General features: G+C 31.2%; 16 protein-coding genes and 1 long non-coding RNA gene across 22 annotated transcripts; 14 read left to right on the forward strand and 3 right to left on the reverse strand.

Annotated features, from left to right (window-relative positions):
• Positions 1-24,088: 24,088 nt before the first annotated feature.
• LOC135129375 (uncharacterized) lies at positions 24,089-218,318 on the reverse strand. The gene is made up of 3 exons (XM_064056526.1): positions 218,027-218,318; positions 187,499-187,676; positions 24,089-24,633 (listed from the first exon to the last, which is right to left on the reverse strand). The coding sequence occupies exons 2-3, from the start codon at positions 187,674-187,676 to the stop codon at positions 24,458-24,460; spliced, it is 354 nt and encodes a 117-aa protein (XP_063912596.1). The 5' UTR covers positions 218,027-218,318; the 3' UTR covers positions 24,089-24,457.
• Positions 24,876-42,058, forward strand: LOC135129735 (fatty acyl-CoA reductase wat-like). The gene is made up of 9 exons (XM_064056980.1): positions 24,876-25,067; positions 25,122-25,370; positions 32,747-32,895; positions 32,946-33,055; positions 33,124-33,369; positions 33,417-33,597; positions 33,654-33,892; positions 40,971-41,191; positions 41,813-42,058. Exons 1-9 carry the CDS (start codon positions 24,876-24,878, stop codon positions 42,056-42,058), a joined length of 1,833 nt encoding a protein of 610 aa, XP_063913050.1.
• On the forward strand, positions 44,351-53,968 carry LOC135129376 (fatty acyl-CoA reductase wat-like). Of its 2 annotated transcripts, none has more exons than XM_064056527.1 (8): positions 44,351-44,697; positions 51,987-52,262; positions 52,314-52,553; positions 52,616-52,764; positions 52,844-52,953; positions 53,009-53,254; positions 53,305-53,485; positions 53,532-53,968. In XM_064056527.1, the coding sequence occupies exons 2-8, from the start codon at positions 52,071-52,073 to the stop codon at positions 53,851-53,853; spliced, it is 1,440 nt and encodes a 479-aa protein (XP_063912597.1). In that variant the 5' UTR covers positions 44,351-44,697; positions 51,987-52,070; the 3' UTR covers positions 53,854-53,968. The 2 variants fall into 2 exon arrangements, with proteins under 2 accessions (XP_063912597.1, XP_063912598.1); XM_064056528.1 differs by having other exon boundaries at positions 52,030-52,262.
• On the forward strand, positions 61,711-66,170 carry LOC135129598 (fatty acyl-CoA reductase wat-like). Of its 3 annotated transcripts, none has more exons than XR_010280612.1 (9): positions 61,711-61,861; positions 62,636-63,046; positions 63,098-63,337; positions 63,445-63,593; positions 63,671-63,780; positions 63,835-64,080; positions 64,131-64,311; positions 64,358-65,999; positions 66,057-66,169. XR_010280612.1 is itself a non-coding variant. In XM_064056794.1 (9 exons), exons 2-9 carry the CDS (start codon positions 62,855-62,857, stop codon positions 64,677-64,679), a joined length of 1,377 nt encoding a protein of 458 aa, XP_063912864.1. In that variant the 5' UTR covers positions 61,711-61,861; positions 62,636-62,854; the 3' UTR covers positions 64,680-66,170. The 3 variants fall into 3 exon arrangements, 2 of the variants coding, with proteins under 2 accessions (XP_063912864.1, XP_063912863.1); XM_064056794.1 differs by having other exon boundaries at positions 63,835-63,918; positions 63,982-64,080; positions 64,358-66,170; XM_064056793.1 differs by having other exon boundaries at positions 64,358-66,169.
• LOC135129468 (fatty acyl-CoA reductase wat-like) lies at positions 80,460-81,453 on the forward strand. The gene is made up of 4 exons (XM_064056619.1): positions 80,460-80,567; positions 80,627-80,872; positions 80,923-81,103; positions 81,151-81,453. Exons 1-4 carry the CDS (start codon positions 80,537-80,539, stop codon positions 81,308-81,310), a joined length of 618 nt encoding a protein of 205 aa, XP_063912689.1. The 5' UTR covers positions 80,460-80,536; the 3' UTR covers positions 81,311-81,453.
• LOC135129722 (uncharacterized) lies at positions 92,849-93,428 on the reverse strand. The gene is made up of 2 exons (XR_010280636.1): positions 93,264-93,428; positions 92,849-93,201 (listed from the first exon to the last, which is right to left on the reverse strand). It is a non-coding gene; the product is annotated as an uncharacterized LOC135129722 (long non-coding RNA).
• LOC135129572 (fatty acyl-CoA reductase wat-like) lies at positions 93,576-96,840 on the forward strand. The gene is made up of 8 exons (XM_064056759.1): positions 93,576-93,962; positions 94,687-95,096; positions 95,153-95,392; positions 95,512-95,660; positions 95,743-95,852; positions 95,912-96,157; positions 96,212-96,392; positions 96,438-96,840. Exons 2-8 carry the CDS (start codon positions 94,905-94,907, stop codon positions 96,757-96,759), a joined length of 1,440 nt encoding a protein of 479 aa, XP_063912829.1. The 5' UTR covers positions 93,576-93,962; positions 94,687-94,904; the 3' UTR covers positions 96,760-96,840.
• LOC135129562 (fatty acyl-CoA reductase wat-like) lies at positions 100,460-105,451 on the forward strand. The gene is made up of 8 exons (XM_064056749.1): positions 100,460-100,895; positions 101,623-102,032; positions 103,769-104,008; positions 104,128-104,276; positions 104,359-104,468; positions 104,528-104,773; positions 104,828-105,008; positions 105,054-105,451. Exons 2-8 carry the CDS (start codon positions 101,841-101,843, stop codon positions 105,397-105,399), a joined length of 1,464 nt encoding a protein of 487 aa, XP_063912819.1. The 5' UTR covers positions 100,460-100,895; positions 101,623-101,840; the 3' UTR covers positions 105,400-105,451.
• LOC135129363 (fatty acyl-CoA reductase wat-like) lies at positions 109,099-112,381 on the forward strand. Its single transcript, XM_064056512.1, has 8 exons — positions 109,099-109,529; positions 110,270-110,679; positions 110,730-110,969; positions 111,077-111,225; positions 111,309-111,418; positions 111,478-111,723; positions 111,774-111,954; positions 112,001-112,381. The coding sequence occupies exons 2-8, from the start codon at positions 110,488-110,490 to the stop codon at positions 112,320-112,322; spliced, it is 1,440 nt and encodes a 479-aa protein (XP_063912582.1). The 5' UTR covers positions 109,099-109,529; positions 110,270-110,487; the 3' UTR covers positions 112,323-112,381.
• On the forward strand, positions 114,419-121,207 carry LOC135129457 (fatty acyl-CoA reductase wat-like). 3 transcript variants are annotated; one of them, XM_064056610.1, is made up of 8 exons: positions 114,419-114,455; positions 118,254-118,501; positions 118,553-118,792; positions 119,895-120,043; positions 120,111-120,220; positions 120,277-120,522; positions 120,575-120,755; positions 120,801-121,207. In XM_064056610.1, exons 2-8 carry the CDS (start codon positions 118,316-118,318, stop codon positions 121,120-121,122), a joined length of 1,434 nt encoding a protein of 477 aa, XP_063912680.1. In that variant the 5' UTR covers positions 114,419-114,455; positions 118,254-118,315; the 3' UTR covers positions 121,123-121,207. The 3 variants fall into 3 exon arrangements, with proteins under 3 accessions (XP_063912680.1, XP_063912678.1, XP_063912679.1); XM_064056608.1 differs by lacking the exon at positions 114,419-114,455 and adding an exon at positions 117,953-118,122 and having other exon boundaries at positions 118,249-118,501; XM_064056609.1 differs by lacking the exon at positions 114,419-114,455 and adding an exon at positions 117,953-118,122.
• Positions 123,248-125,068, forward strand: LOC135129736 (fatty acyl-CoA reductase wat-like). The gene is made up of 7 exons (XM_064056981.1): positions 123,248-123,439; positions 123,491-123,730; positions 123,846-123,994; positions 124,045-124,154; positions 124,204-124,449; positions 124,499-124,679; positions 124,732-125,068. Exons 1-7 carry the CDS (start codon positions 123,248-123,250, stop codon positions 125,066-125,068), a joined length of 1,455 nt encoding a protein of 484 aa, XP_063913051.1.
• Positions 125,285-134,772, forward strand: LOC135129563 (fatty acyl-CoA reductase wat-like). Its single transcript, XM_064056750.1, has 8 exons — positions 125,285-125,479; positions 130,433-130,701; positions 130,753-130,992; positions 131,050-131,198; positions 131,248-131,357; positions 131,409-131,654; positions 131,704-131,884; positions 131,931-134,772. The coding sequence occupies exons 2-8, from the start codon at positions 130,510-130,512 to the stop codon at positions 132,250-132,252; spliced, it is 1,440 nt and encodes a 479-aa protein (XP_063912820.1). The 5' UTR covers positions 125,285-125,479; positions 130,433-130,509; the 3' UTR covers positions 132,253-134,772.
• LOC135129737 (fatty acyl-CoA reductase wat-like) lies at positions 132,355-142,185 on the forward strand. The gene is made up of 10 exons (XM_064056982.1): positions 132,355-132,430; positions 132,476-132,576; positions 139,919-140,070; positions 140,400-140,631; positions 140,684-140,923; positions 140,982-141,130; positions 141,180-141,289; positions 141,342-141,587; positions 141,637-141,817; positions 141,864-142,185. The coding sequence occupies exons 1-10, from the start codon at positions 132,355-132,357 to the stop codon at positions 142,183-142,185; spliced, it is 1,809 nt and encodes a 602-aa protein (XP_063913052.1).
• Positions 147,441-149,328, forward strand: LOC135129464 (fatty acyl-CoA reductase wat-like). The gene is made up of 7 exons (XM_064056616.1): positions 147,441-147,749; positions 147,801-148,040; positions 148,099-148,247; positions 148,297-148,406; positions 148,458-148,703; positions 148,753-148,933; positions 148,980-149,328. Exons 1-7 carry the CDS (start codon positions 147,558-147,560, stop codon positions 149,299-149,301), a joined length of 1,440 nt encoding a protein of 479 aa, XP_063912686.1. The 5' UTR covers positions 147,441-147,557; the 3' UTR covers positions 149,302-149,328.
• LOC135129465 (fatty acyl-CoA reductase wat-like) lies at positions 158,152-160,020 on the forward strand. Its single transcript, XM_064056617.1, has 7 exons — positions 158,152-158,441; positions 158,493-158,732; positions 158,791-158,939; positions 158,989-159,098; positions 159,150-159,395; positions 159,445-159,625; positions 159,672-160,020. Exons 1-7 carry the CDS (start codon positions 158,250-158,252, stop codon positions 159,991-159,993), a joined length of 1,440 nt encoding a protein of 479 aa, XP_063912687.1. The 5' UTR covers positions 158,152-158,249; the 3' UTR covers positions 159,994-160,020.
• LOC135129467 (fatty acyl-CoA reductase wat-like) lies at positions 169,075-170,950 on the forward strand. Its single transcript, XM_064056618.1, has 7 exons — positions 169,075-169,364; positions 169,416-169,655; positions 169,714-169,862; positions 169,912-170,021; positions 170,073-170,318; positions 170,368-170,548; positions 170,595-170,950. Exons 1-7 carry the CDS (start codon positions 169,173-169,175, stop codon positions 170,914-170,916), a joined length of 1,440 nt encoding a protein of 479 aa, XP_063912688.1. The 5' UTR covers positions 169,075-169,172; the 3' UTR covers positions 170,917-170,950.
• Positions 218,319-229,143: 10,825 nt separating the features above from the next.
• On the reverse strand, positions 229,144-230,323 carry LOC135129367 (trypsin beta-like). The gene is made up of 4 exons (XM_064056517.1): positions 230,141-230,323; positions 229,738-230,097; positions 229,537-229,689; positions 229,144-229,489 (listed from the first exon to the last, which is right to left on the reverse strand). The coding sequence occupies exons 1-4, from the start codon at positions 230,255-230,257 to the stop codon at positions 229,181-229,183; spliced, it is 939 nt and encodes a 312-aa protein (XP_063912587.1). The 5' UTR covers positions 230,258-230,323; the 3' UTR covers positions 229,144-229,180.
• Between the last annotated feature and the right edge of the window lie 8,631 nt (positions 230,324-238,954).

Consider the following 238,954-nt stretch of genomic DNA (forward strand, 5'->3'; position numbering starts at 1 on the left):
ACCTCATGCCATAATCTTTCCATACTTTTTCAAATAAACGGATCATAAGTTTAGAAATAAATCAAAAATCGGCTCATAAGAATCAAAATGCACAACAAAAACAGTAGTACCATGGGTACTTTTCTTCCACAAAACGAACACCTAAAGCCATCACATCTTACTTTCATCGAAAATTTAAACATTGTTTTGCAATTTTTTCGTCTGTTTTATAATTAATTATTCACATATAGTACTAATAAAAGTACTGAAGCAGAATTCAGCAGGAATATTTTCTCTTTATTAAGTTTACGTATATTGCAATTTTTTCAAAACATTGCCCTGTTTGATCCTTCATTCTTAAAATATGTGAATCAAGAGTCTCACTTTTCAGAAAACATGGTACTACCCCATGATTCATCATCTTTCAACATTTTTTCATATAAACAGATCATGAGTTTACAAATAAATCGAAAGCGACCCATAAGAATCAAAATGTACAACAAAAGAGTAGTACCGTCGCTACTTTTCTTCCATATAACAAAGACCTACAGCTGTCAGATCTTTTACAAGTAGTACTAATAAAAGTACTGAAGCAGAATTCATTACGAACATTTTCTCTTAATCAGTTTACTTATGTTGTATTTTTTTAAAACATTGGCCCGTTTGATTCAGAAATCTCATTTCTCAAAATTTGTGAATCAAAATTCTCATTGTTCAGAAAAAATGGTTTTGGTACTACTTCATGTTTAATAATCTTTTCACAGTATTTCACGTAAACAGATCATAAGTTTAGAAATAAATCAAAAATTGACCCACAAGGATAAAAAAGTACAACACATACAGCAGTACCGTCGGTACTTTGCTTCCATAAAACGAATATTTGAAGCCATCATATCTTACTTTCGTGGAAAATTTAAAAATTCTGTTTCGCAATTTTTTCATCTGTTTTATAATTAATTATAATTAAGAATATTTTCTCTTATTCAGTTTACGTATGTTGTTTTTTTTTTTCGTAACATTGCCCTGTTTGATCCAGAAATCTGAATTTTCAAAATATGTAAATCAAGATTCTCGTTTTTCAGAAAAACTGGTTGTGGTACTACCTCATGTTTTATTATCTTTCCACAGTATCACATAAACATCATAAGCTTAGAAATAAATCAAGAGCGATCTACAAGAATCAAAAAGTACAACAAAAACTGTAGTACCGTCCGAATTTTTCTTCCATAAAACAAATCCCTAAAGCCATCAGATTTTATTTTATTCAAAGACTTAAACATTCTGTATTACGCAATTTTCTGTCTGTTTTACAATTAGTTATTCACAAGTAGTACTAATAAAAGTACTAAAGCAGATTTCAGTAAGAAGATTTTCCTTTAATCAGTTCACGTTTATTGTAATGTTTTCAAAGCATTGCCCTGTTTGATCCACAAATTTTAATTCTCAAAATATGTTAATCAAGAGTCTTGTTTTTCAAACAAAAAATGGATTTAGTACCACCTCATGTCTTATCATTTTTTCATACATTTTCACATAAACAGATAATAAGTTTAGAAATAAATCAAAAAGTCACCCACAAGAAACAAAAAGCACATCAAAAATAGCAGTACCGGCAGTACTTTTCTTTCATATAATAAACACTTAAAGCCATCAAATTTTATTTTCGTCAAAAACTTAAAAATTCAGTATTACACAATTTTTCTGTCTGTTTTATAAATAATTATTCACAAATAGTACTCTTAAAAGTACTGAAGTAGAATTCAATACGAACATTTTATATTAATTAATCAGGTCACACATGTTGCATTTTTTTTCAAAACATTGCTCTGCTTGATCCAGAAATTAAAAGTCTTAAAATAGTAGTAATAGTCTGTTTTATAATTAATTATTCACATTTAGTACTAAAAAAAGTACTGAAGCAGAATTCAGTAAGAATATTTTCTCTTAATCAATTTACGTATGTTGTTTTTTCTTTTCGAAACATTGCTCTGTTCCAGAGAACTGAATTCTCAGAAAATGTGAATCAAGAATCTCGTTTTTCAGAAAAACTGGTTGTGGTACTACCTTTAGTTTTCCACATAAATAAATCATGAGTTTAGAAATGAATAAAAAATTGCTTATAAGAATCAAAAAGTACAACAAAAACAATAGTACCGTCAGTACTTTTCTTAAAAAAACTAACACCTAAAGCCGTCACATCTTATTTTCATCGAAAACTTAAAAATTTTGTTTCGCAATTTTTTCGTCTGTCTTATAATTAATTATTTACATTTAGTAATAATAAAAGTACTGAAGCAGAATTCAGTAAGAATATTTTCTCTAAATCAATTTAAGTAGGTATGTTAATTTTTTTTTTCGAAACATTGCTCTGTTTGTTCCAGAGAACTGAATTCTCAGAATATGTGAATCAAGAATCCCGTTTTTCAGAAAAACTGGTTGTGGTACTATCTTTTGTTTAATTATTTTTCATACTTTTTCACACAAATAAATCAAAAAGTGACTATAAAAATCGATAAGTACAACAAAAACAATAGTACCGTCTGTACTTTTTTTTCAAAAACCAACACCTACAGCCATCACGTCTTATTTTCTTCAAAAATTTAAAATTTCTTTGTTTGCAATGTTTTCGTCTGTTTTATAATTAATTATTCATAAGTAGTACTAATAAAAATACTGAAGCAAAATGCGATAAGGACATTTTCTCTTAAACATTTTACATGTTTTTTTTTTCAAAATGTTGCACTTCTTAGCTCAAATATCTTAATTCTCAAAATATTTGAATTAAGAGTTCCATTTTTCAGGAAAAATGGTTCCGGTACTATTTCATGTTTCACTATTTTTTCCCACGTTTTGAGGTAAACAGATCATAAGTTTAGAAATAAATCAAAAATTTACCCATAGGGGGTAAAAGTACAATAAAAACAGTAGTACCGTCGGTATTTTTTTTTTGTATAAAACAAACAGCTAAAGCCATGGGATTTAATTTTCGTCAAAAGCTTAAAAATACTGTATTACGCATTTTTTCCGACTGCTTTAAAATTAATCATTCACAAGTAGTACTAATAAAAGTAGAAAAGTACTAAAGCAGAATTCAGTAAGAAGATTTTACCGTAATCAGTTTACGTTTATTGTAATGTTTTCAAAACATTGCCCTGTTTGATCCACAAATTTTAATTCTCAAAATATGTTAATCATGAGTCTTGTTTTTCAAACAAAAAATGGATTTAGTACTATCTCATTGTCTTATCATTTTTTCATACATTTTCACATACACAGATCATAAGTTTAGAAATAAATCAAAAAGTCACTCAAAAGAAACAAAGAGTCCAACAAAAACAGCAGTACCGGCAGTACTTTTCTTCCATATAATAAACACTTAAAGCCATCAGATGTTATTTTCGTCAAAAATTTAAAAATTCTGTTTCACAATGTTTCCGTCTGTTTTATAATTACATTCATATGTAGTACTAATAAAAGTACTGAAGCAGAATTCAATAGGAACATTGTCTCTTAATAACTTTACGTATGTTGTATTATTTTTCAAAAACATTACCCTGTTTGAGCCAGAAATTTTAATTTTCAAGAGAGACCCATTTTTAGAAAAAATTGTTTTGGTACTGCCTTATATTTCATTATTTTTTCACACTTTTTCATATAATTAGGTCATGAGTTTAGAAATAAATCAAAAAGCGACCTATAAGAATAAAAAACTACACAAAAACGGGAAGTAGTGTCGGTACTTTTCTACCATAAAACAGACACTCAAAGCCATCAGATTTTATTTTCGTCAAAAATTTAAAAATTCAGTATTACACAATTTTTCTGCTTGATCCAGAAATTTTAAGTCTTAAAATACGTTAATCCAGTCTAATTTTTTCAGAAAGAATGGTTTCGGTACTATCTTATGTCATAATTTTTTCACACTTCTTCACATAAACAGATCATAAGTTTAGAAATAAATTAAAAATTGATTAAGAATTACAACAAAAAAAGTAGTACTCACGGTAACACCTAAAGCCATGACATCTTATTTTGATCAAAAATTTAAAAACTTCGTGTTTCGCAATGTTTTCGTCTATTTAATAATTAATTATTCTCATGTAGTACTAATAAAAGTACTGAAGCAGAATTCAATAAGAACATTTTCCCTTAATCAGTTTATTTAATTATGTTGTAATTTTTTCAAAACATTGCTGTGTTTTATCCTGAAATTTTAATTTTCAAAATATGTGAATCAAGAGATCCACTTTCAGAAAATATGTTGTGGTACTACGTTATATTTCATCATTTTTTCACATAAACAGATCATGAGTTTAGACATAAATCAAAAAACGACCCATAAGAATAAAAAACTACACAAAAAAATGGTAGTAGTGACGGTACTTTTCTTCCATAAAACAGACACCTAAAGCCATCAGATTTTATTTTCGTCAAAAACTTAAAAAATCTGTGCAATTTATCGGTCGGATTTATAACTAATTATTTGCAAGTAGTATTAATAAAAGTACGGAAGCAGAATTCAATAAGAACATTTTCTATTAATTAGTTTACACATGATATATTTTTTTCAAAACATTGCCTTATTTCATCCAGAAATCTTAATTCTCAAAATATGTGAGTCAAGAGTTTTATTATTCAAAAAAATTGGTTCTGGTACTACCTCGTGTTTTAACATCTTTTCAGAATTTTTCACATGAACAGATCATTAGCTGAGAAATAAATAAAAAATCGATCCATAAGGATCAAAAAGTACAAGAAAAACTGAAGTACCGTCAGTATTTTTCTTCAATGCAATAAACACATAAAGCCATCAGATCTTATTTTGATCAAAAATTAAAAAAATCCGTGTTTCGCAATGTTTTCGTTTGTGTAATTTTTGGTACTACCTTATATTTCATCATTTTTTCACACTTTTTCATATAAATAGGTCATGAGTTTAGAAATAATTCAAAAAGCGACCCACAAGAATAAAAAACTGCACAAAAACTGGAAGTAGTGTCGGTACTTTTCCACCATAAACAGACACCTAAAGCGATCAGATTTTATTTTCGTCAAAAACTTAACAATACAGTATTACACAATTTTTCCGCCTGTTTTATAAATAATTATTCACAAATCGTACTCTTAAAAGTACTGAAGCAGAACTTATGGAGAACATTTTCTATTAATCAAGTTACACATGTTGCAATTTTTTTCAAAACATTGTTGTGCTTGACCCAGAAATTTTAAGTCTTAAAATAGTTTCGGTACTATCTCATGTCATAATTTTTTCACACTTTTTCACTTAACCAGATCATAAGTTTAGAAATAAATCAAAAATTTACCCATAGAGGGTAAAAAGTACAATAAAAACAGTAGTACCGCCGGTACTTTTTTTCCATAAAACAAACACCTAAAGCCATGGGATCTAATTTTCGTCCAAAGCTTAAAAATACTGTATTACGCATTTTTTCCGACTGTTTTAAAATTAATTATTCACAAGCAGTACTAATAAAAGCACTGACACAGAATTCAATAAGAACATTTTCTGTTAATCAGGTTACGCATGTTGTATTTGTTTTCAAAACATAGGTCTGCTTGATCAAGAAATTTTAAGTCTCAAAATATGTTAGTTAAAAGTCTCATTTTTTCTGAAAAAATGGTTCTGGTACTATATCATATCATAATCTTTCCATACTTTTTCACATAAACAGATCAGAAGTTTCGAAATAAATCAAAAATTGACTCATAAGAATCAAAAAGCACAACAAAAACAGTAGTACCATCGGTACTTTTCTTCAATAAAACGAACACATAATGCCGTTACATCTTATTTTCTTGAAAAACTTGAACGAATTGTTTCCGTCTGTTTTAAAATTAATTATTCACAAGTAGTACTAATAAGAGTACTAAAGCGGAATTAAATAAGAATAATTTCTCTTATTCAGCTAACATATGTTATATTTTGTTTCAAAACATTGTCCTGTTTCATCCCGAAATCTTAATTCTCAAAATATTTGAATCAATACTCTCATTTTCCAGAAAGAATTATTTTGGTACTACCTCATGTTTCATCATCTTTTGACACTTTGACACATGGACAAATCATAGCTACGTTGAGGAATAAATTAGCAATCAATCCATTAGGATAAAAAAGTACAACAAAAACAGCAGTTCTGTCGATACTTTTCTTCCATAAAAACAAACATCTAAAGCCATCAGATGCTATTTTCATTAAAAACTTGAACATCCTGTTTTTCACAATTTTTAGTCCGTTTTATAATTAATTATTCATAGGTGGCACTAATAAAAATACCAAAGCAGAATTCAATAAGAAAATTTTCTCTTAATCAGTTTACGTATCTTGTAATTTTTGTTCAAAACATTGCCTTGTTTGATCGAAACTGTAGTAGGAACGGTACTTTTCTTCCATAAAACGAACGCCTAAATCTTGCACATCTTATTTTCATATTTAAACTTAAAAATTCTGTTTCGCAATTTTTTCGTCTGTTTTATAATTAATTATTCTCATTTAGTACTAATAAAAGTAAGTAAATATTTTCTCTTAATCAATTTACGTATGTTGTTTTTTTTTTCGAAACATTGCTTTCTTTGTTCCAGAGAACTGAATTCTTAGAATATGTGAATCAAGAATCTCGTTTTTCAGAAAAACTGGTTGTGGTACTACCTTTTGTTTAATTATTTTTCATACTTTTTCACATAAATAAATCATGAGTTTAGAAATAAATCAAAAAGTGCCTATAAGAATCAAAAAGTACAAAAAAACAAAAGTACCGTCAGTACTTTTCATTAAAAAAACGAACCTAATGCCATCACATCTAATTTTCTTCAAAAACTTAAAATTTCTGTGTTTCGAAATGTTTCCGTCTATTTTATAATTAATTATTCATAAGTAGTACTAATACAAATACTGAAGCAGAATGCGATAAGGACATTTTCTCTTAAACATTTTACGTGTGTTGTATTTTTTTTTTTCAAAATGTTGTACTGTTTGGATCAAATCTCTTAATTTTCAAAATATTTGAATTAAGAGTTTCATTTTTCAGAAATAGTAATTTACGCAACTAGTTCGGGATAGCCTGCTTCCCGCATGAACGCTTGTTTGAGGCACGACCGAAGGGAGTGCCGCATTTGCGTGAATGCGGGAAGCAGGCTCACGAACGTGTTGTGTACAATATTTTTTGCGACGAATAAACCTTTAAACTGAAGAGATTAACTGTGAGTTATTTATAAACAACGCCATTGACAGCGCCGTCAACACGTCACAATGTTGACACTACCCGAGTATTTTAAGGTTACCATGGCAACGGGAAGTTAAATGCACGTGTGCGGGAAGTTCGACCTCCCGCACTCTGGTGAATGCGCGAAAGCTATCAGAAAAGGTCATGAGTGCAAAAAAATAGTAATACCGTCGGCATTTTTTTTTTTTTTTCAGTAAAACAAAGACCAAAAACTATCAGGTTTTATTTTTGCCAAAAATTTTAAAATTCTGTATTGCGCAAATTTTGCGTCTGTTTTATAAATAAAAACGCACATAAGAACCACAAAGAACAACACAAGCAATAGTACCGTCGGTACTCTTCTTCAATAAAACGAACAGCTCATGCCATCACAACTTATTTTCTTCAAAAACTTAAAAATTCTGTGTTTGCAATGTTTCCGATTGGTTCCGTTTGTTTTACAATTAATTATTCATAAGTGGTACTAATAAAAATACTAAAGCAGAATGCGATAACGACATTTTCTGTTAATCAGTTTACGTATGTTGTATTTTTCTTGCAAAACTTGGCGCAAAAATATTATTTCTCAAAATATGTGAATTAAGAAGAGAGATTTTCATGGAAAACTTAAAAATTGTGTTGTGCAATTTTTCGTCTGTTTTATAATTAATTGTTCACTAGTAGTACTAATAAAAGTACTGAAGCAAAATTCAATAAGAATATTTTGTCTTAATCATTTTACGTATGTTGTATTTTTTTCCCGAAACTTTGCTCTGTTTGTTCCAGAGAACTGAATTCTCAGAATATGTGAATCAAGAATCTCGTTTTTCAGAAAAACTGGTTGTGGTACTACCTTTTGTTTAATTATTTTTCATACTTTTTCACATAAATAAATCATGAATTTAGAAATAAGTCAAAAAGTGCCTACAAGAATCAAAAAGTACAACAAAAACAATAGTACCGTCTGTACTTTTTTTTAAAAAACGACCACCAAATGCCATCACATCTTATTTTCTTCAGAAACTTAAAATCTCTCTGTTTGCAATGTTTCCCTCTGTTTTATAATTAATTATGCATAAGTAGTACTAATAAAAATACTGAAGCAGAATGCGATAAGAACATTTTCTCTTAAACATTATTACGAATGTTGTATTTTTTTTTCAAGATGTTGCACTGCTTGGCCCAAAAATCTTAATTCTCAAAATATTTGTATTAAGAGTCCCATTTTTCAGAAAAAATGGTTCCGGTACTACCTCATGTATCATGTTTCACTATCTTTTCACATTGTTTGAGGTAAACAGATCATAAGTTTAGAAATAAATAAAAAATTTGCCCATGGGGGGTAAAAAGTACAATAAAAACAGTAGTACCGCCGGTACTTTTTTCCATAAAACAAACACCTAAAGCCATGGGATACAATTTTCGTCAAAAGCTTAAAAATAATGTATTACGCATTTTTTCCGACTGTTTTACAATTGATTATTCAGAAGTAGTACTAATAAAGGTACTGAAACAGAATTCAGTAAGAATATTTTCCATTAATCAATTTACATTTGTTGTTTTTTTTTCGAAACATTGCCCTGTTTGATCCAGAAATCTGAATTCTCAGAATATCTGAATCAAGAATCTCGTTTTTCAGAAAAACTAATTGTGGTACTACATTATGTTTCATTATCTTTTCATACTTGGCTCAAAAATCTGAATTCTCAAAATATTTGAAATAAGAGTCTCCTTTTTCAGAAAAAATGCTTCCCGTAGTACGTCATGTTTCACGCTCTTTTCACACTTTTTCAAGTAAACAAATCTTAAGTTTAGAAATAAATCAAAAGTTGATCCCTAGGGATCATAACGTAGCAGTACCGCCGGTACTTTTCTTCCATAAAACAAAGAGCCAAAGTCATCAGATCTAATTTTCGTCAAAAACTTAAAAATTCTATATTGCCCACTTTTGCCGTCTGTTTTATAAATAGCTGTTCACAAGTAGTACTAATAAATACTGAAGCAGAATTCATTAATGATATTTTCTCTTAATCAGTTAACGTATGTTATATATATTCGAAACATTAGTCCGTTCGATTCAGAAATCTTATTTCTCAAAATACGTGAAGTAAGAGTCTCTTTTTTCAGAAAAAATGGTTGTGGTACTATCTCATGTTTCATTATCTTTTCACACTTTTTCATATAAATAGATCAAAACGAGCATATGAATCAAAAAGTACAACAAAAGCAATAGTACCCTCGGTACTTTTCTTCAATAAAACGAACACATAATGCCATTACATCTTATTTTCTTCAAAAACTTAAAAATTCTGTATTAGGCATTGTTTCCGTTTGTTTTAAAATTAATTATTCACAAGTAGTACTAATAAAAGTACTGTAGCAGAATTCAATAAGAATATTTTCTCATAATCAATATGACGTATGTTGTTTTTTTTCGAAACATTGTCCTGTTTGACCCAGAAATCTGAATTCTCAGGATATGTGAATCAAGAAGCTCGTTTTTCAGAAGAACTGGTTATGGTACTATATTTTGTTTCATTATCTTTTCATATTATTTCGCATAAACAGATTATAAGTTTAAAAATAAATTAAACATCGACCCATAAGAATCAGAAAGTACGACATAAACAGTAGTACCTTCGACATTTTTTTTTCAATAAAACAAACACCTGCAAGTACTGAAGCAGCATTCGTTGAGTACATTTTCTCTTAATCAGTTTACGTATGTTGTATTATTTCAATTTTCATTCAGTCTGTCCGATTCAGAAATCTTATTTCTCAACATGTCATGTTTCATAATATTTTCACACTATTTCGCATAAACAGACTATAAGTTTAGAAATAAATCAAACATCGACCCATAAGAATCGGAAAGTACGACATAATCAGTAGTACCGTAGACATTTCTTTTCAATAAAACAAACACCTAAAGCCATCAGATTTTATTTTCGTCAAAAACTTAAAAATTCTGTATTCCGCAAGTTTTCGGTCTGTTTAAAAAATAACTATTCACAAGTACGTAGTACTAATAAAAGTACTGAAGCAGCATTCATTAAGAACTTTTTTCTTAATCAGTTTAGGTATGTTGCATTTTTTGCCCGTTTGATCCAGAAATCTCATATCTCAAAATATGTGAATCATTTTTCAGAAAAAATGGTCCTCCTTCATGTTTCATAATCTTTTCATACCATTTCACGTAAATAGATTATAAGTTTGGAAATAAATCATAAAGCGACCCATTAGAATCAAAAAGTACAAGAAAAACAGTAGTACCATCCATAGAAACACCTAAAGCCATTCCATCTTATTTTCATCGGAAACTTCTGTTTGGCAATTTTTTCGTCAGTTTCATAATTAATTATTCACATTTAGAACTAATAAAAGTACTGAAGCAGAATTCAGTAAGAATATTTTCTCTTGATCAATTTACGTATGTTATTTTTTTTCGAAAAATTGCTCTGTTTGTTCCAGAGAACTGAATTCTCAGAATATGTGAATCAAGAAGTTCGTTTTTCAGAAAAACTGGTTGTGGTACTACCTTTTGTTTCATTATTTTTCATACTTTTTTACACAAATAGATCATGAGTTTAGAACTGAAACAAAAAGTGCGTATAAGAATCAAAAAGTACAAGTACAACAAAAACAATAGTATCGTCATTACTTTTCTTTATAAAAACAAACACCTAATGCCATTACATCTTATTTTCTTCAAAAACTTAAAATCTCGGTATTTGCAATGTTTCCGTCTGTTTTATAAAACATTATGAATAATTAATTATTCATTAGTGGTACTAATAAAAATACTGCAGCAGAATGCGATAACGACATTTTCTGTTGATCAGTTTACGTATGTTGTATTTTTAACAAAACGTTGCACTGCTTGTCCCAAAAATATTAATACTCAAAATATTTGAATTAAGAGTAGCATTTTTCAGAAAAAATGTTTCCAGTACTGCCTCATGTTTCACTCCCTTTTCACGTATACAGATCATAAGTTTAGAAAAAAAAAGGTTGATCCTTTGGGATCAAAAAGTAGTAGAATCCTGGACTACTTTTCTTCCATAAAACAAATACCTAAAGTCATCAGATACTATTTTCGTCAAAAACTTAAAAATTCTGTATTACCCAATTTTGCCGTCTGTTTTATAAATGATTATTACAAGTAGTACTAATAAAAGTACTGAATATTCAATAAGAACATTTTCCCTAAATCGCTTTACGTATGTTGTATTTTTTTCTTAAAACGATTGCCCTATGATCCAGAAATCGTAATTCGTAAAATATTAGAATCAAGAGTATCATTTGTTTCAGAAAAAATAATTCCGGTACTACCTCATGTAATCTTTTCACATTTTTTTACATAAACAGATCTTAAGTTTAGAAATAAATCAAAAATTTAAAAATGTTGTCAGCACGCAATGTAAAAAATAAAAATTGTAATTGAGAATATTTAATCAGTATTTAGTTGTAGTACCGATTACAGTTGAAGTAGTTGAACGCTTTGAAGACATGGGTTATGTTATAACGTATATTCAAATTGAATAAACTAGAAATTGTATAATTGTTAGGAAAAAACTGGAAAATCGGACTGAGTTTAAGATGTTGGAAGCAGTTTTTAAAGTGGGAACAAAATCTAGAGAAAATGGTTCACCGAAAATGTAATATACAAGGGGAGACACCAGAAAGAGAAACAGGATTTAATAATATTAAACACCAGTGACGTCTGGACAAAATTTGTCTACTTTCATGAGTTATAGGCCTAAATTCCTTAAGTTACTTTTAGTGTTTTTACCTTCCCAACCAACCTTCTTTAATCTTGGACTACCCAAAGTTAAGAGTGCCGCATTACCTGATTAAATTACGACCACGGCTTGGTACGATCCATAATTTCCTTCGTGAAAATATGGCGCAATTATCTTGATGGACTCGCGAAAAACTTTTAGAGCTAAGTGCCTAATTATTACCAAATTTAGTTATGAATTTTAGATGATTAATTGTTTTCGGTGGCTTAGTTGGACCGCCTACAACACAACAATGGAACCATGTAGGTGTTATTCCTGTCTACTACAATTCTACAATATAGTTCACCAGAACTACTACACTAGTTCGTCGCTTTCTCCACGCACTGTACATTTATAGTTTTTCCAGCTCGCCAACGTATGAAACAGATCTCACATACGTTGAAACTCAAAGCGGAAGCGCCATCTCACACGCTTTTCATGCTCAACCGCTCCTTCCAACTGAATCGCTACACAAAGAATTAATTCGTTAGCCCTTTGCCGGCGTGATACCTAAAGGTGAGTTTCCCATGTATTTGTCGGATAAACGTTGTGTAAGTATATGTGCATCCATTAAATACGCCTTATATGACATCGATCCAGCAATATTGAGCTAAATTGTCTATACCTACGCAGGAAGTATCCTGACACCTTTGCTCTTCTTCGAACAATAGACTTTATGTACGTAGCACTCGGAGGGGCTGCAAGAGCTCTGTCACATTATTGCAAAACGTCAGCCCTTAATTAACCCAGCGTGATGAATGCGCAAGAAATTGCTGAAAATTTGTTACTCAGGAGCATTTCAGGTTTAAGTTTTCTCTGGATAGTTTTCAACATCTAATTCTTAGTCGCTTTTATGGAGATTATACGTTCCCGATTTTCTTAACACTTTAATCCTCCTAGACGACGTTATTAGAAGGTACGTCATTCCCGAGACAGCGTTTTAATAAACCAAGCGTTGATTGAAACTCCCGCTTTTATGGGTGATAATAATTACAAGCAATTTACCCGCATTAGCATACAGTGTTGAAACACTACTACCAATTAATGTAACAGATGTTTTGCTTATTTCCGTGTTGCTAAACTGAAAATCCGAGAAACCGGGCTATTTTTAGCACTAATTGAGATTGACACGAGCAAGGGAATTTGATTAACATTGTTATAAACTTGGACGTTTCATTTTATGTGTGGACAGACTTCGAAATTTGATATGGTTGGTTTTGTTAGGGTCAGGCTAAGTAAATAAGAGAACGTAAAAATAATGTGGGAAGGTGTGCGGGTTAAATAAGGGCGCTCTTTTACTGTGGGCGAATTTAATTTCGGCAGATGGTGGTAGGGTGAATTTAATGCTGCTTTTAAATAATAAAGTCGTGACAGATTTTCGGCTCAATGTTATTTATTTACAAGCTTTGGTCACAGTCGAGTACTCAAATTTCTGAATTTACACGGTTGGTGTAATCTCATAAAAATAATATGGTTTTTATGGGGTCGTTGCTAAAAGTGGGTGCTTTATTGATGATTTATCGAGTTAGAAGTGACAAATTATGAGAAATATAAAGTAATTTATAAAATAATAATAAAAAATTGGTCTAAAGAGTTTAGACAGTACTTCCCTCGCTGTCGGAAACTTGACGACTGCATGCCTATTGTGTTTTTTTTTCTCATTACATTTTTGTAGTGGGAATTTAAAAAAAAATTGCGATGACGTCATCAACATTTTTGCACGGACACGTATATCAGTTGGGATAGATGTAGTGTAATACTAAGAATAAAATTATTCTATTCTGAAATTTTCGGGAAAATGAATTGGGTCGTTTTGAATATTGATTTGTAATAATCAATAAAATAACGAAACAATTTACTCACGTATACGTATCAGAGGCAGCTGAAAATCGTTTATGTATAAACATTCTTAATTTAAGATGACAGGCGTAACAGCATACGTGAGAGTCAAACAGAGAAACTGTAAACAAAACGACCATCGGTTTTATTGCTTCGACTTCCGCTTATTATATAAAACATTGGGTTTTATTTTAATTCTTGACGGTGAAATTCACAATTGGTTGATTATAAACATGTCTATTTCACATTTGCGGAACCAAGTGAACGCATAAAACAAATGCAGGTCTGTAATGTTAAAGTCGATGTAAATAAGCGTGCTACCCTTATGTTTCAACCGAGTTTTTTCTTTAACAAATTTTGTGTCTACCAAATTGGGTTGGTTGGTGTGTAATACTAATAATAAGTGTTGCCTTTAATTTAATCAATAAAATAAATTGACTTCATTAATTTTTTTGAACCACCTCTTAAGAAAATCTAAAAAATATGAATGGAATGATAAATCACAAGTACAAACTCATCATATTTTTTGCATTTTAGATAGGATTTATTCAGCAAAATTTGAGGGTGACGTCATCAATTTTTTTAGGAGGGATGAACAAATACATTTTGAACAAAAGTTTACCATGCTTATAATAACTTTAGAATATTCCCAAGATTTCAAAGCATTCGGTTTTGTAATTCCTGATTAAATCGATAAAATAAATTCACGCCTTCATTAATTTTTTTGAGTCACCCTGTATATGCAAATCCAAAAAATATGAATGGAGTGATAGATCACAAGTACAGACTGATCATATTTTGTACATTTTAGATATGATTTATTCCACAAACTTTTGAGCTGACGTCATCAAGTTTTTGGAGGGGATAAGCAAATATTTTTTGACTAAAGATTTATGATGCTCTTTATAGCCTTAAAACATCTGCAACATTTCAAAGCATTCTGGTTAGCAGATTAAAAATTAAATTTCAAAATGTTGTTTTATAATTTTGATTTTTTTTCCAAAAATCTGGACGTTTCGGGTGAAAAGTCGATTCAGAGTTGTAAACTACATGTGTAGGACTATGTTATTTTATACAATTGAAAACCCATTTACTATGTACAATTTTGAAGTGACGTCATCGCTTTAGTGGTGGGGATGATTCGACAAATTTTGGTTAGCGTTTTACCATCTACATGATATTCTTAATATAAGTACAAAATTTCACAACAATCGGTCGAGTACTTTCGGAGATTATCTGTCTAATAAAAATCCGGGACGGCAGACGGACAGACGGACGGACAGACGGACAGACAGACGGAAATGGGAGACCTATTTCTTCGTCTTCTAGGGGTCATGAAAGATCGAGAAAACGTAAAAGTAGAGTCGGCCGACGGACTCGATTACAATACTTCCTTTGCTTACGCTCGGGAAGTAAAAATTATTTATTAGTGCCCGAGAAGATAAATTATTAAGAACAATTTTCTTTTAAATTGAGAAATTGAAAAATTCTAAAACTGAAATGACGAAAAGTTGGGAAATTGGAAAATTGAAAAATCGAAAAACTGAGAAATCCAGAAACTCAAAGAAACATCGCGAAACGAAACATGAAAAGATCGAAAAATCAAAAAGTCCAAAAGTCAAAAAATCGAAAAACTTAGAAATCGAAAAATCCAAAATTTAAAAAAAAACTGAAAAATCCAAAAGTTAAAAACTGAAAAATTTAAAATCAAGAATTCCGAAAAATAAAAAAATTGGCAAATCGAAACATCAGAAAATCAAAAAATTGAAAAATTTCCAAATTTGATGTGAAGAACAATTGAAGAATCGCAAAAATCAAAAATCCAGAAATTGAAAAATGAAAAAGTCGAAAAATAGAAAAACTGAGAAATTGAGAGATGGAGAAACTGAAATAACGAGAAACGAAGCATCAAAAGATCGAAAAATGGACAAGTCGAAAAATCGAAAAATCTAAAATTCAGAATTCGAAAAATCAAAAAATCGAAAAATTGAGAAATTCCCAAAATTGATACGTTGAACAACTGAGTAATCAAAAATTTGAAAAATCAACGAACCCGAAATTGGAAGTCGAAAAATTTTAAAAATCGAAAAACCGAGATGTTAAATCAAATAAAAAAATCGTAAAATTCAAAAAATTGGTCTAAAGAGTTTAGACAGTACTTCCCTCGCTGTCGGAAACTTGACGACTGCATGCCTATTGTGTTTTTTTTCTCATTACATTTTTGTAGTGGGAATTTAAAAAAAAATTGCGATGACGTCATCAACATTTTTGCAAGGACACGTATATCAGTTGGGATAGATGTAGTGTAATACTAAGAATAAAATTATTATATTCTCAAATTTTCGGGAAAATGAATTGGGTCGTTTGAATATTGATTTGTAATAATCAATAAAATAACGAAACAATTTACTCACGTATACCTACGTATCAGAGGCAACTGAAAATCGTGTATGTATAAACATTCTTAATTTAAGATGACAGGCGTAACAGCATACGTGAGAGCCAAACACAGAAACTGTAAACAAAACGACCGTCGGTTTTATTGCTTCGACTTCCGCTTATTATATAAAACATTGGGTTTTATTTTAATTCTTGACGGTGAAATTCACAATTGTTTGATTATAAACATGTCTATTTCACATTCGCGGAATCAAGTGAACGCATAAAACAAATGCAGGTCTGTAATGTTAAAGTCGATGTAAATAAGCGTGCTACCCTTATGTTTCAACCGAGTTTTTCCTTTAACAAATTTTGTGTCTACCAAATTGGGTTGGTTGGGGTGTAATACTAATAATAAGTGTTGCCTTTAATTTAATCAATAAAATAAATTGACTTCATTAATTTTTTTGAACCACCTCTTAAGAAAATCTAAAAAATATGAATGGAATGATAAATCACAAGTACAAACTCATCATATTTTTTGCATTTTAGATAGGATTTATTCAGCAAAATTTAAGAGTGACGTCATCAATTTTTTTAGGAGGGATGAACAAATACATTTTGAACAAAAGTTTACCATGCTTATAATAACTTTAAAATATTCCCAAGATTTCAAAGCATTCGGTTTTGTAATTCCTGATTAAATCGATAAAATAAATTCACGCCTTCATTAATTTTTTTGAGTCACCCTGCATATGCAAATCCAAAAATATGAATGGAATGATAAATCACAAGTACAGACTCATCATATTTTGTACATTTTAGATACGATTTATTCGGAAAACTTTTGAGCTGACGTCATCAGTTTTTTGTAGAAGATAACCAAATATATTTTGACTAAAAATTTATTATGCTCTTTATAACCTTAAAACATCTGCAAGATTTCAAAGCATTCGGTTTTGTAGTTCCTGATTAAATCAATAAAATAAATTTACGCATTCATTAATTTTTTTGAGTCACTCTGTATATGCAAATCCAAAAATATAAATGGAGTGATAAATGACAAGTACAGGCTCATCATATTTTGTACATTTTAGATATGATTTATTCGGCAAACTTTTGAGCTGACGTCATCAAGTTTTTGGAGGGGATAAGCAAATATATTTTGACTAAACATTTATTATGCTCTTTATGACCTTAAAACATCTGCAAGATTTCAGAGCATTCGGTTTTGTAGTTCCTGATTAAATCAATAAAATATATTTACGCATTCATTAATTTTTTTGAGTCACCCTGTATATGCAAATCCAAAAAATATAAATGGAGTGATAAATGACAAGTACAGACTCATCATATTTTGTACATTTTAGATATGATTTATTCCACAAACTTTTGAGCTGACGTCATCAAGTTTTTGGAGGGGATAAGCAAATATTTTTTGACTAAAGATTTATGATGCTCTTTATAGCCTTAAAACATCTGCAACATTTCAAAGCATTCTGGTTAGCAGATTAAAAATTAAATTTCAAAATGTTGTTTTATAATTTTGATTTTTTTTCCAAAAATCTGGACGTTTCTGGTGAAAAGTCGATTCAGAGTTGTAAACTACATGTGTAGGACTATGTTATTTTATACAATTGAAAACCCATTTACTATGTACAATTTTGAAGTGACGTCATCGCTTTAGTGGTGGGGATGATTCGACATATTTTGGTTAGCGTTTTACCATCTACATGATATTCTTAATATAAGTACAAAATTTCACAACAATCGGTCGAGTACTTTCGGAGATTATCTGTCTAATAAAAATCCGTGACAACAGACGGACAGACGGACAGACGGACGGACAGACGGACAGACGGACAGACAGACGGAAATGGGAGACCTATTTCTTCGTCTTCTAGGGGTCATGAAAGATCGAGAAAACGTAAAAGTAGAGAGTCGGCCGACGGACTCGATTACAATACTTCCTTTGCTTACGCTCGGGAAGTAAAAATTGAAAATTCGAAAAGTGGAAAAATCGAAAAACTATTAATCGAAACTGAAGAATCGAAAAACTGAAAAATCGAGAAATTGAAAATTCCAAAACTGAAATGAAAAATTTGGAAAACAAAAATTGAAAAATCGAAACATCGGAAAATTGGAAAATCGGAAAGCCGAAAAATCGGGAACTGAGTAATCGAAAAATTGGGAAATCGCAAAGTTGAAAAATCATGTAAAATTAAAAAATCGAAAAACTGAAAAACCAATGAATTGAAAAATTCAAAATTTAAATATTTAAAACATTGGTAAATCGAAAAATTGAGAGATCGAGAAACTTAAATATCCAGAAACAAAGCATCAAAAGATCGAAAAGTCGAGAAGTCAAAAAATCGAAAAATTGAAAAATCTAAAATTGAGAACTACAAAAATTAAAAAATCGGGAAATCGAAACATCAGAAAATCCAAAAATTGAATGAGAAATGAGAAATCGAAAATTTCTAAAACCGAGGAACTTAAAATTTGAAGTCGAAGAACTGAAATATCAAGAAATCGAATCAAAAAATCGTAAAATTCGAACAACTGGAAATCCGAAAAGTCGAAAAATCAAAAAATCCAAAATTTAAAAAATGGAAAAATTGAGAAATTGAAGAATCGAAAACCTAAAAAATTCCGAATCTGAAATGACGAAAAATGGGAAAATAGAAAAACTGAAAAATCGAAAAGTCGAAAAGTCGAAAAAACGAAAAACTGGGAAATCGGGAGATTGAGAAACTGAAACACCCAGAAACAAAGCATCAAAAGATCGAAAAGATATGAAGAACAATTGAGAAATCGAAAATTTGAAAATTCAAGAAACCAGAAATTTGAAGTCGAACAACAGAATCAAAAAATCGTAGAATTCGAAAAATTAAAAGCCCTAGAAATCGAAAAATTCAAAATTTAAGTAATCGAAAAATTGAAACATTGGAAAATTGAAAAAATCCATAACGGAAATGACAAAAATCGGGAAATCAAAAATTGAACAATCGGAAAATCGAAAAATCAAGAAACGAACCATCAAAAGATCGAGAAATCGTAGTCGAAACGACGAAAAGTTATAAAATCGAAAAACTGAAAAATCAAAAAGCCAAAAAATCGAAACATCCGAAGATTGACAAATTGAAAACCTGAGAAAACGGGAAATTGAAAAATTCTGAAACTGAAATGACGAAAAATTAGTAAATCGAAAAAATTGAAAAATTGGAACATCGAAAAATTGAAAAACCGAAAAGCCAGAAAGTCGAAAAATCGGAAAATTGAGAAATCAAGATTGAAACATCGAGCCAAGAAGCATCGAAAGATTGAAAAGTCGAGAAGTCAAAAAATCGAAAAATTGAGGAATCGAAATAGTTCAAAATCGAAAAATTAAAAAGTTAAAAATCGAAAAATTAAAAATCGAGAATTCGAAAAATAAAAAAATCGGGAAATCGAAACATCAAAAAATCGAAAAATTGGAAAATTCCCAAAATTGATACGAAGAATAATTGAAAAATAGAAAATTTGAAAAACCAAGTTGTCAAGAAATCAATTCAAAAAATTGTAAAATTTGAAAAACCATAGAAATCGAAAAACTGAAAAATTGAAAAATCGAAAAATTGGAAAATCGAAAAGCCGAAAAGTCGAAAAACCGAAAAATTAAGAAACTGAAAAATCGAGAAACGAACCATAAAAAAATCGAGAAATCGTAGTCGACAAGTCGAAAAATTATAAAATCAAAAATTTTAAAAATCGATAAATGTAAAATTTAAAAATTCGAAAAATTGAAAAATCAAAAAGCCGAAAAATCGGAAAATTCAAAATTTAAAAAATCTAAAAATTAACAAATCGAAAAACTGAAAAAAACGAGAAATTCGAAAAGTCGAGAAGTCATAAAATTGAAAAATCAAGGAGTCAAAATTGCCCAAGATCAGAAAATTGGGAAATGGAAACATCAAAAAAGCGAAATATTGAAAAATCAAGGAACCTAAAAAAAAGCGAGATATAGAATTTTCGAAGAATTAAATAAAAAAAATTGAAAATTGAGAAACTCAAAAATTGAAAATAAAAAAATTTAATTGAAAAACTAAAAAATCGAAAAGTTGAAAAACCAGAAGATCGACTAATCGAGAGATTGAAAAATCGAAAATCAAAAACTTGAAAAATCGAAAAATTGAATTGAAGAACTGAAAAATCGAGGAATCGAAAATTTAGAAACGTCAAAAACTGAAAAATCGAAAAATTAAATTATGATAAAATCGAAACATCGGAAAATTGAGAAATAGAAAAGTGAAAAGATTGAGAAATCCAATATTTGAAAATCGAGAATGAAAAATCGAAGAAATGAAGAATAAAAAACTGAAAAATCCCAACACTGAAATATCAAAAAATTGAAAATCGAAAAACTCAAACATTGAAAATCAAAAATTGAATTTAAACTGAAAAATGGGGAAATCGAAAAGTTGAAAAACCAAAAGATCGATTAATCGAGTAATCAAAAATTTGAAAATTTAAAAAATCGAAAAATCAAAAACTCGAAAAATTGAAGAACTGAAAAATCGAGAAATCGGAAACTCGAAAAACCAAAAAATCGAAAATTTGGAAACGTCAAAAACTGAAAAATCGACGAAATGCACAATAAAATAAAACTGAAAAATCCTAACACTGAAACAGTGATAAATTGAGAAAACGAAAGTTGAAAAATCCAGAAATTGAAAAATCAAAAACCTGTAAAATTCAAAAATGAAGAATTTAAAAATGAAAAATCGTAAAACTGAAGCATGAGAAATTGAAGAATCGAAAAATTGAAAAATTCCAACATTGGGATATCAAAAAATTGAAAATCAAACACTAAAAAATTTAAAGTCGAGAAATTGACGGATAAAAGACTGAAAATCGAAAAATTGGGAAATGGATAGTTGAAAAATCGAGAAACTGAAATATCGGAAAATGGAGAAATCGAAATATGAAAAGTCGAGTAATCGAAAAGTCGAAACAACTACAATTTTGACTTTTTTTTCCGAAAATCTCGATGTCTCTCGATGTCTAAATTCAACACTGATTCATGAACCACAAGTCCAGAACTATGTTATTTTTTAACATTTAAATAGCAGGGACATCGTAAAGTTGAAAAATCATAAAATCGAAAAATGTAAAATTAAAAAATCGAAAAACTGGAAAACTCAAAATTTAAAAATTCAAAACATTGGTAAATCGAAAAATTGGATAGCAGAAAAGTCGTAAAATAAAAAAACTGAAATATCGAGAAACTAAACATTAAAAGATCGAGAAATCGGAAAGTCGAAAAATCGAAATAGCCCAAAATCAACAAATTCATTATTAAAAAAAATCGATAAACCGAAAAATTGAAAAATATAAAATTATCGAAAAATCGAGAAATCGGAACATCCAAAAAAAGATCGGGAAATCGAAAATTCGAGAAGTGGAAAAATCGAAAATTTAAAAATTCGAAAAATTGAAAAATAGAGATATGGAAGAACTGAAAAATCGGGAAATCGAAAAATATGAAACTTTAAAAATTGAAAAATTATAATATCGAAAAATTCAGAAGTCGAAACTTTAAAAAAATCGAAAAATTGAAAAATCTAAAAACCGGAAATTTGAGAAATCAAAACATTTGAGAATTCAATATTGAAAAAATCCCAAAACTGAAATATGAAGAAATTGAAACATCGATGAAAAATTGAAGAATCGAAAAATTGAAACGAAGTCGAAAAATCGAAAATTTAAAAAATTGGGAAATCAAAAATTGAATAACCGGAACATCGGAAAACTGAAACATTGGGAAACGAAGCATCAAAAGATCGAAAAGTCGAGAAGTCAAAAAATCAAAAAAAAAAATGAGGAATTGGAATAGCTCAAAATCGGGAATTCGAAAAATCAAAAAATCGGGAAATCGAAACATCGAAAAATTGAAATATGAATGAAGAACAATTCAGAAATCGAAGGTTTGAAAAATCAAGAAAAAAATTAAAAAATCTAAAAATCGTAAAACTTGAAAAATCCAAAATTAAAAAATCGAGAAATTGAAAAATTCCAAAACTGAAATGATGAAAAATCGGGAAATCCAAAAATTGAAAAATCGGAAACCCGAAAAATCGAAAAATTGAGAAAATGAAAAATCGAGAAACGAACCATCAAAAGATCGGGAAATCGTAGTCGAGAAGTCGAAAAATCTTAAAATCGAAAAAGGTAAAGTTTTAAATTTCGACAAATCGAAAAATAGGAGAATCGAAAAATTGTTAAAAGAAAAATTGAAAAATCAAAACACTGAAACATTGAGAAACTAAACACCAAAACATCGAGAAATAGAAAAACCGAAATAGCCCAAATTCGAAAAGTTAAAAATTTAATAATTTCAAATTAAAAAAGAAATCGATAAGCCGAAAAATTGAAAAATAAAACCAAGAAGTCGAATAATTGAGAAATCGGCCTATCCCAAAACCGAAAAATTGAAAAATCTAAAAAGCGAAGAAACAAAAAAAGCGAGATATTGAAAAATCGAAGAATTACATAAAAAAATCCCAAAACTGAAAAAAATGAAAATCGAGAAACTCGAAAATTGAAAAATCGTAAAACTGAAACATGAGAAATTTAAAATGAAAAAAATCTAGAAATAAAAATGTTGAACAATTGAGAAATTAAGGAATCGAAAAATTGAAAAATTCCAACATTGAGATATCAAAAAACTGAAAACCGAAACACTAAAATATTGAAAGTCGAGAAATTGACGGACAAAAGACTGAAAATCGAAAAATTGGGAAATGGAAAGTTGAAAAATCTCGAAACAGAAAAATCAAAATCTTGAAATACGTACCGAAATATTGAAGAATCGAAAAATTAAAAAACTGATAATAGCCAAAATTCGAAAAATTCTTACATCTACAATTTTGACTTTTTTTTTCGAAAATCTCGATGTCTAGGCGAAAAATTCAACACTCATTCATAAACCACAAGTCCAGGATTATGTTAATTTTTAACATTCAAATAGCATTTAAGTATTCGACAAAACTGCAAGATGACAAACATTTTGCTTACTTCAGATAGGATTTTTTCGGCAAAATTTTAGGATGACGTTTTCGTTAACGATTTATCCTGCTTACGATAACTTTAAACATTTGCAACATGGCGAAATCGTAATAAAACATACTTTATCCACTAAAAATCAAACTGACTTTTTTAAAAAATCTTTCAAAATTGATCCTGACCAGACTTCATTTATTTTTTTATATTAGTATTGTATCAAAAAATAAAATTGATTTAAAAACTAAACTCGTTATTACTTTTAGTCTTCGATTCGTTGTGTAACCTGTAACGTACTTACCGTTTTCTATTAATTCTCATTTTCACTTTTTAACTTACGCAGACTTCTGCACTCAGCTGACTTCCTGTTCAAATCCAGCACCACCGTTCCAGTTATAAAACAAACTTAAACCTTTGGTCTTTTGTGTGTTGTTTGAAAATTTAACGCTTCAAGAAAATACACACCCGGGCCAAAATATCTCCCCCGATTCCTTTGTTATCCAAAGAAACGCATAAAGCCAACATCAAATATTGAAATAACAGTACAAATTGGGCAAAATCCGTTTTACGAGGTAAAGTGAACGCAACGCCCTGAAAGCAATATCGTTTAGCTCTTCGGGGGCGGCAAACCCCAGAAAATAACCACGACCAACACATTCCCGCCTTTTGCTTTTTCCCAAATTTAAATCCTCTCAATAACAGAGATAATATTTGCTCAGCGAAGTTAGCCAATCCTCCTACTCGGAAGTTTATTTTAAGCTGACCGCGGACCTGTCTAAAGTTTTCACTTTTGATCTTCTACCACGTGTAGCAGGGAAGAGAAACAAGTCCCAAGATCGATGCAGGACATTTCTTTTAAATTCTCTATTTTTCTGACATAACAATACATAGCAACACGAAAGAAAAATCGTAACATACAATACGTGAACTTTACATAGGTGTGACACAGTAACCCAAAAACACATGCATTACATACTTATCGGAACTTTACAAACATAAATAAGGGCTTCGGAACTAAAAGTAATCACCGCAGTCTTGTAGTATAAGGGACAACTTTCGACCAATACGAAACGCTACGAGTCGGGGTTCAGTAGGGCCGTTAGTGGGCAATACTGGGCTTGAGGTACTGCGTAGGCCTTTGTAGATTTTCGGGCTCTTTGGGACTCAACCCCGTCGGATGCGTTTCGTAATGGAAAGGAAAGTCATCGGTGCGTCGCATTAACCCCATCTCAGTGGCTGGCCAGGATGTCGGTCTTTTATCTGGTGGGGCAGCATGTTACTTCGGGTTGGGGTCTTGCCCTTGCCGAAGCTGCTGATGGGGCTCCAGCGGGAGAACATGGTGATGGCGCGCTTGTTGGCCGGGAACTGCGGCACGAGGAGGTCGAAGTCGGTATCTGAAGATAAAATAAAATTGACGAGTCATCAATGGAAAAAGCATGTCGTTGATTCAATCACACGACTTAAATTGGTCAAAATTATAAGTTTCAAATTACAAGAAAACCGTTTCAGCTTTCATGGACATCGAAGTATTTTTACATGTAATTATGCGTCAGCAATTTTTTTTAAATAAATACAATAAATTTCAACGATTGTGGAAAGTAGGTGAAACAAGCTGTATCCTAGTTAAAACGACGACATGTCTGTCAGTGAAGTACAAGAATTTTTCAAAAACCAAACTGTGTTCATTACGGGAAGTACAGGTCTGTTAGGGAAGCTCGTTTTTCGAAAATTATTGGCTACATGCGACGTGAAGAAAATTTTTCTTTTATTAAGAGAAAAGAAAGGTCGATCTGTAGAGGAAAGAGTTGAACAACTGTTGGAAAGCATTGTAAGGTTTAATTTTGAATCTAGTTTTTCAAATTTTTTGTTTTTTTTTTTGAAGTGTTTTGGAAATTTGGAATCGGAGAAGTCAAGGTTTATAGAGAAAGTTTTTATTATGAAAGGAGATTGTGGCTTACCTGGGTTTGGGTTGTCACAGGATGACAGGAATTTGTTGGTTCAGGAAACGACGTGTGTTATACACAGCGCGGCTACTGTGAGGTTTGATGAACACTTACGCACTGCTGCATATGTTAATATTCGGGCCGTGCAGGATCTTGTTGGGTTGGCCAAGGAAATGGTTAATTTAAGGGTGGGTAATTTTTTCCACAGAGTATATTGTAATTTTTATTTCGTGAGCGTAGAGGACGGAAAAATAGTCCTCCGTTTCCGTCTGAGTGTCCGTCCGTCTGTCGTCTGTCCGAATTTTTATTAGACAGATCATAGACGATAAATCGCTAATTAAAATTAACTTATAAAGGTTCACATTAAAAAATAAAATTCGCAAAATCAAACAATTTTTCGTCTTTTTTCGTTTTTTATTTTTGATTTTTCAATTTTGCAGTTTTGCATTTTTCCTTTTTTTTAAGTTGAAAAATCGAAAAATTCAAGAATCTAAGAAATGAAAAATCGGGAAATCGAAAAGTCGAAAAAGCAAAAAATTGATTAAACAGAATTTTCCATTTTCAATTGTACGTGACGTGATTTTTGGAAATCGTAATAAAACACTCCATTTTCAATTTTCCATTTACGCAGTTTTTCGGTTTGCAATTTCTCGATATTACAATTTTTAATTTTTCGATTTTTCAGTTTCTCGATTTTTAATTTTCCCATTTTGCAATTTTTCATTTCCTCAATTTTTCAAGTTCTTGATTTCTATTTTTCATTTTTTCGACGTTCTGATTTTCATTTTCTCGATTTTATATAACAATTTTTTGTTTTCTCATTTTCTTTATTTTTTCAATGACTCCTTCGATTTTATAATTTTTCGGATATTTAGTTTTTCAAACTTTCAAGCTTTGATTTTTCAGTTCCTCTATTTTCCAATTTTCAAATATTAGATTCTTAATTTTTCGTTTCTTCATTTTATCAAGTTCTTGATTTCCAATTTTTAAATTTTTCAAAGTTTTCATTTTATACTTTTTCGTTTTTTATTTTTGTTTTTTAATGTTACAGTTTTGCAATTTTTCCTTTTTTTAAAGTCGAAAAATCGAAAAATTAAAAAATTGAAAAATCTAAAATCCGAAAACTTGAAAAATTGTAAAAAACCAAATATCCAGAAAACGAAAAATTAAAAACGGAGAAATCGAAAAGTCAAAAAACCAAAAAATTGATTAAACAAGAAATTGGAAAATCGAAAAATTAAACATTGTGAAACTGAAAATTCAGAAAATTGAGAAATCGAAAAGCCGAAAAGTCGAAAAATTTAGAAATCGTAAAATTGTTCTATATACAATTTTGATTTTTTTCCAAAAATCCACAGAATTTTCCATTTTCAAATGTACGTGACGTAATTTTAGAAATCGTAATAAAACACTCCATTTTCAATTTTCCATTTATGCAGTTTTTCGATTTGCAATTTCTCGATATTACAATTTTTAATTTTTAGATTTTTCGGTTTCTCAATTTTTAATTTTCCCATTTTTCAATTTTTCATTTCCTCAATTTTTCAAATTCTTGATTTTATATAACAATTTTTCGTTTTCTCATTTTCTTTATTTTTTTCAATGACGCTTTCGATTTTATAATTTTTTGTTTATTCAGTTTTTCAAATTTTCAAGGTTTGATTTTTCAGTATTTTTTTCAATTTTCAAATATTAGGTTTTTCAATTTTTCGTTTCTTCATTTTTTCAAGTTCTTGATTTCCAATTTTTAGATTTTTCAAAGTTTTCATTTTATACTTTTTCGTTTTTTATTTTTGTTTTTCATTTTTCCAGTTTTGCATTTTTTTTTAATTTGAAAAATCGAAAAATTAAAAAGTCGAAAATTAAAAAATCAAAAAATTGAAAAATCTAAAAACCGAAAATTTGAAAAATTGGAAAAAAAGAAAAATTAAAAACGGAGAAATCAACAAATCGAAAAGTCTAAAAACTAAAAAATAGATCAAAACAGGAAATTGGGAAATCGAAAAATTAAACATCGTGAAACTGAAAATTCAGAAAATTGAGAAATCGAAAAGCCGAAAAATCGAAAAATTGCTCTATCTATAATTTTGATTTTTTTCCAAAAATCCACAGAATTTTCCATTTTCAAATGTACCTGACGTAATTTTAGAAATCGTAATAAAACACTCCAATTTCAATTTTCCATTTATGCAGTTTTCAGGTTTGCAATTTATCGATATTACAATTTTCAATTTTTCGATTTTTCAGTTTTTCAATTTTTAATTTTCCCATTTTGCAATTTTTCATTTCCTCAATTTTTCAAGTTCTTGATTTTTATTTTCCATTTTTCCGACGTTCTGATTTTCATTTTCTCGACTTTATATAACAATTTTTCGTTTTCTCATTTTCTTTATTTTTTCAATGACTCTTTCGATTTTATAATTTTTTGTTTTTTCAGTTTTTCAAATTTTCAAGCTTTGATTTTTCAGTTCCTCTATTTTCCAATTTTCGAATATTAGATTTTTCAATTTTTATTTTTGTTTTTTAATTTTACAGTTTTGCAATTTTTCCTTTTCTTTAAAGTCGAAAAATTGAAAAATTAAAAAATCAAAAAATTGAAAAATCTAAAATCCGAAAACTTGCAAAATTGGAAAAAACGAAAAATTAAAAACGGAGAAATCGAAAAATTCCAGAATCGAAGAAATGATAAATCGGGAAATTGAAAAGTCGAAAAACCAAAAAATTGATTAAACAAGAAATTGGGAAATCGAAAAATTCAACATCGTAAAACTGAAAATTCAGAAAATTGAAAAATCGAAAAGCCGAAAAATCTAAAAATTTACAAACCGTAAAATTGTTTTATTTACAATTTTATTTTTTTCCAAAAATCCACAGAATTTTCCATTTTCAAATGTACGTGACGTAATTTTAGAAATTGTAATAAAACACCCCATTTTCAATTTTTCATTTATGCAGTTTTTCGGTTTGCAATTTTTCGATATTACAATTTTTAATTTTTCCATTTTTCAACTTTTCATTTCCTCTTGATTTTTATTTTTCATTTTCAAGCTTTGATTTTTCAGTTCCTCTATTTTCCAATATTAGATTTTTCAATTTTTCGTTTCTTCATTTTATTAAGTTCTTGATTTCCAATTTTTAGATTTTTCAAAATTTTCATTTTATACTTTTTCGTTTTTTACTTTTGTTTTTTGATTTTACAGTTTTGCAATTTTTCCTTTTTTTTAAAGTTGAAAAATCGAAAAAGTAAAAAATCAAAAAATTGAAAAATCTAAAATCCGAAAACTTGAAAAATTGGAGAAAACGATAAAATTAAAAACGGAGAAATCGAAAAATCGAAAAATTCAAGAATCAAAGAAATGAAAAATCGGGAAATCGAAAAGTCGAAAAACCAAAAAACTGATTAATCGAAAAATTAAATATCGTGAAACTGAAAATTAAGAAAATTGAGAAATCGAAAAGCCGAAAACTCGAAGAATTTACAAATCGTAAAATTGTTCTATCTAATTTTGATTTTTTTCCAAAAATTCACAGAATTTTCCATTTTTAAATGTACGGGACGTAATTTTAGAAATCGTAATATAACACTCCATTTTCAATTTGCCATTTATGCAGTTTTTCGGTTTGCAATTTCTCGATATTACAATTTTTAATTTTTCGATTTTTCAGTTTCTCAATTTTTAATTTTTCCATTTTTTAATTTTTCATTTCCTCTTTATTTTTCATTTTCAAGCTTTGATTTTTCAGTTCCTCTATTTTCCAATTTTCAAATATTAGATTTTTCAATTTTTCGTTTCTTCATTTTTTCAAGTTCTTGATTTCCGATTTTTAGATTTTTCAAAGTTTTCATTTTATTCTTTTTCGTTTTTTAATTTTAGTTTTGCAGTTTTTTCCTTTGTTTTAAGTTGAAAAATCGAAAAATTAAAAAATCAAAAAATTGAAAATTCTAAAAACCGAAAACTTGAAAGATTGGAAAAATCCAAATATCGAAAAAACGAAAAATTGAAGAGTTAGATATTGAAAAAGCCCAAAAATGTAATATCGAACTGAATCATCGAAAAATTGAAAAACGGTGAAATCGAAAAATTAAAAATTTAGTACCTATCATTAAAATTTGAAACATCGTAAAACTAAGAAATCGGAAAATTGAGAAATAGAAAAGTGAAAAAATCGAGAAACTGGAAAATTGAAAATCGAAAAACTGAAGAATCGGGAAATCTAAAAGTTGAAAAACCATAAAATCAATTAATCGAGAAATTGAAAAATCAAAAAATCTAAAATTTAGAAACGTTAACAACTGAAAAGAATCAAAAATTTTAAAAATCGTAAAACTGATACATTGGAAAATTGGGAAATTGGAAAATGAAAAAATCGAGAAATCGAAAAGTCAAAAAACCAAAAAATTAATTAATCGAGAAATTGAAATGCCGAAAAATCGAAAAATTTACAAAACGTAAAGTTGTTCATCTACAATTTTGATCTCTTTTTCCAAAAATCCACCGAATTTTCCATTTTAAAATGTACGTGACGTAATTTTAGAAATCGTAATAAAACATACTCCATTTTCAATTTTCCATTTACTTAGTTTCTCGTTTTGCAATTTTTCGATATTACAATTTTTCATTTTTCGGTTTTTCAGTTTCTCAATTTTTAATTTTTCGTTTTTTCATTTTCTTTATTTTTCAATGATTCTTTCGATTTTATAATTTTTCTTTATTCAGCTTTTCAAATTTTCAAGCTTTGATTTCCAATTAACCGGTTTTCTGTTTTCTTTAATTTTCAAAGTATTCATTTTTCAATATTTCGTTTCTTCAATTTTTCAAGTTTTTGATTTCAAATTTTTATAGTTTTCATTTTATACTTTAATGTTTTTTATGTTATTAATTTTTGATTTTTCAATACATCACAAAATCGAAACATTAAAAAATCTAAAAACTGAAGAATTATATCGAAAAATACCAAAAATGAAATATCGAACTGAAAAATCCAGAAATCGAAAAATTGAAAATTTAGTAACATCAACATTTGAAAAATCGAAAAACTGAAAAACAAAAAAAAAAACAGAAAAATCCCAAAACTGAAACATCGAATAACCGAGAAACCGAAACTTGAAAAGCAGAAAAATTGAAAAATCAAAAACCTGAAAAATCCAAAATTGACGAATTGAAAACATGAAAAATCGAGACATCAAGAAGAAAAATAAAACGACAAATTGAGAAATAGAAAAATCGAAAAATTCGTAAATCGTCAAACTGAAAAAATCGAGAATTGGAAAATTTGGAGAATCGAAAAATTGAAAAACCCAACACTGAAATACCAAAAAATTGAAAACCGAGAAACTGAAAAATTGAAAATCGAAAAACTGAAAAATGGAGACATCCAAATATCATAAAAGCGAAAAATTGAAAAATGTGCAAACCGAAAACTTGACAAAGTAAAAAAAGGGAGATATCGAAAAATAAAAAAATTGAAGAATTAAATATTGAAAAATCTCAAATATCGAAAAATTGAAAAATGGAGAAATCGAAAAATCGAAGTGGAGAAATCGAAAAGTCGAAAAACTAAAAATTGATTAATCGAGAAATTTTCAAAATTTAAAAATTGAAACATCGTAAAACTAAAAAATCGGAAAATTGAGAAATAGAAAAGTGAAAAAAATCGAGAAATTGAAAAATTGAAAATCGAGAAACTGAAAAATCGAAAATGGAAAACTGAAGAATCGAGAAATCTAAAAGTTGAAAAACCATAAAATCAATTAATCAAGAAATTGGAAAATGAAAAAAATCGAGAAATTGAAGATTTAAAAAATGGAAAAATTCAAGAACTGAGGAACTGAAAAGTCAAAAAACCAAAAAATTGATTAATCGAGAAATTGAGAAATCGAAAAATTGAAAAGCGAAAAACTGAAAAATTGAAAATCGAAAAATTGAAGAATCGATAAACTGAAAAATGAAAAAATCTAAAATTCAGAAACTAAAAAAATGAAAAACTTTAAAAACCGTAAAATTTGAGAAGAAAAAGTCCGAAAACTGAAGTATCGAAAGAAAAATTGACAAATCAGAATTTTCCATTTTCATCATAAATCGTAATAAAACATACTCTATTTTCAATTTTCCATTTATTCAGTTGTTCGATTTGCAATTTTTCGATTTTATAATTTTTCATTTCTCGATTTTTCAGTTTCTGAATTTTTATGTCTCATTTTGTTTTTTCATTTTCTTTATTTTTTTCAATGACTCTTTCGATTTTATAATTTTTTGTTTTAAAAAGTTCGATTTTTCAATTTTTCATTGCTTCAGTTCCTGGATTTAGATTTTTCAGTTTTGCAATTTTTTCATTTTTTTAATCATGTTCTAAGTTTTTTGTTGTGAAAGATGGCTATGTTTATTAAGAAAAAAAGGGCAAAACATAAGCCCCACCCACCCACCCTATCTCAATTCTAATGATTTTTTTTATTCGTCGTGAGTCGAGGGGCGGAGCTTAATTATAAAATCTTTATTTTTCTACGTGAAATTACCATCTGAAATGTGTTCTTAAGTAATCGTGTTATACAAAGAAAACTACATGTATTACATAATTAAAAATGAAAACCAAAATAGAAGCCCCACCCATCCGTCTCGAGCGTGATGAATTTTTCATTCGTTGTCAGATCGAGGGGCGGAGCGTAATTGCAAAATCGATATTTCCTTATAGAAATTTACCATTTTAGGCATGTTTTAAGTTTCTTGTTATAAAAAGACGGCTACGTATAATAAGAAAAAGCGTAAAATATAAGCCCCACCCACCCGCCCTATCTCAATTGTGACGATATTTTTATTCGTCATTAAGTCAAGAGGGCGGAACTTAATTGCAAGATCCATATTTCCCTACCAAAATTTACCATTTTAAACGTGTTTCAAGTGTCTAAGAATAAAAAAAATCATCACAATCAAGACGGGGTGGGTGGGCGGGGTTAATATTTTGCCTTTTTTTCTTAATGTAGATAGTATTTTTTGAACAACACGATACTCAAAAACATGTCTTTTATTTCTTGTAAAGAAAAAAGTATTTTGCAGTTAAGCTCCGCCCTCTTGGTTCACGGCGAATAAAAAATTCATCCCAAATGTGATAGGGTGGGTGGGCGGGCTTAAATTTTGTCTTTTTGTTTTAATATGTGTAGACTTCTTTTCACAACATGAAACTTAAAACATATTTAAAATGGAAAATTTGTAGAAGGTAATATCGATTTTACTATTAGGCTCCGCCCCATAATTGTAAAATCCATATTTCCCTGCAAAAATGTACCATTTTAATGATGTTCTAAGTTTTTTGTTGTGAAAAGATTTTTTGATTTTTCGTTTTTCATTTTCTTTATTTTTTTCAATGATTCGTTTGATTTTATAGTTTTTCGTTTATTCAGTTTTCCAAACTTTCTAGTTTGGATTTTCTAGTTACTGGATTTTCCTATTTTAAAATTTTAGAATAGATGAAAAAGTTTTAAAAATTAAAAAATTAACAATGAAAAGTCGACGAGTTACATACAAAATCGCAAAAAAATTATAATTCAGGGGCGACCAATTTTTTCCAGGTTGTGGTATACGTTTCCACTGCTTATTCAAACTCCAATCAGAAATATTTTATATCAGAAAAATTCTATAAACCACCTATGAAGGCCCAAGAACTTATGCAACTAATAGGAACTTTGGATGACGAAACATTAAAGAGTGTCACTTCTGAGTAAGTACTTACTTGCTCAAAGTACCATCGTCTTGTATTAATTTTTCTAGACTACTTAATTCTTGGCCCAACACCTACACATTCACTAAAGCTATCGCCGAAAATGTGATCAAAGACGAAGGTCAAAACATGCCCATAGCCATTGTCAGACCGGGTGTTTGTAAGTGAAACAATTTTAATTATAACTAAAGTTTAGTCTCGTTAAAATCGTTACAAAGGTACTTTCAGTGATGGGAACTTGCCAAGAACCCGAACCAGGATGGATCGATGTAATACAAGGAAACACTGCTTTTTTCATAGGTACATTGTTGGGTATAATACATTGTCAAATGGTACATGACAACGTTGTGGCGATGGTACCACTGGATTACGCAGTCAATAACATTTTATCCTCGGCATGGTACACCTCCACTAAAAGTACCAACCCAACAATCTACAACTTAGTCGGTTCTGGGAACAACGTCATAACTAGCGGTAAGTAGATGTATTAGAAAGGTCACCATACTAAATTTCTTCTAAAGCCAACCTTCGTGCCTTTGGAAAATCATTGTCAAGATTATACGCTAGTGTATACGCAGTAAGTCCCTATTTCCTTATAACAACCAAGAAGAAGTACGTCCTAAAATTTTACCAGTTCTGGCTTCACTTAGTACCAGCGTATGCAGTGGATTTGATTATGTTATGTTTAGGCAAGCAACGAAAGTAAGTCCCGACTTGTAAAAATCAAAAGAAAAAAAAAAAAAAACAATTTTTCGTAGATTTGCCAAAATGTATCAGAAATTTCATGCAGTTTGTGAGGCGGTCGAGTTCTTTACTTTGAACTGGTGGATTTTCGAAACAACCAACACTGACATTTTGTGGAAAGCTTTGAACGAAAAAGATAGACAGCTGTTTCCGTTTAATACGGAACTGCTGGACTGGGAAAGGTATGTGGAAAATTGTGCAATATATGGAAGGGTGCATCTAGTCCACGACCCTTTGGAAACAGTGCCTCAGGGTAAACGGAGGCAAATGTTGCTGAAATTATTGTTTGGTTGCATTTTTCTACTACTTGGATGCTTGTTGTGTTATCTACTTTATTGTCTATTTTATTAATAAATAAATTTGTTCAAAACTGGTGTGTGAGTTTCTTGTGAGTTTTTTTGTGTTTTAACAAAAAGATAAATAAGTATTCTGGAAATGTAAATGCTAGGATAATACTTTTTATTAATAAGAAAGAGATACCATAAATTAGAAGTGTTGATAAAATTGTGCGTCCTAAACAACTAGGTATAATAAAAGCTTCCATGGATTAAAATTCGCCAAATATTAAACATTGCCCACGTTTATTTTTAAGTTTAACGCGGTTACTGTGAGGTGCGGTAAATCGCTAATTAAAATTAACTTATAAAGGTTAACATTAAAAAATAAAATTCGCAAAATCAAATCTTAACCTACGACCAAAAAACAATTTTTCGTTTTTTCATTTTATTTATTTTTTCTATTTTTCCATTCTTTAGTGTTCCGGTTTGGTAATTTTTCGTTTTTTCGGCTTTAATTTTTTCGATTTGCAGTTTTTTAATTTCTCGAGCTCCAAATTTTTCAATTTTCCATTTACTCAGTTTTCTGATTTGCAATTTTTCGATATTACAGTTTTTTTATTTGTCCAGTTTTCAGATTTTTCAAAGTTTTCATTTTATACTCCTTCGTTTTTTATTTTTGATTTTTCAGTTTTACAGTTTTGAATTTTTCCTTTTTTTTTAAGTTGAAAAATCGAAAAATTCAAGAATCGAAGATATGAAAAATCGGGAAATCGAAGAATTTACAAATCGTAAAATTGTTCTATCTACAATTGATTTTTTTCCATCTTTATTTTTTCAATGACTCTTTCGATTTTATAACTTCTTGTTTATTCAGTTTTTCAAATTTTCAAGCTTTGATTTTTCAGTTCCTCTATTTTCCAATTTTCAAATATTAGATTTTTAAATTTTTCGTTACTTCATTTTTTCAAGTTCTTGATTTCCAATTTTTAGATTTTTCGAAGTTTTCATTTTATACTTTTTCTTTTTTTATTTTTGTTTTTTAATTTCACAGTTTTGTAATTTCTCCTTTTTTTTAAAAGTCGAAAAATCGAAAAATTAAAAAATCAAAAAATTGAAAAATCTAAAATCCGAAAACTTGAAAAATTGGAAAAACGAAATATCGAAAAAACGAAAAATTAAAAACGGAGAAATCCAAAAAAACAAAAATTCAAGAATCGAAGGAATGAAAAATCGAGAAATCTAAAGATTAAACATCGTGAAACAGAAAATTAAGAAAATTGAGAAATCGAAAAGCCGAAAAATCGAAAAATTTACAAATCGTAAAATTGTCCTATCTACGATTTTGATTTTTTTTTCCAAAAATCCACAGAATTTTCCATTTATGCAGTTTTCAGTTTGCAATTTCTCGATATTAAAATTTTTAACTTTTCGATTTTTCAGTTTTTCATTTTTTAAAGTTCTTGATTTCCAATTTTTAGATTTTTCAAAGTTTTCATTTTATACTTTTTCGCTTTTTATTTTTTTTTTCAATTTCACAGTTTTGCATTTTTCCTTTTTATTTTTATTAAAGTTGAAAAATCGAAAAATTAAAAATTCAAAAAAGAAAATGAGAAAACGAAAAATTGTTATATAAAATCGAGAAAATGAAAATCAGAACGTCGGAAAAATGAAAAATAAAAATCAAAAAATTGAAAAATTGGAAAAAACGAAATATCAAAAAACGAAAAAGCGAAGTATGAAATATTGAAAAAGCCCAAAAATCGAACTGAATCATCGAAAAATTGAAAAATGGAGAAATCGAAAAGTCGAAGATATAAAAAAATAGAAAAATTCTAGAATTGAAGAACTGAAAAATCGAGAAATCGAAAAACCAAAAAATTGATTAATCGAGATATTGAGAAATCGAAAAATAAAAAACTTTGCATCATCAAAATTTGAAACATCGTAAAACTAAAAAATCGAAAAATTGAGAAATAGAAAGGTGAAAAAATCGAGAAATTGAAAAATTGAAACTCGAGAAACTGAAAAATCGAAAATCGGAAAACTGAAGAATCAAAAAATCTAAAATTTAGAAACGTTAACAACTGAAAAATCAAAAACTTTAAAAATCATAAAACTGAAACATTGGAAAATTGAGAAATTGAAAAAATTGAGAAATCGAAAAGTCAAAAAACAAAAATATTGATTAATCGAGAAATTGACAAATCGAAAAACTGAAAAAACGAGAAATCGAAAAGTTGAAAAACCAAAAATTAATTAATGGAGAAATTGAAAAATGAAAAAAATCTAAAATTTAGAAACTAAAAAATATCAAAAACTTTAAAACCGTAAAGCAGAAACATTGGAAAACTGTGAAATCGAAAAATGAAAAAATCGAGAAATTGAAAAATTTCAAATCTGGAAATATGGAGGAATTGAAAAATTGAAAAATCGAAAAATTGGAGAAGAAAAAGTCCGAAAACTGAAGTATCGAAAAATTTACAAATCAGAATTTTCCATTTTTATCGTAAATCGTAATAAAACATACTTCATTTTCAATTTTCCATTTATTCAGTTTTTCGATTTGCAATTTTTCGATTTTATGATTTTTCATTTTTCGATTTTTCAGTTTCTGAATTTTTATTTTTCATTTTCCCGATTTTATATCACAATTTTTCGTGTTTTCATTTTCTTTTATCTTTTTAACGACTCCTTCGATTTTATAATTTTTCGTTTATTCAATTTTGCAATTTTTGGATTCCCAATTAACCGATTTTTTGATTTCTTTAATTTTAACAAGTTCGATTTTTCAATTTTTCCATTTTTCCCTTAAAACTTGAATAATCGAAAAAAACCAGTCGTAGATAAAATTGAAAAATTAAAGAATTGAATATTAAGAAATTCCAAAAATGAAATATTGAACTGAAACATCGAAAAATGGAGAAACGGAAAAATCGAAGTCGAAATGGAACATTTAAAAAATAGAAAAATTGAACAATTGATTAATCGAGAAATCGGGAAATCGAAAAATTGAAAATTTAGTAACATAAAAGTTTTAAAAATTTAGAAATTGAAACATGAAAAATCGGAAAACGGAGAAATAGAAAAGTGAAAAAATCAAGAAATTGAAAAATTGAAGAATAAAAAACGGAAAAATCCCAAAAATGAAATATCGAAAAATTGAAAAACCGAAAATTTAAAAATCGAGAAATTGACAAATCAAGAACTCTAAAATTCAGAAACATCAAAAACTGAAAAATCGAAAACTTTAAAAGTCGTAAAACTGAAAGATTGGAAAATTGAGAAATCGAAAAATGAAAAAATCGAGAAGTCAAAAATTTGAAGAATCGAGAAATTGACAAATCGAACAATTGGAAAAGAAAAAACTGAAAAGTCCATCGAAAAATTGAGAAATCGAAAAGCCGAAATATTGGAAAATTTACAAATCGTTAAATTGCTTTAGAATTTTTTTTTTTAATCCACAGAATTTTCTAGTTTTAAATGTATGTGGCGTAATTTTAGAAATCGTAATAAAACATACTCCATTTTCAATTTATTCAGTTTTCCGATTGCAATTTTTGGATATTACAATTTTTATTTTTCGATTTTTCAGTTCCTCAATTTTTAATTTTTCCATTTTTCATTTCCTCTTGATTTTTATTTTTCATTTTCCAGCTTTGATTTTTCAGTTCCTCTATTTTCCAATTTTCAAATATGTATTAGAGTTTTCAATTTTTCGTTTCTTCATTTTTTCAAGTTCTTGATTTCCAATTTTTAGATTTTTTAAAGTTTTCATTTTATACTTTTTCGTATTTTATTTTTGTTTTTCAATTTTACAGTTTTGCAATTTTTCTTTTTTTTTTTAAGTTGAAAAATCGGAAAATTAAAGAATCAAAAAATTGAAAAATCTAAAAACCGAAAACTTGAAAAATTGGAAAAAACGAAATATCGAAAAAACGAAAAATTCGTCGAAAAATTGAAAAATGGAGAAATCGAAAAGTCGAAAAACCAAAAAAGTGATTAATTCGATATTGAGAAATCGAAAAATTAAAAATTTATTATCATCAAAATTTGAAACATCGTAAAACTAAAAAATCGGAAAATTGAGAAATAGAAAGGTGAAAAAATCGAGAAATTGAAAAATTGAAAATCGAGAAACTGAAAAAATGAAAACCGAAAAACTGAAGAATCGAGAAATCTAAAACTTGAAAAACCATAAAATCAATTAATCGAGAAATTTGAAAATCAAGAAATCTAAAATTTAGAAACGGTAAAAACTGAAAAAAAATCAAAAGCTTTAAAAACCGTAAAACTGAAACATTGGAAAATTGAGAAATTGGAAAATGAAAAAATCGAGTAAACTGAAAAAACAAGAAATCGAAAAGTTGAAAAAGCAAAAATCGAGAAATTTAAAAATCAAAAAATCTAAAATTTAGAAACTAAAAAAAATCAAAAACTTTAAAAACCGTAAAGCAGAAACATTGGAAAACTGTAGAATCGAAGAATGAAAAAATCGAGAAATTGAACAATTTCAACACTGGAAATATCGAAAATCGAGGAATTGAAAAATTGAAAAATCGGAAAATTGGAGAAGAAAAGGTCCGAAAACTGAAGTATATAAAAATTGACAAATCAGAATTTTCCATTTTTATCGTAAATCGTAATAAAACATACTCCATTTTCAATTTTCCATTTATTCAGTTTTTCGATTTGCAATTTTTCGATGTTATAATTTTTCATTTTTCGATTTTTCAGATTCTGAATTTTTATTTTTCATTTTCCCGATTTTATATCACAATTTTTCGTTTTTTCATTTTCTTTGTTTTTTCAATCACTCTTTCGATTTTATAATTTTTCGTTTATTCAATTTCGCGATTTTTGGATTCCCAATTATCCGATTTTTTGATTTCTTTGATTTTAAAATGTTCGATTTTTCAATTTTTCCATTTTTTTCCTTAAAACTTGAAAAATTGAGAAAAAGCGAGTTATCGCAAAATCGAAAAATTGAAGAATTAAATATTGACAAATCCCAAAAATTTCAACACTGAAATTTTCAAGCTTTGATTTCCAATTAACCGCTTTTCTGATTTCTTTAATTTTCAAAGTTTCGATTTTTCAATTTTTCGTTTCTTCAATTTTTCAAGTTTTTGATTTCTAAATTTTAGAGTTTTCATTTTGTACTTTTATAGTTTTTATATTTTATTAATTTTTGATTTTTCAATACAATTTTTCCATTTTTTCTCTAAAAGTTGAAAAATCGAAAATTTAAAGAACCGAAAAATTGAGACATCGAAACATCACAAAATCGAAACATTAAAAATCTAAAAACTGAGAACTTGAAAAATTGAACAAAAGCGAGACTTCGAAAAATCGAAAAACTGAAGAATTATATTGAAAAATCCCAAAAATGAAATGTGGAACTAAAAAATCGAAATCAAGATTGAAGAATTGAAAAATCCAGAAATCGGAAAGTCGAAAAATCAAAAAAATTGATCAACCGAGAAATTGAGAAATCGAAAAACAAAAAAAAAAAGATCCCAAAACTGAAACATCGATAACCGAGAAACCAAAACTTGAAAAGCAGAGAAACTGAAAAATGAAAAACCTGAAAAATCCAAAATTAACGAATTGAAAACATGAAAAATCGAGATATCAAGAAAAAAAATAAAACGATCGATTAATCGAGAAATTGAGAAATAGAAAAATCGAAAAATTCATAAATCGTCAAACTGAAAACATTGAGAAATGGAAAATTTGGAGAATCGAAAAATTGAAAAAACTCAATACTGAAATACCAAAAAATTGAAAATCGAGAAACTGAAAAATTGAAAACCGCAAAATTGAAGAATCGAAAAACTGAAAAATGGAGAAAACTTGACAAATTAAAAAAAAGGGAGATATCGAAAAATAAAAAAAATGAAGAATTGAATATTGAAAAATCTCAAATATGAAATATCGAACTGAAACATCGAAAAATTCAAAAATAGAGAAGTCGAAAAATCGAAAAGTCGAAAAATTGATTAATCGAGAAATTTTCAAAATTTAAAAATTGAAACATCGTAAAACTGAAAAATCGAAAAATTAAGAAAAAGAAAAGTGAAAAAAATCGAGCTATTGAAAAATTGAAAATCTATGAAGAATGGAAGAGAGCCAAGGAAGAAATGGGAAAAAGAGTGGGTGAAGTAGAAAGTCAACTAGATCGAATGGAGAGAGAAAATAGAAGAAGTAAAGTAGTGATGATGGGATTGGAAATAGAAACAGGAGAGCAGAAGCAGATAACTGGAAACGCGACAAAATTTTTAGAAGAGAAAGTCAAAGTAGAGAGTAAAGTTAAAAGCGCGTACAAAATTGCAGAGAAAGTTTATGTAGTGGAATTCGAAAACAGAGAAGAAAAAATAAATGTAACGAAAAGCAAGAAGAACTTAAAAGGGTTGTCGATTTACATAAATGATGATCTGACGAAAACGGAAAGAAAAATTCAAAACAAGATAAAAGAAGAGGGCAGACTTAAGAAGGCAGAAAATTTTTAGTAAAGAGCCAAAAGAGAAGGAAGAAAACGAGGAAAAATGGAAGGAAACAAGGCAATGGAAAAGGAAAAGGAATAAAGGATGCAGATAGGGAAATCGGAAAAAAGGAAGCTGCTACAAAATTAGGAGAAAAAGTGGTGAAGGTACGGTTTTGGAATGTCTAAGGGTTGTGAAAAAAGAAAAAGGAGTTCTGGGACTACGTGGGAAAATTTGATCTGTGGGGCTAGTAGAGACTTGGGTACAAAGAGAAAACTGGGAGAAAGTGGAAGAGACACTACCACAAGAATATGTGTGGGAGCGTCAAGGGGCGACAAAGGAAAAGAAAAAGGGGAGAGCAAGCGGGGGAATAGTAATGGGAATTCGAAAAGAAATGCAAGAGTTGGAAAAGGGAAGTAATAGTAAAAACGGACTAATGAAGAAAGTAAAAAAGAAAATGGAGAAAACCAAGATAAACATAGAAAATGAAATAAAGACAAAGGAGATGAAAAAGTACTTATAGAAGGAGATTTTAACGCAATATTAGGCGATAAGTGGACAATAATAATAGATAAAGAAAAGGGAGAGAAAAGAGGATCAAAAGATAAAGCAAACAATAAAGAAGGGAAAATATTGTGGGAGATAATAGAAGAAATGGGATGGGAAATTTTGAATGGAAACAAGGAAGGAGATGAAGAAAAAGAATGGATGTACGTAGGGGCAAGGGGAGAATCAATTATAGACTATGGGATTGTCAACGAAGAGGCGTGGGAAGAAATAGAGAGTTTCAAAGTGGGGGAAAGGGCAGAATCAGACCACATGCCACTAGAAATAAAAATCAAAGGAAAAGAGCAAGAGTACGAAAAACGAGAGAGAAGAAACGAAAGAAAAGAATTAGAAAAAAAGAATATGGGATTAAGAGGGAATTCAAAGATACAGAAGTAGACTAGGAAAAAAAAATCGAAGTAAGGTAAAAGAAGATATAGAAGCTATGATAGCGGAACTGAGCAACCTAATTGTAGAAGCTACGAAAAAAAGAAAGATATACATATGGCAAGGGAGGAATAATGGATGGAACGGAGAATGTAGTGCGTTGAAGAGAAAAGCAAGGGAAAAATTAAGAAAATGGAAGAATAACAAGGGAAGGAAAGAAGAGTACCTAAAAGCAAGAGAGAATTATAGGAGAAAATGCAAAGAAAGAAAAAGAGAAAAACGAGAAGAAGAAGAGAAGACAATAAAGTCTCTGAAAACAGACAAAGGAACGGAGAAGGAAGACTGAAGTCAGCAGGAAAATCAAAATACATGAATGGAAAACACACTTTTTGGAATTATTGGGAGGTTGGGAGGTTGTGAGGTTCGGAAATAACAAAAGATGAAATAGGAAGACAGATTGAAAGACTGAAAAGAGGAAAGGCACCAGGAGGGGATGGAATCCAGAACGAAGCGTGGATGTTCGGGACAGAAGGAGTGAAAGAAAGGATATGGGAAGCGGTGGATGGAGTTTGGAAGGGAAAAGGGTTTCCTCGGCAGTGGAGAGAAGGTATAATAATCCCATTATTTAAAAAGGGACAAAAAAGTGATGTGAAGAACTACCGAGGGATTACCTTGCTCAATACGGCGTACAAGATATGCGCAATGATACTAGTTGAGAGGTTATGAAAAGAGATGGAAGCAGCGCATATTCAAGAAATGGTCCGAAAAGCGAACAAAGTGATAGGAATAGTATGGGGAATAGGAGAGAAAATTTGGACAGGATTATAAGAGAAGAATAATGATGTTTGATAGTTTGATCAAAAGTGTATTTATGTACGGAGCTGAGATTTGGGGGATGGAGGGAATATGAAGAAATAGAGAGAGTGCAAGAAAAATACTTCAAATGGACATTGGCATTGGAAAAGTATACGCCGGGGTATATAGTGAGAGAAGAAACAAAAAGGGAGAAAATGAGAGTGGAAGCGGGTAAAAGGGCGGTTGGATTTGAAGAGAAGTTTAGTGAGAGAGGTGATTGTAAAATATTGCAAGAATGTTGGAAAAAAATAAGAAAGGAAGGGGGAAAACATGTTTCGAACGAAAGAGACAAGTATTATGAGGGAAAGGGATATGCATGTGAAGACATAGAGAGAATGAGAGAAATGGGAAGGGGTATGAAAGAAGAACTGAGTGTAAGAGATAAGGATATAGATACACAAGAACGCAGATCGAAAATATCGGAGTCTAGATATAATGCAGACAATTGAAAAATAGTGAAGGATGAAGTATCAAAGTACACACAGAGAGAATATAAAAGAGAAAAGAATGATGGCGAGATTTAGGTGTGGAAATGAAGAGATATAAAGTAATTTTTGGATGGATGAAACTGACAGAAGGTGGAGGATATGTTGGAGAGAGAGAAACAATAGAGCATATGCTGGAAGAATGTGAAGGATTGAGAGAATCGGAGGAAAATAGGAAAGAAGTGCTAAACGAGGATGGAAGAGGACTGGACTGGATGAAAGAAGTATGGAAGATAAGGGAACTATGGCAAGGGGTGGGCAAGCAGAAAGAATAGAACATTTATTATATAACACTCGAATATTTATTTTATTTTATTGATTTATCTGATGTAGATTAAGTTAATTTGTAATAATAAATTAATACTACTATTAATAAATAAATTTGTTCAGAACTGGTGAGTTTTCTTGTGAGTTTTTTTGTGTTTTAACAAAAAGAGAAATAAGTATTCTGGAAAGTAAATGCTAGAATAATACTTTTTATTAATAAAAGGAGAAACAGTAAATTCGAAGTGTTAAAATTCGCCAAAATTAAACCACGTTTATGAGCACTAAAGCAGCAATGAGAACACTGAAACTACTTCCTTCCTTAGAGTACGCCCTGTTGCACGTATCAGAATTTGGTTCACAGTCATCAACAAACAACGTAAGATTTTTACGAAAAGCCCATTTAACCGCAGATTCAGTTTCTGTCTCATTTAGTTTAGTACACGTCAAAATTATACTCCATGTGTTACATTCTTGTTTACAAACATCCGAAAAATGCTTGATTGGGTTGTTATTCAGCCAAATTTCCAAAAAAGAGTGGTTGTCAAAAATATTATCCACATTTTCGATCAAATTGTGATCCAAATAAATAGACACTTGTTCCGACAACATATCTTCAAATACTTGAGGGTGCACGTAAGAGATGAGATTGTTCTGTAAATTAATAAAAGCAAAGTCTGCCCTCAAATTATCAAAGGACTTTCTTTGAAGAGTCTTGATCTTGTTGCAGCTAAGATCTATTCGGTTTAGTCCTGGCATGTTTATCATTGATTGTGGATTTAATATTACTATCTGATTGTTGGATAAATTGAGGTCGCTCAAGAGGAGTAGGTCACTGAAAGCACCGATTTCCACTATGTGTATCATATTTGAACTCAAATCTATAGCTACCACGCTTAGATTTTTGAAAGTGGCTTTTTTGATTAATTTTATTTCATTCCGATTGATCTTTAATATAGTTATACCTTGGAATACGGTTTCATAACACGAATCTTCTAATTCTTTCACGTTGGAGTTAATAATATAAAGTTTATAGACATCACCGGAAAACTGAAATAATTCGCAGCAAAGTTTGGGTAAGTATACGTCGGTAACCATGACTACACCAGCAGAACTCTCGGTGTATATTTGATCCGAGTAATATTTTCTAAATCCGTCATTGTACTCTACTTTGTACTGTACCATCGCTATTTGACACCCATTACAGCTACATTTCGCGTGTAGAAAAAAAAATACGACTGCAAAAAATGCCCCGTACATGTTTTAGAGTCTTTCAATGCGTTTTTAGTACACACGCATCGACCTGAACAGTGCACTAAATTGCGTTCTTGTGTAACACCTAACTCCATCAGCTAATTGAGGTATTACAAAAGACGCTTTATCATTTCAAGTACATTAATTGTAATACGGTTATGTGCTACATAGTAATTATTTCTGCCACACCTACCCAAAGGTGGAGAAGCGGAAAATTTTGAGAATTTCTAATGACAAAAATAGTCAAAAAAACACAACGGAAGCGGTAAGAGACCATCGCCCCCCAAACCAAGTGTGACCTTCTGTGAATGGCACAACAGCTCAACTTGCATCAATATTGTTATATTCGGTACAGAACTGGTTAGATGTATGACGTGTCTGCTTGAAAAGTTCATTTCTAAGTTCGTTGGATTGCAAATTGCTTTGTTGTAAAGCGAAACGTCTGTGTCTACTTGAATTTAAATTTTTCGGAGAACGAAAGATTGTGTCAAAATTTTCCTGAAAATGGTAAGTGGTGTTTGTTTTTTTATTTCGTTTCTATTTAAGCAAAATATTATGACTCCATAGTTATGGTTTATCAAGGCGTCCAGTTTTTAATTAAAAAAAATAATAATAATTTTACAAAAAAACCCAATTTTAGTAATCACAATTGTTTTTAAGATTTTTTTTGTACCTTAGTCTCATAGAAGTGATTAAGAAAGTATGTCAGCGAAACTGTCTAGGTTTTTTTAATAGCACTTTAAATTACGGTAAATATGTTTTGCTATAAAGCACCGTTTTATTGCAGAATTTTTGTGATGAGGAACTGAAAAATTTTTATCCATCAAAATAATTTAAATTTGGGGTGTTAACTAGTATTTCGTGTATATGTCACAAATTTGAAGCCATTTCCAAAACAGAAAATTCTATTTGTGAAGATATTTATTTCAGTTTTTTTCAATTTTTTGCTTCCAATTTTACAGTTTCTCGATTTTTAATTATTTGATATTTTCAATTCGAATTTTTTTTTACAATAATTGTTCCCTTATTCAATTTCTGGATTTTCAATTTCAATCAATTTTTTGATTGGAAATTTGTAGTTTTTATTAATTTTGTTAATTTGTAATTATTCGATTATTAATGTCAGTATTTCAATTTTCAGATTTTATAAATTTTTGATTTTTTAGTATTTCGAATTTTAATTTTTCAATCTTCCAGTTATTACCGATTTTTCAATTTTTCGATTTGCAATTTTTCAGTTTTTTATTTCTCAAATTGCTTTTTCAATTTTTTTATTCTTCAGGTTTTCTATTTTTAGTTTAATAAATTTTTGCGTTTTTTCAATTTTTCACCTCTTCAGTTTTTTGCTTTGCAATTTTTAGATTCCACATTATTTCGATCCCACAGTTTTGCGATTCTTTGCTTCAATTTTCCAATTTTATTATTTTTTGTTTCCGTTTTAAAAGTTTCAATTGACATTTTAATTTTTCATTTTGTTAATTTTTAATGTCAACGTTTCAATTTTTCGATTTTATAAATTTTTGATTTTTCAGTATTTCGAATATTTGTTTACCGATCTTTCAGTCTTTCGACTCTTCAATTTCTTGATTTCAAATTTTTCAATTTTCCAAGTTCTCCATTTCTGAATTTGGATTTATCAATTGTTCATTTCTTAAATCGTTTTTTCAATTTTTCGATTCTTCAGGTTTTTGGATTTTTAGTTTTATAAATTTTTGAGTTTTCAGTTTTATGATCTAGTTATTTTTGTATTTTTCAATTTTTTGGTTCTTCAGTTTTTTTTAATTTTTAAAGTTTTCGATTTTCAATTTTTCGTGTCTTTACTAAATTTTTGATTTTTCAGTTTCTCGATTTTTTTTGATTTTTCAATTTTTCGATTTTTAAATTTCTAGATCTACATTTAATTTTTCAGGTTCTCGGTTGTAGTTTTTGATTTTTCAATTTCTTCACTAATTCGGTATTTAAGTATTCGATTTAAAAAAAAGCCGAAAAATTGCAAACCTAAAGAATCGAAAAATTGAGGAACTGAAAAACTGAAAAATCGGGACCTTGGCAAGGCGAAAATGGGAAAATCAAAAAATAGATTAATTGAGAAATCGGAAAACTGCAAATTCAGAAACATCAAAACTTGAAAATGCAAAAAATTGGAAAATTGAAAAATCCGATGACTCAAAAATCGAAAAGCCGAAAAGTAAAAAAACGAAAAACCGATAAATCGAAAAATCGAAACATCCGAATCTCGATAAAAAAAATTGAAAAATCGAAAAATAAAAAATTCGGAAAAAAGAAAAATCAAAATATACAAGAACTGAAAACTCGAAAAACTCAGAAATCGAAATATATATAAAACAGTCGAAAATTGAAAAATCTAAAGTTTAAAAAACGAAAAACGGAAAATCCAAAAAATTAAAAACCGAAAAGCCGAAAAATAGAAATATTGAAAAATCCCAAAACTGAAACAAATATCCAAAATTGAGATATTTAATTAAAAAATTAGCCAACCGAAAAATCCAAAAATCGAAGAATTGAAGAACTGAAAAATCGAATCTGCGAATTCGAGAATCGGGAAAATAAAAAAAAAATGGTCTAAAGAGTTTAGACAGTACTTCCCTCGCTGTCGGAAACTTGACGACTGCATGCCTATTGTGTTTTTTTTCTCATTACGTTTTTGTAGTGGGAATTTAAAAAAAAATTGCGATGACGTCATCAACATTTTTGCAAGGACACGTATATCAGTTGGGATAGATGTAGTGTAATACTAAGAATAAAATTATTATATTCTCAAATTTTCGGGAAAATGAATTGGGTCGTTTTGAATATTGATTTGTAATAATCAATAAAATAACGAAACAATTTACTCACGTATACCTACGTATCAGAGGCAACTGAAAATCGTGTATGTATAAACATTCTTAATTTAAGATGACAGGCGTAACAGCATACGTGAGAGTCAAACAGAGAAACTGTAAACAAAACGACCATCGGTTTTATTGCTTCGACTTCCGCTTATTATATAAAACATTGGGTTTTATTTTAATTCTTGACGGTGAAATTCACAATTGGTTGATTGTAAACATGTCTATTTCACATTCGCGGAACCAAGTGAGCGCATAAAACAAATGCAGGTCTGTAATATTAAAGTCGATGTAAATAAGGGTGCTACCCTTATGTTTCAACCGAGTTTTTCCTTTAACAAATTTTGTGTCTACCAAATTGGGTTGGTTGGGGTGTAATACTAATAATAAGTGTTGTCTTTAATCAATAAAATAAATTTACTTCATTAATTTTTTTGAATCACCTCTTAAGAAAATCTAAAAAATATGAATGGAATGATAAATCACAAGTACAAACTCATCATATTTTTTGCATTTTAGATAGGATTTATTCAGCAAAATTTAAGGGTGACGTCATCAATTTTTTTAGGAGGGATGAACAAATACATTTTGAACAAAAGTTTACCATGCTTATGATAACTTTAAAATATTCCCAAGATTTCAAAGCATTCGGTTTTGTAATTCCTGATTAAATCGATAAAATAAATTCACGCCTTCATTAATTTTTTTGAGTCACCCTGCATATGCAAATCCAAAAATATGAATGGAATGATAAATCACAAGTACAGACTCATCATATTTTGTACATTTTTGATACGATTTATTCGGCAAACTTTTGAGCTGACGTCATCAGTTTTTTGTAGAAGATAACCAAATATATTTTGACTAAAAATTTATTATGCTCATTATAACCTTAAAACCTCTGCAAGATTTCAAAGCATTCGGTTTTGTAGTTCCTGATTAAATCAATAAAATAAATTTACGCATTCATTAATTTTTTTGAGTCACCCTGTATATGCAAATCGAAAAAATTTGAATGGAATGATAAATCACAAGAAGAGACTCACCATATTTTGTACATTTTAGATAGGATTTATTCAGCAAAATTTTGTGGTGACGTCATAAATTTTTTAGGGGGGACGACCAAATACGTTTTGATCAAAAATTTACCATGCTTATGATAATTTTAAAATATCTTCAAGATTTCGAAGCATTCGGTTTTGTAGTTCCTGAGTAAATCAGTAAAATAAATTTACGCTTTCATTTATTTTCTTGAATCACCCTGTATATGCAAATCCAAAAAATATGGATGGAGTGATAGATCACAAGTACAGACTGATCATATTTTGTACATTTTAGATATGATTTATTCGGCAAATTTTCGAGCTGACGTCATCAAGTTTTTGGAGGGGATAAGCAATATATTTTGACTAAACATTTATTATGCTCTTTATAACCTTAAAACATCTGCAAGATGTCAGAGCATTCCGTTTTGAAGTTCCTGATTAAATCAATAAAATATATTTACGCATTCATTAATTTTTTTGAGTCACCCTGTATATGCAAATCCAAAAAATATGAATGGAGTGATAGATCACAAGTACAGACTCATCATATTTTGTACATTTTAGATATGATTTATTCCACAAACTTTTGAGCTGACGTCATCAAGTTTTTGGAGGGGATAAGCAAATATTTTTTGACTAAAGATTTATGATGCTCTGATGCTCTTTATAGCCTTAAAACATCTGCAACATTTCAAAGCATTCTGGTTAGCAGATTAAAAATTAAATTTCAAAATGTTGTTTTATAATTTTGATTTTTTTTCCAAAAATCTGGACGTTTCGGGTGAAAAGTCGATTCAGAGTTGTAAACTACATGTGTAGGACTATGTTATTTTATACAATTGAAAACCCATTTACTATGTACAATTTTGAAGTGACGTCATCGCATTAGTGGTGGGGATGATTAGACAAATTTTGGTTAGCGTTTTACCATCTACATGATATTCTTAATATAAGTACAAAATTTCACAACAATCGGTCGAGTACTTTCGGTGATTATCTGTCTAATAAAAATCCGGGACAACAGACGGACAGAGACGGACAGACGGACGGACAGACAGACGGAAATGGGAGACATAATTTCTTCGTCTTCTAGGGGTCATGAAAGATCGAGAAAACGTAAAAGTAGAGAGTCGGCCGACGGACTCGATTACAATACTTCCTTTGCTTACGCTCGGGAAGTAAAAATATATATTAATTGAAAAATCGGAAAACTGAAAATTTAGCAACGTCAAAATTCGAAAAATTGGAAAATAGAAATACTGAAGAACTGGAAAATCAAACAATCCAGAAATCGAAAAACCTAAAATTTAAAACATTGAACAATTGAAATATCGCAAAATTGAACAATCGAAAAACCGAGAAATAGAAAAAAATTGAGAAACTGATAAATAGAGAAATTGAACAATAAAATATCCAAACATCTGTATTCGATAAATCGAGAAATAAAAAAAATTGAAATATTTTAAAAAAGAAAAATTAAAACATCGAAAAGTTGGAAAAAAATTTAGAAATCGAAGCATAGAACTGTCGAAAATTTGAAAAATCTACAGTTTAACGAAAAATTGAAAATCCAAAAAGTAAAAATCGGGTGGAAACCCAAAAACTGCGAATTGAAAAATTTAAAAATTGGAAAATCGACGAATTGGAATCGATTGGCCTGAAAATTTGAAAAATTGAATAACCGAAAAATTGAAAAATCCAAAGAAACAACAAAAATGAAGGAAATGAAAAAACAAAAAATTTTGATAGAAAATCGAGAAAATGAAAAATAAATGAAATGAAATCAGGAAAACGCAACATAAAAATCGGGGAGTTGTAAAATTGAGGGGACGAGAATTTGAAAAAGAGACAAATTAAAAATCGAGAATGTGAAAATGGAAAAATGAGAAATCGTAATATTGAAAAATTGGAAAATTTGGAAGTCAACAAATTGTAAAATTGAAAAATCAAAAAAAGTGTATAATAAAAACTTGAAAAATGTAAAAAGTGAAAATTAAACTTGAAAATTTGAAGAAAAATTGAAAAAACCCTGAAAATTTGAAAAATTGAATAAACGAAACAAGAAACAACAAAAAATAAAGGAAATGAAAAAATGAAAAATTGTGATATAAAACCAAAAAAGTGAAAATTAAAAAATCGGGAAAATGAAAAATAAAAATCGGAAACAAAAAAATTGGAAAAGGGAAAAATCAAAAATTGAGAAACTGAAAATACGAAAAATGAAAAACTGTAATATTGAAAAATTGGCAAATTGAAAAACTGATGCAGACCGAAAAATTGAAAATTTTGGAAGTCGAGAGATTGTAAAATTGAAAAATAAAAAACGAAAAATTACAAAATGAAAACTTGAAAATTTTAAGAATCGAAAAAGTGAAAAATAAAAAAAAAGAAATATGTATTATGAAATAGAAATATTGAAAATTAAAGAAATTGGAAAATCGGAAGACTGGAAATCCAAAAACTGCAAAGTGAACAATTTAAAAACTGAAAAATGGACGAACTGAAAATTCAAAGCCTGAAACTTTGAAAAATTGAACAATTGAAAGATTGTAAAATCGAAAAAAAAAAACACAGAAAATAAGGGAAATGAAAAAACGGACAATTGTGATATAAATCGAGAAAATAAAAATTAAAAATTCGCCACATTGAAAACTAAAAATCGGGAACATGAAAAATTGTGGAAACGAAAAATTGAGAAACTGAAAATTCGAAAAACTGAAAAATCGAACGAAACAACAAGAAATAAAGGAATTGAAAAAATGAAAATTAAAAAAATCGGGAAAATGAAAAATAAAAAATGGAGAACTTGAAAAATTGAGGAAACGAAAAATTGCAAATGACTAAAATTAAAAACTGAGAATGTGAAAAATTGCAAAATTAAAAAATTGCAACTCGAAAACCTTGAAATTCGAAAAAGTGAAAAATAAATCAAAATATTGAAAATTAAAGAAATTGAGAAATTGGAAGACTGGAAATCCAAAAACTGCAAATTGAAAAATTTTAAACGCGGAAAATCATGGATTTGAAAAATCAAACCCTGAAAATTTGAAAAATTGGATAAATAAAAAAATGTAAATCGAAATAAACAACAAAAAAAATGAAGGAAATTAAGAAACCAAAAATTGTGATATAAAATCGAGAAACGTCGAGAAAACATAAAATTAGTCATTCGCCAGATGGATCTCTTTACTGCGTTATCAGCAAAAAAAATGTCTAAATCGAATCTTACAATTATCTGACAAAACTGAACATGTTCTACCGGATTTCAAGAGCGAGGAAAGTGCTGTCTAAATAACTTTAGACCGATTTTTATAATTCAACAATTTACATAGAGTATCAAAAGTAAAACACCGATAGCTTTCGAATAATTTTGAATGTGTTAGGAGGGACAACATATGTCTAATAAGGATTGTTAAGAAAAAAAAAAAAAAACTATCGTCCTAAGTCAATTTCTCTCGTTTTTACACGACATTTCAAATGGGATGAAAACTGTCCCAAACGAGGCCGAGTGATACCGCCTTATGCCTCGGTTTTTTTAATACCGCTTTTGATTACGGCTAATATGTCTTCCATTATAAAGCTCTAAAAGACATAAGAGCGAAATTTAATACACAACCCAGGCGAATAAAAAATGTAATTTAAACTCAGTTCGCTGCTAATTTGTTAGTCGTAAGGTAACCCTTTCAGCCCCTAAAGCCTTCAATCTATTACATAGACACATTATACAAAAGCAAAAAAACACATGAAAATGTACTCAAGGAAAAGAGTTCTTTTGTAGATAACAACAATAATTACTAAAATGAGATAATAATTCACGCAAATACAGCAATTTATTTTAGTATATAGAATTATCATCACATCAAGAAACTAAAACTAACAAAATAAAATATCTCCTCAGAAATAGATCAGCTTTTACTTTGCACTCCAAAAACTCCGAACAGTTACAGGAGCAACGAAAGCGTTTCACTTTAAAACCATAAACATGGCTCTGAGTCAAATACAGGAATTTTACAAAAACCAGACAGTCTTTATCACCGGAAGCACCGGCTTGTTAGGAAAACTTGTCCTTCGGAAATTATTAACCACATGTGAACCGAAAAAAATCTACCTTCTTATACGACAACACAAAGAAAAATCGCCAGAGGAAAGACTTGAAATACTCCTAGAGAGAGCTGTAAGACTGGAATAGTTTGTAGTTTTCTTTATATAGAAAAAATGTTTGCAGGACTTGAGACGGGATAAATCGGAATTCAAAAGGAAAATTTTTGTTATCGAAGGAGACTGCGGTTTACCTGGATTGGGAATATCACAGGATGATAGAGAGACTCTTGTAAATGAAACGACTTGTATTATACACATTGCAGCTATTATAAAATTTAGCGAGCATTTACGATTGGCTGCATATGTTAATGTTCGCGCTGTTCAAGATCTCCTTCATTTGGCCAAACAAGTTCGTGACTTAAAGGTATGCATGGAAAGTTTTAAACATATTTTATTTAATTTAACTAATTTTTTTCGTTGCATTAGGCTTTGGTGCACGTTTCCACAGCTTACTCAAACTGTAACCAAAAACATTTAATCGAAGAACAATACTATGAGCCTGGAATGACAGCCACAAACCTCTTGAAAATGCTGGAGTCAACGGATGACGAAACAATAACAAACACCACTCCAGAGTAAGTAAAAGTTTCACGAAAAATCTGAAGCTTTCTTTATTAATTGGTCTTTTTATTTCAAAATTTTCGATTTTTCCAGACTTCTAGGTTCTTGGCCCAACACCTACACATTCACCAAAGCTGTGGCCGAAAATGTTATCAAAACCGAAGCTCAAGATTTGCCAGTTTGTATCGTCAGACCGGCGATTCGTAAGTTAATAAAAAATCATTTTACTTTTTCAAGTTACAGGAGAATTGTTTTCAGTGATGGGCGCCTTCCAAGAACCTGAACCAGGTTGGCTGGATGCAATTCAAGGTATCACTGCCTTCCTCATAGGCTCGTATCTAGGTTTGATACATTGCCTCCTAGCCGACACTAAACCTATATCCCTAATACCATGTGACTACACAGCAAATATTGTTTTGGCGGCTGCATACTACGCAAGAGAGAAAAGTTCGCTTCCACCTATCTACAACTATACAGGTTCTGAGAAAAATCAGTTAACGAAAAGTAAGTGTCATTTATTTAGTCACCTTCACAAAATGTACGATATTCCATAGCTGAACTCTACGAGTATGGAAAATTATCAGCAAAAGTCTACCCCAGCTTGCATGTCATTAATGTGTGCCTCGTGATTTTTACCACAAACAAGTACTACCTTAAATTCCTCCGATTCTGGCTTCATTTCGTACCAGCCTATATCGTCGATCTGGTTTGCTTGTGTCTTAGAAAAAAACGAAGGTGAGTATTTCGTTGTACAAACTTTTTCACATTAAAGCATTTTCAGATTCGTCAAAATGTACCAAAAAATACACAAAATGTGTGACGAATTAGAGCCCTTTAGTGCGAATTCTTGGAAATTTGAAACGACTAATTGCCATAAATTGTGGAAAGCTTTGAAAGAAAAAGACCGGGAGTTGTTTCCGTTCAACATGGAGAAGTTGGAGTGGGGGAGTTTTTTCGAAAGTTGTGTAGTTTATGCAAGGATTCATCTCTTAAAAGATCCGATGCATACTTTACCTCAAGCCCAACGAAAACGCAAATTCATTGCATTATTATATTATTGTCTTGCTTTTGCACTCGTGAGTGTCCTGTGGCATTTATTTTGAATTGTTATAGTAATTTGTTGTTTTTTATTTTTTATTATTTATTTACGCATTTTTGTTAATTGTTGCACGTAATTTTTTTAAAGTAAATGGGTCAAAACGTTGATAACCGCCGTTATGTTTGTGTATTATTATTTTTTCTTTGTCCTTTCTTTCTTTTCAAAATTTTCAAAAACAGCCTGTATAGCACAAGTGCACAAAAAATGTAATTTAAACATGGAGTGCTATAAACTTAGTGTCTGAAGCCTTGAAATATTAGACAAAAAGAGAGTTCGAATGCAAATAAAATTCTTTAAGATAACATCCAGTGTAATGGAATGATAATTCATGCAAACATTATGCACACACGTGTTATGTTTGTTAAATTGACGTAACTACACTTCTGAAGTTGCTACAGTAAAATATAAAGTTTTGTTCGAAAATACTGAAAAGTTAGAGGATCAACGACAGCGTTCCGCACAAAAACTAGTCTGAGCCAAATACAGAAATTGTACAAAAATCAGACCGGATCTGGTACCCAACTTGACAGCATTTCCTAAACATTGGAAACATAAATGCTGTAAGATACCGAGACGAAATTTTAACTTCAATTTTAAATCAACTGGATGTTGATGAGTTAGCTTGTGGCTACTTTCGGCAGGATCTTACTCCTTGCGTCGTATTTTTGTTTTCCTTCCTTTCCTGAACAAACAAAATTTGCTTGATACAATAAATTTTGAAGCAGCGTTAGCTGGTTATTTGTTCAAAGTGAAGAAAATTATACTTGTACAAAATATCGCAAAAGTGGGTTTCAGAGCTTTCGCTACTTCAAAACGATTAAAGATGACCCTGAATTAAATATATTTGGTCTATGGAAAATTGTCAACGATATGTGATCCGAAGAAAATTTATCTTCTTTATATGACAATTGAAATAGTTTGTAATTTTCTTTAAATGTGAAAAATGTTTGCAGGACTTAAGACGGGGTAAATCGGAATTTGAAATGAAAATTTTTGCTATCAAAAGAGACCGCGGTTTACCTGGGTTGGGAATATCTTGTGTTACACACATTGCAGTTACTGCATAATTTAGCGAGCATTTAAGAATGGTTGCGTATGTTAATGTTCGCGCTTTGGAGGATCTCCTAATTTGGCAAAACAAAGGTATGCGTGGAAAGTTTTATATTTTTCTGATAGTAAACACGTGGCAAACAAATTTTGCATAATTTCTGAATATTTGTACAATGGAATTTCAATAAATTAATGTTTGTGTTACATTAGGCTATGGTGCACATTTTCACAGCTTACTCAAACTCTAACACAAATCGTTTAATAAAAGGAGAGTTCTATTTCCATATCTTCCAACCTCTTTTTTTACTTTTCTCAGATTACTAAAAGGGTTGCTAAAAGACAACAACCTTGCTCTAGTGCTTTGATGGGTTTAGCTCTTCTGAAACATTTTTCCGACCTTAAATTGAATGATTTATCTATATAGCTATTACTAATGCTTACGTAAGTGCTCTTTATTTGCTTTTACTAAGTACTTCCAAACACTTATTAATAAGAACGTTACTACACGTCTTCTTCAGGTCCATAAAGAGTTACAAAAAAAAATGAAAATGCTTAAAATTTGGTGCAAAGTAACAACGTGGATGATCTAACTAAAATTATACTTATTTTGTTGTACGTCAGGTAGTTTTTCACATACTATCTTGGTAAATTTAGAACGAACGATGCGTAAAAATATCACTCCCCGACAAGCTACAATTCACTCCATTTCCATTATATGAAAATCTGTATCATGACCGTCATTTTCAAATTCAGATTCTGAATCAGATTCACCTAGCGAAATAATTAAAGGAGGTAAAGATTCGTACGAAAGATTTCCTATATTTTTTCCCAATCTGATAAAATAAGCTTTTCACAATGTTTACAAAAATTTTGCCACATGCTTGGAGTACATTTAGAAAGCGCCTCAAGCCATAAATTCTCCACCCTATTTTTTAATGAAGGTTGAGAATTTAATTGCTTGTTGTAATAGTTCTTACAAAATCCCCACGCCATTTCAATTGGATTATATTGACAATGGTACGGAGGTAATTTAAGAACTTCATGGTCACTTTCTCTTAATGTCTCGTCTACCAAATATCTTTTTTTTTTCTATTGTTTCTGAAGGGTTTAATTAAATCCCACAACTGTTTCTTCGAAATTTTTTTGTCTAACTCAACACTATGTTTAAAGAGCCATTCCTGTATTTTTTACTAGAAAAAGTGGGTGGTTTATCCAACTGAACCGAATGATACGGTGCATTGTCTAAAACCACCACACATTTTTGGTTCAACTTTGCCAAAGCAGGAATGAGCTGATTAACCACCCAATTTTGAAAAATTGTCCCGTCCATCGTTTTAAGATAGTCTTTATCGTTATTTTTTGAATTTAAAAAATTGTTATAACCATCCAAGAACCCCGTTGAAAAACCCGCGTGGAGAATAGTAAACCTTGATCCTTCAGTTTTAATTTTGGTGGAATTGCTTTTTAGATCAATATTGTGCACCCAGTAACGAATGGACGAACCATTTTGATAGATCCATGTTTCATCCAAATACACGAAAGTCAAATTTTCACAAGAATTTAGAAACTGTAAATATGTTCTCAAAAAAGTAATTTTGGCTGCAACGACATGTTTTTGTTATACTATCTTTTTTTTCCTATCTTAAATGTGCAAAATACCATCAGTATATTTTCGTAAATTTATCATTGCATTCATATTTTTTAGATTTGCTTTTACAGTGACAAAAAAATTTATGGATCAGTCAATTTATTTTAGAAAATAACTCAAGAGTTGCAGAAATGACATAGTTAATATAATTCAAAATGTTTAAATATGATAACTATTAATATGTGATAATTAAACCGAAAACCATTTTCCTAAGAACACGAAGTTAGCAAAAACAAATTAGTTTGTTTAAACATTGTTAAATTAACCCCGAACATGTACAATTTCTGAGCGAAAATATGAAAAATAATTTTTGCAATCTCATCGTGACGTACGATGACGCCACTGTCACGTGAGCCACCTGATAAAAGGTCACATTTTTCGGTCCTCTGCGTTTAGTTTTGATTTCGGTTTGGTGGTAGCAACATCAGAGTCCGTTTTGGCTTAAAAGTAGGGCTCTTTTCACGCATTTCTAATTTATATATTTAAATATTAGTGAAAATGTGTTGTATTAGTACTGTGAACACGAACGAAAATGGATATTTTTTCGAAAAGGACCGAAAACAGGGTAAGTTCGAGTTCAGTTTGAATTTATCGGATTCCGTGATCCGTTCACTCGACAATATTTAAATTTTGGGAAAATTTTCGAAACGATTGAAATCGGTTGATCAAAACTATACATTTTCACGACATAAATAAATAAATTTCAAACATAATTAATATCATTTATAATGTTTAAATATGATAAGCATCAATGTATGATAATTAAACCGAAACCCGTTGTCCTACAAGCCTGAAATTATTAAAAACAAATCAATTTGTTTAAACAATGTTAAATTGTCCCCGAAAATGCGCATTTTCACGGCCAAAATATGAAATATAAATTTTGCAATCTCATCGTGACGTACGATGACGTCAATGTCACCTGAGCTACTTGTATAAAGGTCACCTGTTTCGGTCCTTTGTGCTCAGTTTTAGTTTCTGTTTGATGGCGGCAAGATCGTCGCTTCATTTCGGCGTAAAAGTGGAGCGTTTTAGCGAATTTCTAGTTTATTATTAATACATATTACGGAAAATATGTTGTGTTAGTGCTGTGAACACGAACGAAAATGGATATTTTTCCGAAAAGGACCGAAAACAGGGTAAGTACGACTTCAGTTTTAATTTATCGGATTCCGTGATTCGTTTGGTAGACAATGTTTACATTTTGGATAAATTTTCGAAACGATTGAAGTTGCTGGGTCAAAGCTATACATTTTCGCGATATAATTAAATAAAATTTAAACATTATTAATACAATTCATAATGTTCAAATATGATAACTATCAATATATGATAATTAAACCGAAATCCGTTTTCCTAAGAACACGAGGTTAGTAAAAACAAATTAGTTTGTTTAGACGTTGTTAAATTAACCCCGAAAATGTACAATTTCTGATCTAAAATATGAAAAATAATTTTTGCAATCTCATCGTGACGTACGATGATGTCACTGTCACGTGAGCTACCAGATAAAAGGTCACATTTTCGATCCTTTCTGTTCAGTTTTGATTCCGGTCTGGTAGCAGCAACATTGGAGCTTCGTTTTGGGTTAAAAGTAGCACGTGTTCGCGAATTTCTAATTTATTGTTAATAAATATTAGCGAAAATGTTTTGTGTTAAGTGCTGTGAACACGAAGGAAAGTGGATATTTTTCCAAAAATGCCTGATTTTTTTTTAAATATGTTGTTAATAACATGCATTCAGGACTGATAAAATACTCCTTTAGAATATACAAAGTACTGCGTTCATAATTCACAAAATACCGTATTCAACATTTTTAAAGTACGGCGTCCAAATTTAGAAAATACGGTGTCCTTCACCCATGCTATCAAACCTTAGTCCTCTCTTTTAATGGCAAGACGCACTCCAGACCTCCTCGTATTGTTTGGTTCTTGCTGGGCAACAGCAACGAGCGAGCAAAGTCATCGCTCTTTGGTGGCAAAAGTGGAGAAATTTGTATATTGTAACTTTTGTAATTGAAGCATTTTGTACTGTATATTGTATGTGTTACTAACTTAACTTGGGTCTTGCCAATTTAGCTCCAGTGGTGCAAATGCTTTGTTTTCATGGTGCATTTGCTTGGGTTTTAATTTTGCAACAGTGCATTCTTTTTCCGGGACTGAATTCTCCATGTCGTCAGACGCTCTGGCCTGGGGGGGTTCTGTTGGCCCTTAGACGCTGGGTCATCATCCTAAACGGATGAGGTTCATCATCCTAAAAGGATGAGGTCAGTCGGCCCTGTATCTATGCGGCTGCATTCTCCCTTGGACGTGTGAGCGCTGTGACCTATAGATTTCGTTCCGAGTTCCATCGGTGTGCTTGCTTGGGTTTTCATTTTGCAACAGTGCATTCTTTGGTTCAGAGTCTGAATTCTCCATGTCGTCAGACGCTTTGGCCTGGGGGGGTATTGTTGGCCCTTAGACGCTGGGTCGCATCTCCTATAAGGATGAGGTAAGTCGGCCTTGGATTTATGCGGCTGCGTTCTCCCTTGGGCGTGTGAGCGCTGCGACCAATAGATTTCGTTCCGAGTTCCATCGGTGTGCTTGCTTGGGTTTTCATTTTGCAACATTCTCAATTTTTGGTGCAATTTCTTCCGGTGGTGTATTGGCTACTAACTTTGCATTTGTATTGTATCTGAATTGTATCTGTATCTGTAGTGTATTCTGTATTGTAGTTAGATTGTAGGTACCTGTATTGTATTTCCATTGTATTGTACTATATAACGTTCTATCCCTCATTAACAAATCCTAGCCCTCTCCTTTCCTAGCGAGATCTGCTCCAGACCTTCCCGTGGTTCTTGCTGAGCATCAACTATCGAGGACAGAACATTCAAATTCAAAACCAGCAAAATTTCACAAAAATCTTGAAAATCGCTCGTTGGTGGCCAACGTGGAGCAAAAGAGACTTTTGTAACTCAACTAACTTTGTTAACTTTGTATTCTTAAGGAAACAAAAATATATTACACTTAATTTATTATTTATAAGGACAAATAGTCATTTGCCACACCGATGCTCATTTTTAGATTAAATGCTCACAAAACGCCTAGATGTTCAATTTGTGTCCGGGGAGATACAATGTTTGCAAGTAGGTACTTCGTACTTCGAATATGAGTGTCTACTCAGTTTTATTCATACCACCCAATGTCTCGCTTCAATGTTTGACTATTATGTTGATTATGAGCACAACGCTGATCAACTTCCGTATCCAAATTACCCATGAAATAGAGCATTGCGATTTGCACCTGAGGTAGTTCGCCGCACAATTGATTGACTTCGTGGACGTATGTCAGCTTGTCGTCTTCTCGGCATAAAACGACACAGAATTATTTTCACTGTCAATCAAATCTGTAAATTTTGTCTTGAGAATTTTAAAATATTGAAAATTTCAAATTAAATCCTCGAATAACGGTAAAGTTTGAGGTTTTGTCGAAACCAACAAAGTGAATATACGTAAATAGAATGGCAGATCAAAATTAATAAGAAACTTTCGCAATGCGTAACTAAATTCACTTTAACGAACACTTTTCTTAAAATAAACGACGTTTCTTGTTACGAAAAAACAAACAACGACTTGAAATGTAATAATACTTTTCACAATCGCACGGAAGAAATAGTTTTGTATGACACGTCAGTTAGGCGACAGGTCCGTCAGAAACCCAACTATTCAAATTCATTCGAAGTGGCGATTCCCATGCAAAATTTTTATTTTTTTTAAATCTTTTAGCCCTCTTATTTTTTATAAATTTTCTTACATATAAACCTTGTCCTGACAATAAGGAACACGTAAAAAAATGAATCTTTCAACTCGGTGCAGCCGTTCTGAAGTTATGAGCGTACATACATTTCGGCGATTCATTTTTATTAATATAGATTTTTCAGACAAATGTAGCATCTTTTCCTGTTGCCACATGTGTCATTTCTTCACTTTTTCATTGTTGGACCTAACGCGAGGCGGGCTTGGCAGGTCCGTTTTGCCCTAGAATGTGGCGATTTTGTTTAAGTGTAAATCTTGGGCAATAAAATTAATAGTTTTACAACCCTCGGTAGAATAATTGATCGTGATATATTCTCAGAAATCGTGAAACGAGATTAAAATAAAATAAGTTTCAACAAAAATCTTAAAATTTAAAGTTGCACTCTGGTGATTCCGGCCTGCCAGGCAGCTTTTGATCCAATAAGGGGTTTAAATACCTTTCTAAGAAATTGTACTTATTTTGCCTTAAACGGAACCAGCGATTCTTGCTAAAATGTATATACCTGCCGCACCGGGATACACGATTATTGGACATGGTGATAAAAACATCGTAAGCCGATATTGAAGAATAATAATTTATGACAGGTTGCCGACAACAGACCTTCAGCACAGAATAATCATTTCCCGTATTCTTTTGAAATATATTAATTTTAATGCTGGAGATAATTATTTGATATACTCAAACACAATTTGGACACTGTAGTATTGGAATAAAAACTAAAAAAATATTCTTTTTAAGCGTACGTAATAAATATTGCACAATTTACGACACATCAAACAGCGAAGCGAAAGATTTTTCAGTCTTGAATAACTATGCTACAGTAAAATGTTTATTTTTTAAATTTAATACCACAATCCCTTCTTCTGCACCTGTGGAACGGGTGTTTAGTAGCGGAAACCAAATTCTGACACCAAGAAGACATAATTTAGGTGACAATTCGTTCGAAATGTTAATTTTAAAAAATTATTAAACAATAAATAAAAAAATACATAAACATGTTTTCAGTTATTTTATTCGCCAAAGCTTCAAAAAGTATTTGTTTTCTTGTATCTTGTATCTAGATACTTTTATCTCTCTTATATCTATATCTGTATCTAGATATTTTTACAAGTATCTGTCCCCAACACTGTACAAAAGACGCTTTATCATATTAAGTAGATTAATTGTAATACGCTTACCTATATGCCACATAGTAATTATGTCTGCCACACCTACCAAAAGTGGAGAAGCGGAAAATTTTGAGAATTTCTAATGACAAAAATTGTCAGCAACCACAACGGAAGCGGTAAAAGAGACGATCGCCCCCCAAACCTTCTGTGAATGGCAAAACAACTCAAGTTGCATCAATATTGTTACATTAGGTGCAGAACTGGTTAGGTGCATGACGTGTCTGCTAGAAAAGTTCATTTCTAAGTTCGTTGGATTTCAAATTTCGTTGTTCTAAATCGAAAGGTCCGTGTGGATTTGAATTTGAATTTTTCAGAGGACGAAAGGATTGTGTCAAAACTTTCCTGAAGGTGGTAAGTGGTGTTTTTTTTTTTCATTAGTGACATCTCAAAATTTTGCCGAATACATCCTAACCAAAACATGACACTCCATAGTTGTGGTTTATCAATGCGACCATTGTTTTCAATAAAAAGCACAAATTAATTTTACAAAAAACTATTTTATTGATCAAATCAAAAATGAGTCACCCCATTTACCTGAAAGTGTTATAACTTTGGACTAATTTTTTAAATCAAACGTGAACTGCGCTCTCATTCTAAATTTTTTTTTTAAGTTTAGTTTAGTAGAATTAAATAAAGAGTCTGTAAGGAGTCAACTGTAATAATCAATCACAATCACAATTGTTTTTAAGATTCTCTTTTTTGTATAAAATAAATACATTTCTTTGTTAAAGATTAGGTTCTCAGAAACAGCAGTAAATTATTTTTTACAAAAGTTTCACAAGCTTGCTGCGCTCGCATTCTAAGCTTCCTTTTTTTGAGTTTAGTCTCATAGAAGTGATTAAGAAAGTATGTCAGATAAACTGTCTAGTTTTTTTTTAATACCGCTTTTAATTACGGTAAATATGTCTTGCTATAAAGCACCGTTTTATTTCAGAATTTTTGTGATATATTTTAAAGCACGAAAAGACATAACAGCGAAATTTAATACATAACCGGAGTGAATAAAAAACGGAATTTAAACTCAACTTGCTTCATTCCCTGAAGCCCGCACACACTATACAACGCAAAAAAAAAAACACATGAAAATGTACTTACTTTAAGAAAATAAATAACGCTTCTTTGTAGATAACAGTAAATATTAAAATGAGATGATATTTATGTACTAAATTCGTTCTTTTCTGAACTATTACAACAAAACAAAGAACAGAATTATCATCACATCGCGGAACTAAAACTAACAAAATAAAAGATCTCCCCAGAAGTAGATTAGCTTTCACTTTGCACCCCAAAAACCACTGAACAGCTACAGGACCAGCGAGGGCGTCCTACTTTAAAACCATAAACATGGCTCTCAGTCAAATACAAGAATTTTACAAAAACCAGACAGTTTTTATAACCGGAAGCACCGGCTTGTTAGGAAAACTTGTTCTTCGGAAATTATTAACCACATGTGAACCGAAAAAAATATACCTTCTTATAAGACAACACAAAGAAAAATCGGCAGAGGAAAGACTTGAAATTCTCCTAGAGAGAGCTGTAAGACTGAAATAGTTCGTAATTTTCTTTAAATTGAAAAAATGTTTGTAGGACTTGAGACGGGATAAATCGGAATTCAAAGGGAAAATTTTTGTTATCGAAGGAGACTGTAGTGTACCTGGATTAGGAATATCACACGATGATAGAGAGACTCTAGTAAATGAAACGACTTGTATTATACACATTGCAGCTATTGTAAAATTTAGCGAGCATTTACGACTGGCTGCATATGTTAATGTTCGCGCTGTTCAAGATCTCCTTCATTTGGCCAAACAAGTTCGTGACTTAAAGGTATGCATGGAAAGTTTTATACTCTTTCTGGTATTAAAAATAAAGTCAACAATTTTATGATAATTGCACAAAGTAATTTGATTTAACTAATTTTTTCGTTACATTAGGCTATGGTGCACGTTTCCACAGCGTACTCAAACTGTAACCAAAAAGATTTAATAAAGGAACAATTCTATGAGCCTGGAATGACAGCCACAAAGCTCTTGAAAATGCTGGAGTCAACGGATGACGAAACAATAACAAACACCACTCCAGAGTAAGTACAATTCCCATAAAAATCCGAAGCTTTGTTTATTAACTGCGATTTTTTTTCAAAATTTTCGATTTTTCCAGACTTCTAGGTTCTTGGCCCAACACCTACACATTCACCAAAGCTGTGGCCGAAAATGTTATCAAAACCGAAGCTCAAGATTTGCCAGTTTGTATTGTCAGACCGGCGATTCGTAAGTTAAAAAAAAACACTTTACTTTTTCAAGTTACAGGAGAATTGTTTTCAGTGATGGGCGCCTTCCAAGAACCTGAACCAGGTTGGCTGGATGCAATTCAAGGTATCACTGGCTTTCTCATAGGCGCGTTTCTAGGTTTGATACATTGCCTCCTAGGCGACACTAAACCTATAAACCTGATACCATCTGATTACACAGCTAATCTTACTTTGGCGGCTGCGTGCTACGCAACAGAGAAAAGTTCCCCTCTACCGATCTACAACTATACAGGTTCTGAGAAAAATCAGTTAACGAAAGGTAAGCGTCATTTATTTAGTCATCTTCACAAAATTTGTGATGTTCCATAGCTAAGTTCTACGAGCATGGAGAATTAACAGCAAAACTCTACACCAGCGCGCATGTCGTTAATGTCTGCTTTGTGATTTTTACCACAAACAAGTACTATCTTAAATTCCTCCGATTCTGGCTTCATCTCGTACCAGCCTACATCGTCGATCTGGTTTGCTTGTGTCTTGGAAAAAAACGAAGGTGAGCATTTGTGTGTGCCAACTTTTTCACATCAAAGCATTTTCAGATTCGTCAAAATGTACCAAAAAATACACAAAATCTGTGACGAATTAGCGTACTTTAGTGCGAATTCTTGGAAATTTGAAACGGCCAATTGCGATAAATTGTGGAAATCTTTGAAAGAAAAAGACCGGGAGTTGTTTCCGTTCAACATGGAGAACTTGGCGTGGAGGAGTTTTTTAGAAAGTTGTGTAATATATTCAAGGATTCATCTCTTAAAAGATCCGATGCATACTGTACCTCAAGCCCAACGAAAACGAAAATTCATTGCATTCGTATATTATTGTATGGCTTTTGCACTCGTGAGTGTCCTGTGGCATTTATTTTGAAGTGTTATAGTAATTTGTTGTTTTTTATTTTTCATTATTTATTTACGCAGATTTTGTTAAAAACATTGTGCACGTCACTTTTTAAACGTAAATTATTTTAGCCACACCTACCACGAGCTATATTGCAACATTTTGGTGAATTTATAGTGACAAATTAAAGAAAAAAAAAAGACTGAAATAGAAATAGAGCATTGTCCTCCTAAATGAAGTGTGACCGTCTGCGAACTTGCAACAAAAATGTCAAATTCCCTGCAGAACTGGTTAGATGCATGACGCATTTGCTAGAAAAACTATAAAGATCAATTGTAAGTTCAGTCAATTTGAAATTTTTTCAGTAAAAAACGAATTGTGTTAAAATTTTAAGAAAGTGTCAAGTGGTGTTTGTTTTTTTGGTTAGTGACTAATACCGTTTTGTGCCATCACTGAAAAAAAAAATTGCACACGAAAGAGAAGTGAGTCCATGACTAAACTGAAAAGTTCGAGTTTTAATTTTGCCATAAAATTTATAAACCCTTCATCCTTTGAAGTCTCCAAATAACACGTATACATCATACCTAAATGCAAAAAACACATTAAAACATTTTGTTTATTTCTGGACAACATCGTAAAGAAGAACAGAATAACCATCACGTTGACAATATCGCAAAAGTAGGTTATAGAGCTTTCGCTAAACAGTCAAGAGCAACTACAGCGGCGCTCTATTTCAAAACGATTAACATGACTCTGCGCCAAAAACAGGCATTTCACAAAAACCATACGATCTTTATAACCGAAAATATTGGCATGTTGGGGAAATTTGTTCTGCGGAAATTGTTAATCATATGTGATCCGAAGAAAATGTATCTTCTTATAAGACAACACAAACGAAAATCGGCATGCAAAGTCTGCTCTCAAATGAGCAAAGGACTTTTTTTGTAGAGTCTTGACCTTGTTGTAGCTAAGATTTATTCGGTTTAGTCCTGGCATATTTCTCATTGCTTGTCAATTTCATGTTTCTGTCTGATTGTTGGATAGGCTTCATAGAGCTAAAAACTCTGCTGTGATTGAAGAAATTAATCTCCGAAGATCTGATCTGATCTTAATTTATAACAACAATGTTGCTCAAATCACTGGTACTAATAAAGGAAGAACGAGTCAAGATTGAAACTAATTTCGTCATCCAATTACTTTAAATTTTCTCAATGTTCATACCAAAATGGTAGAGGCTTGAGATGTAAATGTGTAAAATTTTTCTTTCAGTACCTGCAAGTGAATATAACTTTATAACAGTCACCGAGACATGGATCACACCGGATATCTCCAGTAGTGAATTATTTCCAGGTAACTTTGTTATTTATTGACAGGATCGAAATTTTAATTCTCTTAATGTAACTACAGGTGGCGGCGTTCTTCTATTGTTGATAACTTCTACAACTTGATCTATCTTCTCTCACAATTTTGGTTCCAAGCATTGACATTGTTGGTGTTAAAATTACGGGTAAATTAAAATTTTAATGTTTGTAATTTATGTTCCACCTACAATTGCTTTTGATGACTTCAACTTGTTTTTTGAATTCTTCATGAACTTAAATATCATTCAGAACCACAAATTAATAATATTAGGTGACTTCAACACCCCTAGTTTTGTAGATGGTTTAAAATATCGATTAGTTCTGTCCCAAACTAATTTTATTTGTAATTGTTAATTTTTAATTTTGTTCAGTTTTCATTTCTGTTTCTAAAGTGATTTTACTGACGTGGTGCATACAAATTTTTATCGCCAATCTTAAAAATTGATAATTAAAAATAATGGATATATGACTTATCACATTTTATTATGACAAAGTAAACCACATTATACAAAATTCTTAAGTCAATGGGTTATAAACACAGGGAAGTAAATGGTCGCAAAATTCTATGTGAACAAAAACATGTCGTTACTTTTTGGGAACATATTTACCTACAGTTTCTAAATTCTTGTGAAAATTTGACTTTCGTGTATTTGGATGAAACACGGATCTATCGAAATGGTTCGTCCATTCGTCGCTGGGTGCACGATACTGATCTAAAAAGCAATCCCACCAAAATTAAAAGTGAAGGATCAAGGTTTACAATTCTCCACGCGGGTTGTTCAACGGGGTTCTTGGAAGGTTGTGACAATTTTTTAAATTACTTACTTTGATATAAAGCAAGTGGTGCGTGCATGCTTGTGTGTACTCCCTTTGTTTTCTCAGTTTTCATAGTTAGTTTCTTCAATTTAATTAAAAAACTGTGTAAGTGTGTACCTATGAAGATATGCCCACTGATTTGTGACTTCTTTTGCTAATAGGTAACTTTACGTGGTATTAGTACCCATCAGTGTGAGAAAATCACACTCGCTTATACTTATCGGTCAATTTTTTGCCAACAAGTGAGTGCCATATACTTAAAGTTATTCCTGGTGTTTCCCTGCTTAAACCTTTCCGTTGCCTGTTTATCCTTGTGTGTGTATAGACATATATATTTTTTCAAGTCGCTGCGATAGGCACCGCCAGCGTGAAGGGTGTGTCCTTGTCTCTCCTTACTTATTTAATTTAAATATAATTCATTAATATGAATACTTGCACTTGTTGTGGTAAAAATGCCGAGCCACATAAAATGGTTAGTTGTTGCATCTGCAGTAAGTCCTTCAAAATCGAGTGTGTTGACGTAAGTAACACTGAGGCCAGAAAAATACATCAAAAATCTGGGCTCTCATGGACTTGCAAGTGTTGCTCTCAAGTCGGTAATGACATAAATGAGTTAAAGGAAGTTATTGTGGCTTTACAAAATGAAATTAAACTCCTCAAATCTGCTATTTCCACCACATCGCAGTCTCCAACTAATTCTTTGTTAGATACAGAAAAAATTATTCGAGAAATCTCCGAACGGGAAAAAAGAAAATGCAACATAATTATTTATGGGAACAATGAGGAAAATAATACATCTAAAGATGAGCAATCAGCTGTTGATACTGTTTTTGTTAAAGATGTATTGTCGAGTTTATCAGTTACTGATAATGACAACATAAAACCTATTAGGCTTGGTAAATTTGATGCTACGAAGACTGATCGATGTCGTCCCATAAAAATAATATTGCCATCTGAAAATTCGGTAATATCTGTACTACGCATGTCCAAAGAACTAAAAAAGTCGACTCGATTTAATAACATTTCTATTACAAGAGATAGAACTCCTATGCAATTAGAGCTATATCGTAACACAAAAATTGAGCTGAATCAACGTATCGCGAACGGCGAATCAAATCTAAGAATTAGATATGACAGAGGAATTCCTGTTATTATATCATCAAAACTCCCTGTTAGCCCCACGGTAAACTAAAATCGCCTAACAGATTACCAGTCTCCTTAAACATATATTATCAAAATACACGAGGCTTACGTTCTAAATTGCACATATTTTATGAAAATATATCTGAATGTTCTTTTGATATCATAGTAGCAACGGAAACATGGTTAAATAATACTTTTTTTAATTCTGAAATATGTCCTTCATTTTATAGTGTTGTTAGATCTGATAGAAAATTTTCAACTGTCGGATGTACTAAGGGAGGTGGTGTTCTTGTTTGTTTGTCTAATAAAATCACTTACAATGTTATTGATACTACAATAATTACAGACATATTGCCCTCTATTGATTTGGTTGTTTGCAATTGCCTCTTCAATTCGTTTCAGTTTTATTTAGCAGCCATTTATGTGCCTCCTGATACTTCTTCTGCCAATTTGGAGTTACTTTTTGAAGCACTAGAGTCCGTATTACTGAATAAACCAACTTTATTTGTTGGAGATTTGAATTTAACGCACTACAGTAGTAACAATTTAATATATAATTCTCCTCGTAGTAAAGAACACTTGTTTTCTACATTTTGTAATTTGCTTAATTTTAGACAACATAACTCTGTATTAAATGCTAATAATAGAATGCTGGACTTAATTCTATCAAATTTTGACTGTAACATTTCAGTTTCTCAAGAGGAATTTCCATTTGTCCCAGAGGATGCTCATCATCCTTCTTTGGCAATTACGACTGAGTTTCTTCTACCTTCTAAAACTAATAAGTTCCCAACTGCTGACAATACTAGGTACAATTTCAGAAAAGCCAATTACACAAACTTGTATAGTGATCTGCTGATGGTTGAGTGGTCGTTTTTAATGGACTTCAGTGATGTAAATTCTTGTTTGGATTCTTTCTATGATAAATTTTATAGCATAGCACTCTTCAGTACCGCAGTATAGATCAACTAAATCGCATTTTCCTTCCTGGTTTAATAAAACGATAATTTCAAAATTAAAACTAAAAAAATACTACCATAAAAAATGGAAAATTACTTGTTATGATTCTTATTATATCGAATTTAAGAGGCTTCGAAGTGAATGTAAGAGATTAAAAATTGGTCTAAAGAGTTTAGACAGTACTTCCCTCGCTGTCGGAAACTTGACGACTGCATGCCTATTGTGTGTGTGAGTAAAGTAAATTTACGCTTTCATTTATTTTCTTGAATCACCCTGTATATGCAAATCCAAAAAATATGAATGGAGTGATAGATCACAAGTACAGACTGATCATATTTTGTACATTTTAGATATGATTTATTCGGCAAATTTTCGAGCTGACGTCATCAAGTTTTTGGAGGGGATAAGCAAATATTTTTTGACTAAAGATTTATGATGCTCTTTATAGCCTTAAAACATCTGCAACATTTCAAAGCATTCTGGTTAGCAGATTAAAAATAAAATTTCAAAATGTTGTTTTATAATTTTGATTTTTTTTCCAAAAATCTGGACGTTTCGGGTGAAAAGTCGATTGAGAGTTGTAAACTACATGTGTAGGACTATGTTATTTTATACAATTGAAAACCCATTTACTATGTACAATTTTGAAGTGACGTCATCGCATTAGTGGTGGGGATGATTAGACAAATTTTGGTTAGCGTTTTACCATCTACATGATATTCTTAATATAAGTACAAAATTTCACAACAATCGGTCGAGTACTTTCGGAGATTATCTGTCTAATAAAAATCCGGGGGCAGACGGACAGACGGACGGACAGACGGACGGACGGACAGACGGACAGACAGACGGAAATGGGAGACCTATTTCTTCGTCTTCTAGGGGTCATGAAAGATCGAGAAAACGTAAAAGTAGAGAGTCGGCCGACGGACTTGATTACAATACTTCCTTTGCTTACGCTCGGGAAGTAATAAATGTTGCACACCATAGTCATTTAAATAAAATTGAAAATTCTCTATATGATTCTCCAAAAAATCTATGGAAATATGTTCAATCTAAGAAAGATACTACTCGTATTCCTAGTAAACTGTGTCATAATGCCAGGGAAAGTGATAATCCTCAGCACTGTGTTGATATGTTTGCAGAACAATTTTCAAGTTCATTTAGACCAAAACTAAATGCTACTGTAACAGATGCTTACACTAATAATCTTTCTTTTATTATCCAAAATGTTTCCGAAGATGAAGTTATATCTGTAATGTCAACCTTATCTAATAAATTGACAGCCGGAGATGATCTCGTTCCTAGTTTCTTGATTCATGATACCCGATTTGTCCTTGCTAAACCTATTGCTATTATCATTAACCTAGCCATTAAGTCAGCAACATTTCCAGATAAATGGAAGGTAGCGAGAATTGTTCCTATCTTTAAAAAAGGTGATTGCCATTTAATAAAAAACTATAGACCTATTTCAATCCTTTCTAACTTCGCCAAAATATTCGAAATTCTCATTTATCGAAATATCTATTATAATATTAAAAGTCATCTCTCCATTCACCAACATGGATTTCTACCAGGTCGGTCAACAATTACCAATTTAGCAGTAATTACACAGTTTATCTCGCAAGAATTAGACAGAAATAATAATCAAGTCGATGTTATTTATACTGATTTTTCTAGCGCTTTTGACTCAATAGATCATTATACTTTATTAAATAAGCTAAGCTGTTTTGGATTTGCGGCCAGTTCTCTCAAGTTATTGCAATCGTATTTAAATAATCGTCCTAACTTCGTATAACGGTTTTAAGTCCAAGAATTTTATTTCCACTTCCGGAGTCCCCCAAGGGTCTAATTTGGGTCCCTTGCTTTTTGTTATATTTATCAATGATCTATTAGAGCTTCCTAATTGTAAAGTACTGGCATATGCAGACGACATAAAGTTATACTCTTCAATTAATAATATCAATGATGTTAAAATCTTTCAAACTAACTTTGATAAATTAGTAAATTACTGCAGTAGTGTTAAACTGGTATTAAATACTGAGAAATGCTTCTACATGACATTCACAAGGAAAGTAAATCCTGTGCATTCTACGTATACTATAAATGGTCAACATCTAAAAAAACGTCAAAATGCTAAAGATCTAGGTATAACATTTGATTCGCAACTTTCTTTTTGGCAACATGTTAACAATATTTCCCTAGCGTCCTTCAAGATGCTAGGATTTATATATCGAACTGCTAAAGATTTCACTGACCCGATCTTAATGAAAATATTATATTTTGCCTTTATTCGAAGCAAACTTGAGTATGGTTCCATTATCTGGTATCTTTATTATGCGTCACATAGCCTGGTACTTGAAAAAATTCAACGCCGTTTTCTCAAATACTTGTGTTTCAAAATTGATGGTAACTATCCTGAGCGTGGTGTAGACTATAACTCTCTATTATCAAGACACCAAATACTTAGCTTAAGTAACCGAAGGGATATCCATAGTGCAAGATTTCTGTGGAAGCTTATACATGGCACGATCGACTGCCTCCAATTGCTATCTAGCGTCGATTTCTACGTGCCAAGAATCGCTTCTCGACACGCAAGTACCTTCTTACCAGCACGACCAAGAACCAACTTGTTACGTAAAGCGCCACTATCGCATATGTACATAAATGCTGGAAAACTATATGAAGATATTTTTTGTTGATGTAAAATGTAATGGGAAAGCATTTATTATTATTTTCAAATTACTATATTTTTTTTATATATTTTTTATTATAGTATTATTGTATGTAGTACTTTTTGTTTTTTCTCTTTTTAGTATTGTCCTATAAAAGGATTGTATATCTGTTGGGCAATAAAAGTTATTTATTATTATTATTATTAAATTCAAAAAATAACGATAGAGACTATCATAAAACGATGGACGGGACAATTTTTCAAAATTGGGTGGTTAATCAGCTCATTCCAGCTTTGGCAAAGTTGAACCAAAAATGTGTGGTGGTTTTAGACAATGCACCGTATCATTCGGTTCAGTTGGATAAACCACCCACTTTTTCTAGTAGAAAATGCAGAAATGGCTCTTTAAACATAGTGTTGAATTTGACAAAAAAATTTCGAAGAAACAATTGTGAGATTTTATTAAACCATTCAGAAACAATAGAAAAAAAAGATATTTGGTAGACGAGACATTAAGAGAAGGTGGCCATGAAGTTCTTAGATTACCTCCGTACCATTGTCAATATAATCCAATTGAAATGGCGTAGGGATTTTGTAAGAACTGTTACAACAAGCATACAAATTCTCAACCTTCATTAAAAAATAGGGTGGAGAATGTATGGCTTGAGGCGCTTTTTAAATGTACTCCAAGCATGTGGCAAAATTTTTGTAAACATTGTGAAAAACTTATTTTGGCAGATTGGGAAAAAATATGGGAAATTTTTCGTACGAATTTATACCTCCTTTCATTATTTCGCTAGGTGAATCTGATTCAGAATCTGAACTTGAAAATGACGGTGATGATACAGATTTTTATAGCGAAATAATGGAAATGGAGTGAATTGTAGCTTGGCGGGGGGTGATATTTTTACGCATCTTTCGTTCTAAATTTACCAAAGTAGTATGTGAAAAACTACCTGACGTACAACAAAATAAGTATAATTTTAGTTAGATCATCTACGTTGTTACTTTGCACCCAATTTTAAGAATTTTCATTTTTTTTTGTAACTCTTCATGGACCTGGAGGAGGCGTATAGTAACGTTCTTATTAATAAGTGTTTGGAAGTACTTAGTAAAAGCAAATAAAAAGAGCACTTACGTAAGCATTAGTAATAGCTATATAGATAATTCATTCAATTTAAGGCCGGAAAAATGTTTCAGAAGAGCTAAACCCATCAAAGCACTAGAGCAAGGTTGTTGTTTTTTACCAACCCTTTTAGTAATCTTAGAAAAGTGGAAATAGGCTGTTCACAAAGGTCGAAATTTCCATTTCTAAGAAGAGTGGGCGAGCAGAACGAACTGATGATTGAGAATTAAAGATGAGGTGCTAAATGTGGCATGCGACAATAGTCGTATGTAGAACCCCCATTCATATAAAAACAATGTTTAAGTGAAATTTTAGTGTTTGTTTCTTGCATATGAAATAAACACTTACAAAAAGCCGAATAACTGTTTTAAATAGCGTAAAGTTTTATGCTTTCTAAGAAATAGACAACGTTAACTTGGTCATTGCTACTGAAAACAAAGTATCGGCAACAATGTTTATATTTCTGGCATATTTTCAACCTCTAATTTAATAAAATATAACCCAACGAAAAAAGTTCAGGCAATTTTTATTCTTCTGCATCGAATACCAACAAACTCACTAGATTTTCATGGCCAACCCTACTATATAAAAATCGTAAACGGATAATAAGAGATGCGATTGTTCTGTCTTGTTGCAGCTAAGATCTATTCGGTTTAGTCCTGGCATATTTATCATTGTCGTTGACTGCTGGCAGAGAATCAGTAAACAACATAAATTTTAGCCCAAAATGAGCCCGAAACCAAAAGAAGTGTCACCAAGTGATAGTGGTGATTTAGAAAGTGTAGTGTTCAAGTGTTTGACTGAGTTTTTTAGCCAAACAACCGTTGAGTGTGGCTGTGCCGCTAGTATTTCTTCAGTGCAGCAGGAACTTGATACCTGTAAGTCGCTTATTGGGGCACAGACGGATCTGCTCCAACAACTACTAAGCGAAGTTAATACACTGAAGTTCGAAATTTTAAAAATAATATCGAATCCAACCAAGATCTTCAACTCTACAGCGAATGTCGAAATTCGCAAATCAGTGGGACAACTACAGAGCAACGTACAAAAAAGCAATGAAAGTAATCAGCCGATAATAATGCAAGGCGATGTTTTTAAATGCCACCCAGCTGATTTCCAGAATGAAAATAAGCATTTCCAGAATCGGAGTAATCTGAGTCGATTTACTAAGTTATACTTAAATTCGGAAATACCTACCGAAATTAAATTGATTGATTCACCAAATTTATGAGATGACGAGGGCGATAAGCCTCCCAAAGTGATAAAAATTAATGCTGATGAGCATCACCAACCTCCACTCGCGGATGATGAAGGTTTTAAGGAAATTGTACAGAAGAAGAAACCAAAATCAAAAAAGAATTTAAAAAATACATCCAGTTACGTAATTGGTGTTGGCCCTTCGGAACAATTAAATACTCTAAAAGTGGCTCCAAAAAAAGCTTTTTTATATGTATCCCGCCTAGCACCGGGAACAACAATAAATACCCTCAATATTACGCCTCTTTCAAGATAATCGTTGATTTGATAAATAAGGACAAGGTAATGGATGCAAGTAGATGGCCACAAGGTACCTACATAGCACGGTTATTTCAAAGAGGCCGAAGAAAGCAGAGGAGACTTAAATTTTCACTTAGGGTCACCGGAGAGAAGGAAACTTACCACTAAAGATGAATTTTGTTTTTTTTTTCACAAATATTCAAAGCTTAAGAAATAAAATTTTGCAGTTGGAATCAATTTTATTAGATAAGAAATATGCTTGTATTTTTCTTGTTGAACACTGGATAGGTAAAACTGAAATTAACTCAATATGTTTGACTAATTATATATTAAGAACATCTTATTGCAGAGGTTCAGGAGAACATGGTGGATCATGTATCTTTTCAGCTGCATCAGTTGATGCATTGGTTCTTGATGTCTCAATTTTTTGCGATAAAAAACATTGGTAAAATTCATTATTTTGTAATGTATCGATCTACTAGCGGTAATTTTCAACACATGCTGGTCTTATTGAATGCTATGTTAAGCAAATACTACAAACATGAAATTGTGTTTATAGGAGATTTTAATGTACATTTCGGAACAAACGATAAACAAGCTTTTGAACTGGAAAACACTTTCAAATCGTATGGATTAAGAGCTAAAGTATCTCAGAAAACCAGGGGGAATAACTGCCTTGATAATATATTCACAAATTTAGATGTAAACTCTATTGATCTGAGTGTCGTTAATTTTGGTCTTTCTGATCATTCAAGTATTCAATTTGGGATCAAGCATGAACAAAATTGCCTATATGCAAATAATGAAATGGTTGAATTTCGGCCTATCACCAAATTAGGGTTATTTCATTTGCACAATCGAATGGAAAATGTAGATTGGTCCTTCACAAAAAATAGTAGTATTGAGCTTAGTGAAAAATGGTGTCTTTTCATAAATATTATTATTCAGATGTGTGAGAATTGTTTTCCAATTCTTCACAGAAAAATAAAAAATCATAACAAGTCAAGTTGGGTTAATGAAGAAACGAGACAGCTAAGAAACATTTTTCAATTTTTTAATGAAGCATATAGACAAGGACATGTCTCCAAAGTTACATTTAAAGCTGTAAAACAACATTATATTATTCATATTCGTAGAGAAAAAAAAAAAAGATACAATGACAGAGTAATTTTAAGAGCTTCCAACAAAAATTTGGCAGCATGGAATTTAATTAAGAATAACAGAAACCATAAAAAAGTTGAGAGCACTCCAATAAATCCCAATGTTTTTGCAGAATACTTTGAAAATGTCGCTACATCAATAATGGAGAAACTGCCACCCTGTGATGTAAGTTCAAGTGAACTCTTACATAAAACTAAACATACTCCTAATGATAAATTTGTTTTTAAAGAAGCTTCAATTAATACAGTGAGAGACATAATATTTTCCCTCAAAAATACTTCATGCAAGGATGCGTATGGGATTAATATAAAAATTGTTAAATCTATAGGTTATATTTTAGTAATTCCATTAACGAATCTATTTAATCAGTGTATTAAAGAATCGATCTTTCCCGACTTTTTAAAATTGGCCAAAGTGGTGCCTATATTTAAGAAAAACGACAAATTGGACCCTTCAAATTATCGGCCGGTGTCAATATTGCCAATAATAAGTAAAGTTTTTGAAAAAAATCTAAAAACGCAAATGTGTGATTACTTTGGAAAAAACAGATTATGTATTGAAATTACAGGTGCACTCGACAGGAATTAATTTTTAGATTCACATTTCTATGATTTAACTAAAGCATTTGACTGTGTCTCGCATGATACTCTTCTAAACGCATTGAGATTTTATAACTTCAACCATAGTCATTAATAAAGTCATGCATATTTAAATAAGAGGAAACAGTATGTTTCAGTAGGTAGAGAACAGTGCTCGGAGATAAAAACAATTTTACACGGTGTCCCACAAGGTTCAGTGTTTGGACCAGTCTTATTTTTAATTTATATTAATGATCTTCCGTCATGTTGTGATACAAATTTTATATTATTTGCAGATGACACCAACACATTTAGTACAGGTCAAAATATTGAAATTTTAAATAGGCAAAGAGATCATTGCTATGCTTCCATTAAGACATGGTTTTTGGCCAATAAAGTATGTATGAGTGACGACAAGGAACAGAGACTCATGTTTTCTCTAAAACGGAGTGATTGTCATAAAAAACCAATTAAATTTCTTGGGATAATAATGGACGCAGGGTTAACATGGGAAGCACACGTTAATGCACTGTGTAATAAATTGTCAAATCAAGTATTTGTATTACGACAACTGAGATACTCTGTCTCGTTATATGTGCTAAAGACAGCTTACTATGGCCTCATTCATAGTTCTATTAATTATTTTTCTATCATTCAGTACACATTAATAAAGTGTTCTCAGTTCAAAGGAAAGTGTAAGAGTACTCGCTGGATTAAAGTATAGAGGCGACTGCCGGGAGCAGTATAAGAAACTGCAAATAATGACGGTTCCATGTATGTATATTTTTGCTGCGGTTCTGTTCATTAAGGAAAATGAATCCAATTATCACACGCGTAACAAGAACGCATACATCATCAATTATCACAGGCTGAAGAGAGCTAGAGAAGCCACCAGTTACTATGGCGTAAAGTTTTTTAATAAATTGCCAGAAAATATAAAGAATTTGCCTTTAGTTAATTTTAAAAAGGTAGTGAGAACTACATTAATAGAAGGAGCCTTTTACTCCCAAGATGAATTTCTTAACCATAATTTTACTTCTTAGGTGGAAGGGGGAAACTTACTAAATAATTAATAATTACCTACTGATTTAAAGTAACTTTTTTGTTAAATATAGAATTAAACTACGACGACTGTATGATACTTTGTATTTTAAACATGAATAAACATTACATTACATTGCTTGTGGTTTGTGGATTTAATACTTCTATCTGATTTTTGAATAAATTGAGGTCGCTCAAGAGGAGTAGGTCACTGAAAGCACCGATTTCCACTATTTGTATCATATTTGAACTCAAATCTATAGCTGCCACGCTTAGATTTTTTAAAGTGGCTTTTTTGATTAATTTTATGTCATTCCGACTTATTTTTAACATATTTATACCTTGGAATACAGTTTCATAACACGAATCTTCTAATATTTTCACGTTGGAGTTAATAATATAAAGTATATAGACATCACCGGAAAACTGAAATAATTCGCAGCAAAGTTTGGGTAAGTATACGTTAGTAATCATAATTACACCAGCAGAACTCTCGGTGTATATTTGATCTGAGTAATATTTTCTAAATCCGTCATTGTACTCTACTTTGTACTGTGCCATCGCTATTTGACACTCATTACATCTACATTTCGCGTTAAAAAAAAAAAAAAAATGCGACTGCAAAAACGCTCCGTCAATGCTTTAGAGTCCTTCAATGCGTTTTTAGTATACCTACGCACCGACGTGGTAGTGCATTAAATTGCGTTCTTGTGTAACACCACCTGCATCAGTTAATTGAGTTATTACAAAAGACGTTTTATCATATTAAGTAGATTAATCGTAATACGCTTATTTGCTGCATAATAAGTAATTATTTCTGCCACAGTGCCACACCTACCAAAAAGTGGAGACGCGGAAATTTTTGCGAATTTCTAATGACAAAAATAGCCAACAAACACAACGGGTACGTCAAAGGAGACCATCGCCCCCCAAACCTAGTGTGACCTTCTGTGAATGGCACAACAACTCAACTTGCATCAAAATTTTTACATTCGGTGCAGAATTGGTTAGATGCATGATGTGTCTGTTAGAAAAGTTCATATGCAATTCACGAAACTCGCCTCGAAAGGGTACAAAGAAAGTTCTGTAATTATTTAATGTTTAAAATGGGTCTCAATAAATCAAATTATAATTATAATCAAAGACTTGCTATAACAGAACTAGAGACTCTTACACAACGTAAGTTAAAATTTGAGCTTAAGTTTGCATATAAACTGTTCAATAATCAAATTGATAGTGCCGAATTCTTATCCTTATTTAATTTTAGACTACCTTTGGTACATACTAGGAACCAGGACACAATCTTATGTTCGATTAAAAGAACAAATCTCGGTTACAACACTTCTGTAGTAAATAGAATAGGATTGGCGGTTAATAACTTAGTAGATATAGATATCTTCAGTTGCTCGCAACATATGTTTAACAATTATTTAAGACGTTTGTAGTTATAAGGACATCTTATTTCATATTTTGTTTTTTAAAACTATTGTCTATTTTGGAACTTTGTTCTGTTAGTCAATAAAATTTATAATTTATTAAATTTATTAAAAGTTCATTTCTACATCAGTTTGATTTCAAATTTCCTTATTGTAAACCGAAACGTCCATGTGCATTTGAATTTGAATTTTTCAGAGGACGAAAGGATTGTGTCAAAATTTTCCTGAAGGTGGTAAGTGGTGTTTGTTTTTTTATTAGTGACATCTCAAAATTTTGCGGAATACATCCTAACCAAAACACGACACTCCGTAGTTGTAGTTTATCAATGCGTCCATTGTTTTCAATAAAAAAGTATAAACTAATTTTACAAAAAACTATTTTATTGAACAAATCAAGAATGACTCACCCCACTTTCCTGAAAGTGTTACAAATTTGGACGTTTTTTTTTAATTAAACGTGAACTGCGCTCCCATTCTATTTTTTTTTTAAATATAGTTCCAGAAGTAGAATTAAATAAAGAGTCTGTAAGGAGTCAACTGTAATAATCAATCACAATGACAATTGTTTTTAAGATTCTCTTTTTTGTATAAAATAAATTAAATTCTTTGTTAAAAATTATGTTCTCAGAAACAGCAATGAATTATTTTTTATAAAAGCTGCACATGCTCGCTGCGCTCGCATTCTAAGCTTTCTTTTTTTACAGTTTAGTCTCATAGAAGTAATTAAGAAAGTATGTCAGATAAACTGTCTAGGTTTTTTTTAATACCGCTTTTAATTACGGTAAATATGTCTTGCTATAAAAGACATAAGACATAAGAGCGATACATAACCGGAGTGAATTAAAAACGGAATTTAAACACAACTTGCTTCATTCCCTGAAGCCTGCACACGTGATACAAGGCAAAAAAAACACATGAAAATATACTTACTTTAAGAAAATAAATAACGCTTCTTTGTAGATAACAACAAATATTAAAATGAGATGATATTTATGTACTAAATTCGTTCTTTTCTGAACTACTACAATAAAACGAACAACAGAATTATCATCACATCACGGAACTAAAACTAACAAAATAAAAGATCTCCCCAGAAGATGATCAGCTTTCACTTTGCACCCCAAAAACACTGAACAGCCACAGGACCAGCGAGGGCGTCCTACTTTAAAACCATAAACATGGCTCTGAGTCAAATACAGGAATTTTACAAAAACCAGACAGTCTTTATCACCGGAAGCACCGGCTTGTTAGGAAAACTTGTTCTTCGGAAATAATTAACCAGTTGTGAACCGAAAAAAATCTACCTTCTTATAAGACAACACAAAGAAAAATCGCCAGAGGAAAGACTTGAAATACTCCTAGAGAGAGCTGTAAGACTGAAATAGTTCGTAATTTTCTTTAAATAGAAAAAATGTTTGTAGGACTTGAGACGGGATAAATCGGAATTCAAAGGGAAGATTTTTGTTATCGAAGGAGACTGCAGTTTACCTGGATTGGGAATATCCCAGGATGATAGAGAGACTCTAATAAATGAAACGCCTTGTATTATACACATTGCAGCTATTGTAAAATTTAGCGAGCATTTACGACTGGCTGCATATGTTAACGTTCGCGCTGTTCAAGATCTCCTTCATTTGGCAAAACAAGTTCGTGATTTAAAGGTATGCGTGGAAACTTTTATACAACTTTCTAGTATTAAAGATGAAATCAGAAATTTTTCCATGATTTTATAATATTTACACCAACTAATTTCAATTAATTTCTTTTTTCGTTACATCAGGCCATGGTGCACGTTTCCACAGCTTACTCAAACTGTAACCAAAAAGATTTAATAAAAGAACAATTCTATGAGCCTGGAATGACAGCCACAAAGCTCTTGAAAATGTTGGAGTCAACGGATGACGAAACAATAACAAACAACACTCCAGAGTAAGTAAAAGTTTCACGAAAAATCGGAAGCTTTCTTTATTAATTGATCTTTTTATTTCAAAATTTTACTCAATTTTTGCAGAGTTCTACTTAGGTTCTTGGCCCAACACCTACACATTCACTAAAGCTGTGGCCGAAAATGTTATCAAAACCGAAGCTCAAGATATGCCAATTTGTATCGTCAGACCGGGGATTGGTAAGTTAAAAAATAAGACAAATAAAACTAGAAAGAAGTTATTGGAGCATTGTTTTCAGTGGTAGGGGCACTCCAAGAACCTGCACCAGGTTGGCAGGACGCAATTCAAGGTATCACTGCCTTTTTCATAGGCGCGTATCTAGGTTTGATACATTGCCAACTAGCCGATACTAAACCTATATACGTGATACCATCTGATTACACAGCAAATATTATTTTGGCGGCTGCGTGCTACGCAACAGAGAAAAGTTCCCTTCCACCGATCTACAACTATACAGGTTCTGAGAAAAATCTCTTAACGAAAAGTAAGTGCCATTTATTTAGTCACCTTCACAAAATTTGTAACATTCCATAGCTAAACTGTACGAGTATGGAAAAGTAACAGCAAAACTCTACCCCAGCGCGCACGTCATTAATGTCTGCTTCGTGATTTCTACCACAAACAAGTACTATCTTAAATTCCTCCAATTCTGGCTTCATCTCGTACCAGCGTATATTGTGGATCTGATTTGCCTGTGTCTTGGAAAAAAACGAAGGTGAGTGTTTTTGTGCACAAACTTTAAACACATTAAAACATTTTTAGATTCGTCAAAATGTACCAAAAATTACACAAAGTGTGTGGCGAAGTAGGATACTTTAACGTGAACTTTTGGAAATATGAAACCAGTAATAGCGAAATGTTGTGGAAAGCCTTGACGGAAAAAGACCGCGAGTTGTTTCCGTTCAACATGGAGAACCTGTAGTGGAAGAGTTTTTTTGAAATGTGTTCAATGTACGCAAGGATTCATTTCTTGAAATATCCGATGCATACTTTACCTCAAGCCAAGCGAAAACAAAAATGCATTACATTCTTATATTATTGTATTGCTTTAGCACTTGTGTGTGTCCTGTGGTGTTTATTTTGAATTGTTATACTAATTTATTTTATTAACTATTATTATTAACTTATGCAAATTTTCTTAAAAATTATACGGTTGTTCTTACCACTTGACTGTTAATTTTATAAACAACATTGTGTTATAATTGAAAAATTGAGAAACCGAAAAGCCAAAAAAGCAATACCAAAAAGTCGTAAAAATTTGAAAAATTAAAAAATATTGAAGAACTGAAAAATCGAAAAATCGAAAAATATAAAATTTAAAACATTTAAAAATTAAAATATCCTAAAATTGAAGAATCAACAAATTGAAAAACCGACAAATGGAAAAATCGAAACATAAAAAAATTCAAAAACTGAGACATCGAGAAGTCGAAAAATCAAAAGATGGAGAAATTGTTAGAATTATTCCTCGTCCTTTAAAACACACATTGCACAATAGGCAAACATACTTCTTATTGACTTACGTAGACCTTGCACTTAATTAATATTTGTTAACTGACCCAAAAAAGTGTCGACCGGGGTAATTGTTTTGTGACGATTTACCAGATTTTTTTGCAGATCTTTCAAAAACACCCTGCATAGCACAAGTGAACAAAAAAATGTAATTTAAACATGGAGTGCCACAAATTTAGTATCTGAAGCCTTGAAATGTTACGTTGAAACAATAATCAAATGCAAAAATAGTTTTTTCAGACAACTAATATAATAGGATGATAATTCATGCAAACATTATGCACGTCGTGGTAAGTTTGTGCGTTTCTGAAGTGACTACAGTAAAGAATGAAGTTTCCACTCTATGTATACCTCGAAAATGCTGAAAAGTTAGAGATTCAACGACAGTGTTCCGATCAGAACAGACCAAAATGACTCTGTACTAAATACAGGAAATCTACAAAAACCAGACAGTCAATTTTGAGTCACGTAACACATAATTGCTGGAATTTAAAATTGGGTATATTCGTCAATAAAATCGCAATAAATTATCTTAGCCACACCTACCACGAGCTACAGCAGGGCAACATTTTGGTGAATTTATAGTGACAAAATAAATTAAAAAAAAAAACATTGGAATGGAACATTGCCCTCCTAAAAGAAGTGTGACCGTCTGCGAACCTGCAAAAAAATAAATGTCAAATTCCCTGCATAACTGATTAGATGTATGACGCATTTGCTAGAAAAACTAGAATAATCAATTATAAGTTCAAGTCAATTTGAAATTTTTTCAGTGAAAAACGAATTGTGTTAAAATTTTAAGAAACTGGTGTTTGTTTTTTGGTTAATAGCTAATACCATTTTGTGCCATCAATGAAAAAAAAAAAAAAATTGCAGACGAAAGAGAAGTGAGTCCGTGACTAAACTGACAAGTTAGAGTTTTAATTTTGCCATAAAATTTGTAAACCTTTCATCTCCAAATAACACGTAGGTATACGTAATACATAAATGCAAAAAACACATTAAAAGATTTTGTTCATTTCTGGACAACATCGTAAAGAAGAACAGAATGATCATCACGTTCACAATATCACAAAAGTAGGTTACAGAGCTTTCGCCGAACAAAACGATTAACATGTCTGTGCCAAATCCAGGAATTACACAAAAACCATACGATCTTTATAACCGAAACTATTGACATGTTGGGGAAATTTGTTCTGCGGAAATTGTTAACCATATGTGATTCGAAGAAAATCTATCTTTTTATAACACAACACAAACGAAAATCGGCAGACAGGTAGTCTTAGACAGCGCTATAACAATGAATTTGTTTGTAATTTTTTTTAATATAAAAAATGTTTGCAGGATATATTATCCGTTCACGATCTTTATACATATAGTAGGGTTGGCTATGAAAATCAGGCGAGTTTGTTGGTATTCGGTGCAGAAGAATAAAAATTCCTTGAACTTTTTTCGTTAGGTTAGCTTTTATTAAATTAAAGGTTAAAAATATGCCAGAAATATAAACATTGTTGCCGATACTTTCAGTTTTCAGTAGCAATGACCAAGTTAACGGTATCCATTTCTTAGAAAGCATAAAACTTTACGCTAGTTAAAACAGTTATTCGGCATTTTGTAAGTGTTTATTTCATATGTAAGGAACAAACACTAAAGTTTTACTTAAACATTGTTTTTATATGAATGGGGGGTTCTACATACGACAATTGTCGCATGCCACATTTAGCATCTTGTAACAGTCAAAAATACCACTAAGACAAAGAACCTGAAAAGGCCACCTAAACAGGAACTTGATCAATAATTATATCATCCACATACCCTATATTTTATGAAAATCACTTTTATATACAACAACTAAGGACTTTGATTATAATTATTGTTTTCCATCGGTCCGATTCACAAAATAGGTTAGGATTTTTCTAGAATGTAAACAACTCGATTTATGAATGAAATCGAATCCCTCCTTCTACTATCCCCGTGCTCTTCTATTGGCCAACTCCATCTGCGTCAAAATGTCGTTTCCGGTTTTTTCTTCCTTGGTTTTCAATAAAATCAGTAGCGGAAACGGGGCGAGACTACTTTCCATCCTTCTGTTGAAGAGTGATCAACCACGTCGAATCTTCCAAATTCTTCTCCAAGTGATTTCCGGGTGTAGGTGCAGAATTTAGATATATTATTGGATGTCCTGTACATTCAAGTAACGTTTGATGCCCTCCCCTTCGATTCTATCGGATTATAACGCTGGGAGCAACTCGACCTTGGTCGGCTATTGAAAATTGGAAATTCGTAATTATTAAAAGAGCCTTGGATCATCCAAAGGTAATTATCTGTTGTCAATGAGTCTCTTCATGTGGTGGAGTAAATGGTGTATGTATTTCCGTGAAATTCCTCTTACCAAAAGGTGTTGGGTTCCCCCATGTGGTCGAGATGTCTTCCCTGTTCGTGGCGTCCATTCTTGCCTCCTATTGCCTTCATACTAGAAGTATTTACACTTACAGGCTCTTTTTTTATTCCCCCACTGGGATATATATCTTTTCCCATACATTTCGTGGATTTTTCCGGGAACTCGTGTTGGAAGGAAATTGGCCGGATTGATACCAACTTCTCCATCTGCTCGTCGATCCCACCACAACGTCTAGAAGGTCCCCCAGGTCTTGAGGCAAATCCAGCTTGAAGTTTCAGCTTGCGTAGCAGCTAAGTCATTATTATAAGTCCTATTTAGACATTTTTTCGCGTATGTGAAGTGGCCCACTACGGTTAACTTCCATTGATTTAAAGTAATTTAATAGTAAATCGAAAGTGTCATCGAAAGTATAGTTATCTAATAATTTATTCATCTTAATAGTTCAAACTTTTTAAATATTACTTAGTTACATTTCATGTATTAGCTTCTTCGTTCTAATTCAGTCAATAATTATCTTGTTAATTACGTCGTAATTGTAAAATAATAATTGAGTTCAGACAATCTTTCGAAGGAACCTAAAAACTGTATAATGTTATAAGAAGGTGTTGACCAACATGCCGGTTGCTTATGGTAGATCCAACCAAAGGTGGATAGTGTAAATTCCTGGTCTTCGCATGCGAATACGGAATATTTTCCCGAGAGTTTGGAAAATTCCACAAGGTAAATAATACCCTAACCTCAATCATTTGAGAACTCTCAATTCGTTTAATTCATTCATAGATAGGGTAGATTACCATTTGAAACTAGCGGACTTGTGATCATGCGCGTTGGTTTTTGCCCGAGGGCATAAGTTTCGAAATTGAGGAACTCATTATTATTTCTCAACAATTTCATTTTCTTTAGGGTTAATTAAAGTATACCAGTTTAGTGCATTATTATTGTACATAATAAATTCTCGAATTTGACTGGCCTAATTAAAGATATTAATCAGAGAAAAGTTTATTAATGGATGTAACCCCTCCCACCTAGGAGTCTCATCTCATTTATTGCTAACAACAAGGGATTTTTGCTAGCCAAACCTAGGCAGAACACCAACCCTTCCTAAGGAAAAGAATTAAGGCAATAATCTCATCTTTAATTCTCAATCATCAGTTCGTTCTGCTCGCCCACTCTTCTTCGAAATGGAAATTTCGACCTTTGTGAACAGCCTATTTCCACATTTTCCAACTTCTTTTTTCACTTTTCTAAGATTACTAAAAGGGTTGGTAAAAGACAACAACTTTGCTCTAGTGCTTTGATGGGTTTAGCTCTTCTGAAACATTTTTCCGGCCTTAAATTGAATGATTTATGTATATAGCTATTACTAATGCTTACGTAAGTGCTCTTTATTTGCTTTTGCTAAGTACTTCCAAACGCTTATTAATAAGAACGTTACTATACGCCTTCTCCGGGTCCATGAAGAATTACAAAAAAAATGAAAATGCTTAAAATTTGGTGCAAAGTAACAACGTGGATGATCTAACTAAAATTATACCTATTTTGTTGTACGTCAGGTAGTTTTTCACATACTATCTTGGTAAATTTAGAACGAACGATGCGTAAAAATATCACTCCCCGACAAGCTACAATTCACTCCATTTCCATTATTTCGCCATGAAAATCTGTATCATCACCGTCATCTTCAAATTCAGATTCTGAATCAGATTCACCTAGTGAAATAATGAAAGGAGGTATAGATTCGTACGAAAGATTTCCCATATTTTTTCCCAATCTGCCAAAATAAGTTTTTCACAATGTTTACAAAAATTTTGCCACATGCTTGGAGTACATTTAGAAAGCGCCTCAAGCCATAAATTCTTCACCCTACTTTTTAATGAAGGTTGAGAATTTATATGCTTGTTCTTTAGTTCTTACAAAAACCCCATGCCATTTCAATTGAATTATATTGACAATGGTACGGAGGTAATCTAAGAATTTCATGGCCACTTTCTTTTAATGTCTCGTCTACCAAATATCTTTTCTTTCTATTGTTTCTGAAGGGTTTAATTAAATTCCACAACTGTTTCTTCGAAATTTTTTTGTCAAATTCAACACTATGTTCAAAGAGCCATTTCTGCATTTTCTACTAGAAAAAGTGGGTGGTTTATCCAACTGAACCGAATGATACGGTGCATTGTCTAAAACCACCACACATTTTTGGTTCAACTTTGCCAAAGGAGGAATGAGCTGATTAACCACCCAATTTTGAAAAATTGTCCCGTCCATCGTTTTATGATAGTCTCTATCATTATTTTTTTAATTTAAAAAATTGTTATAACCATCCAAGAACCCCGTTGAACAACCCGCGTGGAGAATAGTAAACCTTGATCCTTCACTTTTAATTTTGGTGGGATTGCTTTTTAGATCAGCATCGTACACCCAGCGACGAATGGACGAACCATTTTGATAGATCCATGTATCATCCAAATACACGAAAGTCAAATTTTCACAAGAATTTAGAAACTGTAAATATGTTCTCAAAAAAGTAATTTTGGCTGCAACGACATGTTTATGTTCACATAGAATTTTGCGAGCATTTACTTCCCTGTGTTTATAACCCATTGACTTAAGAATTTTGTATGTGGTTCGCCCCCCTTTAAATTCCAACTGTTCCCTAGAATATGCCAAAAGAGTATCGACAGTGAAATATTCGTTTTTTTCATTAAGTTGCCAAATTTGTCGTTGCAGGTCTTTCCGAAACGTATAATTTGTAAATAAATCCGTTGGTTTTCGCTTGCCAGATACTGATGTTTTTAAATTTTGGTCCCCTGTTGATAAATTTTAGCCACAGTGTGATATTTTTACATTACAGAAAATATGTTCGGGAACCTCATAGTTACTTGTTCAAAAAAAAGATCGGGCCTGTCTTTTCGAAACTGCAAAAAACATCTTTTTGTTGCAGTAAAACTATTTTTGGCATTTTCTTTTTAAATAATGTCGCAATGATCTGTGAATCTGTCACAACGACAAATTATTATCTATGCTGACAAAATTAAAGCATTTGTTTTGTTTGATTAAAAAATTACGTCTAATAATTCTGATCCAATAAACGAAGTAGAAAAGTGGCAAACCAGCTCAAAGCAAATGTCAATCAGACTACTGACAGACAAAAAACTAAATCATCAAATTAGTTTATCCAACTTAAAGAAAAAATATCAAAGCCTACTGTATAAAGATCGTGAATGGAAATACTTTAACGTGATTTGTAGTACTTCAGGACGACTAATAGCGTAGTTATATGGAAAGCCCTGAAAGAAAAAGATCAAAAATTGTTTCAAAGCTGCAGCGTTAATTTATTTATTGCAATCGTCTATTACTGATTATTGTTAATTTAATTATTTTTGAAATAAAATGAGTAAATGGTATTAGCGTATGTTTTAGTTTAATCGAAATGACCGACATGGTCTCAGTGTACGGCAGAGCATTTGGAAATGATCTGAAGCTCAACGTCTCCACAGTGAAGCTTTCTCCGGTCGGAATTTAGCAGACCATGAACATTCGATGCCGTTGTTCAGCGTCTCCGAGAAAATGGAGGATTTCGTCCACATACGTCGCATTTTACTGAAAAACTATTTACCAGAGATGGTATTTTTAATTCCCAAAACACTCAAGCCGGTCAAATGAGAATCCCCACGCAATTCAAGAAACGCACTTTCAGGATCTCTTCACTGTCAATGTTTGGACATGAATGCTTAGAAACCACCTAATGGGTCCTCATCTTAGGCAACCTTTTAAAAGATGTACCACTAGATACTCGACGTGATATGTGGTATCTGCAGTATGGGGCTTCTGCTCATTATGCCCGTGAAGTGGGTGCGTGTTTTAACGAGAACTACCCAGGGCAGAAATGGTCTTATGGACTCCTCGGCTTCTCGACCTCAATCCTTGCGATTTCTTTTTGTGGCGGTATATAGTATATCAGGCCCGTTGGACACAGTTCACCAGCTAAGGAATTCTATTGAGGAAGTTGCGACAGACATTAGAACTAATCCTGATATGATTTACACGGCACAGATTTTTAATAATTGTTTTGTACCAAAATAAACTTCTTCATCTTTCGGACAAATAGATTAGGATTTATAAAATATTCACAAGCTCATTCGTCCTAAACAACTGCAATAAAAGTTTCCATGGATTAAAATTCGCCAAATATTAAATAATATATACATTTATAAGCACTAAAGCAACAACAACAACAACACTGAAACTACTTGCTTCCTTACAGTACGCCCTGTTGCACATACTAGAATTTCGTGCAGATTCAGTTTCTGTCTCGTTTAGTTTAGTACAGGTCAAAATTATACGCCATGTGTTACATTCGTGTTTACAAACACCCGCAAAATGCTCGATTGGATTGTTATTCAGCCAAATTTCCAAAAAAGAGCGGTTGTCAAAAATATGGTCCACCTCTTCGATCAACTTGTGATCCAAATTAATTGACAGTTGTTAAGACAACATATCTTCAAGAACTTGAGGGTGCACGTAATCCATTCACGATCTTTATATAGTAAAGTAGGCTTTGATATTTTTTCTTTAAGTTGGATAAACTGAGTTGATGATTTAGTGTTTTGTCTGTCAGTAGTCTGATTGGCATTTGCTTTGAGCTGGATTGCCACTTCTCTACTTCATTTATTAGATCAGAATTCTTAGACGCAATTTTTTAATCAAGCAAACAAATGTTTATAATTTTGTCGGCATAGATAATATCTCATTGTAACAGATTCACAGATCATTGCGACATTATTTAAAAAGAAAATGCCTAAAATAGTTTTACTGCAATAAAAAGATGTTTTTTGCAGTTTCGAAAAGACAGGCCCGATCCTTCTTTCGAAGAAGTAACCATGAGTCTCGAATATAAAAAATAGTTTTTAATTTTTTTTCTCATAGGTGGGAACATCAACTGTAGCGAAAATTTTATCAACAGGGGACCAAAATTTAACATCATCACTATCTGGAAAGCAAAAACCAATGGATTTGTTTACAAATTATATGTTTCGGAAAGACCTGCAACGACAAATTTGGCAACTTAATGAAAAAAACGAATATTTTACTGTAGATGCTCTTTTGGCATATTCTAGGGAACAGTTGGAATTTAAAGGGGGGCGAACCACATTATACAAAATTCTTAAGTCAATGGGTTATAAACACAGGGAAGTAAATGGTCGCAAAATTCTATGTGAACAAAAACATGTCGTTACCTTTTTGGGAACATATTTACAGTTTCTAAATTCTTGTGAAAATTTGACTTTCGTGTATTCGGATGAAACATGGATCTATCAAAATGGTTCGTCCATTCGTCGCTGGGTGCACGATATTGATCTAAAAAGCAATCCAACCAAAATTAAAAGTGAAGGATCAAGGTTTACTATTCTCCACGCGGGTTGTTCAACGGGGTTCTTGGGTGGTTGTAACAATTTTTTAAATTCAAAAAATAACCATTCAGACTATCATAAAAAAATGGACGGGACAATTTTTCAAAATTGGGTGGTTAATTAGATCATTCCTGCTTTGGCAAAGTTGAACCAAAAATGTGTGGTGGTTTTAGACAATGCATCGTATCATTCGGTTCAGTTGGATAAACCACCCACTTTTACTAGTAACAAATGTGAAATGCAGGAATGGCTCTTTAAACATAGTGTTGAATTTGACAAAAAAAATTTCGAAGAAACAATTGTGGGATTTAATTAAACCCTTCAGAAACAACAGAAAAAAAAATTGTCAATATAATCCAATTGAAATGGCGTGGGGATTTTGTAAGAACTATTACAACAAGCATATAAATTCTCAACCTTCATTAAAAAATAGTGTGGAGAATTTATTGCTTGAGGCGCTCTCTAAATGTACTCCAAGCATGTGGAAAAATTTTTGTAAACATTGTGAAAAACTGCTTTTGGCGGATTGGAAAAGAATATGGGAAATCTTTCGTACGAATCTATACCTCCTTTCATTATTTCGCTAGGTGTATCTGATTCAGAATCTGAATTTGAAAATGACGGTGATGATACAGATTTTCATAGCGAAATAATGGAAATGGAGTGAATTGTAGCTTGTCGGGGGGTGATATTTTTACGCATCTTTCGTTCTAAATTTACCAAGGTAGTATGTGAAAAAATACCTGACGTACAACAAAATAAGTATAATTTTAGTTAGATCATCCACGTTGTAACTTTGCACCAAATTTTAAGCATTTTCATTTTTTTTGTAACTCTTCATGGACCTGGAGGAGGCGTATAGTAACGTTCTTATTAATAAGCGTTTGGAAGTACTTAGTAAAAGCAAATAAAGAGCACTTACGTAAGCATTAGTAATAGCTATCTAGATAAAACATTCAATTTAAGGCCGGAAAAATCTTTCAGAAGAGCTAAACCCATCAAAGCACTAGAGCAAGATTGTTGTCTTTTACCAACCCTTTTAGTAATCTTAGAAAAGTGAAAAAAGAAGTTGGAAGATATCGAAATAGGCTATTCACAAAGGTCGAAATTTCCATTTCTAAGAAGAGTGGGCGAGCAGAACGAACTGATGATTGAGAATTAAAGATGAGATGCTAAATGTGGCATGCGACAATAGTCGTATGTAGAACCCCCATTCATATAAAAACAATGTTTACGTGAAAATTTTAAATATAAAATAAACATTTACAAAAAAACGAATAACTGTTTTAAATAGCGTAAAGTTTTAGGCTTTCTAAGAAATAGACACCGTTAACTTGGTCATTGCTACTGAAAACAAAGTATCGGCAACAATGTTTATATTTCTGGCATATTTTTTAACCTCTAATTTAATAAAATATAACCTAACGAAATAAGTTCAGGCAATTTTTATTCTTCTGCATCGAATACCAATAAACTCACTAGATTTTCATGGCCAACCCTACTATATAAAAATCGTAAACGGATAATAAGAGATGCGATTGTTCTGTCTTGTTGCAGCTAAGATCTATTCGGTTTAGTCCTCGCATATTTATCATTGCTTGTTGCTTGTGGATTTAATACTTCTATCTGATTTTTGGACAAATTGAGGTCGCTCAATAGCAGTGGGTCACTGAAAGCATCGATTTCCACTATTTGTATCATATTTGAACTCAAATCTATAGCTGCCACGCTTAGATTTTTTAAAGTGGCTTTTTTGATAAATTTTATGTCATTCCGACTTATTTTTAACATATTTATACCTTGGAATACGGTTTCATAACACGAATCTTCTAATATTTTCACGTTGGAGTAAATAATATAAAGTATATACGCATCACCTGAAAACTGAAATAATTCGTAACAAAGTTTGGATAACTATACGTCGGTAATCATGACTACATGAGCAGAACTCTCGGTGTATATTACATGTGAGTAATATTTTCTATATCCGTCATTGTACTCTACTTTGTACTGTGCCATCGCTATTTGACACCCATTACATCTAGATTTCGCGTTTAGAAAAAAAAAATGCGACTGCAAAAAACGCTCCGTACATGTTTTAGAGTCTTTTAATGCGTTTTTAGTATACGCATCGACGTGGCAGTGCATTAAGGGGTCTATTTTGTAATTTATCGCTCCAGAACGATCTCGTTCCCAAACGATAATCGTTAGAAGCAATCGTAAAATCAGTTTAGCGAGATTGTACAAATTTCCAATTTTATAAACACTATCGTAATCGTAAAGTTTTGAAATCGTTAGCGGAACGATGAATCTAATGTTTTTAAAATGGGTAGTATTTAGATTTGTTTAGCGTCTAGATTACGTTGTTCTCTGTTGTGACATGTGACATTTGTTTTGCTACTGATTGAAGTTTGGATAAATTTGTGAACTTATAACATGTAAGTAAACAATAATTATAAAAGAAAAACATCAAAATAATCACACTAACACGAAATTCAGTTTACAATACGTTCACGGGAGCAATGGAAAAACGTAAAGGGGCCCAGCGTATTACCCAACAGCAACATGAGTTATATGTGGAGGAGTTAGAAGGTAATGTAGATTTTAGGGCCCAAAAGTTCGTAGCGGACAACCCAGATCTTTTAGAAAAGATATGGGAAGGGTTGGTAGCAAAACTAAATTCTGTGGGAGGACCACAAAAAAGTGTTCAGCAGTTCAGAGAGGTATGTGTAATTAATTAATCGCCCGAACACTCTTTTTAAAAATGTGTACTTTACTATAATTTATCGTACCACTATTAGCAATTATTCTGCTTACATCAACACTTTGTTTAAGACAAAGTGAACATCTTGTTTAGTCATGAGTCATGACCAATCAATTATGAGAACTGAGATGTTTAATCTTTATAAATACTGTTACACAATAAACCATAACCTCTGTGTTTTTTAGTACATCAAGAATATAACATAGGACACTCTAATTACAATGTACTGCCTGGTAAGTAAACGTCACTGTGTGTTCCAGAGATTTGTAGATTGGAAATTCAATGTTTGAAAGAAGGTCAGAAATTTAAGACTATATGAAAGAGGAACTGTTTAATAATTTCATTATGTTGTAAAAAAAAATAATAAATACATTATTGAAAATGCTGTATTATTAAATTATTTCTTGTGATATGCCATTCATGTAGTAAATTGTGTTCTTCATATTCAAGTTCTTCATTATTATCGTTCTCCTTGTCATAGACAATATTGATCTCGTCATTTTCGATATTTCTTATGCGTAAGATGTTGTGTGAAACAGCACATGAGTATATAATTTTTCCTGCAACTTCTGGTGAATAATACAGAACTCTGCGGCAGTATTTCTGGAAATGTGCCTCTCGCCGCTTCCCATTACAGTTGGTAGGTCTTCCTAAAGGTTTCTTCTCCAACGATCAAGGGGTCGTTTACATCTCTTAAGACCCGAGACAAATTTCTCATTCTGTCTCTGCAGTAAAAAAAATATATAATAAGTTATCAACCTAATCCAAACATACATTAATTACTTACATTTACCTTCTCTACCCATATTTGCACCAAAACGTTCCTCTTCATTGTATAAATACTTTTCTAACGTGTTCTGACACTTCTAACGGTGAGCTGAAACCTATCGTTCCGGAACGATGACATTCTAACGATACGATCGCTATGTAACGAGACGATAGATGTTACAAAATCGCCATCGGTACCAAAATCGTTAAGGGAACGATTATCGTAAGCTAACGATGCTCTAGCGAGATCGTTAAGAGTTACAAAATAGACCTCTTAATTGCGTTCTTGTGTAACACCTACCTGCATCAGTTAATTGAGTTATTACAAAAGACGCTTTATCATATTAAGTAGATTAATTGTAATACGCTTATTTGCTACATAGTAAGTAATTCTGTATTTCTGCCACACCTACCAAAAGGTGGAGAAGCGCAAATTTTTAATGACAAAAATAGTCAACAAACACAACGGGAACGTCAAAGGAGACCATCGCCCCCAAACCAAGTGTGACCTTCTGTGAATGGCACAACAACTCAACTTGCATCAAAATTGTTACATTCGGTGTAGAGCTCGTTAGATGCATGATGTGTCTGTTAGAAAAGTTCATTTCTACGTCAGTTCGATTTCAAATTTCTTTGTTGTAAACCGAAACGTCCGTGTGCACTTGAATTTGAATTTTTCAGAGGACGAAAGGATTGTGTTAAAATTTTCCTGAAGGTGGTAAGTGGTGTTTGTTTTTTTAATAGTGGCATCTCAAAATTTTGCGGAATACATCCTAACCAAAACACGACACTCCGTAGTTGTAGTTTATCAATGCGTCCATTGTTTTCAATAAAAAAACACAAATTAATTTTACAAAAAACTATTTTATTGAACGAATCAAGAATAACTCACCGGATTTTCCTGAAAGTGTTATAACATTGGACTATTTTTTTAAATTAAATGTGAACTGCGCTCTCATTCTAATTTTTTTTTAAGTTTAGTTCCAGAAGTAGAATTAAATAAAGAGTCTGTAAGGAGTCAACTGTAATAATCAATCACAATCACAATTGTTTTTAAGATCCTCTTTTTTGTATAAAATAAATCATTTCTTTGTTAAAAATTAGATTCTCAGAAACATCAGTGAATTATTTTTTATAAAAGCTGCACATGCTCGCTGCGTCGCATTCTAAGCTTTCTTTTTTTGCAGTTTAGTCTCATAAAAATGATTAAGAAAGTATGTCAGATAAACTGTCTAGGTTTTTTTTAATACCGCTTTTAATTACGGTAAATATGTCTTGCTATAAAAGACATAAGACATAAGAGCGATACATAACCGGAGTGAATAAAAAACGGAATTTAAACTCAACTTGCGTCATTCCCTGAAGCCTGCACACATTATACAACGCAAAAAAAAACATGAAAATGTACTTACTTTAAGAAAATAAATAACGTTTCTTTGTAGATAACAACAAATATTAAAATGAGATGATGTTTATGTACTAAATTCGTTCCTTTTTGAACTACTACAATAAAACGCAGAACAGAATTATCATCACATCACGGAACTAAGACTAACAAAATAAAAGATCTCCCCAGAAGTAGATCAGCTTTCCCTTTGCACCCCAAAAACACTGAATAGCTGCAGGACCAGCGAGGGCGTCCTACTTTAAAACCATAAACATGGCTCTGAGTCAAATCCAGGAATTTTACAAAAACCAGACAGTCTTTATCACCGGAACCACCGGCTTGTTAGGAAAACTTGTTCTTCGGAAATTATTAACCAGTTGTGAACCGAAAAAAATCTACCTTCTTATAAGACAACACAAGGACAAATCGCCAGAGGAAAGACTTGAAATACTCCTAGAGAGAGCTGTAAGACTGAAATAGTTCGTATTTTCTTTGAATACTCGTAGAAAAAATGTTTGTAGGACTTGAGACGGGATAAATCGGAATTCAAAGGGAAGATTTCTGTTATCGAAGGAGACTGCAGTTTACCTGGGTTGGGAATATCGCAGGATGATAGAGAGACTCTAGTAAATGAAACGACTTGTATTATACACGTTGCAGCTATTGTAAAATTTAGCGAGCATTTACGACTGGCTGCATATGTTAACGTTCGCGCTGTTCAAGATCTCCTTCATTTGGCAAAACAAGTTCGTGATTTAAAGGTATGCGTGGTAACTTTTATACAACTTTCTAGTATTAAAGATGAAATCAGAAATTTTTCCATGATTTTATAATATTTACACTAATTAATTTTAATTAATTTATTTTTTCGTTACATCAGGCCATGGTGCACGTTTCCACAGCTTACTCAAACTGTAACCAAAAAGATTTAATAAAAGAACAATTCTATGAGCCTGGAATGACAGCCACAAAGCTAATGAAAATGTTGGAGTCAACGGATGACGAAACAATAACAAACAACACTCCAGAGTAAGTAAAAGTTTCGCGAAAAATCTGAAGCTTTCTTTATTCATTGAGCGTTTTATTTCAAAATTTTTCTCAATTTTTCCAGACTTCTAGGTTCTTGGCCCAACACCTACACATTCACCAAAGCTGTGGCCGAAAATGTTATCAAAACCGAAGCTCAAGATATGCCAATTTGTATCGTCAGACCGGGGATTGGTAAGTTAAAAAATAAGACAAATAAAACTAGAAAGAAGTTATTGGAGCATTGTTTTCAGTGGTAGGGGCACTCCAAGAACCTGCACCAGGTTGGCAGGACACAATTCAAGGTATCACTGCCTTTTTCATAGGCGCGTATCTAGGTTTGATACATTGCCAACTAGCCGATACTAAACCTATATACCTGATACCATCTGATTACACAGCAAATATTATTTTGGCGGCTGCGTGCTACGCAACAGAGAAAAGTTCCCTTCCACCGATCTACAACTATACAGGTTCTGAGAAAAATCTCTTAACGAAAAGTAAGTGCCATTTATTTAGTCACCTTCACAAAATTTGAAACATTTAACACATAGCTAAACTGTACGAGTATGGAAAAGTAACAGCAAAACTCTACCCCAGCGCGCACGTCATTAATGTCTGCTTCGTGATTTCTACCACAAACAAGTACTATCTTAAATTCCTCCAATTCTGGCTTCATCTCGTACCAGCGTATATTGTGGATCTGATTTGCCTGTGTCTTGGAAAAAAACGAAGGTGAGTGTTTTTGTGCACAAACTTTTCACATTAAAACATTTTTAGATTCGTCAAAATGTACCAAAAATTACACAAAGTGTGTGGCGAAGTAGGATACTTTAACGTGAACTTTTGGAAATATGAAACCAGTAATAGCGAAATGTTGTGGAAAGCCTTGACGGAAAAAGACCGCGAGTTGTTTCCGTTCAACATGGAGAACCTGGAGTGGAAGAGTTTTTTTGAAATGTGTTCAATGTACGCAAGGATTCATTTCTTGAAAGATCCGATGCATACTTTACCGCAAGCCAAACGAAAACGAAAATGCATTTCATTCTTATATTATTGTATTGCTTTTGCACTTGTGTGTGTCCTGTGGCGTTTATGTTGAATTGTTATACTAATTTATTTTATTAACTATTATTATTAACTTATGCAAATTTTGTTAAAAATTATACGGTTGTTCTTACCACTTGAGTGTTAATTTTATAAACAATATTGTGTTATAATTGAAAAATTGAGAAATCGAAAAGCCAAAAAAGCAATGCCAAAAAGTCGTAAAAATTTGAAAAATTAAAAAATATTGAAGAACTGAAAAATCGAAAAATCGAAAAATATAAAATTTGAAACATTTAAAAATTAAAATATCCTAAAATTGAAAAATCAACAAATCGAAAAACCGACAAATGGAAAAATCGAAACATCAAAAAATTCAAAAACTGAGACATCGAGGAGTCGAAAAATCAAAAGATGGAGAAATTGCTAGAATTATTCCTCGTCCTTTAAAACACACATTGCACAATAGACAAACATACTTCTTATTGACTTACGTAGACCTTGCACTTAATTAATATTTGTTAACTGACCCAAAAAAGTGTCGACCGGGGTAATTGTTTTGTGACGATTTACCAGATTCTTTTGCAGATCTTTCAAAAACACCCTGCATAGCACAAGTGAACAAAAAAATGTAATTTAAACATGGAGTGCCACAAATTTAGTATCTGAAGCCTTGAAATGTTACGTTGAAACAATAATCAAATGCAAAAATAGTTTTTTCAGACAACAACTAATATAATAGGATGATAATTCATGCAAACATTATGCACGTCGTGGTAAGTTTGTGGGTTTCTGAAGTGACCACAGTAAAGAATGAAGTTTCCACTCTATGTATACCTCGAAAATACTGAAAAGTCAGAGGATCAACGACAGTGTTCCGATCTGAACAGACCAAAATGACTCTGAACTAAATACAGGAAATCTACAAAAACCAGACAGTCTTTACAACCGGAAGCACCGGTTTGTTAGGAAAATTTGTTCTTCGGAAATTATTAACCACATGTGAACCGAAAAAAATCTATCTTCTTATAAGACAACACAAAGAAAAATCGCCAGAGGAAAGACTTGAAATACTCCTAGAGAGAGCAAACTTTGTTAAAAATTATAGGTTTGTATAATATTGTGCACGTAACTTTATAAACGTAAATTTTGTTTGCGATCAATTTTGAGTAAACATAATTGCTGGAATTTAAAATTGGGTATATTCGTCAATAAAATCGCAATAAATCATCTTAGCCACACCTACCACGAGCTACAGCAGGGCAACATTTTGGTGAATATATAGTGACAAATTAAAAAAAAAAAACATTGGAATGGAACATTGCCCTCCTACATGAAGTGTGACGTCTGCGAACCTGCAAAAAAATGTCAAATTCCCTGCATAACTAATTAGATGCATGACGCATTTGCTAGAAAAACTAGAATAATCAATTATAAGTTCAAGTCAATTTGAAATTTTTTCAGTGAAAAACGAATTGTGTTAAAATTTTAAGAAACTGGTGTTTGTTTTTTGGTTAATAGCTAATACCATTTTGTGCCATCAATGAAAAAAAAAAAATTGCAGACGAAAGAGAAGTGAGTCCGTGACTAAACTGACAAGTTAGAGTTTTAATTTTGCCATAAAATTTGTAAACCCTTCATCTCCAAATAACACGTATACGTAATACATAAATGCAAAAAACACATTAAAAGATTTTGTTCATTTCTGGACAACATCGTAAAGAAGAACAGAATGATCATCACGTTCACAATATCACAAAAGTAGGTTACAGAGCTTTCGCCGAACAAAACGATTAACATGACTGTGCCAAATCCAGGAATTACACAAAAACCATACGATCTTTATAACCGAAACTATTGACATGTTGGGGAAATTTGTTCTGCGGAAATTGTTAACCATATGTCATTCGAAGAAAATCTATCTTTTTATAACACAACACAAACGAAAATCGGCAGACAGATAGTCTTAGACAGCGCTATAACAATGAATTTGTTTGTAATTTTTTTTAATATAAAAAATGTTTGCAGGATTTATTATCCGTTCACGATCTTTATACATATAGTAGGGTTGGCTATGAAAATCAGGCGAGTTTGTTTTTGTAAACATTGTGAAAAAGTTATTTTGGCAGATTGGGAAAAAATATGGGAAATCTTTCGTACGAATTTATACCTCCTTTCATTATTTCACTATGTGAATCTGATTCAGAATCTGAATTTGAAAATGACGGTGATGATACAGATTTTCATGGCGAAATAATGGAAATGGAGTGAATTGTAGCTTGTCGGGGGGTGATATTTTTACGCATCTTTCTTTCTAAATTTACCAAGGTAGTATGTGAAAAAATACCTGACGTACAACAAAATAAGTATAATTTTAGTTAGATCATCCACGTTGTAACTTTGCACCAAATTTTAAGCATTTTCATTTTTTTTGTAACTCTTCATGGACCTGGAGGAGGCGTATAGTAACGTTCTTATTAATAAGCGTTTGGAAGTACTTAGTAAAAGCAAATAAAGAGCACTTACGTAAGCATTAGTAATAGCTATCTAGATAAAACATTCAATTTAAGGCCGGAAAAATCTTTCAGAAGAGCTAAACCCATCAAAGCACTAGAGCAAGATTGTTGTCTTTTACCAACCCTTTTAGTAATCTTAGAAAAGTGAAAAAAGAAGTTGGAAGATATAGAAATAGGCTATTCACAAAGGTCGAAATTTCCATTTCTAAGAAGAGTGGGCGAGCAGAACGAACTGATGATTGAGAATTAAAGATGAGATGCTAAATGTGGCATGCGACAATAGTCGTATGTAGAACCCCCATTCATATAAAAACAATGTTTACGTGAATTTTTTGCATATAAAATAAACATTTACAAAAAACCGAATAACTGTTTTAAATAGCGTAAAGTTTTAGGCTTTCTAAGAAATAGACACCGTTAACTTGGTCATTGCTACTGAAAACAAAGCATCGGCAACAATGTTTATATTTCTGGCATATTTTTTAACCTCTAATTTAATAAAATATAACCTAACGAAATAAGTTCTGGAAATTTTTATTCTTCTGCATCGAATACCAATAAACTCACTAGATTTTCATGGCCAACCCAACTATATAAAAATCGTAAACGGATAATAAGAGACGCGATTGTTCTGTCTTGTTGCAGCTAAGATCTATTCGGTTTAGTCCTCGCATATTTATCATTGCTTGTTGCTTGTGGATTTAATACTTCTATCTGATTTTTGGACAAATTGAGGTCGCTCAATAGCAGTAGGTCACTGAAAGCACCGATTTCCACTATTTGTATCATATTTGAACTCAAATCTATAGCTGCCACGCTTATATTTTTTAAAGTGGCTTTTTTGATTAATTTGATGTCACTCCGACTTATTTTTAACATATTTATACCTTGGAATACGGTTTCCTAACACGAATCTTCTAATATTTTCACGTTGGAGTAAATAATATAAAGTATATACGCATCACCTGAAAACTGAAATAATTCGCAGCAAAGTTTGGATAACTATACGTCGGTAATCATGACTACACCAGCAGAACTCTCGGTGTATATTTCATCTGAGTAATATTTTCTATATCCGTCATTGTACTCTACTTTGTACTGTGCCATCGCTATTTGACACTCATTACATCTAGATTTCGCGTTTAGAAAAAAAAATGCGACTGCAAAAAACGCCCCGTACATGTTTTAGAGTCTTTCAATGCGTTTTTAGTATACGCATCGACGTGTCAGTGCATTAAATTGCGTTCTTGTGTAACACCTACCTGCATCAGTTAATTGAGTTATAACAAAAGACGCTTTATCATATTAAGTAGATTAATTGTAATACGCTTATTTGCTACATAGTAAGTAATTCTGTATTTCTGCCACACCTACCAAAAGGTGGAGAAGCGCAAATTTTTAATGACAAAAATAGTCAACACAACGGGAACGTCAAAGGAGACCATCGCCCCCAAACCAAGTGTGACCTTCTGTGAATGGCAGAACAACTCAACTTGCATCAAAATTGTTACATTCGGCGTAGAGCTCGTTAGATGCATGATGTGTCTGTTAGAAAAGTTCATTTCTACGTCAGTTCGATTTCAAATTTCTTTGTTATAAACCGAAACGTCCGTGTGCACTTGAATTTGAATTTTTCAGAGAACGAAAGGATTGTGTTAAAATTTTCCTGAAGGTGGTAAGTGGTGTTTGTTTTTTTATTAGTGACATCTCAAAATTTTGCGGAATACATCCTAACCAAAACACGACACTCCGTAGTTGTAGTTTATCAATGCGTCCATTGTTTTCAATAAAAAAACACAAATTAATTTTACAAAAAACTATTTTATTGAACGAATCAAGAATAACTCACCCGATTTTCCTGAAAGTGTTAAAACATTGGACTATTTTTTTAAATTAAATGTGAACTGCGCTCTCATTCTAATTTTTTTTTAAGTTTAGTTCCAGAAGTAGAATTAAATAAAGAGTCTGTAAGGAGTCAACTGTAATAATCAATCACAATCACAATTGTTTTTAAGATCCTCTTTTTTGTATAAAATAAATCATTTCTTTGTTAAAAATTAGATTCTCAGAAACATCAGTGAATTATTTTTTATAAAAGCTGCACATGCTCGCTGCGTCGCATTCTAAGCTTTCTTTTTTTGCAGTTTAGTCTCATAAAAATGATTAAGAAAGTATGTCAGATAAACTGTCTAGGTTTTTTTTAATACCGCTTTTAATTACGGTAAATCTTGCTATAAAAGACATAAGACATAAGAGCGAAATTTAATATATAACCGGAGTGAATAAAAAACGGAATTTAAACTCAACTTGCGTCATTCCCTGAAGCCTGCACACATTATACAACGCAAAAAAAAACATGAAAAAGTACTTACTTTAAGAAAATAAATAACGTTTCTTTGTAGATAACAACAAATATTAAAATGAGATGATGTTTATGTACTAAATTCGTTCCTTTTTGAACTACTACAATAAAACGCAGAACAGAATTATCATCACATCACGGAACTAAGACTAACAAAATAAAAGATCTCCCCAGAAGTAGATCAGCTTTCCCTTTGCACCCCAAAAACACTGAATAGCTGCAGGACCAGCGAGGGCGTCCTACTTTAAAACCATAAACATGGCTCTGAGTCAAATCCAGGAATTTTACAAAAACCAGACAGTCTTTATCACCGGAAGCACCGGCTTGTTAGGAAAACTTGTTCTTCGGAAATTATTAACCAGTTGTGAACCGAAAAAAATCTACCTTCTTATAAGACAACACAAGGACAAATCGCCAGAGGAAAGACTTGAAATACTCCTAGAGAGAGCTGTAAGACTGAAATAGTTCGTATTTTCTTTGAATACGAGCCCTAACAACTAAATGTTCGGACAAACTAACCGGAGCGTTCAAAAACCACTCTTTATGAATTAATTTTTAATTTTTATTATCAAATCACATAAAAATAGGAAGCTAAGATTTCAAAGAATAGTTTTTAATAAAAAAGTTGAATGTTTTACTTTACATAGAATTTTAATTCAAATATGACTGTGGATTTTTCAGAAAAAATGAATACACTTTGGCAACTAATTATTCGGACAAATAAATAAAAAAATTAATTTTCACTAAGTAGGCGCTGTGAATTGTTTGATTGTTAATAAATATCATTCTCCTCTTCCTGCTTTACCTAACTGTGTTGTAAGATCCATAGAAAAATATATATATTCTTTAACAAAATGGTTCGTGGACGTCCACTTGAAAAATCATTACGTGCACTTATTGTAAAGAAGTATTGCCAAGGTAAAAAAATTCTGGAAATTAGTGAAGAACTGAATTTAGCAAAGTCCACTGTAGCGGATATAATCTCACATTATCGCGAAACTGGTGGACTAGACGTTAAAGGAAAAAGTTCAGGAAGACCGAAATTAGTTTCACAGAGAAGTCAAAGGCTCCTTGTAAAACTTTGTAAAAAAAATCGAAGAAACACATTGCGGGACATAACAGCACAATGGAGGGATGCAATAGGGCATAAGCTGTCACGAGAATGTTGTAGGAAATTGATTCACAAGTCAGGATTAAGTTTTTATAAGGTAATTTTTAAGTTTTTGGTTTACATTTGTTCCACCGTGGCGTTACAGGCCAAAGAAAAACCTTTAATAACGGCAAATCAAAAGAAAAATAGGTACAACTGGGCAAAGTCTAAGCTGGCATGGACCATGGAAGATTGGTCAAAGGTCATTTTTAGTGACGAGTCAAAATTTGATGTGGGCGTGGGAGATTTGCGGAGAAGAGTGATGAGATCAAAAAGTGAAGCGTTCAATAAAGACTGTTTAAAACGAACTGTAAAGTTTCCTAAAGGAATAATGGTGTGGGGTGCATGTCAGCTAAAGGGTTGGGAAATTATGAATTGGTGGAAACGACTATTAACGCCATGAAATACCAACAAATTTTAGAAAACAGTTTGTTGCCCTCTGTTGAAAAACTGTATCCGGACAACGATTATATTTTTCAACAGGACGATGCATCATGTCATACCGCAAAAAGAACTAAGAAATGGTTTGGGGATCATGATATAAGAGTCTTTTCATGGCCTGCGAACAGCCCTGACTTAAATGTCATTGAGACACTTTGGCACGACATAAAATCCGTTTTGCGCAACAACCCCCAACGAACACTCTTAGGTTTAAAAGCAAAAATCGACGAAGTTTGGGCAAGTTTTACTCCTGAATACTGCAGAAGTCTTGTAAGTACTATGCCTGCAAGGATACGCGCAGTAATCAAAGCAAAAGGAGATGTTACACCATACTAAGTAAAAAAAATACTCATGTCCGAATATTTAGTTGCCAAGTTTATTCGTTCATATCAGCTTCTTGTTGTGTTATAATTTTGTTAAGTTAATAATATTACAATTTTTGTTGAGAATATTGCATTAAAGATACCTACTTATATATTACTCTAGTTTTGTTTTTGTAAAATACATTTTTTTTTCATTAAATTACATTTTTTTGTATAAAAGAATACGTGTCCGAACATTTAGTTGTTAGGGCTTGTAGAAAAAATGTTTGTAGGACTTGAGACGGGATAAATCGGAATTCAAAGGGAAGATTTCTGTTATCGAAGGAGACTGCAGTTTACCTGGGTTGGGAATATCGCAGGATGATAGAGAGACTCTAGTAAATGAAACGACTTGTATTATACACGTTGCAGCTATTGTAAAATTTAGCGAGCATTTACGACTGGCTGCATATGTTAACGTTCGCGCTGTTCAAGATCTCCTTCATTTGGCAAAACAAGTTCGTGATTTAAAGGTATGCGTGGTAACTTTTATACAACTTTCTAGTATTAAAGATGAAATCAGAAATTTTTCCATGATTTTATAATATTTACACTAATTAATTTTAATTAATTTATTTTTTCGTTACATCAGGCCATGGTGCACGTTTCCACAGCTTACTCAAACTGTAACCAAAAAGATTTAATAAAAGAACAATTCTATGAGCCTGGAATGACAGCCACAAAGCTAATGAAAATGTTGGAGTCAACGGATGACGAAACAATAACAAACAACACTCCAGAGTAAGTAAAAGTTTCGCGAAAAATCTGAAGCTTTCTTTATTCATTGAGCGTTTTATTTCAAAATTTTTCTCAATTTTTCCAGACTTGTAGGTTCTTGGCCCAACACCTACACATTCACCAAAGCTGTGGCCGAAAATGTTATCAAAACCGAAGCTCAAGATATGCCAATTTGTATCGTCAGACCGGGGATTGGTAAGTTAAAAAATAAGACAAATAAAACTAGAAAGAAGTTATTGGAGCGTTGTTTTCAGTGGTAGGCGCACTCCAAGAACCTGCACCAGGTTGGCAGGACGCAATTCAAGGTATCACTGCCTTTTTCATAGGCGCGTATCTAGGTTTGATACATTGCCAACTAGCCGATACTAAACCTATATACCTGATACCATCTGATTACACAGCAAATATTATTTTGGCGGCTGCGTGCTACGCAACAGAGAAAAGTTCCCTTCCACCGATCTACAACTATACAGGTTCTGAGAAAAATCTCTTAACGAAAAGTAAGTGCCATTTATTTAGTCACCTTCACAAAATTTGAAACATTTAACACATAGCTAAACTGTACGAGTATGGAAAAGTAACAGCAAAACTCTACCCCAGCGCGCACGTCATTAATGTCTGCTTCGTGATTTCTACCACAAACAAGTACTATCTTAAATTCCTCCAATTCTGGCTTCATCTCGTACCAGCGTATATTGTGGATCTGATTTGCCTGTGTCTTGGAAAAAAACGAAGGTGAGTGTTTTTGTGCACAAACTTTTCACATTAAAACATTTTTAGATTCGTCAAAATGTACCAAAAATTACACAAAGTGTGTGGCGAAGTAGGATACTTTAACGTGAACTTTTGGAAATATGAAACCAGTAATAGCGAAATGTTGTGGAAAGCCTTGACGGAAAAAGACCGCGAGTTGTTTCCGTTCAACATGGAGAACCTGGAGTGGAAGAGTTTTTTTGAAATGTGTTCAATGTACGCAAGGATTCATTTCTTGAAAGATCCGATGCATACTTTACCGCAAGCCAAACGAAAACGAAAATGCATTTCATTCTTATATTATTGTATTGCTTTTGCACTTGTGTGTCCTGTGGCGTTTATGTTGAATTGTTATACTAATTTATTTTATTAACTATTATTATTAACTTATGCAAATTTTGTTAAAAATTATACGGTTGTTCTTACCACTTGAGTGTTAATTTTATAAACAATATTGTGTTATAATTGAAAAATTGAGAAATCGAAAAGCCAAAAAAGCAATGCCAAAAAGTCGTAAAAATTTGAAAAATTAAAAAATATTGAAGAACTGAAAAATCGAAAAATCGAAAAATATAAAATTTGAAACATTTAAAAATTAAAATATCCTAAAATTGAAAAATCAACAAATCGAAAAACCGACAAATGGAAAAATCGAGACATAAAAAAATTCAAAAACTGAGACATCGAGAAGTCGAAAAATCAAAAGATGGAGAAATTGTTAGAATTATTCCTCGTCCTTTAAAACACACATTGCACAATAGACAAACATACTTCTTATTGACTTACGTAGACCTTGCACTTAATTAATATTTGTAACTGACCCAAAAAAGTGTCGACCGGGGTAATTGTTTTGTGACGATTTACCAGATTTTTTTGCAGATCTTTCAAAAACACCCTGCATAGCACAAGTGAACAAAAAAATGTAATTTAAACATGGAGTACCACAAATTTAGTATCTGAAGCCTAGAAATGTTACGTTGAAACAATAATCAAATGCAAAAATAGTTTTTTCAGACAACAACTAATATAATAGGATGATAATTCATGCAAACATTATGCACGTCGTGGTAAGTTTGTGGGTTTCTGAAGTGACCACAGTAAAGAATGAAGTTTCCACTCTATGTATACCTCGAAAATACTGAAAAGTCAGAGGATCAACGACAGTGTTCCGATCTGAACAGACCAAAATGACTCTGAACTAAATACAGGAAATCTACAAAAACCAGACAGTCTTTACAACCGAAAGCACCGGTTTGTTAGGAAAATTTGTTCTTCGGAAATTATTAACCACATGTGAACCGAAAAAAATCTATCTTCTTATAAGACAACACAAAGAAAAATCGCCAGAGGAAAGAATTGAAATACTCCTAGAGAGAGCAAATTTTGTTAAAAATTATAGGTTTGTATAATATTGTGCTCGTAACTTTATAAACGTAAATTTTGTTTGCGATCAATTTTGAGTAAACATAATTGCTGGAATTTAAAATTGGGTATATTCGTCAATAAAATCGCAATAAATCATCTTAGCCACACCTACCACGAGCTACAGCAGGGCAACATTTTGGTGAATATATAGTGACAAATTAAAAAAAAAAAAAACATTGGAATGGAACATTGCCCTCCTACATGAAGTGTGACGTCTGCGAACCTGCAAAAAAATGTCAAATTCCCTGCATAACTAATTAGATGCATGACGCATTTGCTAGAAAAACTAGAATAATCAATTATAAGTTCAAGTCAATTTGAAATTTTTTCAGTGAAAAACGAATTGTGTTAAAATTTTAAGAAACTGGTGTTTGTTTTTTGGTTAATAGCTAATACCATTTTGTGCCATCAATGAAAAAAAAAAAAATTGCAGACGAAAGAGAAGTGAGTCCGTGACTAAACTGACAAGTTAGAGTTTTAATTTTGCCATAAAATTTGTAAACCCTTCATCTCCAAATAACACGTATACGTAATACATAAATGCAAAAAACACATTAAAAGATTTTGTTCATTTCTGGACAACATCGTAAAGAAGAACAGAATGATCATCACGTTCACAATATGACAAAAGTAGGTTACAGAGCTTTCGCCGAACAAAACGATTAACATGACTGTGCCAAATCCAGGAATTACACAAAAACCATACGATCTTTATAACCGAAACTATTGACATGTTGGGGAAATTTGTTCTGCGGAAATTGTTAACCATATGTCATTCGAAGAAAATCTATCTTTTTATAACACAACACAAACGAAAATCGGCAGACAGATAGTCTTAGACAGCGCTATAACAATGAATTTGTTTGTAATTTTTTTTAATATAAAAAATGTTTGCAGGATATATTATCCGTTCACGATCTTTATACATATAGTAGGGTTGGCTATGAAAATCAGGCGAGTTTGTTTTTGTAAACATTGTGAAAAACTTATTTTGGCAGATTGGGAAAAAATATGGGAAATCTTTCGCACGAATTTATACCTCCTTTCATTATTTCACTATGTGAATCTGATTCAGAATCTGAATTTGAAAATGACGGTGATGATACAGATTTTCATGGCGAAATAATGGAAATGGAGTGAATTGTAGTTTGTCGGAGGGTGATATTTTTACGCATCTTTCGTTCTAAATTTACCAAGGTAGTATGTGAAAAACTACCTGACGTACAACAAAATAAGTATAATTTTAGTTAGATCATCCACGTTGTAACTTTGCACCAAATTTTAAGCATTTTCATTTTTTTTTGTAACTCTTCATGGACCTGGAGGAGGCGTATAGTAACGTTCTTATTAATAAGCGTTTGGAAGTACTTAGTAAAAGCAAATAAAGAGCACTTACGTAAGCATTGGTAATAGCTATCTAGATAAAACATTCAATTTAAGGCCGGAAAAATCTTTCAGAAGAGCTAACCCCATCAAAGCACTAGAGCGAGATTGTTGTCTTTTACCAACCCTCTTAGTAATCTTAGAAAAGTGAAAAAAGAAGTTGGAAGATATGGAAATAGGCTATTCAGAAAGGTCGAAATTTCCATTTCTAAGAAGAGTGGGCGAGCAGAACGAACTGATGATTGAGAATTAAAGATGAGATGCTAAATGTGGCATGCGACAATAGTCGTATGTAGAACCCCCATTCATATAAAAACAATGTTTAAGTGAAATTTTAGTGTTTGTTCCTTGCATATGAAATAAACACTTACAAAAAGCCTAATAACTGTTTTAAATAGCGTAAAGTTTTAGGCTTTCTAAGAAATAGACACCGTTAACTTGGTCATTGCTACTGAAAACAAAGTATCGGCAACAATGTTTATATTTCTGGCATATTTTTTAACCTCTAATTTAATAAAATATAACCTAACGAAATAAGTTCTGGAAATTTTTATTCTTCTGCATCGAATACCAATAAACTCACTAGATTTTCATGGCCAACCCAACTATATAAAAATCGTAAACGGATAATAAGAGATGCGATTGTTCTGTCTTGTTGCAGCTAAGATCTATTCGGTTTAGTCCTCGCATATTTATCATTGCTTGTTGCTTGTGGATTTAATACTTCTATCTGATTTTTGGACAAATTGAGGTCGCTCAATAGCAGTAGGTCACTGAAAGCACCGATTTCCACTATTTGTATCATATTTGAACTCAAATCTATAGCTGCCACGCTTATATTTTTTAAAGTGGCTTTTTTGATTAATTTTATGTCACTCCGACTTATTTTTAACATATTTATACCTTGGAATACGGTTTCATAACACGAATCTTCTAATATTTTCACGTTGGAGTAAATAATATAAAGTATATACGCATCACCTGAAAACTGAAATAATTCGCAGCAAAGTTTGGATAACTATACGTCGGTAATCAAGACTACACCAGCAGAACTCTCGGTGTATATTTCATCTGAGTTATATTTTCTATATCCGTCATTGTACTCTGCTTTGTACTGTGCCATCGCTATTTGACACTCATTACATCTAGATTTCGCGTTTAGAAAAAAAAATGCGACTGCAAAAAACGCCCCGTACATGTTTTAGAGTCTTTCAATGCGTTTTTAGTATACGCATCGACGTGTCAGTGCATTAAATTGCGTTCTTGTGTAACACCTACCTGCATCAGTTAATTGAGTTATTACAAAAGACGCTTTATCATATTAAGTAAATTAATTGTAATACGCTTATTTGCTACATAGTAAGTAATTCTGTATTTCTGCCACATCTACCAAAAGGTGGAGAAGCGCAAATTTTTAATGACAAAAATAGTCAACAAACACAACGGGAACGTCAAAGGAGACCATCGCCCCCAAACCAAGTGTGACCTTCTGTGAATGGCACAACAACTCAACTTGCATCAAAATTGTTACATTCGGTGTAGAGCTCGTTAGATGCATGATGTGTCTGTTAGAAAAGTTCATTTCTACGTCGGTTCGATTTCAAATTTCTTTGTTGTAAACCGAAAGGTCCGTGTGCACTTGAAATTGAATTTTTCAGAGAACGGAAGGATTGTGTTAAAATTTTCCTGAAGGTGGTAAGTGGTGTTTTTTTTTTATTAGTGACATCTCAAAATTTTGCGGAATACATCCTAACCAAAACACGACACTCCGTAGTTGTAGTTTATCAATGCGTCCATTGTTTTCAATAAAAAAACACAAATTAATTTTACAAAGAACTATTTTATTGAACAAATCAAGAATAACTCACCCGATTTTTATGAAAGTGTTATAACTTTGGACTATTCTTTAAATTAAACGTGAACTGCGCTCTCATTCTAATTTTTTTTTTTTAAGTTTAGTTCCAGAAGTAGAATTAAAAAAAGAGTCTGTAAGGAGTCAACTGTAATAATCAACCACAATCACAATTGTTTTTAAGATTCTCTTTTTTGTATAAAATAAATCATTTCTTTGTTAAAAATTAGGTTCTCAGAAACATCGGCGAATTATTTTTTATAAAAGCTGCACATGCTCGCTGCGCTCGCATTCTAAGCTTTCTTTTTTTACAGTTTAGTCTCATAGAAATGATTAAGAAAGTATGTCAGATAAACTGTCTAGTTTTTTTTAATACCGCTTTTAATTACGGTAAATATGTCTTGCTATAAAAGACATAAGAGCATAAGACATAAGAGCGAAATTTAATATATAACCGGAGTGAATAAAAAACGGAATTTAAACTCAACTTGCGTCATTCCCTGAAGCCTGCACACATTATACAACGCAAAAAAAAACATGAAAAAGTACTTACTTTAAGAAAATAAATAACGTTTCTTTGTAGATAACAACAAATATTAAAATGAGATGATGTTTATGTACTAAATTCGTTCCTTTTTGAACTACTACAATAAAACGCAGAACAGAATTATCATCACATCACGGAACTAAGACTAACAAAATAAAAGATCTCCCCAGAAGTAGATCAGCTTTCCCTTTGCACCCCAAAAACACTGAATAGCTACAGGACCAGCGAGGGCGTCCTACTTTAAAACCATAAACATGGCTCTGAGTCAAATCCAGGAATTTTACAAAAACCAGACAGTCTTTATCACCGGAAGCACCGGCTTGTTAGGAAAACTTGTTCTTCGGAAATTATTAACCAGTTGTGAACCGAAAAAAATCTACCTTCTTATAAGACAACACAAAGAAAAATCGCCAGAGGAAAGACTTGAAGTACTCCTAGAGAGAGCTGTAAGACTGAAATAGTTCGTATTTTCTTTAAATAGAAAAAATGTTTGTAGGACCTGAGACGGGATAAATCGGAATTCAAAGGGAAGATTTTTGTTATCGAAGGAGACTGCAGTTTACCTGGACTGGGAATCTCACAAGATGATAGAGATACTCTAGTGAATGAAACGACTTGTATTATTCATATTGCAGCTACTATAAAATTTAGTGAACATTTACGAATGGCTGCATATGTTAATGTTCGGGCTGTTCAAGATCTCCTTCATTTGGCAAAACAAATTCGTGACTTAAAGGTATGCATGGAAAGTTTTATACACTTTCTGGTATTAAAAGTGAAGTCAGCAATTTTATGATAATTACACAAAGTAATTTGATTTAACTAATTTTTTCGTTACATTAGGCTATGGTGCACGTTTCCACAGCTTACTCAAACTGTAACCAAAAACATTTAATAAAAGAACAATTCTATGAGCCTGGAATGACAGCCACAGAGCTCTTGAAAATGCTGGAGTCAATGGATGACGAAACAATAACAAACATCACTCCAGAGTAAGTAAAAGTTTCACGAAAAATGTGAAGCTTTCTTTATTCATTTTAGCTTTTTATTTCAAAATTTTACTCAATTTTTCCAGACTTCTAGGTTCTTGGCCCAACACCTACACATTCACCAAAGCTGTGGCCGAAAATGTTATCAAAACCGAAGCTCAAGATATGCCAATTTGTATCGTCAGACCGGGGATTGGTAAGTTAAAAAATAAGACAAATAAAACTAGAAAGAAGTTATTGGAGCATTGTTTTCAGTGATAGGCGCTTTCCAAGAACCTGCACCAGGTTGGCAAGACGGAATTCAAGGTATCGGTGCCTTTCTCATAGGCGCGTATCTAGGTTTGATACATTGCCACCTAGCCGATACTAAACCTATATACCTGATACCATCTGATTACACAACAAATATTATTTTGTCGGCTGCGTGCCACGCAACAGAGAAGAGTTCCCTCCCACCCATCTACAACTATACAGGTTCTGAGAAAAATCTGTTAGCGAAAAGTAAGCGTCATTTATTTAGATTCATTCACAAAATTTGTAACATTCCATAGCTAAACTGTACGAGTATGGAAAAGTAACAGCAAAACTCTACCCCAGTGTACACGCCGTTAATGCATGCTTCTTGATTTCTACCACAAACAAGTACTATCTTAAATTCCTCCAATTCTGGCTTCATCTCGTACCAGCGTATATTGTGGATCTGATTTGCCTGTGTCTTGGAAAAAAGCGAAGGTAAGCATTTCTGTGTACAAACAATTTCACATTAAAGCATTTTTAGATTCGTCAAAATGTACCAAAAATTACACAAAATGTGTGACGAAGTAGAATACTTTAACGTGAACTTTTGGAAATATGAAACCAGAAATAGCGAAATGTTGTGGAAAGCCTTGACGGAAAAAGACCGGGAGTTGTTTCCGTTCAACATGGATAACCTGGAGTGGAACAGTTTTTTTGAAATTTGCGTAATATACGCAAGGATACATTTCTTGAAAGATCCGATGCATACTGTACCTCAAGCCAAACGAAAACGAAAATGCATTACATTCTTATATTATTGTATTGCTTTTGCACTTGTGTGTGTCCTGTGGCGTTTATTTTGAATTGTTATACTAATTTATTTTATTTATTAACTATTATTATTAAATTATGCAAATTTTGTTACAAATTATATGGTTGTTCTTACCACTTGAGTGTTAATTTTAAAAACAATATTGTGTTATAAAAAGCAAACCCAAAAATTCGCAAACTTAAAAAATCGAAAAACTGAAAAATCAAAAACCTGAAAAATCGAAACTTTGGGAAGTCGGGAAATGGCAAAATAAGAAAACTGATTAATTGAGAAATCGGAAAACTGAAAATTCATAAATTCAGAATCAACAAATCGAGAAATGGAAATTCGAAAATTTAAAATATTGGAAAATTGAAAAATCGAAACATCAAAAAATTCAAAAACTGAGACATCGAGAAATCGAAAAATCAAAAGATGGATTAGAATTATTCCTCGTCCTTTAAAACACACAAGGACACAATAGTCAAACATACTTCTTACTGACTTACGTAGACCTTTCACTTAATTAATATTTGTAACTGACCCAAAAAAGTGTGGACCGGGGTAATTGCTTTGTGACGATTAACCAGATTTTTTTGCAGATCTTTCAAAAACACCTTGTACAGCACAAGTGAACAAAAAATGTAAGTTAATCATGGGGTCTATAAATTTAGTATCTGAAGCCTTGAAATGTTACGTAGAAACAATAATCAAATGCAAATATAGTTTTTTCAAAAAACAACTAATATAATAGGATGCTAATTCATGCATTTTACGTAAGTGCACGTCGTGGTAAGTTTGTTCGTTTCTGAAGTTACTACAGTAGGGTATAAAATTTTCAGGTGTAGCGGCGGAATATTTTGGTAAATTTCTAGTAATAAAATGAAGAAAAAAAAATTATTAAAAATATGCTCTTATTTAATATTTAAACATAAATCGTTTTTTATGTGTCTGTTATATTTTTAGGAATATTTATTGCATTAAATTTGTAATTCTAACATCCTACATGTGTGAAAAATTTACATAATTGTATAAAAAAAAGTAGATTGGCTATTTCCGCGGCACAATCCGACACTGCGCTGAACGGTCAAGAGCAACATAACGGCGTTCTACTTCAAAACAATTAACATGACCCTAAGCCAAATACAGACTTTTATAAAAACCAGACAATCTTTATAAGTGAAACGATTGGCTTGTTGGGGAAACTTGTTCTACAGAAATTATTATTAACCATGTGGGTTCCGATGAAAATCTATTATAAGACAAAACAAAGGAAAATCGGTAGAGAAATTTTTGTTATCGAAGGGGACTATGGTTTATCTTAACTAGGAATATCACCGGATGATAGAGACATTCTTGTAAATGAAACCACTTGTATTATACATATCGCAGTTACTATAAAATTTTGCGAGCATTTAGAAGTGGTTGCATACGTTAATGTTCGCGCTTTGCAGGATCACCTCATTTGGCAAAACGAGTTTGTAACTGAGGTATGCGTGGAAAGTATTATATCTTTCTAGTAAACACGTAGTAAACAAATTTTGCATAATTTCAGAATACTTAAACAATGTATATAATTTCAATACATTAATTTTTTTGCATTAGGTTATGGTGCACGTTTTCATAGTTTAGTCAAACTGTAACACAGAACAGTCTTGGAATGACAGCCACAGAGTTTCTTGAAAATGTTGGAGTCAGTGGATGATCAAACAATAACAAAAACAAGTTCTCTTACCCCGATATACACTTATAACGGGTTGTAAGAAGAAACTAGTTAAATTCAATTAAGTTAAATTAAGACCAACAGACTACGATTAAAAAATCTTGACAAAATCATGTGTCTTAAACAACTACAATAAAAGTTTTCGTGGATTAGAATTCGCCAAATATTAAATCGTAAATTAATAAGTCCCGATCAGAAACGTCAACGGTGTCACTGTTGTATGAGGCGGTTTAAATGACCAATCTTCATTTTCATCTTCGAATTCTGTAAACGACATCGTTGATTCTCGTCACGACACTATATGGACCGTCCCAGTCTGGTTTTTCTTCGGAGATTATAGAACCATACCAAATCCCATCTCTGGAATCGACGTAATCTATGGCCTCCTTTGGTTCTTCACCCGGAGAGCCGAACAAGATACCACAAGGCAGACGAAGTTCTCTTCCGAAAACTTATGCTTGCGTAAGTGCTCTTTACTTGCTTTTACTAAGTACTTCCAAACGCTTATTAATAAGAACGTTACTAGTCGCCTTCTCCAGGTCCATGAAGAGTTACAAAAAAAATGAAAATGCTTAAAATTTGGTGCAAAGTAACAACGTGGATGATCTAACTAAAATTATACTTATTTTGTTAAACTTACGACAAGTTACAATTCACTCCATTTCCATTATTTCGCTATGAAAATCTGTATCATCAGCTAGAGAGCGGATTTCTAGGTTTAATGCTTTTTGTGAAAAATGTAAGCACTTCAAAACTTTTTTATCTCTGTAACTATGATACAATTTGGAGTCCTTTGATAATTTTTTTTTTTATGCTTATTTGCTTTTATTTCAATTTTATGCATATTAAAACTTATATGCTTATTTAATGCTTTTTTCGACAAATATGAGTTTTAAGGCATATTTTGTTCAAATGCCGGCCTTGTCGGGATGACAAATACTTGTTAGTTAGGCGTATCGTATCGTATGCATTTTACCTGGACTTGACCATTGAAGTACACTTACTCAAGACCCTTTCTGTGAATAGGTTCCGGTCGTTTGGGTAATAAAATTTTATTATAGGATTGGAAAAATACTCCATAGATTTTATGACTTTAAATCCTTACTTCCGTTGATAATGAATTAAAGCTTTTAACCAGATGTTCTTTTTCGGCAGTTTGCGGCAAGACCGTACAAGATTTTCTAGAAAAAAGGATTATTGTACCGAACTACCTACCTTAAAATTTTTCTAATGGAAACTTTTAAGTAAATGAACCGTTTATTTCACAACCATCAGTCTATCGCATCTGTCGTAGTACAGTGTTATACGTGGTTCTCTCTTGTTACATGTTGAGTTCTTTTTGGTAATATTACTAATATTTTAAAAGAACGCCGAAAGTAAAATCGACGCCGGATGAGTGGATAAGGGATTTTCCAGAATTAAAATTAGAAAACAACAAAATATTCTGCAGAGCTTGTGTGAAAACCGTAAGCCCACTATTTTTTTTTATCTATTTTCCTTTGTTAATCCTGTATATGTACGTTGTTTTAGATTCAAAGTAATAAAAAATATAACGTGACGCAACATGTCAGAACGACTCTTCATGTAGAAAGGAAGAAAATGTTTGAAATTTCTAAAATTAAACAGCAGACCATACATGAATCTGTTGGATCTACTTCCACAAAAGATGAGCAGTTTCAGTTTAATTTGGATATATGTAAAATGATGATCCAGTCCAATATACCTTTAAAAAAATTGGAGAAAGGCCCTCTTCAAGAATTCCTTTAGAAACACTGCAATCGACATATTCCGGTTGAAAGTACTCTCCGAAAAAATTATGTAGGCCCAGTGTTTCAGCAAGTTTACAACGAAATTAAACATCGCATTGGAGATAATTATTTATGGTTCGCTGTCGATGAAACAACCGATAGTTGTGGAAGATACGTGGCAAGTTTAATTGTTGGAATCTTAAATGAAAATTTCCCTAGTCGAGGGTATGTAGTAAGTTTGAAAATGTTAGATACAACAAATGGCAATACGGTTACCAGATTTGTAAATGACAGTCTTACGTCACTATTTTTGCCAATAAAATTTTATTGATGATCTCGGATGTAGCTCGTTATATGTTGAAACCAAGGAATAATCTAAAAATATTGTACCCCAATTTAATTCACTCTACTTGCATTGCCCACGGTATAAACAGTGGCTGAAGGAATACGTTTGCAGTTTGAAACTGTTAATAAATTAGTGGCAAATGGTAAAAAGATTTTTGTTAAAGCCCCACTAAGAGTGCAACATTTTAAGGAAAAATTTCCAAACATACCATTGCCCCCAGAGCCGATTATAACGAAGTGGGGAACATGGTTACAGGCCACATTTTATTATGACAAATATATCAAAGAATTTGAGGAAGTTGTTACGGAATTTAGCGAAGATTCTTCTCAATCGATTAAAGATTGCATAAATATTTTGGAAAACAAAGATTTGCGACAAGATCTAACTTTTCTACGAAACAATTATCAATTCGTATGTGAGGTAATAGAAAAGTTAGAAAAACCCAACATGTTGTTGGTAGATGCTATAAACTTAGTGAAAGAATTTAAACAACAAGCAAACGCAGTAAGGGGTGATATTGGTACTAGAGTATCTCAAAAACTTGACGAAGTGTTAAATAAAAATACAGGTTTCGGTATTCTTTCCGACGTTGCTCGTGTTTTACAAGGCCAGAAGGTGGAAAATTTGGAGTTAGATTCAACATTAGTTGCAAAATTTAAATTTGCGCCAACAACGAGTGTGGATGTTGAACGCACATTCTCCAATTTTAAACACATTTTAAATGATCCGCGAAAAAATTTTACAGTGGACAACTTGGAACATATTACAATCATAAATTGTTTTAAAGAAAACTGAAATACGTGTGTAAAATATAAAGTCTAGGATTATTGTAATAATATTTTATCCAAAGTTCTAAGTAGTGTTCTTTGGTTTGTAATATGATTGTTTTTAATGTTTTTTGCTTAAAATAAAACTTTTTTATTGAAAATGTTGTGCATATTTAAGCGCTTATTCTTAATTTTTTTGTGCTTATAAATCCGCTCTCTAATCATCACCGTCATTTTCAAATTCAGATTCTGAATCAGATTCACCTAGCGAAATAATGAAAGGAGATCTATACGCTGACAAAATTAAAACATTTGTTTGCTTGATTAAAAAATTGCGTCTAATAATTCTGATCTAATAAATGAAGTAGCAAAGTGGCAATGCAATCCGTTGAGATCATATTTCGTCCGACAAGATTCGGTGTGGGTTAAACTCAACAATTTATTTCTTAATAACTCAAATTTACACGACTGATTACACAGCGATTATAGGTGATCTTGGTTTCTGGGGTGCTTAGGATTTAATTTCATATCAATTATAATATACACAGCGATTATGTACAAAATAAATCTGGCGCAACTTCACACCGGGGCTATAGGTTTATTCGGTAACACATGGTTTAGTCCTAACATATTTATCATTGCGCGTGGATTTAATATTTCTATCCGATTGTTGGATAAATTGAGGTCGTTCAAGAAAAGCAGTCACTGAAAGGAAAATTTTCCACTGTTTGTGTCATATTGGAACCCAAATCTACAGCTACCACGCTTAGATTTTTAAAAGTGCATTTTTAATCAATTTTATTTCATTTCGACTGATTTATACCTGAAAACTGAAACAATTCAGACGCTCTTTGACAACTACATTTCGGGTTTATGAGAAAAAATAAGACTCCAAAAATGTCCCGCTCATGATTTAGAATCTTTCAATACATTTTTACTATACGCATCGACGTCTTACAGTAATTATTTCCGCCACACCTACCAAATGTGAAGAAGCGGAAAATTTTGGGAATTTCTAATGAGAAAACTATCTGAAAACACAACGGAAACGGTAAAAGAGACCATCGCCCCCCCAGCTCAAGTGTGACCTTCTGCGAACGGCAAAACAACATTTGCCTGCAGAAGTGCGAAGATGAATGACGCGTTTGCAAAAAAAGTTAATTTTTAAGTCCGTTCAACCTGAAATTTTTTTGCTGTAAAACGAAGCGTACGTGTGCACTTGAATTTAAATTGTTCAGAGGGATTGTGTCAAAATTTTTGTGAAAGTGGTAAGTGGTGTATTTTAGTGATCAAATCGAGAATGGTTCACCCCATCTTCCTGAAAATTCCATAAATTTGGTCTAATTTTTTTAATCAAACCTGAACTGCGCTCGCAATGTAACCGTTTTTTTAAGGTTAGTCCCAGAAACATGCAAGAAACTTTGCACCCCTAAAACACTGAACAGACTTAAAGCCATAAACATGAGTCAAATACAGGAATTTTACAAAAACCAGACAGTCTTCATAACCGGAAGCACCGGCTTGTTAGGAAAACTTGTTCTCCGGAAATTGTTAACCACATGTGAACCGAGAAAAATCTACCTTCTTATAAGACAACACAAAGGAAAATCGGTGGAGGAAAGACTCGAGACACTCTTAGAGAGCGCTGTAAGACTGAAATAGTTTGTAATTTTCTTTAAATAGAAAAAATGTTTGCAGGACTTGAGACGGGATAAATCGGAATTCAAAGGGAAAATTTTTGTTATCGAGGGAGACTGCGGTTTACCTGGATTGGGAATATCGCACGTTGATAGAGAGACTCTAGTGAATGAAACCACTTGTATTATACACATTGCAGCTGTTGTAAAATTTAACGAGCATTTACGACTGGCTGCCTACGTCAACGTTCGCGCTGTGCAGGATCTCCTTCATCTGGCAAAACAAGTTCGTGACCTGAAGGTATGCATGGAAAATTTTACTCACTTTCTGATATTGAAATGAAGTCAGCAACAGTGGCGGCTCGTGAAGTTTTCTTCAGAGGAGGCTCAAATTTGAAAAGCACTACTTTTTATATCTTTTATTATCTGAATTTTTTTTTTCGTCATGCCCACGAAAAGAACACTCTTGCGTTGACAGATAAATTATATTGCATCGATTAGTCTTAATCTAAATTATTGGCAATGTTTTGCTTACCAAGCATTTCTAATTTAATCGAAGAAAATATGTGTTCCTGTGATTTTTCGTGCCTTTCTATAGCTCGTGACAAATTTTGTAAATTATTATAGCCTGTTTTACCTCAAACGGAAGATTTATCACTTATAAATAATACACAATTCCAACAGTATAATTTGTTTCTTAAAACCGAAGCCGTTAACTATTTAGTTTTATTATAATTATTTTCATGAAATGCTCTGTTTTGTTTCTAATTGTAACTGTCAGTACCATTAATGGGAGTGATGGTGTTGGCCTCCCCTTTTGTACCCTTACCTACGTAAAGCCTAAACACCACCACCACTGAACAGGGAGCTCGCGAAACCACCTCAATGTTTTTCCTACTTACACCCGATTGCGCCAACTAATAAGAAAGAGATAAAGTTATCTGTACGACTTGATCTGAAAAGAGATGAACTAGCCGGAGGCTAGCGGCTTGGAGCGGCAGTCCGATCAACGTTTTAGCCAATGCAATACAGACTGACGATGCGTCAAGGTCTACGGTCTCAATAGCAAGATGCATTCTCGGCGGAGGCTAGCGGCTAGCAAGCCTCTGCCGCTGAAGTCAAACGCGGAGTGGTGTGAATTATGATTGTGAGGGCGCAAATATAAATTTTTTCGACATTTTAACCTGATATATGATGAAAGTAAATGAAATCAAACAAAATATTCTGAAAAAAACCAAATGTCTAAAAAAATATAAATTCTTTCATCGAAAAAAAATAGAGGAAGCTCAGCTCCAAAAAATAGAGGAGGCTCAGCCTCCCCTGCCTCCTCTGAGGAGCCGCCACTGGTCAGCAATTCATGCGTTTATAATACTTATACAGTTATTTAATTTTTTTTTAATTAGGCTATGGTGCACGTTTCCACAGCTTACTCAAACTGTAACCAAAAAGATTTAATAAAAGAACAATTCTATGAGCCTGGAATGACCGCCACAGAGCTCTGGAAAATGCTGGAGTCAGCGGATGATGAAACGATAACGAACACCACTCCAGAGTGAGTACAAAATCCACAAAAAAAATCAGTACCACACGTATTTCAAAATTTGACGCAATTTTTCCAGACTTCTCGGTTCTTGGCCCAATAGTTACACATTCACGAAAGCTGTGGCCGAAAATGTGATCAAAACCGAAGCTCAAAATTTGCCAATTTCTGTAGTTAGACCGGGTATTTGTAAGTTTTTGATTAAACAAATAAAACAAGAAAGAAGTTACATTCATTGTTTTCAGTGATGGGCACATGCCAAGAACCCGAACCAGGTTGGCTGGATGCAATTCAGGGTAACACCGCCTTTTTTATAGGCGCGTATTTAGGTTTGATACATTGCAACCTAGCGCACCCTGGTACTACCTCCTTGATACCATCAGATTACGCAGCAAATATTATTTTGACAGCAGCGTGGTACTCAGCTTCCAAAAGCTCGCCCACATCCATCTATAACTACATAGGTTGTAACAACAATTTAATGACAGGAGGTAAGTTTCGTTTAATTTTGAGCTTCATCTTTCAACTTTTGATAATTCAAAGGCAGGCTCCACTATTACGCGAAATTATTCACCCAGTTGTATCCCAGCGTGCACGCTGTTAATTTGTACTTCATGATCTTCACTGAAAACAGGTACTATTTCAAGTTCCTCCAGTTCTGGGTTCATCTCGTACCGGCGTATATCGTGGATCTGATTTGTTTGTGTCTAGGGAAACAACGAAGGTGCGTATTTTCGTGTACAAACTTCTTTACACTAAGCATTTTCAGGTTTGTTAAAATGTATCAAAAGTTACACAGGATTTGTGACCTAGTTGGGTTTTTCAACGTGAATTTGTGGAAATATGAAACGAGTAACTGCGAGATTATGTGGAAAGCGGTGAAAGAAAAAGATCGGGAGTTGTTTCCGTTCGACATGGAGGAGTTTCAGTGGAAGAGTTATCTTAGAAGTTGCACAATATACGGGAGGACCCATTTGCTGAAGGATCCGATGGACACTTTACCTCAAGCCAAACGAAAACAAAAATTGATACTATTCTTGTATTGTTGTATTGCTTTTGTACTCGTATTTGTTCTGTGGTGTCTGATATGAATGATTTGATAATTTTGTTTTACTTACTTTTTTGTGTATGTGTGTTATAGTGTTGATTTATTATTTATTATACATGTTATTAATATTATTGTTGTTAATGTTTTTTTTTTTTTAATAAAAGATAAGCCGCATCATTACTATCTTAAATGCAGTCGGGTTGACAGATAGCTGACCTTTAACTTGGTAATATCTTACTATCAAAACAACTCTTTTTGAATCGTCTTTTGACGATTTTCGAAAAATATCTGAACGGATTTGTTTGTAGTTTCCCAACTCTAGAAGTAACTTTGGCTTCAGTTCTTTAAAAAATCGTACGACTTTTAAAGCATCGCCAAATGAAATACGCAAATTTTTAGAATTTAAAAAAATCGAATTTAAGACCGAGTACCTCGAAATTTTTGGTTTAATAATAATCAGTACGTCAAAATCTATATCCCAGAATTTTTCATGGATTTTTAGTCAACTTTTCCAAAATTTCGATTTTTCAATATGAAATTTTGGTCATTTTTTGACCATCACACACCGGAATTTGTTGTGGATTCCGACCTCTAGAAGCGCTTTTCGGTTTCAGTCGTACAAAAATTCGTATCATTTTTCCAGAATGGCCAAATGAAACACCGATAATTTTTAGAAGTCCAGAAAAATTCGATTTTGAGACCGAATATTTCGAAAATCTTGGTCCGGAACTACAAATATGCTATATTTTTTGAATCAGTACATAGCGTTGTATAACCAGAATTTTTCGTTGATTTTTAGTCAACTTTTCCAAAATGCCGATTTTTCAATGCTCCCCTGAAATTCTGAACCGTCTTTTGACGATTTTCGAAAAATACCTGAACGGATTTGTTTGTAGTTTTCGAACTCCAGAAGTAATTTTCGCTTCAATTCTTTAAAAAATCGTATGACTTTGAAAGAATCGCCAAATGAAATGCGCAAATTTTTAGAATTTTAAAAAATCGAATTTAAGACCGAGTATGGATTTTTAGTCAACTTTTTCAAAAGCTCCGTTTTCCAATATGAAATTTTTGACCAATTTCGAAAATTACGGATTTTAGAATTTTTGAAAAATTCGAATTTGAGACCGAATATTTTTGAAGTAGGCCTTCAAATGAACCAAATAAAAAGATTTTCTATAAACGAAAGCAATATGGACAAAGCTAGGATTTCAGAAAAGTTTTAGTTCGTTACTAAGGTGAAAGATTAGTAGTTAGTAATTCCCGTCGTTCTCGTTGTCCCTTTTTATATTGTAAACACTTGTTCTTTTATGTTTTCTGTAATTGGGTTAAATACCTCAAGAAAATTTATTATTATTATTATTATTACGATTAAGCACACAGAATGTGCACTTCAGAAAATCCACACTTTTACACACGAAACGTCCAGATTTTTTGAAAAAAAATCAAAATTATGAAACAAGATTTTGCAGTTTAAATGGAATCTGCAAAAACCGAATGCTTTGAAAATTGTGAATTACTCCATCAAAAATTAAAATAAAATCCAATGTTTTATATAATAAGCGGAAGCCGAAGCAATAAAAAAGTCTGGGCGACCATCGGTATTGTTTGACTCTCACGTGTACAATCTCAACAAGTGTTACCGCTTACACGGCATACGTGAGTAAACTTTTCGTTATTTTATTGATTATAAATCAATATTCAAGACGACCTAATTCCTTTTCCCGAAAATTTACTCTTTAGACCAATTTTTTCACACTGTAAAAAAGACATAAACCATTCTATTTTCACCGCCTGCTCTAAATATATCTTCAACTCTGCATCCGTTCATTTTTAAGAATGCCACGAAGATACTAAATTTTGAAAAAAACGGTAATTAATTTTACAGAAGCGTAAAATTTTGGACAATTTCTAATGCCAAAAAACGCAACGGGGACACCAAAATAGACCACTGCCTCACCGAATAAAGTCTGACCCAGAACTTAGGCCGACAAAAACTTGCAAAAATTGAAACATTCACCAAAAAACTGGTTAGAAATAAGATGATTTTAGTCGAAAAATGAATTTTTAGAATCAGTCGGTTTCAGATTTCCTGGCTGTGAAGTGAAACGTCCGCGCTTTTGAATTTGAATGTTGGAAAATTTTTGTAAAGTGAGAAGTGGTGCTTCAAGATGACTTTGAGCCAAATACAGGAATTTTACAAAAACCAGACGGTCTTTATAACCGGAAGCACCGGCTTGTTGGGGAAACTCGTTCTTCGGAAATTGTTAACCACATGTGATCCGAAGAAAATCTATCTTCTTATAAGACAACACAAAGGAAAATCGGTAGAGGAACGACTGGAGATACTCCTAGACAAGGCGGTAACACTGAAATATTTTGTAATTTTCTTTAATTAGAAAAAATGTTTGTAGGATTTGGGACGGGATAAATCGGAATTCAAAGGGAAAATTTTTGTGATCAAAGGAGACTGCGGTTTACCGGGACTGGGAATATCACAGGATGATAGAGATATTTTAGTGAATGAAACGACTTGTATTATTCATATTGCAGCTACTATAAAATTTAACGAGCATTTACGAATGGCTGCATATGTTAATGTTCGCGCTGTTCAAGATCTCCTTAATTTGGCCAAACAAGTTCGTGATTTAAAGGTATTTCGGTATATATTATACATTTTCTGGTATTAAAATGTAGTCGATGATTTTTGCATAATTTTATAACACTTTCATAAATTGATTTGATTTAATTAATTTTTTGTTACATTAGGCTATGGTGCACGTTTCCACAGCTTATTCAAACTGTAACCAAAAACACTTAATAATAGAACAATTCTATGAGCCTGGAATGACAGCCACAGAGCTCTTGACAATGCTGGATTCAGTGGATGATGAGACAATAACAAATAGAACTTCAGAGTAAGTACTTTAGAAGCCACTAAGTTACAATATTGACCCAATTTTTCCAGACTTTTAGGTTCCTGGCCCAACAGCTACACATTCACCAAAGCCGTGGCCGAAAATGTTGTCAAAACCGAAGCTCAAGATCTACCAATTTGTATCGTCAGACCGGCTATTCGTAAGTTAATAAATAAATCTAGAAACACGTTATCAAAGAATTCTTTCAGTGATGGGCGCATCCGAAGAACCTGCACCAGGTTGGCTGGACGCAATTCAGGGTAACACTGCCTTTTTCTTAGGCACGTACCTCGGTTTGATACACTGCAACCTATCAGATACTGACCCTATATATTTGATACCAGCTGATTACACAGTAAATATTATTTTGGCGGCAGCGTGCTATTCAACAGACAAAAATTCCCCTCCAGCGATCTACAACTACACCGGTTCTGAGAAAAATCTCTTAAGGAAAAGTTAGTGTGGTTTATTATTCTGCTTCATAAAACTTTTACTATTCCATAGGTAAACTCTACGAATATGGGAAATTATGTTGCGAACTGTACCCCAGCTTGCACATGGTTAATCTGTGCTTCTTGGTCTTTACCACAAACACGTACTATCTTAAGTTCTGCCAGTTCTGGCTTCATCTAGTGCCGGCGTTTTTCGTGGACCTGATTTGTTCGTGTCTCGGAAAAGAACAAAGGTAGTTTCCTCTGTACAAACTTTCCTTTTCTTTACAAAAAAATTGTTTGCAGATTTGTTAAAATGTATCAAAAATTACACAGAACGTGTGACGTGATAGGGTTCTTCAATGTGAATAAGTGGAAATTTGACACGACTAATTGCGAAATTATGTGGAAAGGCTTGAAAGAAAAAGATCGTGAGTTGTTTCCGTTCAACATGGAGAACTTGGAGTGGAAGACTTTTTTGGCAAATTGTATAATATATGCAAGGGTTTATTTCCTGAAAGATCCAATGGATACGTTACCTCAAGCCAAACGAAAACGAAAATTGATCATATTTTTGTATTATTGTATTGTTTTTGCACTTTTGTATATGTTGTGGTCTGTGATGTTTAACTTGATTTATTAAATTAATTTGGTTGGTGGCTTTTGGGTGTGCTGCAGTATTAAGTATTTATTTTTGCAAATTATATGAAAAATCATAGGTCACGCTTTTCAATCTTGAGACAAAAAAACTTAATTTTGGGTTATCACGAGGTAACTACGGAACACTAACATAGATCGTTGCCCTGTCGAACGAAGCTGACGTAAAAGCTAGAACGGAAAAACAAACAACGTAACAAAACTGTTAAATTAGTTGAAGAACGGGTCAGTAAAAGACGCGTCAGCTAGCAAAGTCGAGTTCAAGATCAGTCGAGTTTAAATGTTTCCAAACGTTCGTGTAAATTTGAATTTAAATTATTAGTGGTGTTTGTTTGGTATAAAGGGAAACGAATTGTTTAGTGGATGACGGCAGATGCGGTGATTGATTACGTTGAAGGTAGTGGTCAAATTTTATTCATAATTACTGTTTTGTTTAAGAATGTTTTTGGACATAAGTAGAATAAAAAACAATAAAACATAAAAGTTTTTCGTTTTGCAATTTCTCGATATTACAATTTTTAATTTTTCGATTTTTCAGTTTCTCAATTTTTCAAGTTCTTGATTTTTATTTGTCATTTTTCCGACGTTCTGATCTTCATTTTCTGGATTTTATATAACAATTTTTCGTTTTCTCATTTTCTTTATTTTTTCAATGACTCTTTCGATTTTATAATTTTTTGTTTATTCAGATCAAAAAATTGAAAAATGGAGAAATCGAAAAGTCGAAGATATAAAAAATCGAAAAATCGAAGATATAAAATTCGAAAAATTCTAGTATTGAAGAACTGAAAAATCGGGAAATCGAAAAGTCGAAAAACCAAAAAATTGATTAATCGAGATATTGAGAAATCGAAAAATAAAAAACTTTGCATCATCAAAATTTGAAACATCGTAAAACTAAAAAATCGAGAAATTGAAAAATCAAAAAATCTAAAATTTAGAAACGTTAAATACTGACAAAAATCAAAAACTTTAAAAATCGTAAAACTGAAACACTGGAAAATTGAGAAATTGGAAAATGAAAAAATCGAGAAATCGAAAAGTCAAAAAACAAAAAAATTGATTAATCAAGAAATTGAGAAATCGAAAAATTGAAAATCGAGAAACTGAAAAATTAAAAACCGAAATATTGAAGAATCGATGAACTGAAAAAACGAAAAATCGAAAAGTTGAAAAGCCAAAAAATCAATTAATCGAGCAATTTAAAAATGAAAAAATCGTTTTTTCATTTTCTTTATTTTTTTCAATGACCCTTCCGATTTTATAATTTTTCGTTTATTCAATTTTGCAATTTTTGGATTTCCAATTGTCCGATTTTTTGATTTCTTTAATTTTAAAAAGTTCGATTTTTCAATTTTTCCATTTTTTTCCTTAAAACTTGATAAATCGAAAAAAGCGAGATATAAATAAGATTGAAATATTGAAGAATTGAATATTAAAATCCCAAAAATGAAATATCGAACTGAAACATCGAAAAATTGAAAAATTGAAAAACGGAGAAATCAAAGTCGAAAAATCGAAGATTTAAAAAATCGAAAAATTGAACACCTGATTAATTGAAAAATTGGGGAATCGAAAAATTGAAAATTTAGTAACATCGAAGTTTTAAAAATTTAGAAATTGAAACATGAAAAATCGGAAAACGGAGAAATAGAAAAGTGAAAAATCGAGAAATTGGAAAGTCGAAAAACCAAAAAATCGATTAATCGAGAAATTGATGAATGAAAAAATTGAAAAATTGAAAAAACTAAACACTAAAATATCAAAAAATTGAAAATCGAGACTCCGATATAACTCAAAATCGAAAAATTGGGGAATCGAAAAGTTCAAAAACCAAAATATCAATTAATCGAGAAATTGACAAATCAAGAAATCTAAAATTTAGAAACGTCAAAAACTGAAAAATCGAAAACTGAAACATTGGAAAATTGATAAATCGAAAAATGAAAAAATCGAGAAGTCGAAAATTTGAAGAATCGAGAAATTGACAAATCGAACAATTGAGAAATCGAAAAGCCGAAAAATTTGAATTTTTTTTTTCAAAAATCCACAGAATTTTCCATTTTTAAATGTACGTGACGTAATTTTAGAAATCGTAATAAAACATACTCCATTTTCAATTTTCCCTTTATTCAGTTTTTCGATTTGCAATTTTTCGATTTTATAATTGTTTATTTTTCGATTTTTCAGTTTCTGAATTTTTATTTTTCATTTTCCCGATTTTATATCACAATTTTTCGTTTTTTGATTTTCTTTATTTTTTTCAATGACTCTTTCGATTTTATAATTTTTCGTTTATTCAATTTTGCAATTTTTGGATTCTCAATTATCCGATTTTTTGATTTCTTTAATTTTAAAAACTTCGAATTTTCAATTTTTCCATTTTTTTCCTTAAAACTTGAAAAATCGAAAAAAGCGAGAGATAGATAAAATTGAAAAATTGAAGAATTGAATATTAAGAAATCCCAAAAATGGAATATGGAACTGAAACATCGAAAAATTGAAAAATGGAAAACGGAGAAATCGAAGTCGAAAAATCGAAGATTTAAAAAATCGAAAGATTGAACAACTGATTAATCGAAAAATTGGGGAATCGAAAAATTGAAAATTTAGTAACATCGAAGTTTTAAAAATTTAGAAATTGAAACATGAAAAATCGGAAAACGGAGAAATAGAAAAGTGAAAAATCGAGAAATTGGAAAGTCGAAAAACCAAAAAATCGATTAATCGAGAAATTGATGAATGGAAAAATTGAAAAATTGAAAAAACTAATCACTAAAATATCAAAAAATTGATAATCGAGACTCCGAAATAACTGAAAATCGAAAAATTGGGGAATCGAAAAGTTCAAAAACCAAAATATCAATTAATCGACAAATTGACAAATCAAGAAATCTAAAATTTAGAAACGTCAAAAACTGAAAAATCGAAAACTGAAACATTGGAAAATTGAGAAATCGAAAAATGAAAAAATCGAGAAGTCGATAATTTGAAGAATCGAGAAATTGACAAATCGAACAATTGAGAAATCGAAAAGCCGAAAAATTTGTAATTTTTTTTCAAAAATCCACAGAATTTTCCATTTTTAAATGGACGTGACGTAATTTTAGAAATCGTAATAAAACATACTCCATTTTCAATTTTCCATTTATTCAGTTTTTAGATTTGCAATTTTTAGATTTTATAATTGTTTATTTTTCGATTTTTCAGTTTCTGAATTTTTATTTTTCATTTTCCCGATTTTATATCACAATTTTTCGTTTTTTCATTTTCTTTATTTTTTTCAATGACTCTTTCGATTTTATAATTTTTCGTTTATTCAATTTTGCAATTTTTGGATTTCCAATTATCCGGTTTTTTGATTTCTTTAATTTTAAAAAGTTCGATTTTTCAATTTTTCCATTTTTTTCCTTAAAACTTGATAAATCGAAAAAAGCGAGATATAGATAAGATTGAAATATTGAAGAATTGAATATTAAAATCCCAAAAATGAAATAACGAACTGAAACATCGAAAAATTGAAAAATGGAAAACGGAGAAATCGAAGTCGAAAAATCGAAGATTTAAAAAATCGAAAAATTGAACACCTGATTAATCGAAAAATTGGGGAATCGAAAAATTGAAAATTTAGTGACATCGAAGTTTTAAAAATTTAGAAATTGAAACATGAAAAATCGGAAAACGGAGAAATAGAAAAGTGAAAAATCGAGAAATTGGAAAGTCGAAAACCCAAAAAATCGATTAATCGAGAAATTGATGAATGAAAAAACTAAACACTAAAATATCAAGAAATTGAAAATCGAGACTCCGAAATAAGTGAAAATCGAAATATTGGGGAATCGAAAAGTTCAAAAACCAAAATATCAATTAATCGAGAAATTGACAAATCAAGAAATCTAGAATTTAGAAACGTCAAAAACTGAAAAATCGAAAACTGAAACATTGGAAAATTGAGAAATCGAAAAATGAAAAAATCGAGAAGTCGAAAATTTGAAGAATCGAGAAATTGACAAATCGAAAAATTGAGAAATCGAAAAGCCGAAAAATTGGAACTTTTTTTTCACAAATCCACAGAATTTTCCATTTTTAAATGTACGTGACGTAATTTTAGAAATCGTAATAAAACATACTCCATTTTCAATTTTCCATTTATTCAGTTTTTCGATTTGCAATTTTTCGATTTTATAATTGTTTATTTTTCGATTTTTCAGTTTCTGAATTTTTATTTTTCATTTTCCCGATTTTATTTCACAATTTTTCGTTTTTTCATTTTCTTTATTATTTCAATGACTCTTTCGATTTTATAATTTTTCGTTTATTCAATTTTGCAATTTTTGATTTCCAATTATCCGATTTTTTGATTTCTTTAATTTTAAAAAGTTCGATTTTTCAATGTTTCCATTTTTTTCCTTAAAACTTGATAAATCGAAAAAAGCGAGATTTAGATAAAATTGAAAAATTGAAGAATTGAATATTAAGAAATCCCAAAAATGACATATCGAACCGAAACATCGAAAAATTGAAAAATGAAAAACGGAGAAACCGAAGTCGAAAAATCGAAGATTTAAAAAATCGAAAAATTGAACAACTGATTAATCGAAAAATTGGGGAATCGAAAAATTGAAAATTTAGTGACAACGAAGTTTTAAAAATTTAGAAATTGAAACATAAAAAATCGGAAAACGGAGAAATAAAAAAGTGAAAAAATCGAGAAATTGGAAAGTCGAAAAACCAAAAAATCGATTAATCGAGAAATTGATGAATGGAAAAATTGAAAAAACTAAACACTAAAATATCAAAAAATTGAAAATCGAGACTCCGAAATAACTGAAAATCGAAAAAAAATTGACAAATCAAGAAATCTAAAATTTAGAAACGTCAAAAACTGAAAAATCGAAAACTGAAACATTGGAAAATTGAGAAATCGAAAAATGAAAAAATCGAGAAGTCGAAAATTTGAAGAATCGAGAAATTGACAAATCGAAAAGCCGAAAAATTGGAAATTTTTTTTTCAAAAATCCACAGAATTTTCCATTTTTAAATGTACGTGACGTAATTTTAGAAATCGTAATAAAACATACTCCATTTTCAATTTATTCAGTTTTCCGATTTGCAATTTTTGGATGCTACAATTTTTTATTTTTCGATGTTTCAGTTTCTTAATATTTAATTTTTCGATTTTTTGATTTTTCGTTACTTCAATTTTTCTGACTTTCATTTTCTCGATTTTGTTTCACAATTTAATATAAGTACAACACAAGTAACTAAAAAATGTAATTTAAACTTCAGATATTACATAGACACAATGATAGAATTATCATCACATTAATAAAATATAATTTTTCCGTAGAAGTAGATCAGCTTTCACTCTGTGCTCCAAAAACACTGAACAGTTAGGAAGCCAGCGACCGTGTTCTACTTTAAACCATGACTCCGAGCCAAATACAGGAATTCTACAAAAACCAGACGGTCTTCATAACCGGAAGCACCGGCTTATTAGGAAAACTTGTTCTCCGGAAATTGTTAACGACATGTGAACCAAAAAAAATCTACCTCCTTATAAGACAGCACAAAGAAAAATCGCCGGAAGAAAGACTTGAGATGCTCCTAGAGAGCGCTGTAATACTAAAATAGTTTGTAATTTTCTTTAAATAGAAAAAATGTTTGTAGGACTTGAGACGGGATCAATCGGAATTCAAAGGGAAAATTTTTGTTATCAAAGGAGACTGCGGTTTACCTGGACTGGGAATATCACAGTTTGATAGAGAGACTCTAATAAATGATACGACCTGCATTATTCACATTGCAGCCACTATAAAATTTAACGAGCATTTACGATTGGCTGCGTATGTTAACGTTCGCGCTGTGCAGGATCTCCTTAATTTGGCTAAACAAGTTCGTGACTTAAAGGTATGCCCGGAACGTTACACAAGCAATTTCCATTAATTTCTTTTTTTGTTAAATTAGGCTATGGTGCACGTTTCTACAGCTTACTCAAACTGTAACCAAAAAGATTTAATAAAAGAACAATTCTATGAGCCTGGGATGACAGCCACCAAGCTCTTGAAAATTCTGGGGTGCCTGGATGATGAAACAGTAACAAACATCACTCCAGAGTAAGTAGAAATTCCACACATATTTCAAAGTTTGACTCAATTTTTGCAGAGTTCTAGGTTCTTGGCCCAACAGCTACACATTCACTAAAGCTGTAGCCGAAAACGTCGTCAAAACCGAAGCTCAAAACATGCCAATTTGTATCGTCAGACCGGCGATTCGTAAGTTAAAAATCACTTTAGTTTTTCAAGTTACAGGAGAATTGTTTTCAGTGATGGGCGCCTTCCAAGAACCTGAACCAGGTTGGCTGGATGCAATTCAAGGTATCACTGCCTTTCTTATGGGGACGTATCTAGGTTTGATACATTGCCACCTAGCCGATGTTAAACCTATATACCTGATACCATCTGATTACACAGCAAATATTATTTTGGCGGCTGCGTGCTACGCAACAGAGAAAACTTCCCCTCCTCCGATCTACAACTACACAGGTTTTGAGAAAAATCTGTTAACGAAAAGTAAGTGTCATTTATTAGTCAGCTTCACAAAACTTGTGACAATCCAAAGGTAAACTCTACGAGTATGGGAAACTATCAACAAAACTCTACCCCAGTGTACACGCTGTTAATGCATGCCTCTTGATTTTTACCAAAAACAAGTACTATCTTAAGTTCCTCCAGTTCTGGCTTCATCTCGTACCAGCGTATATCGTGGATCTGATTTGCTTGTCTCTTGGAAAAAACCGAAGGTGAGCGTTTTTGTGTAGAAACTTTTTCACACCTAAACATTTTCAGATTCGTCAAAATGTACCAAAAAGTACACAGAATGTGTGACGCACTAGGGTACTTTAATGTGAATTTTTGGAAATATGAAACGACTAATTGCGAAACGTTGTGGAAAGCCCTGGAGGAAAAAGATCGCGAGTTGTTTCCGTTCAACATGGAGAACTTGGAGTGGTGGGATTTTTTCGGAAAATGTGTAATATATGCAAGGATTAATTTCTTGAAAGATCCGATGCACACTTTACCTCAAGCCAAACGAAAGCAAAAATTCATTGCATTCTTTTATTATTGTATTGCTTTTGTACTGGTGTGTGTCCTGTGGCGCTTATTTTGAATTGTACAAACTGTTTTTTTTTTATTATTTATTTATTTATGCAAATTTTATTAAATTATACGTTTGTTCTTGCCACTTGTGTATTATAATAACTATATAATAATGTTAAGTTCGAACGAATTTATACGACTGCTCACAATTCCGACGCAACTGGAGGGATCGCGAACGCCGCTTCTAGGTTTTTCTGAACTCCGCAATCGAGACTTCCAGTAACCGGCTACAGACTTGCCTTTAAGACAACGCCTGCCGGTCGCGTCACCGGTGAGGAATCACCCATCATCGCCGCACATACTAGAAAACCCATACCCGTCGTACCGGGTCGGCGTATGGGTTTCTTTCGTAACACTGCCCCCCCCCCTAGTTCTGATGGTCCCTGTGTACTTAACAGTTTAGATATTTTTTATATTATTAAGACCCACCACTGACCCGGAAATGACCGGCATTCAGGCAAGACTTCTATCATTACGGGTACTAAGACCAAGTAATGATATGCATTGATTAAATTAACAGAACAACTTTCGAGATTCTAGAATTACAGCATACAAATTAGTCTGCTATTATTCTCTAATCTCACCCCATCCCCAAAAGTCTAGCGTAACTACCGACCATTTATCCGCGCACCACTTGGAAAGTGACCTACACTACTCTGACCTACTGGTGCTAATCTAATCTGACTGACATGATCAGACTGTTCAAGAAACTTACGAACAATATGACATGTTCCTAACAAAACAGCTTTTTGAATTTTGATAATTATTGAATCATTCAAATGCAAAGATTTTAAATTCTCAACTAAGCTATTTAGAACTACACCTACATTAGAGATAACTAGGGGTAGAATTGAATTTTTTTTAAGATTCAACATGGATTTCATTTCTATCGATAATTGTAGATATTTTGAAATCTTGGTGTGGTATGTTTGAATAATGTTGTTTGTGTTAGGAACAGCAATGTCAATGAGAATGGCTTCGTTCGTGTGTTTTTTGATAAGTATGATGTCTGGTCTGTTAGCTGTAATGTTTACGTCTGTAAGTATTGTGCGATCTCAGTATAATTTGTATTTGTTATTTTCAAGGAACGGAGATGGAATGTAAGTCTAATAGGGTGTCGTATCTTCGATTAAGTTCATAAGTGTTGCTAATTCTTTGTGGATGATTTTGGCGACGTTGTCGTGTCTAGCTTTGTAGTCAGTTTGTGCTAGGATGCTACAGGAAGAGATTATGTGCTGGATCGTTTCAGGTTTTGCTTTGCAGAGGCGACAGCAGTCGTTTCTTATGTTCGGATCTTTGATGATGTATTTTCTGTAATTCTTGGTATTGATTACTTGGTCTTGAATAGCAAACACAAATCCTTCTGTTTCGGCATACAAACTTGATTTTTTTAACCAAATCAATGACATTTTCTTATTGACATGAGTTTCTTCTAAGTCTTTGTAGAATTTTCCATGTAGTTGTTTTTGTTTTAGCCCACTTATTATTTTGTCTATTGTGTGGGAGGTGTGGATTTCTTCGGTGTTCGACAGATGTAAGGGTGTGTAGTTCAAATCTGCTCTTGTGATGGTGCGAAACATTTCATTTCTTTCCGCTCGTTTCAGGAAATACTTCTTCAAATCTGAGATTTGTCTCTGATATAAGTTTTCTAGGTTCTGGAAACCCCTTCCTCCATTCTGTCTTGGTAATGAGAATCTTTCAATCGACGATTTTGGATGATGCCTTCTATACTGTGTGAAGATTTTCCTTGTTGCGATGTTTAAATTTTCAAGATCAGTTTTGGACCATTTAATGACTCCAAAAGAATATGTTAGCAGTGGAACGCAGAATGTATTCACTGCTTTCATTAATTTTTTTCCATTTAACTGTGTCTTCAATATTAATTTTAATCTCGCTAGGTATTGATCTTTCAACTGTGTTTTCGTTTTGGTATGATTGATGTGGGAGGATTGACAGAAACCCAGATATTTGTATGTATCATTTCGTTCTCGGGCTTCGATTATTTCGTTATTCTGGGTTATATGTGGTACTTGATGTTGGACGCCTTTGCTGATTGCTTGGGTCTTACATTTCTCAATACCAAAAGACATACCAATATCACCGGAAAATTGTTCAGTCAGATTTAATAGGTTTGTTAACTGATTTTGTGTACTTGCATATATTTTTATGTCATCCATATATAGCAAGTGACTTATTCTGTTTTCTCTTTGTTAGTTAATTCTTATATTGAACCCATAATTGCAGCTGTTCAGGATATCGGAGAGGGGATTTATTGCTAAGCAGAACCATAACGGGCTAAGAGAATCGCCTTGAAAAATTCCTCTTCGGATCATTATTGGGTCTGGCTGAATTGTTTGTTCATTTAAGGTTATTTGGAGGGTGGTCTTCCAAAATTCAATGGAAAATTTGAGAAAAGTGCAGATTTTAGTATCAATTTTGTATAATTCCAGAATTTTGCATAGCCAGGAATGAGGGACAGAATCGTAAGCTTTCTTATAATCAATGAAAGCAGTATATATGTTTCGGTTTTCTTTTCTAGCTTGTTCACAGATGATGGAATCTATGATTAATTGCTCTTTGCAACCAAAGGATCCTTTAATACATCCTTTCTGTTCTTCATTAATGATGTCAGAGTTAAAACAGTGTTGATAGATTTTTTGTGTAATGCATGAGGTTAATATTTTATAGATTGTCGGTAAACATGTGATAGGTCTGTATTTTGATGGATTTTTTGTGTCGTTATCTTTAGGTTTTAGGTATGTTACACCATGACATTAGAATGTTGGAAAGGAGGATGGGTCAAGAAGGAACTGATTTAAGTGATGTAGGAAATGAATATGTACACAATTTAATTTTTTTATCCAAAAATCATGGATTTTGTCAGGTCCTGGTGATTTCCAGTTGTGTGTCTTATTGATGGTATTTATTAATTCGGCAAGTGTTATCTGATGATCATTCATTGGTGTAACTGTGAATAGTTTATGGGATATATGAGGAATCCATTTGGCAGATTGGTTAAATTCAAATTCTTGAGACCAAAGTCAAAGTGTTGTTACATCCTGTGAACTTGGAAGTTCACCGGATAATTGATTTTTAATTGAATTAGTTAAATGTTGATAGAATAGTTTTTCGTTGTTTAAAAATTTAGTGTTATGAATTTTTCTGAGATCTGATTGTATCTTTTAAGTCGTTTGCTATATAAGGAAAGTTTTTGTAATAGAGTATCTTTAATTTGGGATAGTGTTGTGTTGTACTCATCGTAGTCAGTTTGATGAAAATTATTGTTGGTTAGTATCGAATGCATACATGTCATGATATGTGGTGTTTTAACTCCTCTAAGGTACTGTGTTATTTGACCTAGTTGTTTTCTAATGTTATTAATTTTATAATTTAACCGTGTTTCCCAATGAGGGGTGGAAGGTATACGATTGGTGTTTGTATTTATTATGTTATCTTTACATGTGTTAATTATATTAATTATTCTTTATTTCATTGAAATGTCATAATTGAAAATTATTATAAACATAATAATAATAATGTCTTTTGTTTTTTAACATTGTAACTTGATTAATATATGTATCAGTCTTGAATAATTTCTGGATTGAACTCTATCGCCCACTTGAAAATGTTTCTCGAAACTCGATTTGTTTTTCTTTTTTGTTGATTCAGTTGGTCTCATTAAATCTAACTTGGTTCGTACATTTCTTCCTAAAAAGAATTCAGAAGGTGTCTGTCCAGAAGATAACGGGGTTCATTCATCATGCATTTAAATTTTGTTGTTAATGTTTGACAGTATCTTTCTACTTGACCATTTGTGGCTGGATATCCTGGTGCAATCATCCGTTGTTTAATACCATTCCGTTCACAAAATGCTCTAAATTCATTTGATTTGAAGATGGTTGCATTGTCACTAACTAATATTTCTGGTAATCCATTCCGGCTAAAGATTTTTCGTAAATGATACATGGTGCTTGCTGATGTAGGAGAATTTTTAACCATAATTACTTCTGGCCATTTGGATTTGGCATCGACAAGAATTAGAAAATGATGGTTGGAAAATGGAACTGCATAATCCATGTGTACACGTTGTCAATTCTTTTCAACAAGCTTGACAACTTTTAACCATATTTTCGATGTCAGAATCGATGCCTTTCCACTAGCAATAGTTTCTTTCTAGATATTTCATTTTAACCATTTCTAGGTGTGTTGAATGAAGTTCTTGTAGAATAATGTGTTGTAATGTTTTTGGAATTACCACACGATGTCCTGTAAATATTCTAGATCTCTTCTGGTCCCATTTAGAATTTTTTTCTTCATTTTACATAATTCTGGATCTGTTCTTGATTATTTTTCAATTTCATGAGCCGTGACTGTTTCTGTACTAATCTGATCAATTAAAATCGTATTTAACACGAATTCATCATCAGTTTTTTCTTCTTCTTTTGGTGATAATTTCAATGGACTTCTGGAGAAATAATCAACATTTACATGTTCACTGGATTTTCGACATTCGATGGAATAATTGAAACCGGATAAAAATTGTGCATATCTTAACATTCTGGTTGCAGATAAAGCTGGAAGTTGTTTTTGAGGATTTAAATTTTTATCCACAATTAGAATAAATTTCCTTCCATAAATAGAATGAAAAAATCTTTTGAAACTCCAATAAATGGCTGTCGCCTCTTTATCTAATTGACTGTAACTACGTTCAGCTTTTGTCAACGACCTGGACGCAAAAGCAACTGGTCTTTCAGATCCGTCTGGAAAACGTTGTGATAAAACACCTGAAAGTCAATATCTGGCGTCTGTGGCAAGTGTTCTGTCTAAATCAGGTGTAAAAGACATGAGAACTCGTTCACTGACATTCGACAAAAAAGTCACCACTCCCACTATACAGAAGAACAAATAACTAACCCCGCCCACCCACCCGCCTCTATTTCGGTATATAAGTTTATCTGCTCTGAATGAAAAGTGGATCTTATGCAGAAATAAAATTAGGATAAGACTGACTTTAGCAAGTCACATATCTCTAAAAAACAAAGAGGGCGGGTGGGTGGGGCTAGTACTTGCAACGATAAGACTGAACAATATTAAGAGTAGTAACTGGAATGAAATGGGTGAAGGTGGTGCTTGGCTATAAAAAATTTTAGAAAAAAGTTAAACTTAGTAAATAATAGTACAACAAAAAAGTTACGATTAGAAATTTTGAGATTTTGAAAAAGTTGATCAAAAATGTAGGGTCTTTGTGCTCTCGGATCACGATTTTCTATTCTTTCTCTTTTTGTTCTTTTTTCACTCTTTTCTTGTCCACTTTTCTCGAGCCCGTTGTGCTTTTCCCCCGTTATTCCTCTTTTCCCATTTTTCTGATTCGTCTCTTTTTTTCTAATTTTTCGTTCTTTTCTTTCATTCTCTCTCTTTGCCAATACTTCTTTTTACTTCTCTCTTCCCCTTATTTACTCTCTTTCTATCCCTTCTCTCTATACCTCGCTGTGTGCCGTTGTCTCAATTTTTTCTTTCTATATTTTCTGGCTTTCTTTCCCACTTTTGCTCCTCTTTCCTTCTTCCCCGGCTTCCTCTCTTTTCATCCCCTATTTTCGTCTTTTCTCGTCTGTTCTCTTTTCACTCTTTTCTTATCCACTTCTCTCGTGTCAGTTCTGCTTTTCCCTGTTACCTACTGCTGTTTTCCCCTTTTTTTAATTCCTTCGCTCTCTTTGCCAATACTTCTTGCGTTTCCTCCTATTAGTCCTTCCTGCCTCATTCTTATTTGCTCTTTCTGTTCCTTCTTTTGTAGCTTTCATCTCTCGCTCTTCTTCTCGTCTCTTTCCCTATCTTCCTCCCATCTTTTCTCGCTTTTAAGGTTTTTTTCCCTTCTCTTTGTTTCTCCTCCTGTTACTCGTCTCTTCTCCCTACTTTAACCCTTTCTTTTTGCGCCTTCATATAAGTCGTTACGCTTGCATATGTGGCGTTCTCTCAATTTGTCTCCCCACTATTTCCCCTCTTCCCTCACTCTTTCCTTCCTCATTTGTCCCTCTATACTCCCCCAGCTTTCTCTTTTCTTCACCTCCCTCTTTTGTCTCTTCTTTTCCGTTTTTTTTTTCTCTTTTGTTTTCTTATTCACTGTTCTTTTTCACTTCCTGCCCAATCTCTGTGTTTACTCCCGTTACTTCCGTTTTCCGTCCTCTTTCTTTCCGCTTTCTTCCATTCTCCTTTTCACCCTCTTTGCCAGTTCTTCGTTATTTTCTTGTTACTCCTCACTTCCCCCTTCTTATTTTTTCTTTCTATTCCCATTTCCTGGTTTTTTCGTTCTCTTTGTTTCTCCTCCTTCTACTCTTCTCTTGTCCCTACTTACTGTTCCTTTCTACCCCTTTCATTCTATACCTCTCACCATTCTCTATGTACAGTTTTGTCAATGTCTCTCCCATAGCCCCACCTCTCTATATTTTCTGGCTAGCTCTTTCACATTCTTTGCTCTCTTTTCTATTTACATTATCTCAGCTTTCTCTCTTTCTATCGTCTTTTCCGCGTTTGTTCGTTATTTTTCCTTTAGTTTTCTTTTTTCACTGTTTTTCTCCATCTTTCTTTCTCTCTATTTGCCAATTCCTCCTGTTACTCCTCTCTTCGCCCTATTATTTTCTCTTTCTGCCTTGTTTTCTCTAAATTTTATCTCTCTTTCTCCTTCTGTTGCCATCTTTTCCGCTTTCACTGGTTCTTTTCCCTTCTTTTTGTTTCTTCTCTTATTACTTCTTTCTTTGTGCTACTTACTCTATCTTTTTGTCCCTTGCTCTCCCTATCTATTCTTCTCTATGTGCCCTTCAACTTGCCTTCTATGCCGCACCCCCACTTTCTCTTTTCCCTGTTCTCTCTTAGAATTCATTACTTTCCCACTTTACAGAAGAACATATAACTAACCCTGCCCACCCACCCGTCTCCATTGCGGTGATTAGTTTTATCTGCTCTGAATGAAACGTGGATCTTATACAGACATAAAATTAGTCGCTAGAATGAGAAAAAGGAGAGTGGGCGGGGCTAGTCCTTGTTAAGATACGACTGATTTTGGCAAATCACATACCTTCAAGAAAACAGAGGGTGGGTGGGTGGGGCTAGTACTTGCAACGATTAGACTGAACAATATTAAGAGTAGTAACTGGAATAAAATGGGTGAGGGTGGGCGGGGCTGTTGCTTGCCTATAAGAGTCTCTAGTGAAAAAATAAACTTAGCCCCGCCCACCCACCCGTTCCCTCATTTTTTTTTTCTTCTGAAGTAAAAAATAAATCTTATAACAAATAACACAACAAAAAAGTCACTATACAGAAAAACATATAACTAGGACTTGAGCATAGTGCGTTCTTCAATCTTTTCTCTCAGTCGAATTAAACTGAGACTTCAAATCCGTCAGCCGGTGAGAGGAGCAGCAATGTCAGCAAACCCGTTGACAAACCTTCTGTAGTAAGTGCACAATCCCAGGAAACTACAGACTTCGTGTTTATCTCTTGATCTTGAACTTCGTTCCCGTAGTCTTGATCCCGCTTACCGAAATAGTATGTACCAGAAATTCTACTTCTTTTTGAAAGAGGAGGCATTTCTTCGGAATCAACTTCAAGTTTAACTCCTTCATTTAACTAAACTTAACTTGTTCCGAAGGTGGCCTCTATTTAAATTCATATTTCCCTTCTAGATTTTTCGCAATCGAGGTCTTTCTGGAATACGCATCGCGACTTCCTCTTTCAGGCTTTTCTTTAGTGAACGCCGCCCGGTCGCCGTCACCGACGATGAGTCACTTATCATCGCCGCACATACTAACACCCATAGGCGTCGTACCGGGGACACGTATGGGTTTCTTTCATAACAGTGTAAAAGCCGAAAAATTTTGTAGATTTTCTAACGACAAAGTTAGCTAAAAACCACAACAAAAATATTACAATATATCGTTTGTTACACTTAGTAACTTTCAATTATTATTATTATTCTTGCCACGGCTATTACAGTCACCACCTCTGATTACGGGTAATATATGCTGCTTTAAGCACCGTTTTATCTAAGAACTCTAGACATACGTCATATAAATAACAATTTTTGTAGATAACAACTAACTTAATAAGATGATAATGTATGCAGCCACAATGGACAATCGTGTTTTTGTACGCATTTGTGTTTAGTGTTAAGTTTAACTCAAGAAAAGAAAATAAACCGACAAAAATGACTCTGAGCCAAGTACAGGAATTCTACAAAAATCAAACCGTCTTTATAACCGGGAGTACTGGCTTGTTGGGAAAACTCGTTCTTCGGAAATTGTTAACCACATGTGATCCGAAGAAAATCTATCTTCTTATTAGACAACACAAAGGAAAATCGGTGGCGGAAAGACTTGAGACACTCCTAGACAGCGCTGTAACACTCAAATAGTTTGCAATTTTCTTTAAATAGAAAAAAATGTTTGTAGGACTTGAGACGGGATGAATCGGAATTCAAAGGGAAAATTTTTGCTATCAAAGGAGACTGCGGTTTACCTGGACTGGGAATATCACAGGATGATAGAGAGACTCTAGTGAATGAAACGACTTGTATTATTCACATTGCAGCTACTATAAAATTTAACGAGCATTTAAGATTGGCTGGATATGTTAATGTTCGTGCTGTGCAGGATCTCCTCAATTTGGCTAAAGAAGTTCCAGACTTAAAGGTACGGCCGGAACGTTACACAAAGTAATTTCCATTAATTTCCTTTTTTGTTACATTAGGCTATGGTGCACGTTTCTACAGCTTACTCAAACTGTAACCAAAAAGATTTAATAAAAGAACAATTCTATGAGCCTGGAATGACCGCCACAGAGCTCTGGAAAATGCTGGAGTCAGTGGATGATGAAACAGTAACAAACATCACTCCAGAGTAAGTAGAAATTCCACACGTGTTTCAAAGTTTGACTCAATTTTTGCAGAGTTCTAGGTTCTTGGCCCAACAGCTACACATTCACCAAAGCTGTGGCCGAAAATGTTATCAAAACCGAAGCTCAAGATATGCCAATTTGTATCGTCAGGCCGGGGATTCGTAAGTAAAAAAATCACTGTACTTTTTCAAGTTACAGGAGAATTGTTTTCAGTGATGGGCGCCTTCCAAGAACCTGAACCAGGTTGGCTGGATGCAATTGAAGGTATCAGTGCTTTTCTTATAGGGACGTATCTAGGTTTGATACATTGCCACCTAGCCGACACTAAACCTATATACCTGATACCGTCTGATTACACAGCAAATATTATTTTGGCGGCTGGGTGCCACGCAACAGAGAAAAGTTCCCCTCCACCGATCTACAACTACACAGGTTCTGAGAAAAATCTGTTAACGAAAAGTAAGTGTCATTTATTAGTCAGCTTCACAAAACTTGTGACAATCCAAAGGTAAACTCTACGAGTATGGGAAACTATCAACAAAAGTCTACCCCAGTGTACACGCCGTCAATGCATGCCTCTTGATTTTTACCAAAAACAAGTACTATCTTAAGTTCCTCCAGTTCTGGCTTCATCTCGTACCAGCGTATATAGTGGATCTGCTTTGCTTGTGTCTTCGAAAAAAACGAAGGTGAGCGTTTTTGTGTACAAACTTTTTCACACTTAAACATTTTCAGATTCGTCAAAATGTACCAAAAAGTACACAGAATGTGCGACGAATTAGCGTACTTTAATGTGAATTTTTGGAAATATGAAACAACTAATTGCGAAACGTTGTGGAAAGCCTTGGAGGAAAAAGATCGAGAATTATTTCCGTTCAACATGGAGAACTTAGATTGGTGGAGTTTTTTCGAAAAGTGTGCAATATATGCAAGGATTAATTTGTTGAAAGATCCGATGCACACTTTACCCCAAGCCAAACGAAAACGAAAATTCATTATATTCTTATATTATTGCCTTACTTTTGCACTTGTGTATGTCGTGTGGTGGATGATTTGAATTGTTATAGTAATTTGTTTTGGTGATTCTGATTCATTAAATTTTTAAGTAACCACTTGATTATTTATTTCAACTATTCTTCTGTAAAATCGCAGACTTTCGAGTCTTAAAACTATGGATTCTCAACTTAAAAAAAGAGAAAATAAATTATTATTTTAGTGCATGTAATTACAAAACACCTTGTATAATTAAAAATAGTACTAATTTTACATCTCTATGAATTTGCGAACGGGTTGCAGAAATCGCGAAATTTTCCTTTATGTTGGCATGGACGACGGTAATTTTGCAAAACCACCCTTATTGGCATTGGAGTCTTCAACCGCCAAAGACAAGCGCCAAATTTAAATAGTCAATGCCAATAAAAAAAACTTGTTTCACTACACCTCGTCGCCTGAGAACTTGTTTGATCTACAGACCAGAGGGCGCTCAGGCCAATGTCGACTCTAAGCGTTCAGAAGCGATTTGATTGGTTTAGACTATAATTTCTGAGGGAAATAGTTGTTTGGTCGGTTTTTATAACGACTAAGTGAATATTTTTGGTACATATTTATGATTTTACATATTTTGTTTAACTAAGAATTAATTCTTTGTGTTTTGTACTAGTAAAACGTCTTAAACTAAGAATATAAATCGAAAAATCTGATAATAGAAAAATCGAAACCTTAAAAAATCGTAAAACCGAAACATTGAAAAATCGAAATATCGAAGAACTGAAAATCGAAAAATGAAACATCCGAAAAAATGTAAAATTCAAAAATCTAAAATTTCAAAACCGAGAAATCGAAACTCTAACTCCCAAATTTAAAAAAATCGGATAACTGAAAAATCGAAACATGTTGCGGATTTTTAAATTTTTGATTTTTCAGGTTTTTGATGTTCCAATTTTTCGTTTTTACACTTTTTTAATGTTTTGATTTTTTGACGATCCGGTTTTTCCACTTTTAAAATTTTTCAAATTATTGGATTTTTAGATTTCTCGATTTTTCAAGTTTTCGATTTCTCAACTTTTCAATACATATTTTAATTTTGACAACTTTTGTATTTCTGGATTTTTCAATTTTTCAGTTTATCACGTTTCTAAATCTTCATTTTTTCGATTTCCTAATTTCTCAATTAATCGATTTTTTTACTATCCCATTTCTCAATTTTTTTACTTTTCAGTGGTTCGATTTTTCAGTTTTTCAATTAAATATTTCGAATTTTCGTGTTATCGTTTTTCCATTTTTCAATTTTTCAAATTTTCAATTAATCGACTTGCAGTTTTCGACTTTTCGATTTCTCAATTTGCCGATAAAATTTAAAAATCGAAAAATTGAAAAATCGAAAAAGTAAAAAAATCGACACATCGAAAAATCCAGGAGCCAAAAATCGAAAAGTCGAAGAATCGAAATATTGAAAAATTCCAAAACTAAAATATCGAAAAACTGAAAAATCGAAACATCGAAAAACCGAGAAATCGAAAAATCAAAAGATCAAGAAATCGTGGAGTCGAAAAGTCGAGAAATTGAGAAACCGAAATAGGCCAAAATCGAAAATTCGAAAAGTTAAAAATTGAACAATTTACAATTGACGAATTGACAATCAAAATATCGAAAAATCCAAATCTCGATAAATCGAGAAATCACAAAACTTAAAAATTCGAAAAATTGAAAAATTGAAAGATTGAAAGATCAAAAGAACGAGAAATCGAAAAGTGATGAAGTCGAAAAATCGAAAATTAGAGAAATCGACAAACAAAAAGTAAAAAGTTGAAAAATTGGAAAAGCAGAAAAATCAAAAAACGAAAAAATGGTAAACTGAAAAAACTGAGAAACCGAAATAGGCCAAAATAACAAATTGAAAAACTGATAAATCGAAAACCTGAAAATCAAATCTCGATAAATCGGGAATGAAAAATTAACAAATCGAAAAATTGAAAAACAGAACATCTAAAACCAGGAAGTCGAAAAATCGAAAGATTAAGAAATATTGAAAAATTAAAAAATCAAAAGATTGAAAAATCTAAAACTTAAAAATCCAAAAATTGAAAAATCGAAAAATTAAAAAGGTAGACACATAAAAAAATCCGGAAGTCAAAAATACAAAAGCCGAAGAACTGAAATATTGAAAAATCCTAAGACTGAAATATCTAAAAACTGAAAAATCGAAAAATCAAAAAAGTGAAGTGGAAAAATAGAAAACTTAAAAAATCGAAAAATTGAAAAATCAAAAACCTGAAAAATCAAAAAATTAAAGAACTAAAGAACAGGAAAATCGAAACACTCGAGGATCAAGAAATGGGAAAATCAAAACATAGATTGATTAAAAAATCAAAAAATTGAGTTTATGAAAGACAAATTTGAAAAATTAAAAAATCGAAAATTTGACAAAATGACAATTGAAAAACAGAAAATCTAAAACCGGGAAGTCGAAAAATTGAAAAATTCAAATATCGAAGAACTGAAATGACAAATCCAGGAGTCAAAAATCGAATCGATTTTTTGAGTTTCCCATTTCTCAATTTTTTGAATTTTCAGTGTTTCGATTTTTCAGTTTTTCAATTCAAGTTTTCGAATTTCCGCGTTTTCGTTTTTTCTATTATTCGACTTGCAATTTTCGACTTTTCGATTTCTCAATTTGCCGATAAAATTTAAAAATCGAAAAATTGAAAAATCGAAAAAGTAAAAAAATCGACACATCGAAAAATCCAGGAGTCAAAAATCGAAAAGTTGAAGAATCGAAATATTGAAAAATTCCAAAACTGAAATATCGAAAAACTGAAAAATGAAAGAAAAACTAAAAACATTGAAAAACCGAAAAATTTAAAACGACAATTGAAAACAAAAAATCTAAAACCGGGAAGTCGAAAAATCGAAAGATTAAGTAATCGAAAAATTGAAAAATCGAAAAAGTAAAAAAATCGACACATCGAAAACTCCAGAAGCCAAAAATCAAAAAGTCGAAGAATCGAAATATTGAAAAATCCCAAAACTGAAATATCGAAAAACTGAAAAATGGAAAACCTGAAAAATCTGAAAACTGAAATATCCAAAAAGTGAAGTCGAAAAACTAAAAAATGAAAAATCAAAAACCTGAAAAATCGAAAAATTGAAGAACAGGAATATCGAAACCCTCGAAAGTCAATAAATTGGAAAATCAAAACATCGATTAATTGAAAAATCGAAAAATTGACAGTTTATAAATTTAATGTCAAATTTGAAAATTTGAAAAATCGAAAATTTTAAAAACGGTAGTTGAAAAACAGAAAATCTAAAACAGCGAAGTCGAAAAATCGATAGATCAAGAAATAAAAACATTTGAAAAATTCGAAAACTTGAAAAACTGAAATATCGAAGAACTGAAATGAAAAATCGAGAAATGGAAAAAACGACAATCGGAAAGCAGAAAATCTAAAAGCGGGAAGTCGAAAAATCGAAACATTTGAAAAATTGAAATATGGAAGAGCCGAAATGAAAAATCGAGAAATCGAAAAATCTAAAATTTTAAATATTGAAAAATTAAACACCAAAAAATTGAGTAATCTAAAATTTAAAAATCGTAAAAGTAAAAAGTCGACAAATCGAAAAATCCAGAAGTCAAAAATGGAAAAGTTGAAGAACAGGAATATTGAAAAATCCCAAAACTGAAATATTGAAAAACCGAAAAATGAAAGAAAAACTGACGATTCGAAAAACTGAAAAATCCCAAAATTAAAAAATTGAAAAATTAAGAAATTAAAAATGAAGTTGAAAAATCGAAACCTAAAAAAATAGAAATTTGAAAAACCAAAAAACCTGAAAAATCAGTCAATTGAAAAATCGACAAACAAAGAGTTTATAAAAGTCAAAAATTTAAAAATCTAAATATTTAAAAATCGTAAAATTGAAAACTGAAAACCGAGAAATTGTAAAATCCAAAAATTGAATAATAAATAACAGTAAACTGAAAAGTCCCCAATCTAAAATTTCGAAAAACTGAAAATTCGAAAGTTGACACAGCAAGAAATTATGGTCGAAACCGGTTGGGATGTGTATCAGATCACGATTCATGACTTATAAATCAAATCGTTTCCGAACGCTTAGAGTCGACATTCGCCTGAGTGTGCTCTGGTCTGTAGATCAAACAAGTTCTCAGACGACGAACTGTAATTCGTGTGACCTGAATTAAAGTAAGCAGCTTGTAATATTGTGGTAAATCTAGTGTCAATTTGTCGAAAGTAAAACGCGTCGTTAAAAATATTATGACACTTTTTCTATTGTAGTTAATTTTATTCCTAGTTGGAAACAAACACTGTTGCCAACATAAATTAATTTAAACCATGACGCTTCTCTACGTTCTCTGATTAAACGTTCAAAGCCCTTTTCTCAACATAAAAATTTGGGGCACCCTTGAACGACCGTCCAGCTCGTGGACACACTTGATGACGTCACACCGAAAACTGGCCACCGCAAATTAAGCCGAAACTTCACACGAAGAAAGAAAAACGCACTTTTCGGACGTTTTTCGCAAAGAAAAACACGGAGATTTTCACTTTACCTGTTTCGGCTTACCGCAACGCCGCCTCCTGTGACTGCTCGAGCACGACCCGGGATTGTCAAAATCGCGGAATTTTCTTGCGGAAAACTCGTTCACGACCATCACTTTTCATTTTCCCGCAGTCGCGACGCGTTTTCCGGTCGAATTTTCCGGAAATTGCGACATTTCGCGGACTAGTTGACAGTTTCGTTTTTCGCGGAACGCACAGGGTTGCCAACTGGAGAGGCGTTAGTGCACGTGGCAAGATGGCGGCAATTTTAAATAGTGTGGGGTTTTCGAATAAAAGTGACGGAAAAGGGTGACGGAAAGTAGAATAAAGGACATTTTCGTTACATTATTATTCCTATTACGGCTATTAAAGTTGTTTGGTTGCTTTAAATACTGCTGACAGACGGCTAATTTAAAATTAAAATTTAGTAGCGAAATGTAATATACAGAGTGTTTTTGTGAGATGTGTGAAAAAGAAAGGCCAATTAGACTTGGGAAGCACATGTCACTTCAAATACAAAAAAATATTCTTTTTAAAAAAGACCTTTCAAAAACACCATCTACAGCAAAAGTGAACAAAAAATGTGGAGTCTACAAGTGCATTATCTAAAACCTTGAAATACTCTGTACAAACAGTATGAAAATGCAAAAGAATGATTTCAAAAAACGATTAACATTTATTTTCAGATAACAACTATACACTACGATGATAATTCATGCAAATACAATATATGCACCTTATTTTTATGCATTTTGCATGACTGTATTACCTTTGAAGTTTGTTCGTTCCTAAAGTTACTACAGTAAAATATAGTTTTCACTCTGCGCCAAGAGAATACTGAAAAAAATTCCACTCTGAACAGACAAACATGACTCTGAGCCAAATACAAAAATTCTACAAAAACCAGACCGTTTTTATAACCGGAAGTACTGGCTTATTGGGAAAACTTGTTCTTCGGAAATTGTTAGTTACATGTGATCCGAAGAAAATATATCTTCTTGTAAGACAACACAAAGGAAAATCGGTGGAGGAAAGACTTGAGACACTCCTAGAAAGCGCTGTAACACTGAACTAGTTTGTAATTTTCTTTAAATATAAAAAATGTTTGCAGGACTTGAGACGGGATAAATGGGAATTCAAAGGGAAAATTTTTGCTATCAAAGGAGAGTGCGGTTTACCGGGACTGGGTATATCACAGGATGATAGAGATACTCTAGTAAATGAAACGACTTGTATTATTCACATTGCTGCTACTATAAAATTTAACGAGCATTTACGAATGGCTGCATATATTAATGTTCGTGCTGTGCAGGATCTCCTCAATTTGGCTAAAGAAGTTCCAGACTTAAAGGTATGGCCGGAACGTTACACAAAGTAATTTCCATTAATTTCCTTTTTTGTTACATTAGGCTATGGTGCACGTTTCCACAGCTTACTCAAACTGTAACCAAAAAGATTTAATAAAAGAACAATTCTATGAGCCTGGGATGACAGCCACCAAGCTCTTGAAAATTCTGGAGTCAATGGATGATGAAACAGTAACAAACATCACTCCAGAGTAGGTAGAAATTCCACACGTATTTCAAAGTTTGACTCAATTTTTGCAGACTTCTAGGTTCTTGGCCCAACAGCTACACATTCACTAAAGCTGTGGCCGAAAACGTAGTCAAAACCGAAGCTCAAAACATGCCAATTTGTATAGTCAGACCGGCTATTCGTAAGTAAAAAAATCACTTAGTTTTTCAAGTTACAGGAGAATTGTTTTCAGTGATAGGCGCCGTCCAAGAACCTGAACCAGGTTGGCTGGATGCAATTCAAGGTATCAGTGCTTTTCTTATAGGGACGTATCTAGGTTTGATACATTGCCACCTAGCCGATACTAAACCTATACACCTGATACCATCTGATTACACAGCAAATATTATTTTGGCAGCTGCGTGCTACGCGACAGAGAAAAGTTCCCCTCCACCGATCTACAACTACACAGGTTCTGAGAAAAATCTGTTAGCGAAAAGTAAGTGTCATTTATTAGTTAGGTTCACAAAACTTGTGACAATCCAAAGGTAAAATCTACGAGTATGGAAAAGTAACAGCAAAACTCTACCCCAGTGTACACGCCGTTAATGCATGCTTCTTGATTTTTACCAAAAACAAGTACTATCTTAAGTTCCTCCAGTTCTGGCTTCATCTCGTACCAGCGTATATAGTGGATCTGCTTTGCTTGTGTCTTCGAAAAAAACGAAGGTGAGCGTTTTTGTGTACAAACTTTTTCACACTTAAACATTTTCAGATTCGTCAAAATGTACCAAAAAGTACACAGAATGTGCGACGAATTAGCGTACTTTAATATGAATTTTTGGAAATATGAAACAACTAATTGCGAATTGTTGTGGAAAGCCTTGACGGAAAAAGACCGCGAGTTGTTTCCGTTCAACATGGATAACCTGGAGTGGAAGAGTTTTTTTGAAATTTTCACAATATACGTAAGGATTAATTTGTTGAAAGATCCGATGCACACTTTACCCCAAGCCAAACGAAAACGAAAATTCATTATATTCTTATATTATTGCCTTACTTTTGCACTTGTGTGTGTCGTGTGGTATTTGATTTGAATTGTTATAGTAATTTGTTTTGGTGATTCTGATTCATTAAAGTTTTAAGTAACCACTTGATTATTTATTTGAACTATTTTTGTGTAAAATCGCAGATTTTCGAGTATTAAATCTATAGATTTTCAACTTAAAAAAAGAGAAAATAAATTATTACTTTAGTGCATGTAATTACAAAACACCTTGTATAATTAAAAATAGTACTAATTTTACATCTCTCTGAATTTGCGAACGGGTCGCAGAAATCGCGAAATTTTCCTTTATGTTCCCATGGGCGACGTTAACCACAGCAACAATTTCTAGGCCACCGTGTATAATCAAGCGACAATTAAACCATAGATTAATTTAGATGCGACATACAGGCTCATTTTGCAAAACCACCGTTATTGACATTGGAGTCCTCAACTGCCAAAGACAAGCGCCAAATTTAAATAGTCGATGCCAATAAAAAAACTTGTTTCACTACACCTCGTCGCCTGAGAACTTGTTTGATCTACAGACCAGAGTGCGCTCAGGCCGACGTCGACTCTAAGCGTTTAGAAGCGATTTGATTGGTTTGGACTGAATATTTTTGGTACATATTTAGATGAGTTTACATATGTTGTTTAACTAAGAATTAATTCTTTATTTGTGTTTTATACTAGTAAAACGTCTTAAAGTAAGAATATTGTTGAAATCGTAATAACCCAATGGATTTTTTTCGGGAAAATGTTTTGGAAACACTGTGTTCTATTTTGTATGAATTCTTAAAAGTTTTTAGTGACAATTTTTGCATGATATTAACAGTGAGAAAAAAAATTAAAAATTAAAATAATCAAAAAACCGAAACATTGAAAAATCGAAATATCGAAGAACTGAAAACCGAAAAATGAAACATCAGAAAATCGAAAAAATGTAAACTTCAAAAATCTAAAATTTAAAAACCGAGTAACGAAAAACCGAGAAATCGAAAATCCCAAATTTAAAAAATCCGATAACTGAAAAATCGAAACATCGAAAAACTGGAAAATCGAAAAACCGAAAAATCGAAAAATCAAAAGATCAAGAAATCGTGGAGTCGAAAAGTCGAACAATTGAGAAACCGAAATAGGCCAAAATCGAAAAATCGAAAAGTTAAAAATTGAACAATTTATGAATTGAGAAATCGACAATCAAAATATCGAAAAATCCAAATCACAATAAATCGAGAAATCAAAAAACTTCAAAATTCGAAAAATTGAAAAATTGAGAGATTGAAAGATCAAAAGAACGAGAAATCGAAAAGTAATGAAGTCAAAAATAGAGAAATCGACAAACAAAAAGTTAAGAGTTGAAAAATTGGAAAAGCGGAAGTCAGAAAACGAAAAAATGGAAAACTGGAAAAATTGAGATATCGAAATAGGGCAATAAAAAATTGAAAAACTGATAAATCGAAAACCTGAACAATCAAATCACGATAAATCGGGAATGCAAAATTAACAAATCGAAAAATTGAAAAAGAGAACATCTAAAACCAGGAAGTCGAACAATCGAAAGATTAAGAAATATTGAAAAATTAAAATATCAAAAGATTGCAAAATCTAAAATTTAAAAATCCAAAACTTGAATAACCGAAAAAGTAAAAAGGTAGACACATCAAAAAATCCAGTCAAAAATAGAAAAGCCGAAGAACTGAAATATTGAAAAATCCTAAAACTAAAATATCTAAAAACTGAAAAATCGAAAAATCAAAAAATTAAAGAACTGAACAACAGGAAAATCGAAACACCCGAAGGTCAAGAAATGGGAAAATCAAAACATCGATTGATTGAAAAATCAAAAAATTGGTCTAAAGAGTTTAGACAGTACTTCCCTCGCTGTCGGAAACTTGACGACTGCATGCCTATTATGTTTTTTTTTCTCATTACATTTTTGTAGTGGGAATTTAAAAAAAAATTGTGATGACGTCATCAACATTTTTGCAAGGACACGTATATCAGTTGGGATAGATGTAGTGTAATACTAAGAATAAAATTATTGTGTTCCCAAATTTTCGGGAAAATGAATTGGGTCGTTTTGAATATTGATTTCTTATAATCAATAAAATAACGAAACAATTTACTCACATATACGGCGCCGGTGTGTAATATCTAGAGAGCGGATTTCTGTCGGGCTAGGCAAGGCCAAACTCGGTACGGCTCGCACGGGATGCGAATTCATTGCCGTTGCGGACTGCACTTCGTTTATTTGAGATTAGAATAATGTTGTTTCGTTGCACTCTGCTGTTAATTCCCGTTCTCATTTACTTAGCCGTTTGATTAATAAATCGTTAATTATATTTATGGAATCCAGCACGTCCCCCACTATAATCGTGACGTAGCCCGACAGAAATCCGCTGTCTAGTAATATGAGGGGCAACTGAAAATCGTTTATGTATAAACATTCTTAATTTAAGATGACAAGCGTAACAGCATACGTGAGAGTCAAACAGAGAAACTGTAAACAAAACGACCATCGGTTTTATTGCTTCGACTTCCGCTTATTATATAAAACATTGCGTTTTATTTTAATTCTTGACGGTGAAATTCACAATTGGTTGATTATAAACATGTCTATTTCGCATTCGCGGAACCAAGTGACCGCATAAAACAAATGCAGGTCTGTAATGTTAAAGTCGATGTAAATAAGCGTGCTACCCTTATGTTTCAACCGAGTTTTTCCTTTAACAAATTTTGTGTCTACCAAATTGGGTTGGTTGGGGTGTAATACTAATAATAAGTGTTGCCTTTAATTTAATCAATAAAATAAATTGCCTTCATTAATTTTTTTGAACCACCTCTTAAGAAAATCTAAAAAATTGGTCTAAAGAGTTTAGACAGTACTTCCCTCGCTGTCGGAAACTTGACGACTGCATGCCTATTGTGTTTTCTTTCTCATTACATTTTTGTAGTGGGAATTTAAAAAAAAATTGCGATGACGTCATCAACATTTTTGCAAGGACACGTATATCAGTTGGGATAGATGTAGTGTAATACTAAGAATAAAATTATTATATTCTCAAATTTTCGGGAAAATGAATTGGGTCGTTTTGAATATTGATTTGTAATAATCAATAAAATAACGAAACAATTTACTCACGTATACGTATCAGAGGCAACTGAAAATCGTGTATGTATAAACATTCTTAATTTAAGATAACAGGCGTAACAGCATACGTGAGAGTCAAACAGAGAAACTGTAAACAAAACGACCATCGGTTTTATTGCTTCGGCTTCCGCTTATTATATAAAACATTGGGTTTTATTTTAATTCTTGACGGTGAAATTCACAATTGGTTGATTATAAACATGTCTATTTCACATTCGCGGAACCAAGTGAACGCATAAAACAAATGCAGGTCTGTAATGTTAAAGTCGATGTAAATAAGCGTGCTACCCTTATGTTTCAACCGAGTTTTTCCTTTAATAAATTTTGTGTCTACCAAATTGGGTTGGTTGGGGTGTAATACTAATAATAAGTGTTGCCTTTAATTTAATCAATAAAATAAATTGACCTCATTAATTTTTTTGAACCACCTCTTAAGAAAATCTAAAAAATATGAATGGAATGATAAATCACAAGTACAAACTCATCATATTTTTTGCATTTTAGATAGGATTTATTCAGCAAAATTTAAGGGTGACGTCATTAATTTTTTTAGGAGGGATGAACAAATACATTTTGAACAAAAGTTTACCATGCTTATAATAACTTTAAAATATTCCCAAGATTTCAAAGCATTCGGTTTTGTAATTCCTGATTAAATCGATAAAATAAATTCACGCCATCATTAATTTTTTTGAGTCACCCTGCATATGCAAATCCAAAAATATGAATGGAATGATAAATCACAAGTACAGACTCATCATATTTTGTACATTTTAGATACGATTTATTCGGCAAACTTTTGAGCTGACGTCATCAGTTTTTTGTAGAAGATAACCAAATATATTTTGACTAAAAATTTATTATGCTCTTTATAACCTTAAAACATCTGCAAGATTTCAAAGCATTCGGTTTTGTAGTTCCTGATTAAATCAATAAAATAAATTTACGCATTCATTAATTTTTTTGAGTCACCCTGTATATGCAAATCGAAAAAATTTGAATGGAATGATAAATCACAAGAAGAGACTCACTATATTTTGTACATTTTAGATGGGATTTATTCAGCAAAATTTTGTGGTGACGTCATAAATTTTTTAGGGGGGACGACCAAATACGTTTTGATAAAAAATTTACCATGCTTATGATAATTTTAAAATATCTTCAAGATTTCGAAGCATTCGGTTTTGTAGTTTCTGAGTAAATCAGTAAAATAAATTTACGCTTTCATTTATTTTCTTGAATCACCCTGTATATGCAAATCCAAAAAATATGAATGGAGTGATAGATCACAAGTACAGACTGATCATATTTTGTACATTTTAGATATGATTTATTCGGCAAATTTTCGAGCTGACGTCATCAAGTTTTTGGAGGGGATAAGCAAATATATTTTGACTAAACATTTATTATGCTCTTTATAACCTTAAAACATCTGCAAGATGTCAGAGCATTCCGTTTTGTAGTTCCTGATTAAATCAATAAAATATATTTACGCATTCATTAAGTTTTTTGAGTCACTCTGTATATGCAAATCCAAAAAATATGAATGGAGTGATAAATGACAAGTACAGGCTCATCATATTTTGTACATTTTAGATATGATTTATTCGGCAAACTTTCGAGCTGACGTCATCAAGTTTTTGGAGGGGATTTGACTAAACATTTATTATGCTCTTTATGAGCTTAAAACATCTGCAAGATTTCAGAGCATTCGGTTTTGTAGTTCCTGATTAAATCAATAAAATATATTTACGCATTCATTAATTTTTTTGAGTCACCCTGTATATGCAAATCCAAAAAATATGAATGGAGTGATAGATCACAAGTACAGACTCATCATATTTTGTACATTTTAGATATGATTTATTCCACAAACTTTTGAGCTGACGTCATCAAGTTTTTGGAGGGGATAAGCAAATATTTTTTGACTAAAGATTTATGATGCTCTTTATAGCCTTAAAACATCTGCAACATTTCAAAGCATTCTGGTTAGCAGATTAAAAATTAAATTTCAAAATATTGTTTTATAATTTTGATTTTTTTTTCAAAAATCTGGACGTTTCGGGTGAAAAGTCGATTCAGAGTTGTAAACTACATGTGTAGGACTATGTTATTTTATACAATTGAAAACCCATTTACTATGTACAATTTTGAAGTGACGTCATCGCATTAGTGGTGGGGATGATTAGACAAATTTTGGTTAGCGTTTTACCATCTACATGATATTCTTAATATAAGTACAAAATTTCACAACAATCGGTTGAGTACTTTCGGAGATTATCTGTCTAATAAAAATCCGGGACGGCAGACGGACAGACGGACGGACAGACGGACGGACAGACGGACGGACAGACGGACGGACAGACGGACAGACAGACAGACGGACAGACGGACAGACGGTCAGACAGGCGGAAATGGGAGACCTATTTCTTCGTCTTCTAGGGGTCATGAAAGATCGAGAAAATGTAAAAGTAGAGAGTCGGCCGACGGACTCGATTACAATACTTCCTTTGCTTACGCTCGGGAAGTAAAAATTGAAAGTTTATGAAAGTCAAATTTGAAAAATTAAAAAATCGAAAATTTTACAAAATGACAATTGAAAAACTGAAAATCTAAAACTGGGAAGTCGAAAAATTAAAAGATTAAGAAATCGAAATATTTGGAAAATTCGAAAACTTGAAAAATTGAAATATCGAAGAACTGATTTCGATTTTCAGTTTTTCAATTTAAGTTTTCGAATTTCCGGGTTTTCGTTTTTCCATTTTCGATCTTTCAAATTTTCTATTATTATTCGACTGCCATTTTTAGACTTTTCGATTTCTTAATGTTTCGGTGTTTTTCAATATTTCGATTCTTCAGTTTTTCAATTTTTCAACTTTTCGATTTCTCAGTTGTTTATTTTTTCGTTTTTTTAGTTTTTGGATTTTAAAATTTTAGATTTTTTGTTTTGATTTGTCGATTTTTCAATTTTCAATTTTTCCGAATTTTAATTTTTCAATTATGAAGACATTACATTTCTCGGTTCTCTATTTTTCGATTTTTCAGTTCTTTGATTTTTCTGTTTTTCAATTTTTCGAACATTAAATTTTAGATTTTGTTTCAATTTCTTGATCTTTCGATATTTCAACTTCTTCGTTCTAGATTTTTCAATTTTTCGATTTTTAAAATAAATTTTTCGGTGTTTCAATGTTTCTATTTTTTCAGTTTTGACCTATTTCGATTTCTCAAGTTTTCGATTTTTCCAATTTCGGCTATTCGGTTATTCGATTTTCCATTTTTTTGATGTTTCAATTTTTCAAATTCTCGATTTTTCATTTTTTGATTTTTCAATTTTTCGATTGTTTCAATTTCGGATTTTCGATTTCTCGTTTTTCCCTTTTTCAATTTTACAAATTTTAAATTTTTGAAATTTCCATTTTTCGATTTATTGAAGCATCGATTCCTCAGTTTTTCAATTTTTCTATTATTCAATATTTCGCTACTTTAATTTTTCAATTTTTTAAATTTTAGACATTTCGATTTATCGATTTGTCGATTTTTCAGTTCTCCGATATATTTTTCAATGTTGCGGATTTTTAAATTTTTGATTTTTCAGTTTTTTGATGTTTCAATTTTTCGTTTTTACAATTTTTTAATGTTTTGATTTTTTGACGATCCGGTTTTTCTACTTTCAAAATTTTTCAAATTTTTGGATTTTTCGATTTCTCAATTTTTCAATACATATTTTAATTTTGACAACTTTTGCATTTCTGGATTTTTCAATTTTTCAGTTGATAACGTTTCTAAATGTTCATTTTACGATTTCCTAATTTCTCAATTAATCGATTTTTTATTATCCCATTTCTCAATTTTTTGACTTTTCAGTGGTTCGATTTTTCAGTTTTTCCATTAAATGTTTTGAATTTTCCTGTTATCGTTTTTCCATTATTCAATTTTTCAAATTTTCTATTAATCGACTTCCAGTTTTCGACTTTTCGATTTCTCAATTTGCCGATAAAATTTAAAAATCGAAAAAGTAAAAAAATCGACACATCGAAAACTCCAGAAGCCAAAAACGGAAAAGTCGAAGAATCGAAATATTGAAAAATCCCAAAACTGAAATGCGAAAAACTGAAAAATGAAAGAAAAACTGAAAAATGGAAAACCTGAAAAATCTGAGAACTGAATATCCCAAAAAGTGAAGTCGAAAAATCGAAACCTAGAAAAAATAGAAATTTGAAAAACCAAAAAACCTGAAAAATCAGTCAATTGAAAAATCGACAAACAAATAGTTTATAAAAGTCAAAAATTGAAAAATCTAAATATTTAAAAATCGTAAAATTGAAGAGAAAAACTGAAAACCGAGAAATTGTAAAATCCAAAAATTGAATAATAAATAACAGTAAACTGAAAAGTCCCCAAACTAAAATTTCGAAAAACTGAAAATTCGAAAGTTGAAAGAGCAAGAAATTATGGTCGAAACCGGTTAGGATGTGTATCAGATCACGATTCATGGCTTATACTCGTAAATCAAATCGTTTCCGAACGCTTAGAGTCGACATTCGCCTGAGTGCGCTCTGGTCTGTAGATCAAACAAGTTCTCAAACGACGAACTATAATTCGTGTAACCTGAATTAAAGTAAGCAGCTTGTAATATTCTGGTAAATCTAGTGTCAATTTATCCAAAGTAAAACGCGTCGTTAAAAATATTATGACATTTTTTATATTGTAGTTAATTTTATTCCTAGTTAGAAACAAACACTGTTGCCAACATAAATTAATTTAAACCATGACGCTTCTCTACGTTCTCTGATTAAACGTTCACAGCCCTTTTCTCAACATAAAAATTTTGGGCACCCTTGAACGACCGTCCAGCTCGTGGACACACTTGATGACGTCACACCGAAAACTGGCCACCGCAAATTAAGCCGAAACTTCACACGAAGAAAGAAAAACGCACTTTTCGGACGTTTTTCGCAAAGAAAAACACGGAGATTTTCACTTTACCTGTTTCGGCTTGCCGCAACGCCGCCTCCTGTGACTGCTCGAGCACGACCCGGGATTGTCAAAATCGCGGAATTTTCTTGCGGAAAACTCGTTCACGACCATCACTTTTCACTTTCACGCAGTCGCGACGCGTTTTCCGGTCGAATTTTCCGGAAATTGCGACATTTCGCGGACTAGTTGACAGTTTCGTTTTTCGCGGAACGCACAGGGCTGCCAACTGAAGAGGCGTTAGTGCACGTGGCAAGATGGCGGCAATTTTAAAAAGTGTGGGGTTTTCGAATAAAAGTGACGGAAAAGGGTGACGGAAAGTAGAATAAAGAAGGACATTTTCGTTACATTATTATTCCTAATACGGCTATTAAAGTTGTTTGGTTGCTTTAAATACTGCTGACAGACGGCTAATTTAAAATTAAAATTTAGTAGCGAAATGTAATATACAGAGTGTTTTTGTGAGATGTGTGAAAAAGGAAGGCCAATTAGACTTGGGAAACACATGTCACTTCAAATACAAAAAAATATTCTTTTTAAAAAAGACCTTTCAAAAACACCATCTACAGCAAAAGTGAACAAAAAATGTGGAGTCTACAAGTGCATTATCTAAAACCTTGAAATACTCTGTACAAACAGCATGAAAATGCAAAAGAATGATTTCAAAAAACGATTAACATTTATTTTCAGATAACAACTATGCACTACGATGATAATTCATGCAAATACAATATATGCACCTTATTTTTATGCATTTTGCATGACTGTATTACCTTTGAAGTTTGTTCGTTCCTAAAGTTACTACAGTAAAATATAGTTTTCACTCTGCGCCAAGAAAATACTGAAAAAAATTCCACTCTGAACAGACAAACATGACTCTGAGCCAAATACAAAAATTCTACAAAAACCAGACCGTTTTTATAACCGGAAGTACTGGCTTATTGGGAAAACTTGTTCTTCGGAAATTGTTAGTTACATGTGATCCGAAGAAAATATATCTTCTTGTAAGACAACACAAAGGAAAATCGGTGGAGGAAAGACTTGAGACACTCCTAGAAAGCGCTGTAACACTGAACTAGTTTGTAATTTTCTTTAAATATAAAAAATGTTTGCAGGACTTGAGACGGGATAAATGGGAATTCAAAGGGAAAATTTTTGCTATCAAAGGAGACTGCGGTTTACCGGGACTGGATATATCACAGGATGATAGAGATACTCTAGTAAATGAAACGACTTGTATTATTCACATTGCAGCTACTATAAAATTTAACGAGCATTTACGAATGGCTGCATATGTTAATGTTCGTGCTGTGCAGGATCTCCTCAATTTGGCTAAAGAAGTTAGTGACTTAAAGGTATGCCCGGAACGTTACACACAGTAATTTCCATTAATTTCCTTTTTTGTTAAATTAGGCTATGGTGCACGTTTCTACAGCTTGCTCAAACTGTAACCAAAAAGATTTAATAAAAGAACGATTCTATGAGCCTGGAATGACCGCCACAGAGCTCTGGAAAATGCTGGAGTCAGTGGATGATGAAACAGTTACAAACATCACTCCAGAGTAGGTAGAAATTCCACACGTATTTCAAAGTTTGACTCAATTTTTGCAGACTTCTAGGTTCTTGGCCCAACAGCTACACATTCACTAAAGCTGTGGCCGAAAACGTAGTCAAAACCGAAGCTCAAAACATGCCAATTTGTATAGTCAGACCGGCTATTCGTAAGTAAAAAAATCACTTAGTTTTTCAAGTTACAGGAGAATTGTTTTCAGTGATAGGCGCCGTCCAAGAACCTGAACCAGGTTGGCTGGATGCAATTCAAGGTATCAGTGCTTTTCTTATAGGGACGTATCTAGGTTTGATACATTGCCACCTAGCCGACACTAAACCTATATACCTGATACCATCTGATTACACAGCAAATATTATTTTGGCGGCTGGGTGCCACGCAACAGAGAAAAGTTCCCCTCCACCGATCTACAACTACACAGGTTCTGAGAAAAATCTGTTAACGAAAAGTAAGTGTCATTTATTAGTTAGGTTCACAAAACTTGTGACAATCCAAAGGTAAAATCTACGAGTATGGAAAAGTAACAGCAAAACTCTACCCCAGTGTACACGCCGTTAATGCATGCTTCTTGATTTTTACCAAAAACAAGTACTATCTTAAGTTCCTCCAGTTCTGGCTTCATCTCGTACCAGCGTATATAGTGGATCTGATTTGCTTGTGTCTTCGAAAAAAACGAAGGTGAGCGTTTTTGTGTACAAACCTTTTCACACTTAAACATTTTCAGATTCGTCAAAATGTACCAAAAAGTACACAGAATGTGTGACGAATTAGAGTACTTTAATATGAATTTTTGGAAATATGAAACAACTAATTGCGAATTGTTGTGGAAAGCCTTGACGGAAAAAGACCGCGAGTTGTTTCCGTTCAACATGGATAACCTGGAGTGGAAGAGTTTTTTTGAAATTTTCACAATATACGTAAGGATTAATTTGTTGAAAGATCCGATGCACACTTTACCCCAAGCCAAACGAAAACGAAAATTCATTATATTCTTATATTATTGCCTTACTTTTGCACTTGTGTGTGTCGTGTGGTGTTTGATTTGAATTGTTATAGTAATTTGTTTTGGTGATTCTGATTCATTAAAGTTTTAAGTAACCACTTGATTATTTATTTGAACTATTTTTGTGTAAAATCGCAGATTTTCGAGTCTTAAATCTATAGATTTTCAACTTAAAAAAAGAGAAAATAAATTATTATTTTAGTGCATGTAATTACAAAACACCTTGTATAATTAAAAATAGTACTAATTTTACATCTCTCTGAATTTGCGAACGGGTCGCAGAAATCGCGAAATTTTCCTTTATGTTCCCATGGGCGACGTTAACCACAGCAACCATTTCTAGGCCACCGTGTATAATCAAGCGACAATTAAACCATAGATTAATTTAGATAATAATAATAATAATAATAATAATAATAGTCTTTATTGTCCAACGGAATAACCAATTATAGGACAAATAAATAAAGTAATAATATTTTACAAATATAAATTAACTGAAAATATGTATATTGTACAATTAACAGAGAACATAAAAAAATTAAAAAGAAAAATTAAGATTTTAAGCAGAAATTAAGCAAAAATGTCGTCAAAGATGCGATCAGCCGCCTTGCACATGATGTTGACGGGAGCTCTGCGTAGAACATCAGTTCTTGCAGTTCTTAGATGCGACATACAGGCTCATTTTGCAAAACCACCGTTATTGACATTGGAGTCCTCAACTGCCAAAGACAAGCGCCAAATTTAAATAGTCGATGCCAATAAAAAAACTTGTTTCACTACACCTCGTCGCCTGAGAACTTGTTTGATCTACAGACCAGAGTGCGCTCAGGCCGACGTCGACTCTAAGCGTTTAGAAGCGATTTGATTGGTTTGGACTGAATATTTTTGGTACATATTTAGATGAGTTTACATATGTTGTTTAACTAAGAATTAATTCTTTATTTGTGTTTTATACTAGTAAAACGTCTTAAAGTAAGAATATTGTTGAAATCGTAATAACCCAATGGATTTTTTTCGGGAAAATGTTTTGGAAACACTGTGTTCTATTTTGTATGAATTCTTAAAAGTTTTTAGTGACAATTTTTGCATGATATTAACAGTGAGAAAAAAAATGAAAAATTAAAATAATCAAAAAACAGAAACATTGAAAAATCGAAATATCGAAGAACTGAAAACCGAAAAATGAAACATCAGAAAATCGAAAAAATGTAAACTTCAAAAATCTAAAATTTAAAAACCGAGTAACGAAAAACCGAGAAATCGAAAATCCCAAATTTAAAAAATCCGATAACTGAAAAATCGAAACATCGAAAAACTGGAAAATCGAAAAACCGAAAAATCGAAAAATCAAAAGATCAAGAAATCGTGGAGTCGAAAAGTCGAACAATTGAGAAACCGAAATAGGCCAAAATCGAAAAATCGAAAAGTTAAAAATTGAACAATTTATGAATTGAGAAATCGACAATCAAAATATCGAAAAATCCAAATCACAATAAATCGAGAAATCAAAAAACTTCAAAATTCGAAAAATTGAAAAATTGAGAGATTGAAAGATCAAAAGAACGAGAAATCGAAAAGTAATGAAGTCAAAAATAGAGAAATCGACAAACAAAAAGTTAAGAGTTGAAAAATTGGAAAAGCGGAAGTCAGAAAACGAAAAAATGGAAAACTGGAAAAATTGAGATATCGAAATAGGGCAATAAAAAATTGAAAAACTGATAAATCGAAAACCTGAACAATCAAATCACGATAAATCGGGAATGCAAAATTAACAAATCGAAAAATTGAAAAAGAGAACATCTAAAACCAGGAAGTCGAACAATCGAAAGATTAAGAAATATTGAAAAATTAAAATATCAAAAGATTGCAAAATCTAAAATTTAAAAATCCAAAACTTGAATAACCGAAAAAGTAAAAAGGTAGACACATCAAAAAATCCAGTCAAAAATAGAAAAGCCGAAGAACTGAAATATTGAAAAATCCTAAAACTAAAATATCTAAAAACTGAAAAATCGAAAAATCAAAAAATTAAAGAACTGAACAACAGGAAAATCGAAACACCCGAAGGTCAAGAAATGGGAAAATCAAAACATCGATTGATTGAAAAATCAAAAAATTGGTCTAAAGAGTTTAGACAGTACTTCCCTCGCTGTCGGAAACTTGACGACTGCATGCCTATTATGTTTTTTTTTCTCATTACATTTTTGTAGTGGGAATTTAAAAAAAAATTGTGATGACGTCATCAACATTTTTGCAAGGACACGTATATCAGTTGGGATAGATGTAGTGTAATACTAAGAATAAAATTATTGTGTTCCCAAATTTTCGGGAAAATGAATTGGGTCGTTTTGAATATTGATTTCTTATAATCAATAAAATAACGAAACAATTTACTCACATATACGGCGCCGGTGTGTAATATCTAGAGAGCGGATTTCTGTCGGGCTAGGCAAGGCCAAACTCGGTACGGCTCGCACGGGATGCGAATTCATTGCCGTTGCGGACTGCACTTCGTTTATTTGAGATTAGAATAATGTTGTTTCGTTGCACTCTGCTGTTAATTCCCGTTCTCATTTACTTAGCCGTTTGATTAATAAATCGTTAATTATATTTATGGAATCCAGCACGTCCCCCACTATAATCGTGACGTAGCCCGACAGAAATCCGCTGTCTAGTAATATGAGGGGCAACTGAAAATCGTTTATGTATAAACATTCTTAATTTAAGATGACAAGCGTAACAGCATACGTGAGAGTCAAACAGAGAAACTGTAAACAAAACGACCATCGGTTTTATTGCTTCGACTTCCGCTTATTATATAAAACATTGCGTTTTATTTTAATTCTTGACGGTGAAATTCACAATTGGTTGATTATAAACATGTCTATTTCGCATTCGCGGAACCAAGTGACCGCATAAAACAAATGCAGGTCTGTAATGTTAAAGTCGATGTAAATAAGCGTGCTACCCTTATGTTTCAACCGAGTTTTTCCTTTAACAAATTTTGTGTCTACCAAATTGGGTTGGTTGGGGTGTAATACTAATAATAAGTGTTGCCTTTAATTTAATCAATAAAATAAATTGCCTTCATTAATTTTTTTGAACCACCTCTTAAGAAAATCTAAAAAATTGGTCTAAAGAGTTTAGACAGTACTTCCCTCGCTGTCGGAAACTTGACGACTGCATGCCTATTGTGTTTTCTTTCTCATTACATTTTTGTAGTGGGAATTTAAAAAAAAATTGCGATGACGTCATCAACATTTTTGCAAGGACACGTATATCAGTTGGGATAGATGTAGTGTAATACTAAGAATAAAATTATTATATTCTCAAATTTTCGGGAAAATGAATTGGGTCGTTTTGAATATTGATTTGTAATAATCAATAAAATAACGAAACAATTTACTCACGTATACGTATCAGAGGCAACTGAAAATCGTGTATGTATAAACATTCTTAATTTAAGATAACAGGCGTAACAGCATACGTGAGAGTCAAACAGAGAAACTGTAAACAAAACGACCATCGGTTTTATTGCTTCGGCTTCGGCTTATTATATAAAACATTGGGTTTTATTTTAATTCTTGACGGTGAAATTCACAATTGGTTGATTATAAACATGTCTATTTCACATTCGCGGAACCAAGTGAACGCATAAAACAAATGCAGGTCTGTAATGTTAAAGTCGATGTAAATAAGCGTGCTACCCTTATGTTTCAACCGAGTTTTTCCTTTAATAAATTTTGTGTCTACCAAATTGGGTTGGTTGGGGTGTAATACTAATAATAAGTGTTGCCTTTAATTTAATCAATAAAATAAATTGACCTCATTAATTTTTTTGAACCACCTCTTAAGAAAATCTAAAAAATATGAATGGAATGATAAATCACAAGTACAAACTCATCATATTTTTTGCATTTTAGATAGGATTTATTCAGCAAAATTTAAGGGTGACGTCATCAATTTTTTTAGGAGGGATGAACAAATACATTTTGAACAAAAGTTTACCATGCTTATAATAACTTTAAAATATTCCCAAGATTTCAAAGCATTCGGTTTTGTAATTCCTGATTAAATCGATAAAATAAATTCACGCCATCATTAATTTTTTTGAGTCACCCTGCATATGCAAATCCAAAAATATGAATGGAATGATGAATCACAAGTACAGACTCATCATATTTTGTACATTTTAGATACGATTTATTCGGCAAACTTTTGAGCTGACGTCATCAGTTTTTTGTAGAAGATAACCAAATATATTTTGACTAAAAATTTATTATGCTCTTTATAACCTTAAAACATCTGCAAGATTTCAAAGCATTCGGTTTTGTAGTTCCTGATTAAATCAATAAAATAAATTTACGCATTCATTAATTTTTTTGAGTCACCCTGTATATGCAAATCGAAAAAATTTGAATGGAATGATAAATCACAAGAAGAGACTCACTATATTTTGTACATTTTAGATGGGATTTATTCAGCAAAATTTTGTGGTGACGTCATAAATTTTTTAGGGGGGACGACCAAATACGTTTTGATAAAAAATTTACCATGCTTATGATAATTTTAAAATATCTTCAAGATTTCGAAGCATTCGGTTTTGTAGTTTCTGAGTAAATCAGTAAAATAAATTTACGCTTTCATTTATTTTCTTGAATCACCCTGTATATGCAAATCCAAAAAATATGAATGGAGTGATAGATCACAAGTACAGACTGATCATATTTTGTACATTTTAGATATGATTTATTCGGCAAATTTTCGAGCTGACGTCATCAAGTTTTTGGAGGGGATAAGCAAATATATTTTGACTAAACATTTATTATGCTCTTTATAACCTTAAAACATCTGCAAGATGTCAGAGCATTCCGTTTTGTAGTTCCTGATTAAATCAATAAAATATATTTACGCATTCATTAATTTTTTTGAGTCACTCTGTATATGCAAATCCAAAAAATATGAATGGAGTGATAAATGACAAGTACAGGCTCATCATATTTTGTACATTTTAGATATGATTTATTCGGCAAACTTTCGAGCTGACGTCATCAAGTTTTTGGAGGGGATTTGACTAAACATTTATTATGCTCTTTATGAGCTTAAAACATCTGCAAGATTTCAGAGCATTCGGTTTTGTAGTTCCTGATTAAATCAATAAAATATATTTACGCATTCATTAATTTTTTTGAGTCACCCTGTATATGCAAATCCAAAAAATATGAATGGAGTGATAGATCACAAGTACAGACTCATCATATTTTGTACATTTTAGATATGATTTATTCCACAAACTTTTGAGCTGACGTCATCAAGTTTTTGGAGGGGATAAGCAAATATTTTTTGACTAAAGATTTATGATGCTCTTTATAGCCTTAAAACATCTGCAACATTTCAAAGCATTCTGGTTAGCAGATTAAAAATTAAATTTCAAAATATTGTTTTAAAATTTTGATTTTTTTTCCAAAAATCTGGACGTTTCGGGTGAAAAGTCGATTCAGAGTTGTAAACTACATGTGTAGGACTATGTTATTTTATACAATTGAAAACCCATTTACTATGTACAATTTTGAAGTGACGTCATCGCATTAGTGGTGGGGATGATTAGACAAATTTTGGTTAGCGTTTTACCATCTACATGATATTCTTAATATAAGTACAAAATTTCACAACAATCGGTCGAGTACTTTCGGAGATTATCTGTCTAATAAAAATCCGGGGGCAGACGGACAGACGGACAGACGGACGGACAGACGGACGGACAGACGGACGGACAGACGGACAGACAGACGGAAATGGGAGACCTATTTCTTCGTCTTCTAGGGGTCATGAAAGATCGAGAAAATGTAAAAGTAGAGAGTCGGCCGACGGACTCGATTACAATACTTCCTTTGCTTACGCTCGGGAAGTAAAAATTGAAAGTTTATGAAAGTCAAATTTGAAAAATTAAAAAATCGAAAATTTTACAAAATGACAATTGAAAAACTGAAAATCTAAAACTGGGAAGTCGAAAAATTAAAAGATTAAGAAATCGAAATATTTGGAAAATTCGAAAACTTGAAAAATTGAAATATCGAAGAACTGATTTCGATTTTCAGTTTTTCAATTTAAGTTTTCGAATTTCCGGGTTTTCGTTTTTCCATTTTCGATTTTTCAAATTTTCTATTATTATTCGACTGCCATTTTTAGACTTTTCGATTTCTTAATGTTTCGGTGTTTTTCAATATTTCGATTCTTCAGTTTTTCAATTTTTCAACTTTTCGATTTCTCAGTTGTTTATTTTTTCGTTTTTTTAGTTTTTGGATTTTAAAATTTTAGATTTTTTGTTTTGATTTGTCGATTTTTCAATTTTCAATTTTTCCGAATTTTAATTTTTCAATTATGAAGACATTACATTTCTCGGTTCTCTATTTTTCGATTTTTCAGTTCTTTGATTTTTCTGTTTTTCAATTTTTCGAACATTAAATTTTAGATTTTGTTTCAATTTCTTGATCTTTCGATATTTCAACTTCTTGGTTCTAGATTTTTCAATTTTTCGATTTTTAAAATAAATTTTTCGGTGTTTCAATGTTTCTATTTTTTCAGTTTTGACCTATTTCGATTTCTCAAATTTTCGATTTTTCTAGTTTTCGGCTATTCGGTTATTCGATTTTCCATTTTTTTGATGTTTCAATTTTTCAAATTCTCGATTTTTCATTTTTTGATTTTTCAATTTTTCGATTGTTTCAATTTCGAATTTTCGATTTCTCGTTTTTCCCTTTTTCAATTTTACAAATTTTAAATTTTTGAAATTTCCATTTTTCGATTTATTGAAGCATCGATTCCTCGGTTTTTCAATTTTTCTATTATTCAATATTTCGCTACTTTAATTTTTCAATTTTTTAAATTTTAGACATTTCGATTTATCGATTTGTCGATTTTTCAGTTCTCCGATATATTTTTCAATGTTGCGGATTTTTAAATTTTTGATTTTTCAGTTTTTTGATGTTTCAATTTTTCGTTTTTACAATTTTTTAATGTTTTGATTTTTTGACGATCCGGTTTTTCTACTTTCAAAATTTTTCAAATTTTTGGATTTTTCGATTTCTCAATTTTTCAATACATATTTTAATTTTGACAACTTTTGCATTTCTGGATTTTTCAATTTTTCAGTTGATAACGTTTCTAAATGTTCATTTTTACGATTTCCTAATTTCTCAATTAATCGATTTTTTATTATCCCATTTCTCAATTTTTTGACTTTTCAGTGGTTCGATTTTTCAGTTTTTCCATTAAATGTTTTGAATTTTCCTGTTATCGTTTTTCCATTTTTCAATTTTTCAAATTTTCTATTAATCGACTTCCAGTTTTCGACTTTTCGATTTCTCAATTTGCCGATAAAATTTAAAAATCGAAAAAGTAAAAAAATCGACACATCGAAAACTCCAGAAGCCAAAAACGGAAAAGTCGAAGAATCGAAATATTGAAAAATCCCAAAACTGAAATACGAAAAACTGAAAAATGAAAGAAAAACTGAAAAATGGAAAACCTGAAAAATCTGAGAACTGAATATCCCAAAAAGTGAAGTCGAAAAATCGAAACCTAGAAAAAATAGAAATTTGAAAAACCAAAAAACCTGAAAAATCAGTCAATTGAAAAATCGACAAACAAATAGTTTATAAAAGTCAAAAATTGAAAAATCTGAATATTTAAAAATCGTAAAATTGAAGAGAAAAACTGAAAACCGAGAAATTGTAAAATCCAAAAATTGAATAATAAATAACAGTAAACTGAAAAGTCCCCAAACTAAAATTTCGAAAAACTGAAAATTCGAAAGTTGAAAGAGCAAGAAAATATGGTCGAAACCGGTTAGGATGTGTATCAGATCACGATTCATGGCTTATAAATCAAATCGTTTCCGAACGCTTAGAGTCGACATTCGCCTGAGTGCGCTCTGGTCTGTAGATCAAACAAGTTCTCAAACGACGAACTATAATTCGTGTAACCTGAATTAAAGTAAGCAGCTTGTAATATTCTGGTAAATCTAGTGTCAATTTATCCAAAGTAAAACGCGTCGTTAAAATTATTATGACATTTTTTATATTGTAGTTAATTTTATTCCTAGTTAGAAACAAACACTGTTGCCAACATAAATTAATTTAAACTATGACGCTTCTCTATGTTCTCTGATTAAACGTTCAAAGCCCTTTTCTCAACATACAAATTTTGGACACCCTTGAACGACCGTCCAGCTCGTGGACACCCTTGATGACGTCACACCGAAAACTGGCCACCGCAAATTAAGCCGAAACTTTACACGAAGAAAGAAAAACGCACTTTTCGGACGTTTTTCGCAAAGAAAAACACGGAGATTTTCACTTTACCTGTTTCGGCTTGCAGCAACGCCGCCTCCTGTGACTACTCGAGCAAGACCCGGGATTGTCAAAATCGCGGAATTTTCTTGCGGAAAACTCGTTCACGACCATCACTTTTCATTTTCCCGCAGTCGCGACGCGTTTTCCGGTCGAATTTTCCGGAAATTGCGACATTTCGCGGACTAGTTGACAGTTTCGTTTTTCGCGGAACGCACAGGGTTGCCAACTGGAGAGGCGTTAGTGCACGTGGCAAGATGGCGGCAATTTTAAATAGAGGGCGTTTTCGAATAAAAGTGACGGAAAAGGGTGACGGAAAGTAGAATAAAGAAGGACATTTTCGTTACATTATTATTCCTAATACGGCTATTAAAGTTGTTTGGTTGCTTTAAATACTGCTAACAGACGGCTAATTTAAAATTAAAATTTAGTAGCGAAATGTAATATACAGAGTGTTTTTGTGAGATGTGTGAAAAAGAAAGGCCAATTAGACTTGGGAAGCACATGTCACTTCAAATACAAAAAAATATTCTTTTTAAAAAAGACCTTTCAAAAACACCATCTACAGCAAAAGTGAACAAAAAATGTGGAGTCTACAAGTGCATTATCTAAAACCTTGAAATACTCTGTACAAACAGCATGAAAATGCAAAAGAATGATTTCAAAAAACGATTAACATTTATTTTCAGATAACAACTATGCACTACGATGATAATTCATGCAAATACAATATATGCACCTTATTTTTATGCATTTTGCATGACTGTATTACCTTTGAAGTTTGTTCGTTCCTAAAGTTACTACAGTAAAATATAGTTTTCACTCTGCGCCAAGAAAATACTGAAAAAAATTCCACTCTGAACAGACAAACATGACTCTGAGCCAAATACAAAAATTCTACAAAAACCAGACCGTTTTTATAACCGGAAGTACTGGCTTATTGGGAAAACTTGTTCTTCGGAAATTGTTAGTTACATGTGATCCGAAGAAAATATATCTTCTTGTAAGACAACACAAAGGAAAATCGGTGGAGGAAAGACTTGAGACACTCCTAGAGAGCGCTGTAACACTGAACTAGTTTGTAATTTTCTTTAAATATAAAAAATGTTTGCAGGACTTGAGACGGGATAAATGGGAATTCAAAGGGAAAATTTTTGCTATCAAAGGAGACTGCGGTTTACCGGGACTGGGTATATCACAGGATGATAGAGATACTCTAGTAAATGAAACGACTTGTATTATTCACATTGCTGCTACTATAAAATTTAACGAGCATTTACGAATGGCTGCATATGTTAATGTTCGTGCTGTGCAGGATCTCCTCAATTTGGCTAAAGAAGTTAGTGACTTAAAGGTATGCCCAGAACGTTACACACAGTAATTTCCATTAATTTCCTTTTTTGTTAAATTAGGCTATGGTGCACGTTTCTACAGCTTACTCAAACTGTAACCAAAAAGATTTAATAAAAGAACGATTCTATGAGCCTGGAATGACCGCCACAGAGCTCTGGAAAATGCTGGAGTCAGTGGATGATGAAACAGTTACAAACATCACTCCAGAGTAAGTAGAAATTCCACACGTATTTCAAAGTTTGACTCAATTTTTGCAGACTTCTAGGTTCTTGGCCCAACAGCTACACATTCACTAAAGCTGTGGCCGAAAACGTAGTCAAAACCGAAGCTCAAAACATGCCAATTTGTATAGTCAGACCGGCTATTCGTAAGTAAAAAAATCACTTAGTTTTTCAAGTTACAGGAGAATTGTTTTCAGTGATAGGCGCCGTCCAAGAACCTGAACCAGGTTGGCTGGATGCAATTCAAGGTATCAGTGCTTTTCTTATGGGGACGTATCTAGGTTTGATACATTGCCACCTAGCCGACACTAAACCTATATACCTGATACCATCTGATTACACAGCAAATATTATTTTGGCGGCTGGGTGCCACGCAACAGAGAAAAGTTCCCCTCCACCGATCTACAACTACACAGGTTCTGAGAAAAATCTGTTAACGAAAAGTAAGTGTCATTTATTAGTTAGGTTCACAAAACTTGTGACAATCCAAAGGTAAAATCTACGAGTATGGAAAAGTAACAGCAAAACTCTACCCCAGTGTACACGCCGTTAATGCATGCTTCTTGATTTTTACCAAAAACAAGTACTATCTTAAGTTCCTCCAGTTCTGGCTTCATCTCGTACCAGCGTATATAGTGGATCTGATTTGCTTGTGTCTTCGAAAAAAACGAAGGTGAGCGTTTTTGTGTACAACCTTTTTCACACTTAAACATTTTCAGATTCGTCAAAATGTACCAAAAAGTACACAGAATGTGTGACGAATTAGAGTACTTTAATATGAATTTTTGGAAATATGAAACAACTAATTGCGAATTGTTGTGGAAAGCCTTGACGGAAAAAGACCGCGAGTTGTTTCCGTTCAACATGGATAACCTGGAGTGGAAGAGTTTTTCTGAAATTTGCACAATATACGTAAGGATTAATTTGTTGAATGATCCGATGCACACTTTACCCCAAGCCAAACGAAAACGAAAATTCATTATATTCTTATATTATTGCATTACTTTTGCACTTGTGTGTGTCGTGTGGTGTTTGATTTGAATTGTTCTAGTAATTTGTTTTGGTGTTCTGATTCATTAAATTTTTAAGTAACCACTTGATTATTTATTTCAACTATTTTTGTGTAAAATCGCAGACTTGCGAGTCTTAAAACTATAGATTTTCAACTTAAAAAACGAGAAAATATATCATTATTTTAGTGCATGTAAGTACAAAACACCTTGTATAATTAAAAATAGTACTAATTTTACATCTCTCTGAATTTGCGAACGGATTGCAGATCTCGCGAAATTTTCCTTCATGTTGCCATGGGCGACGGTAAACACAGCAACCATTTCTAGGCCACCGTGTATAATCAAGCGACAAGTAAACCATAGATTAATATAGATGCGACATACAGGCTCATTTTGCAAAACCACCCTTATTGACATTGGAGTCCTCAACCGCCAAATTTAAATGGTTGATGCCAATAAAAAAACTTGTTTCACTACACCTCGTCGCCTGAGAACTTGTTTGATCTACAGACCAGAGCGCGCTCAGGCCAATGTCGACTCTAAGCGTTCAGAAGCGATTTGATTGGTTTGGACTATAATTTCTGCGGGAAATAGTTGTTTGGTCGGTTTTTATAACGACAAATTGAATATTTTTGGTACATATTTTCTTTAACTAAGAATTAATTCTTTATTTGTGTTTTATACTAGCAAAACGTCTTAAAGTAAGAATATTGTTGAAATCGTAGTAACCCAATGGATTTTTTTCGGGAAAATGTTTTGGAAACACTGTGTTCTATTTTGTATGAATTTTTAAATGTTTTTAGTGACAATTTTTGTATGATATTAACAGTGAGGAAAAAAAATGAAAAATTAAAATAATCGAAAATTCGAAAAATCGAGAAATCTGATAATTGAAAAATCGAAACCTTAAAAAATCGTAAAACCGAAACATTGCAAAATCGAAATATCGAAGAACTGAAAATCGAAAAATGAAACACCAGAAAATCGAAAACTCCCAAGTTTAAAAAATCGGATAACTGAAAAATCGAAACATCGAAAAACTGATGAAGTTGAAAAATCGAAAAATAGAGAAATTGACAAACAAAAAGTTAAAAGTTGAAAAATTGGAAAAGCGGAAAAATCAAAAAACAAAGAAATTGAAAACTGGAAAAACTGAGAAACCGAAATAGGCCAAAACAAAAAAAATTAAAGAACTGATAAATCGAAAACCTGAACAATCAAATCTCGATAAATCGGGAATGCAAAATTAACAAATCGAAACATTGAAAAACAGAACACCTAAAACCAGGAAGTCGAAAAACTGAAAGATTAACAAATATTGAAAAATTAAAATATCAAACGATTGAAGAATCTAAAATTTAGAACTCCAAAAATTGAAAAATCGAAAAAGTCAAAAGGTAGACACATCGAAAAATCCAGAAGTCAAAAATAGAAGAGCCGAAAAATTGAAATATTGAAAAATCCTAAAACTGAAATAACTAAAAACTGAAAAATCGAAAAATCAAAAAAGTGAAGTCGAAAAATAGAAACTTTAAAAAATCAAAAAAATGAAAAATCAAAAACCTGAAAAATAAAAAAATTAAAGAACTGCAGAACAGGAAAATCGAAACACCCGAAGGTCAAGAAAAGGGAAAATCAAAACATGGATCGATTGAAAAATTAAAAAATTGAGAGTTTATGAAAGACAAATTTGAAAAATTAAAAATCGAAAATTTGACAAAATGACAATTGAAAAACGGAAAATCTAAAACCGGAAAGTCGAAAAATTAAAAGATTAAGAAATCGAAATATTTGGAAAATTCGAAAAATTGAAAATTTGAAATGACAAATCCAGGAGTCAAAAATCGAATCGATTTTTTGATTTTTCCATTTCTCAATTTTTTGACGTTTCAGTGTTTCGATTTTTCAGTTTTTCAATTCAAGTTTTCGAATTTCCGGGTTTTCGTTTATCCATTTTCGATTTTTCAAATTTTCTATTATTATTCGACTTCCATTTTTAGACTTTTCGATTTGTCAATTTTTCGGTGTTTAGTTTCGGCATTTTTCAATATTTCGAATCTTCAGTTTTTCAATTTTTCGACTTTTCGATTTCTCAGTTGTTTATTTTTTCGTTTTATCTGGTTTTTGGATTTTAAAATTTTAGATTTTTTGTTTTGATTTGTCGATTTTTCAATTTTCAATTTTTCCAAATTTTAATTTTTCAATTATGGAGACACTACATTTTTCGGTTCTCTATTTTTCGATTTTTCAGTTCTTTGATTTTTCTGTTTTTCAATTTTTCGAACATTAAATTTTAGGTCTTGTTTCAATTTCTTCATCTTTCCATATTTCAACTTCTTGGTTCTAGATTTTTCAATTTTTCGATTTTTAAAATAAATTTTCCGGTGTTTCGTTTCTATTTTTTCAGTTTTGAACTATTTCGATTTCTCAAATTTTCGATTTTTCTAGTTTTCGGCTATTCGATTATTCGATTTCATATTTTTTTGATGTTTCATTTTTTCAAATTCTCGATTTTTCATTTTTTGATTTTGCAATTTTTCGATTGTTTCAATTTCGGATTTTCGATTTCTCGGTTTTCCCTTTTTCAATTTTACAAATTTTAAATTTTTGAAATTTCCATTTTTCGATTTTTTGAAGCATCGATTCCTCGATTTTTCAATTTTTCCATTATTCAATATTTCGCTACTTTAATTTTTCAATTTTTTAAATTTTAGACAATGTTGCGGATTTTTAAATTTTTGATTTTTCAGTTTTTGATGTTCCAATTTTTCGTTTTTACAATTTTTTAATGTTTTGATTTATTGACGATCCGGTTTTTCCACTTTTAAAATTTTTCAAATATTTGGATTTTTAGATTTCTCGATTTTTCAAGTTTTCGATTTCTCAATTTTTCAATACATATTTTAATTTTGACAACTCTTGTATTTCTGGATTTTTCAATTTTTCAGTTTATAACGTTTCTAAATGTTTATTTTTTCGATTTCCTAATTTCTCAATTAATCGATTTTTTTATTCTTCCATTTCTCAATTTTTTGATTTTTCAGTGGTTCGATTTTTCAGTTTTTCAATTAAATGTTTTGAATTTTCGTGTTATCGATTTTCCATTTTGCAATTTTTCAAATTTTCTATTATTCGACTTTCAATTTTTGACTTTTCGATTTCTCAATTTGCCGATAAAATTTAAAAATCGAAAAATTGAAAAATCGAAAAAGTAAAAAAATCGACACATCGAAAAATCCAGGAGTCAAAAATCGAAAAGTTGAAGAATCGAAATTTTGAAAAATTCCAAAACTGAAATATCGAAAAACTGAAAAATGAAAGAAAAACTAAAAATGGGAAACTATATCGGGAAATCAAAACATTGAAAAACCGAAAAATTTAAAAATTGAAAACAGAAAATCTAAAACCGGGAAGTCGAAAAATCGAAAGATTAAGCAATCGAAAAATTGAAAAATCGAAAAAGTAAAAAAATCGACACATCGAAAACTCCAGAAGCCAAAAATCAAAAAGTCGAAGAATCGAAATATTGAAAAATCCCAAAACTGAAATATCGAAAAACTGAAAAATGGAAAACCTGAAAAATCTGAAAACTGAAATATCCAAAGAGCAGGAATATCGAAACCCTCGAAAGTCAATAAATTGGAAAATCAAAACATCGATTAATTGAAAAATCGACAAAAATTTAAATGTTTAAAAATCGTAAAATTGGAGAGAAAAACTGAAAACCGAGAAATTGTAAAATCCAAAAATTGAACAATAAATAACAGTAAACTGAAAAGTCCCCAAACTAAAATTTCGAAAAACTGAAAATTCGAAAGTTGAAAGAGCAAGAAATTATGGTCGAAACCGGTTGGGATGTGTATCAGATCACGATTCATGGCTTATAAATCAAATCGTTTCCGAACGCTTAGAGTCGACATTCGCCTGAGTGCGCTTTGGTCTGTAAATCAAACAAGTTCTCAGACGACGAACTGTAATTCGAGTGACCTGAATTAAAGTAAGCAGCTTGTAATATTGTGGTAAATCTAGTGTCAATTTGTCGAAAGTAAAACGCGTCGTTAAAAATATTATGACACTTTTTCTATTGTAGTTAATTTTATTCCTAGTTAGAAACAAACACTGTTGCCAACATAAATTAATTTAAACTATGACGCTTCTCTATGTTCTCTGATTAAACGTTCAAAGCCCTTTTCTCAACATACAAATTTTGGACACCCTTGAACGACCGTCCAGCTCGTGGACACACTTGATGACGTCACACCGAAAACTGGCCACCGCAAATTAAGCCGAAACTTCACACGAAGAAAGAAAAACGCACTTTTCAGACGTTTTTCGCAAAGAAAAACACGGAGATTTTCACTTTACCTGTTTCGGCTTACCGCAACGCCGCCTCCTGTGACTGCTCGAGCACGACCCGGGATTGTCAAAATCGCGGAATTTTCTTGCGGAAAACTCGTTCACGACCATCACTTTTCACTTTCACGCAGTCGCGACGCGTTTTCCGGTCGAATTTTCCCGAAATTGCGAAATTTCGCGGATTAGTTGACAGTTTCGCGCAGGGCTGCCAACTGACGACGCGTTAGTGCACGTGGCAAGATGGCGGTAATTTTAAATAGTGGAGGGTTTTCGAATAAAAGCAACGGAAAAGGGTGACGGAAAGTAGAACAAAGAAGGACATTTTCGTTACATTATTATTCCTATTGCGACTGTTAAAGTTGTTAAGTTGCTTTAAGTCCTGTTGACAAACGGCTAATTTAAAATTCAAATTTAGTAGTGAAATGTAATATACAGAGTGTTTTTGAAAGGTGTGTAAAAAAGAAACGTCAATTGGACATGGGAAGTGTATGTCATTTCAAATACAAAAAAATATTCTTTTTAGAAAAGACTTTTCAAAAACACCATCTACAGCAAAAGTGAACGAAAAATGTATTTTAAACGTGGAGTCTACAAATGCATTATCTAAAACCTTCAACTATTGCGTACCAACAGTAACAAAATGCAAAAAACTGATTGCAAAAAACAATTGACATTATTTTGAGATAACAACTAATGTAATACGATGATAATGCATGCAAATATTTTTTTGCATTTTGCATGACCGTATTTCTTGTTCAGTTTGTTCGTTTAATAATAATAATGATTTATTGACGGCAAATTTTAGCCTTTACATACATAAAAGGATACATAATAACTACTAGTAACTAATTATACAAAATGCGGCGCAGTGTCGCCTTAAAATTATTGAAAGTGTTATTAAAAAAATCTACGTTGGCTGAGACTAGATTGCAATCTAGCAATATACTGTTGAGAGGCGAGTACAATGCATAATATTGACCGTAAGTTTCAATATAAAACAAAGAAACTTTACGAACTGCATATTGGGGCACATTAAATTTAAGCGTATGAAGAATTGATGGTGCATCACATATGTTATTAAGAAGCTTGAACATGAAACAAATTTTAAAAAACAAAAAGAGAATCAAATAATAGAAATAGAAGACTATATATATTTTAATAGTGGGGATAAAAGCAAAATTAGAGGCACGGGCTTTATTCTACATAAAAAACTAATGCAGCATATATTGCAATTTCAAGCGATATCAGATAGGATGTGTTGCTTAAGGCTGAAAGGAAGATTTCAGAAGATTACGCTTATAAATGTACATGCACCAACGGAAAAAACAGATATAGAAGTAAAAGAAGAATTTTATGAGACGCTCAATAAGGAATATGGACAAATAAAAAAATATGATTTGAACATTGTATTATGAGATCTAAATGCAAAAATTGGTCAAGAAGAATTGTTCAAACCAACGATTGGAAAATATAGCAAAGATGAAGTTACAAACAACAATGGTCAGATTTTAATAGACTTTGCTAGAGAGAAAGATATGATCATAAAAAGTACATATTTCAAAAAAAAAAGAAATACACAAAGGAACCTGGATTGCACCAGATGGAAAAACTGTAAATCAAATTGACCATGTCCTAATTAAAAGAATGGAAGAAAGAAGTATAACCGATGTAAGAAGTTATAGAGGACCAGATCTGGACACAGACCATTTCTTAGTAGGTGTAAAAATGAAGCAAATAGTACCAGTTGCAAAAAATAGGAAGAACCAAGAACGCAAAAACTTAAAAACGTGTATTAGATTGAAAAATGAGGAGGAGAGGAAGATGTATTTGGAAATGGTGAATGATTGGGTAGCAGGTGAAAGGCAAGATATAGAAGATTTATGGTTGGAATTTAAAAATGGAATAAAAAAGGCGTCATCACAAAGCACTCAAGAAACAGGGAAGGAAAATAAGAACGAAAGACGGTTTGATAAGGAATGTGAAGAAGAATTAGAAAAAAGGACAACTTTAAGATTGAAGGTATTAAAAAGTGAAACAGAAGAAAATTTAATGGCATACAAAGAACAGCGAAAAATATGTAAAAGGCTCTTACGCGAAAAGAAAAGAAAATATAAAGAAAGACTATTAGACGAGATAGAATAAAACTACAAAAATAAAGAGATAAGAAGTATGTACCAAGAATTGAAACAAGAAAAAAAAGGATACCAATCAAGTTCGGTGTTCTATAAAAACGAAAAAGGTGAACTGGTAGGAAATGAAAAAATTTTAGAACTCTGGCAGAGGAACTTCGACGAACTCCTAAATGGGGAAGAAAATGGAGGAATGATAGAAGAAAATTTAAACAAAGAAGATATACATGGTGAAGAAGAAGAGAAAGCACCAAGTCTAAGAGAAGTAAAGGAAATAATAAAGAAATTAAAAAATAACAAAAGTCCGGGAGAAGATCACATAACGGCGGAATTACTAAAATACGGGGGAGAGAAGCTAGAAGAAAAGATACAGAAACTTTTAGAACAAATTTGGCTGCAAGAACAAATGCCACAAGATTGGAACGAAGCTATTCTCATTCCAGTACATAAAAAGGGGATAAGATGAAATGCTCCAACTATAGAGGAATAGCACTTCTGAATGTAGTCTATAAAATTTTTGCCTCGTATATAAAAGACCAAGTAATAAAAAAAGTAGAGAAGGAAATTGGAGAGTACCAAGGTGGCTTCAGGGCGAACAGGTCGGTAGTGGACCAGATATTTACACTACGTGAGATACAAGCAGAAAGTTTTGAGTATAAAAAAGACACTTTTGTGTTATTCGTAGATTTCAAACAAGCATATGATAGAATCAAGCGCCAAAAGTTATATGAAGCTCTAAGAGAACTAGGTATGGAAAACAAGCTAATAAAGATGATAAAACTCACCTTAAAAGACACGGACAATAGAGTAAGAATCAAAGGAAAATTGTCAAAAAAATTTAAAGTGAAAGAAGGATTACGGCAAGGGCACCCCCTCTCGCCGATTCTATTTAATTGTGCGTTGGAATACGTGGTTAGAAAAGCCAATTTGAATAGATCAGGGTTGCTATATCACAAAAGTCATCAGTGTCTAGCTTTTGCTGATGATGTAGCAATTTTAACAAGAAGTAGGACAGCACTACATAAAGCTATGGTAAATCTGGAAGAAGAAGCGCAGAAAATGGGACTGCAGATTAATGAAGATAAAACAAAACTAATGACATGGACTGAGAGAGAATACGATAGTCTAGGAGAATTAAGAGTAAATACAAATACAGGAAAAACGTATCGCTTCAAGGAGATGGAAACATTTACTTACTTGGGCACAGAATTTTATAGGAAACCAGACATGACAAGAGAAATCCAAAGCAGAATAATGGCCGGAAATCGTAGTATTTACGCATTTAGGAACATTAAGAACAGAAATTCTTCAAGAGGTCTGAAGTTAAGGGTCTACAAGACAATTATTCGTCCCATTGTAATTTTCGCAAGTGAGACATGGACACTAGGAATAAATACACAAAAGATGTTGAAGATATGGGAAAGAAAAGTACTCAGGAAAATATATGGAGGGAAAAAAAAAGAAGATGAATGGGAAAGAAGAACAAACAATGAGTTGCCAGAATTATATCATGAACCGAACATAATGGCAATTGTAAAAGGACAACGATTAAGATGGTTCGGACACGTTATGAGAATGAAGGAAGAAAGAGTACCCAAGAAAATTTTGGAAAGTGGTATAGGAGGGAAACGTCGACAAGGACGACCAAGAACACGGTGGAAAGAAGATGTACTAAAGGACATAGCAGAGGCGAATATTGCAAACTGGAGGAAGAAACTTAAGAACAGGAAGGAATGGCGAGAAGTGAAATTTTAGTGTTTGTTCCCTACATATGAAATAAGCACTTACAAAAAGCCGAATAACTGTTTTAAATAGCGTAAAGTTTTTAATGGATACCGTCAACTTGGTCATTGCTACTGAAAACTGAAAGTATCGGCAACAATGTTTACATTTCTGGCATATTTTTTAACCTTTAATTTAATAAAACATAACCTAACGAAAAAAGTTCAGGGAATTTTTATTCTTCTGCATTGAATACCAACAAACTCACTAGATTTTCATGGCCAGCCCTACTATATAAAGATCGTGAACGGATAATAGTAATTTGTTTTGGTGATTCTGATTCATTAAATTTTTAAGTAACCACTTGATTATTAATTTCAACTATTTTTGTGTAAAATCGCAGACTTTCGAGTCTTAAAACTATAGATTCTCAACCAGTGTTGGGGACAGATACTAAAAGTATCTAGATACAGATTGTTTTCGATTTTTTTGGAAATGTATCTAGATACAGATACAAGAAAACAGATACTTTTTGAAGCTTTGGCGAATAAAATAACTGAACAATTCTTTTATGTATTGTTTAATTCATTTTTTAAAATGAACAAACATTTCGAACATATTGTCACCTAAATTATTTCTTCTTGGTGTCAGAATTTGGTTTCCGCTACAAAACACCCGTTTCACAGGTGCAGAAGAAGGGATTGTGGTAGTAAATTTAAAAAATAAACCTTTCGAATTAAAAGGCCCTAAATTATAACCTTGAATTTTTATTAATTTTTTGTTTCCGATCAGATGCAAAGTAGAAAAAATAGTATATTATACTCGTTTAATAAGACGCATTGTGGCACTTATTCCTTTGCGTGCCACAATAAGACGTCTTATTAAACTAGTATAATAATATACTATTTAAACATGGAGTTTACAAATGCATAATCTAAAACCTTCAACTATTACATACAAACTGTAACAAAATGCAAAAAACTGATTTCAAAAACCAACTGACATTTCTTTGAGATAACAACTAATGTAATACGATGATAATGCATGCAAATACAATACATACACATATTTTTTTGCATTTTGCATGACCGTATTCCTTGGTCAGTTTGTTCGTTTCTAAAGTTACTACAGTAAAATATAAAGTTTTCACTCAAAAAATGACTCTGAGTCAAATACAAGAATTCTACAAAAACCAGACCGTTTTTATAACCGGAAGTACTGGCTTATTGGGGAAACTTGTTCTTCGGAAATTATTAACCACATGTGATCCGAAAAAAATCTACCTTCTTATAAGACAACACAAAGGAAAATCGGTAGAGGAAAGACTTGAGTTACTCCTAAACAGCATTGTAAAACTGAAATAGTTTGTATTTTAGCTTAAATATAAAAAATATTTGCAGGACTTGAGACGAGATAAATCAGAATTCACAGGGAAAATTTTTGTTATCAAAGGAGACTGTGGTTTACCGGGACTGGGAATATCACAGGATGATAGAGATATTCTAGTAAATGAAACGACTTGTATTATTCACATTGCAGCCACTATAAAATTTAACGAGCATTTACGATTGGCTGCATATGTTAATGTTCGCGCTGTGCAGGATCTCCTTAATTTGGCTAAACAACTTCGCGATTTAAAGGTATTTTCGGAATGTGTTTTTTTTTATATCACTTTCACAGTTTGGTTTGATTTAATTAATTTTTTTTTGACATTAGGCTATGGTGCACATTTCCACAGCTTATTCAAACTGTAACCAAAAAGATTTCATAAAAGAACAATTCTATGAGCCTGGAATGACAGCCACAGAGCTCTTGAAAATGCTGGAGTCAATGGATGATGAAACCATAACAAACACCACTCCAGAGTAAGTGCAAGTTTTACAAAAAATCCGAAACTTTTCTTAACACCATCAGTTCTACAAGGATTTCAAAATTTCACTCAATTTTTACAGAATTCTGGGTTCTTGGCCCAATAGCTACACATTCACCAAGGCCGTGGGCGAAAATGTTGTCAAAAGTGAAGCTCAAGGTCTGCCAATTTCTATCGTCAGACCGGCTATTCGTAAGTTAATGAATTATTTCTACAGTATTTCGAGGTTTTAAGTTTAAATTTTTCAATTTTTCCATTTTGAATTTTTCAATTTCCACATTGTCCAAGTTTCCGATTCGAGTTTCTCGTATGTTGAATTTTTAATTTTTCAGTTTTTTAATTTGCAAGTTATTTTTTCTTGTTTCTTTATTAAATTTTGTAAATTTTTTAATTAAAAATTGCTCGAGTTTCTGATGTGTAATTTCATCAATTTTTCCAATGAATTTTACGATTTTTCAATGTCCCGATTTTATAATTCTGGTTTTTTTAATTTCAACTTTTTCAATTGTTCGATTTGCAGTATTAAATTTTTTTTTTTTTGTTTTTTCAATGTTTAATGTACAGTTTTTCTGGTTTTCATTTTAAATATGTGATAATAATAATAATTTAAAAAAATCATTTCTCAATTTTTCGGTTTTCCAACTTTTGGATGTTTCAACTTTAGATTTTGCCATTTTTTGATTTGCAATTTCACGGAATTTCATTTTTTAGTTTTTCGATTTCTCGATTTGCAATTTATGGTTTCGGTTTTTGATTTTCGTTATTTTCTCAATTTTTCGATTATTCAACTTTAAAATTTTTTAATTTTTCGTTTCCTTAATTTCAAATTTTCATCGATTTGCAGCTTTTCAAGTTTTAATTTTAATATGTAGTAATAATAATTTTTAAAATATTCCACTTTTCAATTTTACGATTTTAGATTTTTTTATTTGTCAGTCATTGGATTTTAAAACTTTTTTTATTATTCTACTTATGAATTTTTCAATTTTTCGACTGTTTGAATTTTCATTTTTTTTGTTGATTAAATTTTTCGAGAAGCTTTTCATTTTAAAATTTTTCCGTTTTAGGATGTAACAATTTTTTGTTGTGCAATTCTACTAATTTTCAGTTTTAATTTTTAAATTTTTTGATTTTTAGTATTTTGTCTTCATTTTGTCAATTTGTACTTTTCCTTGCTTCAATTTTAAATTTTACAGTTTCTTCTTTTTTACAATTTTTCGATTTTTCAATGTTCCAATTTTATAATTTTTTTGTTTTTTGAATTTAAATTTTTTCAATATTTCGATTTGCAATATAAATTTTAATTTTTTGTTTCTTCAATTTTTGATTTACAATTTTTCTAGTTTTTATTTAAAATATCTCATAATAATAATTTTCAAGTTTTCGATTTTTTCCTGTCTCCAATATTTCGATATTCAATTTTCATTTCGGTTTTTATTTTTGTTATTTTTGATTTGCATTTTTTTTTTATTATTCAACATTTGATTTTATCGTTTCTTCAATTTAAAATTTTTCACTTTTATGGTTTTTCAAATTTTTGTTTCTTCAATTTTTGAGTTGCAACTTTTCAACTTTTAATTTTAGATTAGTATGTAATAAAAATAATAATTTTTAAAATATTCTACTTCTGAATTTTTCGATTTTTAGATACTTCAATTTTTGATTTCTTCAAACATTCGATTTTGCGATTTTTTGTTTCGGTTTTTAATTTTCTTTATTTTTACAATTTTTTGTAATTTTTTGAAGTGTAATTTCTCGAATTTTCAATTTTAATTGTTCAATTTTTCAGTTTTTTGGGTCTTCAATTTTTCAGTTTGTAGTTTTGGTTTCGTTTCTTTATTTTCCAATTGTTCGACTTTTCAATCTGAAATTTTTCAATTTTTGGATTTCCAATTTAAAGGTTTACAATTTTTCGATTTTCCATCTAGATTTTTTAATTTTTCGTTGTTTCAATTTTAGATTTTTCAGTTGCTTGATTTTTCAATTTTTCGTTTCTTCAATTTTTGATTTGCATTTTTTCTAGTTTTCATTTTAAATATGAATAAGAATTATAATTAAAAAAATTACTTCTTCATTTGTCGATTTTACAATTTTTGGGTTTTCCAGTTTTTCGATTCAATAATTTTTTTCAATTTTCATGTTTCCCGATTTTTAATTTTTCAATATTTCAATTTTTCGTTTCTCCATTTCTTCCATTTTTCAATTTTTCAATTTTTAATTGTTTGTTTTCTTATTTTTGAATTTCTCGATACTTTTGCAATTTTTCAATCTTTCTATGCTACAGTTTTTCGATTTTCCAATTTTTCTATTTTTCACTTTTCCGATTTTTCTATTTTTGCAATTGTTTTTTATTTTATTTTCATATCAAAAAATTTAAAAACCAAACATTGTGAAACTGAAAAATCAAAAGCCTAAAAATTGAAAATGAAGAACTTGAATTGAAGAAACAAAAAATGGGATAACTGAGAATTCGAAAAATGAACAAACGAGAAACTATAAAATGAAAACTTTGGAAAACCTAAAAATTGAAAATGGAGAACTTGAATTAAAGAAACAAAAAATGAAAAATCGAAACATTTGAAAATTGGGAAACTTAAAAATCGAAAAATTGTAAAATCGAAAAAACGAAATATGAATTGCAAAATCGAAATATTGAAATTTAAAGAAATCGGAAAATCGGATAATTGAGAAATCCAAAAATTACAAAACTGAAAAAATTTAAATTTAAGAACTGAAAAACCAAAGATTGAAAATTTGAAGAACTGAATAAACGAAAAATTATAAAATCTAAACGAAGTATGAAAAAACAAAGGAAATATAGAAACGGAAAATTGTGATATAAAATCTTAACTTACAAAGTTAGGGAAATGGAAAATTGGAAAATCGAAAAATTAAAAATTGAGAAATTAAAAAATTGAAATAGTTAAAGATAGAAACGAAAAATTATGAAACCGAAACATTGAAAAATGGAAAATTAAAGAATGAGAGAAAATGGAAAAATGAAAAATGGTTGTATTAAAAAATTGTAAAATCGAAAAAAAAGGAAAAATGAAAATCTGTGAAACTGAAAAATCGAAAATGAACGAACGAGAAATCATAAAATGAAAACTTTGGAAAATCTAAAAATTGAAAATGAAGAACTTGAATTGAAGAAACACAAAAATGAAAAATCGAAACATTTGAAAATTGGGAAACTTAAAAATCGAAAAACGAAATATGAATTGCAAAATCGAAATATTGAAAATTAAAGAAATCGGAAAATCGTACAATTGAGAAATCCAAAAATTGCAAAACTGAAAAATTTAAAAATTGTAAAATTTAGATACTGAACAACCAAAGATTGAAAATTTGAAGAAGTGAATAAAGGAAAAATTATAAAATCTAAAGAAATTTTGAAAAAACAAAGGAAATATAAAAACAAAAAATTGTAACATAAAATCGGAAAAATGAAATGCAAAATTCGAGAACTTGGAAAGTTAAGGAAATGGAAAATTGGAAAATCAGAAAATTAAAAATTGAGAAATTGGAAAATTCAAAAAGTGAAAGATGAAAACGAACAATTATGAAGCCGAAACATTGAAAAATGGAAAATTGAAGAATGAAAGAAAATGGGGAAACGAAAAATTATGATATTACAAAATTGTAAATCGAAGAAAAAGGAAAAACGAAAAATTGTAAAACTTAAAAATTAAAAGTAAACAAACGAAAAATTATACAATGAAAACTTTGGAAAATCTAACAACTGATAATGAAGAACTTGAATTGAAGAAGCAAAAAAATGAAAAATCGAAAAATTGCAAAATCGAAATATTGAAAATTAAACAAATCGGAAAATCGGATAATTGAGAAATCCAAAAATTACAAAACTGAAAAATTTAAAGGTTGTAAAATCGAGGAACTGAAAAACTAAAAACTGATAATTTGAAGAACTTAATAAACGAAAAATTATAAAATCTAAAGAAAGTTAAAAAAATAAAAGAATATAAAAACGTAAAATTGTAATATAAAATAGAGAAAACGAAAAACAAAAATCGAGAACTGGAAAATCGAAAAATTAATAATTGAGAAATTAAAACATTGAAAAAGTTAAAGATAAAAACGGAAAACTATGAAACCGAAATATTGAAAAATGAAAACAAAAGTTAAATTTGAAAAGGGAAAAAATATGAAACCGAAACATTGACAAATGGAAAAATTGTGAAACTGAAAAATCAAAAATGAAGGAACGAGAAAATAAAATGAACACTTTGGAAAATCTAAAAATTGAAATTGAAGAAACAAAACATCGAAAATCCGAAAGATTGCAAAATTGTTAAACTTGATAATCGGAAAATCGGATAACTGAAAAATTTAACAATTGTAAAATCTTGGAACTGTAAAACCAAAGATTGAAAATTTGAAGAACTGAATAAACAAAAAATTATGCAATATAAAGAAACTCTGAAAAAACAAAGGACATAAAAAAACGAAAAATTGTGATATAAAATTGGAAAATCGATAAATTAAAACATGAGAAATTAAAAAATTGAAAAAGTTAAATTTGAAAAGGGAAAAAATATGAAACCGAAACATTGACAAATGAAAAATTGTGAAACTAAAAAATCAAAAATGAACAAACGAGAAAATAAAATGAACACTTTGGAAAATCTAAAAATTGAAATTGAAGAAATAAAACATTGAAAAAACCAAAGATTGCAAAATTGTTAAACTTGATAATCGGAAAATTGCAAAATCGAAATATTGAAAATTAAAGAAATCAGAAACTCGGATAACTGGAAGTCCAAAAATTGCAAAACTGAAAGCATTTAAAAATTGTAAAATTTTGGAACTGAAAAACCAAATATTGAAAATTTGAAGAACTGAATAAACGAAAAATTATAAAATCTAAAGAAACTTTTGAAAAATAAAGGAAATGAAGAAACGAAAAATTGTGATACAAAATCAAGAACATGAGAATTAAAAAATTAGAAAAATGAAAAGCAAAAATCGAGAACTTAAAAAGTTAAGGAAATTAAAAATTGGAAAAGCCATGTATAAATTGCAAAATCGAAATTCTGAAAATGAAAGAAATCGGAAAATCGGTTAATTGAGAAATCCAAAAAAAAACAAAACTGAAAAATTAAAAAATTCTAAAGTCGAGGAGCTGAAAAACCAAAAATCTAAAAATAAAAAATTGAGAAATTAAAAAATTGAAAAAGTTAAAATTGAAAAGCGAAAAACTATGAAACAGAAACACTGAAAAATGGAAAAACTGAAAAAATTGTCATCAATTTGAGAGGGTTAAAGGAATAAATTTTTGTGAGGTTTCAGAGCACTCGGTTTTGAAGTTTCGAAGTATTTTTTTTTCTAAAGAATTAAAAAATCAAAATAAAAAACTGGAAACAAGTTGTGAATTGTTTTCAGGGATGGGCGCATGCCAAGAGCCTGAACCAGGTTGGCTGGATGCAATTCAGGGTAACACTGCCTTCGTGATTGGCCAGTACCTAGGTTTGATACACTGCCACCTGACAAACACTGACACTATAAACTTTATCCCGTCTGACTACTCAGCAAATATTATTTTGGCAGCTGCGTGCTACTCAGAACCCAAAACATCCCCCACACCGATCTACAACTACACAGGCTCTGAAAAAAATTTAATGTCAAAGTGTAAGTACAGCTCGATTTTCAGCTTCATAAAAAAACTTTTGATTTTCTAAAGATCAACTCTACGTCTACGGGAAAGTGATTTTCCCACTGTACCCCAGTGTGCATGCTGTTAATTTGTCCTTCTTTGTTTTTACCAAAAACAAGTACTATCTTAGGTTCCTCCAGTTCTGGCTTCACCTCGTGCCAGCGTATATCGTCGACCTGATTTGTTTGTGTCTAGGAAAAAAACGAAGATGAGTGTTTAAGTGTACAACTTTTTCACAACTAAAGGTTTTCAGGTTTGTTAAGATGTATCAAAAGCTGCACAGAATTTGTGACCTTTTGGGTTTCTTTAGCGTGAATTCGTGGGAATTTGAAACGACCAATACCGAAATTTTGTGGAAAGATTTGAACGAAAAAGACCAACAGTTGTTTCCGTTCAACATGGAAACGCTTCAGTGGGAGAGTTATTTCAAAAGTTGCGTTTTATATGGACGGATTCATTTACTGAACGATCCGATAGACACTTTACCACAAGCCAAACGAAAACAAAAATTCATAAAATTAATCTACTATTGTATTGGTCTTGCACTTGTTTACTTCCTGTGGCGCTTAATTTGAATTATTAAATAAATCTGTTTCGGTTGGTTTTTTTGGGTGTGTGCTGGAGTGTCAATTTGAGTTTAATAATAACAATATTTCAAACAAATCTCCCATTAATTACCTCTCCCCACGCAAAAACCCCAACACAAAGACGCAATTTCCGTTAAAAAATTTCAATTCTGGTGGATGCGCCGGGCTAATAGTCACTTTTGGCGGATGCGCCGGGTTTAATACAATTTTTCTCGAAATGTGCCTGATAACCCAACGCATTTCCCACGAAATGGGATTCTATTCAAACTCACCAGGATTGTACATGTTCTGGTGGAAGCTTCGTAGGCGAACGTCCGGATTTCTTCGCGGAAATAAATCCAGCGTCGAGATCGATACGTCCTGGGGCCACAGAGGGCCATCCAGAGGATCCATGGGTCTGCTTTCTACCATAACGACGTACAGTAAGCTCGTCATGATGATTCGCCACATCTGCAAAAAAGCCGCTTTAATCTTCAGCAACTCGTTCTTATGCAAGTCGTTGTAGGAGCCATTAGAAGCGAAAATCGAATAATCAGGCCCGTTCTAAATTCAGTTTCAGGTGCGAGGCCTGATTGCATAATCCAAATTGAAAGCGTGGCTTTTTGATGTATAATGTAGCTTATTCGTGACAGTAGCTAATTTGCATTAAGCGTCTCGACTTAAAAGCACTTAACAGATAGGGAAATGTCGGTGGAATTGCAGATGTTTAGGGTGGACGGTCGTTTCAGTTACGCAGGGAAGTCAATTAGCAGGTAGGAATTGGAGAGGTGATAAATGTGAAGGGCTAACTATTAACGATATCGATTATGGTGCGGACGTGAGGATGTTTTTGGATTGTCCGCGTAAAGCACGGATTCAATGGACATTGTCAGCATAAAGGGTCTTTGTATTTGACAGATTGGTTCTGTATTGCTTCCGACAGAGGGGACTCGGGCTATTTATATGTCGAGGATGTGGCCGCAGCGATCGTTAGGCGTCAGTTTATTTTTATGTAAAAAGATAATTGTTGTTGGTGCATTGAAACAGTAATTGTTAGAATTTTTTGTAATTTGTAGATTCTAAGAAGAGCAATTTTATCGTGTTTGTTTTGTGTGAATGATAGTTTTGCGTGATACGAAACTATTGAATCGATTACTCGACACATTTTGTGTATTTTGACATTATCGTAAATTTGGAGAAACGCTGAGCGAAGGTTCTATCTAAAATTTAATTATATTGTGTTACAATGTTGTTAAATAAATCTTCAATAAACGAGTGGTCTATAATCCACTGTTCACTCTTCGAGCCTAAATTAGGGGAGTATTGTGACGGGCGAGCAGCACATTTTTTTAATAAAATTAATTTTAACCCCCACTCATTATTCGTCTTTTCATTCCTTCCAAAAAAATGTATTAAATGTAACTGGCTGTAGTTCAGATTAGGTCAAATCACTTCAGGTCAGGTTTATAATTTACCCAGTTCTAATTCTTAACAACATTAACCATGCCGTTACCATTATACTGTATCATAGTTAAATCCTTATTTATGACTGTCCCATCATCCCATAAAATCGAATTTGAACTGGTGAAACTATACAAAAAATTTTCAAAATTTTGCAGAAACATATCAATCCTATCTAAAAAAAGCAAAATTTGATGACGCCAGATTTTTAATCTTGCCCCAAGAGCATAAACACCCTATGTTTTTGAAATCACCACGAAGAAATCCATATGACAATTTTTTTAGGCTTTTCTTGTCAAAATTTTCAAAAACAATGTTTCAATGTCTCCAATAAAAATCTGGACCAATTTTTTAAATTTAACCAGTCATTTTCTTATGGATTTGGGACTCCTGAAGTTATTTTTGTCCCATTTCTTTTTCCAGAATCGCTCACTAAATATTGCAGTTTTTTTGGATTTAAAGAAAAATAGTTTTCAAAGCGAAAATTTTTAATCTTGTGCCGAAAGCATAAATTTCGGCAGTTTTTCTTTGTCAAATTTTCAAAAACAAAATTTTCAGTAAAAATTTCGGCAAATTTTCTACAATTTTCGAAATTAAATTAAAGATATTTTCTAATTCATTTCGACCCCAATAAGTCCTTCCATTTTTCCAGAATCGTTCACTTAATAATTGCAATTTTTTTGGATTTAAAAAAGTTTAAATATTTTCAAACCTGAAATTTTTAATCTCAGGCCAAGATGATAAACACGATAGGTTTTTGGAATCAGCATTTAATCTATATGCCAGGATTTTGTGGATTTTCTTTGACAAATATTTCAAAAACTAAGTTTTTCAATAAAAATTTCGGCGAATTTTCGACAATTTTAAAAATGTTTTCTTATGGATTTCCTCAAAAGTTCCTTTCGGCCTCATTTCTACAATAACTCCTTCGATTTTTACAAAATCGCACACTAAAATATTGCAAATTTTTATATGTTGAAAAAATTGATTTTCAAATCGAAAATTTTTAATTTTACTCTAAGACTATAAACACCCTATGCTTTTGGAATCAGCAGGACGAAGTCTGTATACCAGAATTTTCTCAAATTTTTCAAAATCAAAATTTTCTAATAAAAATTGCTGTCACTTTTTAACAATTTTCGAAATTTAGCCAAAGACACTTTAGTATGGATTTCCACTTTTAGAACTTAGTTTCAACCTCATTTCTTCGAAGGCTCCTTCCATTTTTCCAGAATAACTGACAAAAATACATTTTTTTGGATCTAAAAAAAAAATTATTTTTAAACCAAAAAATTTTATATTTATTCTGAGACCCTAAGGACGCTATGTTTTTGAGATCAGCACGACGTAATCTCTCCGCCAGTATTTTGACATTTTTTTGGCAAATTTTTCAAAAACAGAATTCTTCAATAAAAATTTCGTCCAATTTTCGAATTTCGACGAAAGACATTTTCTTATGGATTTTAAAAAATTTGAATTTCAAACCGAAAATTATTAATCTCACCCTGAAAGCATAAACACGCAATGTTTTTGAAATCAGCACGACGAAATCTCTCCGCCAGTATTTTGACATCTTTTTGGCAAATTTTTCAAAAACAGAATTCTTCAATAACAATTTCATCCAATTTTCGACAATTCTCGAATTTTGACGAAAGGCATTTTCTTATGGATTTTGAAAAATTTTATTTTCAAACCGAAAATTATTAATCTCACCCTCACAGCATAAACACGCATTGTTTTTGGAATCACCACGACGAGATATAAATGCCAGAATTTTGTCAGTTTTTTTTTGCAAATTTTTCAAAAACAGAATTTTCCAATAAAAATTTCGGTCAATTTTCTACAACTTCCGAAATTTTCCATTTTACAGAAGCGCTCATTAAAAATATTGCAAATCTTTTTGTATTAAAAAAAAAGATTTTTAAACTTAAAATTTTTAACCTTGGCCCAAAAGCTTTATTTGTGGAATCAGTACGACGAAATTTATATGCTTCAATTTTTTGGGTTTTTTGTGGCGAATTTTTCAAAAACAAAATTTTTCAGTACTCCCTCCAATAAAAATTTCGACCATTTTTCGACAATTTTAAGCGACCTCCAGTTAGTTCTGGCCTCGTTTCTTCGATATTGCAATTTTTGGATAAAAAAAAAATGGATTTTCGCACCGAAAAATTTTGATTTTACACCGAGAACTTAAACACGCTATGTTTTTGTAATCAGCATGTAGGTCAAAATTGTGTCAAATTTTTTTGGCAAATTTTTCAGAAACAAAATTATCTAATAAAAATTACTGTCAATTTTTGACAATTTTCGAAATTTAGCTGAAGACATTTTGGTATAGACTTCGACCTCGAGAAGTTAGTTTCGGTCTCATTTCTTCGATGGCTCTATCCGTTTTACCAGAATCACTCAACAAAATGTTGCAAATTTTCAAAAATTTGATTTTCAAACCGAAAATTTTTATATTTTTGGAATCAGCACGACGAAATCTATATGCCATTTTTTTTGACAAATTGTTTTAAAACAAAATTTTCCAATAAAAGTTCCGCCAATTTTCGACAAATTCCGAATTTTTTATTTTTCCAAAATTTCTCACTTAAAATATTGCAGATTTTTAGATTTTAAGAAAAATTAATTTACCAACTGAAAATTTTTATCTCTCTCCGAGAGCATAAACATTCGGCATAATGAAATCCATATGGCGGAATTTTTTAAGATTATTTGGCAAATTTTTCAGAAGCAATATTTTTCAAATGTAAAAATTTTGGACAATCTTCAAAATTTAACCAGACATTTATTATACATTTCGACTTCCAGAAGTAAGTTTTGGTTTTATTTCTTCGACACTTCCTTCCATTTTTCCAAAATCCCTCTCTAAAATATTGCAATTTTTTAGATTTAAAAAAATTTATATATTTTCAAATCTGAATTTTTTTATCCTACTCTAAGAGGAAAAATACGATATGTTTTTTGGGGTCAGCATAACGAAATCCATATGCCAAAAATTAAATTTTTCAATAAAAATTTAACTCGACATTTTCTTAGGGATTACCTCAGAAGTTATTTTCGGCCTCATTTCTACAATAGCTCCTTCCATTTTTCCAAAATCGCTCACTAAAATATTTCAATTTTTTGCATGTTGAAAAAACTGATTTCCAAATCGAAAATTTTTAATTTTACTCCAAGCCTCTAAACACGCTGTTTTTAGAATCAGCATGACAAACTCTACATTTGTGCCAGAATTTTGTCAAATTTTTCAAAAACAAAATTTTCGAGTAAAAGTTAGTTTCGTCCTCATTTCTTTGTTAGCTCCAGAATTACTAACTAAAAATATTTCAATTTTAGGATTTAAAAAAATATATGTTTTCAAACCGATGATGTTTAATCTTAGCGCGGGAACTTAAACACGCGTGTTATTGAAAGCAGAATGACGACATTTTTTTGGCGAATTTTTCGAAAACTAAGTTTTTCAATAATTTCTATCAATTTTCGACAATTTACAAAATTTAACCAAAGACATTTTCTTATGGATTTCGACTTCCAAAAGTTAATTTCGGCCTCATTTTATTGATAGCTGTTTCGATTTTCCAGAATTTCTCATTAAAAATATTGCAATTTTTGGATTTTTTGAAAAATTGATTTACTAACCGAAAAGAGCATTAGCAATGTATTTTTAGAATGAGTACAACGAAATCTATGTGCCAGAATTTTGTCGTTTTTTTTAGACAAATTTTTCAAAAACAAAATTTTTCAAATATAAAAATTTCGGTAAATTTTCATCAATTTAGAATTAACTAAGACATTTTCATATGGATTCGACCTTCAGAAGTTGGTTTCGACCTCATTTTTTCAATACTCCTTCTATTTTATCAGAAGCGTTTACTAAAAATATTGCATTTTTTTGTTAAAAAAAAAGATTTTCAAATCAAAAAATTTTAAATTTATTCTGAGACCCTAAACACGCTATATTTTTGAAATCAGCATATATGTCAAAATTTTGTCAAATTTTTCAAAAACAAAATTTTCTAATAAAAATTACTGTCAATTTTTGACATATTTCGAAATTTAGCTGAACTTCGATAACTTTTTCCATTGTTCTAGAATCTTTCACCAAATATACAATTTTTTGGATTTAAAAAAATTGAATTTCAAACCGAAAAATTTTAATTTTAGTCCGAGACCGTAAACACACAGTGTTTTTGGAATAAGCACCAGGAAATCTATATGTCAGTATTTTCACAAACAAAATTTTCCAATAAAAATTTGATCTAATTTTCGATAATTTTTTAAATCTAACCAATCATTTTTTTATGTATATAGGCCTCCAACAGTAATTTTTTGCCCCATTTCTGCCTTAGCTCCTTCAATTTTACCGGAATCGCTAATTAAAAATATTGCATTTTTTTGTAATTAAAAAAATCTATATGTCAAGATTTTGTGGGTTTTCTTTTGTAAAAATTTTTCAAGAAAAATTTCGGCGAATTTTCGACAATTTTAGAAATTTAACTCGACATTTTCTTATGGGTTTCCCCAGAGGTTAGTTTCGTCCTCATTTCTACAATAGCTCCTTCCAATTTTCCAAAATCGCTGATTAAAATATTGCAATTTTTGTATGTTGACAAAAATTGATAGTTAAATCGAAAATTTTTAATTTTATTTCAAGATTCTAAACATGTTTTTGGAATCAGCACGAGCAAGTTTATATGCCTGAATTTTGTCAAATTTTTCAAAATCAAAATTTTTCAATAAAATTTGGTGTCATTTTTACAATTTTCGAAATTTAGCAAAGACATTTGGATTTCGACCTTGAGAAGTTAGTTTCAACCTAATTTCTTCGATATGTCCTTCTATTTTTCCAGAATAACTCACAAAAATACGTCTTTTTGTATTTAAAAAACAATGATTTTCAAACCAAAAAATTTTAAATTTATTCTGAGACCCTAAACACGCTCTGTTTTTGAAATCAGCACGACAAAATCTATATGCCAGCATTTCAACATTGGCAAATTTTTAAAAAACAGAATTTTCCAATAAAAATTTCGGACAGTTTTCGGCAATTTTCGAATTTTGACGACAGGCATTTTTTTATGGATTTTGAAAAATTTAGTTTTCAAACCGAACATTTTTAAATTCATCTTATCCCGAGAGTATATAGACGCTATGTCTTTAGAATGGGTACAACGAAATCTATGTGCCAGAATTTTGTCAGTTTTTTTTTTGTTGTAAATTTTTCAAAAACAAAATTTTCCGATAAAAATTTCAGTCAATTTTCGACAAATTATAATTAACTAAATGGATTGGACCTTCAGAAGCTAGTTTTGACCTCATTTCTTCAATACTCCATCAATTTTACCAGAAGCGCTTAGTAAAAATACTGCAAAAAGTTATTTTTAAACCAAAAAATTTTGATTTTAATCTGAGAATCGAAACACGCTATGTTTTTGGAATTGGTACGACGAAAACTATACACCTGTATTTTGACATTTTTTCGGCAAATTTTTCAAAAACAGAATTTTCCAATAAAAATTTCGTCCAATTTTGACGAAAGATATTTTTTTATGGATTTTGAAAAATTTGGCTCTCACACAGAGAGCATAAACACGCAATGTTTTCGGAATCACCACGACGAAATCTATATGCCAGAATTTTGTCAGTTTTTTTTGCAAATTTTTCAAAAACAGAATTTTCCAATAAAAAATTCGGTTGATTTTCTACAATTTTCGAAATTTAACTTCAGACATTTTTTTATGGATTTCGACCTTCGCAAGTTAGTTTCGACCTCATTTGTTTGACAGCTCCTTCCATTTTTACAGAAGCGCCCATTAAAAATATTGCAATTTTTTGTATGAAAAAAAAGATTTTTAAACTTAAAATTTTTAATCTTGGCCCGAAAGCTTTATTTTTGGAATCAGCACGACGAAATCCATATGATTGAATTTTTTGAGTTTTTTTGTGGTGAATTTTTCAAAAACAAAATTTTTCAGTACCTTCTCCAATAAAAATTTCGGCCATTTTTCGAGTATTTAACCGACCTCCAGGAGTTAGTTCCGGCCTCGTTTCTTCGATATTGCAATTTTTTGGATTAAAAAAATTAGATTTTCACACCGAAAAATTTTGATTTTGCACCGAGACCCTAAAGAAATCTGTATGTCAAAATTTTGTCAAATTTTTTTTGGCCAATTTTTCAAAAACAAAATTTTCTAATAAAAATTACTGTCAAGTTTTGGCAATTTTCGAAATTTAGTTGAAGACATTTTCGTATAGATTTCGACCTCCAGACGTTAGTTTCAGCCTCATATCTTCGATAGCTTTTTCCATTTTTCCAGAATCTTTTACCAAATATACAATTTTTTGGATTTAAAAAAAAAAATTTATTTAATTCCGAGACCGTAAACACACTATGTTTTTGGAATCAGCACAAAGAAATCTATATGTCAGTATTTTAACATTTTTTGGCAAATTTTTCAAAAATAAAATTTTCCAATAAAAATTTCGACCAATTTTTGGCAGTTTTCGAATTTTAACAAAAGACATTTTCTTATGGATGTCAGCGTCCAGAAGTTAGTTTCGGCCTCATTTCTTCGATAGCTCTTTCTGTTTTACCAGAATCACTCACCAAAATATTGCAACTTTTTGGATTTTCAAAAATTTGATTTTCAAACCGAAAATTTTTATATTTTTGAAATCAGCACGACGAAATCTATTTGCCAGTTTTTTCACAAATTTTTAAAAACAAAATTTTCTAATCAAAGTTTCGCCAATTCTCAACAATTTCCGAATTTTTCATTTTCCAGAATTTCTCACTTAAAATATTGCAGATTTTGTGGATTTTAAGAAAAATTGATTTACCAACTGAAAATTTTTATCTCTCTCCGAGAATATAAACATTCGGCATGATGAAATCTGTATGCCGGAATTTTTTAGGATTATTTGGCAAATTTTTCAGAAACATTATTTTTCAAACGAAAAATTTTGGACAATTTTCGAAATTTAACCAGATATTTATTACACATTTCGACTTCCAGAAGTAAGTTTTGATTTTAGTTTTTCGACAATTCTTCCATTTTTCCAAAATCGCTCTCTAAAATATTGCAATTTTTTGGATTTGAAAAAAAAGATTTTCAAAACGTGTTTTTTTAATGTCATTCAGAAAGCATAAACCTGCTGTGTTTTTGGAATCAGTATAACGAAGTCTATATACCAAAATTTTCTCGGTCTTTGGCAAATTTTTCAAAAACTCAATTTTTCGATAAAGATTTCGGCGAATTTTTGACAATTTTCGAAATTTAATTCAAAATCTATCGAAAATTTTTTATTTTACCCCAAGACCTTAAGCACGATATATTTTTGAAATCAGCACGACGAAACTTATGTGTCAGATTTTTGTAATTTTTTTTTTTGATAAATTTTCCAAAAACAAAATTTTCTAATTAAAATTTCGGCCCATTTCCGACAATATTAAACCGAATATTTTTAAATATTGCACGGGGAGCTTAAACACGCCATGTTTTTGGAATCAGCACGATGAAATCTATATGCCAGAATTTTGTCAGATTTATTTGGCAAATTTTTCAAAAAGCAAATTTTCCAATAAAAATGACTTCAAATTTTCTAAATTTAACCAAGATATTTTCTAATGGACTGCGACTTCCAGAAATTAGTCTCGGCTTTTTCCAAAATAGCTCACTATATTACCTACTGAAATTTTTTGGTTTTGAAAGAAATTCATTTTCCAGAGTGAAAATTTTTAATCTTATTTGGAAGTATAATCACACTATGGTTTAGGAACCAGCAGGACGAAATCTATATACCAGAAATTTCAGGATTTTTTTGTCAAATTTTTCAAAAACAAAAATTTTCAATAGTTCGATAATAATTGGCGAAATTTACTAAAGACATTCTCTTATGGATTTCGACCTTCAGAAGTTAGTTTGGGCTTAATTTCTTGGATAGCTCTTTCCATTTTTTCAGAATCGGTAACCAAAATGTTGCTATTTTTGGAATTTAAAGAAATTCCTTTTCAAACCGAAAATGCCCCCGAGAACCTGAAGACGCTATATTTTTAAAATTGAGTACAACAAAATGTAGGTGCCAAAAACTAAATTTTCCAATACAAATTTCGGTAAATTTTCGACAATTTTCGAAATTTAATTAAAGAAATTCTTATGGTTTTCAAACTCATTTCTTCAGTAGCTCTTTTTATTTTTCCAGAATAGCTCACTAAATACCTATATGTATTGTAGATTTTTGAATAAAAAAAAAACAAAATTATTTTCAAAGCAAAAATTTTTAATCACACCCCGAGAGCATAAAATTCGATATATTTTTAGAATGAGTATAACGAAATCCGTTCTAGAATGTTGTTAGTTTTTTGGCAAATTTTTCAAAAAATTAAATTTCCAATAAAAATTTCGCTCAATTTCGACAGTTTGGAAATTTAACTAAAACATTTTCATATGGATTCGACCTCCAGAAGTCAGTTTCGGCGTCATTTCTTCAACACAACTTCCATTTCACCAGAAGAGCTCACTAAAATAGTTTTTTGGATTAAAAAAAAAAATTTACTCCAAAACCCTAAATACTCTATGTTTTTGAAATCAGCACGACGAAATCTATATGACAGTATTTTGTTTTTTCTTTGACACATTTTTCAGAAACAAAATTAAATTTTCCAATAAAAATTTCGGCCAATTTTCGACAATTTTCTAATTTTTACTAAAGATATTTTCTTATGGATTTCGACTTCCAGAATCACTCACTAAAGTACTGCAACATTTTGGATTTTCAAAGATTTGATTTTCAGACCGAAAATTTTTAATCTCACCCTGAGAGCTTAAACACGCAACGTTTTTGGAATCAGCATCATGAAATCTATACGACAGAATTTTTTGGGTTTTTTTGTGAAATTTTTCAAAAACTAAGTTTTTTCGTAAATTAAAATTTCAGTCAATTTTTTGACAATTTACGAAATTTAACTAAAGGCAAATTCTTAGAGATTTCGATCTCCATAAGTTAGGATCAGCATTATTTCTTCGATATTTCTTTCAGTCGACCGCTAAAAATATTGCAATTTTTTGGATTTAAAAAAAATATTTTTAAACCGAAAATTTTTAATCTTACCCCGAGAACTTAAACACGCAATGCTTTTAGAACCAACATGACGAAATCTATACGGAGTAATTTTTGCGTTTTTTTGGAAAATTTTTCAAAAATAAAGTTTTTCAATAAATTAAAATTTCGATCAATTTTCAACAGTTTACATAATTTAACTAAAGGCACTTTCTTACAAATTTGGACCACCATAAGCTAATTTCGGGCTCATTTTATCGATAGCAGCTACCAATTTTCCAGAATTTCTCACTAAAAGTATAGCGGATTTTTGGATTTAAAAAAAATTTATTTACCCACCGAAAATTGTTATGTTCTGCCCGATGTCATAAAAATTTTGTTTTTGGAATCAGGATGATTATTTGACAAATTTTTCAAAAACAATATTTTTCAAATATAAAAATTTCAGGCAATCTTTGAAGATATTCATTATAATTATGAATTTCGACTTCCAGAAGTAGGTTTCGGCCTCATTTCTTCATTTTTTACAGAGCTCCTTTCATTTTTCCAGAATCGCTTACCAAAATATTGCAATTTTTTGGATTTAAAAAAAAATGATTTAGATTTTTTGGTAGATATTTAAAAACACTAGTACAGTAAAAGTTATACTTTTAGAATCAGACTTAGACCCTAGATATTGTATTTGTTATTTTACTCATCATTATGGGCGAATGAACTATACAGTGCGTTTAGTTTTACCACCAACAATAAAATCAAGTTTCAGAGCTTCAGTTTCAGTATGCTCCTCTCGAATTACCCCCACAGTCGCAATGTGAACAATACACTCATCGTTGAAATTCCACATTTGAATGCATCGGCAATTCCACGCCGCCCCCAACCATCGTAAAAGCCATGCAAATACCGTCTATTCCCTCATTTTCAAAATCCCGACTCTAACCACTTCTACAACTCCATCCGTTTATATAAAGTTTGTGTCTATCGCTTAAATATTTACCACCCAGAGCCAAAATTCAAACGATGACATAATTGAAAACGTTAATTGGTCGAAACTGAAAGTTTTGATTGGAAAACTTCCATCGACTTTGACTGCCCCAGTTTTGAGTAAAAGTCACTGATAGACAATCAATTAAGGAGGTGTGAAAGCGGCTTTATCAGGCGTGAAAAATGTGATAAAAGTGGGTTATAACAACGTCGAACAAACTTGCGGCGGCTTTGATGGCGAAGTTGGTAATAAAATTTGTTTTACTTGCGAGAAATTGAGTTTTTCCTAATTAGGTGGATTAAGGTAACTAATATCGGGTCTGGAGAGAGTGACAAGTTTCGTGGGAGTGTGTAGGTAGAGGAAAACTTGCAGAATGAGGAACGGTTTGAATTTTTATGAAGCAATGTCAAGATCCTTAGAGTGAAAAGGTTATTGGAGAGAAAGCTATAAAGCTGCAGAAATCGCTCTGTCGGTAAATATAAGAGCGACGATTTTTGATTTTTGTGAAGGCAATTGTGTTTATAGGGAATTGACCGAACGCACAATAAAACACAATGTCTCCGACTTGCGTCGAAGAAGCAATATTTTCTACTTGTGCTTAGCAAAGCTGTGAAAAACGTCATCGATTTTTTGGAGGGGGCAATCACCGAAGTCTTGCATGTTGTACGAATGCACAGCCACTCCAATTATTTACACAATTTCAGAATTCGTATCAAAGGGCACTGGAGTTCAAACAAGTGCGAACTGTGTGACTGTCACATCAATCAGTTTTAAATTAAAGTTTCCCTCGGGGAAATTTGTCCAATTAATTAATTTTGTGAATGCAGAAAATTCTGATCGTAAATCTGAAACTAGCCGGTATAAAGCGGTTGTTTGTTAGAGCTTTTATTGCAGCGGAAAAAGCGCGATTTCTGGTCGCTGGGCGTCGCGACGCTGCTTCATCCTTCAAGCTAAACCTCCTTAAGCCAACAAGTTCTCGAAATGTCGCGCAATTTGTTCCCGGGGTTTCTTCAGCAGGCCGACGAATATCCCTAATGTGATCAATTACTCATCAAAAGGAACAGGAATTGCGAAGCTCGACACTGATTTGAGTATTATGTCGGTGTATTTTTCTTTCTCGTGTTTTTTATTCCTTTTTTACTTTTTTTGAGATTAGAATTACGGAAGAGAATTCAGAATTGAAAATTTTTCGTTTTAGGCAGTCGTTAAATAAAATTTATGGGTTCATAGGCTGAAAAATTGATGGCGTCATCTTAAAAGTTTGCGGATCAATTTTGTCTAAATTGTGTGAAATATTGTGAGTTTGTACGGGTGCATTGACTCAGAGCAATGACCTGATGATTGTCAGATCAGAGTTCTTTGAAGAGAATTTTTATCAATTGAACAATAACGCAATAAATGTATTTTTTAATAAAAAAAAATTGCAATATTTTTATTAAGCCGTTCTGAAAACTTGTGGAGATCGAAATCCTTGAATGCGTTCGGGGTAAAATTAAAAATTTTCGGTTTGAAAACCTTTTTTTTGAAATCCAAAAGGTTCCAAATCCAGAAACTGAACAATCAAAACATCGAACTGTCAGAATTTCGATAAATCGAGACAAGTTGAAACATGGAAGATTTGAAAGCTGGTGAAAACAAAAATACAGAGTTGTAAAAGTTGAAAAATTGAAAATTGAAATTGTAGAAAATCTAGGAATCAAAAAATCCAGAAATCCAAAAATTGTAAAGTCCCTCGAAGTACTGAACTATCTCAAAATTGAAATATTAAAAAATTAAAAAATATAAGAAAAACTGAAGAACTCAAAAATATAAATAATTTAAAAAAAGAAAAATTGGAAAATCGAATATTTAATAATTCGGAAAATGAAAAAATTGAAAAATAGAAGAACCGAAAACTCGAGAAATCACAAAATCCAGAATTTTAAAAATTGAAAAGTTGAAATATACTTTAAAAATCGAAAAACCAAGATGGCAAAAAATGGAAACATAAAAATCCTAAAACCGCAAAATTGAAAAATCGAAAAATTGAAAAATTGAAAAAATAGAAATCGAAAAATTGAAAAACTGAAAATTTAGAAACGTCAAAATTGTGAAAGATTAAAAAATCATTCATAAGTTCAATTTTCAAATATGAAATTTTATGGAGTTTTTGGCTTTTTTTGAGCAGCGTCGAAAATTACCGAAAAGGATTTTTTGCAGATTTCGACTTCCAGGATTTATTTTCGGTTTCATTTTTCGAAAATTTCTACCACTTTTCCAGAATCGCTAAAATAGCATATGTCAATTTTTAGAAATACTTAAAAATTTTATTTTAAAATGGATACCTTCATAATTTTTGTCTGGAAGCTATGTTTTTGGAATTAACAAAATACTGAGATTCCAGAATTTTTGGTGAATTTTTCCAAAAGCCCAGGTTTTTTTCAAAGTGAGAATTTATGAATTTTTGACTTTTTTGAGCATTGTCAAAAATTATCTAAAGAAGTTTTTGCAAATGTCAAGCTCCGAAATTTACTTTCGGCTTCATTTCAAAGTTCAATTTTCCGACATAAAATTTTAAGGAATTTTTGACTTTTTTCGAATATCGTAGAACACATCCAGGATTTATTTTCGATTTCATGTCTTCGAAAATTTGTACCATTTTTCCAGAATCGCCAAAATAGCTTAAGCTAATTTTTAGGAATATTAAAAAAAAATACTTTGAAAACACAAGTGTTGTCTGGGTTCATCAAGTCAAGTTTTTTGAATTGACTTGTCGAGATTTATATTTCAGAATTTTTGGTGGATTTTTCCAAAATCCCAGGTTATTTTCAAAGTGAGAATTTATGAATTTTTACTTTTTTGAGCATTGTCAAAAATTATCTAAAGAAGTTTTTGCAAATGTCAAGCTCCGAAATTTACTTTCGGCTTCATTTCAAAGTTCAATTTTCCGACATAAAATTTTAAGGAATTTTTGACTTTTTTCGAATATCGTAGAACACATCCAGGATTTATTTTCGATTTCATGTCTTCGAAAATTTGTACCATTTTTCCAGAATCGCCAAAATAGCTTAAGCTAATTTTTAGGAATATTAAAAAAAAATACTTTGAAAACACAAGTGTTGTCTGGGTTCATCAAGTCAAGTTTTTTGAATTGACTTGTCGAGATTTATATTTCAGAATTTTTGGTGGATTTTTCCAAAATCCCAGGTTATTTTCAAAGTGAGAATTTATGAATTTTTACTTTTTTGAGCATTGTCAAAAATTATCTAAAGAAGTTTTCGCAAATGTCAAGCTCCGGAATTTACTTTCGGCTTCATTTCAAAGTTCAATTTTCCAACATGAAATTTTAAGGAATTTTTGGCTTTTTTCGAATATCGTTGAACACATCCAGGATTTATTTTCGGTTTCATGTCTTCCAAAATTTCTACCATTTTTCCAGAATCGCCAAAACAGCATGAGCTAATTCTTAGGAATATAAAAAAAAATACTTTGAAAAGACAAGTGTTATCTAGGATCATCAAGCCAAGTTTTTTGAATTAGCTTGTCAAGATCGATATTCTAAAATTTTTGATGGATTTTTAGATAATTTGTCCTAAAGCTCAGATTTTTAATAAGAGATTTTATGAATTTTTTTACTGTTTTTCGAGCACCGCCAAAAATTATCTAAAAAGAGTCGCAAATCAAAAAATCGAAAAGTTAAAAATTGAAAAATTGATAAATCAAGAAAATGAAAAATCGAAAAATTTTAAAAAAGAAAAATTGGAAAATCGAAAATTTAAGAATTCAGTAAATTAAAAAATTCAATTATAGAGGAACTGAAACCTCGAGAAATCTCAAAATCTAGAATTTTAAAAATTAATTAAAAAATCCAGAAACTGAACAATCAAAACATCGAACTGTCCGAATTTCGATAAATCGAGACATCAAATTCGGAAAATTGAAAAATTGAAATATGGAAGATTTGAAAGCTCGAGAAAACAAAAATCCAGAATTTTAAAAGTTGAAAAATTGAAATTGTAGAAAATCGAGGAAAATCTAGAAATCAAAAAATTGAAAAGTCCTTCGAAATACTAAACTATCTCAAAATTAAAATACTGAAAAATTAAAAAATATAAGAAAAACTGAAGAACTGAAAAATATAAATAATTTTAAAAAAGAAAAATTGGAAAATCGAAAATTTAAGAATTCGGAAATTGAAAAAATTGAAATATGGAAGAACTGAAAACTCAAAAAATCGCACTGTTTGGTGAATTTTTCGGCAACTTTTCTAAAAGTTCAATTTTTGAAAATGAAATTTTATAAAAATTTTAGTTTTTTCGAGCGTACTCGAATATTATCTAGAAAGATTCTTTACAGATTTCGATCTCTACGGTTGTCAAATAAAATATGGCAATTTTTTTAATGTTTTCAAAATACGAACTTAAAAACTAATACATCAAAAATATTAGTCCGGGATCATTAACACGCTATCTTTTTCGAATTACCTCGCCGAAATCTATATTCCAGAATTTTGTCCGGATTTTTAGTCAATATTTCCAAAAGCCCAATTTTCCAGTCTGAAATTTTATGGAATTTTTGACTTTTTTCGAGCACTGTCGAAAATTATCTATTATCTAAATGTAGTTTTTTTAATTGTGTTTGAAAAAGTTCTCAGTGATCTAAAAACCGAAAAATTGAAAAACGGAATTATCGAAGAATCAAAAATTTTAAAAATCGAAAAACTGAAATGTAGAAATATTGAAGAACTGAAAAATCGAGAAATTTAAAAATCTAAAACTTAAAACATGAAAAAACCAAAAAAAAAATTGGAAAATCTAAAAATTTAAAAAACGAAAAAATTGAAAATCCAAAAAAATCCGGAATTCGAAAAATCGAAAAGTCCAAATACTAAAAAATCCCAAAACACAAATATCGGAATAAGAAAAATTGAAGAATCGAAAAACTGAAAAATCACAAAATTAAACGAAACATCCAAAATTGGGAAATTAAAAAAGTTGAAAACTGAGAAATCGAAATAAAGCAAAACCTGAAAAATCGAAAAATTGAAGAACTGAAGAATTGAAACAACGAAACCTTGCTAAGTCGAGAAATGGGGAAACCAAAAAATAGATTAATTGAGAAATCGGAAAACTGAAAATTCAGAAACGCCAAATTTTGAAAAATTAAAAAATATCGAAGAACTGAACAATCGAAAAATCCAAAATTTAAAACACTGAAAAATTAAAATATCGTAAAATTGAAAATAGAGAAATCCCAAAATCAAAAAAATCAAAATTCAAAAATCTAAAATTTAAAAATCGAATAACTGAAAAATCTACAATTCGTAAAATAGAAACTCGAAAATTGAAAAAATTGGAAAATTGAAAAATCGAAACATAGAAAAATTTAAAAACTGAGACAACGAGACATCGAAAATTCAAAAGATCGAGAGATAGAGGAGTCGAATAGTTGAGAAGTCGAAAAATCGAAAAATTGAGAAACCGAAATAGGCAAAAATAGAAAAATCGAAAGTTAATAATTGAAAAATTGATAAAACGAAAGACTGAGCAATCAAAACATCGAAATATCGAATCTCGATCAATCGAGATCTCAAAAAATTGAAAATCGAAAATTTAAAAATTCGGAAAATTGAAAAATTAAAATATAGAAGAACTGAAAAACTCGAGAAATCGAAATATAATATAAAACAGTCGAAAAATTGAAAAATTTAAAGTTTAGAAAATGAAAATCTGAAAATTCAAAAAATAAAACATTGAAAGAAATATCCAAAAATTGAAAAATTAAAAAATTTGGAAAATTGAAAAATCGAAAAACCAATAAAACAAAGAATTGAAGAACTTAAAAATCGAAACTTTGAGAAGTCGAGAAATCGAAAGAAAAATCAAAAATAGATTAATTGAGAAATCGGAAAACTGAAAATTTAGCAAGAGCAAAATTTGAAAAATAGAAATACTGAAGAACTAAAAAATCAAAAAATCGAGAAATAAAAATTCGAAAATCTAAAATTTAAAAATTACAAAACTGTCCGATCAACAAATCGAGGAATCGTAACTCCAGAATTTAAAAAATTTAAAAAAATCAAAACATCGAAACATAGAATCTCGATCAATCGAAATCTCAAAAAATTGAAAAATCGAAAATTTAAAAATTCGGAAAACTGAAAACTTAAAATATAGAAGAACTGAAAAACTCGAGAAATCGAAATATAAAACAGTCGAAAAATTGAAAAATTTAAAGTTTAGAAAACGAAAATCTGGAAATTCAAAAAATAAAACATTGAAAGAAATGTCCAAAATTTGGAAAATTGAGAAATCGAAAAAGCAATAAAACAAAGAATTGAAGGACTGAAAAATCGAAACTTTGAGAAGTCGGGAAATGGAAAGAAAAATCAAAAATAGATTAACTGAGAAATCGGAAAACTGAAAATTTAGCAACAGCAACATTTCAAAAATAGAAATACTGAAAAACTGAAAAATTAAAAAATTAAAAAATAAAAATTTGAAAATTTAAAATTAAAAAATTGAAAAACTGACCAATCAACAAATCGAGGAAGCGTAACTCCAGAATTTAAAAAATTGAAAATTTAAAACTTTAAACATCGAGAAATTGAAAAGCCCAAAAGTAAAAAAAATAGAAAAACCGAGAAATCCAAAAATCGCAATACCGAAAAATTCAGAAACTAAGACATCAAGGAATCAAAAAATCAGAGGATCGAGAAATCGAGAAGAAAAATTAAAAATTGAAAAATTGATAAATTCGAGAAGTTGAATAATCAAAACATGGAAACATCAGAATTCGATAAATCGAAAAACTTTAAAAAAGAGAAATTGGAAAATCGAAAATTTAAAAATTCGGAAAATTGAAACACAAGAACTGAAAACTCGAGAAATCAAAAAACCTAGAATTTTAAAAACTGAGAAATTGAAAAGTCGAAATACTAAAAAATCCCAAAACACAAATATCGAAATAAGAAAAATTGAAGAATCGAAAAACTGAAAAATCACAAAATTAAACGAAATACCCAAAATTGGGAAATTAAAAAATTGAAAAAATGAGAAATCGAAAAGTCAAAAAAGCAAAGTCGAAAAATTGAAAAATTGAAAAATCAAAAACCTGAAAAATCGAAACCTGGGGAAGTTGAGAAATGGGAAAATAAAAAAATAGATTAATTGAGAAATTGGAAATTGAACAGTCAAAATATCGAAACTTCGGTATCTCCATAAATCAAGATCTCAAAAAATTGCATAGTCGAAAATTTAAAAATTCCGAAAATTGTGAAATTAAAATATAGAAGAGATGAAAATTGGAGAAATCAAAATATCTCGAATTTTAAAAATTGAAAATTTAAAATGCCGAAAAGTTGAAAAATTAAGAAATTGAAACATGAAACAGTTGAAAAATTGAAAAATCTAAATAAAGTAAAGCCGAAAAATTGAAAATTCAAAAACCTAAAAAATCGAAAAATTGAAGAACTGAAGAATTGAAAAATCAAAAATAGATTAATTGAGAAATCGGAAAACTAAAAATTTAGCAACAGAAAAAATGAAGAACTGAAACATTAAAAAATCGAGAAATCGAAAAATGCTAAATTTAAAACACTGAACAATTAAAATATCCCACAATTGAAAAATCGAGAAATTTTAAAAATAAAAAAAAATCTAAAATTTAAAAATTGAAAAACTAACCAATTAACAAATCGAGGAAACGTAACTCCAGAATTTAAAAAATTGAAAATTTTAAAACTTTAAACATCGAAAAATTGAAAAGCCCTACAGTAAAAAATCGAAAAACCGAGAAATCCAAAAATCGCAATACCGAAAAATTCAAAAACTGAGACATCAAGTTAAAAATTGAAAAATTGATAAATTCGAGAAGTAGAATAATCAAAACATGGAATCAACTGAATTCGATAAATCCAGAAATCAAAAAATTGAAAAATCGAAAAACCTAAAAAAAAGAAATCATTAACGCACTGTGTTTTTCGAATTACCTCGTCTAGATTTAAATTCCAGAATTTTTGGTGGATTTTTAGGGAATTTTTCTGAAAGGTCAATTTTCCAAATAAAAATTTTCTGGAATTTTTGAGACCCAACAAAAATTATCTAAAAGAATTTTTTACAGATTTAGACTTCCAGGATTTATTTTCGCCTTCGTCTCTTCGAAAATTTCTACCATTTTTCCAAAAAATTTTACTTTGAAAATATAATCATCAAGCTATGTTTTTTTAATTAGCTTGTTAAAAAAAGTATTCTATTCTCATCAATATCTTTATTTTATAGGGGTTCTTAAAAAAAATAAACTTAGCAAAACCTGATTTATAATTTTTCGAAAATGGATATGTACTCCAAGGGCGAGGAAAGAGAAAGAAAATATTTTATCAAAATTTAACCAAACGTCGATAACTATCAACCACCTGCAAACTTTTTGTTAATTCCCTTAGAAAATCGATGACGTCATCTTAAAAACGTCCCTACTAAATTAATTACTACTTGAACGCCAGATGGCAATAAATCCCAAATATATACACACGTACATTCACACCATAAACGCAACTTAACTGCATTCAAATTAAACTTAGCGTAAAATCCAACTCCGTTGCTCATTGAAATGTACATTAATTAATACAACTTGTAGCCGCATAATCTTCCCAAGTTAATGCATTCCATAATTTTCCCTCCATCGACACCACGTTTCCCGGTTGTAAACATCCAGGAAGCACGCAACACAATTCCTGTAATCCCGATAAAGTTCGAGTGTTCGTGCAAGAACCGAAAAAGGACCAATTAAATTCCCTAATTGCTTAAAAACCGAAAATAGCTCGATACGAACTTCGTTAGAACAAAACGAGTAATTCTTCACGTTGACATTCGCAATTAACCTGAGTAATGACTTTTTCACGTGACTCATTACCCCATCGAGTTAGTGTAGTAATAAAATATATAATTCATCAAAACACGTTTATCTCGAGTTTTATTGGTATTTATTGGAACACTTTGACTGATCGCCCTCATTACGGTGTTTGTGCTTGAATACCCATTTAAACTGTATTGAATCCTTCATTACGTAGTCAATCAAAATGATTACAGAGGCATTTTTTAACGTGACTGATATGTCAGGAGAAACGAATCGGTTCAATTAAAACGGGGGTTAAAACTGTGTAGGAGAAATAAAAGATAAAGTGTGCACCACGGTTTTTCGACCTGATGATCCTCAGAAAAGTCAAACGAAACACGGATCCGGAATTAACATTTTGTAAACCTCGTCAAAATTTGAACCCGATCGATTTTGTACTGTTTGACTTGCGCCTGAAATCTAATGTGTCAATATTCAACATTTTCGACTGAATAAGTCTGGCAAATTTGTTTTTTAATTACTTATTTAAAATTTTTGGCTGGTTATTATTATACCGCCTTGAACCTGACCACTCCAATTTAGAATTCATTAACATATTTACTAGGCTGAACACTCAGTGAAAGTAGGTCTATCATGAATAGAACGAACGTAAACTCCGACTGAATTCGAGTTTTTTTGGAAGTGAGTCACTAGTCTGGTTGTAAGACCATAACGGGATACCAGTTTTCATAAATAGATTCATCGTGTGATTTTTTTATACATTCGAAAATCCTAAATTAGAATTTACTTTCACTAAAACGCATCAAATCACAATTTTTATGTTGATAAATGGCGTTTCGTAGATACTAGAATATGAAAAAGTGGGTCTCCCGGATGGGGAAATTTTATTATTATTATTATTATTATATTGAGATCGTGGCCTACTTCAATTGCTGTTTTCGATTTGACGGTATTATAAAGAAAATGTTAGACATTACAGATCAAAAAATAACTCTTCTTTGATGCAAGAGTTGTCTTTGATCTTAGATCTCCCACTGTCTATTAATTACCAAGCTTTACAACGTTGTGAATTAATTTTTAGGTTTTTTACTTGCTGCACGTTGTGTCCACGACGTAGTTTAATTAAAACCACATTTTATTTGTAAACCGTGAAGCGGATAAAGTTTTAACAACCTCAGTTTTTAACTAAATAAATAGCGTTCGGTTGGAACTGACAAAGCGTAATGAGGTGAAACGGATGTTATTTTTTTATGCTCTAATTAAATAGATATTAAAATTTTCTAAACACTATTGTTTTAGCTTAATTTAGTACGGCGACGTAAACCGTTCTTGTAACGACTTGAAGCAAAGTTTTGATTTTTTCTGCCTAGGGCGGATTCATAAACCACAAGTACAAGAGTGTCGATTCCTTCATTTTTCGTTTCTTCGATTTTTGTCTTGCAATTATATTTTACGATTTTTACCATTTTAGCATTTTTCCATTTTCAATTATTGGAATTTAAAACTTTTTTCTTTATTCGATTTTTCAATTTTTCCGATTATGTATTTTCTCGATTTTTCAGTTTTTTGAATAAAAAAAATTGAAAAATTGTAAAAGTGAAAAATCAAAAATGAAACAGTGAAAAAGTATAAAATAGACTTTCAAAAATCTAAAAATTGGAAAATTGAAAAAAACGAAAAATTATAAAATCAAAAGAAATATTGAAAAAATAAAGGATATTAAAAAAAGAAAAATTGTCAGATAAAATCGATTAAATGAAAGTTGAAAAATCAGGCAAATTGAAAATAAAAATCGAGAACTTCAAATGTGAGGAAACCGTGAAAAATGGAAAAATTTGAAAGTCTAGAAAAATCTGAAAAGTGAAAAAATAATGAAAATGTAAAAACGAAAAATTGTGAAATTGAACAAAAAGAAAAAGGAACACAGAGAGAATTTGAAAAACTGAATAAATGAATAATTATAAAATCGAAAGGGATATTAAGCAAATAAAGGAAATGAAAAATCGAGAAATTGTAATATAAAATCAAAAACCGAGGAAACTAAAATTTGAAAAATTGAAAAATTAATTCAAAGATTCAGAAACTTAAAAAAGAAAAAGTGCAAAATTGAAAAAACGAAATATAAATTCAAACTATTAAAAATTAAAGAAATCGGAAAATCGGTTAATTGAGAAGTCCAAAAATTGCAAAATTCAACTTTTAAAATTGGTAAATCGAGGAATTGAAAAATTGAAACGAAAAATTATAAAATCAAGACACATTGAAAAAATAAAGGATCTTAAAAAAAGAAAAATTGTCAGATACAATCGATAAAATGAAAGTTGAAAAATCAGAAAAATTGAAAATAAAATCAAGAAGTTCAAAAGTGAGGAAACCAAAAAATGAAAAATGGAAAAATTTGAAAGTTCAGAAAAATCGGAAAACTGAAAATGTAAAAACGAAAAATTGTGAAATTGAACAAAAAGGAAAACGAACAGATTGAAAATTTGAAAAACTGAATAAACGAAAAATTATAAAATCAAAACCAATATTGAAAAAATAAAGGATATTAAAAAAAACAAATTGTCAGACAAAATGGATAAAATGAAAATTAAAAATTCAAGAAAATTGAAAATAAAAATCAAGAACTTCTAAAGTGAGGAAACCAAAAAATGAAAAATGGAAAAATTTGAAAGTCTAGAAAAATCGGAAAACTGAAAATGTAAAAACGAAAAATTGTGAAATTGAACAAAAAGGAAAACGAACAGACAGAAAATTTGAAAAATTGAATAACGAAAAATTATAAAATCAAAAGAAATATTGAAAAAATAAAGGATATTAAAAAAAGAAAAATTGTCAGGCAAAATAGATAAAATGAAAATTAAACAATCAGGAAAATTGAAAATAAAAATCAAGAGCTTCAAAAGTGAGGAAACCAAAAAATGAAAAATGGAAAATTTGAAAGTCAAGAAAAATCGGAAAAATGAAAATGTAAAAACGAAAAATTGTGAAATTGAACAAAAAGAAAAAGGAACAGATAGAGAATTTGAAAAACTGAATAAATGAAGGATCATAAAATCGAAAGGGATATTCAGCAAATAAAGGAAATGAAAAATCGAGAAAGTGTAATATAAAATCAAAAACCGAGGAAACCAAAGTTTGAAAAATTGAAAAGTTAATTCAAAGCTTGAGAAACTTAAAAAAAGAAAAAGTGCAAAATTGCAAAAACGAAATATAAATTCAAAATATTAAAAATTAAAGAAATCGGAAAATCGGTTAATTGAGAAATCCAAAAATTGCAAAATTAAAATTTAAAAATTGGCTAATCGAAGAATTGGAAAATTGAAACGAAAAATTATAAAATCAAAAGAAATATTGAAAAAATAAAGGATATTAAAAAAAGAAACATTGTCAGATAAAATCGATAAAATGAAAATTAAAAAATCAGGAAAATTGAAAATGATAATCAAGAACTTCAAAAGTGTGTAAACCAAAAAATGAAAAATGGAAAAATTTGAAAGTCTAGTAAAATCGGAAAATTGAAAAATAATGAAAATGTAAAAAGGAAAAATTGTGTCATTGAACAAAAAGAAAAAGGAACAGATAGAGAATTTGAAAAACTGAGTAATAGAAGAATTATAAAATCGGAAGGGATATTAAGCAAATAAACGAAATGAAAAATCGAGAAATTGTAATATAAAATCAAAAACCGAGGAAACTAAAGTTTGAAAAATTGAAAAATTAATTCAAAGATTGAGAAACTTAAAAAAAGAAAAAGTGCAAAATTGAAAAAACGAAATATAAATTCAAAATATTATAAATTAAAGAAATCGGAAAATCGATTCATTGAGAAATCCAAAAATTGCAAAATTCAAATTTAAAAATTGAAAAATCGAGGAATTGAAAAATTGAAACGAAAAATTATAAAATCAAAAGACATATTGAAAAAATATAGGATATTAAAAAAAGAAAAATTTTCAGATAAAAATGAAAATTAAAAAATCAGGAAAATTGAAAATGATAATCAAGAATTTCAAAAGTGTGTAAACCAAAAAATGAAAAATGGAAAAATTTGAAAGTCTAGTAAAATCGGAAAATTGAAAAATAATGAAAATGTAAAGAGGAAAAATTGTGTCATTGAACAAAAAGAAAAAGGAACAGATAGAGAATTTGAAAAACTGAGTAATAGAAGAATTATAAAATCTGAAGGGATATTAAGCAAATAAACGAAATGAAAAATCGAGAAATTGTAATATAAAATCAAAAACCGAGGAAACTAAAGTTTGAAAAATTGAAAAGTTAATTCAAAGATTGAGAAACTTAAAAAAAGAAAAAGTGCACAATTGAAAAAACGAAATATAAATTCAAAATATTAAAAATTAAAGAAATCGGAAAATGGGTTAATTGAGAAATCCAAAAATTGCAAAATTAAAATTTAAAAATTATCAAATCCAAGAATTGAAAAATTGAAACGAAAAATTATAAAATCAAAAGAAATAGTGAAAAAATAAAAGATATTAAAAAAAGAAAAATTGTCAGATGAAATCGATTAAATGAAAGTTGAAAAATCAGGAAAATTGAAAATAAAAATCGAGAACTTCAAAAGTGAGGAAACCATGAAAAATGGAAAAATTTGAAGGTCTAGAAAAATTGGAAAAATGAAAAAATAATGAAAATGTAAAAACGAAAAATTGTGAAATTGAACAAAAACAAAAAGGAACAGATAGAGAATTTGAAAAACTGAACTAATGAAGAATTATAAAATCGAAAGGAATATTAAGCAAATAAAGGAAATGAAAAATCGAGAAATTGTAATATAAAATCAAAAACCGAGGAAACTAAAGTTTAGAAAATTGGAAAATTAATTCAAAGATTGAGAAACTTAAAAAAAGAAAAAGTGCAAAATTGAAAAAACGAAATATTAATTCAAACTATTAAAAATTAAAGAAGTCGGAAAATCGGTTAATTGAGAAATTCAAAAATTGAGAAATCCAAAAATTGCAAAATTCAAATTTAAAAATCGGCAAATCGAGGAATTAAAAAATTGAAACGAAAAATTATAAAATCAAAAGACATATTGAAAAAATAAAGGATATTAAAGAAAGAAATATTGTCAGATAAAATCGATAAAATGAAAATTAAAAAATCAGGAAAATTGAAAATGATAATCAAGAACTTCAAAAGTGTGTAAACCAAAAAATGGAAAATGGAAAAATTTGAAAGTCTAGAAAAATCGGAAGATTGAAAAATAATTAAAATGTTAAAACGAAAAATTGTGAAACTGAACAAAAAGAAAAAGGAACCGATAGAGAATTTGAAAAAGTGAATAAATGAAGAATTCTAAAGTCGAAAGGAATATTAACTAAATAAAGGAAATGAAAAATCGAGAAATTGTAATATAAAATCAAAAACCGAGGAAACTAAAGTTTGAAAAATTGAAAAATTAATTCAAAAATTGAGAAACTTAAAAAAAGAGAAAGTGCAAAATTGAAAAAACGAAATATAAATTCAAAATATTAAAAATTAAGGAAATCGGAAAATCGGTTAATTGAGAAATCCAAAAATTGCAAAATTCAAATTTAAAAATTGGAAAATCCAGGAATTGAAAAATTGAAACGAAAAATTATAAAATCAAAAGAAATATTGAAAAAATAAAGGATATTAAAAAAAGAAATATTGTCAGACAAAATCGATAAAATGAAAATTAAAAAATCAGGAAAATTGAAAATAAAAATCAAGAACTTCAAAACTGAGGAAACCAAAAAATGAAAAATGGAAAAATTGAAAGTCTAGAAAAATCGGAGAAATAAAAATGTAAAAACGAAAAATTGTGAAATTGAACAAAAACGAAAACGAACAGATAGAAAATTTGAACAACTGAAAAAACGAAAAATTATAAAATCAAAAGAAATATTGAAAAAATAAAGGATATTAAAAAAAAATTGTCAGACAAAATCGATAAAATGGAAATTACAAAATCAGGAAAATTGAAAATAAAAATCAAGAGTTTCAAAAGTGAGGAAACCAAAAAATGAAAAATGGAAAAAGTTGAAAGTCAAGAAAAATCGGAAAAATGAAAATGTAAAAACGAAAAATTGTGAAATTGAACAAAAAGAAAAAGGAACAGATAGAGAATTTGAAAAACTGAATAAATGAAGAATTATAAAATCGAAAGAAATATTAAGCAAATAAAGGAAATGAAAAATCGAGAAAGTGTAATATAAAATCAAAAACCGAGGAATCTAAAATTTGAAAAATTGAAAAATTAATTCAAAGCTTGAGAAACTTAAAAAAAGAAAAAGTGCAAAATTGAAAAAACGAAATATAAATTCAAACTATTAAAAATTAAAGAAATCGGAAAATCAGTTAATTGAGAAATCTAAAAATTGCAAAATTCAAATTTAAAAATTGGAAAATCGAGGAATTGAAAAATTGAAACGAAAAATTATAAAATCAAAAGAAAAACTGAATAAACGAAAAATTATAAAGTCAAAAGAAATATTAAGCAAATAAAGGAAAAGAAAAATCGAAAAATTGTAATATAAAATCGAAAACCGAGGAAACTAAAATTTGAAAAATTGAAAAATTAAAAATTGGCAAATGAAAAATTTTAATATAAAATGAACCCAAAATTAAAAAATTGATTAATTGCAAACCTAACAATTGAAAAAACGAAAATTTGAAGAATTTGGAAGTCGAGAAATTGAAAAATTGATAAAACTTTTATATAAAAGGAGAAAATTGAAATTAAAAAATAGGAAAATGAAAAATTGTGACATAAAATAATTGCAAAATTGAAAAATTGCAAATCGAATAATAATTGAAGAAACAAAAAATTGATGAATTTGGAAGTCGAGAACTTGAGAAATTAATTAAGCCAAAAATACAGAAACTAAAACAATGAAAAATGGGAAAATTAAAAAAATATATAAAAAAATAACCGAAATGAAAAAACGAAAAATTGCGACATAGAATCGAAAAATAGAAAATAAAAAAAATCAGGAAAATGAACAATTAAAACCAACAACGAGGAAACGAAAAAGTGAAAAATTGCAAATCTAACAATTGAAGAAACGAAAAATTGAAGAATTTGGGAGTCGAGAAAAATTGGAAAAATGAAAAAATAATGAAAATAAAAAAACAAAAAATTATGATGGCACGAAATTGCACAATTGAGGAAAAAGGAAAAGGAACAGATTGAAAATTTGAAAAACTGAATAAACGAAAAATTATAAAAACGAAAGAAATATTGAGCAAATAAAGGAAATGAAAAATCGAACAACTGTACTTAATACATATAAAATAAAAAATTGAGGAAACTAAAATTTGAAAAGTCAAAAAATTGCCAAATGAAAAATTGTATTATAAAATAAATGCAAAATTAAAAAATTGAAAAATTGCAAATCTTTGAAAAATGGGAAAATTAAAAAAATAAAGAAAATAAAATTAACAAAAGTTGTGATATATCAAAAGATAAAATAAAATTCATGGAAAAGAACAAAATTGAAAATTTGAAAAACTGAATAAACGAAAAATTATAACATCGAAAGAAATCAAAAAACGAAAAATTGTGATAAAAAATCAAGAAAATTGAAACTAAAACATAGGAAAATGAAAAATAAAAATCAAGAACTTGAAAAACTAAGGAAGCGAAAAATTGAAAAATCGAAAAATTAAAAATTGACAAATGAAAAATTGTGATATAAAATAAATGCAAAATTAAAAAATTGAAAAATTGCAAATCTAATAATTGAAGAAACGAAAATTTGAAGAATGTGGAAGTCGGGAGATTGAAAAATTAATAGAAGGAAAAATTATGAAACCGAAAGACTGAAAAATGGGAAAATTGAAAAAAAAAAGAAAATAAAAAAAACAGAAACTGTTATATCAAAAGATTGCAAAATTGAAGGAAAAGAACAAGATTGAAAATTTGAGTACACAAAAAATTATAAAATCGAAAGAAACATTGCAATCAAAGAAACGAAAAATTGTGATATAAAATCGAAAAAATTGAAACTAAAACATAGGAAAATGAAAAATAAAAATCAAGAACTTGAAAAACTAAGGAAGCGAAAAATTGAAAAATCGAAAAATTAAAAATTGACAATTGAAAAATTGTGATATAAAATAAATGCAAAATTAAAAAATTGAAACATTGCAAATCTGATAATTGAAGAAACAAAAATTTGAAGAATTTGGAAGTCGAGAAATTAAAAAATTGATAAAATGAAAAATTATGAAACCGAAAGACTGAAAAATGGGAAAATTGAAAAAAAAAGAAAATAAAAAAAACAGAAACTGTTATATCAAAAGATTGCAAAATTGAAGGAAAAGAACAAGATTGAAAATTTGAATACACCAAAAATTATAAAATCGAAAGAAACATTGCAATCAAAGAAACGAAAAATTGTGATATAAAATCGAAAAAATTGAAACTAAAACATAGGAAAATGAAAAATAAAAATCAAGAACTTGAAAAACTAAGGAAACGAAAAATTGAAAAATCGAAAAATTAAAAATTGACAAATGAAAAATTGTGATATAAAATAAATGCAAAATTAAAAAATTGAAAAATTGCAAATCTTTGAAATATGGAAAAATTGAAAAAATAAAGTAAATTAAAAAACAAAAATTGTGATATCAAACAATTGTAAAATTAAAAGGAAAGAAAAAAAATCGAGAAAATTGAAACTAAAACAAAGGAATATGAAAAATAAAAATCAAGAACTTAAAAAACTGAGGAAACAAAAAATTTAAAAATCCAAAAATGAAAAATTGTGACGTAAAATAATTGCAAAATTGAAGAATTGCAAACCTAATAATAGAACAAACGAAAAATTCAAGAATTTGAAAGTCGAGAAATTGAAAAATTAAAAATCGAAAAATAAAAAACTGTAACGTAGAAAAATTCCAAATTAAAAAACTGCAAATCGAAAAATTGAAGGAACGAAAAACTGAAGAATTTGGAAGTCGAGAAATTGAAAAATTGAAACATTAAAGTTGAAAAAACGAAAAATTATGAAACCGAACTGCGGAAAATGGAAAATTGAAAAAATGAAGAAACGAAAAAACGTAATTAAAATCGAAAAAATGAAAATTAAAAAAATAGGAAAATGAAAAATAAAAGTCAAGGACTTGGAAAACTGAGGAAACGCAAAATTGAAAATTCGAAAAATTAAAAACTGACACATAATATATACAATAATTACAAAATTGAAAAATTGAGGAATTTGGAAGTCGAGAAATTGAATAACGGATAAAACGAAAAATTATAAAATCGAAACATTGAAAAATGGGAAAATTGGAATAGATTGGAAATTTGAAAAACTGGATAAACGAAAATTAATAAAATCGAAATTGAAAAATTAAAGAAAATGAAAAAACTAAAAATTGCGATTTAAAATCGAAAAAATGCAAATTAAAAAAAATCAGGGAAATGAAAAATTAAACTCAAGAACTTGTAAAACTGAGGAAACGAAAAATTGAACAATCGAAAAATGAAAACTGTAATATAGAAAAATTATTAAACTAAAACTCTGAAAAATGGAAAATTGCAAAAACGAAGAAAAAAATTGGTCAAAGGTAAAAAAACGTTTGTAATATTTCAAAGCATTCGATGTTGCAGTTTCAAAGTTAAATGTTGTAGGATTTTTTCCTAAAAACTGGATGCTTCTGGTAAAAACTCAACACGGATTCATAAACTACATCTGTAGGACTTACACAATAATGCAGAGGTGTTGCTTGCACAAAATGAGCAACATTTAATTTTATTTATTTAATAAAATTAATTACTCTTGTAGAAAATTTCCTCATACCTTCAAGCGATTATTTCCACCGTACAACAGAGCTTTAATTTTTTTATTTATTAGTTACGTTTCAGTTTATTTTAAGACTTGTTTTTATTAAACAGACATAAAAATGCCTTAAGCAATTTTGTAAAATTTACAAGTACGAATGAATTTAATTTGTGGTTCTTCCGTCCATAAAAGACGGGACAATTAGACTCATGAAAAATTGTTAAAAAAATGATTTACAATTTTTTTAATATTTGTATTATTAAAAATGTTTTAATAAAGGTCTGATGAAAGTTACTCAATAAAATATTAAAAGTGTTGATGAACACGATAATGAACTGCCATGCAACACAGAAGAAAATTGCTGAAAATTTAATTAAAAGTAGCTACGAGATCAAAGGTGTATGTCGTAACGTTAGCAATAAAATAAATTCCGCAGGACGTAATTTTTTTAATTTTTAAAAAATTACGTAATATTGTGTTATTAAATATTAAATTACACCGAACACGAATAGTAGAAAATTCGTGTTAAAAATATCCTATCCCAGAACACGAAAATTATATACTGACATTTCGTGCCGCTTTCTTCCTCCAATATAACTCCACATTTGAACCCTTTACAAATAAAAAATGAAAAATATAATCCACTCAAGTTTCTTTTCCCGATCGAACCCGCATTAAAATTAATAAATAACAAAAAAACTTACATTGCTCTCTCCCTCGTGAACTTTCACTACAAATCTCCGTTGCAACCACTACAGTCGAATACCGGAATGTCACTAAGAGCAAGGTACTAAAGCACCTAAATTTCAAAACTTTCGTGTGATGCTGTGAAAGCTAGTTTTGATGTTGGCACACGTTGATCCGTACTTGTTGCATCCGATTGGCCAAAACTCCTATCAAAACCTCCTACCGCCACCTGTAGAATGCACCCCCTACCACTTACGCAGCTTTCGTCACAAAGCAAAAGCTCGCCTTTTGCGCTAATTTATTCGGCGAGTTTGCAATGATTCATGCAGCTTTGGAGCATTTTTCGTTTAATTAAAAACCGGATTGCAAATTGGACGATAAAATTTTCCGGGGAATTTGCAGCTTTTGTTGCGTTGGCCGATTTACGCCCGAGGCAGTTTTTCAATTGTGTTTGGCTCGCGGCTCAGGTGCGAAATCGGGATGTATTTTATTTGTGTGAGTTGTGTAACAGTTTTGAGTTCGAGGCAGATGGCGGAATTAAGGGCGGTTTTTTTAAGAAAAAGTTGGGGTGGGGGTGGAGTTGGAACATTGATTTGGGGTTGTTGTATCGAGAAATGTGTGATTGGTGTGGGGGGAGGGGATGAGGATGGCAGGATATTTAAAAAAAAGACGGTAGGGGCCCTTAAGATTTTTCAAAAATAAAACCACAAAGATATCCGAGATGATTTCAATTTTTTTCAAAAATAAACCACATGAAGCTTCAAATATTCTTGAATGTTCTGTTACATTCTTAAAAAAGGCAGTGAGTAAATTTTTTCATACTTTTCCAAAAATAAAATGGAAAATCTGACAAATTTTCAATTTATTTCAAAAATAACACACAAGTGACTATTAAGTTTCTTTCTTATATAAAAAGTATAAGGGTTCCCACGAATCTTTCAAAGTTTTTCAAAAATTAAACACAAGAAGCTTCGAACATTTTTTTATATTGTTAAATAAAGGCACTAAGGGCCCCTAAATTTTTTCAAACTCTTTCAAAAATAGGAAAGAAAGGGAATCTCGAGATGTTTTCAAATCCCTTCAAAAATAAAATACAATGGACCCTTAAAAATCCTTTCGCATTTTAAAAAAAATTACCAAGGGCCCCCAAGATGTGTTCAAGGTCTTTCAAAATTTAAATATAAGAGACCATGAAGATTGTTTTACATATATAAAAAAGGCACTAGGAGCTCTCAAGATTCTTTCAAATTTTTCCAAAGATAAACCAAAAAATTCTTGAAGATTAAAAAAATTCTTTCAAAAATAAATTTAAAAAAGCTTAAAATGTTCTCGAATATTTTTTCATATTCTTAAAAAAAAGGTACTGGGGGCTTTTAACTTTTTCAAAATCTGGCCAAAATAAATATGGAAAAAAGACATATTTTCAAATTTTTCCAAAAATAACACAGAAAGGACCCTTAAGTTTCTTTATTGTTAAAAAAAATCCAAGGGTTCTCACGAATCTTTCAAAGTTTTTCAAAAATTAAACACAAGAAGCTGCGAATATTTTTTTATATTCTTTAAAAAAGGCACTAAGGACCACTAAGTTTTTTCAAACTCTTTCAAAAATAGGAAAGAAAGGGAATCTCGAGATGTTTTCAAATCCTTTCAAAAATAAAATACAATGGACCCTTAAAAACGCTTTCGCATAAAAAAAAAATTATCCCAAGGGCCCCCAAGATGTGTTCAAGGTCCTTCAAAATTTAAGTATAAGATACCATGAAGATTGTTTTACATATGTAAAAAGGGCACTAGGAGCTCGCAAGATTCTTTTAAAATTTTCTAACAATAAACCAAAAATTCTCGAAGATTAAAAAAAATTCTTTCAAAAATAAACTAAAAAGAGCTTAAAATATTCTCGAATATTTTTTCCTATTCTTAAAAAAAAGGTACTGGGGGCTCTTAACTTTTTCAAAATCTTGTCAAAATAAAAATGTAAAAAAGACGTATTTTCAAATTTTTTCAAAAATAGCACACAAAGGACATTTAAGTTTCTTTATTATTAAAAAAAATCAAAGGATTCCTACGAATCTTTCAAAGTTTTTCAAAAATTAAACACAAGAAGCTTCGAATATTTTTTTATATTCTTAAAAAAAGGCACTAATGGCCCCTAAATTTTTTCAAACTCTTTCAAAAATAGGAAAGAAAGGGAATTTCGAGATGTTTTCAAATCCTTTCAAAAATAAAATACAATGGACCCTTAAAAATGCTTTCGCATTTAAAAAAAATTACCATGGGCCCCCAAGATGTGTTCAAGGTCTTCCAAAATTTAAATATAAGAGACCATGAAGGTTGTTGTACATATATAAAAAAGGCATTAGGACCTCTCAAGATCCTTTCAAATTTTTCTAAAAATAAACAAAAAATTCTGGAAGATTAAAAAAACTCTTTCAAAAATAAACTAAAAAAAGCTTTAAATGCTCTGGAATATTTTTTCATATTCTTAAAAAAGATACTGGAGGCTCTTAACTATTTCAAAGTCTTGCCAAAATTAAAATGGAAACACGACATATTTTCAAATTTTTTCAAAAATAACACAGAAAGCTTCTTAAGTTTCTTTCTCATATTAAAAAAAATACAAAGGGCTCACACGATTCTTTCAGTTTATCAAAAATTAAACACAAGAAGCTTTGAATATTCCTTTATATTACTAAAAGAAGTGCTCTAAGGGCTTCAGAATTTTTTCAAACTCTTTCAAAAATAAGAAAGAAGGGGAATCTCGAGATGTTTTCGAATCCTTTCAAAAATAAAATACAAGGCACCCTTAAAAATTCCTTCGCATTTAAAAAAAAAATAACAAGGGCCCCCAAGATTTGTTCAAGATCTTCTAAAAATTAAATATAATAGACCATGAAGATTGTTTTACATACATAAAAAAGATACTAGGAGCTCTCAAGATCTTTTCAAAATTTTCCAAAAATAAACCAAAAATTCTCGAAGATAAAAAAAATTCTTTCAAAAATAAACTAAACAGAGCTTAAAATGTTCTCGAATATTTTTTCATATTCTTAAAAAAAGGTACTGGAGGCTCTTAACTTTTTCAAAATCTTGTCAAAATAAAAATGGAAAAAAGACATATTTTCAAATTTTTTCAAAAACAACACACGAGGAAACCTTAAGTTTCTTTCTTATTAAAAAAAATCTAAGGGTTCCCATGAATCTTTCAAAATTTATATTTTTTTATATTCTTAAAAAAAGGCACTAAGGGCCCCTAAATTATTTCAAACTCTTTCATTAAATAGGAAAGAAAGGGAATCTCGCGATGTTTTGAAATCCTTTCGAAAACAAAATACAAGGGACCCTTAAAAATTCTTTCGCATTTAAAAAAAAAATACTAAGGGCCAACAAGATATGTTCAAGGTCTTCAAAAAATTAAATACATATAAGAGATCTACAACATTGTTTTACGTATATAAAAAAGACACTAGGAGCTCTCAAGATCCTTTCAAACTTTTCCAAAAATAAACCAAACATTTTCAAAGATTAAAAAGAAATTCTTTCAAAAATAAACTAAAAAAAGCTTCAAATGTTGTCCAATATTTTTTCATATTCTTAGAAGAGGTACTGGAGGCTCTTAACTATAACAACATCTTGCCAAAATAAAAATGAAATCACGACATATTTTCAATTTTTTTCAAAAATAACCCAGAAAGTTTCTAAAGTTTCTTTCTTATATTAAAAAAATCACAAAGGGCTTCCACGATTCTTGCAGTTTATCAAAAATTAAACACAAGAAGCTTTGAATATTTCTTTATATTACTAAAAGAAGGGCACTAAGGGCTCCTAAATTTTTTCAAACTCTTTCAAAAGTAGGAAAGAAAAGGAATCTCGAGATGTTTTCAAATTATTTCAAAAATAAAGTACAAGGGACCCTAAAAAATTTTTTCGCATTTAAAAAAAATTACCAAGGGCCCCCAAGATGAGTTCAAGGTCTTCCAAAATTTAAATATAAGAGACCATGAAGATTGTTTTACATATATAAAAAAGGCACTAGGAGCTCTCAAGATTCTTTCAAATTTTTCCAAAGATAAACCAAAAAATTTTTGAAGATTAAAAAAAAATCTTTCAAAAATAAATTTAAAAAAGCTTCAAATGTTCTCGAATATTTTTTCATATTCTTGAAAAAAAGGTACTGGGGGCTCTTAACTTTTTCAAAATCTGGCCAAAATGAAAATGGAAAAAAGACATACATTCAAATTTTTTCAAAAATAACACAGAAAGGACCCTTAAGTTTTTTATTGTTAAAAAAAATCCAAGGGTTCCCACGAATCTTTCAAAGTTTTTCAAAAATTAAACACAAGAAGCTTCGTATTTTTTTTATATTCTTAAAAAAAGGCACTAAGGGCCCCTAAATTTTTTGAAACTCTTTTAAAAATAAGAAAAAAAGGGAATCTTGAGATGTTTTCAAATCCTTTCAAAAATAAAATACAAGGGTCCCTTAAAAATTCTTTCGCATTTAAAAAAATTACCAAGGGCCCCCAAGATTTGTTCAAGGTCTTCCAAAAATTAAATATAAGAGATCATGAAGATTGTTTTACATATATAAAAAAAACTAGGAGCTCTCAAGATCTTTTCAAATTTTTCCAAAAATAAACCAAAAATTCTCGAAGATTAAAAAACATTCTTTCAAAAATAAACTAAACAGAGCTTAAAATGTTCTCGAATATTTTTTCATATTCTTAAAAAAAGGTACTGGGGGCTCTTAACTTTTTCAAAATGTTGCCAAAAGAAAAATGGGAAAAAGACATATTTTCAAATTATTTCAAAAATAACACAAGGGACCCTTAAGTTTCTTTCTTATTAAAAAAATCTGAGTTCCCATGATTCTTTCAAAGTTTTTCAAAAATTAAGCACAAGAAGCTTTGAATATTTTTTTATATTCTTAAAAAATGCACTAAGGACCCCTAAATTTTTTCAAACTCTTTCAAAAATAGGAAAGAAAAGGAATCCCGAAGTTTTTCAAACATTAAACACAAGATGCTTCGAATATTCTTTTATATTACTAAAAGAAGGGCACTAAGGGCTCCTAAACTTTTTCAAACTCTTTCAAAAATAGGAAAGAAAGGGAATCTCGAGATGTTTTCAAATCCTTTCAAAAATAAAAGAAAAATTCTCGAAGATTAAAAACAAATTCTTTCAAAAATAAATTAAAAAAGCTTAAAATGTTCTCAAATATTTTTTCATATTTTTAAAAAAAAAGGTACTGGGGGCTCTTAACTTTCTCAAAATCTTGCCAAAAGAAAAAAGGGAAAAAGACATTTTCAAATTTTTTCAAAAATAACACAAGGGACGCTTAAGTTTCTTTCTTATTAAAAAAATCTAAGGGTTCCCACGGTCCTTTCAAAGTTTTTAAAAATTAAACACAAGAAGCTTCGAATATTTTTTTATATTCTTAAAAAAGGCACTAAGGGCCCCTAAATTTTTTCAAACTCTTTCAAAAATAGGAAAGAAAGGGACTGTCGAGATGTTTTCAAATCGTTTCAAAAATAAAATACAATGGACCCTTAAATGTTCTTTCGCATTTAAAAAAAAATTACCAAGGGCCCCCAAGATGTGTTCAAGGTCTTCCAAAAATTAAATATAAGAGACCATGAAGATTGTTTTACATATATAAAAAAGACTTGGGAGCTCTCAAGATCCTTTCAAATTTTTCCAAAAATAAACCAAAAAAAATGCTCGAAAATTAAAAAAATTCTTTCAAAAGTAAGCCAAAAGAAGCTTCAAATGTTCTCGAATATTCTTTCATATTTTTCAAGAAAGACACTGGGGGTCCGTAATTTTTTTCAGATTCTTTCCAAAATAAAAATGGAAAGACGACATATCTTTTAAAAAATAACACGCAAGGGCCCTTCAAGTTTCTTTCTCATATTAAAAAAAAAATACACAAAGGGCTAACAAGATTCTCTCAAGGTCTTCTCAAAATTAAATATAAGAAACCATTAAGATTCCTTTACATATTAAAAAAAAAGATACTAGCAGCTGTCAAGATCCTTTGAAACTTTTTCAAAAATATATCAAAACAGTTCTAGAAGATTTTTTTTAATTCTTTCAAAAATAAACCAAAAGAAGCTTCAATGGTCTCGAATATTCTTTCACATTCTTTAAAAAAGGCACTGAGGGCTCCTAACTTTTTTCAAATTCTTCCCAAAATAAAAATAGAAACCTGATATATTTTCGAATTCTTTCAAAAACAACACAAAATGGACCCTTAAGTTTCTTTCTCTTATAAAAGAAAAACACTAAGGGCTCCCAGTCTTTGAAAAATAAAACACAAGAAACTTGGGCTATTCTTTTATATTGCTAAAAGAAGGGCACTGAGGGTTCCTAAATTTTTTCGAACTTTTTCAAAAATAGGAAAAAAAGGGGATCTCGACATCTTTTCAAATTCTTTCAAAAATAAAATACAAGGGATCCTTAAAAATTCTTACACATTAAAAAAAAAAGTCACCAAGAGTCCCTAAGATTTGTTCAAGGTCTTCCACAAATTAAATATAAGAGACCATGAAGATTATTTTACATACATAAAAAAGGCACTAGGTGCTCTCAAGATCCTTTCAACTTTTTCCAAAAATAAACCAAAAAACTCTCGAAGATTAAAAAAAATTCTTTCAAAAATAAACTGTTCTCGAATATGTTTTCATATTCTTAAAAATAAGCTACTGGGGGCCCTTAACTTTTTGAAAATCTTGTCAAAATAAAAATTGAAACACGACATATTTTCAAATTTTTTCAAAAATAACAGGCTTCTTAAGTTTCTTTCTCACATTAAAAAAAAAAAACAAACAAAAAGGGCTCGCATGATTCATTCAGTTTTTCAAAAATTAAACACAGAAAGCTTTGAATATTACTTTATATTCATAAAAGAGGGCACTGAGGGTCCCTAAATTGTTTTAAACTTTTCCAAAAACGAGAAAAAAACGGAATCCTGAGCTTTTTCAAATTCTTTCAAAAATAAAATACAAAGATTCTTTCTCATATTTAGCAAAAAAAAAACCCGCTAAGGGGCCTACAAGATTCCTTTAAGGTCTGTTAAAAATAAAATAAAGAAGGCTTTAAGGTTCTTTTACATTTTTAAAGCAAGGACAATAAGGGGCCCTTAAGATTCGTTCAAATTTTTCGAAAAATGAACCGAAGAAATTCTCGAATATTTTTTCATATTTTTAAAAAAAGGCACTGAAATGAGGGAAAAAGGGAATCCCGAGATTGTTTCAAATTGTTTCTAAAATAAAATACAAAGAGACCCAGATTATTTAATAATAATAATAATAATAGGTTTTATTGTGCCTTAAGAAATGATACATTTCAGCAATGTCAAGACAGTATGTCATATCGACAATAAATATGCACGTGGTACAAAACATACATGTGTATATGGACAGCATAACATTTAGCAAATATAAAAGATAGAAGCAGCACCCACTTCACATTATTTATTAAATACTGATTTAATTGACCTTATATCAGTATCATAAAGTGGAGATTTTAACAGCAATGTTTTAATTTTTATTAGAAACTGGGGCATTGGTAGTGACGCAATATTATCGGGTAGGCAGTTGTAAAACTGAGGGCCATAGTAATTGATGGAGTTTCTACTTTTATTTATTCTCCGAAAGTCAAGGCAAATATCATCACCCTGTCTGGTGTTATAACAATGGTGGTCGCGATTTTTCGTGTAGCTTTCAATGCGCGTTTTCACATTTACTAAACATTGGTATACATAGAGCGATGGAACTGTCAAGATTCCATGTTCTACGTAATATTGCCTCACATCTTCTCTATAGTTCACATTAGATATTATACGAATTGCTTTCCTCTGAAGTTTGAAAATTCTGGGAAGATGTGTTGTATGTCCCCAAGTCGCAAGAGCATACGCAAAATGGCTCTGGAATAGGCTGAAATATACTAATTTTTTAATGTTAAGTGACACTATACTACTGAGTTTACGTAATAGGTAAATTGTTTTTGCAAGTTTCTTGCTTAAGACATCAACATGAGCTTCCCAGCAGAGAGTTGTATCCAACGTTATGCCTAGAAATTTAGTGTGGTTAGGATTGTCTATGCCAATATATCGCATGGAAAATATCATTGTAGATGTTTTGTCTTTGTTCAAATATAGGCCATTGCGATGAAACCAGTTCTGAGCATTTGATTGTGCAGCGGCCAGCTTTCCAGTCACAGTCGCTAATCTACGGTTAGCTGTGCTTAGGGTGGTATCATCAGCATATAATATTAGATTAACATCATCAACTGCTGCTGGTAGATTGTTGATATAAACTATAAACAGTAGGGGTCCCAAAATGGACCCTTGTGGAACGCCATACGTCGTTATTTGGCACTGTGACAAATGAGAATTATATAATGTGGTTTGACAGCGTTTGGATAGATAGTTTGATAAGAGCGTTACAGATGAATTTGCTATACCTATATTTCTTAGTTTTGAGACAAGTAAACTATGATCAACACAATCAAACGCCTTGGAGAGATCACAAAATGTAATACCGACATATTCCTTATTTTCGAAACCGTCGCTGATAAAAGAAACAAGTTCGTTAATTGCCATAGAAGTCGACTTCTTTGCTATAAAGCCAAACTGTGATGTAAATAATATATTGTTATTGACCAGAAAATCAGTTAGCTGTTTGTTCAAAACCTGCTCAAAGATTTTTGATAGTACAGGGATTATCGCAATTGGTCGATAATTATTATAATCATCTACATTACCTTTTTTGTGAACTGGGACAATTTTGGATTTTTTTAGACAATTTGGGAATATACCATATCTTATGCTGTAATTTATCATTTTTGTGAGAGGGCTTATGATTGAGTTTATAACAGATTTTATCATTATAATGTTGAGTTCGTACAAATCTTTACTAGTTTTATTTTTCATTTTGCCTATCAGTTCTCTGAGATAAATGGGAGTAATTTCACTAAAATTAAATTTTACATTAACATGATTTAATGGATTGTCCTTTAGATTCACGTGATTTTTTGGTATCTTTGATTTGAGTAGATTAATGTTATCAATGAAGAATTTATTAAAACCTTCTGCATTGAGATTTTCCGAATATACATTGGAATGATCATGATTTCTGTTAGCATTAATCACTTTCCAAGCAGCTTTGTGTACGTTTACAGAGTTTGTCAAGATCTGATCGCAGTTGTGCATTTTAATTTCATTTATTTTATTGTTAAGAAGTTTTTTATAGTCTTTTAAAGCAGTTTTGAAGAATGCAGTGTTTGGGAAACGAGACTTTATTATTTCCCATATTTAACAAAAAAAAAACGCTAAGGGCCTACAAGATTCCTTTAAGGTCTATCAAAAATAAAACATAGAAGGCTTTAAGGTTCTTTTACATATTTAACGCAAGGACAATAAGGGGCCCTTAAAATTCTTTCAAATTTTTCGAAAAATGAACCGAGGAAATTCTCGAATATTCTTTCATATTCTTTAAAAAAGGCACTGAACTGAGGAAAAAAGGGAATCCCGAGATTTTTTCAAATTGTTTCGAAAATAAAATACGAAGGAACCCTTAAGATTCTTTCCCATATTTAACAAAAAAAACGCTAAGGGCCTACAAGATTCCTTTAAGGTCTATCAAAAATAAAACATAGAAGGCTTTAAGGTTCTTTTACATATTTAAAGCAAAGACAATAAGGGGCTCTTAAGAAATTTTTCGAAAAATAAACCGAAGAAATTATCGAATATTCTTTCATATCCTTAAAAAGGGCACTGAAAGAAGAAAAAAAAGGAATCCCGAGATTTTTTCAAATTCTTTCGAAAATAAAATACAAAGGGACCCTTAAGATTCTTTGTCATATTAAAAAAAGAACGCGAAAAACCCCCAAAAATAAAAAAAAGTTATACACTGCCAATATTTTTGAAAATCATGTTAAAACATAAATTCACTAAGAAACCGCAATAATATTTTGTCCATTTTAGAAAAAAATTATGCAACAAAATTTTGAAACACAGTCATTACATTTTTGGAGGGAATAAGGACATCTCTACCATAACCTTAAAAAGTTTGAAAGATGCTGAGTCAACAACAGACAAACGGGGCACCTACTTTCCAACTCTGAAAAGTTCAAACTATGAGCGTCACGTCTAAAAAATTAAATTTGCGTAAATTCAACATTCCAACTTCGCTAAACCCAAACTGTTGAAGGCAAGAGTCCATCGTGTTTCCAGCCCCAAAATAATCACATTAGCTCCAGCAATAAATTTTTTGTTCGCCATGTTTGTCCCACTAGCCGCAAAGTCTTTAACTTCGCTAATATATAATTCAGCCCGTTTCTTCCACGAATATTATTAAATTATCTGCAGCTCCACCCTTTGAAGTTTATTCAAACAGATTACACCCGCATAATCTCCACAAATTAATGTATTTACCCTCCAAACTATTCAAATAAATGGAAATAAACAAAACTTTATAACAGCTCAAGCTAATACGGTATTCACGAATTCCCTAAGAGGCTTCCCATAAAATTTCACAAATGTCGAGTAGGAGCCTCCATCGGGCAATTATGTTATTAGTCGCATAAAAAGTGGTATTAAATTTAATGAACGCAAAAATAGTTACAAGACAAAGCGGATTAAAATTAAAATTCCTGAATTGAGCTTTGTCTAGGCGAAACTAATCTACTAAAAGCACGGTGTTTAAAATGTATTGTAGCGTAGCTTTCGTGCGTGTGGCATTTATGTGGTATGATTTATGAATTCATAATATAACTATTATTTTTCGTGAAGGCGGGGAAAATATTTCATGTAGTTTTTCAGTTTGTCTGCTTTTGTTTGCAGACTGTCTTTAATCCCCGTATTATCGAACAAAAAATTTCCTTGGTTGTGCTGGAACAGTGTTTGCATTTCATAATGAAATGAGGTTTCTTCTGTATTATTTTGGTACGTGTTCCATCTCTGGCACATGGAGCTGAAAATCAGATATTTCATAATCTGACGAATGCGCTCATAAAACGAAAATTGCTAGACATACGTTTCCATGATTAGCCGATTTCTTATTTCTTTGAATATCACGTTCGTTATTAATGTTTTTCCACCTTTCGTCGAGTTAGTGTGCAAGAAAAAAAAAAGACACACGGTGTAAGTATTTTTTTAATTAGTAACAGACTTATTACGAGAACAGACTGTCAATAATTCCCAAAAATACTAAACCAGCAACCACATTTTGAAGTTGTTTTAGTGTCGAAGACGAAAATAAGTGCCATATATTCCAACCATCAGTGGTTGTAACAGCCGTTGTAGTGTCAACTAGAACTCCAAAAGGTGTTACATCCAGTGGACCAGTGACCGTCCTGATCCATGAACGAAAAAACTGAACGTCACTATAGACTCCTGGAAAATTCTTATCAGCACACCCTTTTCCAGTTGAAATCACTCCAGTTAAGACACCTTCGCACACCAAAGGACCTCCAGAGTCTCCCTGTGGGTGTATAAAAGTAAACCCAAAATTACCAAACCTTTGCTTACTTGACACGCATCCGCTGGTCTTTCTTCATTCACCGCACACAACATCCCCTTGAATAAAGCAATGTTGTCAAAATCGTATCGTCGTTGACATTCGTCATGGTCTACTATGAAGACGTTCGTTGCCAACAGTCGACCACTCAACTCGGATGAATTCTAGAAACGTCTTTGTTACAAAGTTCCACCACACTTAACCCAACTAACGTAGTTCTGGACTCCCCAGCCAGAAACAGTGCACATCAAGTTCGCACTGACGCTCTCTTTGTTTAACCCAATAGCAGCTACTTGACCAACACGCGGTAGTTCCGTTTCTAATTCTAGTACCGCTATATCGTTCGCCATGGTGTTAACGTCGTACTCTGGATGTATGACAATTTTGCCAACATTGCTATAGTTCGTCGAAGAGTTCAAAAATAAATCTCCACTAAACACGTTGACGACGTTTGGTGGTAAAATTCCGCCCCAGATGTAGTAGCAACAGTGTGCCGCTGTCACCACGTGTTTCGGACTGATGATGGTACCTCCACAGAAGTGGTGGTTGTTGTAGGAACGTCTAAGCGAAACCTTCAACTAAATGTTAGTCAAAATTTTTCGTTTTGGGGGTTACCTGGTATGGAAATTCGCCGAGTTTGGCCAATCGGCCTCCGACTATTCTTTTGTCAGTGGGGGTACCAGTGGCGGTTTTAAGTACACACAGTAACAGTAAATGGGTTAATTTTAACATGTTAGTACGTGTTGGAAGTGAAGGTTAAAGTGACGACAGGAAAGTGTAAACAGATAACGGTTTAGAGACGTCATGTCAAGAGATTTAACACTGATAAGAAGTTATCACAGATTTTGTTTTTATACAAATAGTGAAAGTAAATAAAGTGAGCGCTTCTGGGGATTGTTTTATAGTTTTATTGTGGTTTTATTTATTTTTGACAAGTCTTTCTGTCAGTAGTTCAAAAATAAGACAAGAGATCTCCGAAAATCTTTAAATTATTTTTATTTCAAAAACAAAAGAAAAAGAAGGGTTTCCGACATTTTTTGAAACTACATCAAAAATAAATCACAAGAGGTCTCGAAGATTCTGTCAAATTACTTCAAAAACAAGATAAGGGATCCCCAAGATTTTTTCAAACTATTTTTTTCTCTTAAATCTTCTGTTGTCTGTCTTCTGTTAGCAATTTTACTAATATCGTAAAATTCGGTAGAGAACCTAGAAATCCTACAATCTCAGAGGTTTTAAAGATACTAGATTCTACAGAAATTCTAAAGATCATAAATATTCCAAGGACTCTGGTTAGAGATTTCAGAAACACTTATCAGTATTCCCAACGATACCACATGTGCAGTACATTTTAAAATCTGTTTCCTAAATGCAGGAAAGTCCTTTTTTTAGATTCTTGAAATTCTCGAGATACCTGACATACAGCGATCCTTAAGAACTTTGAAATTGGAAGGACTATGTAAATATTAAAAATATCAGATATTCAGAAGTTCTACAAATATTAGAAACTGTGAGTTGTAGCGATTGGATAGAAACTTTAGAGATCGATATTCCAAAAATATTTGAGAAACTTTTATGGATCTTAGATATACTAGAGATTGTAAACACTCCAAAGATTCCAGAGGATCCAAAAATTGTAGAGTTGCAGAAATTTTAGAGACTATTGCGTCCTAGAGATCATGAAATTTTAGACCTAGAAATCCTTGAATCTCAGAAGTCTCAAAGATAATAGATTCTACAGAAATACTAAAGAACATAAATATTCCAAGGATTCTAGTTAGAGATTTCAGAGATATCAGTGTTCCCAACGATACCACAGATTCGACTCATTTTAAAATCTATTTTCTAGATGCCAGAAAGTCCAAATTTTTTTGAAATTCCTGAAAATCTTGAGATACTTGACATAGAGCAATTCTTAAAAATTGCTCTATGTCAAGTAAACAATGTCAAATATTCCAGAAATTCTAGAAATATTAGAGACAATAGCAGTTCTAACGATTGGACGGATATTTTAGAGATTGATGTTCCAAAAATATTTGAGATACTTCTAGAGATCCTAGATGTACTACTAATTATGAAGACTCCAAAGATTCCAGAGGATCCAAAAATTATAGAGCTTCTCGCGTCCTAGAGATAATAGAGATTGTATACAAATTTAAGATTAAACAAATCCTTAACTTTTTAGAGGTCGTAAAATTCGGTAACTTCTCAAGATTCTAAAGAACCTTGAAATCCTAGAACTTCAGAGGCCTCAAAGATACTACAGAAATTCTAAAGGTCATAAATAAGTATTACAAGGATTCTAGTTAGAGATTTCAGTGTTTTCAACGATACCACAGATGCAATGTATTTTAGACTCTGTTCCCTAGATGCCAGAAAGTCCAATTTTTTTTTTAGATTCCTGAAAATCTTGACATACCTGACATGCAACGATCCTTAAAAATTTTGAGTTATAAAGGACTATGTAAATACTAAAAATTTCAGATATTTAGAAGTTCTACAAATATTAGAGACTGTAGTAGTTCTAGCGATTGGACGAATACATTAGAAATTGATATTCCAAAAATACTTTAGAGACTTATAGATATCTTAGATATACTGGAGATTATGAAGACTCCAAAGTTTCCAGAGGCTCCAAAAAAAATTGTAGAGATTCGGAGATTTTAGAGCTTCTCGCGTCCTAGGGATAATAGAAATTACATATATACAAATTTAACGTTACACCAATCCTTAAGATTTTAAAGATCGTAAAATTCGGTAACTTCTTAAGTTCTAGAGAACTTAGAAATCCTAGAACCTCAGAGAACTCATAGATACTAGATTCCACAGACATTCTAAAGATCATAAATATTCCAAGGATTCTAGTTAAGGAGTTCAGAGATTCCACTGTTGTCAACGATACCACAGATGCAATGCATTTTAAAATCTATTTCCTAGATGCCAGAAAGTCCAATTTTTTTTGAGATTCCTGAAAATCTTGAGATATTTGACATATAGCAATTCTTAAGAATTTTGAGATATGAAAGACAATGTAAATACTAACAATTTCAAATATTCCAGAAATTCTAGAAATATTAGAGACCGTAGCAGTTCTATCGATTGGGCGGATATTTTAGAAATTGATGTTCCAAAAATATTTGAGACACTTCTAGAGATCCTAGATGTACTACTAATTATGAAGACTCCAAAGGTTCCAGAGGATCCAAAAATTGTACAAATTCAGAGATGTTTAGATTCTTGCATATTCTAGACATATTTAAGGTGATACAATTTCTTAAGATTTTTGAGATCGTAAAATTCGTTAATTTCTCAATATTCTAAAGAACTTAGAAATCCTAGAAACTCAGTGATACCAGATTCCGCGGAAATTCTAAAGATCATAAATATTCCAAGGATTCTCGTTAGAAATTTCAGAGATATCAGTATTCCAAACGATACCACCGGTGCAATGCATTTTAAAATCTGTTCCCAAATGGACGAAAGTCCTTTTTTGAAATTCTTGAAATTTTTGAGATGCCTGACATACAGCGATCTTTAAAAAAATTGAGACTAGAAGGACTAAATATCAGATATTAAGAAATTCTACAAATGTTAGAGACTGTAGGAGTTCTAGCGATTGTATATGAACTTTAGAGATTGACATTCCAAAAATATTAGAGAAACTTTTAGAAATTTTAGATATACTAGAGATTGTGAAGACTCCAAAAATTCCAGAGGATCCAAAAATTGTAGAGATGCAGAAATTTTAGAGATTATTGCATTCTAGATATAATGAAATTCTAGACATATTTAAGGTGATATAAATCCTGAAGATTTTTGAGATCGTAAAATTGGGTAGAGAATTTAGAAATCCTAGAATCTCAGAGGTCTCAAAGATACTAGATTCTACAGAAATACTAAAGATCATAAATATTCTAAGGATTCTAGTTAAAGATTTCAGAGATATCAGTGTTCCTAACGATACCACAGATGCAATATATTTTAAAATCTGTTCTCTAGATTCCAGGAAGACCAAAAGTTTTTTAGATTCTTGAAATAGATGCCTGACATACAGCGATCTTAACCACTTTGTGATTGGAAGGACTATGTAAATACTAAATATTTCAAACATTGAAAAATTCCACAAATATTAGAGACTGATGTAGCAGTTATGGCGATTGGACAGATATTTTAGAGATAAAAAGATAAATATAAAAGATAAAGATGAGGATAAAAGATAAAGATGAAAATATATCAGAAACTTGTAGAGATCTTAGAAATGGTTTGAGAAATATAAAGATTCCAATGATTCCAAAGCATACAAAAATTGTAGAAATTCAGAGATTTTAGAATTCGTATAATTCGGGAACTTGTCAATATTCTAACGAACCTAGAAGTTATAGAACCTCAAAGATACTAAATCCCACAGAAATTGTAAAGATCATAAGTATTCCAACGATTGTAGTTAGAGATTTCAGAGATATCAGTGTTCCCAATGCCACCACTGGTAGACAGATATTTTAGAGATTGAGATTCCAAAAATATTTGAGAAACTTCTAGAGCTCTTAGATATGATTTGAGAGATATAAAGACTCCAAAGATTCCAAAAGATCCAAAATTGTAGAAATTCAGAAATTTTAGATTCTTGCGTCCTCTAGACATATTTAAGGTGATACAAACTCTTAAGATTGTAGAGATCGTAAAATTCGGTAATTTCTCAGCTAACCACAGAATTTCAAAGATACTAGTTTCCACAGAAATTCTAAAGATCATAAATATTTCAAGAATTCAAGATAGAAATTTCAAAGTTACCAGTGTTCCCAACGATACCAGAGATGCAATATATTTTAAAACCTGTTCTGTAGATGCCAGAATCTACATTTTTTTTTGAGATTCCTTAAATTCTTAAGATACCTGGCATAAAGCCATCCCTACGAACTTTTAGACTGGAAAGACTATGTAAATACTAGAAACTTCAAACATTCAGACATTATACAAATATTAGAGACTTTAGCATTTCTAGCGATTGGACAGATATTTTAGAGATTGAGATTCCAAAAGTATGAAAAACTTCTAGGTGATCTTAGATTTGGTTTGAGTGATATGAAGATTCCAATGATTTCAAAGGATCCAAAAATTGTAGAAATTCAGAGATTTTAGAGACTCTTTTATACAAATTCTTAAAATTTTAGAGATCGTAAAATTCGGTAACTTCTCAATATTCTATAGAACCTAGAAGTCCTAGACCCTTAAAGATACTATATTCCACAGAAATTCTAAAGGTCATAATTATTCCAAGGATTCTAGTTAGAGATTTCAGAGGTATCAGTGTTCCTAACGATACCAGGGGTCCAACGCATTTTAAAATATGTTCCCTAGATGACAAAAGTCCAATTTTTTTGATATTCTTGAAATTTTCGAGGTACCTGACATATAGCGATATTTAAGAACTTTGAGATTGGAATGACTATGTAAATATTAAAAATCTCAGATATTCAAAAGTTCTACAAATACCAGAGACTGTAGGAGTTCTAGCGATTGGATAGAAACTTTAGAGATTGATATTCCAAAAATATTTGGGAAACTTTTGGATACCTTAGATATACTAGAGATTGTGAAGGCTCCAAAGATTCCAGAGGATCCAAAAATTGTAGAGGTGCAGAAATTTTAGAGACTATTGCGTCCTAGAGATCATGAAATTTTAGACATATTTAAGGTGACATAAATCCTGAAGATTTTTGAGATCGTAAAATTCGGTAGAGAACCTAGAAATCCTAGAATCTCAGAGGTCTCAAACATACTAGATTCTACAGAAATTCTAAAGATCCTAAATATTCCAAGGATTCTAGTTAGAGATTTCAGAGATTCCACTGTTGTCAACGATCCCACAGATGCAATGCATTTTAAAATCTGTTCCCTAGATGCCAAAAAGTCCAAATTTTTTTAGGATTCCTGAATATCTTGAGATTCTTGACATACAGCAATTCTTACGAATTTTGAGAAATGAAAGACAATGTAAATACTAACAATTTCAAATATTTCAGAAATTCTAGAAATCTTAGAGACTGTAGCAGTTCTAACGGTTGGACGGATATTTTAGAGATTGATGTTCCAAAAATATTTGAGATACTTATAGAGATCCTAGATATACTACTAATTATGAAGACTCCAAAGATTCTAGAGGATCCAAAAATTATAGAGCTTCTCGCGTCCTAGAGATAAAGAGATTGTATACAAATTTAAGATTAAACAAATCCTTAAGATTTTAGAGATCGTAAAATTCGGTAACTTCTCAAGATTCTAAAGAACCTAGAAATCCTAGAACTTCAGAGTCCTCAAAGATACTACAGAAATTCTAAAGGTGATAAATAAGTATTTCAAGGATTCTAGTTAGAGATTTCAGTGTTTTCAACGATACCACAGACACAATGTATTTTAGAATCTGTTCTCTAGATGCCAGAAAGTCCATTTTTTTAGATTCCTGAAATTCTTGACATACTTGACATGCAGGAATCCTTGAGAATTTTGAGTTATAAAGGACGATGTAAATACTAAAAATTTCAGATATTTAGAAGTTCTACAAATATTAGAGACTATAGTAGTTCTAGCGATTGGACGAATATATTAAAAATTGATATTCCAAAAATACTTAAGAAACTTATAGATATCTTAGATATACTAGAGATTATGAAGACTCCAAAGTTTCCAGAGGCTCCAAAAAAAATTGTAGAGATTCGGAGATTTTAGAGCTTCTCGCGTCCTAGGGATAATAGAAATTATATACAAATTTAACGTTACACCAATCCTTAAGATTTTAAAGATCGTAAAATTCGGTAACTTCTTAAGTTCTAGAGAACTTAGAAATCCTAGAACCTCAGAGATCTCATAGATACTAGATTCCACAGACATTCTAAAGATCATAAATATTCCAAGGATTCTAGTTAAGGAGTTCAGAGATTCCACTGTTGTCAACGATACCACAGATGCAATGGTTTTTAAAATCTATTTCCTAGATGCCAGAAAGTCCAATTTTTTTTGAGATTCCTGAAAATCTTGAGATATTTGACATATAACAATTCTTAAGAATTTTGAGATATAAAAGACAATGTAAATACTAACAATTTCAAATATTCCAGAAATTCTAGAAATATTAGAGACCGTAGCAGTTCTACCGATTGGGCGGATATTTTAGAAATTGATGTTCCAAAAATATTTGAGATACTTCTAGAGATCCTAGATGTACTACTAATTATGAAGACTCCAAAGATGCCAAAGGATCCAAAAATTGTACAAATTCAGAGATGTTTAGATTCTTGCATATTCTAGACATATTTAAGGTGATACAATTTCTTAAGATTTTTGAGATCGTAAAATTCGTTAATTTCTCAATATTCTAAAGAACTTGGAAATCCTAGAAACTCAGTGATACCAGATTCCGCGGAAATTCTAAAGATCATAAATATTCCAAGGATTCTCGTTAGAAATTTCAGAGATATCAGTATTCCGAACGATACCACATTGCATTTTAAAATCTGTTCCCAAATGGAGGAAAGTCCTTTTTTGAAATTCTTGAAATTTTTGAGATGCCTGACATACAGCGATCTTTAAAAAAATTGAGACTAGAAGGACTACGTAAATATTAAAAATATCAGATATTCAGAAGTTCTACAAATGTTAGAGTCTGTAGGAGTTCTAGCGATTGTATAGAATCTTTAGAGATTGACATTCCAAAAATATTAGAGAAACTTTTAGAAATTTTAGATATACTAGAGATTGTGAAGACTCCAAAGATTCCAGAGGATCCAAAAATTGTAGAGATGCAGAAATTTTAGAGATTATTGCATTCTAGATATAATGAAATTCTAGACATATTTAAGGTGATATAAATCCTGAAGATTTTTGAGATCGTAAAATTGAGTAGAGAATTTAGAAATCCTAGAATCTCAGAGGTCTCAAAGATACTAGATTCTACAGAAATACTAAAGATCATAAATATTCCAAGGGTTCTAGTTAGAGATTTCAGAGATATCAGTGTTCCTAACGATACCACAGATGCAATATATTTTAAAATCTGTTCTCTAGATTCCAGGAAGACCAAAATTTTTTTAGATTCTTGAAATAGATGCCTGACATACAGCGATCTTAACAACTTTGTGATTGGAAGGACTATATAAATACTAAATATTTCAAACATTGAGAAATTCTACAAATATTAGAGACTGATGTAGCAGTTATGGCGATTGGACAGATATTTTAGAGATAAAAATATAAAGATAAAAGATAAAGATGAAGATAAAAGATAAAGATAAAAATATATCATAAACTTGTAGAGATCTTAGAAATGGTTTGAGAAATATAAGGATTCCAATGATTCCAAAGCATACAAAAATTGTAGAAATTCAGAGATTTTAGAATTCGTATAATCCGGGAACTTGTCAATATTCTAACGAACCTAGAAGTTATAGAACCTCAAAGACACTAAATCCCACAGAAATTGTAAAGATCATAAGTATTCCAACGATTGTAGTTAGAGATTTCAGAGATATCAGTGTTCCCAATGCCACCACTGGTAGACAGATATTTTAGAGATTGAGATTCCAAAAATATTTGAGAAACTTCTAGAGATCTTAGAAATGATTTGAGAGATATAAAGACTCCAAAGATTCCAAAAGATCCAAAATTGTAGAAATTCAGAAATTTTAGATTCTTGCGTCCTCTAGACATATTTAAGGTGATACAGACTTTTAAGATTGTAGAGATCGTAAAATTCGGTAATTTCTCAGCTAACTACAGAATTTCAAAGATACTAGTTTCCACAGAAATTCTAAAGATCATAAATATTTCAAGAATTCAAGATAGAAATTTCAAAGATACCAGTGTTCCCAACGATACCAGAGATGCAATATATTTTAAAACCTGTTCTGTAGATGCCAGAATCTACAATTTTTTTTGAGATTCCTTAAATTCTTAAGATACCTGGCATAAAGCCATCCCTACGAACTTTTAGACTGGAAAGACTATGTAAATACTAGAAACTTCAAACATTCAGAAATTATGCAAATATTAGAGACTTTAGCATTTCTAGCGATTGGACAGATATTTTAGAGATTGAGATTCCAAAAGTATGAAAAACTTCTAGGTGATCTTAGATTTGGTTTGAGTGATATGAAGATTCCAATGATTTCAAAGGATCCAAAAATTGTAGAAATTCAGAGATTTTAGAGACTCTTGCGTGCTCTAGACATATTTGAAATCATACAAATTCTTAAAATTTTAGAGATCGTAAAATTCGGTAACTTCTCAATATTCTATAGAACCTAGAAGTCCTAGAACCTTAAAGATACTATATTCCACAGAAATTCTAAAGGTCATAATTATTCCAAGGAATCTAGTTAGAGATTTCAGAGGTATCAGTGTTCCTAACGATACCAGGGGTCCAACGCATTTTAA

This window comes from Zophobas morio, unplaced genomic scaffold (genome assembly GCF_036711695.1).
Source record: "Zophobas morio isolate AGI-343-1 ecotype UQ-CSIRO unplaced genomic scaffold, CSIRO_AGI_Zmor_V1 ptg000016l, whole genome shotgun sequence".
Classification (NCBI taxonomy): domain Eukaryota; kingdom Metazoa; phylum Arthropoda; class Insecta; order Coleoptera; family Tenebrionidae; genus Zophobas; species Zophobas morio.

Bases quoted from the DNA above. Each gene is read 5' to 3' on its own strand.
- LOC135129735 (XM_064056980.1), top strand. From the start codon at position 24,876: ATGTCTGTCAGTGAAGTACAAGAATTTTTCAAAAACCAAACTGTGTTC. The intron at 25,371-32,746 runs GTGGGTAATTTT...AATTTTTTCCAG, and splicing joins AGGAAATGGTTAATTTAAGG to GTTGTGGTATACGTTTCCAC. The intron at 33,056-33,123 runs GTAAGTGAAACA...AGGTACTTTCAG, and splicing joins CATTGTCAGACCGGGTGTTT to TGATGGGAACTTGCCAAGAA.
- LOC135129376 (XM_064056527.1), top strand. From the start codon at position 52,071: ATGGCTCTGAGTCAAATACAGGAATTTTACAAAAACCAGACAGTCTTT. The intron at 52,263-52,313 runs GTAAGACTGGAA...AAATGTTTGCAG, and splicing joins AAATACTCCTAGAGAGAGCT to GACTTGAGACGGGATAAATC. The intron at 53,486-53,531 runs GTGAGTATTTCG...AAGCATTTTCAG, and splicing joins TGTCTTAGAAAAAAACGAAG to ATTCGTCAAAATGTACCAAA.
- LOC135129598 (XM_064056793.1), top strand. From the start codon at position 62,855: ATGGCTCTCAGTCAAATACAAGAATTTTACAAAAACCAGACAGTTTTT. The intron at 64,081-64,130 runs GTAAGCGTCATT...GATGTTCCATAG, and splicing joins GAAAAATCAGTTAACGAAAG to CTAAGTTCTACGAGCATGGA. The intron at 64,312-64,357 runs GTGAGCATTTGT...AAGCATTTTCAG, and splicing joins TGTCTTGGAAAAAAACGAAG to ATTCGTCAAAATGTACCAAA.
- LOC135129468 (XM_064056619.1), top strand. From the start codon at position 80,537: ATGCCAATTTGTATCGTCAGACCGGGGATTG. The intron at 80,568-80,626 runs GTAAGTTAAAAA...CATTGTTTTCAG, and splicing joins TATCGTCAGACCGGGGATTG to TGGTAGGGGCACTCCAAGAA. The intron at 81,104-81,150 runs GTGAGTGTTTTT...AAACATTTTTAG, and splicing joins TGTCTTGGAAAAAAACGAAG to ATTCGTCAAAATGTACCAAA.
- LOC135129572 (XM_064056759.1), top strand. From the start codon at position 94,905: ATGGCTCTGAGTCAAATCCAGGAATTTTACAAAAACCAGACAGTCTTT. The intron at 95,661-95,742 runs GTAAGTAAAAGT...CAATTTTTCCAG, and splicing joins ATAACAAACAACACTCCAGA to ACTTCTAGGTTCTTGGCCCA. The intron at 95,853-95,911 runs GTAAGTTAAAAA...CATTGTTTTCAG, and splicing joins TATCGTCAGACCGGGGATTG to TGGTAGGGGCACTCCAAGAA.
- LOC135129562 (XM_064056749.1), top strand. From the start codon at position 101,841: ATGGCTCTGAGTCAAATCCAGGAATTTTACAAAAACCAGACAGTCTTT. The intron at 104,009-104,127 runs GTATGCGTGGTA...TCGTTACATCAG, and splicing joins AACAAGTTCGTGATTTAAAG to GCCATGGTGCACGTTTCCAC. The intron at 104,774-104,827 runs GTAAGTGCCATT...TTTAACACATAG, and splicing joins GAAAAATCTCTTAACGAAAA to CTAAACTGTACGAGTATGGA.
- LOC135129363 (XM_064056512.1), top strand. From the start codon at position 110,488: ATGGCTCTGAGTCAAATCCAGGAATTTTACAAAAACCAGACAGTCTTT. The intron at 110,680-110,729 runs GTAAGACTGAAA...AAATGTTTGTAG, and splicing joins AAGTACTCCTAGAGAGAGCT to GACCTGAGACGGGATAAATC. The intron at 111,724-111,773 runs GTAAGCGTCATT...AACATTCCATAG, and splicing joins GAAAAATCTGTTAGCGAAAA to CTAAACTGTACGAGTATGGA.
- LOC135129457 (XM_064056610.1), top strand. From the start codon at position 118,316: ATGAGTCAAATACAGGAATTTTACAAAAACCAGACAGTCTTCATAACC. The intron at 120,221-120,276 runs GTAAGTTTTTGA...CATTGTTTTCAG, and splicing joins TGTAGTTAGACCGGGTATTT to TGATGGGCACATGCCAAGAA. The intron at 120,523-120,574 runs GTAAGTTTCGTT...GATAATTCAAAG, and splicing joins CAACAATTTAATGACAGGAG to GCAGGCTCCACTATTACGCG.
- LOC135129736 (XM_064056981.1), top strand. From the start codon at position 123,248: ATGACTTTGAGCCAAATACAGGAATTTTACAAAAACCAGACGGTCTTT. The intron at 123,440-123,490 runs GTAACACTGAAA...AAATGTTTGTAG, and splicing joins AGATACTCCTAGACAAGGCG to GATTTGGGACGGGATAAATC. The intron at 123,731-123,845 runs GTATTTCGGTAT...TTGTTACATTAG, and splicing joins AACAAGTTCGTGATTTAAAG to GCTATGGTGCACGTTTCCAC.
- LOC135129563 (XM_064056750.1), top strand. From the start codon at position 130,510: ATGACTCCGAGCCAAATACAGGAATTCTACAAAAACCAGACGGTCTTC. The intron at 131,199-131,247 runs GTAAGTAGAAAT...CAATTTTTGCAG, and splicing joins GTAACAAACATCACTCCAGA to AGTTCTAGGTTCTTGGCCCA. The intron at 131,885-131,930 runs GTGAGCGTTTTT...AAACATTTTCAG, and splicing joins TCTCTTGGAAAAAACCGAAG to ATTCGTCAAAATGTACCAAA.
- LOC135129737 (XM_064056982.1), top strand. From the start codon at position 132,355: ATGTTAAGTTCGAACGAATTTATACGACTGCTCACAATTCCGACGCAA. The intron at 140,924-140,981 runs GTACGGCCGGAA...TTGTTACATTAG, and splicing joins AAGAAGTTCCAGACTTAAAG to GCTATGGTGCACGTTTCTAC. The intron at 141,131-141,179 runs GTAAGTAGAAAT...CAATTTTTGCAG, and splicing joins GTAACAAACATCACTCCAGA to AGTTCTAGGTTCTTGGCCCA.
- LOC135129464 (XM_064056616.1), top strand. From the start codon at position 147,558: ATGACTCTGAGCCAAATACAAAAATTCTACAAAAACCAGACCGTTTTT. The intron at 148,041-148,098 runs GTATGGCCGGAA...TTGTTACATTAG, and splicing joins AAGAAGTTCCAGACTTAAAG to GCTATGGTGCACGTTTCCAC. The intron at 148,407-148,457 runs GTAAGTAAAAAA...AATTGTTTTCAG, and splicing joins TATAGTCAGACCGGCTATTC to TGATAGGCGCCGTCCAAGAA.
- LOC135129465 (XM_064056617.1), top strand. From the start codon at position 158,250: ATGACTCTGAGCCAAATACAAAAATTCTACAAAAACCAGACCGTTTTT. The intron at 158,733-158,790 runs GTATGCCCGGAA...TTGTTAAATTAG, and splicing joins AAGAAGTTAGTGACTTAAAG to GCTATGGTGCACGTTTCTAC. The intron at 159,099-159,149 runs GTAAGTAAAAAA...AATTGTTTTCAG, and splicing joins TATAGTCAGACCGGCTATTC to TGATAGGCGCCGTCCAAGAA.
- LOC135129467 (XM_064056618.1), top strand. From the start codon at position 169,173: ATGACTCTGAGCCAAATACAAAAATTCTACAAAAACCAGACCGTTTTT. The intron at 169,365-169,415 runs GTAACACTGAAC...AAATGTTTGCAG, and splicing joins AGACACTCCTAGAGAGCGCT to GACTTGAGACGGGATAAATG. The intron at 170,319-170,367 runs GTAAGTGTCATT...GACAATCCAAAG, and splicing joins GAAAAATCTGTTAACGAAAA to GTAAAATCTACGAGTATGGA.
- LOC135129375 (XM_064056526.1), bottom strand. From the start codon at position 187,676: ATGTGGCGAATCATCATGACGAGCTTACTGTACGTCGTTATGGTAGAA. The intron at 24,634-187,498 runs GTGAGTTTGAAT...TTTTATCTTCAG, and splicing joins CCAGAACATGTACAATCCTG to ATACCGACTTCGACCTCCTC.
- LOC135129367 (XM_064056517.1), bottom strand. From the start codon at position 230,257: ATGTTAAAATTAACCCATTTACTGTTACTGTGTGTACTTAAAACCGCC. The intron at 230,098-230,140 runs GTAACCCCCAAA...ATTTAGTTGAAG, and splicing joins TCGGCGAATTTCCATACCAG to GTTTCGCTTAGACGTTCCTA. The intron at 229,690-229,737 runs GTTAGTTGGGTT...AGACGTTTCTAG, and splicing joins GCTGGGGAGTCCAGAACTAC to AATTCATCCGAGTTGAGTGG.